This window comes from Somniosus microcephalus, chromosome 12 (genome assembly GCF_052327205.1).
Source record: "Somniosus microcephalus isolate GS21.2 chromosome 12, FLI_Smic_1.0, whole genome shotgun sequence".
NCBI lineage: Eukaryota > Metazoa > Chordata > Chondrichthyes > Squaliformes > Somniosidae > Somniosus > Somniosus microcephalus.
Window position 1 is genome coordinate 67811605 of NC_140998.1, and position 288358 is coordinate 68099962.

Genomic DNA, 288358 nt, shown 5'->3' on the forward strand with positions numbered 1-288358 from the left:
ATTCTAGCCTTGCCCCGCACCTCTAAGCATTTGTCCCCAATAAGCCCCACCCCGCCTCTTATTACCCGCTTACTATTTACATGGCGGTAGAAGATTTTTGGGTTGCCTTTTATGTTAACTGCCATTCTATTCTCATATTCTCTCTTTGCCAGTCTTATTTTCCTCTTCACTTCCCCTCTCAACTTATTGTATTTGGCCTGGTTCTCACTTGAAGAATTCACCTGACATGTATCATACACCCTCTTTTTGTTTCATCATATTCTCTATCTCCCTCATCATCCAAGGAGCCCTGGCTTTGGTTCCCCTACCTTTCCCTCTTGTTGGAATGTACCTAGCCTGTACCTGAAACATCTCCTTAAAGATCACCCATTGTTCGGTTACAGTTTTTCCGGTGAATCTTTGGTTCCATTTTACCCTGGCTAGATCCCCTATCATCCCATTGAAGTTAGCCCCTATTCCAGTTTAGAAGATCCACTCTAGATTGCTCCTTGCTCTTCTCCATTACTAATCTAAATCTTATGATACGATGATCACTCGTACCCAAGTGTTCTCCCACAGACACTTGGTTGACCTGACCCACCTCATGCCCCAGCACCAGATCCAGCAATGCCTCCTTCCTAGTTGGGCCGAGAACATACTGGTCAAGGAATTTTCCTGAACACATTTCAGAAATTCATCCCCCTCCTTTCCCTTTACCCTAGCATTATCCGAATCGATATTTGGGTAATTAAAGTCCCCCAATGTCACCACTCTATAGTTCTTGCACATCTGTGATTTCCCTACAAATTTGCTCCTCTATCTTTCTCTCACTGTTTGGAGGACTATAGAATACCCCCAATATCATGATCATACCCTTGTTGCTTCTCAACTCTAACCAAAGGGATTTTGTCCCTGCCCCCTCAAGGACATCCTCTTTCCAACACTACAATGTCTTCCCTAATCAGTACTGCCAAGCCACCTCCCTTTTTTCCTTCTCTATCTTTTCTGAACACCTTGGCCTAGAAATTCAGTATCGCCACGTTTGGGGCGCTACAGCCAGGCGTTCGCTAAATTTAGCGCCCGGCGCAACTTAGCGCCACCTTCGCCGAAATTGAGTTGCATCACCCCAAAAGGTTGCTGCTGCGCTAAAGCAGGCGATGCACGACTGTAATAAGGCGCTAAGCCGGCGAGCCAAGCGCTAACACCGAGGTCGGGCGCAGCGCAGGTGCGGCGAGTTGCTGATTGAAGGCAGACACGCTGGCGCCGGTCAGCTCTTAAAGGGGGATGGTGGACTTGTTTGGCTGCCATGCCCTGCACACTGCAGCCCTGAAGCAAGGCCTGACCGTTGCTGGATCATCATTTCTACGCCCAGGACCACACAGAAGGCTAGGGAGTGAGCGGAGCGCTTCAGCGAGGGTGCCCTGAGACTACTGGTTGGTGCAATAGAGCGCAGGCGACCTGTCCTCTTCCCTGACAGTGGGAGGAGGCCGCTTCCCAGTGAATACCGAAAAGCCTGGAGGGAGGTGGCAAACAGGGTGACCACCAACAGCATGGTTGCTAGGACTCCACTTCAATGCAGGAAAAAGTTCAACGACCTCACTCGGGTTGTCGGGGTGAGTACCCTTTCCACTATCCTGTTCATCCCTGCATGTGCACCTCAGTTTCTGGCCAAAGGGACCTGAAAGCCCCAATGTCCAGCCCTCATCCAAGAGCTATGGGACTCTCATGAAAACCACTTGCACATTCAGCACTTTACACACTGTCAGGGCTATTCCACCATGGGAGGCAGTGCAGGCAAGATGAGGGCTTGACACTGTACTTCGAGGCCGTCCTTTCTCTTGCAGGGCAAGCTGGCCCACAATCGCAGGCAGCAGCGAGGACTGGGGGGAGGCCGTCCTGACCTCAAGGAGCTCAGCGACCTGGAGCAGCGTGTGGAGCGCATTATGGCAGGCCGGCTGATTGGCCCCGTCGCCAGTGGAGATGCCGACCCTGTTCTGGACAGCAATGGTAAGGTCATTACCTTTTTGACCTCTCTCTTTCCACTTGTGCCTCACACCAGCATCCTTTGCTACTATCGAACCAATGCAATGCATAGCAGCACTCATGCCTCTCTCGCTGCCCTCCTGTCCTCACTCTAAAGCAACTCTTGTGCCTCCCTGCTTTCAGATGCTGATTCGCCAGGTGAGGAGGCAGGCCCTCAAGCTGCCACTGTCCGTGTCTCTGAATTCGAGGAGGAGGAAGAGGAAGCCGGCCCATCAGTGCCACCCTCAGCCGAGGCAGCCCATGGGCATGATGGGGACACGTCTTCCCTAGAGGGGAGCAGGGGGGAAGGGTCTGAGGAGAGTGAAGCTCCGGGGCCCAGCGGGCTGCAGCAACGTGGGAGGGGTGGGGGAAGCTCGACGGCCTTCTCCCCGGAGGGTGAGTGTGGCCTCCAGTCTTGCTACGGTGAGCGCAGAGGAGGTGCGGCTCCTTGGTGAAATGGGCGCCCAGGCTGAGCGCAGGCACACTGAGCTCATGGCTGCAGTGGCAAGGATGCCTGACTCTAGAGTCACTGGCAAGGAGTGCTTAGGAATTCGGGGAAGCACAGGCCAGGAGTCTGCAAGAATTCAGTGCAGCACAGGCAAGGAGTCTGCAGGACATGGCTGGAAGCCGCCTGTGATGCAGCGAAGTGCTCAGTCATGCCGTGCATTCATTGGCTGGTCTGATGCAGACACAGATCAGGGCCACACGGGCACTAACTGCTGCCACCCTCGCTGGATCAGCCAGGCATGCTGCAGTGCTGGCCCGTGCGAGTGCCAGTGTATCAGCCGACCAGGGAGTGCCTGTGCTGTGTCAGGTTGGCAGCGTTCCTGCAGCCAACACTATCACTCCTCCACTGCAGGTGCCACCACCTGTAGGACAGACTGCTGCCGCCCAAGCAGAGTTGGAGCAGTCAGCAGCCAGGCCCTCCAAGCCCAGAGCTGGTCCAGGCCGTCCCCCAAGGGCATCTGGTGTCTCACCATCTGACCCTCAGCAGCCTTCCCCCAGCCTTGCTGCAGCCACTGGGGTCCCATTGAGGAGGAGCTGCAGGGCGGGAAGGCGCCATTCGCGGAAGCAAGGCAGATCACCCTCACGGGAAAAAGTAGGTGGTGTGGCCAAATGTTGTTTTTATATATGAAGGTCGAGACTGTTGTGTTTGTTTTTTATATGAAGGCCGAGGATCATGGTCATTTTTGTTTAACTGTTTTTTTCATTTTCTGAAGGTTGTGAGAGCCAGTTATGTCTCTGACTGTTTTTTGGGGGGTTTATCTGAATTAGTTTGTCATGCGGGAAGGGCAGAGAGTTTGCACAGTAAAAAATTGCACTTTGAACTATTTGTTGCCTTGACCGGCTGAGGGCTTGCGGAGCGGCTCCATTCATGTTCTTTCATTGGCAGAAGCCATTCCCCGAGAGGGGCCTAGAACAGAGTTGCAATAAGCCGCCGACGGACGGCCCTTGCACTTTGTGCCTCCCTCCCGTCTTGGTGCTCCTCCTCCTCTGGTGGTCCTCCAATGGCTGCTGGCAGGGGCTGAGTCCTGAGGATAGCCAGGTTGCGCAGCATGCTACAACGAAATGGGAGACTCGCTCAGGCGAGTACTGTAGGGCTCCTCCGGAACGGTCCAGACAGCGGAACCGTTGCTTGAGCCCGCCGATTGTGTGCTCAATGATGTTCCTGGTAGCTTTATGGCTGTCATTGTATCGCTCTTCAGCAGGGGTGCTGGGCGCACGGAGCGGGGTCATCAGCCAGGTGCACAAAGGGTAGCCTTTGTCCCCAAGAAGCCATCCTCGTGGGCGAGCCTGGGCTTCGACAATGTCTGCCACAGAAGTCTGGCGCAGGATGCAGGCATCGTGGCTGCTGCCTGGAAAGCGGGCATTGACAGCTAGTATGAGCTGCCTGTGGTCACACACCAACTGGACGTTGAGCAGTCAATGGCGCCCTGGACCATGGGGAAGCCCGCTATTCCTCCAAATCCCATTGCACGCTCTTGCTGCTTGTCCAGGGTCATGGGGAAGGAGATGTACTGACGTCTCCTTCTGAAAAGGGCATTGGTCACCTGGCGGATGCAGCAATATACCGCGAACTGGGAGATGTTGGCAATGTCCCCAGTAGCGGATTGGAAGGAGCCAGTGGCATAGAAGTTGAGAGCCACCATCATCTTCACTGCCACCGACAGAGACATCCTGCTCCTCAGCTGTGGCTGCAGCTCTCTGCGAGGCAGGTGGCAGATCTCAGTGACCACCTCCCTTCTGAATCGCAGCCTCCGAACACACTGCTCCTCAGACATGTTCAGATATGAGAACTGCTGGCGGTATACCATGGGTGGGTAAGGTCTCCTGTGCCAACACCTGTTGGCCCTTCTCCATCTGGCCATGACTGGCACTCTCACGGCATCTGAGCCCTTTGAATGCAATGCAGTAAGCCAACGTTTCTACCCACTGCAACCCCCATTATATGCGGCGACTCAAGGCTATGGCACTGAACGTTAAATCCAATTGCAAAGCTCTGGCCTGAAGCCAGAAGTATCTGTGCGAGCGCTGAGTCAAAGCAGAAAGCTCTCTCCCTTTGTCTCTCTCCAAATATCCGTCTCACACAGGATTGCCACAAAATGGCTGCCACTTATAATGCAGGAGGAGTCCCCTTTAATTAGCACCCCCCACGGCGACTGGGAACCGTTCCCCTCTACCAGTCGCTGGGGGCGCCAGGCGCACAGAAGGGCGGCGCCACTGAAGTTCCGGTTCGGGGCGCACCAAGGGCGTTGCACCATGAAATGACGTCAGGATCTGCGCGCGCAGCTGAGCGGGCGCTGCGGTTTTGCGCCGCCGCTAAATCTTGAGTGAAGTTCATGAGAGGGGCAGATCGCATCGCGTCCGGGCACTAGCCGCTTAGCGCCCCACTTCTCCTCCTCCTAAGACGCTAGCAGCTGGCACTAACAACTTAATTTCTAGGCCCTTGTATCCTTGAAAATTGAGCACCCAGTCTTCACCATTTATAAGCCACATTTTTGTTATTACCACTACATCATATTACCACACAGCTAATTGTGCTTGTAGTTCACCAACCTTATTCACCACACTTTGTGCGTTTACAAACATGCATTCCAAGCCTGTCTTTGTATTCCTCGTCGTCCTTCTTAGTCCGCTCCTATCTAATATGGTACTACTTCTTTCTCTAATACTATCCAACACTCTCCCTCCTTTGTGCATTGTATTCCTCTTTTCTATATGCTGGTGCCCACCCCCCTGCCAATTTAGTTTAAACCCTCCCCAACCACACTAGTGAATCTCCGTGCGAGGACACTGGTCCCAGTTCTGTTGAGGTGCAACCCATGCCTTTTGAATAGGTGCCTCCTGCCCCAGAACTGGTCCCAATGCCCCAAGACTCGGAAGCCCTCCCTCCTGCACCATGCCGTAAACCACGCATTGATCCTCCTATCTTCCTATTTCTACTCACGCTGGCGCGTGGCACTGGGAGTAATCCAGAGATTACTACCTTTGAACTCCTTTTTAACTTCTTCCCTCACTCCTGAAAGTCTGACTGTCGGATCTCAATACCTGCCCTATCTATGTCGTTGGTATCGATGTGTACAACTTCTGGCTCACTCCCTTCTCCCTGCAGAATATTCTGCACCCTCTCCGTGATGTCCTTTACCCTGGCACCAGGGAGGCAACACCATGTGGGTCTCATGGTGACGGTTACAGAAACACGTCTGTCCCCCTAACTATGGAATCTCCTATGACTGCATTTCTACGCTTTGCTGTTCCCCTCCCCGTGCAGTCCCTTGCCCATTGGTGCCATGGTCTGGACTGCACTCCTTCAACGTGCCGTCACTCCCAGCAGTCTCTAATGCTGCGTACTGGTTTGAGAGTGACACACGCCCTGAAGACTCATGCACTTCCTACTCTTCTGGATGGCCACCCATTTACTATCCTGAACTCCTGGAACGTACAGTCCAGGAAACTCTCAGCCTCCCTGATGCTCCGCAGTGACTCCAGCTGCCCCTCGAGCTCAGAAACCCTGAGCTCGAGCTCAAGCAGCTGGAAACACATCCGACACACATGGTCCCCCAAGATACATGAAGTGTCCTGAAGTTCCCACATGGCGCAGGAATTGGAAGCAACAGGTATCAACTGCCCATTCATGATCTAAAAAATGTCTATTCCCTCTGATTAGTATCTTAATTAATAATTAAAATGGAGAATCACCTGCAACGGCTTCTCTTCTCACTCCCACATCATTACCTCTGGTGTCCCCCAAGGATCTATCCTTAGCCCCTTATTTCTCATCTACATGTTGCCCCTTGGCGACATCATCCGAAAACTCAGCGTCAGTTTCCACATGTAAGCTGATTACACCCAGCTCTACCTCACTACTTCTCTCAACCCCTCCACGGTGTCTAAATTGTCAGACTGCTTGTCCGACATACAGATCTGGATGAGCAAACATTTTCTCCAATTAAATATTGGGAAAATCAAAGCCATTATTTTCGGTCCCCGTCACGAACTCCGTTCCGTAGCCACTGACTCCATCCCTCTCCCCAACATCTGTCTGAGGCTGAACCACACTGTTCGCAACCTTGATGTCATATTTGACCCCGAAATGAGCTTCTTACCACATATCCGCAGCATAACAAAGACCACCTACTTCCACCTCCATAACATCGCCCGTCTCCACCCTTGCCTCAGCTCATCCGCGCCTTTGTTACCTCGAGACTTGACTATTCCAATGCACTCCTGGCTGGTCTCCCACATTCCACCCTACATAAACTCGAGGTCATCCAAAACTCAGCTGCCCGTGTCCTAACTCACACCAAGTCCCGTTCACCAATCATCCCTGTGCTCGCTGACCTACACTGGCTCCCGGTTAAGCAGCATCTATTTTCAAAATTTTCAACCTTGTTTTCAAATCCCTCCATGGCCTCGCCCCTTCCTATCTCTATAATCTCCCCCACTCCCCGAGATATCTGTGCTCCTCTAATTCTGCCCTCTTGATGATCCCCGATTATAATCGCGCAACCTTTGGTGGTCGTGCCTTCTGTTGCCTAGGCCCTAAGCTCTGGAATTCCCTGCCTAAACCTGTCCGCCCCTCTACCTCTTTTTCCTCCTTTAAGACGCTCCTTAAAACCTACCGCTTTGACCAAGCTTTTGGTCACCTGCCCTAATTTATGCTTATGTGGATCGGTGTCAATTTTTTTTGTCTTAAAATACTCCTGTGCAGCGTCTTGGGGCGTTTTACGACATTAAAGATGCTATATAAATACAAGTTGTTTTTAATGTCTCTCGGCCTCAGCGCTCAGATATCGCTGTTTCACGCTCCCTCTTTCGGACTGCTCATTTTTAAAAATGCCAGAACAGCATCACTTCCCTTAATGCACCAAATTCCCTCACTCACCAAATTCTGAGTTTAGTAGACTGTCGAACTGAACTCATACCTAGCACAAAGGAAGATGGTTGTGGTGATTGAAGGTCAATCATCACAGCCCCAGGACATCGCTACAGAAGTTCCTCAGGGTAGTGTCCTAGGCCCAACCATCTTCAGTTGCTTCATCAATGACCTTCCCTCCAACATAAGGTCAGAAATGGGGATGTTCGCTGATGACTAAACAGTGTTCAGTGCCATTCACAACTCCTCAGATAATGAAGCAGTCCATGCCCGCATGCAACAAGACATGAACAATGTTCAGGCTTGGGCTGATAAGTGGCAGGTAACATTTGCATCACAGAAGTGCCAGGCAATGACTATCTCCAACAAGCGAGAGTCTAACCACTACCCCTTGACTTTCAATGGCATTACCATCGCAGAATCCCCCATCAACATCCTGGGGGTCACCATTAACCAGAAACTTAACTGGACCAGCCACATAAATACTGTGGCAACAAGAGCAGGTCAGAGGCTAGGTATTCTGCAGAGAGTGTCTCACCTCCTGACTCCTCAAAGCCTTTCCACCATCTACAAGGCACAAGGAGTGTGATGGAATACTCTCCACTTGCCTGGATGAGTGCAGCTCCAGCAACACTCAAAAAGCTCGACACCATCCAGGACAAAGCAGCCCACTTGATTGGCACCCCATCTACCACCTTAAACATTCACTCCCTCCACCACCAGCGTACCGTGGCTGCAGTGTGTACCAAGATGCACTGCAGCAACTCACCCAGGCTTCTTCGGCAGCACCTCCCAAATCCACGACCTCTTCCACCTAGAATGACAAGGGCAGCAGGCGCATGGGAACACCACTACCTTGAAGTTCCCTTCCAAGTCACACACCATCCTGACTTAGAAGTATATCATCGATCCTTCATCGTTGCTGGGTCAAAATCCTGGAACTCCCTACCTAACAGCACTGTGGGAGTACCTTCACCACATGGACTGCAGCGGTTCAAGAAAGCGTCTCACCACCACTTTCTCAAGGGCAATTAGGGATGGGCAATAAATGCTGGCCTTGCCAGCGACGCCCACATCCCATAAACAAATTTAAAAAACTCAGTGCTACTTACTCTGTGCGTTAGCAAAAGCCTCGTGTATTTATACTAGCAGAAATTCCAGAGATCCGAGTCAGCCCCTGCTGACAGTAGTTACCAGGTAACCAGTTCTAGCTAGCCACCTAATTAACTGTGCAACTGCCACTCACAGGCAGCTTGTTTACCACTGCCAAACACTTTAACCTTAACTTGTAGTTTCTTTCAAAGTTAAGTTAAATGCTAAATGCAAAACATAACTAATTAGAAAGAGATTGACCCTTAAAATTCCCTCACTTACCAAATTCTGAGTTTAGTACTTTGTAGAACTGGACTCCATGCTACTTTTGCCCCCCGATGTTGTGGATTTTCTCTAGACTGCACTCTTCCAAGGTGCAGTCACCCTCACCAGTATTCAGCACTGAAAACCGATTTGAGAGTGCCACAATCCCAGGAGATTTCTGCACTGCCTGCCTGCCTCTTCTTCCTACCACGCCAGATGGCCACACTCACTTTCCACCTGAACGGTGGGGTGAGCATCTCCTGAACCATACGATCCAAGGAACGGTCATCCTCCCCTCGGCCCTGTAGTGATACCAGCCGTTCAAGTTCAGAAACCCCAAGCTCGAGCTGCCGAAGCCACTTCCTCCACACGTTGTTCAGGACACATGAAGCATCCTCAAGTGCGCACATGGCACAGGATGTGCATGCAATGAGTCTCAGCTGCCCTGGCATTTTACTTAAGGTTACTGTCTACTTAAAGTGGAGTTTAGTTTTTGCCCTTGCCGCTTAGGTTGTATATATATTTTTAAGCTTAGTAGCCCCATATCACCTATATAGTTAAATATTAAAACGTAAATAAATAAATGAAACACTTAGCTTTTATTCCTTGGGTTTCACCGTTCCATCCTGTGTTTGCTATGACGTCCTTTTTCAGATTTTTCTCCCGTGATGTTCCACTGTCTGGCCACTCCGATACTCCGCATCCTTTTTAAATATCACCGGGTCTCTCCTGTGATGTTCTGCTCTCTGGCCACTCAGATACACTGCGCTCTTTTAAAATACTCACTGGGCCTCTCCCGCGATATTCCTCTCTCTATTCTAGCAGAGGGTTTAAGCCATTCAATCTTTTTTTATTGAAATGGCTTAATGGTGCTGCTAAAATAGTGTAGTGAAGAATTTCAAAAGAATGCATTATTGTTTCTTTGACAATATTCCATGGAGTCATTTCAAGGTCTTTGTTTATGTAAACACAGACTATTAAACAGTTTGGTACCTCCCTCTTATGCTTTATTGACAGGTCAATTTTCAATATTTTGTCAAAGCACAATTCCATAATTACAAAGAGTGGTTAGCCGATTTTAAGACTCCCCACTTTCACAAATTAACAGAAAAAAATCAAACTGTTTCACCAGTAGTGTTAGGCTCCACAGTGAGCCCTTTTAAGTAAATGAGAGAGAAAGAAGTTTGATTAGTTGCTTAATGTGGCACGTCACAATTACCATCCACTCGGTCAGGGATCTGGGTGACAAACATGCAAGCTCTTTACAGTGATCTTGAATAGGGAAATCATACTGCATCTGTATGAACAGTAAATTGTCATAAATACGGCACAGAAGGCACACAGGTGTGATGACAAAATGGATATACTGGCTGTGGTGTACAAGCCTTTAATGCAATATGGACACAATTCTATGAGTAATAATGTTATCATACACTGAACATGAGTTATATATACATTGACACACACACACACACACACACACACACACACACACACATTAACTGCATCCACCAGGAGCACATCATCTGGGTGCACATCAAAATGTATAAGACTGCTGTGGATACTTTTTGTTTTTAAAGAACATAACCAGTACAACACTTTTGTAGGAATGTATATTCATGCAGAGACAGATTTTGAAAATGATCAAATTAATGCAGCTTTGTATCCCAGAGTCCAGTTCCTTATATCTATGCTACCTCTTGATCAGCAGTTAGGACAATCACGCTTTCTGTGTCTTTTACAATAATTGTATATTTGAAGATGCAGCAGGTCCAAGTCTGGCATTTCCCAGCATTAATATTTCTGCATTGGGTCCATAGATGTGATCTTTCACTACAATACAGCACAAAGAAAGGACATCTACTTCAGAGGTTAAAAACAGTAATACAAAAAGCAACTAAAATTCTTATTCACAGTATTATTTACTGGTGTCATGTATACCCTGAAGAAAACATTTTTTTCTTTTTTATATATATATATAAACTAAGATGCACAAACAAGAACAGTACACGGACAATTTTATTTCACCATTTACCAACTATATTAGAAATTTGGAAGGAAAGGTTGGTGTGAAAGAATGTGTGGGCCTCACAATCCTAAATTTATTTGGCTGTTAAAGGCTGCAACTTATCAACACTGCACAAAACCGTAATCACCAAAGAATATGAGTGACACTTAGTCAAGTCAGTCATTTTATTGGGCTGACAGTCAAAATAAGCTGGAATTGTTCATAAAGGAGCGTGAATACATAATTTAATGTGCAATCAGCAAGAATTAACCGAAGAAATTATTCTTCATTCTTGGCACTTTCTTGTAGTAATTCAGCAAAAATCCATTTTTCAAGAGGAAAAGAATCTTATGAAAATGGAGAATCCTATTGGTGTGTGGCTTTATGCACTGTAAAGTGTTGCTGGAGGCAACAGTCATGCATCACAGCCGGAGTGGTCCAAACCATCCAGTGTAATTTGGTTCCTGTGAGGAGAGTTTGGGCTCGGCGGGCTACTTGGGTTTGAGCTGTTTGAAGGTGTTGAATGCCTTGTTGAATCAGAGTCCTGCTGACATATAAAAAGGTAAGCATATCAGTTTATGTTTGCTGCTAATCTCCATCAAGAAAATATCAAATGCTGAAAAATACTTTATTTTCATTTCGTTGTCATTGCATATGAACTGAACCTGAACAATTACATCTAAATACCTACCTCTCTCTCAAAATCTTGGTCAGGATCGGAGATATTACGTGATGTCATAACAGCTTCCCCACCTAAGTATAAGAAATTAGTACATCATATGTCAGTATATATTTAATGAGTAGCACAGCTATTTCTAGATACCATATTTAAGAACCACACAAGACTCATCCCTGGCAACTACAGAAAACTAATGGAATCAATAATCAGAAGTAGAGATGAAGAACATCCAAATGAAAATAACCTAATAAATTACAGCCAACATAGCTCCAGAAGGGATAATTCTTGCCTGGCCAATCTCAGACTTTTTGGCAGGAAAACTATATGATGTAGTAGATCTAGACTTCAGAAAGCTTTGGCTATCAACTAAAGTCAGTGGGTATCAAGGACAAGATGTGGGCATGTATTAGTAACGGACTAAAAGGAAGTAAAAGGTAACTAAGGAGAGCTAGGTGCATTGGGGTGAAAGGTATTGAGTGGGATGCACCAGGGGTCTGGGATGGGATCCTTCCTGTAGCTGGTATAAATAAATGGCTAACGTTCCAGTCGCAATACAAAGTGGTTAAACTGCAGGTGGCACCAAGCTAGAGGGAACTATGGATTCAGAGAAAGCAGCCATATAAAGGGAGCTTCACAAAGTATGAAACTTGGCTGATTAGTGACAAATGAAGTTCAATAATTTCACATTAGAACGAAAATAAAAAGCACAGATACTTCTTAGGTGGAATAGAACTTGTCAAGGGTTTATATGATCTTGGCTGCTTCCTCTGAATCCTTAGTTCCCTCTAGCTTGGTGCCATCTGCAGTTCAACCACTTTGTATTGAGACTGGAGTGTTGGTCATTTATTTATACCAGGTACAGGAAGGATCCCATCCCAGACCCCTGGTACATCCGACTCAAGTCGAAAGAAACCTAGGGGTGTTATCTCACCGTAATCAAACTGAGGTGGCAATAAACAAAACAAACATATTGCTGGACTGTATTTGCAAATCAGTTGAGCTCAAATCTCCAGGAGCTATGCTGAAACTGTACAACGCTCTGGTGTGTATTGTGTACAGTTCTGGCATCACCCAAATCTCCAGGAGCTATGCTGAAACTGTACAACGCTCTGGTGTGTATGGTGTACAGTTCTGGCATCACCCAAATCTCCAGGAGCTATGCTGAAACTGTACAACGCTCTGGTGTGTATTGTGTACAGTTCTGGCATCACCCAAATCTCCAGGAGCTATGCTGAAACTGTACAACGCTCTGGTGTGTATTGTGTACAGTTCTGGCATCACCCAAATCTCCAGGAGCTATGCTGAAACTGTACAACGCTCTGGTGTGTATGGTGTACAGTTCTGGCATCACCCAAATCTCCAGGAGCTATGCTGAAACTGTACAACGCTCTGGTGTGTATTGTGTACAGTTCTGGCATCACCCAAATCTCCAGGAGCTATGCCGAAACTGTACAACGCTCTGGTGTGTATTGTGTACAGTTCTGTCATCACCCAAATCTCCAGGAGCTATGCTGAAACTGTACAACGCTCTGGTGTGTATTGTGTACAGTTCTGGCATCACCCAAATCTCCAGGAGCTATGCCGAAACTGTACAACGCTCTGGTGTGTATTGTGTACAGTTCTGTCATCACCCAAATCTCCAGGAGCTATGCTGAAACTGTACAACGCTCTGGTGTGTATTGTGTACAGTTCTGGCATCACCCAAATCTCCAGGAGCTATGCTGAAACTGTACAATGCTCTGGTGTGTATGGTGTACAGTTCTGGCATCACCCAAATCTCCAGGAGCTATGCTGAAACTGTACAACGCTCTGGTGTGTATTGTGTACAGTTCTGGCATCACCCAAATCTCCAGGAGCTATGCTGAAACTGTACAACGCTCTGGTGTGTATTGTGTACAGTTCTGGCATCACCCAAATCTCCAGGAGCTATGCTGAAACTGTACAACGCTCTGGTGTGTATTGTGTACAGTTCTGGCATCACCCAAATCTCCAGGAGCTATGCTGAAACTGTACAACGCTCTGGTGTGTATTGTGTACAGTTCTGTCATCACCCAAATCTCCAGGAGCTATGCTGAAACTGTACAACGCTCTGGTGTGTATGGTGTACAGTTCTGGCATCACCCAAATCTCCAGGAGCTATGCTGAAACTGTACAACGCTCTGGTGTGTATTGTGTACAGTTCTGGCATCACCCAAATCTCCAGGAGCTATGCTGAAACTGTACAACGCTCTGGTGTGTATTGTGTACAGTTCTGTCATCACCCAAATCTCCAGGAGCTATGCTGAAACTGTACAACGCTCTGGTGTGTATGGTGTACAGTTCTGGCATCACCCAAATCTCCAGGAGCTATGCCGAAACTGTACAACGCTCTGGTGTGTATTGTGTACAGTTCTGGCATCACCCAAATCTCCAGGAGCTATGCTGAAACTGTACAACGCTCTGGTGTGTATGGTGTACAGTTCTGGCATCACCCAAATCTCCAGGAGCTATGCTGAAACTGTACAACGCTCTGGTGTGTATTGTGTACAGTTCTGGCATCACCCAAATCCTATAGGCAGTGAAGAGAGGGGCATTGTGGTTGATTCCAAGTACTTTAGGGATCAGCTAGATAACAACTTACAAGTTAGGGCTCTTCATCATTTAAAAGCAACATCTCAGAAGGGACCTTTAGGAGGTACTTAATTGGATAGAAAAGGTAAAGGAGCAGGACAATAAGGTATCGGTTCAGGGCTGTGATGGGCATGTTTAGGACAGATATCAAAGTATTTATTTACACAGAGGGTAATCAACAGCTGGAGCAGGTTGCTTGCCAGGTAGGTGTCAGAAGCTGAAATGCTGGTGTCCTAACGGCTAAATGCTGTAAAGGAAAAATGGTACGGCTGATATTCAGGAAGGATGTGATCAATGACTGAAGGGCCTTCTTTATCTGAATCTGTCTAGTCCTTCCCCCTCAAATTCAGTAAGGCATACAATGTTGCACTGAGAATGCACTTTCAAAAAAAATAATGATCAATAACATTGATTAGTGCTGCTTTGGTGCCTGGACAGCCTTTTTTTTTTTTTTTTTTTTTTTTTTTAAATAAAAGTCATCGTTTCTCTGTTTTGTAAGAATTTAAAGGGAAGAACAAATGTAGCATATACCTTATTTCCCAGTTAATCACACAAATGAAGGTTTAATGAGGGCCAAGGTGGCTGAAGGCATGGCTGCCAATGATGGGGTGAAGGGAAGGGGAGATGCATAACAGGCCAAAGTCAGAGGAAGAGTTTGGGGGTTTGGCATAGGGTTGGAAGCGGTTACAAAGATAGGTAGGGGCGAGGCCAAGGTGGAATTTAAACGAGGATGAAAACTGCTACTACTTTCTTCTACTGCCAGAAGCTTAAATATAAATATTAATGCTAAAAGGTCATTGTGTCTAGAGCTAGGAAGAGCGATCCAAGCACCCAGCTTGGCAGATTAAGTTGCTTAGCATTTATGTGGGATGGTAGCATTCTCTATAGTAATGCTTTTCCCTTTTGTTAACAGAAAGCTTTGCAAAGTTAACAGTTTGACAGACATCATATAATGGTTAGTGTTACCATGAATATCACAGAATCACAGAAACCCCACAGTGCAGATAGAGGCCATTTCGGCCCATCGAGCCTGCACCGACACATATCCCACCCGATCCCTGTAACCCCTACACCAACACATATCCCACCCTATTCCCCGTAACCCCACGTATTTAATCCCCCTAACACTAAGGGTCAATTTATCATAGCCAATCAACCTAACCCGCACATCTTCCTTGTGGAAACAAGCATTTTAAAACTTCTTTTGTTTCTTTACCTGTCCCATTACCATCTCCTTTTGCCTTGCACCATTATCCCCTTTGTCATTTAATCTCTCCTGCCTTCCACCCTATCACAGACCTCCCCTTTTGTTCTTTCCTCCCCTCCCCGCCCCTGCACTTGCTTAAAACCTGTTACATCCTTAACTTTTTCCAGTTCTGACGAAGGGTCATTGACCTGAAACATTAACTCTGTTTCTCTCTCCACAGATGCTGTCTGATCTGCTGAGTATTTCCAGCATTTTTGTGTTTTTATTTTAAAACCTCTACTATGTAGTCTTTAGTTGTATTCATTGGAGATCTAAATTCAGTGCTCTTTTCTAATGGGTCTTCTGAATCTATTGTGTGGGAACGAAAGATTCTGGACATTCTGCCCATTTGCACTAGTTTTTGAATCCAGACAAAAACCCAAGATTGCTATTTAACAGGCCCTTGGGTCTGTAGAGCTGAGATTTATTAATATCCTACCTGCTTTCTTTAGCTGGCAAAGAAGAGGCTTTCCTACCTTGGCTCTTACCTACGTATTTTATCTAAAGCCAAGGTTGAGGAAGATAGTAATACTGAATGCTTTTTTTCCCTTATGTATTTTAATGAATAATCTATTCCAAGAACAATTCCCCCATCCCATACATGCCCCGGGATGGAGCTGGGGAAGAGATTGATTTTAAAAAGAGAAAGTTATACAATTTAAAATAAGTTACTATGTAGATATAACAAATAATTTTTTTTCTGTGATGGTGATAATAGATTTCCACATATGGCGGTTTCTATTAGAAACACTTGTTTCTCCACTTGTGCAGTGATCTAGAACATGCAGTTCTTTTAAATGCTTTTGTTTCTTAATCATGAGGTTAGTGACACCCATGTACAATACAAGGATGCTTAATACAAAGGACCATGTAATTACACAAAGCAAATGTCATTACCTGATGCTGTACGTGTAATGTACTGTTTGCTTCGCTGTTGTCTTGAAAGGTTGGAATGGGAAACACGCTTTTCTCTTAACTGCTCATCCTGAGACACTGGTGACACACTCTGCAGCAACAAGTGAAAGATTAAATTCAATTTGTTTTCCTTTTTCAAGAAATGCTCAATACCTCTATAAACATTGAGCTTAAGATGATTTTGTTTTTCGAGGATATAACCAGCTGCACTTTGGGATAGGTATTCCTACCCTGACTGAGGAAGAGGAAGAGGGACAGGAAGAGGAAGAGGGACAGGAAGAGGAAGAGAGCAGAGGTAAGCCTTGCAGTGAGGAATGATCATTCTGGAGATAGATTTCAGCAGAGAGTGGGCTCATGTGATAGACGTGCTCGAAGTTGGTTGGAGGAGATATCTGGGCATGGTGTCGAGAGGATGAGGGGGAAGGAAACTCATTCTGCCAAGTCAACAAAAGGAAACAGACTAGTTAATTATCTCAGGAAAAACATCAAATAAACTATTGTGCTATTCTATGATTCCCACAAACATTTAAAACACAGTTTTAGATTTTGGAACTAAAATCAGAGTATCAAAAACAAATCCTGTTTCATAAAGAAATGATGCTAAAAGTCTGACTTTCATAATGCTTATTTTAGAATGATAAAACGTTTAAAAACTATGATAATAGATTTTTAGCTTGCTGCATGTATGTTTAATATTTTGAAACCCACAAAGATAGTAAATGCTCAGCCTATACATGCAAGACCTGATGAATTACTTGGTGTCAGTAAGTTTCTTGATTTAACAAGTTATGTTTTCATTGCAGTGTGAAGCTTAAAATGAAGAGATGCTCCCTAATTAAAAGGAATGAAGGCACATAAGGACATAAAGTAAAAAGAAAACTAGAAAGTGCAAACACGGGTGAGTTCAGATACAGTGTAGAATGAACCGTTTCGAATGTGTGATACTGTTACATGAATAGATAAAGCTGGAGACCTTTCTGAACACTTCATCTTTAATTACTCTTACAAATTTGTTTATGGCACTTCAAGACTAATTCCAACTCCCCAGAATGCATTTTTCACTTATGTTGTAAATAGATTAAACAATTAATCTCTGCAGTTTAGTTAATTTACAAAATAATTTGGGCACAATACTTAACAACATTTCTGCACTGTGCTAAGTTTGCAATCTAACTAAATGGAAAATAAACATTTCAGTTGGACAAAAATATTGCAGTTTCACTATCCCTCCCCCATATTTACCAGTGGGAGATCCATAAGTACTTGCATGCCATCTCCTGGTCCCATGTGAGCCACATGGTTGAAGTTTGTTGGATTTGATATCAGCTTTGACCGCATCTCAGGATCTCTCAGCATCTCCCTGGTATGAAAACATAGATAATACATGCAAATCAAGATCTGAAATTTGCCATTAAAAGTGGCTCAACATCTCTGAAATGACATGTATTGTAACGTTGCTCAAGGATGTTAGCCTACCGTCTTTGTTGTAACCTTTCCTCTTCTGGTATCTTAAAAGCAAACCTCTTTTTGCTGCGAGTTCTGAGCAACTGCTTTCTGCTGTTGTCTGAAGTGTCTGGCACACTCAAATCGTCTCCCTCTGTAAATAATGTTTGTTTGAAATAAATGCCCATCATAAAGCCAATTGTGTCAGACAATTAAGACATGAGGCCTCTATACCTCGTGTGGAATTACAGCCAAGATGCTAAAAAGGATGTTAAAAGGCAGTGAATTAATCATAGCAGTCTCAGCTTGTGATAGTGTGGATGCATGGCTATATTACAAGCTATACAAAGGTTATCTTTCCAAAGATGAGGAGTTATGACTGACCTTTCATGAGCATAAAATTCAAGAAAGCTGGATGGTCTTTCATATGAATTGACAAATATTTGGGAACTAATCAACTGGAGAAAGTAAACAATGTTGCCATTGAGATACTTAGTTATTCAATGGTACATGGGCCCTGTAAGAGTTTTTCCTCCTAGTTGTCTTCAGTCTTAAAGATCGTAACTGATGCTTGAGTAGGGTAACAGCGATGCCACTGGTAACTGTCCAGAATTTTACTCAAGTGGCCTCTCAGTGAATGTTGGCAGGCTGCTCCTACCTTGTCTTCACTCAGCATTCTCATGTGTTTCTTTTATCAGGGATCATGGGATAGTAGTCAGGAGTGGGAACCCTGGTTAATTTTTTTGTCTAATCCAGGAACAATGACTGCAGTGTCCCCACCACTGTCTTAGCTGAGAATTTAAAATCAGCACAGACCATAGATTGAGCCTGGAATCTTTTTGCTCTATATAGCTCAGTACTACACTGTGTGGTGCATTTACCTTGGCATCTTTAAGACTTCAGTCACCTTTTAAAAAATAATTCCTGAAAAAAAGCAGCACACCGCATTGCACACAATGTTAAGTGCTGCTTCAAATATGTGATTTATGACTTTCATACTTGCAAAATATAAATTCTCTGACAATGAGATGGTCAGTAATTCTCAAATAAATATAATTGGAATAAAATTGAGTACATGCTAGATTTTATTTATCAAAATAGCTGGAACTCAACATTGTTGTGGTATGTCAATGGAATAATGTTTAAAAATGTTCAATTAAAATGAAAAATAAGACAGTATTCCACAAAGTGACTATAAATTTACTACACTTTTACCTAAAAAAAAAAAAATCACAGACACTCCTGTAAGAGCCACAAAAGCTTAAGAAAATACTTTAAAATAGTGGCTAAATGGCATAATAGTTAATTTACCTGAACGACTTATTGTATTAAGAAACCCCCTATTTTCTTGCTCCAGTAGTATAGTCCGACACCCCCTTCATTCTTGCCACAATGGAACAGTCCCTAAGCCACACATGGGTGCAGCCATCTTACAGTTTTAAACTGCACGTGGTGAAAGAGGCAGAAGCTGTGAGGTTTGGAGCAGTACAGTTTTTGACCGTGTTCGTTTATACGTGTTTGCTTTGTAATTCTGTTTGTTAAGTGTTATAGTAAACCGTTTAAAAGACAAAGCTACGTTTGGGAACGTTTTATTTCGACACGCGTCTACTCGATGTTAAAGGCCCCACAGCCCAGTGGCCTGCCTGTTTGGAAACTAAGAAGCGCCACTACATTAGTCAAAAACTAGCTCCCTAAGAAGGAAGGGACGGAATCGTCGGCGAACGTATACATGAATGGTCACGGAGCCAGACGACAATTTAAGAAAGCGAAGGTACAGTGACTGTTACTTGCTTTGTTCATTCTGTTGAGAAGCTAAATAAGAGCTGCGGATAAAATGGCCGAGGCCTTACGGAGCCAGGAGCTTCCCCCAGCCAGAAGGATTGCTGGCCAAAAGAGGGAAATAAAGCTCACCCCAAAGGCAAGGGAAGAGAAGTTACATAGAAGCATAGGTGCAAGGAAGGCTAAAGTAGTTCAGATAACTGGAAAAATGAAGATAATTGATCGTCTCATGGAAGATAATGCTAATATTAAGAAAGCTGAAGACATGATGTATTACGATTTCTCCAAGCTGCATGAAGAATTTAATATACTCAATGAAGATGTATTAGCACTTCTGTCTGAAGAAGAGGGAAACACTGATCAGCACGACTGGTTTGATCTTAAATCAACCAGCATTAAGGACGATATCAAGGCCACGGAGCAGTGGATGTTAAAAATTCGTCAAGATGCTGATACAGCAGAGAAAGATAAGGTTGACGATGAAGTCGGACCAGACGATAGCATTTCAGAGACTTCCGCCAGACCGAGCAAAAATCGAAAAGAAGGTAGCTCTGTTTCTGGACGCAGGTCAGTCGCTTCTACCACAAGCTCGGCGCGACGCACGAGAGCGGAGGCTGAACGGGCGGCGTTGATGGCGCGCGCAGCATCTTTAGATGAGAAGCAAGCTCTTGAACGGGAAGAGGCCCAACTGCAGGTCCAACCAAGAGGCCCAACTGCAGGCCCAACAGGCCCAACTGCAGGCCCAGCGGGCCCAGGTGCAGGCAAAGAAAGAACGGCTGGAGATGAAAACAGCTATCAAGGTCTCAGATGCCAGGTTGAGTGCGTACGAAGATTATGAAGGCTCACGGGACGGCGGGAGCCACTGCCAGTCAACGTTGCCACATAGAGTTGGATCCAGGGCACCTTCAAGAGTTACAACAGAGCCCGAAAGCAATTCCCCGGCATTACAGCGTGGCCTCTCCACTAACAGGAGCACGTGATGCTACCCCAGACGTCAGACAGTCTAGACTAGACCCTGCTGATGACCACCAGAGGCCTGAAGACACAGGGAGAAGCCTATACCGAGTGATGCAACGTCAGAACGAAATTACAGAGATGCTTGTAAAACAACAGAATCTGTTTCGACTCCCTCAAAGAGACATACCAGTGTTCCAAGGCGACCCACTCAAGTATAAGCCCTTCATCAGATCCTTTGAACAAGCCATTGACTCCAAGACAGAGAGCAGCAGTGATAAGTTGTACTACCTGGGACAGTACACCAGTGGTAAACCACAAGACCTGGTCAGAAGCTGTGAACACATGAGACCGGACCGGGGATACATAGAAGCCAGGAAGTTGCTGCAGGAGCACTATGGTAACGAGCTGAAGATAGCCACTGCATATATCGAAAAGGCTACCAAGTGGCCACAGATCAGATCGGAAGACGGAGAGGCATTGAACGCATATGTTCTCTTCCTCATAGGATGTCGCAACACCATGGAGGATGTTGAATTCATGGAAGAGATGGACAATCCTACGACTATGAGAATCGTCATCTCTAAGCTTCCTTACAGGATGAGAGAACAATGGAGAAGAACAGCCTTTGAGATAATGGAGAGACGGAAAAGTAGAGCCAGGTTTGCAGACTTAGTGAATTTCATAGACAAACAGGCTAAAATTGCTAGGGACCCATTGTTTGGAAACATCCAGGATGTCAGCCTGACCACCGATGGAAGAGTGAAAGCCAAGCCTGCTGAATCAAAGACTCTCAGGAAAGGTGGTTCCAGGGGAAGCAGCTTTGCAACTATCGTCACTCAGGCCGAGGAAGAAAGGCCCCAGAACTCATCTCCCAAAAAGAGCAGCACAGTGACGCCTGCTAATGCCTTTCAGAAGCCATGCTTATTCTGCCAGAAGAATCATACATTGGATTTCTGCAGCGACATCAAAGCACAGCCACATAAGGACAGAATCGAATTCCTGAAGTACAACGGCCTATGGTTTGGATGTCTCTCTCAGGGGCACCTGAGTAGAAACTGTAAGCAAAGAACAACATGCAGAGAGTGCACTCGGAAACATCCCAGTCTGCTGCATATCCATAAAGAAGAACAAGTCTCTAAGAAGGGTGAAGAAAACAATACCGACGAGAAGGTTGTTTCAAGTGCTCTGGTGTCGCTAGAACCAGAGACTTGTGGACTCACTGGGGCCGGTGACAGTGACTGTATTCTTGCCATCGTACCAGTAAGGATCAAGTCTAAGAGGAGTGAGAAGGTTGTGGAGACTTACGCCTTCATGGATCCAGGTAGTTCAGCAACGTTCTGCACAGAATCACTCATGCGACAGCTGAACGTTAGAGGCAGAAGAACAGAAATCCTATTACGCACCATGGGTCATGAGAAGTCAATGCAAAGCTATATCCTGTCAGACCTAGAAGTGTGTGGACTTGAAGAGAAGGACTTCATAGACCTGCCTAATGTTTTCACACAGAGGGAGATTCCTGTTAGAATAGGGAACCTAGCCCTGCAGAAGGATGTGGATAGATGGCCCTACCTAGAAAAGGTGCGTCTCCCATACATTGAAGCAGAAATTGGCCTATTAATTGGAACCAATGCCTACAAAACTATGGAGCCATGGCAGGTGATAAACAGCAAGGATGACGGACCCTACGCCGTCAGGACAGCCCTTGGATGGGTAATCAATGGACCGGTAAGGAGAGATGATGGCCACAAGTCGAACAAGGAGGAACGACAAAACGTCACAGTTAATCGCATCTCTATCGCAAGCATTGAAGAGCTGTTGATACAGCAGTTCAACGCAGACTTCTCAGAACGCAGCTGTGAGGAAAAGACAGAGATGTCACAAGAAGACCATCAGTTCATGGGTTTGATGACAAGGTCTACACAGTTCATTGATGGCCACTATCACATTGGTTTGCCACTGAGAAGACAGACCGCGAAGATGCCGAACAATCGCTGCATAGCAGAGCAACGCGCCATCAGTCTAAAGAGAAAGCTGAACAAGAACCCCGACTTTCACGAAGACTACAAAGACTTCATGAGAAACATCATAGCGAAAGGCTATGCTGTAAAAGTGCCCGAAGAACAGTTGAACAGAGACGATGGAAGGGTCTGGTACATTCCTCATCACGGGGTGTATCACCCAAAGAAGAAAAAGATCCGTGTAGTGTTTGACTGCGCCGCCTCATTCAGAGGAACTTCATTGAATGACCAGCTGCTTCAAGGTCCTGATCTTACTAATACCCTCATTGGCGTCTTGACTAGGTTTAGACAAGAGCTCGTTGCCATGATGGCAGACATAGAATCAATGTTCTACCAAGTCAGAATCCCTGACGAAGATGCTGATCTTCTGCGTTTCCTTTGGTGGCCAGATGGCGACGTTAGTGAAGCGATGGTGGAATGTAGAATGGCCGTACACCTGTTTGGAGCCACATCATCTCCCAGCTGTGCAAGCTACGCTCTCAGAAAAACTGCAGAAGATGGCAAGGGCAAAGCACCATCCGAGGCTGTGGAGACAATCTTCAGAAACTTTTATGTCGATGACTGTCTGAAGTCCGTGTCAACAGAAGACGATGCCATCGCACTGTCAAGAGACCTTAGAACTCTGTGTTCGAATGGAGGATTCCATCTGACTAAGTGGATAAGCAACAGCAGAGCAGTTCTAGCTTCTATCCCAGAAAAGGAAAGAGCCACTGAAGTCAAAGATCTGGACCTGAGCCACGATGTCCTTCCTATCAAGAGAGCTCTTGGTGTACAATGGTGCATCGAGTCAGACACGTTCAACTTCAGGATAATGGTGAACGAAAGACCATCCACAAGACGAGGGATTCTCTCCGTGGTCAGTTCCATCTACGACCCTCTCGGATTCCTGGCACCACTCATTCTGCCGGTGAAGCTGATGCTACGAGAGCTGTGTAGAGACAAGAGAGGATGGGATGAAGATATCCCAGAAGGTCAAGCTCAGAGATGGCACAGATGGCTGACAGATTTGCAACAACTTTCTAGCTTCAACGTCAGTAGATGCATCAAGCCCGCGAGTTTTGGAGTTACAAAGATGGCTCAACTACATCATTTCTCGGACGCCAGTGAGGACGGCTATGGCACGGCTACCTACCTCTTGCTGACAAATCAACAGGGCCAGAAACATTGTGCCTTCCTCATGGGGAAAATCCAGGGTGGCTCCGCTGAAGCAGGTCACCATCCCGAGACTGGAATTGACGGCAGCGGTTGTTGCAGTTAAAGTTGACCAGGTGATGCGTAAAGAGTTACAGCTCCCATTAGAAGAATCTGTCTTCTGGACGGATAGCACGACGGTGCTGAAGTATATAGAGAATGAGAAGATACGCTTCAAGACCTTCGTAGCAAACAGAATCTCATCCATTAGAGAAGCTACACAACCATCTCAATGGAGGTACGTAAACACCTCATTAAACCCAGCAGATCAAGCCTCACGGGGATTGAAGGCTGAAAACTTCATGAGGAGTGAAACTTGGATACAAGGCCCAAGTTATCTGCTGGAAACAGAGAGATCATGGCCAGAAAGACCAGATATGCCAAGTCAGATTGCTGAAGACGACGTCGAAGTCAAGAGATCAGTCACAGTAAATCTCATAACTACGAAAGAGAACTTTGACACAGTGAACAAGCTTGTTAACCATTTCTCAGGATGGCACCAGTTGAGGAAAGCAGTTGCATGGTTTCTAAGGTTGAAAGAGTTGCTGCTACACCTGAGCGGTAAGAGAAAAGAGTACCAAGCCACTATCAGTCAGTCTGAAAGTAACCCTGATAAGCAGAGAATGCTTCTACAGCAGTATATGCATCAGCACAAGACCACATTGAGCAAGAATTCATTGACCGTGGAGGATTTGGCCAAGGCTGAGAAGGAGATAGTTTGCTTCAGTCAAAGACAAAGATACCCAGAAGAAACCGAAGCTCTACAGCAAAATACTCCAATCAAGAAAGGTAGTCATATCTACAAGCTGGACCCTACACTGCAAGATGGAGTACTGAGGGTGGGAGGGAGACTAAACAAATCTGCTATGCCAGAGGAGGCCAAGCATCCTGCTATCCTTTCTAAGGACCTCCGGGTTGCTACTCTCATTCTTCAGCATATACACCAGAGTATTGGACACAGTGGGAGGAATCACGCGCTTGCGAAGCTAAGACAAAGATATTGGATTCCAGGAGCTAATTCCTTAATAAGAAAAATACTCTCTGAATGTATTGTTTGCAGACGGTTACACGCTAGAGCTGGGGAGCAGAAAATGGCAGACCTGCCTGAAGACCGTTTGTTACCAGACAAGCCCCCATTTACAAACGTAGGGGTGGACTATTTCGGGCCTTTCGAGGTAAAGCGAGGACGGAGCCTTGTCAAGAGATATGGCGTGCTTTTCACTTGTTTGACCATCAGAGCAGTTCATATTGAGGTGGCACACACGCTTGACACTGATTCCTGTATTAACGCCTTGCGGCGCTTTGTCTGTAGAAGAGGACAGGTGTCCATTATGCGTTCTGATAATGGCACTAATTTCGTCGGAGCGGAGAGAGAACTACGGGAAGCTATTGAAGGTTGGAATCAGCCTAAAATACAGGAAGCCATGATGCAAACAGGAATTAAGTGGATCTTCAATCCTCCGGCTGCATCCCACCACGGAGGTGTCTGGGAAAGACAGATACGCACCGTAAGAAAACTACTCAGTTCTGTACTGAAGCAGCAAGCGCTGGACGACGAGGGACTCCAAACCGTTCTGTGCGAGGTCGAAGCCATCATTAATGACCGACCGATAACTAAGACATCAGATGATCCCAATGACCTCGAAGCCCTGACTCCGAACCACCTGTTGTTGTTGAAAACACAGCCAGCCATGCCCCCGGGAGTCTTCAAAAAGGAAGATCTGTATGCCCGTCGGAAGTGGAGGCAAGTTCAGTATATGTCAGACCTCTTCTGGACCAGATGGACAAGAGAATACTTACCTCTGCTACAGGAGCATCAAAAATGGTCCAAAATAAAGAGGAACTTCATCGTCAGAGACATTGTCTTAATTGTGGATGATTCAGCCCCTAGAAATTCTTGGTTGATGGGAAAAATAATTAAGACCATGCCAGACTCCAGAGGCGTCGTTCGTCGCATCTGTTTGCAAACCAAGACCAGTACCCTGGAGAGACCGATCACAAAGCTCTGCCTGCTACAAGAAGCAGCGTGAAAAGCTCCTGAACGAAAGAAAAAAGTGGACACTTGTATTGTAAATATGTTGAACTCATTAGTTTATGACTCTTTAATGTTTGAGTAATTGATATGCTTCATGTGCCTAGTCAATTAGGGGCCGGAATGTAAGAGCCATAAAAGCTTAAGAAAATACTTTAAAATAGTGGCTAAATGGCATAATACAGTTAATTTACCTGAACGACTTATTGTATTAAGAAACCCCCTATTTTCTTGCTCTAGTATAGTCCGACACCCCCTTCATTCTTGCCACAATGGAACAGTCCCTAAGCCACACATGGGTGCAGCCATCTTACAGTTTTAAACTGCACGTGGTGAAAGAGGCAGAAGCTGTGAGGTTTGGAGCAGTACAGTTTTTGACCGTGTTCGTTTATACGTGTTTGCTTTGTAATTCTGTTTGTTAAGTGTTATAGTAAACCGTTTAAAAGACAAAGCTACGTTTGGGAACGTTTTATTTCGACACGCGTCTACTCGATGTTAAAGGCCCCACAGCCCAGTGGCCTGCCTGTTTGGAAACTAAGAAGCGCCACTACAACACCTCTAAACACAGATCCAGAACAAAAACTGTTGCACATCATTCCTTTACTCTCAGTTGCAACTGGCTCATGAAAGTGAAATTGCATGCTGATCTCAACAGGGTAGGGTGCAGCGTTTGGGGCCAATTGCACTGCAACATCTAAAAGGTAAGAGTTCAGGACAAAATGGCAAATATTCGACTTTCCAATACATAGCCTCAAAGCAAAGGTCCACTTCTCTAATACACAGCGACATGACATGCACTCTGACACATACATATGAAATTAATGAAACAAACCTGAGTAATTATTCTTGAAATATATTAACCGTGGAGGTTCAGAGTTGAGCTGGTTTAGTGTACCATCAGCATTTAATGGTCGAATCTGGTTTAAAAAATAAAATTCAATCTGAATACTGTAATATGCAAGGTATGCAACAATTAAAAAGCGACCTTTGCCTCAAACTGGACTTTGTGACCATCTACAGTACCTTCCTAAGAAGAATTGTTTGGACCCATTCCATGGTGTTCACATCAAAGACGTCCACACCATACTCACTGTATACTGCTAGATATGAAGAGGCGTAACCTAGCAGAGGTGTAAAAAGTAAATTAGTCAAATTCAGTAAAAAATGCGGGCCTAGAGTTTCCGCTAGGTTGCGCCGGTATTTCCTGCGCAATTTGCCCAAAATCGGCTAAACCAGTGCAAAAATTAGAGGAATTTCCAGTGCAAATTACATCCAGCGTAAATCCAGCTTCTGCAATCTTTGGCGCTGGTTTAAAAAAAGGTCGCACGGGAAGCCGGACGCGCCCACAAAACTGGCCACGCCCCAGATCGAATTAATCACCATGGCGGGTTTCCGCTAATTGTGCCCGTTTGCGGCCCTTCGAAGAAGCTCTTAAAATTAAGCTTTTTGTTAGGTGCAAAGGCACCAATAGGGGCCTTTTAAATATATATATTTTTAATTTACTAAGAAAGTGCCTACTGTGCACCAATGTAACTAGCAAATGGTTCTGTATATTTTTAAACAAAGTAATTTTCAGCTATTTAAAATCGGGTGGACTAGACACGCTGGTTAAAAATGCTTAATTTTTGTGATAAACCCATTTTCAGCTGTTTTAATAAAATTGCACCAGATTCTTAAATTTAGCAAGGAGTATTCTTTAATGCAAAATTTTTGAAAAAGAGGTTCTAAAATGCTGCCCAATTGCGCTGGTTCATGGAAGATTTTACGTTCAGCGATATGCAACTGAATTTGAGCAGAAACTTGAGCAAACAAAATACACTTCTGAAAACGAGCACAATTTATGCCCGGATTGCCGACTGAGCCCAAAGCAGAAACTCTTTGCCCTGGTATTCAAAGTTAAGTCCAACAAAAATTGGTTTAAAAAATTAATTCCATTTTTTTCTTTGCCAATTTGCTCCACTCCTCTCCTTACAGGGGTATGGTTCCACAGACACTGGGCGACCTCCAGTGCATAGTGGTCACTGGGTGCTCTTCAAAACAATCCCCACAATGACAACAACTTGCATTCATACAGCACCTTTAATGTAAAAAATACCCCAAGGTGCTTCGCAGATAGGCATAAGGAAAAGAAACAGCAAGCCTAGAAATTAAGGTGGATGAGCAAAAGCTTGGTCAATGAAATTTGTTTTGAGGATGTTTTTTTAAAGGATGAATTCTAGAGTACAATTCTGGCAGCTGAAGACACTGCTGCCAATGTTGGGGTGAAGACAGAGGAGATGCACAAGAGACCAGAGTCAGAGCAGTTGAGTGCTTAGGGGGAAATCGAGGCCTGAATGAGATGATAGGGTGGGATGAGGAATTACCATATGACCAATAAATGAAGATTTCCTGGGTGAATGTGAAAAACTGAAATTCCTTGGAAAATATTAAAAAAGGCATTTTCATGAAACACTGATGTGTTAAATATTGAAGGTATATCATATCAGAGTGCCTCAGTGACAAGGAAAAGCTTCAGTTTCAACCAACTTTAAGCTTATTAAAAAATAAAATGTGTTTATTGAGATGGTGTAGAGCATTTGAGTTCCTAATCCCAGCCATGCTGTTGGAGTGTACCCAATGAAGATCAGATATCGTCCGAAGGAGATGGGGAAAAATGTCCATGTAATGAGTTGGACCCTAGCCTGCTCTCAGACACTTCATTGTAGCTGGCTTGAAATGACTTTGGTAGAGGTTTGGAAGCAGGTCATCCAACCAGGTGTTGATATGTAGTGCAAGGAGACCAAGGTGGAGTGAAGAGAGATTCATGCTAGCAAAATTCTATCACTGCTGTTATATTGCACCAAGTGGTGCAGTCTGAGAAGGGTTTCTCAGTGTGGTGAAAGTAAGCAGCATGAATATACTTCCTGTGTACAGTGCCTGGGTGGATGAAACCAGAGCTTTAGGTAACTGTACACACTGCCAATGTTGGGGTGAAGACAGAGGAGATGCACAAGAGACCAGAGTCAGAGCAGTTGAGTGCTTAGGGGGAAATCGAGGCCTGAATGAGATTTGAGAGATAGGGTGGGATGAGGAATTCCCATATGACCAATAAATGAAGATTTCCTGGGTCAATGTGGAAAAACTGAAATTCCTTGGAAAATATTTTAAAAAGGCATTTTCATGAAACACTGAAGTTAAAAAAAAAAAAATTATTCATTGATGGGATGTGGGCGTCGCTGGCTAGGCCTGCATTTAGTGCCCATCCCTAATTGCCCTTGAGAAGATGGTGGTGAGCCACCTTCTTGAACCGCTGCAGTCCATATGGTGTAGATACATCCACAATGCTGTTAGGAAGGGAGTTCCAGGATTTTGGCCCAGCGACAGTGAAGGAACGGCGATACAGGTCCAAGTCAGGATGGTGTGTGGCTTGGAGGGGAACTTGTAGGTGGTGATGTTCCCATGCGTCTGCTGCCCTTGTCCTTCTAAGTGGTAGAGGTCGTGGGTTTGGAAGGTGCTGTTGAAGGAGCTTTGGCGAGTTGCTGCAGTGCATCTTGCAGATGGTACACACTGCAGCCACAGTGCGCCAGTGGTGGAGGGAGTGAATGTTGAAGGTGGTGGATGGAGTGCCAATCAAGCGGGCTGCTTTATCCTGAATGGTGTCGAGCTTCTTGAGCGTTGTTGGAGCTGCACTCATCCAGGCAAGTGGAGAGTATTCCATCACACTCCTGACTTGTGCCTTGTAGATGGTGGAAAGGCTTTGGGGAGTCAGGAGGTGAGACACTCGCCGCAGAATTCCCAGCCTCTGGCCTGCTCTTGTAGCCACAGTATTTATATGGCTGGTCCAGTTCAGTTTCTGATCAATGGTAACCCCCAGGATGTTGATAGTGGGGGATTCAGCAATGGTAATGCCATTGAATGTCAAGGGGAGATGGTTAGAGTCTCGCTTGTTGGAGATGGTCATTGCCTGGCACTTGTGTGGTGCGAATGTTACTTGCCACTTGTCAGCCCAAGTCTGAATGTTGTCCAGGTCTTGCTGCATATGGACACGGACTGCGTCAGTATCTGACGAGTCTCAAATGGTGAACAGTGTGCAATCATCAGCGAACATCCCCACTTCTGACCTTATGATGGAGGGAAGGTCATTGATGAAACAATGAAGTGTTAAATATTGAAGGCATATCATATCAGAGTGCCTCAGTGACAAGCAAAAGCTTCAGTTTCAACCAACTTTAAGCTCATTAAAAAATAAAATGTGTTCGCATAGACCCATAGCACATGGGGTTTGTGCCAGCTCTTTGCTAGAGCAATCAAAAGCTAATCCTAGTGCTCCGCTCTCTTCCAACAAGCCCTGTACCCTCCTTTATCCATGAATATTAGGGGAAATTGGATAAATATTTGAAGCAGAGGAGGATACATGGCTATGGCAAAAGAGCAGTGCAGTGGGATTATTTTGTATTGCTCCAGAAAAAAGCTATCATTGGCCAAATGGTCTCCGCCTTTGTTGCAAACTTCCACGATTCTGTAGATTATCTGTCCGTTAAGAGACTGAAATGATCTCTGCTCTATGCTCCAAAAGCTTTGCGTAAGGAACTTGCTCCTCACCTCTCTTCTCACTGACCATTTTAAATGACCCTTTGTCACCGACTCCCCAGAGAAAATGGTCTTTCTCTCTTTACCCTGCCAATGCACTCTAATTTTCAAAAGTCTCTTAGCCTCCTCTGCTTCAGAAGCAACAGTCCCAATATCTCAAATCTCATAAGTATAGTTTTCTATCCCTGGCATCATCATGCTGAATCTATGCTATATGATCTCTATGGCTTTAAGGTCCTTTCTATAATGGGCACCCAAAACTGCACATAGTTCTCTTAACTGTGGTCTAGCCATTCTCTTGTACAAATGTATATCTTTTTACGATTGTATCCCTATGCCTGTATTTATAAAACCCAAATTGTTATTGGCTTTTAAAAAAAACTTTATTTATCTGCATTTGGACCTTCAGGGAATTCTATATTTGAACCAGTGGGTCTCAGTTATCCAAACCCTTCAGCATCTTTCCATCGAGTGTATACTGTAATTTTCTCTCCCAAAATGCATCACCACACACCTTTCTACATTAAATTGCACCTACCACCGGTCTGTCCATTCCACTAACTTATGGGCTCCTGAAGATTTTGACAACATGTTCAAGGATTTGGGGGAGGAAAGGGAGGCTGGAGATGGTAGTTAACGAGAACAGAGGGGCCAAGGATGGGTTTTCTTTTTGAAAGGGGGATGATAATTGCAGTTTCAAAAGGTTGGGGGGGGGGGGGGGGGACAGTGCCTGATGAAGGGGGAACCATTTCCAATATCAATTAAAATAAAAGCCAGGAAGGAAGATGGGTGATCAGGAGTTTAATGGGAATGGGGTTGAAGAAATGGGGGTGGTTAAGTCAGAGGACCTTCTTGTGGCTCTGCTCTTTGGCCTGGCGAAGACAGCGATTTACAGGTCCACGATGGGCGCGGCCGCCCTAGCTGCGTGTCCCTCTTTTGTGGTATTCTCTGTGCCCAGGTGGCCTTGGAGAGGGAACAAGTGGTGTCTGCCAGTATGCTTGAGGCCTTTTGCAACCGGTGGGCACCTCAGGGTAGAGAGTGTCCTATAGACACCGATAACAACATCATCACAACATTATGATTTAGTTGGGAAAGTTTCTTTTGCTTATTTCTGACCTTAGGTTAAAGTGAAGGTCATTGATGAAGCAGCTGAAGATGGTTGGGCCTAGGACACTGCCCTGAGGAACTCCTGCAGCGATGTCCTGGGGCTGTGATGATTGACCTTCAACCACCACAACCATCTTCCTTTGTGCTAGGTATGACTCCAGCTAGTGGAGAGTTTTCCCCTCGATTCCCATTGACTTCAGTTTTACTAGGGCTCCTTGATGCCACACTCGGTCAAATGCTGCCTTGATGTCAAGAGCAGTCACTCTCACCTCACCTCTGGAATTCAGCTCATTTGTCCATGATTGGACCAAGGCTGTAATGAGGTCGGGGGCCAAGTGGTCTTGGTGGAACCCAAACTGGGCATCAGTGAGCAGGTTATTGCTGAATAAGTGCCGCTTGATAGCACTGTTGATGACACTTTCCATCACTTTGCTGATGATTGAGAGTAGACTGATGGGGCGGTAATTGGCAGGATTGGATTCGTCTTGTCCTGCTTTTTGTGGACAGGAGATACCTGGGCAGTTTTCCACATTGTCAGATAGACGCCAGTGTTGTAGCTGTACTGGAATAGCTGGGCTAGAGGCGCGGCTAGTTCTGGAGCACAAGTCTTTAGCACGATAGCTGGGATATTGTCGAGGCACATAGCCTTTGCTGAATCCAGTGTGCTCAGCCATTTCTTGATATCACATGGAGTGAATCAAATTGGCTGAAGACTGGCTTCTGTGATGGTGGGGACATCAGGAGTCGTTCGAAATGGATCATCCACTCGGCACTTCTGGCTGAAGATGGTTGCAAACGCGTCAGCCTCGTCTTTTGTACTCACGTGCTGGGCTCCACCATCATTGAGGATGGGGATATTCATGGAGCCTCCTCCCCCCGTTAGTTGTTTAATGGTCTACCACCATTCACGACTGGATGAGGCTGGACTGCCGAGCTTTGATCTGATCCATTGATTGTGGGATCGCTTAGCCCTGTCCATAGCATGCTGCTTCCTCTTTTTCACATGCACGTAGTCCTGTGTTGCAGCTTCCCCAAGTTGACACCTCATTTTTTAGGTATGCCTGGTGCTGCTCCTGGCATGCTCTTCTACACTCCTTATTGAACCAGGGTTGGTCCCCTGGCTTGATGGTAATGGTAGAGTGAGGGATATGCCAGGCCATGAGATTACAGATTTTGTGGAATACAATTCTGCTGCTGCTGATGGCCCACAGCGCCTCATGAATGCCCTGTTTTGAGCTGCTAGATCTGTTCTGAATCTATCCCATTTAGCATGGTGGTAGTGCCACACAACACGATGGAGGGTGTCCTCAGTGTGAAGACGGGACTTCGTCTCCACAATGACTGTGCGGTGGCTACTGCTACCAATACTGTCATGGACAGATGCATCTGCGACAGGTAGATTGGTGAGGACGAGGTCAAGTAGGTTTTTCCCCTCGTGTTGGTTCTCTCACCACCTGTCACAGGCCCAGACTGGCAGCTATGTCCTTCAGGACTCGGCCAGGAGTTGTGCTACCGAGCCACTCTTGATGATGGACATTGAAGTTCCCCACCCAGAGTAAATTCTGTGCCCTTGCTACTCTGTGCTTCTTCCCAGTGCTGTTCAACATGGAGGAGTACTGATTCATCAGCAGAGAGAGGGCAGTAGGTGGCAATGAGCAGGTTTCCTTGCCCATGCTTGACCTGAAGCCATGAGACTTCATGGAGTCCGGAGTCAATGTTGAGGGCTACCAGGGCTACTCCTTCCCAACTGTATACCACTGTGCCGCCACCCTTGGTGGGTCTGTCTTGCCAGTGGGACAGGACATACCCAGGGATGGCGATGGAGGAGTTCGGGACATTGGCTGAAAGGTATGATTCTGTGAGTATGACTATGTCAGGCTGTTGCTTGACTAGTCTGTGGGACAGCGCTCCCAATTTTGGCACAAGTCCCCAGATGTTGGTGAGGAGGACTTTGCAGGTTCGACTGGGCTGGGTGTGCCGTTGCCGTGTCCGTAGCCGGTGCCGAGGTCAATGCCGGGTGGTCCAGCCGGTTTCATTCTTATTATTGTGTTTCGTAGCGGTTTGTTACAACTGAGTGGCCATGTCAGAGGGCAGTTAAGAGTCAACCAGATTGCTGTGGGTCTGGAGTCACATATAGGCCAGACCAGGTAAGGACAGCAGATTTCCTTCCCTAAAGGACATTAGTGAACCAGATGGGTTTTTACGACAATCGAATAGTTTCATGGTTACCATTACTGATGCTAGCTTTTTTATCCAGTGACCTCTGCTGGAAAGTGTACGTGTGGGTTTTTTGGGGGGAGGAAGGGATAAGGCTGATGTTTTGAAACACATTCTGACACTGTCTAGACTTGTACATGAAGAGTGGGCATTTGGTCAAGTACCAGAGGGATGTTATATCCCATAAAACTGTACCCTGGCATGAGTCACCAAAGGTCACGGAGGAGAAAATTAGGGCCAAAATGTCAACAAAAAAAGTCAATCATATTTCCTGGTACCCATTAAATTTTTTAAAGTTATTCTGATGGTAAAACTTGCTCCTTAAGTAATAAGTTAACTAGCTATCTGCATTTCAGTGTAATATTATTCCAACAGTGTTGGACGAACGTAAAAAAAGAGATATGAAAACAGGAGAAACCTGAATTAAATGGGCATTTAGCATTTTCTACCCAGATATAAATTTTAAAATATATGCTTGCGCGTCAGCTGTAATGAGAGTTCTTTCTTGATTGGCGCTTTGATGGCTGTTTGAGGAGACAAATTACTTGCATCTGTATTCGGTTTCAAAGAGTTATTTAGCTAACTGAACAACCTGAATCGGTTGTTTGTTGTAATATTCTGCATATTAAATACATTGTTTTAGTACAATATATTTTGGATGGATGCTTGAGAGTGCTTTACGCACCCAGTCTTTTAACTAGAAGATAGTAAAAAAAAAATGCGGAATACATAAAACCTTTTTGAAACATAAATCCCACAATGTTAATTCAATTGAACACTCAAATGCGTAATCATTAAGGATGGTTAGAGGCAGTTTTGGAAATTTGCAGAAGTAATGCATTTAAGGGCTTCCTACAATTGGCATATGAATACTAAAGTGAGAAAAGATGTGCATAAACAGAAAAAACACAAAAAAAATACACGTAATGGCAACTGGTGCAATGAGCAGAAAATATATACATACCACAGGCGACAGGAACCGCAGGCCACATCAGCTCTTGCATTCGTGACCTTCTGCCTTGCAAGTCCACATATACACCAACATGGCTAAAGCAGAGCAAGTACTCTTTATTGCTAAGCTGCACAGCACAAAGAGCATCAAAAGGCTGCTGTGAGAGAAATGCAAGTGATGAGTCCATTGGATTTACAAGGTTAATGGAAGGTCCATCTCCCTGGACATTAAGCAGCGAAAATCCAGAAGGGTAGCCAACACAAAGTCTTTCTTCAAAGACTGTCATCCATTGCACATTGCCTAGGGCCTGGACTTCATTGAATTTCTTGTAATAAGGTTTAGTTCGGCTAGTTTCATAGCACAGGACTTGCCGTTTCACTGCCACAAAGAGACAGCTCACAATACCCTGCCGCAAAGATCCAGAAACCATAGTCTGGCAGCCTTTTGTTTCAGCGAGTTTAATATCAAAGGTGGTCTCAGGTCCATCAAAAGCAGCCCACGGATAAAAATGAACATGTCGGTTTCGGCCACAAATAAGGACAATGAGATTTTCTTTGGGTATAAGCTCAATCTGGTAGACTTTTTTACAGTCAGCTGCTCGAACTATCACTGCAATCAGAGAAGATTTATTATATACACTGCAAAATTTCCTGTGTTCAAAATTTATAATAAATGTAATTACAGTACATTTTTGATCATTTATTAAGTCTTCAAACCTTTCTACACTTAGTAGTGTGCCAAATTTACAAAAGTTAATTTCTACTGTTTCATCTTTTACAGTCAAACATTTTTTGAAACCAGCAATATTGTTCAGTTGCAATTACTGAATTAAAAACCACCTAAAACTCAAATGAAAAAAGGTAAATTGATATTTAGTAGCTTACTATCGCGTGTTAGCTCTATCGCATACAGTCCTTCCTCTGTGCCCAGAGCTATACGCTCACGATCTAGGAGAAACACAAAAATTGAGTTTTGAATTTGTAAAAATTAGTATTAAAATTTATAGTGTTATTATCCAAAGAAGAATACATCAGTTATTCATACCTATAACGGCAGCAGATAAACTTGTTTTAATAAAAGGCAGTGTACTATCATATGCTTCTTGCGGAATATATATAACTCTGTTTCGAAGTTTATTTTTTTGTAGGATATTCTGCAATCCTTCTAGGATTCCAACCCATTTCCGCTTCTCACTTTCATTTTCTGTCAAGATAAGCAGTGAACAGGTCTTGGATGGCGAGGAGAGTAGCAAAGTTGTCACCTGCAGAACAAAAGTTGGTGTAATTATATTTGTGTCGATGATACAGGTGCAATAAACTAATCATCCTCCTTTCTGGGTGTAAAATAAACCAGAGAGATTTTGGATTCTTCTACAAGAATACAATATACTGCCTTTTCATGTCACTGGTTTTAATAGTTTCCATTCTACTCCTTCAACACAGTGTATTGGAATACCGTGCCACTGGACTTTTTCAAAAATTCTCATTAACAGGAGGGATGTCAGTGTTGGAGAATGAAGTGATATTCAGATTTTGAAACAGAATTCCAGCATTAAAGCAAGGTCAGATGAAAGCAAGAATCCCACTGACTACCCCAACAATATACTTTTATGACCATTCTGACAGAGGCTGCCAGTTTAGGGATAATCTGTAAAAGTACACTGACTCATCAAAGTCACTTCATGTAGGAATCTCTCAGATGCCAGGCAAAGGAGACTTTCATCCCTGTCATCTAAGTTGGATTTGAGCCCAGGTTCCATTACTCCTCATTCAAATCAGAATACAGATTAAGAGCTTCCAAGCATTACCAAAACTTCCATTCATATTTCATATATGCCCATTAGGTCCAATCTCAATGTGGACAATGCCAGAGAAGAACCACAAGAACTGCATAATTAAAATTTATTGAGATATTAATGCTAACCTTGAAAATGCAAGGAATATCCTTCCGGGTAGCATGAATTACATCAGATGCAAATACCGAACTCACAGAAAAGGCTTCATCTCTGCAAATAAAAGTTTAATAGCATTAATCACAACACAGTTTAGATTTGATTGAAACATCATATTAAGTAAAGCTGGGGGAGAAAAGTACAGATTTTACAAAAGGTATACACTCTCCCTACCAGAGGTCAAGTCTCTAGCTTTCTGTCTAGGCAGCAGTATTCCAGAATGGAAGTCAGGCACAGAGGTTGAGAACTATCGAAGTTCAGCGTTGACTAGTTTCAGAGATTTCCTAGTTAGTGAAGTGAGATGAGCCCGCTAACAAAACTAGTGTAATGTGTTTTGTCATTTTCTATGTTCTGAGAAGTGTTAGGAGATAGAATTAAATTTGCTGTAAACTTTATTATTGTTCACATATTACATGCAAAATAAATCAGTTTGCTTGTCTACAATTGGCCTCTTCTCATTACAGTATCAGTTCCCCTTCCACAAGGCAGGAGAAACACATGCGAGGTCATGTGTGAGATTTCAGTATCCAGTTCATACAATGAGGATTTCATGGTCAGGACATCCAGGTCACACTATCGCATGTCTAGATATTGAGCAGTCAAGGTAGAGGATGGTAAGGGTTTTGAGTTCTGCTTACAGCAGTGCTTAGTGATGCAGAACCCAAGAGAATATTGGTGAAAATCTGAAATTTGTAATGTTTAGGGTTCATAAATCAATGGAAAGCTACAATTGATGAGTCATATTTAGATTCATTCCAATTAAAAGTGTCACGGAAAATCTTTATAAAATGTATGGTTAGGTTGCGTAACTGTCAAGCAACTACCCACAAATCAATGGATGGATACTACTGGAATCCAACTTATCCCATTGCTTCCTTGGATGGAAAGGAGGGAGAATGAGAGAGTCAAAATACTAATAATCTACTCTGCATTTTATCCATTAATAATTTTACTATTTCTAAATCTGAAAACTTACCTTAAATCCAGCACCAGGCTAGCAACAACTCCAGGCTGCATAGATTTACCTTCAGCTACATCGTACAGAAACAGCTTACAATCACAAACCACTGCATATGCTCTTTGCCACCCTTTCTTCACCCCTGTGGGCTTAGGAACCTGAAGTATACCAATAAAGGGAATAAATAAATAAAAAATAAAATGATCATGAAATTTCAACAAAAACTTTTGCACAAGCCCCTTTGAGTTTTATTTTGAACTTTTACATGGTCAATTGTCTTTTCGAAATCCGTTTTGCAGCTTTTTCTTATCTTTCTACTCCACTATTCAGATTCAGACAACTATCCCTTTCAAAATTTATTACAGTTACAAATTTTGTAAAACAATACACAATATTATCATTTAAGAATGAAATACCCCAAAAGCGCATCAATGGCGCATCAAACCTGAACATCTACAATGAGGATTGGAAGGCTATTTGAACATTGGGATCAAGGTTGGTTATCTATCACAACTGATACAATTCTCCATCATCTACACGAGTAATAGTCTGATTGGACAACCTCTCCCCATGTTTGTGTTTGACCTGTGAACTACTGGGAGCAAGCAGCACTGTAAATACTGTAATAGTATTCAAAATTGAGTAAATTAACATGGACCATTTTTCAAAGTGACAATTGTGTTTATCAATGCAACACTTGTCTATCTATAAACCCTAGCTCTTTCAGCCCAGTGTTAATCCTACCAATGTGTTAATAGTGAATATATACTGTGAATGCACGTGTGTAGCAATCTGTGTAACATTTGCCATAAATTCAACATCTTATCCAAAGAGTTTTGTTTCCATACCTTTACATAGCCTTTGTAAGCTGTTCCTATCCCCCTCTGAACATCTATTCCAAGCGGCCTCTTTGCCTGCTCAGATGGAATAGGGCATACTTGAGGGGCACTGTCCTTGCATAGGACGTGGCATATAAATGAGCATACTATGGAACAAAAAAATTATATTGAGGGGTATATCTAAGAAAAAGCACATTAGATTTTATTGCAATATTAGTAAAATTGAGCATACTGAACAGAAGTTTAGATATTGTCTGACTACACAATTTATCACTCAACTATGATATCACCATTTTGTTGAAACAAAAAAAGGTGCAAAATTACTTTCACAAGTTAAATTTGCATATTTTATACTATAAATATCCAACATTAAATCTCAAGAATGTCAAAAGCATTAGAATAGATAATACTAATGTATCACTCACCATCGCAGGCATATCCCTGTCGTACTAAACCCACCATTAGCGATGTACAATGGCTACACTGTGTAGGGCTCGAGAAATTTCTGATACTGACCTGATGGGCTTTAGGCTGAGGAATTAGAGAAAGGTACAAAATTGGACATCATAAACTGACATAGCTGGGAGCTGGGTTTTTTAAATAAAAAATAGTTTACATCTCTACTGAATAGGATTGAGTGAACTAGTTCAATTTTCAGGTTGGTTCGGTGCAAGCTGAATTTCAAACTGTCCTTATGCACTTTTACTTTTGTTGCAAACATTTTACAGAAATAATCCTGAAATATGCAAAACTTGGCTTGAGGCTCATCAACTTGACCAAATGCAGATGAGGCTTGGACTTCTAGATTAATGCCTATTCCTGATGACTACATAAAGTATATAAAAAAATTACCTTAGGCAAAGGAGTAGGCTGTACAAATATAGGAGATGTAGCAGCAGGAACAGTTTGCTGGGGTGTTACTGCCTCCTGAAATTTACAAAAAAAAGCAAATATTAAGTTGTCGTAAACTACCAGGTAGTCATAAAAACCCATCTGGTCACCAACGTCCTTCAGGGAAGGAAATCTGCCGCCCGGTCTGGCCTATAGGTGACTCCAGACCCACAGTAATGGACTCTTAACTACCCTCTGAAATGGCCTAGCAAGCTGCTTATTTAAGAAGGTGGCTCACCACCACCTTCGAGGGTAATTAGGGATGGGCAATAAATGCTGGCCTTATCGGCGACGCCCACTTCCCATGAATGAAAAAAAAGGCTCATTATTTCAACACTAGTGACAGAGCAATATTAACTTTTCTGTTAATTTTTGCCAGTCAAATTAATATTACACAGTCAGTTCAGGCAGCTTTGAACACTATTTTTGAAGGGGCAACGCACAGCATATTGGTATACTAATACGCAGTGCCAGACTGAGAGGATGTTTAATCCTCATGCCACTAGAGGGCCAATATCCCTTTAAAAAAAATCCAATCAAGTACGTTGTTGTTTCAGGTCACACAATATTCAGCCACTATTCATAATGTAGCATATACTGTCTCAGATTTTAATGTAACAAATTAAAAATTGAATTTGTTCTTTAACTAAAATTATGGCACCTCTGCTAGATGATGTCACGTAAGCCTTCTGGTGACACAAATCAACATATTCTATGCCAAAAAGGTTCAACTGGCAATTCAGTACAAGACTCCTGTAATTACTGTAGCCTTGTACCGAGATCTCATCCTGATTTTTGGTTTTCAGAGATCCTCTTGCGCCAGACAACATACATAAACTATCACATTTTATAAAGCTAAGTCGCCCTCATTTTATACATGAAAACATCCAGTATCTATGGCCCATATTTTCCAATGCCTATGGGTGTACACACACCCGTAGGGACATCGGAAATGCCGGTTTCAGGCATGTGAGGCGCATGCGTTGAAAACCGGTATTTCTGATCTGTCAAGAATGCTCGACAGATCGGACGCCAGCCCTAGAGAAGACCCTCTGCGGGCTGATAGTTCCGCTTTCTGGAATTCCTGGAGCGTTTACGGGATGGTTTCCTGGACCAATATGTCGAGGAACCAACTAGAGATCAGGCCATCTTAGACTGGGTATTATGTAATGAGAAAGGATTAATTAGCAATCTTGCTGTACGAGGCCCCTTGGGTCGGAGCGATCATAATATGATAAAATTCGTCATTAAGGTGGAGAGTAAAGTAAACTACGATGGTATGAGGCGCGAGTTGGGTAGGATTGATTGGGGAATGTCACTCAAAGGATTGACGGAGGATAGGCAATGGCAAACATTCAAAGACCGCATGGATGAACTACAGAATTTGTTCATCCCGGTTTGGCATAAAAATAAAACAAAAAAAAGGTGACTCAACCGTGGCTAACGAGGGAAATTAGCGATAGCATAAGATCCAAGGAGAGGACATATAAATTGGCCAGAAAAAGCAGTAAACCTGAGGATTGGGAGCAGGTTAGGATTCAACAAAGGAGGACAAAGGGATTAATTAAGAAGGGGAAAATAGAGTATGAGAGTAAGCTTGCAGGGAACGTAAAAACTGACTGTAAAAGCTTTTATAGATATGTGAAGAGAAAAAGATTGGTGAAGTCAAGCGTAGGTCCCTTGAAGTCAGAATCAGGGGAATTTATAATGGGGAACAAAGAAATGACAGACCAATTAAATACATATTTTGGTTCTGTCTTCACAAAGGAGGACACAAATAACCTCCCAGAGATGTCAGGGAACATAGGGTCTGATGAAAGGGAGGAACTGAAAGAAATCAGTATTTGTAGGGAAATGGTGTTAGGGAAATTGACGGGATTGAAGGTCGATAAATCCCCAGGGCCTGATAATCTACATCCTAGGGTACTTAAGGAAGTGGCCCTAGAAATAGTAGATGCATTGCTGATCATTTTCCAACATTCGATGGAATCTGGAACAGTACCCATGGATTGGAGGGTAGCTAATGTTACCCCACTATTCAAAAAAAGGTGGTAGAGAGAAAACGGGGAATTACAGACCAGTAAGCCTGACATCAGTAGTGGGGAAAATGCTAGAGTCCATTATAAAAGATGTAATAGCAGAGCACTTGGAAAACAGTGACAGGATCGGACAAAGTTAACACGGATTTACAAAAGGTAAATCATGCTTGACTAATCTACTGGAATTTTTTTTGAGGGTGTAACTGGTAAAATAGATAAGGGAGAACCAGTGGATGTGGTGTATTTGGACTTTCAAAAGGCTTTTGATAAGGTCCCGCATAAGAGATTAGCGTGTAAAGTTAAGGCACATGGGATTGGGGGCAAGGAGAACTGGTTGGCAAAGAGTTGGAATAAACGGGTCTTTTTCTGAGTGGCAGGCAGTGACTAGTGGGGTACTGCAGGGATCGGTCCTTGGACCCCAGCTATTCACAATATATATTAATGATCTAGACGAGGGAACTAGATGTAATATCTCCAAGTTTGCAGACGACACAAAGCTGGGTGGGCGTGTGTGCTGTGAGGAGGATGCCGAGAAACTCCAGGATGATTTGGACAGGTTGGGTGATTGGGCAGAAGCATGGCAGATGCAATATAATGTGGATAAATGTGAGGTTATCCACTTTGGTGTCAAAAACAGGAAGGCAGATTATCTGAATGGCAATAGATTGGGAGAAGGGGAAGTGCAACGAGACCTGGGTATCCTTGTGCACCAGTCGCTGAAGGGGTATCCTTGTGCACCAGTTGCTGAAGGTAAGCATGCAGGTGCAGCAGGCGGTTAAGAAGGCAAATGGTATGTTGGCCTTCGTGGCGAGACGGTTTGAGTACAGGAACAAGGATGTCTTGCTGCAGTTGTACAGGGCCTTGGTGAGACCACATCTTGAGTATTGTGTGCAGTTTTGGTCGCCTTATCTGAGGAAGGATGTTCTTGCCATGGAAGGAGTTCAGCGAAGATTCACCAGGCTGATACCTGGGATGGCAGGAATGACGTATGAGGAGAGATTGGGTCAATTGGGCTTGTACTCGCTGGAGTTTAGAAGAATGAGAGGGGATCTCATTGAAACTTATAAAATTCTGACAGGACTGGACAGACTAGATGCAGGAAGGATGTTCCCGATGGTCGGGGAGTCCAGAACCAGGGGTCACAGTCTAAGGATAAGGGGTAAGCCATTTAGGACAGAAATGAGGAGGAATTTCTTCACCCAGAGAGTGGTGAACCTGTGGAATTCTCTACCACAGAAGGCAGTAGAGGCCAATTCATTAAATATATTCAAGAAGGAGTTGGATATATTTCTTAAGGCTAAAGGGATATGGGGAGAAAGCAGGGACAAGGTACTGAATTTGGATGATCAGCCATGATCTCATTGAATGGCGGAGCAGGCTCGAGGGGCCAAATGGCCTACTCCTGCTCCTATCCTCTATGTTTCTATGGAGAACGTCCGCCCGCAGAAAACCCTTAGAAATCTTACGCCTGGTAAATTACGGGCCTATATATTTCCTGAATATCTATTAAAAAATTAAAAATCTTACATCTGTTTGCAATCACCGTCAATTTTTTCCATCTCAAATTCTGATGTCCATAATTATAATAGAAAAAACTTGCCATGCTGTAATTACACCTGCCTGCCAGTGGAGGTACTGCTGCACCACTACTGAGAGAGCGTAATTACAGCATGACAAGTTTACAATCATGCTTCATGATTACATCTCATTACTTCAAGAACGGGCAAGGCTGAGCAGGCTCCAGTGGCCCGCGAGTTTGGTGGGAGAAAAAAAAAAACAGGTCGACACCAAAAGGTGCAGACTGCATCATACCAACCCACTCCACTGCTCCGCCACCACCCCACCCCCCGCCTACAATAATGTCCTCGATGGCTTAGTGGGCAAAAGCACTGCCCGGTGTAACACTATAATACTATGCAGACCAGGAGAGCTGGGATTGATTCCCAATCTGTGCTAAATTAGCTAGGTGGCAGTTGGGGTAGCACAACTCGGCTCAATGCCACTGGGCTAGGGAAGAGTAAATAATAACAGCTCCTGTTTACTACCTGGTCACCTTTGATGTAAGAAGTGTGTTTATGCAGATGTTATGCAAGAGGATGAAGGTTTGGCTGCAATTCCCTCCCTGGTAAAACAGTCTGCCGACCGAGGTTCATACATGAAAAATAGCTGAAGCTGTACCCAATAAGGCTCAGCACATTCAGAAAAGCAGTAAACTGGGTTGGGAAAGGCATAAGAAATCAATTTTCTTGGGAGAATATTATACTTCATATAGTGGCTTAACAGCATTTGCAAAGCTAAATTCTTTGACATAAAAGATTCCTCTCAGTGCGACAGGTCTTACAGTACTTACATCCCTCCGTTCCAGATTACTAGAAATTGATGGTGATGGAGATTTGGAAGATGCTTCTGGTTTTAGGCCCCCTATATCAGACTCACTAATGGAACCACTCTGTAGAAATAACACATTATTTTTTTTTTTTTTTTAAACAAAACGATGCTAAAGAATCTCTATCAAATTAATGCTTTAATTGAAAAAAATCAGTTAAGATAATTTACTTTCTGTTCTGTAAAAAGATCAAATCTTTACAAAATTTCATTAAAAATTAAGTTATAAAATATTGTACCCTTGCAACATTCTTACAATTATTACATTTCCGATGTTATAATGCAGTGAATTACAATTATGAAGACTTGCGTTTTTGTGACAAAAAGGTACACAAGGTAAATGTGTTTGAGAAATAACTAGAGTTTAAGATGGAAGCTACTTTTCCTCACTAAACTTCAAATGGAAGCTGCAGGCCAACTGTCTGCAAGACACAGGAAGTTTCTTCGATCCATAGATCAGCAAGGATGCAGAAGTTTGGGACTAGATGCTAACCAAATTATTGCACCTTTTATTTGTAGATTTCAAATGATGCCAATCAGACGCAAGAATGGTTTTAATTGTTGGCAAGTGCCAAAGTATGTGGACAAATGCATTACATCCTAAATGGCTGAACCATCAAGGGGGCGTTGTTCTAGGAAACATTCAAATTATCCATTGTATAAAAGCATTAGGAGGTACTGACTAATAGCTGCCTTGCTCATTAGAAAGAGACTTGCACTTCTATAGCATCTTTTACAACCTCATGACATCCCAAACCAAGCAAGTACTTTAGCTCTGTTGTAATGTGGCAAACACAATAGCCAATTTGCACAAAGCAATGAAATAAATAACCAGATCATCTGTTTTCGGTGTTGGTTGAAGTATAAATGTTGGCCAGGACACCAGGAGAATCTCCCCTGCTCTTCTTCGAATAGTACCGTGGACATTTTTACATCCAAAGAGAAGACGACTTGGTTTAATGTCTCATCCGAAAGACTGCATCTCCAACAGTGCAGCACTGCCTCAGTACTGCACTGAAGTGTCAGTCTAGATTATGTGCTCAAGTTTCTGGAGTGGGACTTGAACCACAACCTTCTGACTGAGGCAAGAGCACTACCACTGAGCCACAGCTGACACTAACATGTAATTCAAACATCTACCAGCTTAAACGTGATTGATGCATAGCTTTTTAATCAGAGGCTTTATGGTTGTACAGACCACACTTAATTTGAAGTTGCTTAATTCAAATTAACTTTTAATTTGAATTGAAACTGCAAAAAAAGCTATTTAATTTGCTTAGTTTGAATTATCAGATATTTTGATTTTTTTCAAGCAAATACAACTGCATACAGGAGTACACTCATATATACTCAAGATTTCTTTCAGTATCTTTAATTCAATTTCTGCAACTGACGCTTGGACTCCGTGGCATAGGACACTGCGGTAGTGTATGTACCTTTAAGGGGAGAACTACTTTTTACAACTCCTGTATACTGTAGCACCGGCAGTGACCACACCTGTATATACACCCTGAGTAGGGATCTGTACGTTAGTTTTAGAGTAACCCTCATTCAGTAAATACCTGTTGAATTGTTCCTGCAGTCTCGTGTCTAGTTATTGAAGGACACACTACATCAAAAATACACGGATCTAACAGTGGCGACGAGGCAGATTCGAACCTACCTGCAACTCTGCATTACCTCCCAGGGATTCTCTCCTGGAGAACAGTGGAAGAAAGTGGAGGCCAGAAGCACGGGCATCGACCACGAGCAACCGCCCAGTCATCCAGCAGAGATTGAGCATCGCAGGGGAGGCTGTTGAGAGCTGGGCTTGGTTCTCCAGTCACTGTGGTCCAGCGAAACGGGCTGGCAACAGGTACGGCGCAGACCCTTCCCGGACAGCGGCGGCTAGAGCCGACCGACGGCACAGAAAAGGCCGAGCAGCGTCGATGGGAGAAAGAGAGGGTAGAGCGCACAGGGCGCAGCCGGTGTTCAGGACCGAGCGGCGTCGACGGGAGAAGAGAGAGGGTAGAGCGCACAGGGTGCAGCACCCGGTGTTCAGGACCGAACGGCGTCGACGGGAGAAGAGAGAGAGGCGCGAAAGAAAACGCGCATAGCGCAGCCGGTGTTCAAGGGCCGAGCAGCCGCAGCGGAGAAGAAGGGAGAGCGCGGGGAAACGCCATTTTGACCTGCAGCGGAGAAGGGAGAGCACGGGAAAACGCCATTTTGAGCCAGTCTAACCACACCCAGGGATGCCGAAGAGTGGCAGTATCACAGCATTCGACAATGAAGTCGAAGATTGGACGACATATGTCGAACGCATAGAAGTGTACTGCAAGGCGAATGAAGTGCCAGATGAGAGGAAAGCGCTGGTATTGTTGAATTCCATGGGTGCAAAAACGTATGGCTTACTGCGAAACCTAGTAACCCCAAAGAAGCCAGTGGACAAGGATTTTGGAAACATAGTGTCGACCCTACAGAACCACTTAAACCCCACACCGCTGCTGATAGCAGAAAGATTTAAGTTTCACAAAAGGAACCAGCATAAAGATGAAAGTAATGCTGAGTATTTAACGGAACTGCGTAAGCTATCGAAACACTGCCAGTTTGGAGCGGGACTGGCAGATACCTTAAGGGACAAGTTTGTGTGTGGGCTTCAAAGTGAAGGAACCCAGAAACGGCTTTTATCTGAAAAGGACCTTACGCTGGAAAAGGCTTTCAGCATGGCAGTATCACACGAAGCAGCCGCACGGGGCGGTGCAGAGATACAACGGAGGCCGCAAGAATATGGCACAAATGAAATGTTATACGGAACAGTGAAGTGTTATCGCTGCGGCAGAACAACACACGACCATAATGATTGCTGGTTTAAGGACAAAGTGTGCAGACAGTGTGGAAAAGTAGGACACATAGCAAGAGTCTGCAGGTCGGGAAAGAAAAGCAGCAGCAAGAAATCTCCACAGGAGAAGTACAAGAAGGTACATAAGGTGACGGAGAGTAGTTCAGACGAACAGAGAAGTGATACAGACTCCGGAAGCAAGGAGCTGGGTTGTCTGAAACTACATAAGGTGATCCAAATGGAGGATCATCAAACTATCTGGGTCACGCTCAAGATAGCTGGAGTCCAAGTGAAAATGGAATTGGACACAGGATCAGCCCTAACAGTCATAAACCGAAGGGACTACAAGCGGCTATTCTCACATATACCCTTGAGAGATACAGAGATTGTCTTGAAGACGTACACGGGGCAAAAAGTCTACCCCAAAGGAAAAATAAGGGTGAACGTTGTATATAACGGTAAAGAAACACCAAAAATGGACCTATATGTATTGCCAGATGGAGGACCACCACTACTAGGACGTGAATGGATCCGGAAGATACAGCTAGATTGGCATTCCATACAAGCACTGACTGTAGATGCCAAAAAGGATGACAACGCCACACCTGGACGACTGTCAAAAATGCAAACTGATGCACAAGAAGTGTTCCAGGAGGGACTTAGAACACAAAGGCATAACAGCGACGATCAAAATAGCCGTCGAAGCAGAGCTGGAAGGTTTGGAACGTTCAGGAGTACTGTCCAAAGTGGACTGGAGCGAGTGGGCCACACCCATCGGTTCTGTAATGAAGAGGTCGTTGAGTAATACGCCTGGGGAACCAAAGAAAGTTCGCATCCGTGGGGACTTTAGGGTGACAGTGAACCCAGTCCTTCACACGGTACAATATCCGCTTCCGCGGATTGAAGATATTTTTGCCTCGCTATCTGGAGGGAAACGCTTCACTAAGATTGATTTGGCCCAGGCGTACCTGCAAATGGAGGTGGAAGAAGCCTCGAACCAGTACCTCACGATCAACACTCAAAGGTCTCTACCAATACAACCGGCTGGTGTTCGGGGTAGCATCAGCTCCGGCTATTTGGCAAAGGGCAATGGATCAAGTCCTGCAAGGGATTCCAGGGACCCAGTGTTATTTGGACGACATCCTGGTCACAGGCGAAAATGACAGTACTCACCTTGCCAACCTGGAGCAGGTGCTCACTAGATTGAAGGAATATGGGCTCCGAGCAAATCGCCACAAATGCGAGTTTTTCCAGAAGCAGATCTCGTATTGTGGCCACGTTATTGATGAAGAGGGGTTACATAAGTCCCCTGAAAAGATTGAGGCAGTAGTCAAGGCTCCAGCACCGGAAAATGTGTCACAACTGAGGTCGTTCCTCGGGCTGGTGAACTACTACCATAAGTTCTTGCCGAATTTGTCTACAGTACTACACCCACTGAACACCCTACTGCAAACGGGGGTACCATGGAAGTGGAATGACAAATGTAAACGAGCTTTCCAGAAGTGCAAAGAATTGATCACATCAAAAGAGGTGTTGGCTCATTTCAACCCAGCACTACCAATTCGGTTGGTGTGTGATGCATCTATGGCATTGGAGCGGCGCTGTCGCACAAGTTCCCGGACGGCTCGGAGAGGCCGGTAGCCTTTGCGTCTCGGTCACTAACCTCAGCCGAGCGTAACTACACCCAGATTGACAGGGAGGCCCTCAGCCTAGTGTGGGGAGTGAAAAAGTTCAACCACTATGTGCACGGGCAGAAGTTCACTTTGCTGATGGACCACCAACCAGTTGTCTCCATCTTTAATCCAAAGAAGGGCGTGCCGGTGATGACTGCGCAACGGCTACAAAGATGGTCCCTTTTTCTAGGGGCGAACCAATATGAAATCGAGTATAAGGGCACGAAACAGCATGGAAACGCTGATGGGCTATCACGCCTGCCACTGCCTACTGCGGAGGAAGCACCAGCAGTGGACCCTGTCGAAATATTTCATTCGACTATAATTGAACGCTTGCCAGTAACTAACGCTGATATAGAGAAGGAGACCCGAAATGACCCGACACTGTCTCGGGTATATGACTTGACGGTGAAGGGATGGCCAACACATGGCGACTCACTGTTGCCAGCATTCTCATCCAGAAGAGAACAGCTGTCAGTATGCCAGGGGACCTTGATGTGTGGATCCCGAGTGGTAATTCCACCCAAGTTAAGGGAGAGAGTGCTGAATGAGCTTCACGAAGGCCATCTGGGAGGGGTAAAAATGAAAAGCCTTGCTAGGGCTTGTGTGTGGTGGCTGGGGATCGATCAGCAAATCGAGGACCTGACAAAGAGCTGCTCAGGATGCCAGAAGGTCCAAAATGCACCACCACATGCCCCTCTACACCCATGGGAGTGGCCCTCATCTCCACGTCAACGGGTGCATATTGATTTTGCTGGTCCATTCATGGAATCAATGTTTCTAATAGCCGTGGATGCGCACTTGAAATGGCCTGAGGTGATCAAAATGTCATCCACCACCACGGAGAAAACTATTGCAGTCCTACGGACCATATTTGCCAGGAACGGCTTGCCAGAGCAGATTTGCTCTGATAACGGACCACAGTTTGTGTCCGAAGAGTTTCGAAGATTCATGAAAAGGAATGGGGTAAGGCATTACACATCCGCCCCGTATCATCCAGCCACAAATGGATTGGCTGAGAGGTTCGTACAAACCTTTAAGAAAGCAGTAAGGGCCATGTGCGATGACGACATTCCACTGCAGCATAAGGTGGACAATTTCCTGTTAGCCTACAGAAATGCGACACATGCAGTCACCAACCAGACCCCGGCCATGATGTTCTTTAACCGAAGGTTGAGATCTCGTCTGGATTTGCTCAGACCAAATGTACGAAGAGATGTTGAGAATAAGCAATTCCAGCACATCAATGAGAAGCCGACAAGGAGCTTCACTGTAGGGCAACCAGTCTTGGCCCGCGACTACCGAACAGAGAAATGGCAACCAGGAACGATATGCACACGGCAGGGGCCACTAATGTACACAGTGGATGTTGGGGAGAACATTGTGAGACGCCATGCTGACCAGATCCTAGAGTCACAGGAACGAGTGAACCCCATGTCTCGCACACCTGGTGATGAACCCGACATACAGGTAGCATCTACCCCAGAAACAGTAGCATCGGAAGCTGATGAACCAACTGACGACAGGGGGCCTCCGCACCAAGAACAAGACACTCAGGAAAGGCGCTATCCAGAAAGGATCAGGAAGCCGCCCCAAAGACTGAATTTATAAATGGACTATTTTCAGTTAATGTGCATGTTAAAAGTGTTAATTGTTAAATGAATGTTATGGTACTGTCAATCTAAAAGGGGAGGAATTGTAGTGTATGTACCTTTAAGGGGAGAACTACTTTTTACAGCTCCTGTATACTGTAGTACCGGCAGTGACCACACCTGTATATAAACCCTGAGTAGGGATCTGTACGTTAGTTTTAGAGTAACCCTCATCCAGTAAATACCTGTTGAATTGTTCCTGCAGTCTCGTGTCTAGTTATTGAAGGACACACTACATCAAAAACACACAGATCTAACAATTGCCACTTATAGCTTTGTGCTGTTAAAAACCATTATAAACTTTATCCAAAAGTCTGATCGAATGAAAAATGTAAAAAATAATTTCCAAAATTTTTTTTAACCCCTGGTTATCTTGCTTCCGTGCAATTTGTCAATAAATCTATTGGTTTTCATCTGAATGCAACGGTCTGACAGTGTGGTATGTGCCACCTTTCAGATTAGACAGGAGAAACGTGGCTGGCATCGCACATGGCTTTGGATGCAAAATAATGTGGCAAAGGGGTAATAGGGTTAGTCCGGTGGTATGTTATCCTAAAGTACAGATATCAGTTCAATGGAGACTTGATTTGCTTAAACTAAAACTGCATTTTTGCATGGCAACAAGTTAAAAGCGAATTCTTTATTATTTGATACAGGTGAAATATACAGGAGGGATTCAGCAAATCTTTCCAAAATTGGCACTTGACTTATAAAATACTCAGCTTGCTAACTTTTCATAGAAAGTTACAGCACGGAAGGAGGCCATTTCGGCCCATCGTGTCCGCGCCGGCCAACAAAGAGCTATCCAGCCTAATCCCACTTCCCAGCTCTTGGTCCGTAGCCCTACAGGTTAGAGCATCCCAAGTGCACATCCAAGTACTTTTTAAATGTGGTTAGGGTTTCTGCCTCTACCACCCTTTCAGGCAGTGAGTTCCAGACCTACACAACCCTCTGGGTGAAGAAATTTCCCCTCAAATCCCCTCTAAAACTTCCACCAATTACTTTAAATCTGTGCCCCTTGGTTTTTGACCCATCTGCTAAGGGAAATAGGTCCTTTCTATCCACTTTATCTATGCCTCTCATAATTTTATACCCCTCAGCTTCCTCTGTTCCAAGGAAAACAGACCCAGCCTATCCTCATAGCTACGATTCTCTATTCCCAGCAACATCCTTGTAAATCTCCTCTGTACCCTCTCCAGTGCAATCACATCTTTCCTGCAATGTGGTGACCAGAACTGCATGCAGTACTTTAGCTGAGGCCTAACTAGTGTTTTATACAGTTGAAGCATAACCCCCCTGCTCTTGTATTCTATGCCACGGCTAATAAAGCCAAGCATTCCGTATGCCTTCTTAACCACCTTATCTACCTGGCCTGCTACCTTTCGAGATCTCTGGACATGCACTCCAAGGTCCCTTTGTTCCTTTACACTACTCAAGTGTCCTACCATTTAATGTGTATTCCCTTTCCTTGTTAGCTCTCCACAAATGCATTACCTCACACTTCTCCAGATTGAATTCCATTTGCCACTGTTCTGCCCACCTGACCAATTTATTGATATCTTCCTGCAGTCTACAGCTTCCTTCTTCAGTATCAACCACACAGTTGATTTTAGTATCATCTGCAAACTTCTTAATCATACCCCCTATATTCAAGTCAAGATCGTTGATACATACCACAAAAAGCAAGGGACCTAGTACAGGAAACTGTGTGCTATCCGGAGGCGAACCATCCGGCAAGCTCGAGCCACCAGCAAAAATCAGGAGCTGTTTTTTATTCTTTTCGTTTCTTTTCTTTGCTTTTTTTGAACAGTCAAGCTCTGCAACATCTGTAGCTAAGCAACAGCTTCAGCTAGAAACGCTACAGAGACGCTTGCCGACTGTTTAGAGGCTGTTGCTAAGGGTTTGTTGATTCATACGGAGATGAAAATCTCCGTATGTTTCAACATTAGCTCTGGAGTGTACGGCAGTTTTGAGGGAATGGCAGCAGCTCGGTCCCATCGGTGCCGGATAGCACAAAGTTTCCTGAATTGAGCCCTGCGGAACCCCACTGGAAACAGCCTTCCAGTCATAAAAACACCCATCAACCATTACCCTCTGCTTCCTGCCTCCGAGCCAGTTTTGAATCCAACTTGACACTTTGCCCTGGATCCCATGGGCTTTTAACTTCGTGACCAGTCTGTCATGTGGAACCTTATCAAAAGCCTTGTTAAAGTCCATATACACTACATCAAATGCACTACCCTCATCTACCCTCCTTGTTACCTCCTCAAAAAAGTCAATCAAGTTTGAGAGACACGACCTTCCCTTAAATCCGTGCTGACTATCCTTGATTAATCCATGTCTTTCTAAATGAAGATTTATCCTGTCCTTCAGAATTCTTTCCAATAATATTCCCACCACCGAGGTTAGGCTGGCTGGCCTGTAATTACTCGGTCTATCCTTTTCTCCCTTTTTAAACAAGGGTACCACATTAGCAGTCCTCCAGCACCACACCTGAAGCCAGAGAGGATTGAAAAATGATGGTCAGGGCCTCTGCTATTTCCTCTTTTGCTTCGCTTAACAGCCTGGGATACATTTCATCCGGGCCTGGGGATTTATCTACTTTTAAAGTTGCTAAACCCCTGAATACTTCCTCTCTCACTAGGTTTATTTCATCTATTATTTCACACTCCTCCCCGATAGCAATGTCTGCTTCGCCCCTCTCCTTTGTGAAAACAGATGCAAAGTATTCATTAAGAACACTACCGACGTCTCCCGCCTCCACACACAGATTACCCGCATGATCTCTAATAGGCCCTACCCTTTCTTTAGTTATCCTCTTACTCTTAATATATTTATAAAACATCTTAAAAGGCAAAGTAGAGAACTACAGTGTGTTAATGCATGGCAGTGTGTGCAGATTTTCAGAGGACTATGAACCAGGTAGCTTTAGTGAAGCAATGAGCTGAGTTTGGCAGCACATGAAGGATGTTTGCATGACTTTGTTTTCATGTAGTGGCTTCCTGTGTTACTTTTTGCTGGCAAGAGGACTCTTCTCTACCCAAACCAACACAACTTCTAGTTTGTGGATGTTGATTTTTCTCCACTCTAACTTATAAACAGTAAGGCGCAATTTTTGTTAATACCTGATTTAATTGGAGATAGTTTAGATTTATGGTAGGTTTGTGTGTACCAGATGGTGTATTGAAAGAATATTTGTTTCCTGTATGTTAGGATTTCTAAGTTGTTTATCGTGACCTTGAGTAGTTATCCTATCTTGTTTGGTCTTTATGAATCACATTTTGTCTTGGTCATTCTCTTTGTTTGTTATCTAAGTACAATGTAGATCTTTCTGGTCAGCTGTCACAGTATAATGTGTGTATGTTGACGGGGTCTTTTGTTGAGTGTTTGTACTGTGCACACTTTTGACGTTACTTCTTTAAGTCTCCTGTGCCCATTTTACAGTGGGGTTGGTGCCAGAACAAATTGAACATTTGTGGAACTGTACTTGCATAAACTTTTCAGGAAATGAGACCACCTGTGAACACGATGCCATTGGTTTTAACAAAATATACACAAAAACCATCCTCTCTCTTTCCTCCTTGGTTACCTCAAGGATGTGATTATATAGCATATACTCCATAATCTTGCTTGTTATTTAGTCTCAAAACCTCTCACTTTCTGTCTTGAATTTCATTTGCCACTGATCTGCTCATTGACCAAGCCTGCGCAAGTTCCTTTGGAATACTGCACATTGGTCACTGCACCCAATTTAGTGTCATCTGCAAACTTAGACACCTGGAACAATATTCCATCCTCCAAGCCATTCATAAAAATTATAAACAGCAACAACACTTGTGGGACTTTAACAACTGGTTTCTTTTATGATTTTCATATACTTCATTTTTTAACATTTCTTTTTTACTTCCATTTAGCTACAATAGTAAGCATTCAAGAGTATCCATTTTATAGGTCTTTGTCAGCTGTTCTGCCAGTTCTGCAATTGTTGTTTGCTACTGTATTATCTATTTTCCTGAAGTAATTCCCTGGTGTGTCAATTAATTTAATGTAGCTGGTAGTTAGTTTTCATAACCTTGTTCCAGATCATATCATTTTTGGTGTGTGCAGCCATGGTTTTGACATTGACTGTAGTAAATGTCTGTGTTTTCTTGTGGGATTTTTTAAAAAGCACTGACGACTATGTCTAGTTGTCTGACATGTGCTTCATTTTGGGTAGTACAGTGAGGAAAGAAGTAGCTGTCTTAGTGAAAGCAGAGTGTGAAAATATCTTGTGAAACATCAGAGAGAACAATTCAATTGGAATTACTTTTATGTTTTATTATATTGCTCAAGATATCAGATTTAGTGTATAAAAGGCATTAATAAGGAATAAAATGCCTCAGGAGCCAAGAATCTTGAAAAACCCCTCATAAAAAGGGTGAATCATTATCTGTACTTTCATTTAAAAAAAATAACCATAGAACAAAAAATGGACAAAACTTCATACTACAATGGCAGAAGAACTGACAGCAGTGAGTGGCACCAAAATATAGCTGATCCCAAAAATATTTAGCAGCAATACAATTTGGTGAGAATAAATATTTGGTTGGAAATAATTTAGGAAGTGTATTTTAGAAACAATAATGGCCCAGAATTTGCAGTGGGTAATAACAGTGCTCGCTGCTATTGCCCCTTTGAAACAGACAGCAACTTCAGGATTTAGTGCACCCCAACATGGAAATCCTGAAGTTGTGGTCAGTCATTCACTGCTCCGACACTGGCTGCGTTGTCGCCCCCCCCGCCATCCCCCCCCATAGCTGGCAATCAGTGTAATCTGTGAAATCAGGGAAACTGACAAAAACTTTGGCTTTTCTGCAATAATATCACTGTTAAATACCCCATTAAAAGTTAGACCTTGTTGGATTAGGTGTAACTGGGGTTTTAACAGTGTATTGGCTGCTAAACAAATGTTATGGGCCCGAAAAACTAATTTTAATTTTGGAGAGTGTCAAATTTACCATTTTAATAAAAATTACAATTTTAAGAAACTTTAAAAAAATGATTTAAAAAAATGTTTGTTCATCTTTATTTCAGGTTTACCTTTTCCCTATATGAAAGCCCCAATCTTTGTTTTGCTCTCTAACATTTTTAAAAAGTTAGAATGAAAGGAGCTTGCTCACTTCCTGGTTCTCGGTCTGTGACAATTCTGCATTGTGATTGGGTGCTTGGACAGCTTGTTGACGTCACAGCAGCTCGCATTAGGGATTCCCCATTAACTTGCGCTGATTTCAACTGCATGTTGGAAAAAACAAACTACTCGCCACAGTGATTGCAAGGTCTTTGTGGGGAACTTACTTTGGGGCCAGCGGCAAACGCCTTTGGTTTGCTGCTGACTGCAAATTACAGGCCAATGTGCTACGCTTACGCACTGAAAATTGTATTTGATTGAAGGATGGAGAGACTTGCCTTCTTCCCTTTCTATTAAGCCCTTCTTTGCCATGCACCTTCCCTGGCTGAGGGGGTAGGTAGTGAGTTGCACTAAAACTAAAATGCAATGAGAATTGAGAATAACCCACGGCAAAACTCCTTCAATTTTCCCACCCTCCCACTATGTTGGAACATACCTGTTCAACACCTTCCCACTCCAATACAGCTGAGAATTCACCATACTCTATGGCAATAGTGCCAGCCGTGGCACAGTTGGTAGCACTCTCACTTCGGAGTCAGAAGGTTGTGGTTGTCCCACTCCAGATACTTGAGCACAAAAATCTAGGCTGACACTCTAGTGCAGTAGTGAGAGAGTGCTGCACTCTGAGGTGCCGTCTTTCAGATAGAAACATAGAAACACAGAAGGTAGGAGCAGGAGTAGGCCATTTGGCCCCTCTAGACTGTTCCACCATTTAATGAGATCATGGCTGATCATCCAAATTCAGTACCCTGCCCCTGCTTACTCCCCATATCCCTCAATCCCTTTAGCCTTAAGAAATATATCTAACTCCTTCTTGAATATATTTAATGAATTGGCCTCAACTGCCTTCTGTGGTAGAGAATTCCACAGGTTCACCAATCTCTGGGTGAAGAAATTCCTCCTCATTTCTGTCCTAAATGGCTTACCCCTTATCCTCAGACTGTGAACCCTGGTTCTGGACGCCCCTGCCCTCGGGAACATCCTTCCTGCATCTAGTCTGTCCAGTCCTGTTAGAATTTTATAAGTTTCAATGAGATCCCCTCTCATTCTTCTAAACTCTAGCGAATATAAGCCTAATCGACCCAATCTCTCCTATGTCATTCCTGCCATCCCAGGTATCAACCTGGTGAATCTTCGTTGCAATCTCTCCATGGCAAGAACATCCTTCCTCAGATAAGGCGACCAAAACTGCACACAATACTCAAGGTGTGGTCTCACCAAGGCCCTGTACAACTGCAGCAAGACATCCTTGCTCCTGTACTTGAATCCTCTCGCTATGAAGGCCAACATACCATTTGCCTTCTTAACCGCCTGCTGCACCTGTATGCTTACCTTCAGCGACTGGTGCACAAGGACACCCAGGTTTCATTGCACTTCCCCTTCTCCCAATATATTGCCGTTCAGATAATAATCTGTCTTCCGGTTTTTGCCACCGAAGTGGATAACCTCGCGTTTATCCACATTATACAGGTAGACTACCCTTTATTCGGACTTCCGAAAACCGAAACCCTCTAAAAACCGAAGGTTTTTTCGTTCAGCGTAAGTCGTGCGTACGACTTACGCTGAACGAAAAAACCGAAGGTTTTTAGAGGGTTCCGGTTGCGGAAGTTCGGATAAAGGGTAAGTCGTGCGCACGACCCCCCGCCGACCCCGCCAGCCCTGACAACCGCCGACCCCGCCAGCCCCGACAACCGCCGACCCCCCCCCGCGTACCCCGCCGGCCCCGACCGACTTACACTGAGCGTCAGCGTAAGTCGTGCGCACGACCCCCCGCCGACCCACCTTCCGAAATCCGAAATTCTCCTTTATCCGAAACTCAGCTGGTCCCGAGGTTTTCGGATAAAGGATAGTCTACCTGTACTGCATTTGCCATGCATCTGTCCAATCACCCAACCTGTCCAAATCATACTGGAGTTTCTCTGCATCCTCCTCACAGCACACACGCCCACCCAGCTTTGTGTCGTCTGCAAACTTGGAGATATTACATCTAGTTCCCTTGTCTAGATCATTTATATATATTGTGAATAGCTAGGGTCCTAGCACCGATCCATGCGGTACCCCACTAGTCACTGCCTGCCACTCGGAAAATGACCCGTTTATTCCAACTCTTTGCTTCCTGTCTGCCAACCAGTTCTCTATCCAAGACAGTACCTTACCCCCAATCCCATGTATTTTAACTTTGCACGCTAATCTCTTATGCGGGACCTTATCAAAGGCCTTCTGAAAGTCCAAATACACCACATCCACTGGTTCTCCCTTATCTATTCTACCAGTTACATCCTCAAAAAGTTCCAGTAGATTAGTCAAGCATGATTGATCTTTTGTAAATCCATGTTGACTTTGTCAGATCCTGTCACTGTTTTCCAAGTGCTCTGCTATTACATCTTTTAGAATGGACTCCAGCATTTTCCCCACTACCGATGTCAGACTTACCGGTCTATAATTTCCCATTTTCTCTTTACCACCTTTTTTAAATAGTGGGGTTACATTAGCTATCCTCCAATCCATGGGAACTGTTCCAGAGTCTATGGAATTTTGGAAGATGACCAGCAATGCATCTACTATTTCTAGGACCACTTCCTTAAGTACCCTAGGATGTAGATTATCAGGCCCTGTGGATTTATCGGCCTTCAATCCCATCAATTTCCCCAACACCAATTCCCTACAAATACTGATTTCATTCAATTCCTCACTCTCATTAGACCCTATGTTCCCCGACATCTCTGGGAGGTTATTTGTGTCCTCCTATGTGAAGTACGCATTTAATTGGTCTGCCATTTCTTTGTTCCCCATTATAAATTCCCCTGATTCTGACTGCAAGGCACCTACGCTTGACTTCACCAATCTGACGATAAACCGAGGACCTATCTGCTCTCAGGTGGGCATTAAAGATCCTATGGCACTATTTTGAAAAAGAGCAACGGAGTTATCCCCAGTGTCCTGGCCAATATTTATCCCTCAATCAACATCACTAAAAACAGATTATGTGGTTATTATCTCATTCCTGTTTGTGGGAGCTTGCTGTGTGCAAATTGGCTGCCGCGTCTCCTACATTAAAACAGTGCCTATACTCCACGAGTAATTCATTGGCTGTAAAGTACTTTGGGAGGTCCTGAAAGGCGCTATATAAATGCAAGTCTTAAGTCTTATTTTGTTAGTGCTCCTCCTCTCTTACAAAAAGGTCTTGAAACAAACAATGTGAACTGGCGTTTAAACCAATGTGAAGAGAACACCTCCACGATTTATGTTCCTGTGTGATCATTTTACTTTTACTATGATGTCACTTACTCAACTTCTACCTACAGTTTGAATAATCCACTTTTTTCAAATCAAAAAACACTTACAGTATAAGCAATACTACACAATGAAGAGTTTTAATACAATATTTATTCTTCTAATGAAACAAATTTTGTTGCTTGCAAATTATACAAGCAACCAGGTGGGACAAATTACCTCAAGTCTCTTCAATGTTCAGTTTCCTCTATAGGTGAGATAGCAGAAACTTACATAATGCACTCAAGATACCACTGAGTAGAAATTGTGCAACTATAAAAGTACTCATTAAAATGAAATTGGTATTTTGTCAAGCCCCCCTCATCGGCACAATATAACCAATGTTATCGTTCTTCTCTTCTCTCCTCATGAGTGTATATTCCCCTTTCAACATATACCATTCCCTGGCAGAATAGCTGCTCCTAGATTTCTGACGCTGCCAAGCCAGTTGTTAGGAAAAATCAGAGCAGTGCAATTTGACCTGCCTGAATTTTTCTCTCTTCAGTATGCTGGAGCACTTAATTTCCTCATGCTACATTTGTCATACAGCCTGCCTGAGACAGAGGGGACTCATTTGTGCAAGTTGTAATTCATGGTAAACTAGAACCTACTAATGTGGCCTATGGCTATCTTTGCTTTAGCACTTGGTTTACCCTTTGTTACAAAATAAACACCAGCACAGCACCAGTGTCAACATAGCTTAACAATCATACTTGCTGACTATGCAAAGATCCATTCTAGTCTCGAACTATCTGATGCCTTGTTTCATGAGGATTTCTGTTCCAAATCTACACTTGGTATAGAAACCGTAGCACCCAAAAAAAATCACAATTCAGTTGGTTACCCCTATTAAGATCGGGGCTGGTGTAGGGTTGTGCTGTCTACAATTGGCAGACTGGTACAAAAACAAACATGCAGCATAATGAACTGAAAACACTCTAGCTGGATCTCAGTGCGAGGCCAACTCACTCATAGCAACTTTTCAATCATGCCGATTCGCCATGTAAGAGGCAGAATAAAACCGGCCACATATGCTAGCTGCTTAAGTCGCCTATAAAACTTGAGCAACACTGTAAATACAGAACCACATGCATAACTGCATGTGTACTGTGGCACTCAGCAGCCGGAGGTTACTGCAGCACCACTAGATACAGCCAGTGAATCTTGTCAGCAAAGATGAGGTAGCTTATTCTTAAATTCTTATCTTCTTTCTCCTTACTCTCTTTTCCTTGGTGACACTAAGCATGATATCCCAGATGGAGGCAGCCCTCTGGTACAATACCCAAGTAGGTCTTGTGTCCAAACCTGAACACCATGTGTCAAATCATAAAATAGAATCATAGAAGCTATTTGTGGGAACTATCACAGCTCAATCTTTTCCTTTATTCATCTGGTGTTCACACAAGCACACTACTGGCAGGGGTCACTGAACTGCAAGAATTGCTCACATCCAACAAAAAGATAAAAAAGTGTGATCAGGAGCAGGAACCCAGACTGATTTTTTCCTCCTCCTTAGCTTAGCTCACTGAAACCCCTATGGCACCTTCACTTTCAATCTGTTTGTGAGCCATGTCAGTGCAGAGCAGGGATGGTGCCTGGTCCTTTGAAGTTTTGAATAGCTTAGTGACATATTATGCAATTCATTTACTCACTGGGCCAATCTCATGAGGTAGCATTATTTTACTGACATGAATAAATATAAGGCATTACTTACCAAACTGAACAAAGTTGGACTCTAGATAAGAAATAACTATCTAATGTTTAAGTTCACTAATTACAACTTATTTTATTGTATTTCACAATTTAAAATCCACAGCAAACCTGTCTACTTATTCTTAGCAGTTTCTTGGCAATTTGCAATTTTGAAGTTAATGAAAAAGACAGCTAAAATGCTCATTGTAAATTTTGTTGAACTCTAAAACAAACTTAATCATGTTGTTAAAATGAAATATCAATGAAGCAAAACAATAAGATAAGATACTTTAAGGCAGAATAACTTTGAAGCAGTGTTTTCTTTATGCTCCAGTATACAAATGTGCCATCACATGCATTCACTTTTTTAGTATTCATATTTTAAAATGCTCTGTATTTTGCAGTACAGGACCACAGATATACAAGTAACACCCGAGTCCCCACCCCAACCAATCTAATTATATGACTATGTTATCCTGCTCTCTTTTGTATGGCTACTGGATCTTGGCTCTTTATCTTTTTAGGTTGTATTTTAGGCTCGTTCATAAGAGGGCATACTTTGCTATCACACACAAAACCCTTTCATTTAAGGAACATGTTATAATGAGGATGGAGTATATTCATCTTAAGGGATCTTCCTAACTGGAGGGGGCACTATTCCAATTATAATTTATTCTAAAACCTTTACCTACAACTGACTAAAGAAAGGATGTTGTCAGGTATGGTAAAATATTTTCTTACATGTCTGTTCTTTATAAAGCAGGGCTTGATGGAAGACATCAAGTTTGAAAAGGGTAGGCAGCAAAACAAGAATCATCATTGAAACAGCACATTAAAACAATATTTTAGACAGGAAAGAGTGAACGGCACATCGCCTAGTTTCTGTAAATTCCAATGCAGACTAATTATATTAAGATGCAGACTAATTATATGCACACTAACTGTCAAGAGTTACATTTTTACAAGCTCAGGAGTTCAAATAAGTGCCTGTAAAGCCCTTACTGGAACCAGAAAATAGGAATTGTTGATTAAGTACTAAAAAAAAGTTTGATCTTTACTTGATAACAGTGTAAGACAACATCTGAATCTTTGCTTAAGATATATTTCAATTGATCTAATCAATTAAATTGTAAGCATCAGGTATAATGACTGAGGAGCAATTCAAAGGATTTGTCCAATTTTATTTGAACTCCTGTGTATGGTTAATTCTCTAAATTGGTATTACAATTAAACACAAACCTTTTCAAAAATGCCAATCTAGATTTAGTAGACTGTTGAATTGCATTATAATATGGGCAAAGGATAATTATAAATTTTTCCAAATACAATCTCTATGGTAACTGCAGTTTGACGTCAGTGAAATAAGACTTGTTTATTTTAATGTTTTGAATACAAGCAATTTTCAAACATTAGCAATAGTAATAGAATAAGTATAGGAAGTTTCATGTATAGCTACAGCAGAAGTGATTAACATGGAATAAGGAAGCACAGCTAGCTCAGAGGGTCAGATTATGCAAGTGGTAACAGGTTAGGGTGACAAAGCACGCACAGAAACTTACTTCTTCCCAAAATGCTAGGAGAGATGATGTAGACGAGGAAGAAACAGAGCCCTTTGTGCAACAGATATGAGAAAAATACACTTAGTGAATTCCCTTTTGTAAATTAAAAGGTTATTAATCAGGACACCATCTCTCACAAAGAGACTGCTGCATTTGGGTATAACCAATTTGTTTGAAGGAAGACCTTCATTCCATTAAAAAAAAGACCAAACGTTTTAACGGTTCTTGAAAGATGCCTGGAATCAGCATAATGCAATGCCACAAAGTGTACAACAAGTGTCGTTTTTTTAAAGTTCTAAATGTAGATTGTGAAGGACCATAGCATTGAAAAATGGAATGTGAACAGAGTCAGCTAGTCATAAAAATCAGCAAGTCCACTTTTTTCTGGGTATCTAACAGGCATCTCCTTACTGAATTTACATCTTTTCGGCATATCTGATTTTTGTCTAAAACCTGTGGCAATTTGCTTTAAAAGATTAGAAAATGTATTCTGTGTAGATGTGGCAAGACTGTCTACCCCACACAGCCTTTTTTCTGTACTACTTTACACAAGATACTTTTATAATTTCCTCCCAGCTCAAATGAAATTTACAAACCACTACAGATAAAATACTCGTAGAGTTTGAATTTATCACTATATAATGAGCGCTTACTTTAAATCCCAAGTCATGTGGAATTGGAGAAGTGTTAAAGTAGTCAAAAATGGAGTCTTGAAAATCTGGGAGTTTGAGATCTTTAAAAGAAAAAGGAAAAGCAGAAATATGAAAAACAGCTTTCTTTAAAAAAAATACTAGCCATACTGATTTTATTGATTTGTTTTTAAAAATAGCAGTTAATATCTGTATTTACAGCTCATAGTAAAATTGTTCCGAGCTGCAGATGTCACTAACCTTTTTCTGTTCTGCCTCTGCTTTCTTCCAATTCTTTCTTCAAATTCTGTATCTCTTCCACAAATTGCTGATTCCTGGCATCCGCCTCCCTCAGTTTACTAAAATAAGGACGTTTTCATGAGAGAGACAGAATGCAGAACACCAAGATGAATTCAATTGAAATAAAAGTTTTTATATGTGGCTGTAGAATATTTGCCAAAGATTTTAACATTCAATATTTTTAAACATCATTGCCAGTTACAAAGTCAGAAGGGGGATGGCCTCCTATTTAAGAAAAAAATTAAGATTCATATTCCGTAAAAATACCAAAAGCATAACAGTTTCACACCAAAGACTAGAAATTTAATAACACAAGAAATAGGAGAAGTAGGCCATTTGCTCTTTCGAGCCTGCTTCGCTATTCAATATCATGGCTGATCTTCTACCGCAACTCCACCTTCCCGCACTATCCCCATATCCCGATTCCCTTTGTATCCAAAAATCTAGCAATCTCTGTCTTGAATATACTCAATGAATAAGCATCCACAGCTCTCTGAGGCAGAGAATTCCAGAGATTCACAACCCTTTGAATGAAGAAATTTCTCATCAGTCCGAAATGGCTGACCCCTTATTCTGAGACTGTGACCCCTGGTTCTAGACCCCTCAGCCAGGGGAACATCCTCCCTGCATCTACCGTGTCAAGCCCCTAAAGAGTTTCATGTTTCAATGAGATCATATCTCATTCTTCTAAATTCTAGGGAATCTGGGTCTAGTCTCCTCAATCTCGCCTCATAGGACAATTCCCCCCAATCTCAGGAATCCGTCAAGTGAACCTTTGTTGCATTCCCTCTAAGGCAAATATATCCTTTCTTAGGTAAGGAGACCAAAACTGTATACAGTACTCCAGGTGTGGTCTCACCAAGGCCCTAAATAATTGCAGTAAGACTTCTTTACTCTTATATGCCAATCCTTTTGTAATAAAGGCCAACATACCATTTGCTTTCCCAATTGCTTGCTGTACCTGTATGTTAACTTTCAGTGATTCATGTACAAGGACACACATGTCCCTCTGAATACCAACTTTTCCCAATCTCTCACCATTTAAAATATATTCTGCTTTTCTATTTTTCCTACCAAAGTCAATAACTTCACATTTCTCCACATTATAGTTTATCTGCCATTTTCTTACCCACTCACTTAACCTGTCTATATATCCCTTTGCAGCCTCTTTGCATCTTCCTCACAATTTACTTTCCCACCTAGCTTTGTATCGTCAGCAAACTTGGATATATTACACTCTGTCCCCTCAGAGTTATACAGCACAGAAAGAGGCACTTCGGCCCATCGTGTCCGTGCCAGCCATCAAGCCCTATCGATTCTAATCCCATTTTCCAGCACTTGGTCCGTAGTCTTGTATGCTATGGCGTTTCAAGTGCTCATCTAAATGCTTCTTGAATATTGAGGGTTCCTGCCTTTACCACCCTTTCATTGATATAGATTGTAAATACCTGCGGCTCAAGCATTGATCCACTAGTTACAGCCTGCCAACCCGAAAATGACCCGTTTATTCCTACTCTCTGTTTTCTGTCGGTTAACCAATCCTCAATCCATTCTAATATATACCCCAATCCCATGAGCCCTACTTCTTTGTAATAACCTCTCGTGTGGCACCTTATCGAATGCTTTTTGAAAATCTATCATGTAAAACAGAAACTATAAATGCAGTTTAAGTATCAAAAACAGACTCTCCTACTCAACAAGTACTCACTGAACACTGCAGATGAAATAAACAGTGAGAGAGGAAGTATTAAGGGGTTTAGCAGCTTTAAAAGTGGATAAATCCCCAGGCCCAAATGAAATGTATCCCAGGGTGTTAAGCGAAGCAAAAGAGGAAATAGCAGAGGCCATCATTTTTCAATCCTCACTGGCTTCAGATGTGGTGCCGGAGGACTGCTAATGTGGTACCCTTGTTTAAAAAGGGAGAAAAGAATAGACTGAGTAATTACAGGCCAGTTAGCCTAACCTCGGTGGTGGGAAAATTACTGGAAAGAATTCGGATGCCCAGTTTGGGTTCCGCCAAGACCACTCTGCTCCCGACCTCATTACAGCCTTGATCCAAACATGGACAAAGGAGCTGAATTCCAGAGGTGAGGTGAGAGTGACTGCCCTTGACATCAAGGCAGCATTTGACAGAGTTTGGCATCAAGGAGCCCTAGTAAAATTGAAGTCAATCGGAATCAGGGGGAAAACACTCCACTGGCTGGAGTCATACCTAGCACAAAGGAAGATAGTTGTGGTGGTTGAAGGTCAATCATTGCAGCCCCAGTACATCGCTGCAGGAGTTCCTCAGGGCAGTGTCCTAGGCCCAACCATCTTCAGCTGCTTCATCGATGACTTTCCCGCCAACATAAGGTCAGAAATGGGGATGTTCGCAACAAGACCTGGACGACATTCAGACTTGGGCTGATAAGTGGCAGGTAACATTCACGCCATAGAAGTGCCAGGCAATGACTATCTCCAACAAGCGAAAGTCTAACCACCTCCCCATGACATTCAATGGCATTACCATCGCCGAATCCCCCACTATCAACATCCTGGGGGGGGGGGGGGGGGGGTCACCATTAACCAGAAACTTAACTGGACCAGCCACATACATAATGTGGCAACAAGAGGTCAGAGGCTAGGTATTCTGCGGCGAGTGTCTCACCTCCCGACTCCCCAAAGCCTTTCCACCATCTACAAGGCACAAGTAAGGAGTGTGATGGAATACTCTCCACTTGCCTGGATGAGTGCAGCTCCAACAACACTCAAGAAGCTTGACACCATCCAGGACAAAGCAGCCTGCTTGATTGGCACCCCATCCATCACCTTAAACATTTGCTCCCTCCACACCGGCAGTGTGTACCATCTACAAGATGCACTGCAGCAACTCGCCAAGGCTTCTTTGGCAGCACCTCCCAAACCCGCGACCTCTTCCACCTAGAAGGACAAGGGCAGCAGGTGCATGGGAACACCACCACCTCCAAGTTCCCTTCAAGTCACACACCATCCTGACTTAGAAGTATATCGCCGATCCTTCATCATCGCTGGTCAAAATCCTGAAACTCCCTACTGTGAGAGTACCATCACCACACAGACTGCAGCGGTTCAAGGCGGCGGCTCACCACCACCTTCTCAAGGGCAACTAGTGGGCAATAAATGCTGGCATTGCCAGTGACACCCAGATCCCATAAACGAATAAAAAAAACAGGATAAATCTTCATTTAGAAAGACACGGATTAATCAAGGATAGTCAGCACGGATTTGTTAAGGGAAGGCCGTGTCTGACAAACTTGATTGGATTTTTTGAGCAGGTAACAAGGAGGGTAGATGAGGTTAGTGCGTTTGATGTAGTGTATATGGACTTTAGCAAGGCTTTTGATAAGGTTCCACATGGCAGACTGGTCACGAAGTTAAAAGCCCATGGGATCTAGGGCAAAGTGTCAAGTTGGATTCAAAACTGGCTCGGAGGCAGGAAGCAGAGGGTAATGGTTGATGGGTGTTTTTGTGACTGGAAGGCTGTTTCCAGTGGGGTTCCGCAGGGCTCAGTACTAGGTCCCCTGCTTTTTGTGGTATATATCGACGATCTTGACTTGAATCTAGGGGGTATGATTAAGAAGTTTGCAGATGATACTAAAGTCGGCTGTGTGGTTGATACTGAAGAAGGAAGCTGTAGACTGCAGGAAGATATCAATAAATTGGTCAGGTGAGCAGAACAGTGGCAAATGGAATTCAATCCGGAGAAGTGTGAGGAAATGCATTTGGGGAAGGCTAACAAGGAAATGGAATACACATTAAATGGTAGGATACCGAGTAGTGTACAGGAACAAAGGGACCTTGGAGTGCATGTCCACAGATCCCTGAAGGTAGCAGGCCAAGTAGATAAGGTGGTTAAGGCGGCATACAGAATGCTTGCCTTTATTAGCTGTGGCATAGAATACAAGAGCAGGGGGGGTTATGCTTCAACTGTATAAAACACTAGTTAGGCCTCAGCTAGAGTACTGCATGCAGTTCTGGTCACCACATTACAGGAAAGATATGATTGCACTAGAGAGGGTACAGAGGAGATTTACAAGGATGTTGCCGGGAGTAGAAAATCTTAGCTATGAGGAAAGACTGGATAGGCTGGGTTTGTTTTCCGTGGAACAGAGGAGGCTGAGGGGAGACCTTATTGAGGTGTATAAAATTATGAGGGGCCTAGATAAAGTGGATAGAAAGGACCTATTTCCCTTAGCAGAGGGGTCAAAAACCAGGGGCACAGAGATTTAAAGTAATAGGGGGAAGGTTTAGAGGGGATTTGAGGGGAAATTTCTTCACCCAACGGGTTGTGGGGGTCTGGAACTTACTGCCTGAAAGGGTGGTAGAGGCAGGAACCCTAACCACATTTAAAAAGTACTTGGATGTGCACTTGGGATGCTGTAACCTGCAGCGCTACGGACCAAGAGCTGGGAAGTGGGATTAGGCTGGATAGCTCTTTGTTGGCCGGCGTGGACACGATGTGCTGAAATGGCCTCCTTCCATGCTGTAACTTTCTATGATTCTATGAGTATTGAACTAATTCTATTTAGAACCAGTCATCACTGGTTTTTGAACACTACATCCACTGGTTTCCCCTTATCTAACCTGATAGAGTTTTTTGAGGTTGTAACTATCAGATTTGTAAAACACGATTTCCCTTTCATAAATCCATGTCAACTCTGCCCTGTTATCACGTCCCTAATAACAGATTCTAGCATTTTCCCTACTACTGATGTCAGGCTAACTGGTCTATAGTTCCCTGTTTTCTGTCTCCCTCCTTTCTTGAATAGTGCGGTTACATTTGCTACCTTCCAATCCGCAGAGACTGTTCTAGAATCTAGGGAATTCTGAAAGATCAAAACCAATGCATCGACTATCTCTGTAGCCACCTCTTTTAAAACCCTGGATGTAGGCCATCAGGTCCAGGGGATTTGTCAGCTTTTAGTCCTATTAATTTCTCAAGTATTATTTCTTTACTAATACTAATTTCTTTAAGTTCCTTATTCTCACGAGACCCTTGGTACCCCACTATTTCCAGAATGTTTTTTGTGTCTTCTTCTGTGAAGACAGATACAAAGTATTTGTTTCGTGTCTCTGCCATTTCCTTATTCCGCATTATAATTTCTCCTGTCTCTGCCTACAATGGGCCCACGTTTACTTTTGCTAATCTCTTGCTTTTTACATACCTATAGAAGCTTTTACAATCTATTTTTATGTCTCTTGCTAGCTTACTCTCATGTTCCATTTTCTCTATCAATTTCTTGATCCGCCTTTGTTGAATTCTAAAATCCTCCCAATCCTCAGGCTTAACTGCTCTTTTTGGCAACATTGTAAATTTCTTCCTTTAATCTAATATTATCTTTAACTTCTCATTAGCCATGGTTGGACCATTTTTCCCATGGGGTTTTTATTCCTTAAGGGAATTTATATTCTTTGTGAATTTTTTTTTTAATGTTTGCTATTACTTATCTACCATCATATCTTTTAATCTAGTTTCCCAACCTACCTTAGCCAACTCGCCTCTCACACCTACGTAGTTTGTTTTGTTCAGATTTAAGACCCTAGTTTCGGACTTAACTAAATCACTCTCAGACTCAACATAAAATTCTATCATTTTATGATCACTGCTCCTCAGAGGCTCCTTTACTACAAGGTTACTAATTATAACCCGGTCTCATTGCACAGTACTAGATCTAAAATAGCCTGCTCCCTAGGTGGTTCCTCAACAAACTGATCTAGAAAACTATCTTGAATGCATTTCATAAACTCGTCCTCTAAACTATTACTGCAAATTTGGTTTGCCCAGTCTATATGAAAATTAAAGTCCTCCATGATTACTGTATTACCCTTGTTACATGCACCTCTAAATTCCTGATTTATACTGTGCCCGACACTACAACTACTGTTAGGGAGCCTATAAACTATTCCCACCAGTGTTTTTTGCCCCTTGCTGTTTCTTAGTTACACCCAAAGTGATTCTACATCTTGATTTTCCGAGCTAAGGTTCTTTCTCTGTTGTCTTTATCCGATCCTTTATTTTCCATTCTGCCTAGCTCTTCTAAAAGTCAAGTACCCTGGAATATTTAGTTCCCAACCTTGGTCACTCTGCAACCACATCTCCGTAATGGCTATCAAATCAAGCCCATTTGCTTCTATCTTTGCTATTAATTCATCTATTTTGTTGCAAATAAGTTGACTATTTAAAATTTGCAACTGAAAGTTTAAGGTCAAATAACTTTAAACGTGTAAAAGTTCAAGTTGAAAATCTAAGTAGTTACAGGGCAGCCTGCAGAAGTCTGGAGTTGGGTTTATGAACATCTTATTTTATTCTTCTGATTTATGGTGACTAGATTACCGAGTGGTCAAAGGCAACATCTGTGGAGGCCTAATCAATTCTGTGAGCAATGCCATGGGAGATGAATAGCAGTGCTACTGAACACATGTACCATAACTCCAGCACCAGGATGATAATGAAAATTATACCTCTCAAATGCCATGTTAGTAGCTTTCACTCTACTGAGCTCTTCCTGTACTAACTGCTTAGCACGTATTTCTGCTTCAAGAGCGGACTGTAGTTCTAATCTAGCCGACATATCCAACTTTGCACTGCGTCTCACTTTCCACAGAGGATCCTGGAAGAGTAAAATAATAAGACGTAAAAAATTAACATATAACGGTGTGTCTAAATAATATTAGCGTGGAGGAGTTAGCAGTCCCAAAAGTGTGAGGGAGCTGAATTAACATGTCTTTGAAACACCCTGTTTCATGTACTGATGGCAATTACTGATGCTAATTTGGCTTCTCATATTATTCGGCTCAGTAAATTCTAAGCTATGAATATAGCTAATACAATGACAACAATTATATATACACAACAGAGTCTTAAAAGGTGCATTGATGGTGAAGCTCTCCAATAGTTAAATGCCAAAACAGCTTTGTATTTTGCTGCATTTCGTTTGTTACTCCATGATCAACAAAGTAGAAACAAAATCTCAGCACATTTCCCTCAGTTTGTAGCTGGTCGGTGACTATAATATGCTATTTTCTGCAGAAATATTTTATACCATCATGTATTTGTATCATTATATAGGATTAGAGATTTAACAGTTAAATGTGCCAAGTATAGGCACAAAGCAATATATCGATATTTCATTAGATAGTTTTCTTCATGATTTGTTGATCAAGTAGAGCCACAGATTAATTATGGGCAAAATTTTATTAGATGTAGAAAAGTACTTTCACTACTTTTTGTGTGCGCGATTATTCGTCCATAAATGGTCTTTTAGTATAGAACCTATACTCTTCTACACCTAAGAAGATTTTCACAAGACTGAATTAATATTTCTACAGGAAACTTTGTGCTATCCGGAGGTGAGCTATCCGGCAATCTGGAGCCACCGGCAAAAATCAGCCGTTTTTTATTTTTTTTGTTTGTTTTTTTTGCTTTGTTTGAACAGTCAAGCTGTGCAAGGTCTGTAGCTATAGCAACAGCTTCAGCTACAGAGCTTTAGGGCCACACCCGAGTGTTTAGAAGCTGTTGCTAAGCAACAGTGTTTGTTGTCAAATACAGAGATAAGAATCTCCGTATCTCTCAACATTAACTCTGGAGAGTACGGCAGTTTTGAGGCTACGGCAGCAGCTCGGTCCCGTGGGTGCCGGATAGCACAAAGTTTCCTGTAATACAAATTACATCCATTAATTTGTTGAAAAACTCACATTCTTCAGCAAAAACAAAATGAAAGATTATAATGATTAGGACTCATTTAAATCAGTGAATGATTATTACAATCATACCAGTGTTCTTGAACCTAGACTGGAATTGCGCAGTGATTCAAGTTCTTCTGTCATCTTGGATGCCAGTGCCTGCAAGTATCCTCTTGCATCCTTCTCATCGCTCACCCTAACAATGTAAAATATAAACAGGCTTTGAGGATCCTTAATTACCCATGTGTTATGGTAAACTATTACATACACAATCCTCCATCCTAATTTAAATCATTATATAACAAAGTTTTTAACCCATAAATATTTGCTTGTTATTCTAGTTTTCATAGTTTTATAACTAGCCATTCAAATTTAAAAGAATTTTAAAGAATCGAGTGTGTATTCTATGGCAAGATACATATAAAAGGCAACTGTGATACATTTTCTGTGATTAAGAAAAAATTGACTATTTTAAGTAATTGTAATATTCTTCCTGCTCAAATAGTACAAAATTCAAATACTCAGGGATTAACCAGGAAGCAGTACACAAAAGCATTTGAAAATAGAGTACTGTACTACTAAGTAGCAGCAGTCATATTTACATGTATGCAAATAAAGAGAAGTCTCCTTGTTATATAATGATTTATAATAAATACACAAAGAATACAAATAGAACCTACAGACATTACAAGAAACACAATCACATAAATGTCTACAACAGTGGTAATGAAAGTTCTATTTTTAAAGGAATACCGATACACACCACTGTATAATCTCTGCAATTTGAGCTTCCCAGTGAGCCACTGACTCTTTTCTGGCTGCAAGGTCCTGCAATTCATCTTCAAGTCGTCTGTTTTGTGCTGTAAGCTTGTCCACAAATGTACACATCTGAAAATCAAAAGCTGTCATTTATAAATAGGGAATACACAAACATTTTCAAGTGTAGAGTTTGTGAATATTTCATGTGTGCAAATAGAATTTTATCACAAATTTGCTTTGAAGCAAAACATTTTCTAATCCTAGCAAAAACTCAATTATCATAGGAGCTCAAAAACTCAATTGGATTAAATGCCTAATAATCTGCTAATCCATGAGAGTTTGTAACAAGTTGGAATATATTTACATTCTGTATAAAATATATAAATGCCTCACCCTGTCCTCACCCAATATCCATGCATGTGCACTTCCCTGTAGATATTGCTGAATAACCATCAGGCGCAAGAACCCAGACTGATTTTCCTATTGCAAGCCCAGTACCATCAAGATCAAATGCAGTGACCCAATTACTGTACTGGCTGAGATCAACTATCTTGTCCTTTATCAGTACTTATTATTACGATAGACAGGTAGTTGACAAAAAGAGTTTTTTTTTTTTTTTTTAAAGTAGTCTTTGTTTTTAATCATTTGTAAAAATTTTCAAGTAAACAGCTAACAGAACAGCACAGCATGCAATTGCACAAAGCTACTATTGAATTGTTTAATAGAATTAATCTGTTACTTATTACAGATAATTTGCACATCCAGTACGCATCATACACTGTAAACAGATCAATATTTGTTTTTCCTGGGATTTAGAACATCGACAACAGTACAGAAAAAATTGACTGATCCTAATTGGATTAGATTATAGCTTTTGATTAATTCCTTAGTATGAGCGCTATCCTTGCAAGGCCATAACTTTCTTCAAGGCTGGAGCTACAAATGCAGATACCATCAACTGGCTCTGCCTTGCAATAAAATAGGGTCAGCAGCAATGGGCAGCATCAGAAAAACCTATGAAGTTGCTGATGTTTTTTGATATTATTTCAAAATATCAAATTACTAGGTTCCTACCCAAAATGAACTCCTGTCCAAACCCGGCCGTACAAATATATGCATCAGTAAACGTTCTACATCAAAAATTAATGTATGGGTAATTACATACATTTTTGATAAGAACATTTACCTTCATTCAGGTATACAGGATGACAATAATACTGAAATAAATATCAATGGCGAAGTAACTGACTTACTCGATCATTCTCAACTGAAAATTTCTTGTTCTCTTCAATAAGCATGTTGCGCTCACATTCATACTTCTTCTTCAGTTCTCCCAGAGTGTCCTCCATCTCATTGTGCCTGTACACAAGAAAATACTGTTTTTTAAAAAATCATGCTATAAATTGCAAAGTTATTTGCTCAATTATAGTTCATGTAGGTCTTTTCTGATGCTGCATTACAGTGTCCATCAATATAGATAATGGTCTGCAATAGGCAGTTACACCCAAAAACATCAGTGACACACTTGTTGGAATTTAAAGCTAGGACTAAATGTGTGAGGCAAGTCTCTTACTTACACAAACTATACACAAAGGCTCAGATAGAAGAATAATTAATCATTCACAGCTTCACTACTTAACATATACAAAAACTATAGCATAAACTAAGCATAATTGTAAAATAAGTCTAAAGGTTCAAAATACATAATGATCTAGTAACAGTAATGGGATTTTTTGAAATCCTAAAAGCATTACACTTAATACTTGCACAGAAAGCAAGTCATTCAATTGCTCCCAAACAACCAAGTACATAGGTGTATTAATAATGAAATAAAATCTGAAGACTCTAGCAAATTTAACCCGATATATTTACAGCCCCAACATCTAGAGTCTCCTGTTATTCTAAATGTATATTTGTTCAATGAATATTTGAATATTGTCCAAACTGAGTGTTTTACTGGAAATTAGAGTCACTTGGGCTTGAACTTACTCAGATTTCTAAAAATTAGTTGTCGTTACCAATGATCAAAAATAGAAAATTACTGTAATAGCAAAAATAGAAACTTTTCTTTAATGCATTATGTCTAAACTCTTCACAATTACAGCTTCAAATTTTAAACTGACATTTTTGACTGGATTCTCTGAAGGGCTCAATAAATATTTCATGTTTTTGCATCAAAACATTGGGCAACAACCAGAAGTTTCAAAGTTTCCAATTTCTCTCAATATACCTGAACATTGCAAGCCCAAATTCACAAGTACATAATTCTATTTAGCCTGGCCACCTCTAGAATTACAGAATGCACTTGTGCAACAAAAATATTAAAAATTTAGAAACAAACATAAATAATCGAGAGCAATTTGTGTGCTTCAAAAAAACACAGGAGACTGTGCTGATTAAAAGCACAGTTGCATAAATCTAACGATGGCAACAACCATCACGAGAAGTCAAATAAAGCCACAAAACATGCTACTCTTCACTATTTATTAAAATAAGAGTATGCCTTCAGATTAGTTATTTTCTCCTCATTCCCTGGTCTCTCCAATTGCGTCAAGGTCAACTGAAGAACGAACTGCTCCCCAGAATATGACTTTCTTCCTTGCCATTGGGAAGCACCCGACCTGTGCTCTTGCCCATATTGACACAAGAGATTGGGAGTACACCAATGTGGGTTCAAATCCATGTCCTACCATTTCATGGTACAGAATTTTAATGTTCTACCAAGACCAAGCTTATCAAGGCAGTTTCTAAGTGTGTTTTTCTCCTATTGCCCAAAAACGAATCTCAAGCTTTAAACATTTTTGCAGTGTTCCTGCAAAGTGGCGTACATATGTTTTAAAGCAACTAATAAGGCAAGTAGTCCTTAGTAATTAACTATGGTTAAGTGCCTTTCTTTGGCTATTTACCTGTCTCTCTTGGCTTTCTCCAATTTGTCCTTTAGTATCATGACATCTTTTTGCAGAGCTAAATGTTGGGCATCTGAATCATGGACCTCCTTTTTAAGGTTCTTAATTTCGGTGCCATGAGCAACTTCACACCTCACCAGTTCCTCCTCATAGAAAACCAGTTTCTTCTCCAGTTCTGCTTTTACCTTGGAGAGTTCTTGCTGGTGCAGCAAGCTGGATCCAGCGGCCCGACCTCCTTGCTTCAGCTAAGTATGTAGGAAGAAAACAGTTGAGACTACTTTTAACATACAAAACTCCCTTCCCCTGGAGCCCTATCTAACACATCTCCTCTGGGCAAGAAGGCTGGAATCTTATTCGTAACACAGTGTCCCAGTATTTTTCTCTTGTTCGGATGTCAGCCTCTTTATTTGGATATGGAAGCTGAATAAGTGAAGACGAATTGTTAAACCTTCTTGAATTCATTTTGGGGTGGGGGTTGTTTTATAATTATCCTCTACTTTATCTCAATTTTTCCCTCTTAAATAAAAATATAAATTTACTTAATTAAAACTTTGACATTGTTTCAATATATTCTGACCTTTAATGCTTCCACTTCACTTTCCAGCTGTTTGGAATAAGCCTCGCTGTGTTCACGAAGCTTCCGTTCCTTTGATGCTTCAGCGACTGAGTCTTCCAATTGAGCTTCCAGCTAGGGGGAAAAAATACTCATTGCAAACCTGCACATACACTATATTTCACTTTTTCCACCACAAAACTGATGCGCAGTCCTTTTTGTACACATTCTAATTAATTATAACAATATTTTAGTCACAAAATCAAATTAAAAAAAAAAAATTCTTGGATTCAACTAGGAATTAAGAAATGTTAGAGGGCACTGTGTATTTCTCAAATTCTATTTTGCAGCATTAGAAAATTATGAAATGATTTTGATGATACAGAAAAAATTCTAACATCTGAAAAGGTGGACATAGGTTTGAGTGCTCAAAGGACTAAAACGGTTGGCTGCAATAAAGTGGAGAGCATTGTGCTGCACTTTGCAATACGATTTACCACTGTAGTTCTATCCCTAGGTAACATTATTCATATTTTAAATGCATAACATGCTTTTGCTGTTTACCAAATGACAAGACTGCATCAATGCCTTAATCAATTAAATTAAATACAGCCAAGTGCAATCACTATGAAATAGCAAGTTAAATTTAAGGGAAGGAAAAATCACTTTCCATGAGTGGCATGATTCAGTTTGTGAAAGCATTAAAACAAGAGTAATATTTTAGCAAACTTGGATCATGCTGAAGCAGAGCAATTCAGTAAATAAAAAGCCACATGCTTCTGTGGAATATGATGCAATTAATCCAAATTTCAAAAAGTCAGAATCAATAGTTCTCAATAGGGCAGCAGTAGGCACTACAATTAGCTGCAGCACACCTGGATTAAGGAAGAAGAAATTAAATTGGCCAGGGTACCTTGTCTTGCTGGAAGTGGGCAAGGACAGAATCAGGCTCAGCTGTGATACACCCCCCCCCCCCACCCGCCAGTCAATAACCACTATAAAAGCTCGCATATAAATAATGGCCACTTGAGTGATTAATCCGGGGGTGGGAGGAGGAAAGGTGCATACAGAATCACACCCAATAAGAGAGTCAGGTCAATGCCTTCAGGAAAAGAGAGGAGAGAGTGTTGGGGTGGTGGCGGAGGGAAAGGAATGAAGAGTATATTTGGAATTTATATTCACGTCATCAGATTCCATATAACCACATGGCTTTTACACGTCAAGTATTGTCTGTTTCATATTCAACGTCAAAAGGGAATAAATTGAGAACTGCAAAATATATTACTAGAATAATGGAACAGACCTTCACAAGTCTTTTATAAACAAACATTCATACTCAAAATAAATCCTGCCCAGGGTGTATGAAGAACCAAATTTAAGATCTATACAGTTCAGAAGAATAACTAAGACTATATATTTAGCAATAGCACATGCCTATTTCATCCGTAGCTCACTTTTTTTCCTCTTTTCTCCGAAAGGTGAAACAGTGCTAACATTATCTAGTGTTCACTACCTACTGGGTGCAATGGCATCGCACAAACTGTCCCTCTGCTCTTCCGGCCTCCCCCAAACTAGTGCTTATACACTCAAAATGGCACCAACATAAGGTAAAAAAAACTGTAGAGAACTAAAGAACCAATAATGATTTTATTTGGAAATCAAACTTAGTTAAATACTGTTAGCTGTATAAATATCTTTACATTAGACTCCTCTCATTGACATTGCCATCTGCATTGGCTTCCAATAATAGTTCTTTTGTACTACACAGTACTGTATATTGATCCGATGCGAGCTCGGTTAGAGTTAAATTGATCTGTTGTTAACTTATGGTCTTACTTACTGTTTGTAATTACTGTCCAAATTATAATTCTAGGAAGGGACAGTGATGTGGGAGAGATCCTAAACAATGGAGATACTTAGCAATTGTTGGTCTTAACATTGTGAAATTAAGATAGGAAAATTGTGAACAATAAATGTGTGGTTAGTTCAGAAATATATCCAACCAGTCAACTGAATTGGAATTGGGAGGCCCATCATTTGTATTAGAAGTCGTAGATCAATACAGATGTACAATGGAGATAGTTGAGGCATCTTGAAATCAGGACTGTTGGGCTGCAGAGTTTCAAATTTTGAAGAAAGATATTTTACTACAGCAACTTAAGTGCTTTTTAAAAAAAAACTTGCTTACTATTGTCTTCAATTGTGACACTGTTGGTCTGTCAAGGAGCACATAAGTGAAGAGTTTAGAAATCTCTTCTGTTGCAGTACTCTGACCTGGCGCATGGAGATAGAGGGGAGAAAAAAGATCTGAAGCTCAACAGAGTAACACAGATACAATGCGGCAATTATGAAGCAATAGTCGGATGGAAAGGAACCGTTTGTAAGGAACTGCAGTGAGAAATAGATAGCATAACTAACTGAGAAACTGAGGGGATCTCTGTGCGTCAGCTGCTTTTCTTTCCACTTCTACTCAGCCAAACATCTCCAATACCCTCAAGATTAATTCCGCCGTGTTCAGTTCTTTGATTTGGCACTGAAACAAGGTAGATTGCTTCCAGGTTGAAGGAAGTTGCACTAAATGCTTTCCACACTTGGCACAAACCAATGGTAAGAATTCAAATTGTCAAACAGTTGGAGACAAGTTACTTTTGAAGCCATGACAAGTTGAAAAACAAATTAATTTACAATGACAATCAGCAGCATGCTCATTATTCTATCACCTTCATTATTTCTACAACTGCTATGCTCCTTCTGCTTCTCTGCATCTTGTGTTGCTCTTTCCTAACCCACTAACGGGTTTGTCTATGGCAACAGGCAAGTTTCCTTATAGGACTTATTTCTTCAGAGTAGAGATCGAAATAGTTTCTAACAAGTGGCAAGTTAATTTATAGGATTACTACTTGCTATGCAGCAATCAATATTTTTCTAAACATAAAAGTTCAAAGGTCTAAAGAAAACTGGGACTATAAACATATTCTTTTAGTTTGTTGATAACTTACCTCCTTTCTGGTCCTCTCTGCTTTCCGGATTTCCTGACGCATTGTGTCAATCTTCTGCATAGCTACTTCCAACTCTTCCTCTTTGTCACGGAGATGTCGGGACAACTTCTGTTTTTGCGAGCGCAAGTCTGCCATCCGTTCATTGAGCTCTGAGAACTCCTGCATTGCAATCTTCCTCTGCTGGTGTGCATCCTTCAATTCCTTGGTTTGGGATTTTTGTCTTTCAAGGGTTTCAACAAGTTGCTATCAAAATTATAGGTTAGACAGACATTACATTAATACAAAAGATAAATTTACAGAATTTAAGAATTTACTATAACTTAAGTTGCCATGTTACTACAGATACCAATTTCAAACTGGCACCTGCTAGTTAACCGAGTTACACTGTCAGTTGCATTAAGCTCAATGACAAAGCAGCACTGTCCGTGCTCCAGTCCCAGGGTGGTTAATTTCTAATATTAGGAAAGTGTCGGCAAAAGCAATCCCCCTCTCATAGCATTCCAAGTTTAAAATGTTACGAGGAAGTCCAAAGAACCACTTAGGCCCTTTTAAAACTTGGCTTGACAGAAAGCCAGAGCTGTGCTACATCCAATGTGAACTCACACTATATAGTCTTGTTTAAAATGCATCAGTGGGCAACAAAGCGAGAACCTATTTGCTCACCAATATCCTGATGCAGAGTGGTGGTGCCTTTGAAGTTTCTGCCACCTCCCCCCAATTTGAACATTAAATTTTGTGATCTAAAGGTGGATACTTAGAAGTACAGGTAGACTACCCTTTATCCGGACTTCCGAAAACCGAAACCCTCTAAAAACCGAAGGTTTTTTCGTTCAGCGTAAGTCGTGCGTACGAACGAAAAAACCTTCGGTTTTTAGAGGGTTCCGGTTTCGGAAGTTCGGATAAAGGGTAAGTCGTGCGCACGACCCCCCACCGACCCCCCCCCCCACCCGTGGACCCCGCCGACCCCGCCAGCCCCGACAGCCGCCGACCCCCCCGCGGACCCCGCCGGCCCCGACAACCGCCGACCCCGCCAGCCCCGACAACCGCCGACCCCCCCGCGGACCCCGCCGGCCCCGACAACCGCCGACCCCCCCGCGGACCCCGCCGACCCCGCCAGCCCCGACAACCGCCGACCCCCCCGGCCCCGACAACCGCCGATCCCCCCCGCGGACCCCGACAACCGCCCACCCTGCCAGCCCCGACAACCGCCGACCCCCCGGCCCCGACCCCCGCCGACCCCGACTGACTTACGCTGAGCGTCAGCGTAAGTCGTGCGCACGACCCCCCGCGGACACCCCCGCGGACCCCCCGCCGACCCCTGCCGACCCACCTTCCGAAATCCGAAATTCTCCTTTATCCGAAACTCGGATGGTCACGAGGTTTTCGGATAAAGGATAGTCTACCTGTACTTACATATGTTTCACTAAATACCTAGTCAGTAACTACATCAGAATTGGCATTATAGTCTGCACACCTGAAATGTTGTAATCTGTCTTTTCATTTAACAGATGCTACGTATTTCAAGCAGTTTATATTTTTATGACATTTCAAACATTGTTTCCGTTATATTTGGATACTATAGGAATATTTGAACACTTCGGGCAATGCCACAGCATTACTGACTTCAGGAGCTAGTGGCGCCCATATCCCAAGAATGATTTTTTTTTAAAACTTCAGCTTTCAATCATACTACCTTTTACTCCTAACCTACCAACACTTTTTTTTGTAATAGTCAAAATAATAATTTAACTTGGGTACCTTGTGATTTTCTTCTTTTTCTTGTTTAAGTGCTTTAATCTGTTTTTCGAGTGCTTTTATTTTGTTTGTAGTTTCCTCAAAATCTTGACGGAGAGACACTACATTTTCAAGTTGATGTTCTAACTGATCAGATTCTAAAAAGAAATTTAAAAAAAACAGCCAACTGTCTATAAGTGAAATGGTTACTTCTGAAGTGGCAGCTAAAACAGTATTCAATGCTCTTTTGAATAACTTTGTGTGCTTATAGGGTCATCTTTAAACCTTCATGATAGCTACACATTACAAATTCATACATCTTTGTTCCCCAAAGTACACTGCAGAAATATACAAAAGCATTCTTATGGACAACAAATGCAGTTTTGTCAACAATTACATTAGTTTATCTACTTTGTAATCCTATGATGTGCATCCCATGAAAATCAATTTTGTTCTTTTACTAGAGTTTGCCAGCATTGTATTGAACTTCAAAATACTGATTAAGTAAAACGAAATGCAACAAATTCAAGTATAGAATCCCATTAATCTTTAATGAAGTCCACCTCAGTACCATTTTGTTTTTATACAATTACAAATTAATTAAGGTAGCAGTGATTAGCAAAAAATGTGAAGGTTACTTCACACGACCACTACAAATCGGAGTCCAAAACAGCTCTGAAGCACGCCCATAAGGTGGCCAACTTTTGAGTGGAAAGAGCTTTCACTTAATCTAGTTGTTTATGATCTGCCAGATCATCACAAAGATATAAATTCCTCAACCTATGCAGAAGTATATGGCAAGATGTTAAGGTTAAAGCTTTATTAAACAGATAATTCTCCAGATTTACACAAACCTTTAGTCCCATCAGCAAAGCATGCCAAAACCCTAAAGACATCTGTGCAATGAAAACTGTGCTTGATGTTAGAAGAAGGTACTTGCAAAAAGTCTTTCAGCACTGGAATCTTTAGGAAGATGGAACTTTTAGACGCTTCTGAATAAGAGTTTCACATAACGTCCAGGAATGACCTGACCGAAAGGCCAAATAACATTGTGAAATTCTTCTAGGAAAGCATAAAGCTAATGACTTGATGTGTGGATATCATAGACACAATAAATTTAGAAATACAAGATAAAACAAGCTCAAAAGTAGTAGAAGGCCCAATTTTCTCAGCCTCTTTAATGTACCAAAACCTGGAGGTACTCCCCTCCGGAATTTTTATTGACCAGGGTTGCAATAGCTACGAAATGAACTCCAAAGACTACATGAACTGGATTTAAAAATGTATGGTTATGTGTCAAAAAAGACTCGATTTATACTTTCTAGATTAAGAAGCGTACTCTGAATATTTTTCGCAAAGAGTAAGGGACAGCATAGGAATTAGTAAATGGACCTTTTGAAATTGTTATGGGCTTTTACTAAATCTTGATAACCATGTTTTGATATGGGGTGAGTATAGATGATCAAAGATGGTGCGGAAAGGCACAGCCTACATGGAGCTTTCCAAGAAGGAACTCTGGTGTTTGACATATTGGATGCTAGAAATAGGTTGAGAGGCATACACCATATCAATGGCCAACTTCCTGTACATGTCTCCTAAAATGCTTGTTACGTAGACTTTGTATCTTGTGTTAGTATCTCATACTACAGTTGTGATTTTTTTTGCCCTAGAAATATACAGTCCAAGGTATATACAACATTTCTTATCAGCTAGAGCTTGTTCAAGAGGCTAGGATATGGACAGATCAGTAATCAACTGACATTTGGAAGTTAAAAATTAGCAAAAGATATTTAACTAGCCAAATATAGCTTGCTCTTTAACTTGGTAGTGAAATATGCACTTCAGAAACAGGATGTTTCTGGGAAAACAAAACTATTCACTTCAACAAGAGACATTTTTGGACCACTTTGCATACATTTAAGCCTGGCAGCAATGTCTGCCTTCAAGAGGTCCTAGAATTTCCCCTTTACTGGTCATTAGATGAGAAATGCAGATAGTCATGGGTTACAGTTTACAGCAGAAAGATTATCTTGTTGCAGATTATTCAAATAAAGCACGAGTCTCTGACTCCTAAATACAATGTATTGATGGTCTGTCACTCATGGGATTAATGGGATAAATTTTAGATATTGCTTAAAAAAAAAACACAATTTGCTTCCCAAAGAGCAGTTGTTTGCCTCATATGTAAACCTGGAGCTCCAGCGGAAATGATGATGCAAATGCCTATTAACCAGGTGCATCCTGAGTACTGGAGCTCACCCCATTTCCAGAACATTAGCAAAACTCTAAAGCAATTTCAAAGTTAGCAGTCATCTTCCAGTTATAATATTTATGCCTTAAACGGGCTCGAGTGGTCCTGAACAAAGCTTAAATCTAACTCACTTCATGGTGAATAAATTTGTCCAATCCATCGGATATGTAGCCACCGTATTTCCCATCCTGAAAATTAACTTCTTCAATTCCAATTGAAGCTAGTTTCCTGTACTTGGGTAATCACTAATGAACACAACATAAAAGGAAATAAAAAGGTTTCCTCCGTGCCTTGGACTCCATTGGCAAAAAATCCAGGGGGGAAAATGAGGAGAATTTATTTTACACAGCTAGTTATGATGATCTGGAATGCACTACCTGAAAAGGTGGTGGGCAGATTTAATAGTAACTTTCAAAAGGAAATTGGTAAAATACTTGAAAATAGTTCAAATCCCACCACAGCAGCTGGGAATTTAAATTCAGTTAATTAAATAAATCAGGAATATAAAGCCAGTATCAGTAATGGTAACCATGAAACTATGAGATTGTCGTAAAAACCCATCCGGTTCACGATGTCCATTAGGGAAGGAAATCTACCATCCTTACCTGGTCTGGCCTATGTGACTCCAGACCCACAGCAAGGTGTTTGACTGTTAACTGCCCTCGCAAGCCACTCAGTTGTAAAAAAAAAGCTACGAAAAACTAAGAATAAAACCAGACGGACCACCCGGCATCGACCTCAGCACCGGCTACAGACACAACAATGGCACACCCAGCCCAGTCAAACTTGCAAAGTCCTCCTCACCAACATCTGGGGACTTGTGCCAAAATTGGGAGAGCTGTCCCACAGACTAGTCAATCAACAACCTGACATAGTTATACTCAGAATCATACCTTTCAGCCAATGTCCCAAACTCCTCCATCACCATCCCTGGGTATGTGCGGTCCCACCAGCAGAACAGACCCACCAAGGGTGGCGGCACAGTGGTATACAGTCGGGAAGAAGTGGCCCTGGGAGTCCTCAACATTGACTCCGGACCCCATGAAGTCTCATGGCTTCAGGTCAAGCATGGGCAAGGAAATCTCCTGCTGATTACCACCTATCGCCCTCCCTCAGCTGATGAATCAGTATTCCTCTATGTTGAACATCACTTGGAGGAAGCACTGAGAGTAGCAAGGGCACAGAATGTACTCTGGGTGGGGGACTTCAATAGCCATCACCAAGAGTGGCTCGGTAGCACCACTACTGACCGAGCCCTGAAGGACATAGCTGCCAGTCAAGGCCTGCGACAGGTGGTGAGAGAACCAACACGAGGGAAAAACCTACTTGACCTTGTCATCACCAATCTACCTGTCGCAGATGCATCTGTCTATGACAGCATTGGCAGCCGTGACCACCGCACAGTCATTGTGGAGATGAAGTCCCGTCTTCACACTGAGGACACTCTCCATCGTGTTGTGTGGCACTACCAGTGTGCTAATTGGGATAGATTCAGAACAGATCTAGCAGCTCAAGACTGAGCATCCATGAGGCACTGTGGGCCATCAGCAGCAGCAGAATTGTATTCCAGCACAATCTGAAACCTCATTTCCCGGCATAAACCTCACTCTACCATTACCATCAAGCCAGGGGACCAACCCTGGTTCAATAGGAAGTGTAGAAGAGCTTGTAAGGAGCAGCACCAGGCGTACCTAAAAATGCGGTGCCAACCTGGGGAAGCTGCAACACAGGACTACATGCATGCTAAAAAGCGGAAGCAGCATGCTATAGACAGATCCCAAAAATCAATGGATCAGATCAAAGCTCTGCAGTCTTGCCACATCCAGTCGTGAATGGTGGTGGACTATTAAACTACTAACGGGAGGAGGAGGCTCCATGAATATCCCCATCCTCAATGATGGTGGAACCCAGCACGCGAGTGCAAAAGACAAAGTTGAAGCGTTTGCAACCATCTTCAGCCAGAAGTGCCGACTGGATGATCCATATCAGCTTCCTCCCGAGGTCCCCACCATCACAGAAGCCAGTCTTCAGCCAATTCGATTCACTCCATGTGGGCCCCGACAACATCCCAGCCGTCGTGCTGAAGACTTATGCTCCAGAACTAGACGTGCCTCTGGCCAAGCTGTTCCAGTATAGCTACAACACTGGCATCCGACAATGTGGAAAACTAACCAGGTATGTCCTGTCCACAAAAAGCAGGACAAATCCAATCCAGCCAATTACCGCTCCATCAGTCTCCTCTCAATCATCAGTAAAGTGATGGAAGGTGTTGTCGACAGTGCCATCAAGCAGCACTTACTCACCAATAACCTGCTCACTGATGCCCAGTTTGGGTTCTGCCAGTACCACTCGGTTCCAGACCTCATTACAGCCTTGGTCAACATGGACAAAGGAGCTGAATTCCAGAGAGAGGTGAGAGTGACAGCCCTTGACATTAAGGCAGCATTTGACCGAGTGTGGCATCAAGGAGCCCGAGTAAAACTGAAATCAATGGGCATTGGGGGGGAAACTCTCCACTGGCTGGAGTCATACCTAGCACAAAGGAAGATGGTTGTGGTGGTTGGAGGTCAATCATCACAGCCCCAGGACATCGCTGCAGAAGTTCCTCAGGACAGTGTCCAAGGCCCAACCATCTTCAGTTGCTTCATCAATGACCTTCCCTCCATCATAAGGTCAGAAGTGGGGATGTTTAATGATGACTGCACAGTGTCTAGTGTCATTCGCAACTCCTCAGATAATGAAGCAGTCCATGCCCACATGCAGCATGACCTGGACGACATTCAGGCTTGGGTTGATAAGTGGCAGGTAACATTCGCGCCACAGAAGTGCCAGGCAATGACTATCTCCAACAAGCAAGCATCTAACCACTGCCCCTTGACATTCAACAGCATTACCATCGCCAAATCCCCCACTATCAATATCCTGGGGGTCACCATTGAACAGAAACTTAACTGGACCAGCCATATAAATACACTGGCTACAAGAGCAGGTCAGAGGCTGGGTATTATGCAGTGAGTGTCTCACCTCCTGACTCCCCAAAGCCTTTCCACCATCTGCAAGGCACAAGTCAGGAGTGTGATGGAATACCCTCCACTTGCCTGGATGAATGCAGCTCCAACAACACAAGAAGCTCAACACCATCCAAGACAAAGCAGCCCGCTCGATTGGCACCCCATCCACGGCCTTAAACTTTCACTCCCCTCCACCACCAGCATACCATGGCTGCAGTGTGTACCATCTACAAGATGCACTGCAGTAACTCGCCAAGGCTTCTTCGGCAGCATCTCCCAAACCCACGACCTCTACCACCTAGAAGGACAAGGACAGCAGGCGCATGGGAACACCACCACCTCCAAGTCACACACCATCCTGACTTGGAAGTATATCGCCGATCCTTCATCTTCGCTGGGTCAAAATCCTGGAACTCCCTCCCTAACAGCACTGTGGGAGTACCTTCACCACATGGATTGCAGCGGCTCAAGGCGGCGGCTCACCACCACCTTCTCAAGGGCAACTAGGGATGGCCAATAAATGCTGGCCTTGCCAACGACGCCCACATCCCATGAACGAATAAAAATGAAAAATTCAAAATTTGCAGGGCTTTGGGGAAAGAGCAGGGGAGTGGAACTAATTGGCTAGCTCTTTCAAAGAGCTGGCACAGACACGTTGGGCCGAATGGTTGTCTTCTGTGCTGTATCACTCTAATTTTGTCTTCCCTGGCAGCGGGTAATGTAAACTAACTCTGACTTTTCCAAATGAAATATATAGTAGGCTATAGAGGAGATGCCACTTGAAAGCCTGGAAACTCATTAGTTGAGTAACTAACAGGTCCAGAATGGAGTCATGACCTGAAACTCCTGGATTGGCTGATGAGCATATATCCAAAATGGATTCTATCTAGGGATATTTAAAAAAAAGAGTAATCAAGGTGAACGGTCAAAGTCCATAGTACAGGACAACAACAAAGTAGAAAAGTCAGAAAAAATTGGCTAAATCAGAAAGTAGTGATTATTGGTGCCAATTATGCATTTTGAAAGCTGAAAAATTATAGGACAGTTTAGAGATCATCGGATAGAATAACATGAGAGTAGGAGACTGTATGCTAAATTTTGATTTCAATACACGAGACACAAATAGCGTAGGAAGGAGGAAGATTATGTAGGATGGCAACTTTGCAGTTTAGAAGAAATAAGCTGTGTCAAGTTGGTTTCAAAACTGGCTCGGAGGCAGGAAGCAGAGGGTAATGGTTGATGGGTGTTTTTGTGACTGGAAGGCTGTTTCCACTGGGGTTCTGCAGGGCTCAGTACTAGGTCCCTTGCTTTTTGTGGTATATATCAATGATCTAGACTTGAATATAGGGGGTATGATTAAGAAGTTTGCAGATGATACTAAAATCGGCTGTCTGGTTGATACTGAAGAAGGAAGCTATAGACTGCAGGAAGATATCAATAAATTGGTCAGCTGGGCAGAACAGTGGCAAATGGAATTCAATCTGGAGAAGTGTGAGGTAATGCATTTGGGGAGGGCGAACAAGGAAAGGGAATACATATTAAATGGTAGGACACTGAGTAGTGTAGAGGAACAAAAGGACCTTGGAGCATGTCCACAGATCCCTGAAGGTAGCAGGCCAAGTAGATAAGGTGGTTAAGGCATAAGGAATGCTTGAAATAACAGAAAATGCTGGAAAAACTCAGGTCAGGCAACATCCGTGGACAGAAATTTGAGTTGACGTTTCGGGTCGAACCCTTCTTCAAAACAAATGCTTGCCTTTATTAGCCGTGGCATAGAATACAAGAGCAGGGGGTTATGCTTCCAACTGTATAAAACACTAGTTAGGCCTCAGCTAGAGTACTGCGTGCAGTTTTGGTCACCACATTACAGGAAAGATGTGATTGCACTAGAGGAGATTTACAAGGATGTTGCCGGGAGTAGAGAATCTTAGCTATGAGGAAAGACTGGATAGGTTAGGTTTGTTTTCCTTGGAACAGAGGAGGCCTTATTGAGGTGTATAAAATTATGAGGGGCCTAGATAATGTGGATAGAAAGGACCTATTTCCCTTAGAGGGGTCAAAAACCAGGGGGCAAAGATTTAAAGTAATTGGTGGAAGGTTTAGAGGGGATTTGAGGGGAAATTTCTTCACCCAGAGGGTTGCGGGTGTCTGGAACTCACTGCCTGAAAGGGTGGTAGAGGCAGAAACCCTATCCACATTTAAAAAGTACTTGGATGTGCACTTGGGATGATGTAACCTGCAGAGCTACAGACCAAGAGCTGGGAAGTGGGATTAGGCTGGATAGCTCTTTGTTGGCCGGCGCGGACACTATGGACCGAAATGGCCTCCTTCCGTGCTGTAACTTTCTATGATTCTACAAGAGTTGACCAAAATAGCATTGACCACAATATAAATTTAGAACGACTGGAAATGTTATAAAAGGGAGAGAAGTTGGAGGCAAGAAAGGGATCAGCTATCACAGGCTGCTGTGGGAGGCAAGGGAGGAGATTGCAGGGGCTCTGACACTAATTTTCAGAACCTCTCTGGCCACAGGGGATGTACCAGAGGACTGGAGAACAGCTAACGTAGTACCATTATTCAAGAAGGGTAGCAGGGATAAACCAGGAAATTACAGGCCAGTGAGTCTAACATCTGTGGTGGGGAAATTATTGGAAAAAATTCTGAGGGACAAAATTAATCTCCACTTGGAGAGGCAAGGATTAATCGGGGATAGTCAGCATGGCTTTGTCAAGGGTAAATCATGTCTAACAAATCTGATCGAATTTTTCGAGGGGGTGACTAGTGGGGTGGATGAGGGAAATGCTGTGGATGTGGTTTACATGGACTTCAGTAAAGCTTTTGACAAAGTCCCGCATAGGAGACTGGTCAAGAAGGTAAGAGCCCATGGGATCCAGGGTGCCTTGGCGCGTTGGATCCTAAACTGGCTGAGTGGCAGGAGGCAGAGGGTGATGGTCGAAGGTTGCTTTTGTGACTGGAAGCCTGTGTCCAGTGGGGTACCTCAGGGATCGGTGCTGGGTCCCTTATTGTTTGTGATCTACATAAATGATTTGGATGGGAATGTAAAAGGTATGATCAGTAAGTTCGCAGATGACACGAAAATTGGTGGGGTGGTAAATTGCGAGGAGGAAAGCCTCCGGCTACAGGACGATATAAACGGGTTGGTCAGATGGGCGGAAAAGTGGCAAATGGAATTTAACCCTGAAAAGTGCGAGGTGATGCATTTTGGACGGACAAATAAGGCAAGGGAATACACAATGAGTGGTAGGACCCTAGGAAGTACAGAGGGTCAGAGGGACCTTGGTGTACATGTACATAGATCCCTGAAGGCAGCGGAGCAGGTAGATAAGGTGGTTAAAAAGGCATATGGGATACTTGCCTTCATTAGCCGAGGCATAGAATATAAGAGCAGGGAGGTTATGATGGAGCTGTACAAAACGCTGGTGAGGCCACAGCTGGAGTACTGTGTGCAGTTCTGGTCGCCTCACTATAGGAAGGATGTGATTGCTTTGGAGAGGGTGCAGAGAAGATTCACCAGGATGTTACCTGGGATGGAGCGCCTCAGCTATGAAGAGAGGCTGGACAGGCTGGAGTTGTTTTCCTTGGAGCAGAGAAGGCTGAGGGGGGACCTGATTGAGGTGTACAAAATAATGAGGGGCATAGATAGGGTAGATAAAGAGGAACTTTTCCCCTTAGTGGGGGGGTCAATAACAAGGGGGCATAGATTCAGGGTAAGGGGCAGGAGATTTAGAGGGGATTTGAGGAGGAACTTTTTCACCCAGAGGGTGGTTGGAATGTGGAACTCAATGCCTGAAAGGGTGGTGGAGGCAGGAACCCTCACAACATTCAAGAAGCATTTGGATGAGCACTTGAAATGCCATTGCATACAAGGCTATGGACCAAATGCTGGAAAATGGGATTAGACTGGACAGGGATGGATGGGCGGCGCAGACACGATGGGCCGAAGGGCCTCTTTCTGTGCTGTAAAACTCTATGACTCTAATGGCAAGTGTTTTCTTATGTCTTTTCAGCAGCGAGAGGGGCGATAGAACAATCTCCCCAGATATTTAAGTCTTAGAATTGAGCTTATGAGAATTAAGAGTTTCGGAGAGCCTTAGGACCAAAGCGGAAACTGAGCTTCTTAAAGGCAGAAATAACAGAAAATGCTAGAACAACAACAGAAAATGCTGGAAACACTCAGATCAGGCAGCATCCGTGGAGAGAGAAACAGAATTAATGTTTCAGGTCGGTGACCCTTCGTCAGAACCGGAAAAAGTTAGAGATGTAACAGGTTTTAAGCAGTTGCAGAGGCAGGGAAGGAAAAAACAAAAGGGACAGTCTGTGATAGGGTGGAAGGCAGGAGTGGGTAAATGTTGCAAATGGGAATGGCAGAATCATCAACAGCTGCCGCCTGGAAAAAATAGGGGTAGAGGTTATAGTCTGAAATTGTTGAACTCAATGTTGAGTCCAGAAGGCTGTAACGTGCCTGATCGAAAGATGAGCTGCTGTCCCTCGAGCTTACATTGAACTTCATTGGAACAGTGCAAGAGGCCGAGGGCAGAGTGGGAGTGGAGCAGAGAATTAAAGTGACAGTCGACCGGAAGCTCGGGGGTCACCCTTACAGACTGAACGGAGGTGTTCCACAAAGCGGTCACCCAATGTGTGTTTGGTCTCCCCAATGTAGAGGAGACAGCTTTAGCAAAGGAAAAGGGTGTGGGTGTTCCATTTGAGATTGTGCAGTCAGTGAGGCCAAGAATGCAAATAGCTGAAGCAAGACCAAGGATTAACTCATTTAAGGAAGAAATGGTAGCTTTTGGTTCAAATAGCAAGATGTGACAAAACTGTCATTGAAGAAGTGACAGAAATAAGATTTTCATTATCTCATTGAGGGGCATGGAGATGATCAAAATGTAGTTAGTCAAACATTGCATTATGATAGATTACAGGCAGTAAGCACATAATTGGAAGTTAGTTGATAAATGTAAAGTAGAATGACCAACAAAAGATTGGATAGAGTTGAATGACAAGTGGAGTTATTGATAAAGAAGAACTAGCGAGATAGAGACGAAACCCAGAACTAATGTAAAATGAGTTGTAGCATGAGCCATTAACTGCAGCACAGATAGAGGAATTCAAGAAAAAAAAACGAGATATTTATGAACATGGCTCTGGTGGGAGTAGGGTTGCCACCCCATCAGGATTGTCCTAGAGTCTCAAAGAATTAAAGAGTAATCTACTGGACACTACTGCGAGCAACCCAGGAGAAAGATCATAGGGCCATTAAAAAAAGTGAGTTTTTTTCTATTTTCTTTGAACGGTTTAGCTTATTAGCTACAGTATAAAAGTATTGAAGGTGACAAAAAATGCTGTTTGACTGGACGGGGTGATTGGAATCAGGAATCCCTGTGGTGAATCATCCAAGAATAAGTCCAATTAGAGTTGGCAACCCTAGGTGGGAGGCTATACGATATTAACTTGTTTAGAAGCAATCAGTGCCTTGTTGAAGGCTTTGGAGAGGATCAAGACAATGGTAGATGATTTATCAAAGTGGCGAAGAGTAAAGTTCAGGAGGAATGTAACAGACAAGACAAGAGGAACAGCTATGCTGAAAACCATGCTGATGATCAATGACTCGGACAGGACATTCAAGGTGATGAATAATTTGAGAGTTAATACCAGCCTCCATCAATTCAGAATATACTGATGTAAAGGCAATAGCCTGATAGGTTAAGCACACTCACCTTTCTTAGGGACAGAGCAGGTTGTACGAGTATGAGAAACCAAAATGTGATAAATAAATGTACCTGCTAACTTCTTTCTCAGTTTTTCCATTTCCTCATTTAACTTCTTGATTTCCTTATCTCTGCTGCCAGTTCCCATTCCCCGTGTTGAACTATGAAGTGACTGTACCGCCTGTGCGGATTCTAAAACAACAAAAGGTCCAATTTTATTCAACTAAATCAGGAATTATAAGGAATGAAGACTGCAAACCAGCAGCAATCTAGCAAGTTTAAGAAAAAAAATTGCAAATGCTGGAAAACAATAAAAAACAGAAAATGCTAGAAATAAACATCAATCAGCATCTGTAAAGAGAAAAGCCAGGCTGATCTTTTGGGTGTGCACGCTTCTTTAGACCTGAAACCTAATCTTTTAGTTTTCTGTTTCAGGTTTATCATTAGATTTCAATTCTGATGAATACATACTCAAAACACTAACTTATCTTTTCCCTATACAGATGTTGACCGAGTTGCTTTGTGTTCCATGCTTTTTCTGTTATTTAAATCTCAGTTACCTTGCAGTTTCCTAGTCAGTTCTACTTTTTCTTGTTCAAGCCTGTGGATTCGCCTCTCGTAAGCCTCTATTTGCAAACTGTTTTCCAAGTCAATTCGTACATCTGCAACCCCGTCAATTGAATCTGATTGCATGACATTTTTCAAAGAAGTTCTGTCTGACAAAGGACTGAAACAGCAAATCACATTACTCATGGTTGCATTCTAAACATCAGACAACTTGATTAAGCATTAAATGACTATTCAATGAAAGTGGACTTGCAACCCTACAGAGAGATAGAGCTTGCATTCAATAAGTGCTTTTCACAACCTCAGGATGTCCCAAAGCGCTTCACCTTTGAAGTGTAGTCATTGTTGTAATGTAGGGAAATGTGGCAGTTAATTTGTGTGCAACAAGGTCCCACAAATAGCCCCGCAATAAATGACCAGATAATCTGTCTTAGCGAGTTGATTGAGGGATACATGCTAGCCAGGGCACTGGGAGAACTCGCCCACTCTTTTTAGAATAGTACTATGGGATCTTTTACGTCCACTTGAGGGAGCAGATAGGGCCATGGTTTAATGCCTCATCCGAAAATTAGCACCTCCCACAGTAAAGCACTCCCACAGTACTGCACTGAAGTATCAGCCTTGATTATGTGCTCAAGTCTCTGGACTAGGGGTTGAATGAATGACCTTCTGACTCGGAGCAAGAATGCTACCATGGTGCCAAGGCCGACACTAGAATGTCTCACAAGCTCACTTGAAAATAAACAACAGTACATTTTTGATCACATCACTATACTGATCAAGTGCTGAATCAGAAATTTGAGGTCTGATGACTTGGCCAACCTAGCACATTCTAAACCATGTCACTCATTTGTTGTGCAGTTTACCACTAGGTGTGAAAAAAGTTAAGATTGCACCAGACCTCATCGCAACTTACATTTATCTGACAATATTATCACAGTGCATAGTTTCACAAATATGTGTGACAGGTTGAATAAACCAGCTAATTCAAACTCTTATTCACAGCATAGTTAGTTTCAATTTAAAGAAGTAATATGTTAAATAAATCAAGATACTCAACTTGTGTTAAATTATACAAGGACACACCCAACAGTTCAACATATTAAACCAGTGAGCAGCTGAGCCAGGCAGATCCCTGGCCTGCACTCGGAGTGTAAGCTGATCATAGCTGGGGTTTCAGTGGGGTACTGCAATTGGCTTCAGTACCTATGGACTAGGGAGGAGGAAAATCAGCCAGGTTCCTGCACTTGATTGCAATCCCTGCTCAAAGTGCCTGCGTGGACATCAAGTAAGGACAGAATCACGCTCACCAATGATGCTCTACCTTGGTCAAGTAGTCTCACACATCAAGTATGATCACTTGGGTGAGATACTGGACTGTATCTCTATGACTCTATGTCTGGCACTCGTGGAATCCTGACCCAAACAAAAAGTCACGGCCATTCAAGAGAAAATTGGTGAATAAAGCCCCCAAAAATTATATCCATAATTAACAAAAAACAAAATGTGCTAATAAATTCTTTACAATTAAAATTGGTGTATCTGCTCATACCATTTGATGCTAATGTCTAAGCCTTATAAGCGAAGAATTTACACTAGATTAAATGGGGCACTTAAAATAAGGCGGAGCTTGTTTTAATTGCAGATCATCACATAATATTTTGGATGGGAAACGCCGCAACACAGACTTTTTAAACTGTTTTTCCACAAGTCACTAAATACAGTATGATCCACCTGTTAGAATGGAGAATTGTTTATTACATGCACGTAAACAAAACACAAATATAGCATTTATAGAAAGTGTGTGAACTGCTCTACCTGCTGGTGGTAAATGTGAAGCCTACAAATGGCAGATGCAGTCCAGAAAAAGCAGTGTGAGTAGCCGGAGGCACCAATTCCTAGGACAATGAAAAGCATTTAAGTAAAAATTGAGGTATTTTTATCCAATAAATTGTGATAATGCTGACTTAACCTCAACCTCTCAACAATGTAGTTATAAAACAGCAAAGCGAATTAAAACGTAGAGATAAAAATAGAAAAAGAATTGCTTTTTCTATCTTAAAACAGTAGGGTTATTGCTGCAGGACAGGCCTGCTAGGTCTGGTCAGTTCAAGCAGAGATTAGTCCCATTGTTCAGAGAAAGAACACAGTGAATAAGCTACTAATATATAGAAGTTGGCTAAACCCCTCCATGTCTACTCTTTGCTCCATGCTAAAAATCCTTTACAAACTGAGGGGAACCCAACTTATAAGCGTGCAAGATATTGGGAAAGCAGTAGGTGTCATAGAATTCCAAATACAGAATTCATTTTTCACAACCAATCCGGAATAATGCTGCAATTCATGCAAAATGGAAACCAGTGGATTTGTTGGTCAGGAATAATAATGGGCCGGAATTTGCAGTCGGAGGCGTACCTCCAGAGTACGCCTCCGACCCGGGAAAAAAAATATAAACCTACCTGCTGACTCCCGGGTTTTGGGGATGTCGGGTCCTGGGCCTGCAGGCGTACGCCTGCATAAAGGCCCACAGATCCCAGGGACCCAGGCGGTTCGGAAGCGTCCCTGGGATCACGTGGGCCAGGTCCTCCCATCACTAATTATTTGGGGATTCCACTGCTGTCATTTCCAAATGGAATCCCCCAATGGCAAGCAATTGAATCTCCAAATAATTAAAGAAATTACACAATTCTAAAATAAATTTTCCAATTTTCACATTTAAACAAAAGTCCCTTTAATGAAGCATTTACAATAAAAATTGAATTTTTTGAAAAATAATTTTAAATATTTTAATCTGGGCCAAAATTTACATAAATGCATTTTAAATGCTTGTGGATGATTTTTTATTTAAAATTTTTTTAATTTAACATTTGTATTAACCTTTACGCTGGTGAAAGCAGGCCCTACGTGCTGTGTGAAGTTTTAAATTTGCCTTTCACATACAGTATTTGAATTTGAGCCGTTGTGTAATTCAAAACATTTTCTTGTTAAACTGGTAAATTACACCCAAATTGTGAACAGATTCGCTCCCGAGACAAATCAGAGTTAATAGTCCTGTTCGCTACATGCTTCTCTGACTAAAGGAATAAAAACAGGAGGGTGGCCAGGTTTATCGTAAGGTTTAATGGAGAGGCTGAGCTTTTGATTGCTGGAGATATGGAAGTACTGCTGATTCATCTCCTCTAGGAATTTTAAGGTAATTTTTGATATTTTTTTTTTGGTGGGGGGGGGGGGGGGGGGGGGGGGGCGGTGAGGAAGAGCAGAAGGGAGATCTCTATATTACTCTGTGACTAGTGACTATAAAAAGTTGATCTCCAGCCCTGAAACATAGGCAACCCTTCAGTTCAATTACTTGTGACCTGCGTTTTAAAGTGCTGCAATCCCTGCTCCTAAAATTAGCACTGATTTATGAATTTAAGATGGAGATCTCTCATTGGTTAGAAACTCCAATGCTGTCTCATGACCCTGGCCTTTTGTTTTTAAAAAAAAGGAACTGATTTTAGCACAAATGCTGTACAAAATGACAAAGACTTATGTATATGGTTAAATTATGTATTGTATATATTGGCCCGTATTTTCCGATGCCTACGGGTATGTACGGGCTGCGTACACACCCGTAGGGACATCGGAAATGCCGGTTTCAGGCATGCAAAGCACATGCGCTGAAAACCGGCATTTCCGATATGTCAAGAATGCTCTTGACAGATCATCGGCCTGCCCTGGAGAAGGGCCCCTGTGGGTGGAGCGTTCCACTTTTGGCAGCACCTCCGCCCACTGAAAACCCTTAGAAATCTTACACCTGGTAAAAGCAAGCGTAAGGCCTGCTTTTACCAACACAAGAGTTGAAAAAAGTTTAAAATATTTTTAGCCCCATAAAAAAATTATTTTTTTCAAAAAGTTAACTTTGTTTAAAATATTTAATTTAATGTAATTTTAACTCATTTTAAAAACATGATGGATTTTTTTTTAAATGTTTTAGTGTTTTTGGGGTGATCTCCATTCATATATTTGACAGGTCTATTGGCTGGCCTGGCCCACGTGATCCCAGGGACGCTTGCGAACTGCATGGGCCCCTGGGATACGTGGGCCCTGCACATTTCGACTGTGGAGAGGCCCAGGAGTGGAAGTGTCCGGACCTCAGGAGAACTCAGGTAAGTTTGTATAGGAGGCATCCACATGCAGGAAGCCGCCTATCGGAAATTACGGGACATTGTTTGAGTTATACTATGTAGGAGTTTGTGAGTTTTGCGCAATGTAATCAAAAATAAGTAAAACTTCATATAAAAATGAATAGGATTACTTTCCACTTCTACTTATCCTGTTTCCAACTAGCCTTCATTTCTGAGTTTCATACTTTAAAACTAATGTTTAGTGTTGTTCAAACAGGCTTTGCTTCAAAAATTGCATTTCTGACCAATTGAAGGAGTAAGCATAAATTGTTTCTGAAAAACACAAGGATCGGATCCACATACAATAGTTATACCAAGGTATTTCATTTTACAGTAATCATCCCAAAAGTTTAAGAGTTTCTACTTATTCAAATTATATTAATTGCATTACACATATTTCATATAACTGGCAGTGTATGGAGTGGTGTACAGATTGGCATGAATGTTTTTGAGGGAGAAAAGTCAATGGAATAACCAGATCTCTAGCAATAAAAACACTGTCTAAACTATCAGATGGTCACAGGTTTAAATCCTAAGGCTGCCTGACAACTAAATTAGGCTACAGCATTTGTGATGAATTTAGACAGGTCTTGGCCAGATCGTCAGATGAACCATCTAGTAGTGGGCTATTTCACTACAGGGAAAGAAGATTGACAGAACTGTTCACCGAAGCAGCGGTTATGCCAAAGGTTGCAGAGGTTTGTGGCTTGCCAAATTCTTCCTACTGTTGAATTTTGGAAGTAAAATACCATTTCTAAAGGTATTTTAGAGGGGAAAATGTTGTCACAAAGATGGGAGTTCTGTAAGAACCAAATGCAAGTTTTATCTATAGTCAAATGCAACTATTGGGTGCTAGATTCTGATTACTCTAGGCTGTTACATATCAAAACTTAATTTAGTATTCCACTAAAACTGAAGTACTAACTGGATTTTTGAGAATATCATCATCTACATCAAAGTTTGAAGTGTCTGTTGGGCTGCTGACTTCAGGAATATAAGGTGCTTCAATATTTCTAATATTGTCCCAATCGATCCCTTTGAAAAATGAATGTTTTTTGAAATCTTCCATTCCATTTTTTCCAATGCGATGTTCTCTACCACAGATTAACCGCTGTATCAAGTCCTTGGCTTCATCAGATACATCAGTGATATGAGATGGAAACTGGAACCGTTCCTGTCAAACAAGATGCAGACTGGATGTTACTGACAATATCACACAAGTGAATGCAGATTAATGGTGCCTTTTCCATATACAAGACAAGGCGAGCTGTATCTGTACAGATAGATTCCCTGAAAATGAAATTAACTTCGATGCAAAGTTTAATTTTTTCCCCCTGAAGTATGCATTGTTTTCAACAGATTTTTATTATCAGAAAGCTAATTATGGGACAATCAGAATTGTGCACAGGGTCTAATGAACAATCCCTAATGGTATGCTCGAAAGAAAAAGAATAGCTTTGCCAGAATTTCAATTAAAACATATGGTAACCATTTGGCCAGCTTTTCATAATATACTTCAATATTTAGTGGTGGAAAGCAATCCTTCTTCGACAAAGTGAACTGCTATGGTGCACTGCATATGGTTTAATCATTACACAACAACAACTTGTATTTATATAGCGCCTTTAACGTAGTAAAACATCTCAAGGCGCTGCACAGGAGTATTTTAAAACAAAAAATGACACCGATCCACATAAGGATAATTTAGGGCAGATGTCCAAAAGCTTGGTCAAAGAGGTAGGTCATTTAAAAAATGTCAGCCTGAAAAAAGTGGTGCTTACTTGGTGATTCATAATTTTCCCATATGTTTCCACCAGTGACTCTGCATAAAATGGTGTTTCGCCAACAAGCATTTCATACATGCATACACCAAGAGACCACCAATCACATTCTGGTCCATACTTCCCCATTCCATCCTCCATGGCTTGCAAGATTTCTGGAGAGATGTAGTCAGGAGTACCAACTGCCACAGAGGATTGTACCTAAGCAACAGAGACAAGAAAGCATATCAGAAACCTACATACCTTGTGCATGTTTTACTCTAATCAGCAAGGCGCCAGCAACAAAATGTGTTTTAGAAGCATTGATTAATGGTTTAAAAATTTATGTCCAGATGTTTCATGGAAAGGGACAACAAATATATAAAGCCTTCTCTGAAACATTATAAAATCAAATGTTTTGACTTTTATAGTTGTCATTGCAAAACTTTGTTTGCACAATTACTTAATGTAAAGTATCATTGTGTAACTAAATTTAAAACTCAAGATATAGTTACAGAATCTCTCATTCCCTCTCCCCATTCTATGTTTATCAAAATCTTGATCAGCTTAGCTTTCTCTGGAGTTACTGGTTTTTATCAGATTAGAAGATAAATTTTAAACTAAATAAGATTTTTCGGAAGCTTCTTAATGCTGCTGTTTGGCAGGCACTGCAGTAGGAAGTTATGTTTATAACAAGACAGAACAAATTGTTAAGCTTTGAGCTCCAAGATGATTACAACCGGACACCGAAAGAAATAAACACATTTAGTGATCAAAAAAAAGTGACATTAAAAATTTGGGAAATTACCAAAACTTTGCAACTTTTTGTTTGAGAACTTGTTTGTACTCTACTCCAGAATACTAGGTATTGTAATATATTGCATGTTTGGTGATACAAACAACAATTTCCTGAATATTACTAGGGTACATAATGAATATTGTTCTAATGTAACTATACCTAGAATATTTTTCCAGGGACAATACTCACAGTGCCATCATTCATTAACTTCAGGCAGGAACCAAAGTCAGCAAGACGTATATGTCCATTCATATCCAGCAAAACATTATCGGGCTTTATATCCCTGTACAAAAATGTGATTAATACTAAAATGCTTTTTGGGGGAAGGGAAAATCAAACCACAAATATTTTTATATTGTCTTCAGTAAATTGTTCACTTATTTACACATAAAAAGGTAAGTGATCTATCTATCTATATATAAAATATATTATATATATATATTTTGATTAGCAAGAGAGAAAGACTGTCTTGAAGACAAAGAAAAAGACTAAAGTAAAGACAAATTAACTATATTAATAATGGTTATATAGTTGACACCAAAGGGCTATGTCACTATAATCATAAGTCTTTATCTCAGAGTTCCTGATCTCTCTCCCATACTGCTCTGAAGAGGTGCTAAGCAGAGGCAACTGTATCTACTCAATCAGGGAAAGGGTGAATCAAAGGAAGGGACAGCCCTTGTCTTCTGTGCTTTCCATATACTCATTTAGCCTGATACTAGTGGAAGGCAATGCACCCTCAGCTACATTGGGTGTACAGCCCAGGCCAAAATTAGAACTGAATGCCTTCACAAAAATGTATCCTTTGCACAGCTAAAAGTCATTTAGAGTGGAGGATGGCCTAAATTAAATTTGCGTTGTGCATTATCAAATCTTCCAAGCATCTCATTGCACTTCACATTCTGTGAATTACTTTGATGTGCAATGATAGTTGTTTCATAAGCAAAACTATTTATATTGGTGCTGTACAGTCACAAAGCAAAACTTAGGACTAAAAGGTCAGATCTTGGGCCTGGAAATGCATAAATGCACAACACGGTCAATTATTAGGTCTTCTTCCTAACAGCAATTTCGATGTTCAGAATGTTGCTTTATTTCTGCCTAAAGCATGAAACAGCAAACTATCTTATTCAGAGGACTGCTATTGAAGTCAGTCTGCATTCTGCCATAGGATGTGTAAATGGATCTCCCAAATGTGATAAAGAAAAATTTTCAACTTCACCACCTGGGCAATATTCTGGTGCAGCCATTCACTCATGTTGTAGATTCTGCCCGATTTTCATTCATCGGTGAAGATGAAAATTTACCCCATACTGTTTATACTTGATCACTATTCTTTGTATGCTGACTGGTCAGCTTTGTTTAGCCAGTAAGGTAGGGCAGAATGCATGCCACAGCCAAAGTACATATCGATCATTATTCTGTTCGAACCTCTCCAAAACTATGTCAAATAAAAAGAGGTTTTAATTCTCCCACAATTTTCTACCTTTACCCCTCGCTACTACTTGTGCTGCAGTACATTTCTTTAGACAGTGTCTTTCTAGTCCCATGCCCACGGGTAGCCATGCTTCATGTCAGGTTGGACAGCAAGTTATCTATTCAACTGTGGGAACACTTCAAGCAGCCTGTTGTTGGATACAGAAGAGGGGAATTCGGACCCATTTTTACACCCTCTCCTGGCCTAAGATTCTAAACTAGATCCCTGATCCCTACTGAGTTAACTAATCGCAACTCAAATAGCACAGTTGCCGCCCTGAAGGCAATCATGCTATGCCAATTGAAATTAGTTAACTCAGTAGGGATCAAGTTTAGAATCTTTATGGTCTGTGTCTCTCAGTGCCATACCAAACATTATATTTACCCCCACTAAGTGATTAGAGAACCTGGTTATGATTCAGACTTATCTCCAACATATCTTTTGAACACCCAGTTAGACTGTTTTCATAAGCAATCTAAATCTTTTCTGAACCAAAAGCTGCATCTTTATTCTCTGCTGGATATAAGCTAGCATAAACCAGGTCTAAGAATTAACCTCGAAGTGGCAGTAAATCACTTTTTTCAGAAAGCTTCTTAAAATCTCCAGGCAACCAATAGACACCGTGGGTGAAATAGAAGGGTCAGTTATTTTTACTTGTCTAAATTGTGATAAAACAAAATTGAGAATTTTTCTCAATTAAGATTTTTCTTTTTGTTTTTTAAAACTTAACATACTGCAACTTTTGAAACTCTTGTTTCTGCAGTCTTCCATGAAATGTTTGTTTATAAAACTCATTCTTTACTTTCTGGCTTCTCTTCTGTAACCCATTCACCCATCATCCCTGTGCTCACTGATCTACATTGGCTCCCCGTGAAGCAAAGCCTCAATTTTAAAATGATCATCCTTGTTTTCAAATCCCTCCATGACCTTGTCCCTCCCTAGCTCTAATCTCCTATAGCCCCACAACCCTCAGATATCTGCACTCCTCCAATTCTGGCCTCTTGAGCATCTTCAATTTTAATCACCAACATTGGTGGCCGTGCCTTCAACTGCCAAAGCCCTGGAATTCCCTCCCTAAACCTCTCCGCCTCTCTTCCTCCCTTTCCTCCAATAAGACACTCCTTAAAACTTACCTCTTTTCTGTCCTAATAGCGCCTTATGGTGTCTAAATTGTCAGACTGCTTGTCCGACATACAGTTCTGGATGAGCAAACATTTTCTCCAATTAAATATTGGAAAGATCAAATGCCATTGATTTTGGTCCCCGCCACAAACTCCGTTCCCTAGCCAGTGACTCCATCCCTCTCCCTAACATCTGTCTGAGGCTGAAGCACACTGTTCGCAACCTTGGTGTCATATTTGACCCTGAAATGAGCTTCTGACCACATATCCGCAGCATAACAAAGACCGCCTACTTCCACCTCCGTAACATCGCCCGTCTCCGCCCTTGCCTCAGCTCATCCGCTGCTGAAACCCTCATCCATGCCTTTGATACCTCAAGACTTGACTATTCCAACGCACTCCTGGCTGGTCTCCCACGCTCCACCCTACGCAAACTTGAGGTCATCCAAAACTCGGCTGCCCGTGTCCTAACTTGCACCAAGTCCCGTTCGCCCATCATCCCTGTGCTCACTGACCTACATTGGCTCCCGGTTAAGCAGCGCCTTGATTTCAAAATTCTCATCCTTGTTTTCAAATCCCTCCAAGGCCTCACTCCTTCCTAACTCTAATCTCCTTCAGCCCCACAACCACCCCTCCCCTCCCCCCCCCCGCCACCCCCGAGATATCGGCGCTCCTCTATTTCTGCCCTCTTGAGCATCCCTGATTAAAATCACGACCATTGGTGGCCGTGCCTTCTGTTGCCTAGCCCCTAAGCTCTGAAATGCCCTGTCTAAACCTGTCCGCCTCGCTACCTCTCTTTCCTCCTTTAAGGTGCTCCTTAAAACCTACCTCTTTGACCAAGCTTTTGGTCATCTGCCCTAATTTATCCTTTTGTGGATCGGTGTCAAATCTTTTGTCTTAAAATACTCCTGTGCAGCGCCGTGGGATGTTTTACTACGTTAAAGATGCTATATAAATACAAGTTGTTGTTCTTATGTGGCTTGGTGCCAAATTTTGTTTTATAACTCTCCTGTGAAGTGCCATGGGATGTGTTACTACATTAAAGGCGCTATATAAATACAAGTTGTTATTTTAATTCCAGGTCGGTGAGGATTTAACTAATCACAACCATGGCAGTTGAAAGGACAATGCAATTGGCTTCAGCACCCCTGGGAGAAAATATTAATCCAATGACTCTTGCTGGAAATGTGCATGTGTGGACGTCATGCAAGAGCAAGATTTAGTCAGCTGAGAAGCCATGCAGTTAAATTGCCTGCCAACACTCGCTGTCAAGGCTCACACATGAACAACTGCCACTTGGGTGAACTACTGGAAAGTGCATGGCACCTGCACAACCATACCCCAACAAGGAGCCAACACCTTCAGGATAGGAGGGAAAAAAAGGAGTGGAGAAATAGGAGAAGGAAAAATAGGCAAAAAATCCACATCATATCACAGTACTAAATTAGCAATATACAGTAGTATGCACATAAAAAATATACAAATACCTGTGTACATAATGCAACTGGTGAATGGAATCGATAGCTAACACCATTTCTGCTATGTAAAATTTGGACATTTCTTCTGGAAGCCTGTCTTCAAACTTGCTGAGCAATGTCAGCAGATCCCCACCCACATAGTAGTCCATAACTAAATACTGAAAATACACAAAAATGCACTTAATAACAAGACAGTACACATGTTCAAACAATAAATATAGTTTGTTAATCAAAAACTAACCACAAGTAAATGATTGTCACTAACAAAAATCCAGTGGCTTAACAAGTTGAGGGGTGATTTTCTCTGGAATGAACACCAGCGTTATCTTTTTGTTTATGGTTAGGTAACTTCAGAAATTTAAGTGAAAGCAGACTTACCAAGTAGTTATCATCTTGGAAGGCATAGTGTAATGTAGTAATCCACTGGCAATCTCCATTCACCAGAACATTCCTTTCTTCTCGAAAACAAGCCGTCTATACATAAGAAAGTGTTTTATAAGCTTGATTGTGTATATTAGTGAGGTTGAATTATTTCCCACATTACTTCCAAGGTTTGGTTTGCACTCAGACTATCGGACTGGACCACTTGTCTGCCCAGGAAATCCATTTGCCAGACAACTAAGGGGTTTAGTAAACTGAAGAAAACTTAGCTCATAATCAATGATTCACAGTTTAATTTTTTTTTATTTTTAAAAACGTCAAAGCTCCATTTTGGGTCAATTTCAAGATTTCACGTACACTGCACAGACCATTCTTTCTTCCATTGCGATTATTATTGAATATATTTGTTAGCTAATGGGGTATGATCGGTCTTACTTATCACTAGCCACCAGGCTAGCAAAATGGTTGTCAAAACCAAAACAGTGGCTTCATTATACTACTAATATCAGATATCAGAGGGAAATTGTTGCTTTCAATAGTAGAAAAGAGCAATGTTTCTGAATCCCAATATAGTTAAAATTCTGCCACTAGTTCATTTTGGAAATATTTTATTTTTAAAATAAGAAAACCATAAAGCTGCTTGAAATCAGGAACAGTAGAATGAATTATCAAGAGAATGCAATGCTGAATCTTTTAAGGCAGAGGTTGCATGCATTTTCAAATGAAGCCAAGCAGAGAATATGAAATTGCTGATTTTGGGGTAAGAATTCAATTCTGTGGCAACATCTGCTTACAGGCTGCAAATTCCTCTCCCTCACTGTTTTTCTTCTTCAGAGTGCGGGGCCAAGATGGCCAAAGGCTCTACCAGTGAAGGAGGAAGGAAGAATTCACAGGAAGAGTAAACCTCTCAAATTAATTCAGAAAAATTAGGATTTAAATTAAATTACCGAAGAAAGGTTTACGTTGTTTAAAGAATCGCATGCATCACTGAAAATTTCTGGATGGAAACTGAAGGTGGTCTGCAACTTCTGAAACCTCTAACTCTGTATGATGCCTCAATTTTGACCTAAAGTATCAAACCGGTGAGTCCCTGAAAACTTACACTTTTAAAGAGTTCCATTATTTGAAAAGACTGTCCAATTGCCTTTAGTGATGATGGAAATCTGCATACAGAAGTTATTGTAATTTTACCACCATGATCTCTTGTACAGCACATTCTGAAGATATTCTTCTTGCCATCCACAAATTATTTTAAATGTAGGTACAAGTTTTACTGGATAGAACATTAAATATGACCCTGCATCTTGCCCAATGGAAGTGCACCCCAGCTGCCCCTTCTGGTGCCTGTGCTCTCCTCCACTAACCACTCAACAATGATGCTCGCCCAGGGTTCTGGCTATAGTGACTGAAGCTTAGATAGGGGGCAGCTCTGGATGGTAGAATTTATACCTGCCTCAAAGTACCAAGTGCCTACCCACATATGGGTGGACGTAATCAAACAGGAGCGAGAGAACCCCGCCACCACCCCCCCGTCATCCCGACCAGAAAATGGCGGGGACATGCTGGAGCACATACCCGAGTAGCTTTCTGCCCTGCTCTTACCAGATCTGCCAAAGGATCACCGATGGCAGAGGGGGAAGTGTAAGTCACCGAGTATTAATTTTAGGGGATATTTCACTTTATTGACTCGAGAGTCAAGTAGGCTGGTAGAGGAAAAGGCAACAGATGTCAACCAGTCTTGAGAGATTAAATTAAGGATTTCACTGCACAATTTCCTTCTCGTAAAAACACTGCATTTGCAAGCAGATTTCATGGAAAGAACTGTGAATGTACTGTACATCACATGGTACAAAATGTTACTTACAATTTTACCAAGATGTTTTTACTGCACAGTTACTGACAAAGCTACTTCTGAACAGCAGATGCCTTAAAGGAACTGTCACGTTAGGTTTTAGAAAAAGGTCAATTCTTATTCAGTCAGTATTTATAAATTTTCTTTCCTCCATAAAATCCTTAATCTGTGTCTGCCTGCATGACAAATCACATCCAACATGTCACCAAAGTTGGGAAATGTTAATGTTTTCTTTCCAACACATCAGCACAATGGCCAGTTTAAAGAAAAATGCAGCAATATTTATTCCCCAACGGCTCTATTTAGTTTATCCAAATCCGCTTTAATATTAAAATTCAAAAATATATACTCTGGTCCCGAATGGGGAATGTGTGCAACTGGTATTTTACGCGGTTCCAATGATTCACACTGTGAGTGCAATCCTTCTTGCATAAATCAAGCTCCTATACCTAAACATGCTGGAATGCTCATTATAACCATATAAGAACATAAGAAATAGGAGCAGGAGTAGGCCAATCGGCCCCTCGAGCCTGCTCCGCCATTCAATAAGATCATGGCTGATCTGATCCTAACCGCCAATCCACTATCACAGAACCATCGCCTGAATCTAACAGAATTAGACACACGAAATAGGAGCAGGATCAGGCTACACGGCCCCTGGGCCCGCTCCGCTACCCACAGGGCCATGACCGATCCGAACCTAGACTCATGTCCAAATTCCTGCCCGCTCCCCGTAACCCTTAATTCCCTTTACTTCTAGGAAACTGTCTATTTCTGTTTTAAATTTATGTAATGATGTAGCTTCTACAGCTTTTTGGGGCAGCATATTCCATGGACCTACCACCCTCTCAGTGAAGTAGTTCCTCCTCATCTCAGTTTTGAAAGAGCAGCCCCTTATTCTAAGACTATGCCCCCTAGTTCTAGTTTCACCCATCATCGGGAACATCCTCCCCGCATCCACCCGATCCAACCCCTTCACAATCTTATATGTTTCAATAAGATCGCCCCTCATTCTTCTGAACTCCAATGAGTTGAGTCCCAATCTACTCAACCTCTCCTCATATGTCCATCCCCTCATCCCCAGGATTAACCGAGTGAACCTTCTTTGTACTGACTCGAGAGCAAGTATGTCCTTTCTTAAGTATGGACACAAAAAACTGTACGCAGTATTCCAGGTGCGGTCTCACCAATACCTTGTACAACTGAAGCAATACCTCCCTATTTTTATATTCTATCCCCCTAGCAATGAAAGCCAACATTCCACTGGCCTTCTTAATCACTTGCTGCACCTGCATACTAACCTTTTGAGTTTCGTGCACCAGGACCCCCAGATCCCTTTGTACTTCAGTACTTTCCAGTTTCTTGCCATTAAGATAATAACTTGCTCTACGATTTTTCCTGCCAAAGTGCATAACCTCACACTTTCCAGTATTGTATTCCATCTGCCAAATCTCTGCCCACTTACTTAGCCTGTCTATGTCCCCTTGAAGGTTTTTTATGTCCTCCTCACTCACTACTTTCCCCCCCCCCCCCCATCTTAGTATCATCTGAAAACTTTGATATGTTACACTTGGTCCCCTCCTCCAAATCGTTAATATAGATTGTAAAGAGTTGGGGACCCAGCACTGACCCCTGCGGAACACCACTAGTTACTGATTGCCAGTCTGAGAATGAACCATTTATCCCAACTCTCTGCCTTCTGTTAGATAGCCAATCCTCTATCCATGCCAGAATATTACCCCCAATCCCGTGATTTTTTATCTTAAGCAATAATCTTTTGTGTGGCACCTTGTCAAATGCCTTTTGGAAGTCTAAATACACTACGTCTACTGGTTCCCCTTTATCCACCCTATATGTTACTTCCTCAAAGAACTCCAGCAAATTTGTCAAACATGACTTCCCCTTCATAAAACCATGCTGACTTTGTCCTATTAAATTATGATTATCCAAATGTCCTGTTACTGTCTCCTTAATAATGGACTCCAAAATTTTACCTACCACAGATGTTAGGCTAACCGGTCTATAGTTTCCAGCCTTCTGTCTACTGCCCTTTTTAAATAAGGGTGTTACATTAGCAGTTTTCCAGTCTGCCGGGACCATTGTCGAGTCCAGGGAGTTTTGGAAAATTATTACCAATGCATCCACAATCCCTACCGCCACTTCCCTCAAGACCCTAGGATGTAAGCCATCAGGTCCAGGTGATTTATCCGCCTTGAGTCCCATTATTTTACCGAGTACCACTTCCTTAGTGATTTTGATCGTGTTTAGCTCCTCCCCCCCTTTAGCCCCCTGTTTGTCCAGTGTTGGGATATTCTTAGTGTCCTCTACTGTAAAGACTGATGTAAAATATTCATTCAGTGTTTTTGCCATCTCCATATTTCCCACCATTAATTTCCCGGTCTCATCCTCTAAGGGACCAACATTTACTTTAGCCACCCTTTTTCTTTTTATATAACTATAAAAATTCTTACTATCTGTTTTTATATTTTTTGCTAATTTACTTTCATATAACAATATCAGAATGACTACAGAAATTTTAGATATTCCAGGTTTATCCAGTTTCAAGCTCTTGTACAACTTCTCAAGGGCAATTAGGGATGGGCAATAAATGCTAGCCTTGCCAGCGACACCCACATCCCTGGAATGAAAAAAAGTTAGGAATTGTAACCACAAACTGGTTTAAGCATATACAGTCAAAACATTTATTTTGAATAGCCGTTGTGCTGAAGAAATGAAAATGAGTTCCAATTACAATCATCATGCCACATAAAATAAAGTCCTACAAACTATTTTTCCAGCTAAATTTCTCTTTAAGAAAAAAAAAGCAACTTAAAAGATCAGAAGAAAAACACACAATTAGTGGTTGAATCATAGCACGCCAACATTATAAAGTTCAACTGGGAACATAATACCGTGACATATTTTCACTAGAAACTCAATGCATAATTTTCTGAACCTATATGCAAATAGACTCATTCCAAAACGTACAATCTGATTCCTAGAATGAAGTGAAACATACATTAAACCCATTCTTACCTCAGCACGTTTCAGCATCTCCCATTTATTGAGTATTTTCATAGCATAAACACGTTCCGTGTTCTTCATTTTCACTACTGCAACCTATAAGGAACAAAATTGCGAAAATAAACATCACTTTCAAACGGCTTAAAAATCATTAGTCTAATCAAACCTAATAAAGGACACCATCCATATTTAATTTCTTAACTATTTGTTCCATAAACAGTTACACAACTCACTCACATGCTCTTCCAAAAATTAACACATTCACAATTAATTTCATAGGATCATAGAATAGTACAGCACAGAAGGTCCATCGAGTCTGCGCCGGCTCTTTCGAAGAGCAATCCAGTTAGTCCCACCCTCCTGCTCTTTCCCCATATTCAGGCACTTTTTCTCCTTCAAGTATTTATCCAATTCCCTTTTGAAAGCTAATACTGAATCTGTTTGCACTACACTATCGGGTAGTGAATTCCGAATCCTAACCACTCGTTGCGTACATAAGAACATAAGAAATAGGAGCAGGAGTAGGCCATTCAGCCTTTGAGCCTGCTCCGCCATTCAATGAGATCATGGCTGATCTTCTGCCTCAACTCCATTCACCGGCCCTATCGCCATATCCCTTGATGCCTTTACTAGTCAGAAATTTATCGACTTCTGTTTTGAATATACCCAATGACTGAGCCTCCACAGCCCTCTGGGGTAGAGAATTCCAAAGATTCACCACCCTGAGTGTGAAGAAATTTCTTCTCCTCTCAGTCCTGAATGGCCTACCCTTTATCCTGAGGCCGTGGCCCTTGGTTCTAGACTCCCCAGCCAAAGGAAACATTCTCCCAGCATCCACCCTATCAAGCCCTGTAATAATTTTGTATGCTTCAATGAGATCCCCTCTCATTCTTCTGAATTCAAGAGAATACAGGCCTAGTTTACTCAATCTCTTCTCGTAAGACAGTCCTGCCATCCCAGGAATCAATCTCGTGAACCTTCTTTGCACTCCCATAGAAACATAGAAGATAGGAGCAGGAGTAGGCCATTCGGCCCCTCGAGCCTGCTCCGCCGTTCAATGCGATCATGGCTGATCATCCGAATTCAGTACCCGGTCCCTGCTTTCTCCCCATACCCCTTGATCCTTTTAGTCTTAAGAAACATATCCAACTCCTTCTTGAATATATTTAATGAACTGGCCTCCACCGCCTTCTGTGGTAGAGAGTTCCACAGGTTCACCACTCTCTGGGTGAAGAACAAGACCCCATATCAAGAGACAAAAAATTCAATGTTTGAGAAATATCTTAGAAAGCAATGGAACAGCACTGACAAACACTGCATTCCTCACCACCCCCACCAGCCCTCTGATCAGGCCCATGCCTTTCCCTTTCCCCAAATACCGACAGACATCAGAAATCAACCAGCGAGTCAAACCTTGCATTCCAGGTTCACTTACAATCAGTTCTGCTAAACCCTAGGTATCCAACCGCAGCAATTATAGGACATAGGACCTCTCCATGTTGCCAAACTCCAGCACCCTCACTGCGGTATTGCAAAACTCCAGGAACCCCATCCCAGTACTGCCAAACTCCAGCACCATTTCCCAGTGCTGGTAAGGCCCAAGATTGCCCCCAAGTGCAGCAAAGTCCCAGTCCCACCCTCCGAGAACTGCTAAACACCAGGTACTTACCTCCCAACTGGTGCATCTCACATAGCAACTTATTTTGTATTCGCAGCTTTAAAATGGTAAAAGATTAAATAAATATAGGTATATTATATATATCCGGGAACGGTAGCATAGTGGTTATGTTGCTGGACTAGTAATCCAGAGGCCTGGACTAATGATCCAGAGACGTGAGCTCAAATCCCACCACAGCAGCTGGGGAATTTAAATTCAGTTAATTAAATAAAAATCTGGAATAAAAAGCTAGTATCAGTAATGGTAACCATGAAACTATCAGATTGTCGTACAAACCCATCTGGTTCACTAATGTCCTTTAGGGAAGGAAATCTGCCATCCTTACCTGGTCTGGCCTATAAGTGACTCCAGTCCCACAGCAATGTGGTTGACTCTTAACTGCCCTCTGAAATGGCCTAGCAAGTCACTCTTTTGTAACAAACCGCTACGAAACACAAGAAGAAGAAAAAAACCGTACAGACCACCCGGCATCGACCTCGGCACCAGCTACAGACACGACAACAGCACATCCAGCCCAGTCGACCCTGCAAAGTCCTCCTCCATCGTCGCTGGGTCAAAATCCTGGAACTGCCTCCCTAACAGCACTTTGGGAGCACCTTCACCACACGGACTGCAGCGGTTCAAGATGGTTCACCACCACCTTCTCCAGGGCAATTAGGGATGGGCAATATATGCTGGCATTGCCAGCGACGCCCAGATCCCATGAACGTAAAAAAAAACAAAGGCCATTTACAGTTATCACAGAATAATGGACAGAGTTGTGGAATTTAATCCCCAAAGCACTAGTAATTCAGCGGTCCTGATGTTAGGTTGGCAAACTGTAACTAGTGGGGTGCCACAGGGATCAGTGCTGGGGCCTCAACTATTTACAATCTATATTAATGACTTGGATGAAAGGACCGAGTGTACTATTGCCAAATTTGCTGATGATCCAAAGATAGGTGGGAAAGCAAGTTGTGAGGAGGACAAAGAGTCTGCAAAGGGATATAGATAGATTAAGTGAGTAGGCAAAAATTTGGCAGGTGGAGTATAATGTGGGAAAATGGGAGGTTATCCACTTTGGTAGGAAGAATAAAAAAGCTAAATATTATTTAAATGGAGAGAGACTACAGAATGCTGCAGTACAGAGAGATCTGGGTGTCCTCATACATGAAACACAAAAAGTTAGCATGTAGGTACAGCAAGTAATTAGGAAAGCAAATGGAATATTGGCCTTTATTGCAAGGGGGATGGAATATAAAAGTAGGGAAGTCTTGCTACAACTTTACAAGGCATTGGTGAGACCACACCTGGAGTACTGCATACAGTTTTGGTCTCCTTGCAGTGTCAGCTGTGGTTCAGTTGGTAGCACACGCGCCTCTGAGTCAGAAGGTTGTGGGTTCAAGTCCCACTCCAGGAACTTGAGCAAATAAAAAGTTAGGCTGACACTCCAGTGCCGTGCTGAGGGAGTGCTGCACTGTCGGAGGTGCCGTCTTTCAGATGAGACGTTAAACCGACGCCCCGTCTGCTCTCTCAGGTGGATGTAAAAGATCCCACGGCACTATTTCGAAGAACAGCAGGGGAGTTATCCCCAGTGTCCCGGCCAATATTTATCCCTCAACCAACATAACAAAAACAGATTATCTGGTCATTGTCACTTTGCTGTTTGTGGGACCTTGTTGTGTGCAAATTGGCTGCCGCGATTCCTACAATACAACAGTAACTCCAATTCAAAAGTACTTCATTGGCTGTAAAGCGCTTTGAGATGTCCGGTGGTCTTGAAAGGCGCTATATAAATGCAAGTCTTTCTTATTTAAGGAAGGATATACTTGCATTGGAGGCAGTTCAGAGAAGGTTCACTAGGTTGATTCCTGAGTTGACGGGGTTGTCTTATGAGGAAAAGGTGAGCAGGTTGGGCCTATACTCATTGGAGTTTAGAAGAATGAGAGGTGATCTTTTTGAAACACACAAGATTCTAAGGGGGCTTGACAGGGTAGATGCAGGGAGGATGTTTCCCCTCGTAGGGGAATCTAGAACTAGGGGGCATAGTTTCAGAATAAGGGGTCGCTCATTTAAAACGGAGATGAGGAGGAATTTCTTCTCTTAGCGGGTCGTGAATCTTTGGAATTCTCTACCCCAGAGAGCTGTGGAGGCGGAGTCATTGAATATATTCAAGGCGGAGATTGACAGATTTTTGAAAAACAGGGGAATCAAGGGTTATGGGGTGCGGGCAGGAAAGTGGAGTCGAGGCGAAGATCAGATCAGCCATGATCTTATTGAATGGCGAAGCAGGCTTGAGGGGCCAAATGGCCTACTCCTGCTCCTATTTCTTATGTTATGTTTGTATGCCTAAACATGACATAAATACCCCCAGTGGTGTTATAAGTGTATTTGTTGGCTTACTATGAGCAATGCCACAGAAGATCTACTGATAATCTATTTATTAAAATTGCTGAGTGGCTCACAACATTCCATGAATTTTTTAAAATTCGTTTATGGGATCAGGGCGTCGCTGGCAAGGCCAGCATTTATTGCCCATCCCTAGTTGCCCTTGAGAAGGTAGTGATGAACTGCCTTCTTGAACCGCTGCAGTCCGTGTGGTGAAGGTACTCCCACAGTGCTGTTAGGTAGGGAGTTCCAGGATTTTGACCCAGCGACGATGAAGGATTGGCAATATACTAAGTCAGGATGGTGTGTGACTTGGGAGGGGAACTTGGAGGTGGCGGTGTTCCCATGCACCTGCTACCCTTGTCCTTCTAGGTGGAAGAGGTCACGGGTTTGGGAGGTACTGCTGAAGAAGCCTTGGCGAGTTGCTGAAGTGCATCTTGTAGATGGTACACACTGCAGCCGCAGTACGCCGGTGGTGGAGAGGGTGAATGTTTAAGGTGATGGATGGGGTGCCAATCAAGCGGGCTGCTTTGTCCTGGATGGTGTCGAGCTTCTTGAGTGTTGTTGGAGCTGCACTCATCCAGGCAAGTGGAGAGTATTCCATCACACTCCTTACTTGTACCTTATAGATGGTGGAAAGGCTTTGGGGAGTCAGGAGGTGAGACACTTGCTGCAGAATACCTAGCCTCTGACCTGCTCTTGTTGCCACAGTATTTATGTGGCTGGTCCAGTTAAGTTTCTGGTTAATGGTGACCCCCAGGATGTTGATGGGGGATTCGGCAATGGTAAAGCCATTGAATGTCAAGGGGAGGTGGTTAGGCTCTCGCTTGTTGGAGATAGTCATTGCTCAGCACTTCTGTGGTGCAAATGTTACCTGCCACTTATCAGCCCAAGCCTGAACGTCGTCCAGGTCTTGTTGCACGCGGGCATGGACTGCTTCATTATCTGTGGAGTTGCGAATGGCGCTGAACACTGTTTAGTCATCAGCGAACATCCCCATTTCTGACCTTATGTTGGAGGGAAGGTCATTGACGAATCAGCTGAAGATGGTTGGGCCGAGGACACTGCCCTGAGGAACTCCTGCAGTGATGTCCTGGGGCTGTGATGATTGACTTTCAACCACCACAACCATTTTCCTTTGTGCTAGGTATGACTCCAGCCAGTGGCGCGTTTTCCCCGATTCCCATTGACTTCAGTTTTACTAGGGCTCCTTGATGCCAGACTCGGTCAAATGCTGCCTTGATGTCCCATCTCAAACTTTATCAATGGTAAAATCCATTTTGAAAATGTCACCATTCCCCTGCAGTACCCGTTTTGCCTGAAGTTGCTCCAGTGCTAAAACAATCCAGTCATAACACTAGTGCTGTCACCTTCCAGCTCCATTAGAAAGCCATTGGCTTGAAGCCCAGAAATTTGTAAGTCCTCATCTGGGCCAAAGTCTCTTCCAAAGTGGAGCAATGTAATGAATTTTCTTCTTCACTAAAAATTAGACTTCTAACCTCTTAATCAAGTAGCTGGAACAAACTGTACACCATAGTAAGAGGCCTGCTGCAGAGAAGTCAGCTACTGGCCAGTAATTACTCCTGTTCCTAACCCACCACTGTGGAAATCTATGTCTTCACTGTCCCACTAAGCAGCTTCAGAGATCCGTCCAATACTCCTCCCCCAAGTGAACGTTTCTCTAAAGATGCTGGCAACCCAACATTCTGCACCCCCAGAACTGTTGTCACAGCTCACAGGCATCTTCTCCCTTCACAGCTTCCATCCAACGCATGTTGCAGAACACCCCCCAACCCCCACTGATCTCTAAATTGCTGAATTGGCAAGGTAACCAACCAGGATTTAAATGTGGCACTTGATCAGGCAAATAATCTGCACCAGAAAATCATGACTCCCAACCCCCCACAAAAATTCATTTCTGCACCCCTCATTCTCTACCAATCCCTTTCCCTTCACTACTACACACCGCGTATGACCCAAAGGTCAGGGGGAGAGTGGGAAACCAGAGTTAGAAAGTCTGCGAGAAAGAGAGAGAGAAACCATTACAGCCCAGTTAGCAAGATAATGCTTTGGATTACAGCCCTCAACAAAAAGTTAGTAAGTAATACTGGTATTACTGTATTTTACAAAGTATTCTGTAAAATAGTATATAAAACCTCTGAAATATTAACAACCTGACACTAGTACTCTATATGTCAAGAGCAATTTGGGAGTATCAAAAGGATTGTAAGCTGATCAGAAGTCACAAGAGTTAAAATCATATAAGAGGATTTTGGAAAAAAAAAGAGTAAAAATCCTAAATGCTTCATAGGCAGATTTGTATTCTACAGTTGATGTAAAGGTATCAGGCTTGGCTCAGTGACAGTGCTGTCAGAAGACTGTGGGTTCAAGACCTACTCCAGAGACTTGAGCACATAATCCAAGCTGACTTCAGTTCAGTACTGAGGGAGTGCAGTTGGAGATGCCATTTTTCAGACGACACATTAAACTAAGGCCCCATCTGCCTTCTCAAATGGGCATAAAAGGTCCCATGGCTGCATTGTCCAAAGTACTCTCTTTCGGACGAGAAGTTAAGCAGAGGCCCAGTTTGTCAGTTCAGGTGGATGTAAAAGTTCCCATGGCACTATTCCAGGAAAAGCAACGGAGTTCTCAGTGTTCTTCGCTCAACCATTTATCTCATTGCTGTTTGTGGGACCTTGCTGCGCACAAATTGGCTCCCACATTTGGTTATGTTACAACAATGACTACATTTCAAAAAATAATTCATTGGCTGTGTTTCAAAGTGTTTGGGGCACCCTGAGGTTGTGAAAGGCGCTATAAAAATACTTGTTCTTTTTAAATGTCGTACTGCTCATTACAACACAAGAAAATTGCAGGACTCTGACACAGTGCTGTTGAGCTGCAAGGCACAGTAATAAGTACAGGGCAGCTAGTCTAGTACATGTAGAAATGGTACCAACTACACACTTGCCAGAAATACAAAACACTAAAAGCTAACAAAACTCTTAAAATTCCTTGATTTATAATCTCGCTGCTTTGAAAAAAAAGTGCATAGTGAACTTATTTTTTTCTAGAACATTGTCACATATCTTTCTTTGCTTCTCAAATGTGTCTTTTACGATCCTTCTTTTCCAAAATGTTTTTATAGAACGTATACTGATTGGACTGAGACATACTTGGGTAGTTCATTTTTAAAAACAAAATAAGCAAGGAAAATCATTTATGTAAATACACTACTGTTTTTTCATGTTACCAACATTATTTGTATTGGGTCACATGCACTAATTTCACCACATCCAGAAAGGGACGAATATTTTTCCAACAGCTGAAGCTTTATCTCAAAGCAAGAACTTAATTTCTTAACAGAATTGAATTTGTCATCACCATTGTAAATTAAGGCCGATTTGGGCTGCCATGAATTAACAGTATTTTTACAGAACACTAGATGATACACTGTTTAAAACGACAGGTGTGTTATACAGAATAATGCATAATGTTTTATTCCGCTGCTACGGTGAGGTTATGCCCCTCTAAGGCCACAAAGTCTAACTCAGGTTGCCCAATACATTAACCACTAGCCATATGTGGCTAGTTGGGAATCCAGATGTGGCTAATTGCATTTTTTGATTAGTTGATAAAAAATGGGAGACACCGTCGTTGGGCTTGTGATCTCATTAGCGTGGCCTATGAATGTGTACTTTAATCTTTTTGTACATTTGTTGGTAAAATGGTTAACACAAAAAGCAGTATGCAAGTACTTTTTGATGGTTGTGTGTGCTTTACTTCCTTGGTTACTGCTTATCCGCTAAAATGATGTGTAATAATTTAGGATGCGACTGCTGCCAACGGACCGGAAGTCGTTGCGCATGCGCTGTCTGTGTTTTTTTGGTTGTTCGCTTCGGGGCTCACGGGATCTGGTGAAAAAGTGCCGGGAACACGAAGCGGGCCTGGGTAAAAAAAATGCCAGGAATATGGAGCAGGCCTGGGGAAAAAATGCCGTGGACACGAAGCGGGCCTTCCGGTCTTACGGGGTCTGGGGGAAAAAATGATGGGAACACCGAGCAGGCCATCGGGTCTCACGGGGTCTGGGAAAAAAATTCCAGGAATATGGAGCGGGCCTGGGGGAAAAATGCCAGAAACATGGAGCGGGCCTTCGGTCTCCGTGGTAAAAAAGCAGAAACATCATCGATATCGACTTCCAGATTAATGCGTAGAACAATTCTGCGCAGCTTCCAGTCATTGGCATAAGCTTCTGGTTCATTGGCAGCAGTCACTCCAAATAATTTAACCCATTTAGCCCCGGTATCATTCTGGCGAATCTGCGCTGCACCCCCTCCAAGGCCAACATATCTTCGCTGAGGTGTGGTACCCAGAACCGAACGCAGTACTCCAGATGTGGTCCAACCAGAGCTTTAATACAACTGTAGCATAACCCTCATCCACCCCCCCCCCACCCCCTTTGCATTCCAGCTCGCTTGAGATAAAGGCTAACATCCCATTAGCATTTACATTATTTTTTTTATACCTGTCCACTAGCTTTTACTGATTTCTGTACATGGGCCACTAAATCTCACTGGCCCTCATAGAAACATAGAATATAGGAGCAGGAGTAGGCCATTCGGCCCCTCGAGCCTGTTCCGCCATTTAATGAGATCATGGCTGATCATCTAATTTCTCTCCACGGATGTTGCCTGACCTGCTGAGTTTTTCCAGCAATTTCTGTTGTTATATCTAAATTCAGTACCCTGTCGCTGCCTTCTCCCCATATCCCTTGATCCCTTTAGCCTTAAGAAATATATCTAACTCCTTCTTGAATATATTTAATGAATTGGCCTCAACTGCCTTGTGTGGTAGAGAATTCCACAGGTTCACCACTCTCCGAGTGAAGAAATTCCTCCTCTCAGTCCTAAATGGCTTACCCCTTATCCTTAGACTGTGACCCCTGGTTCTGGACTCCCCCGCCATCGGGAACATCCTTCCTGCATCTAGTCGGTCTAGTGCTGTTAGAATTTTAAGTTTCAATGAGATCCCCTCTCATTCTTCTAAACTCTAGCGAATAAGCCTAATCGACCCAATCTCGCCATTGTCATTTTGGTACAGGCAGAGGTATAGAGAAATGAAAAGAACCACTATTACACCTCTTATCTTATGGCCGAGAAATAAATACAAATTAGGCAAAGTTTGACTCATTAGCAGGTTCCCTACGGAACAAATTCATTTTGGAGTAATTATCTTCCTGTACTTGCATCACTGCCCAGAAAGGTCCTAATCTTTGGAGTTTCATTTGTAATTGTATTATAGAACGTGTACTCAGTGAGGATAACATGTGGTGTGAGCATATGAAAGAACTGCAAATTGCGTGGGAGATTCAAGATCTTGCACACCATGAGTAACACTTCCAGTTAAGTGCTTTGCAATAAAGATCAGCTCTCAAGTACTGTGCGCCAAGCACAAGTTGCGCAAATAAACGGCACAAAAATATGGATATTGTGGATACAGCTCCTCAAAGCTGCACTGCTGCTCAGGAATTTGAAACTGGGCCTCAGGGAGTGAACTACAACAGTGTAGGTACAAGACAACTATACTGCCATTGTGTAAAACAATACATGACACAGAGAGGAGCTCAAGGGCAAACTCTTCGTGGCAATTTCCGCAAAGGAAGCACATGGATCTTAAAAACCATTTAATCAATCTGTGACTCAATCAGCGGTCAACCAAGCCAATTCAGTCCCAAACTCATTGGAACAGGAGCAGGAAGGAACAACCAAGCACTTTCAGACATTCAATTCCCTCTTCTGTTGACAGCCGCTGGCCACATTTAGGAAGCCAGTCTGATGGTAAAGAACTCTGTGTCCAGAGGAAGTGTGTGTCCAGGGGTGTTACTTCTGTATGTAGGAACAGTTAACTCCTTGAATTGTTGCAAGAATCTATGATTCTATCTTAACCTCAAAGAGAATTACTGTACACATTAACAGTCATTTGCTTTTGCTGAAGCCTTATATGTACACACAGCTGTTGTTTAGTGGGTTACTCATCATTCACCGATGTTAACTTAGTTCCCATACATGATCACGCCTTGTTAGCTACAGAAAGGATATCAAATTTGGTTTAATGTGACTTCAATTTCCTCGAATTTGTGAACCCACCTTGTTTGTACAATAAGAGTTTCATAAATTGGCGGGTAGAACCTATCTTGAATCCTGTCCCAGGTAAGAACTTGCATTTATGTAGCACCTTTCATGCCCTCGGGATGACCCAAAACGCTCAATTACTTATGAAATGTAGTCACTGTTACGTAGGCAAATGTAGCAGCTGATTTGCACACAGCAAGGTCTCGCAAACTGGAATGAGATAAATGACCAATTCATCTATTTTAGAGGTGCTGGTTGATGGGAAAATGTTGGTCAGAACAGTGGGAGAACTCCTTTGCTTCTCTTTGAATTGTGCCATGGGATCTTTTACATTCATCTGAATAGACAGACTGCCTGTGTTTAACATCTCATCCGAAAGACTGCACCTTCTGACAGTGCGGCTACCCTCTCAGGCGGGATACTTGATATTGTACTGGCATTTTTCCCCCCCCATTTGTTCATGGGATGTGGGCATCGCTGGCAAGGCCAGCATTTATTGCCCATCCCAAATTGCCCTAGAGAAGGTGGTGCTGAGCAGCATTCTTGAACCGCTGCAGTCCGTGTGGTGAAGGTACTCCCATGGTGCTGTTAGGGAGGTAATCCCAGGATTTTGACTCAACGACATTGAAGGAACAGCGATATATTTCCAAGTCAGGATGGTGTGCAACTTGGAGGTGGTGATGTCCCCATGTGCCTGCTACCCTTATCCTTCTAGGTGGTACAGGTCATAGGTTTAAGAGGGACTGTCGAAGAAACCTTGGTGAGTTGCTGCAGTGCATCTTGTAGATGGTTCACACTGCAGCCACGGCGTTTTGGAGGGAGTGAATGTTTAAGGTGGTGGATGGAGTGCCAATCAAGCAGGCTGCTTTGTCCTGGATGGTGTTGATCTTCTTGAGTGTTGTTGGAGCTATACTCATCCAGGCAAGTGGAGAGTATTCCATCACCCTCCTGACTTGGGCCTTGTAAGTGGTGGAAAGGCTTTGGGGAGTTAGGAGGTGAGACACTCGCCGCAGAATACCCAGCCTCTGACCTGCTCTTGCAGCCACAGTATTTATGTGGCTGGTCCAGTTATGTTTTTGGTCAATGGTGACCCCCCAGGATATTGATGGTGGGGGATTCAGCGATGGTAATGCTGTTGAATGTCATGGGGCAGTGATTAGACACTCTCTTGTTGGAGATAGTCTTTGCCTGGCACTTGTGTGGCGTGAATATTACTTGCCACTTATCAGCCCAAGCCTGAATGTCATCCAGGTCTCGCTGCATGGCAGCTATGTCCTTCAGGACTCAGCCAGCTCGGTCAGTAGTGGTGCTACCGAGCCACTCTGTGATGGACATTGCAGTCCCCCACCCAGAGTATGTTCTGCGCCCTCGCTACCCGCAGTGCTTCTTCCAAGTGATGTTCAACATGGAGGCGTACTGATTCATCAAGTGAGGGAGGGCAGTAGGTGGTTTCCTTGCCCATGTTTGACCTGAAGCCATGAGACTTCATGAGGTCCGGAGTCAATATTGAGGACTCCCAGGGCTACTCCTTCCCGACTGTATACCACTGTGCCGCCACCTCTGGTGAGTCTGTCCTGCCAGTGGAACGGGACATACCCAGGGATGGTGATGGAGGAGTATATATAATTATAAAAAAGCCGAATACCCAAGACTAAATAAATAACGTACCACAGTTTTTTTTAAAAAACGATCTATTTCAATTTGGAATTTCTTCTGAACTTGCACACAAGACAAGACAGCTTCTATTTTCTACACAGACCTCAAGGTGCATTTTATGACCACCTCTATTTCATTACTCAAATTGGTCCAGATCTCAAACTAATGCACCCATACATACATAAAACAAATGACCGTGCATTTGCACTGTACCGCGTCCTCAGGAGGCCCCAAGCACTTTTCAACCATTCAATTAATTTTGACGTGCAGTCACTGTCATGTAGGCAAATATGGCAGACAATTTGCATATAGCAAGGTCCCACAAACAGCAAATAAATGAATGAATGGCCAAATAATCTTTTTTGTGGCATTGGTTGAGGGAGGATTGTTGGCCAGGACACCAGGAGAACCCAAAAAGTGCAGAGATTTTCTACATCCACTTAAGTAAGCAAACCTTTACGGTTGAACATCTCATCTCAAAGACGACATTTCCGACAATGCAGTACCGCTCTGAATCGTTTTATATACATTTACCAACAACTACTTGCATTTATATAGCTCCTTTATTGTAGTAAAACTTCCCGAAGAACAAAGAAAAAAAGGATGTAGAGGCGGACGACATTAGGAGGGGTGGCCAAAAGTGTGGCTAAAGCGTTTAAGGATGGTATTAAATGAGGGAAGGGAGACAGGGAAGGGGAGAGATATGGGAGTGAATTCAGAGCGTGGCTGATGGCACAGCTGCCAATGGTGGGATACAGATATAAGAAGCCATAGTCAGAGAAAGTTCGGGTGGTGGCGGATTGGGGGAGAGGATCTGTGGGGCTGGAAGAGGTTACAGATATAGGGCGGGGCAAGGCCAGAAAGGGATTTAAACAGGAGGGCGAGAATTTTAAATTTCAGATATTGGGAGACTGGAAGTTAAATGTAAGCCAGTGAGGACAAGAGTGATGAGTGAGCAGGACTTAGGTGCCCATATCCTATCCTGCACCGAGAGCTCCACGCAGCGCAATTATTAAACAGCAATGCATTAATCTTTTCCTTCTCCCGAATGTTCCTTAAATTAGTGTAGCTTTAAACTCCTCAACCTGCAAGATCCATTTTATATTCTACGGGTGCACCCACCACAATGCAGTTCTAATTAAATGAAGGCGTTAAATTTTCAGACAGAGTGTTTTCAGTCTCAATTATAGCCACATAGAAGCTGGAACAGTCACGGTTTGTCCTTTCAAACTTCACTATAGCTCTTTTTATATTGCACATAATACCTCACTAGTGTCACCAACTCCCGGATAAGTTTTACACAGCTGGTGGCAGCATAAAAGTTAACTTGACAAATTTGCTACGGCTGACAGACTAGTAGGTCCACTGCACGAGCACCGCACATCAAGAGCAGGCAACACCAGAACTATAAAGCTAGCTTTAATAAAAGATTACATCCACTAAAAACGGTACTAGGCTTGCATCAGCTCTAATGTAGCCTTCCTTCTCTGTTCTCTCCCCCCCCCCCCCCGCCCCCCCCTCCCCTCAGAGGACCAGTGTCATGTTCACAAAATTCCCACATTCCCCCAAGGTTATTAATAAAAGGGACCCTGTATGGACAATTTAAAAAGGGTACCCAAAAGTTGGCGTCCGCGCCTCGTGACCAAGAAGCTGGTGAGATTTTCTGCAGCACAAGCAGGCAGCTTTGGGAAATCGAAACTTAAAATGCATTTCTGTGAAAAGGACTTGTGTTTGAAAAGCCAGACAGCTAGGCAAACACTAAATATGCATTATGTCAGATCAAAACAGGTCAAACCCAGTTAGGCCTAAGCATAAGGCCATTAGTTTGTCCGCATAAATAATCGGAAACAGCTCAAGGGAGCCACCAAGGCTGGACAGGCCGATTAAAATGCATTAATGACAATACAACCCGGACATCGGGCCATTAGGTGCGATAAACAGCCATCTAAAGCTAGTTAATTTAGATTGGTATAATCATGTAAAACAGCCCGCCAAAAGTTAAACAATGGACTGACCTGATTTGGCGCGCAGATAAGGAGTTGAAGAAACGGGTATAATTGTAGGCCCTCAGTAGCAATCGCCCCTGCTCGCTCTTGCTCTGGTCTCTTGACCCTGACCTTCGGGCTGCTGCCGCTCGTACTCATGCCCTGGCCTCGTGGCGGGTTCTCTTTTCGCTCCCCGCATTAAGTTGCAACCAAGGACATCCATACCAATCGCAGGTGGGGGAACGAGACCCGAGTCCAAAGTCATACAGGACACACGGGCCAAGAAAAGGGCGAGACGAAACAAGGCGAGATGAAGAAAAAGGTACAGACCCGACAAGAGCAGAGAAGGGCAGCAGAAGATGCACTGATTAAAGACCGAGTGCCTAGTTATAAGCTGGCACTTGAGGAAGAAAATATGTGTATGAACAGTGAGAATAAGTTGGCTAGTGAACACTGCGAATGAGCTGGCATTAAACGCGGGTGTCCACGTCGCAACGAATATACCGGCGTTTGACGCTTGGGTAGTAAAATCAAACCGGCAGTGAAGACTGCCAACCGCCCCACAACGCAACGTTACCGCCGACGACCGCCCGAGGGAGAAGAGGAGAACCCATCATGACGAGACGACGGTAGCCGAGGAGAGGGAAGGTGTGTCGCAGCAACAGCTCCAGCACCTCGCCCTGAGACCACGTGGCAACGGAGTACCCCAAAGGACAGGAGACCAAACCTCAAAACTCGCAACTGTTAAAGCAACAGGCTTTGGATTGGTGAGCATGAATTCCTGGCCCCTCATAGCTTAATCTAGTTAGGTTTAGGGGGTGGGATAAGGATAAGGGGATTGTCAAAGTAATTGTTTTTCCCTCGATGTGCCATGTGTTCCCCATTCCCTGTATAAGTGTAATTATTGTTCATGCCTGTAATTTTTATCAGTAATTTCTCATAAGACTGTTTTTTATTCTGTTTTAATAAAATCTTGGTTTTCTTACACCAAACCACTTGTCTACTTGACTTTCTGTATCGCCGCCTGTACCTAAGTCCGGTGTCTAGAACCCAGGGGTGTGGGAGTGTTTCGAACCGCTCACAGGCAGTCAGGGGCATAACTGACTGGGCGCATGCGCCACATGCCACCCCCTACACCAGCTATGAATCAGCAACAATCCGTGACTGCTGTGACCCAATATTCAAGCTGTTGGGTTACTGACATAATGGCAGGATCCTGAACCAGGAATCTTCCTTTGAATTTGTATAAGCAATAGTATACAGTCAACATTTCTCACTGTGCTGGCTAATGTGCAAATCACAGAATGCATTTCAGGAAACCACATTTGGTCACCATTTCCCTTCATTGAAAATATCCTCTTCCTGTCGTCTCATCCTCTGCAGTGATTAATAATAACCTATTTAGTCCTTTTTGTTAAACTTTCTATAACTAGTACAGGCTTAGACAGCTAAAGGGACAAAAAAATTACTAAACTTTTGAAACTTTTGTAGTGTATACTTATTATTAAGCACAAGAGTAATAAGTAATTCTGAAAAGATAATTTAACAAATTATAACTCAAATTCCCAGTGCATCAAATTAAATATTGTACAGTGGGTCAAACAGATCACACTATTGCCGTTTTTCTGCATTTCCAAGATGGCCAACACATTAAATTTATATTTTAGATTTATCCTTCTATAAACACATTGTATGTAAGTACAGAATTTCAAACAGATAACAGAAAAAAAGGTGCAGCTTTTCATTAATTACACAGATGGCAAACAGCTGTCATTACCTTAAACGTCAAGATGTCACCACCTTAAATGTCAACATGAATCAAAATAAAATGTTTAAAGTAGAACATGTAAATTGCTTCAAATGCCAATTTTGAAAAAAGGTACATTAAATATAATACGATAGCAAAGTGCTGCAGGTAAGGGCAGCCAAATGTTTTGGTGTAATAATGGGTTTCTCCACAGTTTGGTAGAATGTAGGTTCAAACATGACTTCTTATACTTTTCTTCTAAAGCATACTTCATACATTGTCCGGATTCAATTTCTCCAGCATTCTCATTGTTCTCCCCTCTCCTCCATAACCTTCAACTTGGGCAAGTTGGTCTTATTGCAGGTCAGAATTTTGATCATCACTTTTGCCCTCACTAACCTATATTGACTCCCTAGCCCCAACATATCTTCAAATGCCACTATGGCTTTGCACCCACCCACCCTACTTCTGCCACCACCTCCAGCATTATTACATATAGTAGTACAAAGTATTACATAGCATTTACAGCACAGAAACAGGCTATTCGGCCCAACAGGTCCATGCCGGTGTTTATGCGCCACGCGATCCTCCTCTTACCCTTCTTCATCTAACTCCATCAACATATCCTTCTATTCCTTTCTCCCTCGTATGTTTATCTAGCTTCCCCTTAAATGCATCTAACGCCTCAACTATTCCTTGTGGTAGAGAGTTCGACATTCTAACCACTCTCTGGATAAAGAAGTTTCTCCTGAATTCGCGGTTAGATTTATTAGTGACCATCTTATATTTATGGCCCCTAGTTCTGGTTTCCCCGCAAGTGGAAACATCTTCTCTACGTCTACCCTCTCAAACCCTTCATAATATTAAAGACTTCTATCAGGTCACCCCTCAGTCTTCTCTCTTCTATTGAAAAGAGCTCCAGCATGGCCAGTCTTTCCGGATAGGTATAGCTCTGGTATCATTTAGTGCCTCTATATCCTTTTATATGGAGACCAGAACTGTTCATAGTAATCCAAGTGTGGTCTAACCGAGGTTCTATACAAGTTTAACAGAACTTCGCTGCTTTTCAATTGTATCCCCCTAGAAATTAACCAATGCTTTGTTTGATTTTCTTATGGCCTTATTAACCTGTGTTGCTACTTTTAGTGATTTGTGTATTTGTACCCCCAGATCCCTTTGCTCCTCTACCCCATTTAGATACTTATTTTCCAAGGAGTATGTGGCCTCCTTATTCTTTCTACCAAAATGTTACGTCCCTGTAACAAAAAAGATGCATCTAGCTTTAGTTTGGAAGTGGTTCCCTTAATTCAATCACAATACACAAGGAGTTTAAAACCAGCTACATTCAGAATCATGTCCTCAGCTTAAATACGTAGAAGGATAATTCATTTTTTTCTCCAAGGAGATCGTTTGAGGAGTGTGCTTGAGGAGAGTAGCCAAGTGATATAACCAAACACAAACAGTTGTATGCTTATGTGCAAGACTGGCAGCTACTTTTGAATTTTGTTCAGTCAGTCAGTCAGTCATGAAATGCTGTCAAATGTTTGAGATGTTTAATTATGAGAATATTCAAAATCAGAGAAATCAGCTGAAACTTATGAAATGTCCAAATCAGGCCAACTGGCTGCCATAGTTGGCAAGAATATAAAATAATATCTGCGTGTAAACTTAGAAAAATAGTATTAGAGACTGCAAACCAATATATTATTTTCCTTATAAAGTGTTCCTATAGTCTAACATCTATTATAAATATATAAATCAACGTATCCATTTTTTGTTTAATAGATTCATATGACAGTTGAAGTCTATATCAAGGTTTGTCGTTCGTGTTACTCTGCCATTTTTGAAGACAAAGAGAATCCTGTGAGAAGACAGGGTAAACCCCATAGCTAAAGACATTTGAAGGTTTTCTGTTCATTATCCTGTGCAGGTCACCGAAAATTCACCACAGTATAAAAGCCAGTGAATATTTTCAAGGATGTAGGGTAACCTTCCCAAAACCAATCTTTTCGATCAAGATCTAACTCTGCAACATGGCCCACTGTCTAATCCTTTGTTCTTTTTATCTATTTTTCTCTCTCCTCCTTTTCCTCTATAAAGTGGCTTGGGACATTTTCTATATTAAAAGGTGCTACATAAATGTAATTTTTTTGTTGTAATCACAGAATTACACCTTTCTTGTTGAAACGGCTCTCTTGTTTTTTTTATAAAAAGAGAATTATATCACTTTTGGTGAGGAATCGATTCCTTGCTAGTTAGCAGCAGTAGTGGAGGTGTATCATTTAATAATTAGGAAAATCAATCACAAAACAAAGAAAAATAATGCTTCAATTCTACAGGGCAGAAATATTTGACTTGTTTTGCTGAAACTGTTTTCTACATAGAAGACAATACTATGTATATCCACATATTGGAACAGATGTTCCAGTTCAGATCTCTATTTTAGAGTGAAATAAGCAGGATGGTCAACACAAGACAAATCTTTGGGCTTGGTTATGTCTTACTTAAGGCAAACACAAATACCACCTTAAGTAACTACAATAAAGCCTAAAGAACGTGTCTAGTCACCTGATGCCATTCATACATCCTTCTAGCCGAGAATGATGCCATTGCACTGCCTACCTTCCAGGTCAGTTGCTTGATATTACAGGATTCCAGACCTTCAAAGGAGTACACAGCAGTTATGCAAGATTAAGTTCAGCCCCTGGTCAACAATAATAACATAAGGGACTTAAGTTTAGCAAGCATCTTTGATAAATCTATATACCAGACACTTGCATTCTCCATATGCCTCCATTAAAGGGAGGCTTTGTAGAATCATCCTTTTGTCCTCTCATTAGTTGCAATAAGCAGGAGAGCTTCAGCAGTGACTGAGCTACAATTAGCTGAAGTGGCTCCAAAGTCTTGGACATGTGACTCCACAAGCCTTTAGCTAAACTTGCCTTTGTAATTTTTTTTTTTTTTTAATAAAATCTCTGCGTTCAACACACCTGTGCTCTAACTGGTCACCTAAGACTGCCAGAATGCTCTAAAAGTGAGCATTAGTGGAGTCTGCAGTCACGACTGTAATTGACAGTTCTGAAATGGTAACCCACAAATAAAAGAGGTAGAGTTTCTACTTTGGGCGCATTCGGCAATCCAGGTGCAAATTGCGCTAGTTTTGCGAAATGAAGTTATGGTTCAAGTTTCCGCTCAAACTTATTTACATAATCGCAATCGTAAAATCGTCCATGAACCAGTGCAATCGAACAGCGTTTGAGCGCAATTGTTTTTTTTTCTTGCATTAAAAATTATTCCTTGATATATTTAAGAGTGGTAACCTGATGCAGTTTTATTAATACAGCTGAAAAGGAGTTTCAGAGGGGAAAAAAACATTTTTAATCAGCGTGCCTAGCCAACCACCCGTGAGTAACCCAATTTTAAGTAACTGAATATTGTTTAATATTTAAAAGTTATTAAAAAGGTGCCCAATACTGTAGTGCCAAAAAAAGGCTTAATTTTAAGAGACTCCTCAAAGGCCTGTAAACAGATGCAATTAGCGTAAACTCGCTATGGTATACTGTTCGGTCTGGGGCCGTGGCCAATTTTGTGGGCAGGGCTGGCTATCAGCACGATGTTTTTTTTTAAACTAGCGCAAAAGTTTGCGGAAACTGGATTTGTGCTGGATGTAACCTGCGCTTGAAATTCCTCGATCTTTTGTGCTGGTTTGGCCGATTTCAAGCAAGTTGTGCTGGAAATGCCAGTGCAACCTAGCGGAAACTCTACCCCAGTGTGTCCAACAATAGCAGTATTCTTTTAAAGAACACAGGGCATTAAGCTGACAGCAACTCACTGTAAAAATGCCTAAATTAAAGAATGGCAAAATCCTACAATCGGTGAAAGAAAATTCTATTCTGCGAGTTGTGTCATGCTGGAAATCTTCAATGGGATCAGAAAGAATGGCAATACTCATCTGTAAGTTGCACATTCTCTCAACCTTGGTTCTGTGTTCATTACAAAATGTTTCCATCCCTCAGCTGATAACTATTTTTTTTTTTTTTTTAAAGTTACTAACTAAATACCTGGCAGTAAATTAAGAATCTATAATCCAATCTCAGGGTTTAAATCATTTTATGAACTAGTCAAATTTCAATTTCATTGTTTATTTAGGTCATATGAACTCCTTGACAGTCTTATAAATCATCCCACGGCTCTATTCTTTGTATATGCCTATATTGAATACCGTTAGGGCTAGGCGAAGGATCACTGTGGGCCTGATATTCCGATCCCTACGGGTGTGTACGAGCTGTGTACACACCCGTAGGGACATCGGAAATGCCGGTTTCAGGCATGCGCAGCGCATGCGCTGAAAAGCGGCATTTCCAATCTGCCAAGAATGCTCTTGGAGAAGGGCCTCTGCGGGCGGATAGTTCCGCTTCCTGGAACGCCTCCGCCCGCAGAAAACCCTTAGAAATCTTACGCCTGGTAAGGCCTGCTTTTACCAGCATAAGATTTGGAAAAAAGTAAAAAGAAAAAAAAAATTTCACTCATTTATCATTTAAAAATACTTTAAAAAAGCTAAGTTTATTTTTAGCCCCGTAAAAAACGAATTATTTTTTTCAAAAAATTAAATGTTTAAAATATTTAATTTATTGTAATTTCAACTAATTTTAAAAATGTGATTAAAAAAAAAATTATTTAATGTTTTAAAGTGTTTTTGGGGTGATCTCCATTCATATATTTGACAGGTCTATCTGTCAAGTGTATGATGGGAGATTCTCTTCTTTGATTGGCTCCCCATGGCCCACGTGATCCCAGGGACGCTTGCGAACCACATGCGCCTCTGGAATACGTGGGCCCTGCACATTTCGAGTTGGAGAGGCCCAGGAGCGGAAGTGTCTGGACCTCGGGAGCCCTCAGGTAAGTGCACGCAGGAAGCCTCCAATCGGAAAATATGGCCCTATATCTTAACCGAAGTTGAAAAAAAATCTTGTTGCATTAGGTGGAAATTTCAGTTAATGACCTGGATATAGAAATTCAATATAACGTGGTCAATTTGCAGATGATAGCAAACTAGGAAAGGCAGTGGAATCAGACAAGGCAGCTCAGAAACTACAGAATGAATTAGGCAGTGTGTAAGTGAGAGGTACAATGCCAGATAAAATTTAATGCAGACAAGTGTAAAATGCTGCATGCAGGATGGGAAAACAGGTGACATGGTCCATGAATGGTGCTAAAAGGCTAAAGATTAAACTGAAAGAGACACAGGAATCTTAGTTGACTCAATGCTAAACATGTCCAACTAATGCAGAACAGCAATCAATAAAGCAAATAGAAAATACTGCATCCAGCTTTGGTTGCTGGGAAACAAGAAAGTCATTGCAAAGAACGGTCCCGAGGTTGATCCCTAGTGTCAGGTGTTTGAGTTATGAAGAAAGACTTACGAAGAAACTTGGGCTTTTGAGACAAGAGAGGAGTCAGAGAAGTGATCTTAGGTATACAAGATTAAGAGAATGGAAAAGGCAAATAAATTGCAAGATTAAAATAAGGGTCAAATTAGTAAAAGCTCATTTTAGGACCATCAGGAAATTCCAGATAGAGGTAGAGGCAAAAACCATGAAATCATTTAAGAAACAATTGAATGCTACAATGGGTATACTTTAGGATCTCTCTGGATGGATAAATTAAGTTGGGCTGAATGACCTTCCTCATCTGTAATTATCTTGTGATCTTGAGAACATAAACGATATTTGTGCGATCAGCAAAATTGGAAATTTACAGCCTTCTCCCTCTTTAGAAAATTTAAATGATCTTTTATAAAATGATAAAGATTCATTAACTAGCATACACTGATCAACTTGAACTAAAAGAAACCCTCTGGACTAGTTTATCCTCCTCTTATATATAGGCATTTTGACAATGAATATTGTTAATCTGCTTAAATAAGTACTTTGCTTAAATGAATTATTTTACTACTGCTTTGCTGCATTACTGGGTCTGTCACAGGCAAGGATCTGGATCCAAATGCCAGCAGCAAGTCCGTATCCAGCACTTCAGGCCAGAACCTGGCTTCCTTCCCTGCTCACGTAGAAGTGCACAGAAGGCTGTTGTAAGAGTGGACCCACCACAGCCCCCTGCAGACCCTGACCCAATGCAATAGTGAGTCACACAGCTTCCCCAAAACATCCCGTGTAAACTGCATCTGTGCATCCGCTTGCTGCCACTTACTCACATCCTATTCAACACATAAAGGCCCTCACCACACCCAGTTACTGTAAAAAAAAAACTTTGCTTTGTTTTTCTATGTTCTCTCCATTCTTCTTGCTTACCGCACCTTTTCTAGTGTTTGCTGATATTGATCTCACCTTACCAATCACATCCCCTCTCCAGTCTCATCTCCCTCAAGCCTTCCCTCATGCACCTGATCGGTGCTCCACTGACATTTTTTTCAACCACTAATTCAAAGCACAAAATTCTGCCATTTTCTAGAAGGGGAAAAGTCCTGGAACCAAGTCACCAAGACACAATGATGTCCTGCACATATGCAGAACCCCCGAATGAGGCATGGAGTGGCAATCACATGTTGCATGCTTCAAGTCCTATCAAGGAAGAGGGATGAAGACGGCTAGCTCTGGATTGGGGGGGGGGGGGGGGGGGGGGAAGGAAGACAACAGATGGAGAGAAACAAAAAACATTGAGGACCCAACACTGACTCCTGGATATCAAGTGGTTACACAACCCTCCAGTCTGCAAGATATCAGTTTTCTGTCCTTGTCCTATTCATGCTGTTACATTCCCTTTTATACTATGTGCTTTATCATCAACAAGCCTATGTAGTACCTTATCAAACACCTTTTGAAAATCCTTATATTTCCTCAATGAACGCTATTAAACTTGTCGGACATAACTTTCCTTTTACAAATCCATGTTGGCTGCCCTTAATTAACCCATAAAAACAACAGAAAATGCTGGAAAAACTCAGCAGGCCAGGCAACATCCGTGGAGAGAAATTAGAGTCGACGTTTCGTGTCAAAACCCTTTATCAAAACTAAAGAGGCACAGGGAATGAAATAGATTAAGAGGCCGGGCTGGGAGAGAACAAAAGAGAAGAGACATTAAGAGGCATTCAAAACGAGACGAGATGGTGATAGGACTAGTGGAGACAAAAGACAGCTCTTAATTAACCCATGTTTTCTAAAGGAGTATTAATTTTATATTATGAATTCTAGAAGCTTAGCCACAACCAGTGTTAGGCGCACTGATCTTTAGTTATTTTAATTAACAGAGGTTTTTTTCCCATTTATCCGAGCTTCTTATCTCATTAAAAATTGCTTTTCCCAGTCTTCACCTTCACCTTCAACCAAACAATGAGGAGGATAGTGACAGACTTCAGGAGGACGTAGACAGGTTGGTAAAATGGGCAGACACACACACGTGAAATTTAATGCTTGAAGTGTGAAGTGATACATTTTAGTAGGAAGAATGAGGAGAGGCAATATGAACTAAATGGTACAATTTTAAAGGGGGTGCAGGAACAGAGAGACCTGGGGGATGTAGGTACACAAATCTTTGAAGGTGGCAGGACAAGTTGAGAAGGCTGTTAAAAAAGGATATGGGATCCTTGGCTTTATTGATAGAGGCAGAGAGTACAAAAGCAAGGAAGTTATGCTAAACCTTCATCAAACACTGGTTAGGCCTCAGCTGGAGTAGTGTGTTCAATTCTGGGCACACTTTAGGAAAGATGTCAAGGACTTGGGAGAGGGTACAGAGATTTATTAGAATGGTACCAGAGATGTGGAGAGACAGGAGAAGCTGGGGTTGTTCTCCTTAGAGCAGAGGTGGTCAAGAGGAGATTTGAGTGAAGTGTTCAAAATCATGAATGGTTTTGATAAAAGGAGAAACTGTTTCCAGTGACAGAAGGGTTGGTAACCAGAGGACACAGATTTAAGGTTATTGGCAAAAGAACCAGAGGCAACAGGAGGGACTTTTTTTTTTTTTAAAAACACAGTGACGTGCCTTCAATAACCACAAAACTAGAAGTTTTAGACTTTAACAAGTTGGCTTTTAATCACTAAGATCAGAGCTAACATCTCAACACACTGACTGGCTCGCAGGAATGAGTCATACAGATCCTGGGATCTTTATGTAAGAGAAGTCAAGGGCGGAGCCAAGAGCCAAGACCTGGAACATTCCAGGTTAGTCAGGAAAGAGGAAGTGAAACTATACACCGTGTGGGGGAGGGTAATATACATGAGTGCAAAATGAATACAGGCAAGCCAAACACATTTCATTACATTCACCCCTTCTTTAGATTTAGTCCATCGGGGCGATGTTTCTTAAAAGTTGGTATAAGTGAGTCTGTCAGGAAGTTTTGCGGTTCTCAGTGATCGGCGCAAAGCCGGTTGGGGTGCCTCTAGGGGAGTGGATTCTGGTTCCTCCGCTGTCCGGGCCTCCGCAGTGTCTTCCAGGTTATCTGCAGTGTCCTCCAGGTTAAAGTTGGGTATTGATACCTCTGGGCGTCCTGTCTCTTTTTGGTGTAGGTCTTCCTCGGGTAGTCTCTCATCGTTCTCTCCGCTCCCCGAGGGAGCGAGGTCTTTTATGGAAACAGTGTCCTCTCGCCCGTCAGAGTATTCGATATAGGCGTACTGAGGGTTTGCATGGAGGAGCTGTACCTTTTCCACAAGGGGGTCCGTTTTATGGCCTCTCACGTGCTTCCGCAATAGTACTGTCCCCGGAGACGTCAGCCACGCGGGTAGAGATATGCCCGAGGTAGATTTCCGGGGGAAAACGAACATCTTTTCGTGAGGGGTAGCGTTAGTGGCTGTACATAACAGAGACCTTATGGAGTGGAGCACGTCTGGGAGGACTTCCTGCCAGCGGGAGGTCGGAAGGCCTTTTGACTTTAAGGCTAACGTGACAGCCTTCCAAACAGTAGCATTCTCCCTTTCCACTTGCCCATTACCCCGGGGGTTGTAGCTAGTGGTTCTGCTAGTGGCTATCCCCTTTGAGAGCAAGAACTGGCGCAGTTCGTCACTCATAAATGACGTCCCCCTATCGCTGTGTATGTAGTTCGGCATGCCAAACATGCAGAATAGATTACTGAGACACTTGATGACCGTGGCACTGGTCATGCTTTTAATCACTAAGATCAGAGCTAACATCTTGACACACTGACTGGCTCGCAGGAATGAGTCATACAGATCCTGGGATCTTTATGTAAGAGAAGTCAGGGGCAGAGCCAAGAGCCAAGACCTGGAACATTCCAGGTTAGTCAGGAAAGAGGAAGTGAAACTATACACCGTGTGGGGGAGGGTAATATAAGTGCAAAACAAATACAGGCAAGCCAAACACATTTCATTACACACAGCGACTTGTGATCATGAATGCACTCCCTGAAAGGGTGGTGGAAGCAGATTCAATAGTAACATTCAAAAGAGAATTGGGTAAATACTTGAAAGGAAAACATTTACAGGGCTACGGGGAAAAAGCAGGTGAGTGGGATTAATTGGATAGCTTTACCAAAGAGCCAGCACAGGCACAATGGGCTGAAAGGCTTCCTTCTCGGCTGTATCGTTCTATGATTCTATGAAAACTCTTCTTCCATCTTTTTACCGTTTAGCAGTCTATAATGTACTCCCAATAATAGTTCCCTTCTTATTCTTTAATTCTAGCCATATTCAGCTTTTGTAGCACCCTTCCATCATCCCTGCTGTAATGAAATCTCTGATTAACACTGCCACTGCTCCTCCCTTTCATCCTGTTCTATCCCTCCCGAATATTTTATAACCAGGAATGTTTAGCTCTTGGCTCTTAGTCTTAGCCTAAGCTACCTATTTGTTAATGCCATTACATTATAACCCCCAATTGCAATTTGCATTTCAACAATTTTATTCACAATGCTTTTACATACAGTTCAAATTTGCCTGTTTGGCAATCTTAATTATATTAATCCCTCCTATAAAACTTTCCTACAGTTCTTCTGTCCCTTTGCTTTCTCATTGTTTTTCCCCTCCCCTCTGCCATATTAGGTTATACTCACTGCCATAACACTAGTCATCCACCTTCCCTCTTTGCTAACTGCAGTAATGGGACCCGGCGTATGCCAAGTCAAAGGAGGTGTACTGACCTTCAAAAGGAGGTGTGCTGACCTTCAAAAAGGGGGAAGTAAATTAATTTGGGGGGGGAAGGAGATAGGCCCAGGCCAAGAAAGCAGCCTTTACCCCAAGATCAAAGTAATTAAAAATATATATATATTCAGCAGCACCCCCTTGTTTAGGGGCTTACATCTTAGAATCACAGAAACGTTACAGCACAGGAGGAGGCCATTCGGCCTGTTGAGCCCGTGCCGGCTCTCGACAAGAGCACTTCAGCTAGTCCCACTCCCCCACCCTTTCCCCGTAGCCCTGCAAATTTTTTCCCTTCAGGTACTTATTCAATTCCCTTTTGAAAGCCACGATTGAATCTGCCTCCACCACCCTTTCGGGCAGTGCATTCCAGGTCATAACTACTCGCTGCGTTAAAATGATTTTCCTCATGTCGCCTTTGGTTCTTCTGCCAATCACCTTAAATCTGTGTCTTCTGGTTCTCAACCCCTCCACCAATGGGAACAGTTTCTCTCCATCTACTCTCTCTAGACCCCTCATGATTTTGAACACCTCTATCAGATCTCCTCTTAACCTTCTCTGCTCTAAGGAGAACAACCCCAGCTTCTCCAGTCTATCCACGTAACTGAAGTCCCTCATCACTGGAACCATTCTTGTAAATCTTTTCTGCACCCTCTCCAAGGCCTTCACATCCTTCCTAAAGTGCGGTGCCCAGAATTGGACACAATACACTTGTTGAGGCCAAATCAGTGTTTTATAAAGGTTCATCATTACTTCCTTGTTTTTGTACTCTATGCCTCTATTTATAAAGCCCAGGATCCCGTATGCTTTATTAACCACTTTCTCAACCTGCCCTGCCACCTTCAACGATTTGTGCACATATACCCACAGATCTCTGTTCTTGCACCCCCTTTAGAATTGTACCCTTTAGTTTATATTGCCTCTCCTCATTCTTCCTACTGAAATGCATCACTTCTGCATTAAATTTCATCTGCCATGTGTCCGCCCATTCCAACAGCCTGTCTATGTCCTCTTGAAGTCTATCACTATCCGCCTCACTGTTCACTATACTTCCAAGTTTTATGTCACCAGCAAATTTTGAAATTGTGCCCTGTATTCCCAAGTCCATACATCAAGAAAAGCAGTGGTCCTGGTACCAACCCCTGGAGAACACCACTGTGTACCTTTGTCCAGTCCGATAAACAACCGTTCACCAATACTCTCTGTTTAGGTGCATACATAATTTCTGGGGAGGGGACAACTCCTTCCCCAGACGACAGCCAGCCGCCAGACTTTCTGCCAGAATAGGGTCGGCGGGCACTCGTGATGTACCCATCCCCCGGGCCAATACAAATGAGATTCTATCCCATTGACCCCACATATTACAGTAAGGTGAGCCCTGGAAGGCACGAGCAGGCACAACCCCAGCCTAACTGCCAGGATCACAGCCCAAGGGTTTTACAGGTCCATTCCATCTTGCCTTACACAATTGGCTGAATGCCACAGGAGAAAACAGCCAGAGAACAACTAATCATAGCACTTGTTAACTAATTAATTAACCTATTACTGTTCCAACCAACCTACATGCATTGCACGAAATAAACAAGTTCATTTTCTCCTGTTCAATATTATGAAGTAAATTAGTCACAATAGAGTTAAAATTGCAGTAATATGCCCCAATCACTCCTGGTGAAACTAAACTCAACACTCTCCTGTTCTTTTGCACTTTGAGTCATATTATGAAGAGTTCATACATTGGACAACATTTTAGATGATGATTTTTTTCTATCCATGGATAGAACCCTGAAACATAAAATTTGAAATTCTCTGGGTATTAAAAAATGATATGGTTACATAGAAACACAAGATCTAATTCATTCAAATATGAGAAAGTACTTCATGATTTGGTTTGGTGTGCCAATCATGCAAGTAACTTTTCTGTATATATTCATTTAACAGCAATTTTAGACCATTAAAACAATTTTGATTAAGCAGCTACTACAGTACTTTAAGTTACACCCGTAAAATAGTAAAGTACATTTAAAAAATCTCGTTAAAATCTTAGAAGATGAATACATACTGCTGCATGATTACAACATGATAGTACTTCATAATCCCTCTGAATGGTTGGCAAAGTACAGTAAATCTATTTTCACCTCCTCTGGTGACTGCTGTGCTTCCAAGTGAATAGTATACAGAAATACATTTTTTAAAATATTCTCAAATATTCTTTAAATACTCTCAACATGATGAGATTTAAAGTTTTTTTTTTTAATTGTCTGGCGTTGCGAGCCATCAAGCAGTGAGTGGAGTGATACAGCTTTTCACTTGTGATTCTTTGTACAGTGGCAGCTTCCCATCAAAGCCGACTGAGTACCAATGTGGTTATGTGACAGAATTTACCATACACCCTGTACTTGTGCTAGGTTATCATATTTTTAATTTCATCCCCCTTAATTGCCATTGCAATTGTAAACAGTTGAAACACAATTGTTTATTTTGGGTTTTTTTGTATGTGTGTGTTGATATGCTGAGGTTTTTCCACGTATACTGTACAGAATACTTGAAACCCATCTCATTATTTTGACGCACAAAAAAAAATGACTTAACACTCCATATGCAGCCTTTATACTAAAGGTTCACAGTCCATGGATATTAGCAATTATAGTCTATCATATTACTCACTGTAATTGCACAACATTACATGCCAGTAAAACAGTTGATCTGTCCCTTGTCATAACAAAGCCTATTAAGGAAGAATCTAACAAATTGTGGAATGTAACTCTGTTGGTTCTCAGACAGGCTTTTAGTCCCACACCCCTTTTCAGGAAATAGGAATTGCATTAAAGGATACTGAACTTAAGCTAGTCCTGCCAAGAAATGGTTCTTGTCCAATTCCAGAACAAATAAATTGGGAGTGAAAAAAGTTTTACAAAAAAAACATTATTTTTTCCATGCAGCAGTGTTCTTTTATTACATTTTTATAAATGCTCAAATTTTAACAGTGTTTAGGATTGACAGCTATCCAATCTGGGAAATTAGGCTTGAAAATGTATTCACTTACCGTCAGTAAGTTAACATGGCGAATTTTTAAAAATTCGTTCCTGGGATGTGGGGGTCACTGGCAAGGCCAGCATTTATTGCCCATCCCTAGTTGCCCTTGAAAAGGTAGTGACGAGCTACCTTCTTGAACCGCTGCAGTCCTTGTGGTGAAGGTACTCCCAACAGTGCTGCTAGGGAGGGAGCTCCAGGATTTTGGCCCAGCGCTGATGAAGGAACGACGATATAGTTTCCAAGTTAGGATGGTGCGTGACTTGGGAGGGGAACTTAGAGGTGATGGTGTTTCCAGTCGCCTGCTGCCCTTGTCCTTCTAGGTGGTAGAGGTCGCGGGTTTGAAGGTGCTGGCAAAGAAGCCTTGGCGAGTTGCTGCAGTGCATCTTGTAGATGGTAAACACTGCGGCCACAGCATGCCGGTGGTGGAGGGAGTGAATGTTTAAGGTGGTGGATGGGTGCCAATCAAGCGGGCTGCTTTGTCCTGGATGGTGTCGAGCTGCATTCATCCAGGCAACTGGAGAGTATTCCATCATACTCCTGACGTGCCTTGTAGATGGTGGAAGGGCTTTGGGGAGTCAGGTGGTGAGACACTCGCCGCAGAATACTTAGCCTCTGACCTGCTCTTGTAGCCACAGTATTTATGTGGCTGGTCCAGTTATGTCTCTGGTCATGGTGACCCCCCAGGATGTTGGTGGTGGGGGATTTGGCGATGGTAATGCCATTGAATGTCATGGGGCAGTGGAGATAGTCATTGCCTGGCACTTAAGTGGCAATTAACATTTGTGCCACATATCAGCCTAAGCCTGAATGTCGTCCAGGTCTTGCTGCATGCGGGCATGGACTGCTTCATTATCCAAGGGGTTGCGAATGGAACTGAACACTGCGAAATCATCAGCGAGCGTCCCCACGTCTGACCTTATGATGGAAGGAAGGTCATTGATGATGCAGCTGATGATGGTTGGGCCTAGGACACTGCCCTGACCAACTCTTGCAGTGATGCCCTGGGGCTGTGATGATTGGCCACCAACAACGACAACCATCTTCCTTTGTGCTAGGTATGACTCTAGCCAGTGGAGTTTTCCCCCCCGATTCCCATTGACTTCAATTTTACTAGGGCTCCTTGATGCCACACTCGGTCAAATGTTGCCTTGATGTCAAGGGCAGTCACTCTAACCTCACCTCTGGAATTCAGCTCTATTACCCATGTTTGGACCAAGGTTGTAATGAGGTCTGGAGCCGAGTGTTCCTGGCAGAACCCAAACTGAGCATCGGTGAGCAGGTTATTGGTGAGTAAGTGGCGCTTGATAGCACTGTCGACGCCACATTCCATCACTTTGCCGATGAAGACTGATGGGACGGTAATTGGCCGGATTGGATTTGTCCTGCTTTTTGTGGACAGGACATACCTGGGCAGTTTTCCACTTTGTCGGGTAGATGCCAGTGTTGTAGCAGTACTGGAACAGCTTGGCTAGAGACGCAGCTAGTTCTGGGGTACAAGTCTTAAGCACAACAGCCGGGATGTTGATGGGGCCCATAGCCTTTCTTGTATCCAGTGCGCTCAGCCATTTCTTGATATCACGTGGAGTGAATCGAATTGGTTGAAGACTGGTGTGAACCTCAGGAGGAGACCGAGATGGATCATCCATTCGGCACTTCTGGCTCAAGATGCTCCTCCATCATTGAGGATGGGAATGTTCATGGAGCCTCCTCCTCCCATTAGTTGTTTAACTGTCCACCACCATTCACGACTGGGTGTGGCAGGACTGCAGAGCTTTGATCTGATCCATTGGTTCTGGGATCACTTAGCTCTATCAATAGCATGCTGCTTCTGCGGTTTAGCATACATGCAGTCCTGTGTTGCAGCTTCCCCAGGTTGGCACCTCATTTTTAGGTATGCCTGGTGCTGCTCCTGGCATGCTCTTCTACACTCCTTATTGAACCAGGGTTGGTCCCCTGGCTTGATGGTAATGGTAGAGTGAGAGATATGCCAGGCCTTGAGGTTACAGATTGTGGTGGAATACAATTCCGCTGTGCTGATGGCCCACAGCACCTCATGGATGCCCAGTTTTGAGCTGCTAGAGCTGTTCTGAATCCATCCCATTTAGTACGGTGGTAGTGCCACACAACACGATAGAGGGTGTTCTCTGTGTGAAGACGGGACTTCTTCGCCACAAGGACTGTGCAGTGGTCACGGCTACCAATGCTGGACAGATGCATCTGCGACAGGTAGATTGGCGAGGATGAGATCAAGTAGGTTTTTCCCTCATATTGGTTCTTTCACCACCATCCTCAGGCCCAGTCTGGCAGCTATGTCATTCTAGGCACGGCCAGCTCAGTCAGTGGTGTTGCTAGAGCCACTCTTGGTGACGTACATTGAAGTTCCCCACCCAGAGAACATTGTACCCTTGCGACCCTCCGTGCTTCTTCAAAGTGGTGTTCAACATGTAGGGGTACTGATTCATCAGCTGAGGGAGGGAGGGAGGTGGGAATCAGCAGGAGGTTTCCTTGTCCATGCTTGACCTGAAGCCATGAGACTTCATGTGGTCCAGAATCTATGTTAAGGACTCCCAGGGCCACTTCCTCCCGACTGTATACCACTGTGCCGCCACCTCTGATGGGTCTGTCCTGCCAGTGGGACAGGACAAACCCAGGGATAGTGATGGAGGAGTCCGGGACGTTCGCTGAAATATAACAGTCAATTGTATAAGTGTAGCTCTCTATTTTATTGAAGACTAAGGAGCTGGGCTTTGAGTTGTCACCAGATATTGGGAAATGGAGCAGGGGGAGGGAGGTTATGCAACGTTCTTCAAATACACAATCTGACCCAGAGAATATTGCTGCCAAGTAGTTATCATAAATTAACTAATCTTGTTGAGAACTGGTGGAAAGCATCTGCCTCTAAAAAGAGACTAAATGTGTAGGAATACAATGGAAGATTAAATGCCCAAACCATTACAGAGAGCATCTTCTGACAATACAAGCCAATATTCCAGACTGCATATAATATTCAAATGAAAAAGCGATGACTGCAATCAATGTTTTTGACTCTAGCTTTTGCAGAGAATGGCCAATCACTTTAATGTAGGTGGTGCATCACTGCCTAAGGAAGATAATTTCCAAAACATACTAGAATTTCAAGAACCACTTGATTACTGTAAGATATTGTTTGAATGCTCACCTCACCAAACGCTCCTCTGCCAATGACTTTCAACATTTCAAAGTCATCTCTGTGTAGCCGCAGTTCCTTTACAGTAGAGGTGAATGGTTTTGCTGTAAAGTTCAAAAAAGAAATTAGATAGGTTACATACATTGAACATTTGTTCCAGAATACAGTATGATTTTTACTGAAATGTTGGAAAATTAGACCGATAATGCTCAAAATTCCACTATTCCAAGCCAAGTTTTATTCTCAGCAAAACAAAGCATTTTAGATATATTGAATCATCCGTTCTGTGCATTTTTAGATTATGAAATTAGTTGTAGTTCATCCCATTTGAATTTTTTTTTTTTTTTTTTTTTTTTTAAATGGCAGTAAGAATGATAATGTGATATTTATGAATGCACCAAGATCCAATAGATATTACCCAACAATCATTAGGAATTATGACTAACTTAAAAAAAAAAAAAATCAATTAAATTGAAAAAATATTTCAAGTCCAATTTTATACCAGATCTTCCAAGCTAAATCGCTGATCATAGATGAGAATTCTTTTCAATGGAAATAAATATAAAGACATAACCGTTGGAACATGAGCTTGTGGTCACAATTCCCAAATTTCTGTTTGTGTTGGAGGGGAAGGCAGCAAGGGGAGAGATAGCAAGAAGTCAGAAGAGTCAATACTGTGGCATTCTCAAACTCCACCGCAGAGAGTTTCAGAGATACGGTAACAGAAGGCTTGTTGGTCACTGCCCTACTGTCTACTCTTAATTCAAAGTTGTTTCCGTTCTAGTTAAGCAACATCAACACAGTAAAGTGGTAATTTACTGCTTAAAAAATCAGCTTAATTTTAATTAAGAAACTTAAATTATCTGCTAAGAGTAGACTGCCTAGAATACAAGGGCAAGCACTTCCACAGCCAAAAAACATACATCCTTGCTATGCAGCAATATAGCAGTTCGAGACACTGTGCACTCCCAAGAGGTGGCATTGGTCTGGAGCTCCAATGGCACTAGCACTTACTTGTTTATTTTGCTATTTACTAAACAGGATTTGTATAAAATCCTGTAACACCCTTCCAGTCATTTGTTTTGTGCGGTCATCACAGAATTTTACAGCACAGGAGGAGGCCATTCGGCCCATCTTGTCCGTGCCGGCTGACAAAGAGTTATCCACCATAATCCCACTTTCCAGTGCATATCCAAATACTTTTTAAATGTGATGAGGGTTTCTGCCTCTACCACCCTTTCAGGCAGTGAGTTCCAGACCCCCACCACCCTCTGGGTGAAAAAAAATTCTCCTCAAATCCCATCTAAACACCTCCTACCAATTATTTTAAATCTATGTCCCCTGGTTATTGGCCCTTCTGCTAAGGGAAATAGGTTCTATCTATCAACTCTATCTAGGCCCCTCATAATTTTATACACCTCAATTAGGTCTCCCCTCAGCCTCCACTGTTCCCAAGAAAACCACCCCAGCCTATCCAACCTTTCCTCATAGCTAAAATTCCCCAGCACAGGTAACATCCTCGTAAATCTCCTCTGTACCCTCTCTAGTGCAATCACATCTTTCCTGTAATGTGGTGACCAGAACTGTACACAGTGTTCTAGCTGAGGCCTAACTAGTGTTTTATACAGTTCAAGCATAACCTCCCTGCTCTTATATTCTATGCCTCGGCTAATAAAGGCAAGTATTCCATATGCCTTCTTAACCACCTTATCTACCTGTCCTGATACCTTCAGGGATCTGTGGACATGAACTCCAAGGTCCATCTGATCCTCTGCACTGCTCAGTGTCCTACCAGTTATTATGTATTCCCTTGCCTTGTTAGCCCTCCCCAAATGCATTACTTCACACTTCTCCGGATTGAATTCCATTTGCCACTGTTCTGCCCACCTGACCAGTCCATTGATATCTTCCTGCAGTCTACAGCTTTCTTCATCATCAACCACACAGCAAATTTTTGTATCATCTGCAAACTTCTTAATCATACTTCCTACATTCAAGTCCAAATTATTGATGTATACCACAAAAAGCAAAGGACCCAGTACTGAGCCCTGCAGAACCCCACTGGAAACAGCCTTCCAGTCACAAAAACATCCTTCGACCATAACCCTTTGTTTCTTGTCCCCGAGCCAATTTTGGATCCAACTTGCCACTTTGCCTTGGATCCCACGGGCTTTTACTTTCATGACCAGTCTGCCATGCAGGACCTTATCAAAAGCCTTGCTAAAAATCTATATAGACTACATCAAACGCACTACCCTCATCGATCTCCCTGGTCACCTCCTCAAAAATTTCAATCAAGTTAGTCAGACACAACCTTCCCTTAGCAAATTCATGCTGACTGTCCCTGATTAATCAGTGTCTTTCTAAATGAAGATTTATCCTGTCCCTCAGAATTTTTTCCAATAATTTTCCCACCGAGGTGAGGCTAACTGACCTGTAATTACTCAGTCTAACCCATTCTCCCTTTTTAAACAACGGTACCATGTTAGCAGTCCTCCAGTACCACACCTGTAGCCAGAGAAGATTGGAAAATGATGGTCGGAGCCTCTGCTATTTCCTCTCTTACTTCTCTTAACAGTCTGGGATACATTTCATCTGGGCCTGGGGATTTATCCACTTTCAAAGATGCTAAACCGCTTAATAATTCCTCTTTCACCAAGTTTATTTCATCTAATATTTCACACTCCTCCTCCCTGATTGCAATGTCTGTATTGTCCCCCTCTATTGTGAAAACAGACGCAAAGTATTCATTAAGAACTATACCCATGTCTTCCGCCTCCACACAGGCTACCTTTATGGTGCCTAATAGGCCCTACTCTTGCTTTAGTTATCCTCTTGCTCTTAATGTATTTATAAAACATCTTTGGGTTTTCCTTGATTTTATTTGCCAATATTTTTTCATGCCCTCTTTTTGCTTTCCTAATTTCCTTTTTAATTTCACTCCTGCACTTTCTATACTCCTCTAGGGTTTCTGCAGTATTGAGGCCCTCGGTATCTGTCATAAGCTTTTTTTTTTGATGTGCATTATTAAGGAACTGTGTTTAAAAAAAGGTTTTAAACTATATATAAACAGACAGCATGGAAGAGTTTAAAGAATAAAGAAAAGACTTGCATTTATATAGCACCATTCACAACCATCGGACGTCCCAAAGCACTTTACAGCCAATTAAGTATTTTTGAAGTGTAATCGCTGTTTTAATGTAGGAAACGCGGCAGCCAGCTTGGGCACAGCGAGTCCCAGAACAATATGTGATAATGACCGGATAATCTGCTTTTTTAGTGCTGTTGGTTGAAGGATAAATATTGGCCAGGACCCCTAATCGGTCGATGTAAAAGATCCCATGACACTGAGGGGGCAGACAGGGCCTCGATTTAACAATTAAGCAACAGAAAGTTTGCATAAATGTTACTTGATAGCATTTTTAAAAAGTATAGAACTTTTCTAACAGCCATGGGCAAACTGCATGGTGCACAAAAAGGTTAACTTGGAAATAGATATATTCACTGGAGACACTATGCTATTACTGAATGTGCTTAGATTTTTGCATCACAGGTAAAAGTTGTTGCCATTGTATCAATGACTAGAACAGATACCCTCGGCTCCAAGGGACTACCTAAGAAGAAGAAAACAGATACAGCGAGTTGTTTTACTAAGACTTCAACATAAAGGCCAATTGCATAACTTTTAATTAATGGTCAGTTGTTAAAGTTGTGCATTATTCATTTATTTTCAGAGGAAACATAGCTGAGGTGTGAAAGCAGCTGCAGAACTCTCTGTGCAGTGTTGGCAACGCATGTCATATCAAGTTGCAACAACTGTAACGTAAAACAATATTCTGTACTTCAAACACCACACTTATTCTACTATTCTGCCGCTGATGGCAGCGCAACTTTGGTGGCAACATAGTAAAGCAAACAATGCAGTGTTTCTGCTTCCAGAGGCTCAGAGACCAACCATAAAAAATGATTCTCACTGGTGACTCTGAAGGCAGAGCGGTTCCCTGTGCCTGTGACAATAAAAATACAAGACAGAGACGACAGTGTTTTCTGGCCACCGGCAGGCTTGACCATGTAAGCCTGGTTATCCTGTATGGACCTTTCTCCGCCATTGGGTAAAGTGCAATGTCTAAGAAGCAAAGTCACAAATCGCAACTTTAAAATGCATGTGTGACAAAAAAAAATTATATTTTGTCCAATGTTAACGTTGAGATTTGTTGTTGCAGTCTCCCTGGTAACGTGTTTGAGGGATTCGAACACAACTTTCAAATATATATAGAATTCAGGATTAGTTAAGTTTATATTTGAGTGATCGTCCTTTTCCATTTGAATCTGAGAGGTCAGCTATCCAAAATACAGATGTCCTGGTGACTTGTCTCCAAAATACAAGAGGGAATAAGGATAAGGGGTAAGCCACTTAGGACAGAGAGGAGGAGGAATTTCTTCACCCAGAGAGTGGTGAACCTGTGGAATTCTCTACCACAGAAGGCAGTTGAGGCCAATTCATTAAATATATTCAAGAAGGAGTTAGATATATTTCTTAAGGCTAAAGGGATCAAGGGATATGGGGAGAAGGCAGGGACAGGGTACTGAATTTGGATGATCAGCCATGATCTCATTGAATGGCGGAGAAGGCTCGAGGGGCCGAATGGCCTACTCCTGCTCCTATCTTCTATGTTTCTATGAATTTGTTTTTAAACGGTCCTCTTAAAGGAAGGCAGTTGGAGTCAGAAAAGCATCCAAAAGATAATTTGAAAAGAACTAACAAGGTTGATATTGCTGAAATGTAGAGAAATACAATATATTTAAAACTCAGTGATAAAAGATTAATTCGTAGAGCAGCAATACTAAATCAAGGAGATATATAAAATACGCTCTACTGTAAATATAACTATATATCACAGACTATTCAATTGTTCAATATTTATATAATAAATTAGCTCCTTATTTTAAACTTTAAACAAATTATATTATGAGGCTCCACTGCATTTGAGGACTGAAGGGAATTCTTATGGGGGCATAAGATAGTAGAGCAACCAACAGTAATTGCCAAACAGGGCTTGTTGGGTGCATTACCGAAACCCTTCGCAGACTGCTTGGCAAGATAGATACAGGTGTACTGTCAAAGGTTTAGGGAGTTGCAATTAATCTACAAGATGTTTTAAAATACAATAGCCAAAATAATATCATAAAAATGTTTTCAAAGACACAAAAATATAACATTGATGTCTATGGAGTCCCCCTCAAAATGTACACAGTGCATGCTCCAAAGCACTATAACCCTTAAGCAATAGGGCAGAACCACTTCTTGAAGAGTTCTACAACATGAATACAGGAACAGTAGCTGGCCATTCAGCCCCCATTCAATTCATAGAATCATAAAAATCATAGAATGATACAGCACAGAAGGCGGCCATCGTGCCGGTGACAGCTCTTTAGTAGAGCTATCCAACTCGTCCCAGTCTCCCGCTCTTTACCCATAGCCCTGCAAATTTTTCCCTTCAAGTACTTATCCAATTACCTTTTGAAAGTTGCTATTGAATTTGCTTCCACCTCCCTTTCAGGCAGTGCATTCCAGATCATAAGAACTCGCTGTGAGAAAAAAAATATTTCCTCACGTCGCCGCTTGTTCTTTTGCCAATCACCTTCAATCTGTGTCCTCTGGTCACTGACCCTTCTACCACTGGAAACAGTTTCTCCTCATTTACTCTATCAAAACCATTCATGATTTTGAACACCTCTAGCAAATCACTTCTTAACCTTTCCTGCTCCAAAAGAGAACAATCCTAGCTTCTGCACATAATTGAAGTCCTTCATCCCTGGTAAATTCTAGCAAATCTCTTCTGTATCCTCTTCAAGGCCTTGACATCTTTCCTAAAGCATGGTGCCCAGAATTGAACACAATACTCCAGCTGAGGCCTAACCAGGTTTTGCATAACTTTCTTGCTTTTGTACTCTATGCCTCTATTAATAAAGCTAAGGATCCCATTTGAAAGATTTTAAGAGAAGGGAGCACCATCCGTGAGTAACTAAGGAAGTAATGGATGGTATCAAATTGAAAACGAAGGCATACAATGTTGCCAAGATTGGTGGGAGCGCTGGATGACTAAAAAAAAATGAATTATGAGAGTAAACTGGCAAGAAACATTAAAACAGATACAGGAAACTTCGCGATATCCGGCACCGACGGGACCGAGCTGCTGCCGATCTATCAAAACTTCCGGATAGACCAGCGCTAATGTTGAAGGATACGGAGGTTTTCATCTCCGTATCTGACAACAAACACTGTTGCTTAGCAACAGCTTGTAAACACTCGGCCCGTACCTTGGAAGCATCTCTGAAGCTGTTGCTAAGCTACAGAGACGCTTTCCAGAGCCTGACTGTTAAAAAAAAAATGCTAGAAGAAAAAAAACCTAACCAAAACAGCTGCTGATTTCTGCCGTTAGATCGAAGTGTCCGGACATACAACCTCCGGATAAACCAAAGTTTCCTGTAGTAAGAGCTTCTACATGTATATAAAAAGGAAGAGGGTAGCTAAAGTAAACGTTGGTCCCTTAGAGGGAGAGACTGGGGAATTAATAATGGGGAATGGGGAAATGGCAGAGACTCTGAACAAATATTTTGTATCTGTCTTCACGGTAGAAGACACTAACAACATCCCAATAATGGATAATCAAGGGGCCACAGGGAGGGGGGAACTAAAGACAATCACTATCACCTAAGGAAATAGTACTTGGTAAAATAACGGGGCCAGATGGCCTCCATCCCAGGGTCTTAAAAGAAGTGGCTGTAGAGATAGTGGATGCATTGGTTGTAATATACCAAAATTCCCTGGACTCTGGAGGTGTCCCAGCAGATTGGAAAACTGCAAATGTAACACCCCTATTTAAGAAAGGAGGGAGACAAAAAGCAGGAAACTATAGACCAGTTGTCATAACATCTGTCATTGGGAAAATGCTGGAGTCCTTCATTAAGGAAGCAGTAGCAGGGCATTTGGAAAATCATAATGCAGTCAAGCAGAGTCAGCATGGATTTATGAAAGGGAAATCATCTAACAAATTTGCTGGAGTTTGAGGTGGTAACGAGCAGGGTGGACAAAGGTGAACCAGTGGATGTGGTGCATTTGGATTTCCAGAAGGCATTCGATAAGGTGCCACATAAAAGGTTACTGCATAAAAGCTCATGGAATTGGGGCAATATATTAGCATGGATAGAGAACTGGCTAACTAACAGAAAGCAGAGAGTAGGGATAAATGGGTCATTTTCCGGTTGGCAAAAGGTAACTAGTGGGGTGCCACAGGGATCGGTGCTCGGGCCTCAACTATTTACAATCTACATTAATGACTTGGGTGAAGGGACTGAGTGTAATGTAGCCAAGTTTGCAGATGATACAAAGATGGATGGGAAAGCAAGTTGAGCAGAGGACTCAAAGAATCTGCAAAAGGAATATAGACAGGCTAAGTGAGTGGGCAAACATTTGGCAGTTGGAGTATAATGTGGGAAAGTGCGAGGTTATACACTTTGGCAGGAAAAATAAAAAAGCAAATTACTGTATTATTTAAATGGAGAGAGATTACAAAATGCTACAGTTCAGAGGGACCTGGGGGTTCTTGTGCATGAAACACAAAAAGTTAGCATGCAGGTACAGCAAGTAATCAAAAAGGCAAATGGAATGTTGGCCTTTATTTCAAAGGGGTTGGAGTATAAAAGTAGGGAAGTCCTGCTACAATTGTACAGGGTATTGGTGAGACCACACCTTGAGTACCACGTACAGTTTTGGTCTCCTTATTTAAGGAAGGATATTCTGGCATTAGAGGCAGTTCAGAGACGATTCACTAGGTTAATTCCAGAGATGAGGGGGTTGACTTATGAGGAAAGGTTGAGCAGGCTGGGCCTATACTCATTGGAATTTAGAAGAATGAGAGGTGATCTTATTGAAACATACAAGATACTGAGGGGGTTCGACAGGGTAGATGCAGAGAGGATGTTTCCCCTCGTGGGGAAATCTAGAGCACGGGGGCACAGTTTTAGAATAAAGGGTCGCCCTTTTAGAACTGAGATGAGGAGGAACTTCTTCTCTGAGGGTCGTAAATTTGTGGAATTCTCTGCCCCAGAGAGCTGTGGAGGCTGGGTCATTAAATACATTTAAGGTGGAGAGAGACAGATTTTTGCAAGATAAGGGAGTGAAGGGTTATGGGGAGCAGGCTGAATCCCCCACTATCAATATCCTGGGGGTTACCATTGATCAGAAACTGAACTGGACCAGCCATATAAATACTGTGGCTACAAGAGCAGGCCAGAGGCTGGGAATTCTGCGGCGAGTGTCTCACCTCCTGACTCCCCAAAGCCTTTCCATCATCTACAAGGCACAAGTCAGGAGTGTGATGGAATACTCTCCACTTGCCTGGATGAGTGCAGCTCCAACAACACTCAAGAAGCTCGACACCATTCAGGATAAAGCAGCCCGCTTGATTGGCACTCCCTCCACCACCGGCGCACTGTGTACCATCTACAAGATGCACTGCAGCAACTCGCCAAAGCTCCTTCAAAAGCACCTTCCAAACCCGCGACCTCTACCACTTAGAAGGACAAGGGCAGCAGACACATGGGAACATCACCACCTACAAGTTCCCCTCCAAGCCACACACCATCCTGACTTGGACCTGTATCGCCGTTCCTTCACTGTCGCTGGGCCAAAATCCTGGAACACCCTTCCTAACAGCATTGAGAGTGTACCTACACCATATGGACTGCAGCGGTTCAAGAAGGCGGCTCACCACCATCTTCTCAAGGGCAATTAGGGATGGGCACTAAATGTAGGCCTAGCCAGCGACGCCCACATCCCATCAATGAATTAAAAAAAAAAAAAGTGGTTTTGAGCCCAAGATCAGCCATGATCTTATTGAATGGCAGAGCAGGCTCAAGGGGCCAAGTGGCCTATTCCTGCTCCTATTTCTTGTTTTTATGCTTTTTAAAATAGCTGTCTCAACTTGTCCCGTCACCTTCAAAGATTTGTGTACATACACCCACAAGTCTCTGTTCCTGCACCCCCTTTAAAATTGTACCATTTAGTTTATATTGCTTCTCCTCATTCTTCCAACCAAAATGTATCACTTCACACTTCTCTGCATTACATTTCATCTGGCATGTGTCTGCCCATTTTACCAGGCTGTCTACGTCCTCCTGAAGTCTGTCACTATCCTCCTGATTTTTTACTACATTTCCGAGTTTCGATCATCTGCAAACTTTGAAATTATGCCCTGTATACCCAAGTCCAGATCATTAATACATGTCAAAAAGAACAGTGGTCCTAATACCAACCCCTGGGAACACCACTGTATACATCCCCCCAGTCTGACAAAGCCATTCACCACTACTCTCTGCTTTCTGTTCCTTAGCCAATTTTGTAATCACACTGCCACTGTCCTTTTAATCCCATGGGCTTCAATTTTGCTAACAAGTCTATCATGGTTGATCTGCACCACAACTCCAAACATCTCGATACTCTTACCTAACAAAAATCTATTGATTGGTCTTGAAAATTTCAATTGACCCAGCATCCAGTCATTTAGAGAAGAGTTCTAGATTTCGACTAATGAGAAAAGGCGTTTCCTGTTTTCACTCATAAATGGCCTAGCTATAATTTTAAGATTACCCCCTCTTGTTCTGGATTCCCCCAGCAGAGGAAATCGTTTTTCTGTACCTACCCTATCGAATCACTATCATTTTATAGACCTCCATTAGATCATCCCTCAACCTTCTAAACTCAAGGGAATAAATGCCAAGTTTATGCAACCTGTCCTCATGATTTAACCCTTTAAGCCCTGGTACCATTCTGGTGAATCTGTGCTGCACCCCTCCAAAACCAATATATCTTTCCTGCTGTAAATTGATCGCAGTACGACAGATGGGATCTGACCAAGGTTCTGTATGACTAAAACATCACTGCCTTACTTTTGGACTCCAATCTCCTACATCAGAAGTATGGAAATACGTATATATGACCGATTTAAGAATGAACTGAGTGCATCACATTTTGGGATTTTTGACTATTTGGCCTAGGAGGAATTTCAGGTAGTTTATATTATGATGTTGCTTTTAATTAAATTTAGCTCACAAGAGATTAAATCCACAGAACACACGTTCTGGGGATGCAAATTAGTATCAGCCAAAGCATCTGCCCAAGCTCATGTTTATTGCATATCACATCAATTTGAGACAATGCGGTACGTTAACACAATCCAGAGAGAAAATTTAAATGAGCCCAGCAGGAGCAGCTGCCAGGGAAGACCCCACCTAGGAGGATTGTCACCAGTTTAACTGAGAGCTCAACTGACCAATCTCCAGATAGAAGGAAATAACAACAGAAAACGCTGGAAACACTCAGCAGGCCGGGCAACATCCGTGGAGAGAGAATAGAGTCAACGTTTCGGGGCAAACCCTTTGTCAAGACTGGAAAAGCACAGGAAATGAAATAGATTAAGAGGCCAGGCTGGGAGGATGTTGCCTGGCCTGCTGAGTTTTTCCAGCATTTTCTGTTGTTATTTTGGATATCCAGTATCTGCAGTATTGTGCTATCGTCCAGATAGAGGAGGTCAGATTATTTGGTTTCTTGTCTAACTAGAACAAATTGGCACAGAGTCTGCAGGAATTAGGAGTGGGAGTCAGGCACAAAAGATGGGAACTCCCTTAAGTTTAGTGTCAACTAGTTTCAGAGAACTGGTCAAAAAAGTGGACTTAACGGTGTTTTTATTTTCTAAGTTTAGAGGAGCATTATGAAATAGATCAAAATTCACCATAAGTGTTACTGTACATTTGAATATTACATGCGAAATAAACCCACGTTAAAATTGACCTCGTCTCAGTAGCGTTCATCAGTTAGTCCTTCAGAAGATAGGATAAATGCACGTGGGAGGATGAGAGATTGCAATAGTTAATTTGCATAACTAGGAGTTTCATTCTGACCCCCTGATCGTGATATTGCATTGCCAGTTATTGGGCAGTAAAGGTAAAATCTGACTCTTAGGGTACGCTTACGAGAGAAACGAGTGAGGTTGAACCAAAAGAATATCGAGGGCAGATCCAAACATTGCAGAACACAAATTTCATCTACAGGAAACTTTGTGCTATCTGGCACCGACAGGACCGAGCTGTTGCCATTCCCTCAAAACTGCCGGACACACCAGCATTAATGTTGAAGCATACGGAGCTTTTCATCTCCGTATCTGACAACAAACACTGTTGCTTAGCAACAGATTCTAAACAGTCGGCCCGTACCTTGGAAACGTCTCTCTGAAGCTGTTGCTAAGCTACAGAGACTTTGCAGAGCCTGACTGTTGAAAAAAAAAGCCACGAGAAGAAAAAAAACCTAATAAAACGGCTCCCGATTTTTGCCGGTGGCTCGAGCTTGCCGGACATTTAGCCTCCGGATAACACAAAGTTTCCTGTATTATATTGGTAGTCTGTTTTTTTTCGTCTTAATTTGATTTCCAGTCAGTCAGTCAGTCATTCACTTGCATAGTTCCACGGGACTGGTTTCCCTTATGTGATCCTAAATCTGCTAGTTCAATTAAGCACCTTTGTGAATTTGCACATGTGCTCTTTTAGCCAGTAAGTAACCATGGCTGTGCAATGGAGTATTACAACACAAATGACCAATCTTGTGCTACCCAGCATCAAGAAGAGGCCAAGTACTTTTCCCCACTGGAAGGAGGTGAGGGACATTCAGAGGCCAACACTCCAAGACACTTGTGTATTTCCTAGCACACACAGCATGGCTGAAAATTGCGGATCTACTCAGCCAAGGGTTTGTACGTGGCATAAAAGATAATCTAAGAAAGTGGAAAAAAGAGTGAAAGAAAAATTAATAAAAAGGCAGTGATGCTTTAAGTGACCCTGGATCCAAGTAACTTAAAGCAATGGCCCAGATGTTGCAGTAAGAATAATGGTGAGACTAATGGTGCTCACTGTTATTAAGGAGTAAATCGGACAGTAAATTCTGGCACCTGCACAGTTAATGCAGAAATCAGGATGTTGCTGTCGGAGTTGCCCTGCTCCTCCACAAGCTTCGCTACACCAGTGACTCGCCGAGAGACTCGGTATGCAATTACATGAAGGGCGTGAAGTTGTAGTACTTACCCAGTAAACATGACAGAAAAAGTTAAAGCTTGTCCATTCAAGTGCAAGTGATTTTCTAACGGCGTGTTAAGTCATAATTACTGCCAAACCACCTCTCTGACACTGAAAATTAACTTTTACAAGTGTGGAGTCTCATTCCTTCAGATTTTAATTATTGTTGGAGATTTTTAAAAATTAATTAAAATGATTTTTTTTTTAAAACTTTGACTTTGCCGCTTATCACGCTTTTAATCACATCTTTCTTTCCTTCTCTTTATTTCGCTTTCTGTACATGATTTGGCATTGAATTAAATATTCTAACTTGCATTTCCTGATTCAGACTCATGTCTCAATAAGGATTCTTCAAATCTGATTGGTTGAGGAGACACGCCAATGCTTTCCCTATTCACACAGGTCCCAGATCCCTTGTAGAGGGAGCTGCGTTGTTTTAACTGTCTGATAACCGCAAATTGCAGTGTAAAAGCCCGCAGAAAGTCTGTGGGCAAGTGCAAGTGCAATGAACGACGAACGCCGTTCGCTCGCCGCTGACCACAAGCTCCTGCCCCATTATAACTATTTGCCATGAAAAAAAAGCTGACAATCTGAAACCAATGCTAACTTCAGATCATATCATGGCATTAAACATAAATCGTGTGGGGGAAGGTGGAAGAAACAGAAACAGCTCATTAAAAGTTGACCATTAGTTTTGTCTTTACAAACATTTTAGTGAATAATGATGTCCTACAGCTACCAGATATGTGAAACTAAATTGATATAAATCAAATCTCCTATTAAAATAAAGATGTTCCTCTGAATGTGAAGTGTGAAACCCTTACTGAGTACATATGCTGCCATACTTTCAATAAGAATGCCTTCAGTAAAAAAAGTAACATTGACAAGTTAATATTGCCTTTACTCAAAATAAATAATTAAATCAGCAAAAATTATGCTCTTCACAAAATAGCATTTTGTGGCTAGATTGCACCACAGACAAATACTAATATATTGAATTATTTGTCACCATATTGACAAATATGCACCAAGACAAAGAATTTCCATTTTTGGACTGGTGAAAAGGTTTCACATAAAACGAGAGGGGTTGGGAGAACGGAGCGACCTCAGGCCAGTAAGTCAACTTGGCCTAATTTTTAATCCCTCCCACGCACCATTTTGCTGTACATCTACTTTTACTACAGCAGCACAGTTACAGCATATTCACCCCATCTAGGTTTTACACTTGTGCTTAAAGTTATTTCTTTCAGGAATGGCTCATTCAGCCTAGTCCAGATTTCAGCGAACCTCGTCAAAATGCAGCAGCATTTTCAGATTGAAACTGTAGCCTGAAAATGTATTCATACAAAAACAATGTATGGTTACGCATATTTGTCCTATTTTACTTCTTATCTTGCGTTACTTAAAGGGTTGACGGTGGATAGGCAATGGCAAACATTTAAAGATCGCATGGATGAACTACAGAATTTGTTCATCCCGGTTTGGCATAAAAATAAAACAAAAGGTGACTCAACCGTGGCTAACAAGGGAAATTAGGGATAGCTTAAGATCCAAGGAGAGGACATATAAATTGGCCAGAAAAAGCAGCAAACCTGAGAATTGGGAGCAGTTTAGGATTCAGCAAAGGAGGACAAAGGGATTAATTAAGAGGGGGGGACAAAAGAGTATGAGAGTAAGCTGGCAGGGAACATAAAAACTGACTGTAAAAGCTTCTATAGATATGTGAAGAGAAAAAGATTGGTGAAGTCAAGCGTAGGTCCCTTGCAGTGAGAATCAGGGGAATTTATAATGGGGAACAAAGAAATGGCAGACCAATTAAATACATACTTTGGTTCTGTCTTCACAAAGGAGGACACAAATAACCTCCCACAGATGTCAGGGAATATAGGGTCTAATGAGGGGGAGGAACTGAATGAAATCAGTATTTGTAGGGAAATGGTGTTAGGGAAATTGATGGGATTGAAGGCCGATAAATACCCAGGGCCTGATGATCTACATCCTAGGGTACTTAAGGAAGTGGCCCTAGAAATAGTAGATGCATTGCCGGTCATCGTCCAAAATTCTATAGACTCTGGAACAGTTCCCATGGATTGGAGGGTTGCTAATGTAACCCCACTATTCAAAAAAGGTGGTAGAGAGAAAACGGGGAATTATAGACCTGACATCGGTAGTGGGGAAAATGCTAGAGTCCATTATAAACGATGCAATAGCAGAGTACTTGGAAAACAGTGACAGGATCGGACAAAGTCAACATGGCTTTACAAAAGGTAAATAGTGCTCGACTAATCTACTGGAATTTTTTGAGGATGTAACTGGTAGAATAGACATGGGAGAACCAGTGGATGTGGTGTATTTGGACTTTCAGAAGGCTTTTGATAAGGTCCCATATAAGAGATTAGCGTGTAAAGTTAAAGCACATGGGATTGGGGGTAAGGTACTGACTTGGATAGAAAACTGGTTGGCAGACAGAAAGCAAAGAGTTGGAATAAACAGTTCTTTCCTCCCCCCCCCCCCACCGAGTGGCAGGCAGTGACTAGTGGGTACCGCAGGGATTGGTGCTAGGACCCCAGCTAGTCACTATATATATTAATGATGATCTAGACGAGGGAACTAGATGTAATATCTCCAAGTTTGCAGACGACACAAAGCTGGGTGGGCGTGTGTGCTGTGAGGAGGATGCAGAGAAACTCCAGTATGATTTGGACAGGTTGGATGATTATACTGCATCTGCCCAATGTGGATAAATGCGAGGTTATCCACTTTGGTGGCAAAAACAGGAAGGCAGATTATTATCCGAATGGCAACAGGTTGGGAGAAGGGGAAGTGCAACGAGACCTGGGTGTCCTTGTGCACCAGTCGCTGAAGGTAAGCATGCAGGTGCAGCAGGCGGTTAAGAAGGCAAATAGTATGTTGGCCTTCGTAGTGAGAGGATTCGAGCACAGGAGCAAGGATGTCTTGCTGCAGTTGTACAGGGCCTTGGTGAGACCACACCTCGAGTAGTGTGTGCAGTTTTGGTCACCTTATCTGAGGAAGGATGTTCTTGCCATGGAGGGAGTGCAGCGAAGATTCACCAGACTGACACCTGGGATCGCAGGAATGACGTACGAGGAGAGATTGGGTCGATTGGGCTTATATTCGCTAGAGTTTAGAAGAATGAGGGGGGATCTCATTGAAACTTATAAAATTCTAACAGGACTAGACAGACTAGATGCAGGAAGGATGTTTCCGATGGCGGGGGAGTCCAGAACCAGGGGTCACAGTCTAAAGATAAGGGGTAAGCCATTTAGGACAGAGATGAGGAGGAATTTCTTCACCCAGAGAGTGGTGAACCTGTGGAATTCTCTACCACAAAAGGCAGTTGAGGCCAATTCATTAAATATATTCAAGAAGGAGTTAGATATATTTCTTAAGGCTAAAGGGATCAAGGGATATGGGGAGAAAGCAGGGACAGGGTACTGAATTTGGATGATCAGCCATGATCTCATTAAATGGTGGAGCAGGCTCGAGGGGCCGAATGGCCTACTCCTATCTTCTATGTTTCTATCTTTAGTAAAGTAGACAGACATTCAGAATTATTTCTTAGTCAATGTTCAACTATAGTTGCAATTACACTGAAGACCAACCTCATTTTGACAAACACATTGACAATGGAACTCTGTGCACAAGCAAAGCACATCTACAGACAGTTCTCAGCAGCAGCTAAAATTAATGTTAGGAGCACGTAGGCAAGAGCACCAAATTTCTCCTCGTGTTAATAAGATTCCATGCCGAGCGTTAAAGTTCGCAGGTGGTCCAACAGGGTGCTTGGGGTACTTAAAATACAGCTTCATACCAGTAAGGAGGTATAATGAAACCTGTGGGAACTCAAAGCAGTACAAGTTGGCCTCTCCTAGGAAATCTCACATCAGTTAGCTCTAGTATGTTTAGACTGGGACCCGACACCAGAATTATAATGTCACTTTTTCTATATATGCAGGTTCAAAGTCACTTTGCACGGACACCAAAAGGCAATTAAATTGCACCCTTAATGGAACATTCCCAAGTTAAGAAAAATAGAAAAGAATTACTGGAAATCTGGCCATATAGTGATCTTATCCTCAAACAACCATTTGTAAACTACATCCAGTTGAATATAAACTCAGTATGCAGTAGCTGCCCACAATCTCCAACACAAAGCTTTGAGATTCAGGCCCAAAAACAGGACACTTCATCGATCAGCCTTGGCTCCATGCTTTTCACTGCTTTTACGGAGCAGCAAGGATGCGGGAAACAAAGGCCTGGATTTTGTGGTGGTAATGATGGCAAAACTGTCAGCGTTCGCCGGCACCCCTCTGAAACTGACGGCAACTTCAGGATTTAGCGCATGCGCAGATAAATATGGAAATCCTGAAGTTGTAGTCGGTCATTCACTGCTCAGACACAGGCTGCACTGTGAAACTCCCCACAGCCAGCAATCAATTGAAATCACATACAAGGACGAAAATTTCCCCTTTTACGATGGAATATCAGTGTTAAAACCCCCCTAAAAGTTTAAGCCTTGTTGAAAGGTGTAACTGGGTTTTTAATGGTGTACTAACTGAACAACCATTCAGGTCCTGAAAAATTAATTTTATATTTGTGGAATGTCAAATTTTTCCATTAATAGAATTAAGAATTACAAGTTTTTAAATATAATTATTTTTTAAAGTTTGATATTTCAGCTACTACCTTAATCATCTTTATGTCCCAATCTTTATTTTGCTCTCTGTAAAAATTTATAGAAAGTAAATTAGAATCTGTGCATTTTACTTCCTGGTTTGCTGTCTGTGAAAATTCTTCAATGTGATTGGCTACTTAGCCAGCTTGGTAACATCACTGCTGCTGGATGCTTAGGAGTCGTTTGATTTGGCACCAGACTCAAACAAAGGTCGGGAGAGCTGAAATTCACACCTCAGAGATCACTAGATCTTTGTGGGCAGCTTTCTTCAAGGTCAACAGCGACTGCCGTCGCTTCACTGCTGACCGCAAATTCCAGGCCATAGTTTTTGGCAGCACATTATGCCTCTGCACCTAACCTTTGAAACAACATAAATAGCAGCAATCAAAAGTCAGGCACTTTTTTTTTATAAAAGCAGCTTGGTCTAGGTATTCCTTTAAGAAAATGCATCAACTGCTCAGAATTTACAGGCTAAGAGCCAAGGCCACTTGTTTGAGGGATGGGCTGTTTACAGCCTAACCAGACTTTGAAAAAAATCCCACTTTTTGGCTTGCAGTGCCATAAGTAAACAATGCACCTCACTGAAAACACTTCGTTATCGGTATTGCAGGTTTGAAGCTGCTGTCAAACAAAGTACTGTAAAAGCTAAAATGGCATAGGAAGATGGGGAGAGTGAATTGATCAAAGTGCAAAATGACAAATACAAAAGGAAAGTTAGCAGAGTCCATCATGGTAAGTAGAATTGACCAATATAAAATGAGTACACATTTCTATAAAATTATTTTAAATTTTAACTTCGTTAGGTGAGTGACCTTGATGTTTAGGCAGCAGTTGAAAGTTAGTTATCCTACTGACCATCTTGGTTTTGGCTGTATTCCCACAACTTTCACAGGGATTTTTTAAAATACTTGTTATTTTATTATTTTCTTAGTAACACTTTCTAACTGCCAGCGAAGACTTCAATATTCAAGAATCAGCTAAATTATTTATTTGAAGCATTTGTTGCTTTCACTTAATTTCATCACTGCTGGTATTTAATATTTTGAACATGGAGCTTGAAAGTTTAGACTGTCCAGTGCAAACTGCAGTAAGGTGGATATGTGGAATAAGGTGCAGTTCATGCTGTGTCCACAGAGACATTTTTAAAAAGCTGGATAAGTATCTGGCTTAAACAGTATTGAGGGCTATAATGGGAAGTACAGAGAGAGATAATTGATTCTTGTGTGGAACCCGATGGCTTCAGGGCTCCTGTACCATGAAAAACACATAACGAGCATATCAATTGGTCAGGGATAAGCAAACATCTTGGGGGCAGCAGTAAGATGTTTGCAGAAGTGGTGCAGTTGGAGGCACTATGCAAACGTTCCAGCAGTGATCACTAATGCCTGAGGTTTACTAGGTGCATGCTCCAACAATACCTTCTCTCAGCCTCCTTAGTAAGAAATTACAATGACAGATTTTTGCCCAAATAACTATACAGTGAAAATTTGGAGAAAAATCACAGGGCATGGAATGAAAGTAAAGAGTTTTTTTTAAAAACAATATTGAGCTGTGTTGGTCCAAAATCTACTGGTTTCTTGTTTAACCTTAAGGAAACACTTAATAAACTATAATCATTTTAAAAAATCGTGAACTTACTAATCATGACAGACTTACTACAGTCTCCCTGGTAGACTTAATACTTTATTAAAAATTTGCACCATTCCAGATAAATTCTGTTGAGCTGCAAATGAGTGACTCTATGCCAAACAGTAGTTGCCATACTGGGGCAGTCTTACCTTCGACATGCAAAATAAACCAAGGACAAAAGATTCATGATTCAAGATTTAATATATTTCTAGCTTCAGAAACTGGAACTATTATACTGCTACCAGAACAATGCTGTACAGTATGATGTCTCTCCATGAAAAATAATTGTTTTCTATGCAGCACCAACATCGGAAAAAAAATTAAGCTTCAAAATGATGGTTGTCTTTTTGTATTGTACAAAATGTAAGTAAATGTCCAGAAGTATTGTGAGCTAACAGAATAAGACTGTTGGATCCTGCATAATTTCTGTACATATACCAGTCTTAGAAATTTCCACTTTTGCTACCAGTGTGCCCAAAAATAACAAACAATTTTGACACCTTTTCAATTACAAGCTTTCCTCAAATTAAAAGCAAATTATTTTCCACCTCTTCTTCCCTCTCCCTATTCAAGCTTGCTCCAAGCTTCCATCAATGCCCTCGCATTGGTAGGAGTACTGCATTAGCAATGTAGGTTGACTTTTGTTGTCATCTGATCAGATCACTCCATGGTACCCTTATTTAGGTCCCCCAAGTTGCCATTACATTCTTACTTCTCCTCTCTATGGATAAATTACTTTACTGCAGTCCCCATTTCAAAACTCCTCCAAGAGAGAGCTCACTGAAGTTCCAAAACTGATGTAATGGTTTAATGTCCTTTACATAGAAAAGAGCGATTATAACATTTGCACAGTCGGAAAGGAAACTGCAGCAACCCAAGTGGCTTGTTCAAACTTTCGGCCACTGCCTTTTCTGACCAGTTTTCGTGTCTATTTTTCCCATATACACAGAAACATATTCATAGCAACAAAGTATGAAATCAATGAAAATGGAATTTAATTACTTTTAACGCTACCTTAGAGTTTTATAACAGGTCAAATTAGTTTTGATTGTGCCATGCTGCCATTACCATGTTGATCACTGGTTTATGGATTCTTGGTAGCAGCCATATATAGGTTGCTCTCTTCTCATTCAGTCTGAGAATGCATAACAAAGGTAAGCAGTGTGATTTTGGAAGTGAGGCATTAAAATAACTTGTTTACTCTTTAAAATTGTTTGAAAAGAATGATAGCGCTTATCGAGTCAATTGAAGCGTTCAAGCAATAACCGTGGCTAAATCACCTAGCCTGGTGCACTGACATTCCTTTCTCTGAGCAGATGGGAAATTTTTTGACAAATAATATGGCTGTAACATGTTTTGATGGGTGGGGGCGGGAGCAGTAAAGGAATAATTTACATTGAAAGTATGTCCACATCTATTAGTTTCTTGCCCCCTTGAAATCTGATTAGAATCTCTCCACCCACACCCCCCTTCCACCCCACCCCCAACCCTACTTCCTTCTGTGCCCGCCCCAGAAAAAACTCTCTCCCAACTCTCTTACAACTGCACTTATGAAATCCCAACTGTCCAGCCTTTGGCCCTCCATTCACCATGACATTTCTGCAGCTACCGATCTGCTCAACCACACCCTCACCACCACCATTGATGCCCTAGTCCCTACTAAAACAATTACCCTCTCACACCCTGGCTGTTCCTCCTGCTACAGCTCTCATCGTCGCTCCCTTAAGACTCGAACAGATATGGCGGACAACTGGTTTTGCCATTCATCGCCAGATCTGGCTGGACCACAAAGCATTATCGGGTCCTGCTCTCGTCTGCCAAAATTGTTCATTATTCCAGAATCATTCTGAAATGCAAAGATAAACCCTGGCTCTTATTCTCTACTGCTAAACCCCTCTTCCCGTCTCCTCCACCCTCACCTCCGATAACGAGTGCGAGGAGCTCATGGACTTCTTTGTCTCTAAGATTGAGACCATCCGTTCTGTTGCCTCTGCCACTTCCCTTCCTTCCCCTAGCCCACTGGGCCAAACTTCCTCTAAGGTTTCCCCCTACCCTAGCCCTGAACTCACATCTTTCTCCAGTTTCTCTCCGATCTCCCCTCATGACCTCTCTGTGCTCATCTTGTCCACGAGGCCCACCTCCTGCTCCCTCGACCCTATTCCCACCAAACTGCTGACCACCCAACTTCCTTTTCTGGCTCCCATGTTAGCCGATATTGTTAATGGTTCTCTCTCCTCAGGTACTGTCCCCCTCTCCCTCAAATCTGCCGTCATCACCCCTCTCCTCAAAAAACCAACCCTTGGTCCCTCCGTCCTTGCAAACTACCGCCCCATCTCCAACCTCCCTTTCCTCTCAAGTCCTTGAACATGATGCTGCCTTCCAAATCCGTGCCTATCTTTCCCGCAATTCCATGTTTGAATCCCTCCAATCGGGTTTCCGTCCCTGCCACAGTACCGAAACAGCTCACATCAAAATCACAAATGACATCCTTTGTGACTGTGACAAAGGTAAACTATCCCCCCTCGTCCTTCTTGACTTGTCTGCAGCCTTTGACACGGTTGACCACTCCATCCTTCTCCAATGCCTCTCCACCGTCGTCCAGTTGGGTGGGACTGCACTCTCCTGGTTCCATCCTTATCTATCTAATCGTAACCAGAGAATCACCTGCAATGGCTTCTCTTTCCGTTCCCACATCGTTACCTCTGGTGTCCCCCAGGGATCTATCCTTGGCCCCCTCCTATTTCTCATCTACATGTTGCCCCTTGGCAACATCATCCGAAAACAGCGTCAGATTCCACATGTACGCTGGTGACACCCAGCTCTACCTCACCACCTCTTCTCTCAACCCCTCCACAGTGTCTAAGTTGTCAGACTGCTTATCCAACATACAGTTCTAGATGAGCAAAAATGTTCTCCAATTAAATATTGGGAAGACCAAAGTCATTGTTTTCAATCCCCGCCATAAACTCCGTTCCCTAACCACTGACTCCATCCCTCTCCCTAACATCTGTCTGAGACTGAACTACACTGTTCACAACCTTGGTGTTATATTTGACCCAGAAATGAGCTTCCGGCCACATATCCGCAGCATAACAAAGACCACCTACTTCCACCTCCGTAACATCGCCCCTCTCCGCCCTTGCCTCACCTCATCCGCTGCTGAAACCCTCATCCATGCCTTTGTTACCTCTAGACTTGACTATTCCAACGCACTCCTGGCTGGTCTCCCACGTTCTACCCTACGTAAACTTGAGGTCATCCAAAACTCAGCTGCCCGTGTCCTAACTCACACCAAGTCCCTTTCACCCATCTCCCCCGTGCTCCCAGTTATGCAGCGTCCGATTTCAAAATTCTCATCCTTGTTTTCAAATCCCTCCATGGCCTCGCCCCTTCCTACCTCTAATTTCCTTCAGCCCCACAACCACCCCCACAATATCTGCGCTCCTCTAATTCTGCCCTCTTGAGGATCCCAGATTCTATTCGCTCAACCTTTGGTGGCCGTGCCTTCTGTTGCCTTGGCCCCAAGCTCTGGAATTCCCTGCCTAAACCTCTCCGCCTCGCTACCTCTCTTTCCTCCTTTAAGACGCTCCTTCAAACCTACCTCTTTGACCAGGCTTTTGGTCACCTGCCCTAATTTATCCTTGTGGCTCGGTGTCAACATTTTTTTGTCTTAAAATACTCCTGTGCAGCGCCTTGGGACGTCTTACTACATTAAAGGTGCTATATAAATACAAGTTGTTGTTGTAGTAGTAGAATAGTTGCTGATGTAAGAAAAAGGAGGCTTACCATCAAGTAACTTTAAAGTAAGCTTTAAGTAACTTATAAACACACTATATACAAGAGAGGTCTTTACCATGCCTCTGGTAGAAGCCTCTTACAATACTGAACAGACCAGTATTTATACCAGTCCAACAGGAAGTGACACATGACAGGAAGTGAGGTATGTACACAGTTCATAGTTCACAGTTCACAGGAAGTGATGACATAACTTCCCGGAAGTTATTATTTTTATCACATTCTTCCCTCCTGCAGGTTTAGGAGGCTGTGGTCTACCTTTGGGTCCGCAGCCGCCGAACAAGGAAGAGTCGCACCCGTTTGGATTCCCGTCGTAGAGGGTCGCTGGTCCGCTTACATGCAGTTGGCCATTGGTCAGAGTCCGTGTGGCCTGGATTGCCCTGTGAAGGGTCGGGGAGATCATGGCTTCGAGTACGAGCCCCAATAGGTTCAAAGTCGGACTGCCTCTGTTCAGAGGGAGGTGCAGAGCTGGTCTGTGGTGGACCAGTACTTTCATGCGTGGTACTGGGAGGGTCGCAACCTTGAGCACGGGGTTCTACCGGCACCAAGCTAGTTGGTGTCCGATCAGGATCCTGGAGAGGGGTACCCGATAGGTCCCAAGAGTTTCCTGGTGAAATGCCATCACCCGATGTCCCACTAGGTCCTGGTGGGCAGGGAGCCAGATCCCGTAATGATACGGTAGATTCTCGGCCGTCAGAATATCGTATGTTTGCATAGGTGGGGTTGGCATCGGTTAGTTCGACCTCGTCTACAAGAGGGTCATTTTTAGACGTCCGAACGTATCTTCGGAGTAATACAGGTCCAGGAGTAGTTAGCCATGACGGGAGTGATGTCCCATGAGATGAGCGACGCTGGAATCCAAAGAACCGCTCATGAGGTGTAGTATTTGTGGCTGTAGAAAGCAGGGACCGTATAGAGTGCAATGCATCCGGAAGCACTGTTTCCCATTGCTGGTCTGGTAGGCCCCGAGATCTTAAAGCGAGACGTACGGAATTCCAGATGATACCGTTATACCTCTCTACCTGCCCATTTCCGATGGGATGGTATGGTGTTGTTTTGCTTGTAGCAATTCCCCGTTCTGAGAGGTAGTCCTCGAGTTCCCTCGACATAAAGGATGGACCCCGATCTGAGTGAATAAGCGCCGGCATGCCACAGAGAGAAAATACCTGCTCAAGGCAGCAGATTACTGTGGACGCCAGCATATTGGAGCAGGGGAAGGCAAATGGAAAACGTGAATATTCGTCGATCATGGTGAGCAAATATGTGTTCCGAGTTGAAGAGGGCACTGGGCCCTTAAAATCAATGCTAAGTCGTTGCATCGGTTGGGTTGCATGTATGAGTATACCATCTGAGGGGCGGAAGAACTGAGGTTTTAATTCCGCACAAAGCCGGCATTCTGAGCATATTTTCTTTACATCTCCAGTGGAAAAAGGGAGATTCCATGATCGTACGAAATGTAGCATGCGCGTAACGCCAGGATGACACAAACCATTGTGGACATCCATGAGAGTGGAGGATGACATAGTGGAGCAGAATGCCCGTGTGAGGGTGTCCGGGGCCACATTCTCCTTGCCAGGCCGATAGAGAATGGTATAACCAAAAGAGGCCAGTTCCATCCTCCAAAGTTGTATTTTATTATTCTTAATTTTGGTTCGTTTTCTATTATCGAGCATGAAGGCGACTGATCGTTGGTCCGTGATCAATGTAAAGTGCTGGAGAGCTAGAAAATGGTTCCACTTCCGTACTGCCTCTATGATGGCTGTGGCTTCTTTCTCAACCGGAGGATAATGTAGCTCGGCACCTTGTAAGGTCCTGGACATAAATGCTACAGGACGACCTTCCTGATTCAGAGTAGCTGAGATCGCCACCTCCGAGGCATCACATTCAACCACGAAAGGGAGATTCTCATCAATGGAGGGAAGAGCCGCTTTCTCCAACTGTTTTTTGAGAAGGTTAAAGGCTGCAACAGCCGCTGTTCCCAGTGGAAATGATCTAGCATGCAGCAAGGGTTGGATTTTGTCCGAAAAATGAGGAATCCATTTAGCGTAGTATGCAAACAGACCGAGAGCCCGACGTAAAGAAGCCGGATTCTTAGGTGACGGGAGCTCTTGGAGCGGGCGAAGTCTTTCTGGGTCTGGCTTAATGATACCATTGCCTACGCAGTAGCCAAGGATGTTGATGGTCGGTTGCGACTCAACAGATTTGGATTCATTCAGGGTCAAATTACGGCGATGGAGGGCATCCTGAAATTTTTGGAGGTTGGAGTCGTGTTCCTGTTGATCGTGACCTGCAATGGTAATGTTATCAAGATAGGGAAAAGTGTCCCTTAGGTTTTCCTGCTTAACCAGGCCATCCATTGCCCGTTGAAAGACAGCCACTCCATTAGTAACCCCGAATGGGAGGCGACGAAATTGGTACAGCCGTCCATTAGCCTCAAAGGCTGTGTACTGCTTATCTGAGACCTTCAAGGGTAACTGATGATAGGCACTTTTTAAATCGTAAGTTGAGAACACTTTGTATTCGGCCAGTTTATTAACCATATCATCAATGCGTGGCAATGGGTAGGCGTCCAAGTCGGTATATTGATTGATGGTTTGCGAATAATCGATGCATAGTCACTGTTTGTGAGGTTTTAGAGGGTTCTTGACAATGACGACTTGAGCCCGCCAGGGCGACGAACATGGTTCAATGATATCCTCTGCTAGAAGTCGAGAGATTTCAGCCGCAATAAAAGATTGGTCTTCCTGATTAAAGCGCCGCGATTTCGTTATTATCGGTTGGCATTGAGGCGGAATACTGGCAAATAATGAGGGTTCATCAAGTGAAGCTGCTGATAATGCACAAAATGGTAATTTAGACGGTATATTAGAAATAGTAAGTCCGGGTTTGGATCCACCAAACTCAATGGTGAGTTTCTTATGCTGTTTTTGGAAGTCCAGTCCTAAGAGGAGATCACTACATAAGTCCTTGAGCACCGAAAGTCGGGTGGAGAGATACATACGACCATGAAGTGTCATATCAACAACACAAAAGCCGGAGATTCTGGTATTAAGTGATGACTGGGCCATCGCAATTGCCTGGTCCGATGGGAAGACATGTAGTTTCAATTTCGCAACAATCTGTTCCTTAATGAAACTATCAGTACTTCCTGAGTCAATTAAGGCATCTAAGGTATGCCCTTTAATTGAAATTTTTGTGGCTGCATGAGACAGGTTCTGTGGGCAAGCAGCTGTAATTGGTGTCGTTGCACAGAGAGTGGCTAAAACTCTCGGTGTGCTTCTTCGGGAGAGAGCTCGAGAGGAAGCTTGATAGGTCCTAGCTGGAGCATCTTGATAGGCCCTAATTGGGGCAGTTCGGTAGGCCTTAGCTGGATTGGCCCTCGTAGAGGCCCTTGATAGGCAAACTTTAGCAAAGTGTCCTTTTTTCCCGCAATAACTGCAGATTGCATTGCGAGCAGGGCAGGTTTTCCTAGGGTGAAAAGCATCTCCACAAAAGAAGCGTTCCTTCCTAGATTGCCAAGAGGCTGCTAAAGTGGGGTCGTCCTCCTCTTCTTCATCAGAATTAGATTCCCCCATGATAGGGTTCACCTGAGACCGCTTGAATTGTCTGGTTGCAGCTACAGCAGCAGATCGAGATCTGGGCAGCTGATAGAGGTCTGCATTTCTCTTTGCCAAATCCAGTGAACAAGCTAGGTCAAAAGCTTTTTGTAGCTCAAGTGTTTTACTTTCTAGTAGACGCTGGCGTATAAATGGAGAGGCAATCCCGCAGATGAAAGCATCACGAATCATTTCTTGGCGGTACAGCTCAGCTGAGGCTGCCTGAAAGTTACAATCTACGCTGAGCCTGCGAAGTTCTTGCAGGAATTCGTCAATTGATTCCCCTGGCCCTTGTTGGGCTGTGGCCAGTAGATGTCTAGCATAGACCTCATTTGGGGTCTTGGCATACAGTTTCTTAAGTGCCCGAATCACCTCATCGTAATTATCCCATTCATCAACATATTCGAACACTTTTGGGGTCACATAATTGATAAGTATCTTCAATCTAGCAGGAGCATCCGCTTCACATTCATCCAGAAAATTCTCAAAAGTACAGTACCAATGCTTCCATACCCTGCCAGCTGCTGGTGCATTCGGGTCCAAGTCCAGACGAATAGGTCTAAGGATTTTCTCCATGATGGGTGGTTCCCTGGATCCTTAATTCCGAGTTTGTCCGAAGGTCTAGTATTTGAGAGTGTAAATACTAAGTTACTTAAATTGATGTAAGAAAAAGGAGGCTTACCATCAAGTAACTTTAAAGTAAGCTTTAAGTAACTTATAAACACACTATATACAAGAGAGGTCTTTACCATGCCTCTGGTAGAAGCCTCTTACAATACTGAACAGACCAGTATTTATACCAGTCCAACAGGAAGTGACACATGACAGGAAGTGAGGTGTGTACATAGTTCATAGTTCACAGGAAGTGATGACATAACTTCCCAGAAGTTATTATTTTTATCACAGTTGCGAAATGCTCTGGAAACATTACTTTAATTAATTACTAGAAATCTTATTAAAATTTCATTCAAGTATGAATTTGCTTTTAATTGATTAAAGAAACAGCACAACAAAGACAGTGATCAACATTTAAATGCTGTTAAGGAGATGGCTATGTTTTCACTGGCCTCATATAAACTAGTCCAAAACAAAAGTAACTGTCTGACAGCTGTCACTGGTATATACACATCCCAAAGTAGAGACCACTGAAAAATAAACTAGTTTCCAACCTACATGTGCGGCATAAGTACAGGATAGTACATGGCTTACAGTGAGTTACAATGTATTATTTTAATCAAGTGGTTTTAATAACATCCTAAGCCATAAGTGCACAGCTGGAGCAGCTGAACAACTTTAACAAAATGACGACTGAATTATTGCCTTAAGCTCATTGCCAGCTACTCGTTGTTTTACAAGATAGTGTATAGTTCCTTAGAGGTGCCCTGGAAATATAATTAATTCTTTTTACTAAATTAAAACAAGCTATTAATCCATTTTTAAGGGGTGCCCTTTAACAGTAACACAGAGGTTGTCGTGCAGTTCCTCCTGCCATCCAAAAAGTCTCAACATTCTATATTCAGCTATATTTTTAAGTTCCATAAAACATTGGCCTGAAATTTGCAGCGGGTAATAACAGCGAACGAATGGCGTTCGCTGTTATTACCCCTTTGAAACTGACCACAACTTCAGGATGTAGCGCATGCACATCCGAACGCAGAAATCCTGAAGTTGCAGTCAGTCATTCATTCACTGCTCCAACACTGGCTGTGCTGTGGCCTCCCTGCTCCCCCCACCTCCACAGCTGGCTATCAGTGTGATCTGTGAAATCAGGGAAACGGACGAAAACTTTGGCTCTTCCATGGTAATATCGCTGTTAAATACCCCATTAAAAGTTAGACCCTAAACAAAGGGTATGGCCCTGAAGAGAGAGTTTTAATTTTGAGAGTGTTAAATTTATCCATTTTAATAAAAATTACAATTTTTAAGAAACTTTTTTTTAAAAATTTGCAGGTTTGCCTTTTCCCCATGCGAGAGCCCCAATCTTTGTTTTGCTCTCACTAACATTTTTAAGAATAAAAACAGAAAATGCTGGAAATACTCAGGAGGTTAGGCAGCATCTGTGGAGAGAGAAACAGAGTTAATGTTTCAGGTAGATGGCCTTTTGTCAGAACTGGAAAAAGTTAGAAGCGTAAAAGATTTTAAGCAAGTGCAGGGAAAGTGGGGAGGGGAGGAAAGAACAAAAGGGAAGGTCGGTGATCGGGTGGAAGGCAGGAGAGATTAAATAACAAAAGGTATGATTGTACAAAGCAAAAGGAAATGGTAATAGGACAAGTAAAGAAACAAAAGATGGGTCTAGAAGAGGTGTAAATGGGAATGGCAGAATCATCAACAGCTGCCATGTGAAAAAATTGGGGCCGAGGTTATAGTCTGAAATTGTTGAACTCGATGTTGAGTCCAGAAGGCTGTAAAGTGCCTAATTGAAAGATGAGGTGCTGTTCCTCGAGCTTACGTTGAGCTTTGTTGGAACAGTGGAGGAGGCCGAAGACTGAGAGGTCAGAGTGCGAGTGGAGCGGAGAATTAAAGTGACAGTGATCGGAAGCTCGGGGTCACCCTTACGGACTGAACGGAGGTGTTCTGCAAAGCGGTCACCCAATCTGCGTTTGGTCGCCCCAATGTAGTGACCACCACATCGTGAGCAGCGAATACAGTATACTAAATAGCAAGAAGTACAAGTAAATTGCTGTTTCACCTGGAAGGAGTGTTTGGGGCCCTGGACAGTGGGAAAGGGGGGGGGGTGAAAGGGCAGGTGTTGCATCTCTTGCACTTGCAAGGGAAGGTGCCATGGGAAGGGGAGGGGGTGTTCGGGGTGATTGAGGAGTGGAGCAGGGTGTTGCGGAGGGAGCAGTCCCTTCGGAATGCTGAAAGGGTAGGGGAAGATGTGTTTGATGGTCGGATCACGCTGGAGGTGGCGGAAATGGCAGAGGATGATTTGTTGATTGTGGAGGCTGGTGGGGTACAAGGTGAGGACAAGGGGAACCCTTTCATAGTTCTGGGAGGGAGGGGAAGGGGTGAGAGCAGAAATGCAGGAAATGGAACGGACACAGTCGAGGGCCATCCTCAGGTGAGAAAAAAGGAAGACATAGTGGTTAGCACTGTTGCCTCACAGCGCCAGGGACCCGGGTTCAAATCTGGCCTCGGGCGACTGTCTGTGTGGAGTTTGCACATTCTCCCTGTGTCTGCGTGGGTTTCCTCCGGGTGCTCCGGTTTCCTCCCACAGTCCAAAGATGTGCAGGTTAGGTTGATTTGGCTATGATAAATTGACCCTTAGTGTTAGGGGATTAAATACATGGGGTTACGGGGATAGGGTGGGATGTGTGTCGGTGCAGGCTCGATGGGCCGAAATGGCCTCTATCTGCACTGTAGATTCTGTGATTGTGATTCTGTGATAACGGAAGCACTAGTATGGAAGGTGGCGTCGTCAGAACAGGTGCGACGGAGAAACTGGGAGAATGGGATAGAGCCCTTATTGGGAGTGGGGTGGGAGGAAGTGTTTTCCAGGTAGCTGTGGGAGTCAGTGGGCTTATAGTGGATGTTTGTCGATAGTCTAGCCCCAGAAATGGTGACAGAGAAGTCGAGGAAGGGAAGGGAAGAGTCGGAGATGGACCATGTGAAGATGGGGGAAGGGTGGAGATTGGAAGCAAAGTGAATGAAATTTTCTAATTTAGGGAGAGAGCAAGAAACGGCACCGATACGGTCATCAATGTATCGGAAAAAGAGGCAAGGGAGGGACCGGAGTAGAAGTAGAACAAAGAATGTTCCACACACCCACGAAAAGGCAGGCATAGCTAGGACCCATGCGGGTTCCCATAGCAAAACCTTTAATTTGGAGGAAGTGAGCATGAACATTTAAAAAAAATTAGAACCAAAGGAGCTTACTCACTTCCTGGTTCGCTGTCTGAGAATTCTGCATTTTGATTGGCTGCTTGGACAGCTTATTGATGTCACAGCAGCTCGCGTTAAGGATTCCCCATTAACTTGCATTGATTTCAATTGCATGTCGGAAAAGCCGAACTTCTCGTACAGAGGTTGCGAGATCTTTGTGGGAAGCTTACTTCGGGGCCAGCAGCGAACGTCTTTGCTTCACCGCTGACCACAAATTTTGGACCATTGTGTGCTTAATGCTTCTTAATGATTTTTTTTTTTTTTTTTTTTAAATAATAGTCTGCTCTTGTAACTTACTGACTGGTTTTATTATTATTTTTTTTAAACTCTTTCTATTGGTTAAAGTACAGCACATTTTTCTAAGTTAATGTGAGTGTGCATCTTGTGCCTTTTTTCTCCATTTTATTCTGCCTTTTAGGGTAGACTGACCTACATGGAGGCCACTCAAATGCGTCACCAGAATCAATAGTGTGGAGCCTAAAAATTCCTCACCTCTCACTATGGAGAAACAGCCCGACCTCCACCCCCTCCCCTCCCCAGAACAGGATGGCTGAAATTAGCAACTCATATACACTCACAATAAAGAAGGCGTAAACCGGGGCAGTGAATAACCTAAATAATATTTTTGATAATTTGGCAACAATGTCAAACTTGAAAGTTTGCAAGGATAAACCCAAAACAAAAAACTATGAAAAATGGTTTGACCCAGATTGCCATAACATGAGGAAAAAACTCAGAAAAATATCAAACCAAAAACACAGACAGCCAGAAAACGAGGAATTACACCTTACTTATTGTCAGGCACTAGCACAATACAAAAACACACTCAGAACCAAAAAAGAGCAGTATATTAAGAATACACTCAGCTCCATTGAGGAATCCATTGATTCCAATTGTTTCTGGGACAACTGGAATACATTACACAAAAAACAACACGACGAATTGGCCATTCAAAACGGAGACACATGGGAAAACCATTTTGAAAAATTATACCAGAAAAACACACTAAGCCCAGAGCAATACCAAATATGCAAAAAACTGGAAAAGCTCGAATTGGTCATAAAAGATAACCAAAACCCGCTAGACCCCATAATAACTAAAAAAGAGCTATTTGAAAAACTCAAGGACCTGCGACCAGGAAAAGCTTACGGTGCAGATGGCATCCTAAGCGAGATGATTAAACACACGGACGATAAAATGAAATTGGCTATCCTAAAACTCTTCAACTTGGTTCCGAGTGTCGGTCTCTTCCCTGATATCTGGAACAAAGGACTCATAACGCCCATATAAAAAGTGGAGACAAAGTTGACCCAAATAACTATTGAGGCATCTGTGTAAACACTAACCTGGGGAAGGTATTCTGTAATATCATAAACAAAAGACTTATAAACTTCCTTGAGGAGCACAATGTCTTGAGTAAAAGCCAAATTGGATTCCTACCAAACTATAGATCAGATCATATCTTCACCCTACAGACCCTAATTGACAAACATGTTCATCAAAACAAAAGCAAAATTTTTGCCTGCTTTATAGATTTCCAGAAGGCTTTCGATTCCATCTGGCACGATGGTCTATTCTTGAAACTTATTGAAAGTGGTGTAGGGGGAAAAACATATGATGTATACAAACAATAAATGTGCAGTTAAAATTGGAGACAAACAAACAAAATACTTCCCACAGGGGCGTGGTGTGACGCAGGGCTCGCCCATCTCACCGACACGCTTTAATATTTACATAAATGAGTTGGCAAAACTACTTGAACAATCTACAGCACCCGGCCTCACCCTATATGAATCCAAGGTTAAATTCCTCCTCTATGCAGATGACCTGGTTCTGCTGTCACCAACTAAGGAGGGTCTACAGCAGAACCTGGATCTGCTAGAGTCGTACTGTCAGACCTGGGCCCGGACAATAAACCCCCAAAAAACCAAAGTCCTGGTGTTCCAGCAAAGATCTAGACATCAGGGACCCAGAATAAATTTCACACTAGGAACAACTAAAATTGAACAAACCACTAACTACACATACTTGGGCTTAAAAATCAGTTCTACGGGAAATTTTCATCTGGCTGTGAATGAACTGAAAGAGAAAGCAAGAAGGGCTTTCTATGCCATTAAAAAATCAATCCAAATAGAAATCCCAATTAGCATTTGGCTCAAAATTTTCAAATCAGTAATTGAACCAATTGCACTCTATGACAGTGAGGTGTGGGGACCGCTAACACAACAAGAATTTGCAAAATGGGACAAACACCCAATTGAGATCCTACATGCAGAATTCTGTAAAAGTATCCTCCGGACTCAAAGGAAAACCATAAACAATGCATGCAGGGCAGAACTAGGCCAATATCCATTAATAATTACTATCCAAAAAAGAGCCACCAAATTTTGGAAACACCTAAAAATGAGCAACCCCCACTGCTATCATTATGAAGCCCTGAAATGCCAAGAGAGGATCATAAAGAAGAATACCCTCAGTCAACTAGTCCTGGGACTCAGTGAAGTAACTACTAACAATAACCAGCCCCAGGACAGTGACATCGTAGCACAGAGAATTCGACCCAACACAATTGTCACTAAGCAAAAGGAAAAATATCTGTCATATTGGGCAGAAACAACAAAAACCCAAAACAAACTCAATTGCTACTTGGCCCTAAACAGACAATACAACATGGCTGAATACCTGACCACGGCAAAAGATAACAAATTGAGAAAAACCTCGACTATGTACAGACTTAGTGAGCATAGCCTGGCTATCGAAAAAGGCAGACACAGACAGACCTGGCTGACAAGAGAGAACAGGATATGCTCTCACTGCAGTCAGGGAGTGGTGGAAACAGAGATGCACTTCCTCACAGCTTGTGGAAAATATCAGGGCATAAGGGAGAATTTCTACCCAAAATTCACAAAAATATGCCCTGAATTCAGAAATTTGAATGCCGACCAAAAACTCCCATACCTACTAGGGGAACAGAGAAATTGTGTAACCTTAGCGGCACACTATGTTACAGCTCGCCATAAACAGAGGGACAACCATTAAATCTAAGAAAAGAGTATATACAAATTATATGAATGTATATTTATACACTCAGGGATATATCTGTTTATACACTGTATGGATAGATCTGCGTTTATGTGTTCAACCATAAATGTTTTTCGATGCTTTGGCAACATAAGATGTACCTTGTCATGCCAATAAAGTGATTTGAATTGAATTGAGTGGAAAGAATTAAAATTGCATCCTGCCACCTCCAACATTTTCTTATGTGGAGCTGGGCACAGGCTTATTTCATTTCCCCCATTGTACATTAGGCTAAATTTACCTAGTGCTAGTATCAGCCCTTGTTCTTCATGTCTACAATATATTGTCAGCATCATAGAAATAAGAACAATTTAGTTGCAGGGCTAGCATTTATACAGGTTAAGACACAATGATAAATTTCAAAATAACAACAGAAAATGCTGGAAAAACTCAGCAAGTCAGGCAACATCCGTGGAGAGAAATTTGAGTTGACGTTTCGGGTTTGACCCTTCTTCAAAACTGGAGAGAAAAGGAACTCTAGGTTGAAATTGACATTGAGATTACTCCAACAGAAATTATGCAGTGTACTGTAAATGCATTTTTAAAGAATTATACACCACGCAAATAATTTCAGTACTTTACCCTGAAAGCCCTCACCAAGTGGAGGAGATGGTCACAAAATTGAACATTTTGAGTTTAAGATAGAGGACATGATTCACTTCTTCAAAATTTTGAAAATCATGGATAATGTAGATGTGGCAAGTTATTTAACAAATTCTGAAGCAGAACTATAAAATTGGGATTAATGCGAGATCAGAGCTCTCCTTCCCCAATATCCTCCAGATAGACTGCAATTAAATCCAGTTAATGCTTTGTGGGCTCTTACAAACAAGCTGGATAATTAACTGGTTAGTTATAGGAATGGAGATTTTAAATGTAGATAAATCAGCAATTAAACCATGGAGTGCTCTGGATCAAATCCTGTTGGGACCACAGTAATATAAGCTGCGTAATGTAACAACCCAGTCAGGTTTAAACAATGTAGATTGTAATATTAATTTGATGTTCTGGAATGGTTGGTTGCCTAATTACTTTCAGAAATCAATAGTTCTATCTCCTTGGAAATGGTTTATTACCTCCTTTAATTGTAGAGAATGGGCTTAACAGGCCAAATACCTTTTCTCATTGTATACTTATTGTTCTTGCATTTTGTCAAAAAGATGTTGAGTTTGTCTTTTTTTTTAAAAATAAGTGTTAGCAAGATAACTGTTCCATCCTCTTGCTTTGGTGTCACTGTTGGGAATGACAATATTGTGACTAGCTTGTGCTTGGAAGTTGTACAAAACATGCACAAAATGATGGTCTTAAAATTACATCAAGTTTAGCTAGAGATCAAAATGAAACTGAACATTCTAGTCCAGATGCAATCACAATGCGCTGTTATAACTTAATTTCCCTACCCATACAACAAATGCCACACTTCACACAACCTTATTTTCATTGTGGCTCTTACTGCTTTGTATTGGTCATGCAGAGCATTGCTGCTCCTGCTTCAAGGCTGTTGAATCTCTCTCCAATGTTGTTTTTCTCAGCAACTTTCTACATTACTCTGAAGGCTCGCATACATTTTCAGGTTAACGGAGTTAAATATTGAGTGCGCTTACAAGTGATCTTTTCATCAAATGTCAGGCTACAATTCATTCATGCTCAATCGTTCTTCCGCCATTCAGACTGTTCTGCAAATATAGCTCCAAGTAGGAATGTCCACCTTGAAGGAGTTCTGCTCTTCTCTCAGACGGGATTTCCTTTTGTAAAAACCTGTTACATCTCTAACTTTTTCCAGTTCTGACGAAAGGTCATCGACCTGCAACGTTAAATCGGTTTCTCTCTCCACAGATGCTGCCTGACCGGCTGAGTATTTCCAGCATTTTCTGTTTTTATTTCAGATTTCCAGCATCTGCAGTATTTTGCTTTTGTATTAGCTCCAAGTAGAATGGCTAGTCTTAATATTAAGCATCTGAAACAAACACTTTTCTAAACTTAGTGACAGGCTTCAACTTAATGTAGTTATCCTTTATAAACAATTAGTGACAACAATTTTTTTTGAAAGGCTAGCTCATTGACCAGATTAGTAATCCAGAGGACAAGAGTTTAAATCCCACCATGTCAGTTTGAGAATTTGAATTCTGATTAAAAAATCTGGAAATAAAAAGCTGAAATTCAGGAAAAAGTGACCATGAAGCTGCTTGTTTGTCGTAAAAACCCAACTAATTCACTAATGTTCTTTACGGAAGAAAACCTGCTGTCCTTACTCTTAACTGCACTCTGAAGTAGTCTCCCAAGTCACTCATTTGTATCACCACCTTCTCGGGGCAACTAGGGATGGGCAATAAATGCCAACGACATCAGTGTCCGGAGAATTAATTTTTTAAGATGGCACCAAATAGTAGAGCGGCAGATAGACATCAAAATTATTACACAAAACTGATAAACATACAGGAAATAAACACTAAAAACATACAAACCATTTCTAGAACGCGAAACAATATTTTAGCACTAAAGAGTTAACATTTTGGTTCTTTTCTTTCTACCCTGTAATCCTCCTAATATCCTTTTCTTTACTATAATCTTTCTTCCTTCCTGGTTTTATTTCTTGATGGTCTAGTTTATTAACTCTGGTTCTAGCATTGGCCAAACTCCTTTAACTTCAAATTCATTAATGTTAAAGAAAACAGGTAAAGACTATTGCCTTTGTGATTCACATGCTGCAATGTCAACTCTGTTTCCCAACAGCCAAGGTAGAATAGTGATGGTGACACACCATACCAAAATAACTAGTTATAGGGTTTTTCTCTCACACACAAAACAAATCTACCCCAAACTTGACTTTGGCTTCATGAACCCAAGTAACCAAGGTGGAATGGAGAGGTTGAAGTTATATGCTCCATTTTTCAGGTGCACCCTAGCCAACATTTATCCCTCAATTCACAACTCCAAAAACAAGTTATTTAGAATCATAGAATCTTGCTTCACAGAAGGAGGCTACTCAGAGAGTGCTGGCTCTTTGAAAAAGCTATCCAATTAGTCCCACTCCCCTGCTCAGTCCCCATAGCCCTGCAAATCTTTCCTTTTCAACTATATATCCAATTCCCTTTTGAAAGTTACTACTGAATCGGCTTCCACCCCCCTTTCAGGTCGTGTATTCCAGATCATAAAAACTCGCGTTAAAAATTATCCTCATCTTCCCATGGTTCTTTTGCCAATCTTAAATCTGTCCCCTCTGGTTACCGATCCTCCTGCCAGTGGAAACAGATTCTCCCAATCTACTCCAACAAAACCCTTCATAATTTTAAACACCTCTATTAAGTCTCCCCTTAACCGTCTCTGCTCAAAAGAGAACAATCCCAGCTTCTCTAGTCTCTCCACATAACTGAAGTCCCCCATCCGTGGTACCATTCTGGTAAATCTCCTCTGCACCCTCGCCAAGGCCTTGACATCCTTCCTAAAGTGCGTTGCCCAGAATTGGACAGAACGCTCTAGCCGAGGTATAATTAAAGATTTTTAAAAGTTTAGCATAACTTCCTTGCTTTTGTACTCTATGCCTCTATTTATAAAACCCAGGATCCCGTATGCTTTTAAAAAAACAGCCTTATCGATTTGCCCTTCCACATTCAAAGATTTGTGTACGTACACCCCATTTTCACATCCTCTTTAAAATTGTACCATTTCGTTTATATTGCCTCCTCATTCTTCCTTCCAAAATGCATCACTTCACACTTCTCTGCATTAAATTTCATCTGCCATGAGTCTTCTCATTTCACCAGTCTGTCGATGTCCTCCTGAAGTCTGCTACTACAGGAAACTTTCTGGTATCCGGCACGGACAGGACCGACATGGTGCCGGTTCAGCAACAATTCCGGATAACTGAACGCTATAGTGAAAGATACGGACCTTAGAGCTCCGTATGAAGCAACAAACCCTGTTGCTTAGCAACAGCTTCAGAAGAACGTCCACAAGTTGCAAGCATCTCTGTAGCTTAGCAACAGCTGCAGCCAAACCCTTGCCTTCCTCAATTTGTTGCTGTGCAAGTAATAAAAGTTATAAAAGTTAGCTGAAACCGACTCCTGAATTTTGCCGGTTAACCGACATTTCCGCTTATTTAGGGGCCGGTTAATCGAAAGTTTCCTGTACCTTCCTCACTGTTAACTGAATTTCCAAGTTTTGAGTCATCTGTAACTTGGAAATTTTGCCTCTTATACCCAAAAAGTTATTAATATATATCAAAGAGCTGTGGCCCCAATACCGATCCATGGGGGACACTATTGTATATTTCCCTCCAGTCTATCTCATTGCTGCCTGTGGGACCTGCTGCATGCATATTGGCTGCCACATTTACCAACAAAACAGTGATTACGATTCAAAACTATGAAGCACTTTGGAGCAGCCTGTGGAAATGAAAGGTGTTATGCAAATGCAGTTCTTTCTGAAAATTAAAGTTAATCAATGAAGTATCACAACTTTTAACAGTTACAATTAGAACATTGAAGCTTGATGTAGCACACGTACAAGTGAAATATGGCACTATATAAATGCAAGTTGTTGTTGTTGTGTTGATGTTCATTAGGAAATTACAGGATTTCAACAGTGATAATGAAGGAATGGGAGTATATATGCACGACAGGATGCTACATAACTTGGCGAGGAACCCGGAGGTAATGCTTCCCATGATATTGCTGCTCTTGTCCTTCTTGGTCGTAGAGGTCATGGGGTTAGGAGATGCTGTCGAAGTAAACTTGGCGGATTGCTGCAATGTATCCTGTAGATACTGCAACCACGGTGTGGCAGTGGTGGAGGGGTTGGATATTGAGTTCAGTGGCAAGGGTGCTGATCAAGTGGGTGGCTTTGTGCCTTTTGAGTATCGCTGCGGTGAGTATCTGATCATACTCCTTACTTGTACCTCGAGGATGGTGGATAGTCACTGAGGGGTCAGGAGATGAGCCACTCATCACAGAGCAGCAAGGTTCGACCCTGCTCTTATAGTTAGTGTGAATAAGGTTGGTCCAGTTACCCTAGTCCCCCAGTAGCCTGATAAAAAAGGCTTGGATCTACTGTGGTCCCTGTTCCCATCCATTCCCCAACAAGCACCTCCTTCAAACCGGCAATTATAGAATCATAGAAATTTACAGCACAGGAGGCGGCCATTCGGCCCATCGTGTCCGTGACGGCCGACAAAGAGCTATCCACCCTAATCCCACTTTCCAGCTCTTGGTTTGTAGCCCTGTAGGATTTGGCACCTCAAGTGCATATCCAAGTACTTCTTAAATGTGATGAGGGTTTCTGCCTCTACCACCCTTTCAGGCAGTGAGTTCCAGACCCCCACCACCATCTGGGTGAAATTTCTCCTCAAACCCCTCTAAACTATATACTCCCATTCCTTCATTATCACTGTTCAAATCCTGTAATTTCCTAATGAACATCAGCACAACAACAACTTGCATTTATATAGTGCCATATTCCACTTGTATATGTGCTACATCAAGGTTCACGGTTCTAATTGTAAATGTGTTAAAAGTTGTGATACTTCGTTGAACTTTGAGACGTCCCGAGGTCATGAAAGGCGCTATGTAAATACAAGACTTTTTTCCTATCTGTGCCACATCCTGTCTACAAAACTTACTCCCTATGGTCACATTTATATAAATCATATTTGTCTCAACTTTTTTTTTTTTTTTAATTCATTGATGGGATGTGGGCGTCGCTGGCTAGGCCTGCATTTAGTGCCCATCCCTAATTGCCCTTGAGAAGATGGTGGTGAGCCGCCTTCTTGAACCGCTGCAGTCCATATGGTGTAGGTACACCCACAATGCTGTTAGGAAGGGAGTTCCAGGATTTTGGCCCAGCGACAGTGAAGGAACGGCAATACAGGTCCAAGTCAGGATGGTGTGTGGCTTGGAGGGGAACTTGTAGGTGGTGATGTTCCCATGCGTCTGCTGCCCTTGTCCTTCTAAGTGGTAGAGGTCGCAGGTTTGGAAGGTGCTGTTGAAGGAGCTTTGGCGAGTTGCTGCAGTGCATCTTGTAGATGGTACACACTGCAGCCACAGTGCGCCGGTGGTGGAGGGAGTGAATGTTGAAGGTGGTGGATGGAGTGCCAATCAAGCGGGCTGCTTTATCCTGAGTGGTGTCGAGCTGCTTGAGTGTTGTTGGAGCTGCACTCATCCAGGCAAGTGGAGAGTATTCCATCACACTCCTGACTTGTGCCTTGTAGATGGTGGAAAGGCTTTGGGGAATCAGGAGGTGAGACACTCGCTGCAGAATTCCCAGCCTCTGGCCTGCTCTTGTAGCCACAGTATTTATATGGCTGGTCCAGTTCAGTTTCTGATCAATGGTATTACATTATAAATTCTCATGCCCACATTTATAATGGCAACTACCTATGCAAACTTGCCATGTTGGAATTACACCCTTCCACCAGTAATGGTGCTGTAACACCTCGGTTTTGCATCTCCGCTTCTCCCTCTGTAATGCAGGGAAATTTCTATGCTCCAAATGACTCTCTCCCTGCTTCTCAAATTTCCCAGTTTTGCTATTGAACTATAAATAATATAAAATTGAAGTAAAAATAAAGGACAGAATGTATGATCGTATATGGGAACTAAATTATGTTTGCATGCCCTGGTCCAATTATCACCCACCCCTAAACCCTCCTTCATTTGAAGACTACACTTGGTCTTGACTCCCTGTGGGCAATTCATATTATAGATATTTTATTAAAAAGAGTGTAAGAATGGAGAAACAATTGAAAAAGGCTAGCAGAATTAAAATGTTAATTTGTAATTGCAACATTTTAGATGATAACATTACAGGAAACTTTGTTATATCCGGCACCGACGGGACCGAGCTGTTGCCGATCTATCAAAACTGCCGGACATACAAAGTTAATGTTGAAGCATACGGAGGTTTTCATCTCCGTATCTGACAACAAACACTGTTGCTTAGCAACAGCTTCTAAACAGTCGGCCTGTACCTTGGAAGCATCTCTGTAGCTTAGCAACAGCTTCAGAGAGACTTTCCAGAGCCTGACTGTTGAAAAAAAAGCCACGAGAAGAAAAAAAACCTAACAAAACGGCTCCTGATTTCTGCCGGTAGATCGAGGTTTCCGGACATACAACCTCCGGATAAACCAAAGTCTCCTGTACAATAATAATGCTATTGGCCTGAGCAAGAACACGGACGTTGGTGTGCCTATCCTGCCAATGGATTTGCAGGATCTTGCGGAGGCAGCGTTGGTAGTACCTCTCCAGTGCTTTGAGGTGCCTGCTGTACATGGTCCATGTCTCTGAGGCATACAGCAGGCCAACATCCCCAGCATCGAAGCTTTGACCACGCTCGATCAGCTCAGATGGACGGGTCACATTGTCCGCATGCCCGATACGAGACTCCCAAAACAAGCGCTCTACTTGGAGCTCCGGCATGGCAAGAGAGCCCTAGGTGGGCAGAGGAAACGCTTCAAGAACACCCTCAAAGCCTCCTTGAAAAAGGGCAACATCCCCACCTACACCTGGGAATCCCTGGCTCAAGACCACACAGAGTGGAGGGGAAGCGTCCGGGAAGGCGCCGAACACCTCGAGTCTCTTCGCCAGGAGCAAGCAGAAGCCAAGCGCAGGCAGCGCAAGTCAACCCAAGCACCCCACCCACCCGCCCCTTCAACCACCGTCTGCCCCACCTGTGACAGAGACTGTAGGTCCCGCAATGGACTAATCAGTCACCTGCAAACTCATTTTTCACGTGGAAGCAAGTCATCCTCGGTTCTGAGGGACTGCCTAAGAAGAAGTAAGAATAATGCTATTCCTGACAATTAAGCAGCCTTATTACTGTAATAAAAGATGGTTTTAATGTTGATGGGGGGCTAAGATACTCGTAAAACCAGTTGGCAGAGAGAAACAATCACTTCTCTGGACTAGCCAACAATCTGAGGGTTAATAATAAAAGTACACCGTTTCAGTGCTATGCTTCCTGATTATTCCATTGGATTGTTTTTGACCATGCTCTTCCTTGGACTTTAGTTCTTCTCTAGTTTGGAAAACAAACAGTAACCAAATATTGTATTGACAATGAAGTTTGTTCCCTAGCACCGTGGGACACTCCTTTCCAAAGAAAAATATTTATAACCAATCTATTTACCATGATAACTAAATGACACACTGGTACGTAATGAGAAATTAAACTATGCAGACATGGGTGCACATTCACTACACAAAAGGCTTATGTTCCTTTACAAACTTAGAGGAAACAGTTCTGTTTCATGCTAGATAAATCGGCAAAGATATACTTGTCATTTGATCCAAGTCAGGGTCAGCCTGGTACAGTAATCTCTTCAAAGAAGCACTCAATATAACTAGTTTATAATTCCTGAAACATCCTTACTGTGACAGGGCTAAGGGGGCATTCACGCTATAACTGTAGCGTCAATGGGAAGTAATTTCGCCTCACAACAGCAATGCAGTTATAGTACAAATGCAGCTTGAATCCAGTGTCAGGACATTTTAGTTAAGAGGTTTTAAACATGAAACTCTTCACTCATTAAGATGCATATTAAATGAGTCAATTAAATCTTAATTTCAATAAAGAGCTTTTTACTGAAGAACATGAAGGAACTCCTACACTAGAAAAACCAAGTACAGGAAACTTTCTGGTATCCGGCACTGACGGGACCGAGTTGGTGCCGTCCCATCAAAACTGCCGTATAAACCAGCGCTAATGTTAAAACATAGAGCTTTTCAGTTCCGTGTGAATCAACAAACCCTGTTGCTTAGCAACAGCTTCAAAACAGTCAGCTGCAGCTGCAAGCGTCTCTAGCTGAAGCTGTTGCTTAGCTACAGACCTTGCAAAGCCTGACTGGGAATAAAAAAGCAACGAGAAGTTAAAAAAAAACTTATAGGAAACGGTGATATACCTATCAATTCATTCCATGAAAAGCGACGAGTTAAGATAGTAACTATAGGTTTTTATTGGCTAAATAACAGAGCCCACCCTCGTGGGTGATCGGTTCCAACAAGGAAGAATACTAGCCAAGCGGTCACCTTTATACCTGGGCAAGCAGGCGGAGCCATGGGCGGAGTCAGCTGAGGTATGCCTAGGTATAACAGCGTGCGTGGCAAGAGGTAACCTTGTGTAGTGATAACAACAGTGTAAACAGTGATAACAACAGTGTAACAATAGTGAACGGTTGTGAACGATAACAGTGGTTTACCACAAACGGCTCCTGAATTTTGCCGGTAGATAGAGCATTCCGGACTTTTAAACGAAAGTTTCCTGTAATCAAAGAGCACAGCCCAAAGTATTCAAAAAAAAAAGAAATACAGCTGTTGGGCAACGTTTAGAAGAATCAGTCGCTGCCTAATAGGTGGGGAGCATTTTAGCACTATAGTGACCTGTCTGCAATTATGCGCTAATATTCCTCTACTGTACAAAAGCCTATCAATGCAAAAGCCCCACCACTGGTAAAATGTTTTCGTGCTGCAATATTTGAAAATAAATACATGACAGGTGAAGTTTGAATATCGATAAGGGAGGGGGTATGGGACAGAAATTCATAATGCCCAACCGTGAATTTTGGTTCATTATTATCTCAACTCAGATATAATGACCTTGCAATATTCCAAAGTGGAGGTCATTAAAAATATACCTACATCTCAATTTATCATTGCATCATCAGTTTCCATTTTTAATATGTTTTTTATACAGGCAACACATTGCATAGATCATTGTAGAACTATATGTTTTGGACTATAGCTGAGCTGATGCACACATTCTATGCTCCGTATACAATTCCAATTTGTGCCTTGTATGCTATCGTTCATTTGATTTTGTCTGCTTTATTTGCTCTCGTATAACCACCTAGAAGGTGTAGGATGGGCAACTGATGTTACCAGGTGACCTAAAGAAGAGGCTTTTCTTCAGAGATTATACTACACTTCTTCCTTTTCAGGGCAAGCAGACTGGAGATTTACTGCCCAGGGCTAACCTTAGTTTTCTGGGAAATCTGAAAAGGCAAAATCATATAGATAGGTTGGATAAATCAGCAAAAAGTTTGATACTCTTGATTAATCTAAGCTATTACTGTGGAGAGACTGAATACTTTTCCTTAAGCTTCTGACAGTAACATAAGGAGGAAAGAATCTTTTATGGTTAAAAAAAAGAGCTGGTGTATTAGTGCAGGCTCTGGGCTAATACAACTCAAACAAGATACAATGGGCCGGATCTTCCGACTCCCACGAGTGTGTACGCACCCGTAGGGGACTCGCAAGTGCCGGTTTCAGGCATGCGAAGCGCATGCGCTAAAACCCGGCACTTCTGATCTATCAAGAATCCTCTTGGCAGATCATCGGCCTGCCCTGGAGAAGGGGCTCCGCAGGTGGAGAGTTCCGCTTTCTGCACAACCTCCGCCCACTGAAAACCTTTAAAAATCTTACACCTGGTAAAAGCAAGCGTAGGGCCTGCTTTTACCAGCATAAGAATTAAAAAAATAAAATAAATTTCCCCCCCACTCATTTATAATTTAAAAATACTTTAAAAAGTTTATTTTTAGCCCCATAAAAAACTTAACTTTTTTCAAAAAATTAAATTTGTTTAAAATATTTAATAATTTTAAATGTGATTTTTATTTATTTAATGTTTAACTTTGAGTGATCCCCATTCACACTTTTGACAGATCTATGCGTAGAGACCTGTCAAAAGTGAGAAGGGGGATTCCCTTCTTTGATTGGTTCCCCATGGCCCACGTGATTCCAGGGACGTTTGCGATCTGCATGCACCCCTGGGATACCTGGGCCTCTGCGCGCAGACCAGGAGAGGCCCAGGATCGGAAGTCTCGGGACCTATGGAGCCAGCAGGTAAGTACATAGATTTTTCAAGATCGGAGGCATCCGCACACAGGAATCCTCCGATCGGAAAATCCGGCCCAACGTCTATCTGCAACATCATGTTGACATTTTCATGTGCATGCGCAGTGCATAATTTTTCCAGAACCTATCAAATTCGGCTATAATCTTACGGTGTGCAGGATACAAAATGACAAAGAAATTTAGATCAAGAAAAAAACCAAAAAATTAGCATGCTAACTAGACAAAATATCAAATCTAAAATAGTGTAAGTTTCAGGAACTAGACAAATTCTCCCTTCAATATCCTGTTGATGATATCCATTATTTCCGTGTGCAATGCCTAAAATTTCTGCAAGGCACGTGAACTTTAAAAGTGAATAGAAACAAGAAAATATTTTCTATAAATACCCAATGTATTAAATTCCTGGTAACCAAAAGTGTTCAGCTGCACTTATAATAAATGAAGAGAGAAATTTAGGTGCCCTCGTACAGAAAACAGAGTTAGCATATAGGTACAAGCAGCAATTGGGAAGGCAAATGGCATGTTGGCCTTTATTGCAAGGGGGTGGGTAAGGAAGTCTTGCTGCAATTGTACAGGGCTTTGGTGAGACCACACCTGGTGTAATGTGCACAGTTTTGGTCTCCTTATCCGAGGAAGGAATACTTGCCTTAGAGGCGGTGCAACAAAGGTTCACTAGATTGATTCCTGGGATGAGAAGGTTGTCCTATGAGGAGAAATTGAGTAGATTGGGCCTATACTCTCTGGAGTTTAGAAAAATGAGAGCTGATCTCATTGAAACATACAAGATTTTGAGGAGGATTGACAGGGTAGATGCCGAGAAGTTGTTTGCCCTGGCTGGAGAGTCTAGAACTAGGGGGCATAGTCTCAGGAATAAGGGTTCGGTCATTTAAGACTGAGATGAGGAGGAATTTCTTCACTCAGAGGGTTGTGAAACTTTGGAATTCTCTACCCCAAAGGGTTGTGGATGCTGAATCGTTGAGTATATTCAAGGCTGAGATCGATAGATTTTTGGACTCATGGGGAATCAAGGGATATGGGGATTGGGCGGGAAAGTAGAGTTGAGGTCAAAGATTAACCATGATCTTATTGAATGGTGGAGCAGGCTCAAGGGGCTGTATAGCCTACTCCTACTCCTAATTCTTCTGTTCTCATGTTCTAATATTTAAGCTCTCTATATTTCATCACATTTACTACTACAGCCACCATTTTGGAAAGCATACTAGTGATCATTGCTCTACAAAATTCCAAACTGCATGCTAAAATAGTGCAAGACAGAAAGAGTTTAATACCAATGAAAATTGAAGAATTTGTGTAACTATTTTTTTTTTTTTTAAAGTATAACTATGATGAAGCATGTGGCAAGTCAATAAAAACTGACTCAGTATTCTAGCCACATTCCATGTGATAGCAGTTTGCAAGGACCTCTGCACTTTAGAATCCAATAAACATGCAGTAAAATAGAGGGACAAAGGAAATTATTCATTTTGGTTTGATGTTTTATATTATAAAGTCATGACCACAAATGGTTAACATACACAATAAAATATGAGCAATATAGTTAACTTATTACAGTCATGGAACATTAAAAGAATTCAGTCATGGTTACATCCATCTAAATAATGTGGAAACTGCTAAGGCCATTTATTTTGTGTTGACAACATCTTCTATGATGAGCTCATATTGTGGAGTTGTTTTACTGCTCGGCCCGACATCTGTACAATTAGCCATGGCCTCGATAACTCGCATCAGTGAACCTGTTGCCGATTTAATACGTTCCTCTTTTATAATTCAAAGCAAACACTAATGATCAACATCTAACTAAGTATTAAAAACCCTTTTGTATATTACACCAATTTCTTGGTCACTGCAGCTTACTTTTCTTTTTTTCCCCCCCCAAACCCTCAATTGATGAATTTTGTTACAGTATAATGTTTTAAACTGTAGCACAATAAGACAGTCAAGATTTGGTTTCTCTTAAAACTCTTCTCATTTTCCTGCTCCAAGAGGTAAATGGGTACATTTATTCTGTGCAAGCTTTGTACATAAAGTTGAAAAAATACTTTTGCTGAACTATTATAAACCTTACGAGTAAAAGAATGTTTCTTTAACTTTGTATACAGACCAAAAATATAACCCAAAAAAATATTTACTGGCACTGAAGAATGCTGATTCTCGTAACACTTCTTAGATCTCAAGTTTCCTGCCATTTGTCACTACACATATTCCTCAGAATGGTATACTGTATTGGGTATACAAATGGAAGTTCATCGTAGACAAAGGTGTCAATCTGTTCCAAGGTGACCCATCAACTAACACTAACCAGAGCAAATCAAAATTGCAACTAAGTTTTACAGATCACTTTTAAAATCTTCAACAGTAAATTAAATGGGCTCTATTTTCCCCCCACACATTAATTTGAGCAATGCCTTGTGCAGTGATCCAGACTTACTATCTAGTACTTGAACATTTATACAACAGAGAAACATCACTATCATAGCAAGCTATTATTTTAGTATAGGAAGCTAATGAATGTTACAGTCTACCACTCACTGGTGTAGATTCTTTATGCACAATGTAGTTTCGATTTCATTCACAGTACTTCAGTTACTCCGTACTTTTTTTTGCTTTGTCAATGATTGGGTGGGGGGGGGGGGGGGCGGGGGGGAAGAGGGCAGAATGGGAGTGTACTGGAAGTCCTGCTGGATGCCATTAACTGCAATGTTAAAAATCATTCCAACTACTGTGCTGCCTTAAAAGTTTGAGCATATCTGAGTAAATTAATTCTTAACTCTACAAATGTTCAACTCCTAAGTCACGGATTACTTTACTCATTTGACTGCTGTTGAACACCAGACCTTATCAATGAGTATAATCAATTTAGAAAGAACTTGCATTTATATAGCACTTTATGACCTCAGGCATCCCAAAAAGCTTTACAGCGAATTAAGTACTTTTAAGTGTAGTCACTGTTGTAATATAGAAACGGGACAGCCAATTTGTGCACATCAAGGTCCCATAAACAGAAAGGAGATAAATGACCAGATCATCGATTTTAGTGATGTTGGCAGAGGGATAAATATTACTCCTCTGCTCTTCCTTGAAAAGTGCCATGGGATCTACGAGAGAGCAGACGGGGCCTCAGTTTAACACCTCGTCTGAAAAACAGCACCTCCAACAGAGCAGCACTCTTTCAGAGCTGCACTCAGTCTAGGTTACATGCTCAAGTCTCCGAGTTCGACTTGAACCCACGACCGCTCACTCACGAGTGCAAAGCTAGTCAGAAGACTTAGTAGTAGCAGATAGGTACACAAGTTCAAAGGTCAGTTCAATACTGAGAGAGTTAGGGTAGGACAAAAGTCTTTGTTTTTGACACTGAGGCGTTTAGTAAAGTTTGGAATTATTCTAAATATATTATTGTGTACTGGGTAATGTTACTTTACTTATTGAATGTTCTGCAAATTTGTCTATTGAATGTTCTGTAAATTTGTCTCGTGATTTGTAGCCTGGGCTCCAGATGACAAGATTATGTGACAGGATGTGATATATTCCAGTAAGACAGAGCAGTGATAGGAGCGACTCTGTTTGACCCTTGGGTTTTGATTAAATTTACTAAGTAAAGGCACACCTTGGTTTGCAGACAATGTAAGATCCGGAGTGGCCAGTGATGCTGAAACCAAGGAAATACTCAGCACAAAAAGCCAAAAATGTAACATCAAAAGTGTCTGTAAAGCAATAAATAAATCAAATCATGACTCAGTTAACCATACTGATCAACTTGCATTTAGTCAGTGAGATATTGGAGCTAATCAGAAAAAAGAAATGCAGCAGTTAATAGCTTTTTTTCTAAAACTACCATTCCTGAACCAATGACAAAACTAACCAAATCATGCAATTTTCACAAGTCTTTCAAGTGGCCATGTTGTTTCCTTACGTTAAATTAAATTTATGCCACTTTAAATTTTAAAAATGTAATTTGAGAAAAACATTATGCATGCCTATTAAATTAACCCATTCTATATTAAAAATGCTTCCAAAAAATGTTTTCTGCATAGTTCTTGGTCCCCTCTCTGGTTCCCGAGACTTGCGTTCTGCTGTGTTCCTTCAAATGGGAGGCTGCCCTAGGTCCTATTGGCAAACAGGTGTGGATGTGAGCTACATCATGGAACCATAGTTTTCACCCCTCTCCTATACAATATGCATGGTGCACTGTGACTGTCAGCCTCACATGGGAGCCAGGCAGAAAAACGGAGCTGCAAGTGAGATGGGGGGTGGGGGAGAGGGAAAGGAGAAGAGGAGTTTTTTAAAATTAAATATTGTCACAGGTATTCCAAGATCTGTATCTCTCAGAAAACGTGGATGATATTTTAAGTCGTCAGTTCGACGATACTGCTTTGGTAAATTAGCTTTGTTACATTAGGAAAAATACGTTTAGGCTGTGGCAGGACCACTAAGCATCGGAATCCACACTGCATGTTCTCAACTACCCACGAACAATGCCATGGAAGATCTACGAGTACACGTCAGTAATGAACAGTTTTATAATATCAACACATTCCAACAGCATCTGAACTGTTTACTTAATATCAAAACTTTTACAAGCCACAGATTGGAAGCATCTGTTCCTTCTTTAAGCAGAAATATTCTTATTCCCTTTTGTGTCTTGGATTTGCTGAGCCATACAGCTGTGAAAAAATAAGAAAGCTGATGCCTTTAAGAGACCAAGCTGCTTGAACCTACAAGATTTCCCTGCACCAATCTTACACGGGTTGCCTTCACACAGCCATCTTAAAAGGTTGAAGGATATAGTCCAGAAATAGAAATATACAAAGAAAAATAGACAGCTGATATAGCCTGTTTGTTTATAATTTGTGTTTTATACACATTCTACAGAAATAAAATCTGAAAAAAATCTCACTTTTTTGCAAGAAAATAAAGACAGATTACAACAGGCTACATACTGTAATATCGCTATTTAGTTTAGATACTGAAAACAAAATGGGTATGTAAACTTCCCAGCAATAGAATGTGAATTTGATAAAACCAGAAAGGCCTTCAAAGGAGATCAAAATAAAACAGATGGTCAAAGAATACAGGGCTAAAGAGAATTGACATTAATAAAGAGGCTTCATAAATCTAACCAGCTCTGGTCAAGCTCTCAATGCATCTTCAATTGCCTAGCAAAACACAATAGGCTTTAACATTGGGATTGGGGAGATGGAAGAGAATACAGCCTTGAGTGGGAAGGTACTGACTTAGACAGCCAGTAGATTCAGCATATGACTCACCGGCAGCGGCGAGATCAGCCCTGGGAGGCGCCTGAGCGACAGCGGGGAGTACAAGGAGTGGGAGAGCGCCTCAGACTCACCGGCAGTGGCAGCAGCGAGAGCGGCCCTGGGAGGAGCCTGAGCGACAGCAGGGAGCATAAGGAGCGGGAGAGAGAGTGAGGCCCAGACTCACCGGCAACGAGAGCAGTGCTGAGAGGAGCCCGAGCGACAGCGGGGAGTATAAGGAGTGGGAAAGAGAGCGAGGCCCAGACTCACCGGCAATGAGAGCAGCCCTCAACAGGCAACATTCGAAAGTGACGTCAGAGATTAAAAGTGACGTCGGCACAAGGGAAGCAGCCAATTGGCGAGTAGTGGGCGAGTGTTTTTTTAAGTTTAAAGCTTATTCTGTTAAGGTAGTTCTTAGTCTTTAAATAAAGGTTAGTACTTATTCTTTTAAATAGTCTGTTCGATAAAGGGATTACAGGAATGGCAGGGCAGCTCAGTCTAGTGGAGTGCACATCCTGCGGCATGTGGAAAGTCATGGATGACTACATGTGCAGTAAGTGTCAGCAGCTGCAACGACTTGAGCGACGGTTTACGGAGCTTGAGCGGCAACTAGAGTCACTGTGGTGCATCCGCGAGGCTGAGAACTACGTGGATAGCACGTTTAGTGAGGTGGGCTCCCCACAGCCTAAGAGAGTGGAGAGAGAGCAAGTGGGTGACCACCAGACAGAAGACAACCAGGCAGGCACTGCAGGAGGCCCCGGAGGGCATCTCTCTCTCCAACTGGTATTCTATTCAGAGTACTGGTGGGGGCGACGGTCCCTCTGAGAAGTGCAGTCAGAGCCAGGTCCTCGGCACCACGGATAGCGCTGCTGCACAAGGGGGGGTGGGGGGGGAGGAAAAATAGTGGAAGGGCAATAGTGGTAGGGGATTCAATAGTTATGGGGAGCAGACAGGTGTTTCTGTGGCCACAGACATGACTCCAGGATGGTATGTTGCCTCCCTGGTGCCAGGGTCAAGGATGTCACCGAACGGCTGCAGAGCATCCTGTGGGGGGGGGGGGATAGAGGGTGAACAGCCAGATGTCGTGGTCCATATCGGTACCAATGACATAGGTAGAAAGAGGGATGAGGTCCTGCAGGCAGAGTTTAGGGAGCTAGGAATCAGATTAAATAACAGGACCTCAAAAAGGTAATCATCTCTGGATTACTCCCGGTGCCACGTGCTAGTGAGTCCAGAAATAGGAGGATAGAGCAGATGAATGCGTGGCTGGAAGGATGGTGTAGGAGGGAGGGCTTTAGATTCCTGAGGCATTGGGACCGTTTCTGGGGGAGGTGGGACTTGTACAAGCTGGACGGGTTGCACCTCAACAGAGCCGGGACCAATATCCTCACGTGGGGGTTTGCTAGTGCTGTTGGGGAGGGTTTAAACTAGCTTGGCAGGGGGATGGGAACCTAAGAATAGAGTCAGTAGGGAGGGAAGAAAAACTGGAATTGGAAAACAAACGTAGAAAGTAAATTGGAAGGACAGAGGAATCAAGGGCTAGATAGTAGTCAACAAGGAGGTTTGCCTGTACTAAATGGTATATACTGCAATGCAAGGAGTATAGCGAACAAGGCAGATGAGCTGAGGGCACAGGTAGATACATGGGACTATGATATTATAGCTATTAGAGACATGGCTGAAAGAGGGGCAGGTATGACAGCTCAACATTCCTGGTTACAGGATTTTCAGACGGGATAGAGAGGGAGGTAAAAAGGGACGGGGGGGTGGGGTCGCGGTATTGATTAAAGAAACTATTACAGCTGTGAGGAGGGATCATCAAACGAGGCCATATGGGTCGAATTGAAAAACAAAAAAGGGGCAATCACACTGCTGGGAGTGTACTACAGACCCCCAAACAATGAGAGGGAGATAGAAGAGCAAATATGTAGACAAATTTCTAAGAAGTGCAAAAACTATAGGGTAGTAATAGTAGGGATTTCAACTACCCCAATATTAACTGGGATAAAATTAGTGTGAAGGGTATAGAGGGTGCAGAATTCCTAAAATGCATCAAGGAGAACGTTTTTAGCCAGTATATAGCAAGCCCAACAAGGGAGGGGGCGGTTTTAGGGAATGAAGCTGGGCAGGTAGAAGGTGCATCAGTGGGAGAGCATTTTGGTGCTAGTGTTAGTGACCATAATTCAGTTAGATTTAAGGTAGTTATGGAAAAGGACAAGGATAGACCAGGAATAAAAATTCTAAATTGGGGAAAAGCAAATTTTGCTAAGCTCAAGAGGGGATTTAGCCATAGTGGACTGGAAACAGCTACTTGAAGGTAAATCAGTGTCAGAGCAGTGGGAGGCATTCAAGGAGGAGATCCGGAGGGTTCAGACCAAATGTGTGCCCTTAAAGAAAAAAGGTGGGACTAACAAATCTAGAGCTCCCTGAATGTCTAGGGACATACAGGGTAGGATAAAGAAAAAAAGGGAGGCAGATGACAGATACCGAGGGCTAAATACTCCAGAATCTTTAGACGAGTACAGAAAGTGCAGGGGTGCAATTAAAAAGGATATTGGGAAAGCAAAGAGAGCATGAAAATTCTCAGCAAGTAAAATCAAGGAAAACCCAAAGAAAGGGTAGGGGCTATTAGAGATCATGAGGGTAATCTGTGTGTGGAGGCGGGAGACGTTGGTAGGGTTCTTAATGAATATTTTGTGTCTATTTTCACAAAGGAGAGGGGTGAAGCAGACATTGCTATTAGGGGGGAGGAGTGTGAAATATTAGATGAAATAAACAGAGCGAGAGAAAGTATTCAGGCGTTTAGCAGCTATAAAAGTGGATAAATCCCCAGGCCCGGATGAAATGTATCCCAGGCTGTTAAGCAAAGCAAAAGAGGTATTAGCAGAGGCCCTGAATCACTTTCCAATCCTCTCTGGCTTCAGGTGCGGTTCCGGAGGACTGCTAATGTGGTACCCTTGTTTTAAAAGGGAGAAAAGGATAGACCGAGTAATTACAGCCGGTCAGCCTAACCTCAGTGGTGGGAAAATTATTGGAAAGAATTCTAAAGGACAGGATACATCTTCATTTAGAAAGACATGGATTAAGCGAGGATAGTCAGCACGGATTTGTTAAGGGAAGGTCATGTCCGACAAACTTGATTGAATTTTGAGAGGCGGTAACAAGGAGGGTAGATGAGGGTAGTGCATTTGATGTAGTGTATATGGACTTTAGCAAGGCTTTTGATAAGGTTCCACATGGCAGACTGGTCACAAAGTTAAAAGCCCATGGGATCCAGGGCAAAGTGTCGAGTTGGATTCAAAACTGGCTCGGAGGCAGGAAGCAGAGGGTAATGGTTGATGGGTGTTTTTGTGACTGGAAGGCTGTTTCCAGTGGGGTTCCACAGGGCTCTGTACTAGGTCCCTTGCTTTTTGTGGTATATATCAATGATCTAGACTTGAATATAGGGGGTATGATCAAGAAGTTTGCAGATGATACTAAAATCGGCTGCGTGGTTGATACTGAAGAAGGAGGCTGCAGACTGCAGGAAGATATCAATAAATTGGTCAGGTGGGCAGAACAGTGGCAAATGGAATTCAATCCGGAGAAGTGTGAGGTAATGCATTTGGGGAGGGCCAACAAGGAAAGGGAATACACATTAAATGGTAGGACACCGAGTAGTGTAGAGGAACGAAGGGGCCTTGGAGTGCATGTCCACAGATCCCAAAAGGTAGCAGGCCAGGTAGATAAGGTGGTTAAGAAGGCATACGGAATGCTTGCCTTTATTAGCCGTGGCATAGAATATAAGAGCAGGGGGGCTATGCTTCAACCGTGTAAAACACTAGTTAGGTCTCAGCTAGAGTACTGCATGCAGTTCTGGTCACCACATTACAGGAAAGATGCGATTGCACTAGAGAGGGTACAGAGGAGATTTACAAGGATGTTGCCGGGAGTAGAGAATCTTAGCTATGAGGAAAGACTGGATAGGCTGGGTTTGTTTTCCTTGGAACAGAGGAGGCTGAGGGGAGACCTTATTGAGGTGTATAAAATTATGAGGGGCATAGATAAAGTGGATAGAAAGGACCTAATTCCCTGAGCAATGGGGTCAAAAACCAGGGGGCCCAGATTTAAAGTAATTGGTGGAAGGTTTAGAGGGGATTTGAGGGGAAATTGCTTCACCCAGAGGGTTGTGGGCGTCTGGAACTCACTGCCTAAAAGGGTGGTAGAGGCAGAAACCCGAACGACATTTAAAAAGTACTTGGATGTGCACTTGGGATGCTGTAACCAGCAGGGCTACGGACCAAGAGCTGGGAAGTGGGATTAGGCTGGATAGCTCTTTGTTGGCCGGCACGGACACGATGGGCCGAAATGGCCTCCTTCCGTGCTGTAACTTTCTATGATTCTATGATGTACAATCTACAGGATGAACTGCAGCAACACCAAGGTTACATCGATAACACCTCCCTCCCCTACAACCTCTACCATTGAGAAGGATAAGAGCAGCAGTGTTGTGGAAACACCGTTACTACCTAGTTCCCCTCCATCCTAACTTTGATATATCATTGCTGTTCCTTCATCATCACTTGGTCAATTTCCTGGAATGCTTTACTTAACACCTTTGTAGGAGCACCATAACCACAAGGCCTGTAGCAATTCAAGAAGGCCCGCCACCACCTTCTCAAGTCAGCTAGGGGTGGACAATAAATGTAGCCTTTCCAATGTTGCCTACATCCTAGACAGGGGGAAAAAAAAAAAAGGCCATATACCTGGACTTGCCAGTTTAAGGTTCCAGCTCAAACACTGACTGAAATATTGCAGTAAGCTACTCAAATGTCAATAGATTTATTACAACTTACATCTTTATAGTGTCTTTGCTATAGCAAAACATTCCAAAGTGCTTTGCAGAGGCATAATCGGAAAAAATGGATGCCAACCCAAAAGAGGAGATATTAGGAAGGGTGTTGTAGACTGGAGGTGGTTAGAGATAGGGATGGGTGAGGCCATGAAGGGATTCAAACAAAGGTGAGAATTTTAATTGCAGTAATGCTAACCTTATGTTGTAGACATAAACATCAGATTTTAAATGCTGAATTTTCTGTGACATTACTCAAATTAGAAACATGTAAACAGTGTGCTCCTCGTCTACCACATCTACATAAAGGAGTCATTTTGTGCTCCTCAAGTACTAATGTCACACAAATAAATCTGTGCGTGTAACATTCTGTAGTTGCATAAATGTGTTCTAGATTTGCAGTTAGACCCATTTGTGTCTCATCTGTTTCTGTTGCTTGTTATATAACACTGGACAGTTGTTGATCCTATGCTCAGTGTGCAACTATTTTATTCTAGTTACTTCAGTTTTTATTTAATTTCATTGAGTGTTTAATCATTGCCATGAATTTTCATTTACATTGAACTACTGTCAAAAGAGCATTTACATTTGATAATTAATTGAAATTTCAAGTACACTACTGAAAACAATCAAGTTAAAACAAAAAAAAGTTGTTACTTCATCAAAGAACTCAATCAAGTCGAGTTAACAGAGAGGGTTGATGAAGGTAGTGCGGTTAATATTGTGCACATGGACTTTCAAAAGGCGTTTGACAAAGTACCACAGAATAGACTTGTAAGCAAAATTAAACCTCATGGGATTAAAGGGGCAGTGGCAGCATGGATACAAAATTGGCTAAGGGACAGAAAGCAGAGAGTAGTGGTGAAAGGCTGTTTTTCAGACCAGAGGGAAATATACAGTGATGATCCCCAGGGATCAGTATTAAGACCACTGATCTTTTTGATATATATTAATGACCTGGACTTGGATATACAGGGCATAATTTCAAAGTTTGCAGATGACATGAAACTTGGAAATGTAGTTAACAGTGAGGAGGATAGTAGCAGACATCAGGAGGGCGTGGTCAGACATGAAGACTCATGGCAGGTGAAATTTAACGCAGAGAAGTGTGAAGTGATGTATTTTGGAAGGAAGAATGAGGAGAGGCAATTTAAGCTAAAGGGTAAAGGGTAACAGAGACCTGAAAGTGTACGTACACAAATCTTTGAAGGTGGAAGGACAAATCGAAAGCTGTTAAAAAAAAAAAAAAAAATACGGGATCCTGGGCTTTATAAATAGAAGCATAGAGTAAAAGCAAGGAAGTTATACTAAATCTTAAAAATATCCTGGTTAGGCCTCTGCTGGAATATTGTGTAGAACACTGGGCACCACATTTTAGGAAGGATGTCAAGGCCTTGGAGAGGGTGCAGTGGAGATTTACTAGAATGGTACCAGGGATGAGGGACTTCAGTTATGTAGAGAGACTGGAGAAGCTGGGATTGTTCTCTTTAGAGCAGAGAAGGGTAAGGGGAGATTTAAGAGAGGTGTTCAAAATTATGAAGGGTTTTGATAGAGTAGATTGGGAGAATCTGTTTCCACTGGCAGGAGGATCAATAAACAGAGGACACAGATTTAAGATTGGCAAAAGAACCATGTGAAGATGAGGAGGGGAGTTGGACTAATTGGGTAGCTCTTTCAAAGAGCGGGTACTGGCACGATGGGCCAAATGGCCCTCTTCTGTGCTATATTATTCTATAGTCCTAAAAGTCCTAATAATGTAATACAGATTGTTGTCTAAAAAGCACTGATCCAAAAGAGTTTTGTTAGAGATTAAGCAATTAAATATCACTGCATTTAAAATGATTGGTAACAGGGGTGGGGTTTATTATCAGGTAATGGGTTATAAAGCCTCGTCCTATACTGTCGCTGGAAAATTCCACTTTCTGCTGAGGAGTCATTAATAGGCGGAAGGGTATTGTTGCCAGTTCAAGTATCCTGTTGCAGTTTTTCTGCATTAAATTGTTTGGTAACTGTATTTGCATATATTTTCAATTTGATGCAATTGGTCACGAGTTTTTTTTACAAGCACAAACTTGACACTTTTGAAATTCAATGATCAGAAAGTAGTGCTTTAAAAAAGGGTGGGGAAGGCAAAACTCTTCTACTACACATTTCACCACATTCCTTTCCCATTAGAAGGTTATCGGGCATTTCACTGCCTATGTCTCAACTTGTTTACGCATTACATGTTTTAACTATTTTCTAGCATCTTGTTCACGACTCTGGTGCAGAAAACTTGAACAGATTACATTTTGAGGCAATTAACTGTGATGAGAAGCACAAAATAAGAAGGTTACTATTTCAGGGTGCGTTTAAAACACAGTATTTGGAGTAAGAGTCTAAGGGAAGTCTTCATTTCAGGCTGTGTCTTTGTTAAAAGTGCATTTTAAAAACAGAATTCTAACAAAGGACAATAAATCCATTTCTGTATTGCTTATTGCTGCTAAACAAAGAAATAAAAAACATTAAAATGAATCAATTCTTGGGCCTGGTGGAAATCAAATGATGATGGCACTTAATATAGCTTCCATTATATCTGTAGCATTTTTTTTAAACATTGAAGATGCAAAGTGACAACACAAACAATAACAACTTGCGTTTACTGTATATAGTGCCTTTAATGTAGTAAAATATCCCAAGGCACTTCACAGGAGCGATTATCAAACAACATTTGACACTCAACCACATGAGATATTAGGACAGGGAAGAGGTAGGTTTTAAGGAGCATCTTAAAAAGGTCTTTCATAATGTCACAGGATCTTTTTTTTTTTTTAATGTGTCTTTTGACTTCAGAAAGCTTACAAGATGTAGAAATCTTGTAATTATCTTACTTTTGCAAAATTGCTGCAGCTTCAAGGAATACAAGATTATCCCACTGAAAAACTGCTATCACACTGACCTATTGTAGTGTTCCTTGGGAGATCTCAGGGGCTGTATTCACAAACTGAAATTCACATTTTGCATAACAAAAAATGACGCTGCCGCCGTACCAAGTAAATGAAAAAAAAAATCTACGCTTTCTCTTTGTTGGCACACCAAATGCAGCCAAGGTGACTAATGAGCAACCAACCCTCCTGCTAGCTCACTCCAAATCCAGGTGCCTGGAGGTGCACAAGCACTGGTACAATTGCTGCCCCGCCCCACACATTTCCTTCCTTCTTTGCGGAGAAGTACCTCGCCTGTTTGCCAAGTACCTCAAACATCAATACAAGCGAGAACAGGACCTTAGCTAAGTGGGTAAAATTTACCTATCGTTTATTTATCCCAGCATTCTGACAGAAATCATCAATGCTCCTGTAGACTGAAACCATCAAATCTTTTAACTTAACATTTTTGCTTATAGTAAAACAAGAGCCATTGTTTACTGGTGCAATGCAGTTCTCTTCATTTATAAACCTAGCAAAATTAGACAATTTTGCATAATTTTGAAGTTGTGCAATTTGAGCTACTGTAGATGCTGGCAGGATCCACACCCAAATTTCCAACAAATTAATATGACCTCCACCAGTCTTTCCATTTCAGTCCAAGTTACCATTCAAGTGGTTCAAAAGGACTTGTGTCTAGGTCCTCTTGGCACAGTTCAAAATAAAAGACCAAAGTGCGGAACAAAGACATAATAAACTTGTATGTGTTTTACCAACCAAAAGGAAAGTTCCTTTGAAGTTGCTTGAAGGGCGTCTAATAGATACATGTTTATCTCAGTAGAAACAGAAGAATAAACTCAATATTCAGAGCTGGATCACAATATAAATAGGCATAAAGTCCAAACTGTGACTATTTCAATTAGTAAAATTCAACCATCTCTTGATCATTTATACCCATTTCCAAGAAAATAATTTACTGCTAGGGCAAATGATTTTAATGTCGCTTCACTTTAAGCTAGACCAAGCAACAGAGAGCCTAGCATTTTCAAATGTAACATCAAGCTATGCCTGCTTCACAAACTTTATCTATTTCACAATGCAGGGTTTATTTTGTACTGAGTCATAGAGTACACAACTGACCACATATCTGGAAGTGTCCTGAAGAGAACATCTATTATAGTGCGTGTTTGATTAAAAACCTCCAAGTTAATTTTCTCTTACAAGTATTTGTATTTTAGTCCTCAGGCCCTGTGCCTTTCATGCAAGTAATCATATTTTAATAATCAAGGCACAGAAAACAGATGAAATAAATAAAAGATCAAAAGCCTTGATGTTACCAAGACTTAGTGTGCTTGCTGGCACAAAATCAAATTATGCAGCTGTCAGTTCAGTCTTGTTTATCACAGGAGAACAATAAAAAGTGTCATTCAACTTGAGCAACAAAAAACTATTATTTGTATCCCATATGAAAATGATACTTACGGAGAAATTCATTCCAATTTAAGTTACAGCTACAAAGAAATCCAAATAATCTTAGAAAATACCAGAAAATGTATCCCAAATGCTGTAATGATGCTTGTAGAATCACTATGAACAGAGATACTGGTAAGTAGGAACTTTTAACAGGGACAATGTGGATTGGGCTGGTATAACAAATACTGCCTTCTTCATAAAGCAAACAGATGCATTTAAAATAAATTTATCCATTTACAATTAAACCATATGACAAATGTAGGAGGGGGATAAGTAATAAAATTGGTTATGCATTAAAACTAAAATAGGTTCTGCAGACTGAATCTGCTGCATCATGCAGTTGTACAAAAGTGAAGCATTGAATTAAATAGCTGCAAACAAATCAAAGATTTGATTGTCACATGTGTATTTCAAAGCTCTTACCCAGCCAAGTTCTCATTCCTGCTGAATTTTCTCTCTCTCACACTGGCTCTGAAGGCATCCAAAATTTAATTTTACAATAGTTACCCAAAGTTTAAAGACCTCAATCATTATGAACAGGTTAATATTTTACTGGGAAGCTATATCAATGTTTAATACATGAAAAATCAATGTGAAACCAAAACTGAACTGGAAAACCTGAAGTTTACCAGACATAGGGATATAAAAACAGAGTTGCATAACAGTCTTTCCAGGTTGTATTGTTCCAATCTTAACTACAATCAGGTACCAATTTTTTGTTAAGAGAAGTTTCTAAATTTTTTTAAATTTTTTTTTTAATATAAAACAGTTATACAAATGACAGCCTTGACAGGAAATGCCACTCGCCAAAATGCCTCTCCCAAGTGTATTCCTGAGTTGTTCCCATTTCCACTGTGTGTCTGAGATTCTATGTCTCCTTGTCTCTGAAACTTCAGTAAGTTTCTATTTCAGGCCCTTTCCCACCCTTTCCTTCCAGCTCACAACAAAACAGGGCACACTATGGCAGTAGGTTATCGCACCACTGAATATTGCCTCAGGAACCCCAACATACCCTATTTTCTTGTGAGCAGTCACTATTAGCAGTTAAAGCAGCCAGCTATTAAATAGGTGACTTCAGTAATAAAATGCCAAAGAGATAAACGGGCATTTTAGTAAAGTTGAAAAAATAGAGGGGGGGGAGGTGGGAGAGAATACGAGAACCAATAGATACACAGTCACAGAGAGGGAGCTGATCACAGGACAGTTATGGATGAGGAAAACCATTCATTCATTCAGAGCAGAAGCATCCCACAGTCACCCCCATTGCAGCATCAAATTGTTTCTTAAATATATCGAGTTTCCCGTCCAACACTCTACTGGGAAGTCCTTTCCAAATGTTGCTCACTCTCGAGTAAAGAACTTTCTGATATTAGTCCTAAAGTCACCAGTTGTAGTTTGAACCTACATCTCCTTGTCCAACTCTCACAATTTAAAGTAAATTTCAGGAATTACCTTTTCTAGATCATTAACTATCTTGTGTATCTCTACACGATTACCGCTCAAGACGCTTCTTTCCTGGCTGATACACCCAAGTGTCTCCAGTCTTTCCTCATAACTCAGACCCTTGACACCAGGGATCAGCCTTGCAGTTCTTGGCCCAGAAGCCCAGATACAAAGATTAGGTGCTTTCAGACATCATCGAGACAATGCCAACAGAGGAAAAAAACAAGCTGAAGATACAGCAGAAATTAAATTAAAATTTCCAAACGAAACACAGGAACAGGAGTAGGCCATTCAGCCCCTTGAGCCTGTTAGAACATAAGATATAGGAGCAGGAGTAGGCCATTCAGCCCTTCAAGCTTACTCCGCCATTCAGCAAGATCATTGCTGATCTTCTACCTCAACTCCACCTTTCCGCACTATCCCCATATCCCTCGATTCCCTTAGTACACAAAAATCTATGGATCTCGGTCTTGAATATACTCAACCACTGAGCATCCACAGCCCTCTGGGGTATGAATTCCAAAGATTTACAACCCTTTGAGTGAATAAATTTTTCAGCTGTCCTAAATGGCCGACCCCTTATTCTGAGACTGCGACCCCCTAGTTCGAAATTCCCCAGGCAAGGGAAACATCCTCCCAGCATCTACCCTGTCAAGCCCTTTAAGAATATTATACATTTCTAAACTCTAGGGAATATAGGCCTGAGGATCTCTCCTCATGGGACAATCCCCCCATCCCAGGAATCAGTCTGGTGAACCTTCGTTGCACTCCCTCTAAGACAAGTACAGGTAGACTATCCTTTATCCGAAAACCTTGGGACCAGCTGTGTTTCGGTTTTCGGAATTTTTCGGATTTCAGAAGGTTTTCATCTCCATATCTGACAACAAACACTGTTGCTTAGCAACAGCTTGTAAACACGCGGGCCCTGCCTTGGCAGCGTCTCTGAAGCTGTTGCTAAGCTGCAGAGACTCTTTCCACAGCCTGACTGTTTAAAAAAAATGCTGGGGGGGGGGGGGGGGGAGAAAAAAAATGCTAGGGGAAGAAAAAAAACCTAACAAAACGGCTGCTGATTTCTGCCGTTAGATCGAGGTTTCCGGCTCCCCCTGCTCCATATCTGAATTCCTTGACTTAGCGGGGGTCTGGGGCTCGACTGCCGCTGCCAGTTGTGGGAAAGCCGGATATCGGCTGACTCCTACACTAAGCTGGCCTGCAAATCAGGTCGGGGGGTGGGGGAAGAAAAGACTATTGGACGGGCCGCTGCAGCTATCAGACGGGCCGCTGTATTGTTGGGTTCACACTCCCGGTACCTCCTTCACACTGCCCGGCTCGGCCTGCAATCTCCTACCCAGGAGGGAACTCGGTGACCCTCTGCCCTGCTCACAGGGAAAGGCAGAGCTCCCGGACCACTCCTGCCATGTTTGGCGCCACTCGGGTCATCGTGTGCACGACTTACGCTCCACGAAAAAACTTTCGGTTTTTAGAGGTTTTCGGTTTTCGGAAGTGCGGATAAAAGATAGTCTACCTGTATATCCTTCCTTAGGTAAGGAAACCAAAACTGTACACAGTACTCCAGGTGTGGTCTCACCAAAGCCCTATATAATTGCAGTAAGACGTCTTTACTCTTATACTCCAATCTTTCTGTGATTTGTGTACAAGGACACACAGGTCCCTCCTCTGAATACTAGCATTTCCCAAACTCTCACCATTTAAAAAATACTCTCCTTTTCTTATTTTTCCTACCAAAGTGGATAACTTCACATTTCTCAACATTATAGTCCATCTGCCATTTTCTTGCACACTCATTTAACCTGTCTATGTCCCTTTACTTACTTTCCCATCTAGCTTTGTATAGTCAGCAAACTTGGATACATTACACTCAGTCCCCTCATCCAAGTCATTGATCTAGATTGTTCCGCTGTTCCATTAAAGCATGGCAAATCTGTAACTCAACTCCCATTTACCCACCTTTTCTCCATATCCCTGGATATCCTTATCTAACAAACATCTATCGATCTCGGTCTTTAAAATTCCAATTGACCCAGCATCCAGAGTCTTTAAAGGAGCGAGTTCCAGATTTCCAGTACCCTTTGTGTGGAAAAAAATGCTTATTGAATTCACTTTTAACCGACTTAGCACACCTTGTTCTAGATTCCATCAGAGGAAATAGTTTCTGTATCTACCCCATCATATCCCTTTATTATTTTAAACACCTCAATTAGATCACTCCTCAACTTTCTACACTCAAGGGAATACAAACCATGTACTGTGTATGTAACTGGTCCTCTGAATTTAACCCTTTAAGCCTTGTCATCATTCTGGTGAATCTGTGCTGTATCCTCTCCAAGGCCAATACATCTTTCCTGAGGTGTGGTGCCCAAGTAAGTGAGTAAGTACTCTGGATGGTGTCTGACCACAGCTCTATACAACCGAGACATCACTTCCTCACGTTTTTTATTCCAATCCCCTTGAGATAAAGGCCAACATTCTATTAGTCTTGATTGTTTTTTGTACATGTGCACAAGCTTTTAGTGATTTGTACACATGGACAATAAAATCCTTTTGCTGCTCCACAGATCCTGGTCTCTCACCATTATTACAAGAGAAAAAGAACAGATCCACACTAGTGCTGTACTCTGACAAAGGGTCGACAACCCACCTTCCCTTCCCGGACACATAGACTCTCCCCACATTGCAAGTGCTCACTGTTGTGAAGAAATAGAGGGTGTAGCTAAGATCTGAAGTGACTGAAGTCAATGTTCAAACTAGAGATCTTCAGTGGGCCCAGGAGATACTGTTTTTGAAGCCTGCGTGAGCTTCATTGGAACAGTGCAGTTGATCAAAAACAGAGGAATCAGAGTGGGAATGAGGTTGGTGTTAATAAGACAAGAATTAACAATGTTTGTGGAGATGGTTAAAAAGGGAGCGGGGAAAACTGCAAATATTGGACATTTAAAAAAAAAAACATAATAGAAATACACAGCAGGTCCTCACATCTGAAAGAGAAAAGATGGATTAATGTTTCTGGTAGAAACCCTTAGTCAGAACTGAAGGTGGAAAACAAGTGAGCCCCTTTATAGGGCTCACTAAATCAAAGAGGTGAGCCTTTAACTGTTATTCCTGCACTTTTTCTGATCAGCCCTATATAGATGTTCACCTACCTTCCTTCTCTAGCTCTGAAGGAGAGTTTCTACCCAGACATTTTTTTTTTTTTTTTTTTTAAGATGCTGACAAACCGGTTTCATTTCTAGCTCTTTTTCCGTTAAGATGCCTATTTTCATTTGAACGGAGTCTATGCGCTCGTATTCAATGTGACGAGAGCTGTAGTGTCTAAATTCTCGACAAATTTAACTAAATCTCACTGGAAACTACAGGCTATACTAGTGGCACAGTACAGATACCACTTGCACAACAGCATGAAGAGAGGCATGGAGTTATAGTACTGGAGGGGGGGTCCTGCTGAGCTCCATATATTTGTGCTCAAATGTATGCAGAGCACACATTTTACCCCCCATCTGTGCTGAGACTGAATTTTCTGTTCAGCAAAGAAAGGAAATAAATGCAAGGCAGGAGGCACCTAGGTTTAAAAAGTTTATAAGTAAATATAAGACGGGCTTCACACTGGCTGGTATTGTACATTACACCTACACTTTTGCAATCACCCGGAGACATGATTTTCGGCTTTGGCATGAAGCCTGCAGTACAACAGAATAAGCAAAGAAATCTTCAAAAGAAGGAACCTATATATGCAAGCACAATCCAATGAACATGGGTCAGCCCTTGAATGCATTTCATTGGGCCATCAGACCTGTAAGCACCCCTACTATCCTTTTCCAAATGCAATTTGTCTCACTCTAGGTAGCCAGCGTCAATTTGAGATCCTGGTGTTGCCGATGGAAATTACAATACTGTTTAATTCTGCTTATTCCAACTTTTTTTTAAAAAACAGCTTAAAGTGATCATGCTTTTAGTTATGATGTAATTTATTGTTGTAAAAAAATCACTGAAAACTGTTCTAACTTAGAAACCAAAGTGTTCTAATTTGAAAGATATAGAAGCAATTAAAGTACCGAATGAGTAATGTCTAGTGTTTTAAATATAATTCATTAGTAGATGTGTTAAAGCACTACATTAAGCCTGAAAAGAGCATTAAATCAGGTTGCGGTTTCATGACCTCCCTTTTGTGAAGTCACATGGTTACTAAAGGTCATGGGAAACCCCACTTGCTGTTAAGTTGCAGGGTAACGCAAATTCGTAATCCGAGCTTTCGTTAAAAAAGAAACAAATTGTTTTAAACACAACCATAAGACAAGAACCCTTCACAATAATACAAGTTTGCGTTGCATGGCAGTTTAACGGGAAATGTATTATACTGTCCCATGCTCGTAATTAAACAGCATACAAGCAAGAAATCAGTAATTTCATCCCATAAAAACAAATTGCTATCATAGAATGGTAGAACTTCAGTTTTGCCCTGTGATTCTTCATTTAGCAAAATCAATCTCAACCAAGCAGTCTAGTTAAGTTGGGAACTGGAAGTAAAGCATTTCACTTGCAAAATTTAGGGACAAGTAAAAATCTGGAGTGTGAATCAACACCCACCCACACCTCCTGGCAATTAGACAGAGACTCTGCTCAAGCAATTGTGTGTAGCATCGATTGGGGCAGGAAAAGAAGAGAACCCAAGAAAATAGTTGCAATGGAAGAAAGGTAATAAATTAAAACAGGACCAGCAAAAACTTATGCCCAAGAACTATAACCTCACGCAAACAAATATTAAAAGCATGATAATGCCCATACACTAACAAAAATTGTTTTAGTGCTCTAGATTATTAACTTATATACAGGATAACCAGACAGAAATGAGCACCATGAGGTTCTTGTATTGTAGAATTTTTATCCCATTCTTATGGCCAGTTTCAGCCCCTTTGGCTTTAAAAATCCCTACTCTTCCCGATATGTTCAAAGCCCCATTTAAACTAATTTGCTACACAACTAAAATGACAATTTCTACCATGTCAGCCATGGCTCAGTTGGTAGCACCATCGCCTCTGGGTCAGAAGGTTCTGGGTTCAAGTCCCATCCCAGAGGCTTGAGCACAAAAATCTAGGCCGACACTCCAGTGCAGTGCTGAGGGAGTGCTGCGATGTCGGAGGTGCCGTCTTTCGCAGGAGATGTTAAACCGAGGCCCCATCGGCTCTCTCAAATGGACGTAAAAGATCCTATGGCACTATTTCGATGAGGAGCAGGGAAGTTATCCCCGGTGTCCTGGCCAATATTTATACCTCAATCAACATCACAAACAGATTATCTGGTCATTATCACATTGCTGTTTGTGGGAGTTTGCTGTGTGCAAATTGGCTGCCACGTTTCCTACATTACAACAATGACTACACTTCAAAAAGTACTTCATTGGCTGTAAAATGCTTTTGGACGCCCGGTGGTTGTGAAAGGCGCTATATAAATGTAAGACTTTCTTTTTCTTTCATTGTTATTGTGAACAAAAGGGGAAAAAATCTCTCACTGCACTCTTTTATTCATAAGATATCCACAGGTTATATAGAAACATAGAAGATAGGAGCAGGAGTAGGCCATTCGGCCCCTCGAGCCTGCTCCACCACTCAATGCGATCATGGCTGATCATCCAAATTCAGTACCCTGTCCCTGCTTTCTCCCATATCCCTTTAGCCTTAAGAAATATATCCAACTCCTTCTTGAATATATTTAATGAATTGGCCTCTACTGCCTTCTGTGGTAGAGAATTCCACAGGTTCACTACTCTCTGGGTGAAGAAATTCCTCCTCATTTCTGTCCTAAATGGCTTACCCCTTATCCTTAGACTGTGACCCCTGGTTCTGGACTCCCCGAGGTATTGGTGAGGCCGCACCTGGAATACTGCATACAGTTTTGGTGTCCATACTTAAGAAAAGACATACTTGCTCTCGAGTCAGTACAAAGAAGGTTCACTCGGTTAATCCCGGGGATGAGGGGGTGGTCATATGAGGAGAGGTTGAGTAGATTGGGACTCTACTCATTGGAGTTCAGAAGAATGAGAGGCGATCTTATTGAAACATATAAGATTGTGACGGGGCTTGATTGGGTGGATGCGGTGAGGATGTTCCCAATGATGGGTGAAACTAGAACTAGGGGGCATAATCTTAAAATAAGGGGCTGCTCATTCAAAACTGAGATGAGGAGAAACTTCTTCACTCAGAGGGTGGTAGGTTTGTGGAATTTGCTGCCCCAGAAAGCTGTGGAAGCTACATCATTAAATAAATTTAAAACAGAAATAGATAGTTTCCTAGAAGTAAAGGGAATTAAGGGTTACGGGGAGCGGGCAGGAAATTGGACATGAGTCTGGGTTCGGAATGGTCATGGTCCTGTGGGTAGTGGAGTGGGCCCAGGGGCAGTGTAGCCTTGTTCTGCTCCTACTGTGTTCTAATTCTGTTAGATTTCAGGAGATGGTTTTATTCCTGTTCCTGGCTGGGGTGGAGATCGCCTTTACAGAAGGTAAGTACTGTAGAAAATATAGGGACAGAGTGATCTCCTGGAAGAATTTCGATCGCCTAGATGGGTCGGAGAGGAATTTCCCAGATTTTTTTCTCCCAAATTGGCCATTGGGTCTTTATCTGGTTTTTCGCCTCTCCCGGGAGATCACATGGGTTTGGGTGGATGCAGTGTGATAGAAGATTTGAGGTTAGGATCAGATCAGCCATGATCTTATTGAATGGTGGAGCAGGCTCGAGGGGCCGATTGGCCTACTCCTGCTCCTATTTCTTATGTTCTTATGTAACATCCTTCCTGCATGTCAGAATTTTATAAGTTTCAATGAGATCCCCTCTCATTCTTCTAAACTCCCGCGAATATAAGCCCAATCGACCCAATCTCTCCTCATACGTCATTCCTGCCATCCCAGGTATCAGACTGGTGAATCTTCGCTAAACTCCCTCTATGGCAAGAACATCCTTCCTCAGATAAGGCGACCAAAACTGTACACAATATTCAAGATGTGGTCTCACCAAGGCCCTGTACAACTGCAGCAAGACATCCTTGTTCCTGTACTCAAACCTTCTTAACCGCCTGCTGCACCTGCATGCTTACCTTCAGCGACTGGTGCACAAGGACACCCAGGTCTCGTTGCACTTCCCCTTCTCCCAATCTATTGCCATTCAGATAATAATCTGCCTTCCTGTTTTTGACACCAAAGTGGATAACCTCACATTTATCCACGTTATATTGCATCTGCCATGCTTCTGCCCAATCACCCAACCTGTCCAAATCATCCTGGAGTTTCTCGGCATCCTCCTCACAGCACACACGCCCACCCAGCTTTGTGTCGTCTGCAAATTTGGAGATATTACATCTAGTTCCCTTGTCTAGATCATCAATATATATTGTGAATAGCTGGGGTCCACGGACCAATCCATGCGGTACCCCACTAGTCACTGCCTGCCACTCAGAAAAAGACCCGTTTATTCCAACTCTTTGCTTTCTGTCTGCCAAATATTCCAAGTCTTATCAGATTTTCTTATGACCCAAATGAACATATGCAAATTGAAGAGTGAAAAATACTTACATTACTGTTGCAACATTATTGCATTTGGAAAATTGTCACATTTCTTAACAATGAGCTATTTAACCCTATGATGACAACATGACAGCAGTCATTCAATGCTCAGACACTGGCTGCGCTGTTCCTGTGCCCCCGCCGCCACCACATCCCCACCCCCCCACTATCCCTCATAGCCGGCAATTAGTGTAATCAGTGAAACTGATGGAAACTTGGGCTTTTCCACGGTAATGTCGCTGGTAAATACCCCATTAAAGGTTAAGCCTTGTTTGAATATGTGTAACTGAGGTTTTAACAGCATATTGACTGCTAAACAAACGTCATGGCCCTAAAAAACTCATTTTAATTTTGTGGCGTGTCAAATTTCTCCATTATGATAAAAGACAATTTTTAAGAAATTTAAAAAAAAAGTTTTAAAGTCCAGTAATGATATTTCAGGTTCCACCTTATCTCTATTAGGGAGCCCCAATCTTTGTTTTGCTCTCTCTAACATTTTTTAAAAGTCCGGATAAAATCAGCTTCTCATTGCCTGGTTCCCTGTCTGAGCATTCTGCAAAGTGATTGGCCGCTTAGGCAGCTTGTTGATGTCACAGCAGCTCATACTAGGGATTCCCATTACAGAGTGCTGAAATCACCTGAATGTCGAAAAAGGCAAACTTCTCGCCACAGAGATCGTGTGGGCAACATTCTTCAGGGCCAGCGGCGAATGCCTTTGCTTCGCCGCTGATTAAAAATAATGGCCCAGAATTTGCAGTCATATAGGGTTTGCTTTTTCCTAAAAGGCTACAAATTCTCCTGGTACAGATACAGCACCCTGACAGAAGGACAAGGGTTATTCCTAGCACAATTTGCATTAAACCCTGTAACTGCAAATGGATATTTTGCATGTCAGATTTAATGTTCCATAAAATAAGGTTACACTATCCATTAGCTAAGATTGCAAGAGGCAGAGTGGTGATTCTTAACGAGCTGCGATAAATGTGTATTAACTTGTTACTGTAACAAAGAATACTGCAAGAATATATGCAGAAAAATGTTCAAAAAAGTGTTCTTCTAAACACTGGGACTCAAAATGGATGGTGCAGCATCTTTACCCCCCTTCAATTGGAAGATGCCTCAAAAATCTAATTGATAGTGATCATTTCAACTTAATATAAAAATTTGCTTTGGTTAGCCATCAAAATATTTCCTAGGCAGTATCCAATAACTCAGCTTAATTAGATGGAGTCAACTTAGAACTCCATATTCAGTACTTTAGCATTCCAATACTGGGAGGGCTAGAATTTCATGGTAATCCAGGCACACCAAACGAGAACACAGCACACTGCTGCTTTTGTTAGTACATTAGATGTCAATTTAGCAGACCAGTCAGGAGGCAGGGTTTGGGTCTACAAAAAGCAGTAACACTCCATATTTTTTAAAAATCAATGTTATTACAGTTGGATACTGCTTTGATGGGAACACCATACGCATGCATAGATCACGGAGATGCTGCTATTTGAATTTATACAGAACTGAAAAAAATTCTGATTTTATACTTGCCAGTTCACTTTCTTTAAAAAGAAATGACAGACTTAGAGGGCAAACACCCATTAATGTGCAACTTAGACACAATATTTTACAACTGTTCTCAATAGAGAAGTTATAAATTAAAACACAAAAAAGTTGGAGAAGTGAACGCCTGTAGGCAGTTATAAAAGTGGCATTCATTACAATGGCTCGGAATATGAAAGTTCCTAATTTGACTGTACAGGATTTCATAAGAAAAGCAGATTTCTGAATAATGAAATATGTTTGATTACTCAAGAATTTTCAGTCAGCTATCCATTTGAAGGAAAAATATCCAACAGTATTCCATGCAAGATGTAGAGGATACTGTACATAAAGTTGATGTTAAGGATATTCAATGGGCAAGTTTGAAACACTAATTTTATCAAGTAAGGATTAAAATAACAGGGGCTACTAGAACTCTAAATACAAATTATTTCCTGTATGGGTTTAAAGGCTACACAAGTAGTAAACAGAAAAATCTCTCAGAAATACTACTATCAATGGACTCATATTTCACAGCCAACATAGCCAGCTCATCTGCAGTGATGGCTTCTCCTCCTGTCCGGAGTACCCCAAAGTGCCATCCTTAATCACCTCTTTCTTTAAAAAAAAATATTTATAGAATAGTACAGCACAGAAGGAGGTCATTCAGTCCATCGAGTATGCGGCAGCTCTTTTGAAGAGCAATCCAGTTAGTCCCACTCCCCCGCTCTTTCCCCATATTCCTGTAATTTTTTTCTCCTTCGAGTATTTATCCAATTCCCTTTTGAAGGCTAGTATTGAATCTGTATCCACCACCCTATCAGGTAGTGCATTCCAAATCCGAACCACTCGTTGTGTAAAAATGTTTTTCCTCATGTCGCCTCTGGTTCTTTTGCCAATCACTTTAAATCTGTGTCCTCTGGTTATCGACCCTTCAGCCGTTGGAAACAGTTTCTCTTTATTTAATTTATCTAAACTTGTCATTATTTTAAACACCTCTATCAAATCTCCTCTTAGCCTTCTCTGCTTCAAGGAGAACAACCCCAGCTTCTCCAGTCTATCCACGAAATTATAATCCTCATCCCTGGAACCATTCTAGTAAATCTCTTCCGTACCCTCTCAAAAGCCTTCACGTGTTTCCTACATAGTGTGGTGCCCAGAATTGGACACAATACTCCAGTTGGGACTGAACTAGTGTTTTTTGTTTAGCATAACTTCCTGGGTTTTGTACTCTATACCCAGGATCCCATAAGCTTGATTAGCTGCATTGTTAACCTATCCTGCCACCTTCAAAGATTTGTGCAGAAGCACCCCCAGGTCTCTCTGTTCTTGCACTTCCTACTGTCTCTCAGTGACATTATCTGTAGGCATAGGGTCAGTTTCCAATAAATGATCCCAGAGCACAAACTGCATAGCATCTCGATTTTCTTCAGGTAGAATTATATCTCCTGATGCCATCTCTTAAAATGACCTTGCACCTCCCACTCCCATAAACCACACTCATTCAGCTGACTGGAATACCTCCCCATTGAAAATTGCAGTACCCATTCTTTCCTTCCTAAGAAAAAGCATCACCCCACCGCACCCCCCCCCCCCCCACCCCACCCATAGACAACTGTGCAACCCAGCCCCTCGGAGCCAAAAATATATACTTACACTCACCATTCCGCTTAGATACGCTTAGGACCATCTCCTCTCCTTTAATCTTCTGGGTTTCTAGGATTGTTTCTGCCTTTCTATTACCTTTGGCCATGTTATTAAGTATGACATCATGTCAGTATTTTACTTAGCGACATGTACCTAGTCTGGTTAAAAAAATATTGCACCATGTATTTCCACCATTTTCTGTTTCTATAAATGCAAGTCTTTCTTTTCTTTTTAAGAGTATGAAAATCCTCCTAATAATTTTACTAAGAGTAAACGCGAGGACGAAACACTGAGGGAAGTTTGAACTTAGAACAACAACAACTTGCATTCATTTAGTGCCTTTAAGTAATAAAATGCCCTCAAGGAACATCCCAAGGATGAAACCATTTTGCTAAAATCAACTGGGAGAATTTTACCCTTTAGTGTCCTGGCAATGAACCTCAGCACAAGCAATGTCAAAGGTCAATTTCTTCTCTTCTAATAAATCTTTTTCCACCCATGTATTACTGACTGTCATTTCTTGGGTTAGGATTAAGAGTCATAAATACAAGATAGTCACTAATAAATCGAATAAGGAATTCAGGAGAAACTTCTTTACTCAGACATGAGAATGTGAAATGTGCTGCTACATGCAGTTGTTGAGACAAATAGTATAGATGCATTTAAGGGTAAGCTAGATAGTTACATGAGGGAGAAAGGAATAGAAGGATACGCTGATAGGGCTAGATGAAGTAAGGTGAGAAGAGGATTGTGTGCAGCATAAACCAGTTGAGATGAATGGCCTGTTTCTGTCCTGCAAATTCCACGCGATAGCGGGAGCATTTTTTTTTAAATGCACACTTCGATCAAGTTAAGTAAGTTTACATCCATAATAATTTTCAGTATTTTAACCAACCATCAATAAGGCAAATCATTCTGCCTGTGCAAGGAGCCCAGTGTTATATATCAGGGGATTTTTCAGCATTGCAAGGAGTGAGCTGAAATCTTTATTTAAAAAAATGCCTAGCCCAGGCAGCACATAATTCCCTGGAGCTGCTAGTAGTCGAAGGATTGGAATACTGGATCATGATTTCTCTTCATAGTGCATAAATACACTATCTAGTGTGGTACTGAGCCACACAACCAAGATAGTTCTATGATGTGGAGATGCCGGTGTTGGGCTGGGGTGGACAAATGCGAGAAGTCACACAACACCAGGTTATAGTCCAACAGCTTTATTTGAAATCACAAGCTTTCGGAGCGCTGCTCCTTCGTCAGCAGCGCTCCGAAAGCTTGTGATTTCAAATAAAGCTGTTGGACTATAACCTGGTGTTGTGTGACTTAAGATAGTTCTAGTTTGAATCCTGGTCTGTACTTTTTTTCTTTAAATGCAAAAGCAGGATGAAGGCCTACAAACCAGTGCAGTAGGACCCCACCAAGGCTGAAAATGTGAGACACAGGATGAGGTAAATCATAGAGCCAGAGTCATAACAGCACAGGGGGAGGCCATTCGGCCCATCGAGTCCGTGCCGGCTCTCTGTAGAGCAATCCCATTGCCCCACTCTATCCCCGTAGCCCTGCAAGTGCCTATCCAGTCTCCCCTTGAAAACATTGAGTGCCTCCACTTCCACTGGTAGCAAATTCCAGGTCATCGCCACTCGCTGCATAAAAAAGTTTTTTCTCACATCCCCCCTGTATCTCTTGCCCAAAAACTTCAATCTGTGTCCCCTCGTCCTTGTATCATCAACTAGTGGGGACAGCCTTTCCCCGTCTAGCCTATCCAAACCCATCATAATCTTGTACGCCTCTATCAAATCACACCTCAACCTCCTTTGCTCGAATGAAAACAAATCTAGCTTCTCCAACCTGTCCTCGTAGCAAAAAGATTCCCCATCCCCGGAACCATTCTGGTAAATCTCCTCTGCACCCTCTCAAGGGCCTTCACATCCTTCCTAAAGTGTGGTGACCAGAACTGGACGTAATACTCCAGTTGTGGCCGAACCAGAGCTTTATAAAGGTCCAGCATAACTTCCTTGCTTTTGTACTCAATACCTCTATTAATGAAGCCCAAGATCCCAGATGCTTTGCTAACTTACTCTCAATATGTCCTGCCACCTTCAAAGACCTATGCAAGTGAACCCCCAGGTCCCTCTGTCCCTGCACACTCTTTAGAACTGCGCCATTAAATCTAGTACCCCTCCCTATCCCTTCTACCAAAATGCATCACCTCACACTTCTCTGTATTAAATTCCATCTGCCACTTGTCTGCCCATTCTGCTAGCCTATCTATGTCCTGTTGCAGTCGATTGGTAGCCTCCTCACTGTTTGCCACATCCCCAAGTTTGGCATCATCTGCAAATTTTTAAATTTTACCCTGTATTCCAATATCCAAGTCATTTCAAAAAAAGCAGTCGCCCCAGCACTGACCCTTGGGGAACACCACTGTCTACCATCCTCCAGTCTGAAAAACAGCCAATCACAACTCGCTGTTTTCTGTCCTTAAGCCAATTCCTTATCCAAGCTGCCACTGACCCACCTATTCCATGAGCCTCAATTTTGTTAACCAGCCTTCTATGTGGTACTTTGTCAAAGGCCTTCCGAAAATCCATGTAGACAACCACTGCATTCCCTTCATCAATCCTCTCTGTTACTTCATCAAAAAATTCAATTAGTCAAACAGGATCTTCCTTTTACAAATCCGTGTTGGCTCTCCTTAATTAGCTTAAACCTCTCCAAGTGCCCGTTAATTTTTCCCTTGGATTATTGTTTCTAAAACTTTACCCACCACTGATGTTAAACTGACCAGCCTGTAGTTACTAGGATTGTCCTTACACCCTTTCTTTAACAATGGTGTCATAGTTGCCACTTTCCAATCCTCAGGCGCTTCCCCCGCATCTAGGGAAGATTGGAAAATTATGGCAAGTCCTTCCGCTATCTCCTCCCCCAATTCCCTTAGCAATCTGGGATGCAAGCCATCTGGACCAGGCGACTTGTCCACTCGAAGAATACCCAGCCTTTCTAGTACATCCTGTATCAATTTTCACCCCTTCCGTTGCTTCTACCGATATTTTGTCAGCATCCACCTCCTTAGTAAACACCGATACAAAGTACTCATTGAGTATTCTAGCCTTGCCCTGCGCCTCTAAGCATATATCACCTTCTATGTCTCTAATAGGCCCCACCCTGCCTCTTACTACCCGCTTACTGTTTACATGCCAGATGATGATTTTTGGGCTCCCTTTTATGTTAACCGCCATTCTACCCTCATATTCTCTCTTTGTCAATCTTATTTTCATCATCACATCCCCTCCCAACTTATTGTATTTGGTCTGATTCTCCCTTGAAATATTCACCTGACATGCATCATACACCCTCTTTTTTTGTTTCATCATCTTCTCTATCTCCCTCATCATCCAAGGAGCCCTTGCTTTGGTTCCCTTGCCCTTCCCTCTTGTTGGAATGTACCTAATCTGTACTTGGAACATCTCCTCCTTAAAGATCACCCATTGTTCCGTTACAGTTACAGTGAGTAGTGATCAGGTGATGTCAAGCTTGAGCACCTCCTCACTATTCAGTGACCACTACTGGAAAATGCCTATGAGAAAGTGGGCAAGGACAGAGCAATTCTCAGTTTTGCTCCTCACCACTGTCAAACCACCTGTTCACAGTTAGTATCTTCAGCAGACCATACATGAAGGGATAGCATTTGGGGAAGGTACTAGAAGATTGACAATGAGGAAAACGAGAGAGAGAAAAAAAAAATGTTTGGGGCTGGGTAGCATCTGCATCATGTTACCTCCCAGTCCCTATTGAATCAGTTAGAACAAGTCTGATTTCACCAGTCTTCCTTCATAACTTAGCATCAATCACCAAAACTGTCCTTTTTCCTGAATCCTTTCGAATACATTATCAAAAACACCATAAAAATCTTTTCCAAGACCAAACCTACCATCTATCTGCAGCAGCTATAGATTGATTGTTGAATTCAATAAACCATTCAAGATTTCCAACAGATACGCAGCTCCGAAGAACAGCATAACAGATAAAGGAATTTCATTAAGTCAACATTGGCAATCTCCTGAGAATGAAACAAATACATGCTAGAACACATGTGGCACTGTACAAAGCTGGTACTTTAAGTCTCATATATCTTACTTTTTGAACAATCTGCAGTTCTATTGAGCATCCAACTAAAGAAGAATATTAAGACAATTCAATATTACAAGACAAAAATTGTTATGTTGGATGAAACTATGTTGCTACTTCACTTTCATTCAACCAGGGCTCAACCTATATAATCTGCTGGAGGAATGAGGAGGTAAAAAGGTTAAAAAACACAAAAACGGTTTATGTCTTGTATGGCTTGTAACTTTTCCCACCCTCTCCAGGCAAAGTAGAGCTAAAAAGATAAACCAAAGATGCTCAAAATGCACAGGAGACTCATTAATACCAGAGACAGATATTGCTTTATGAGGGACCTTTCTGGTTTCAGAGTGTTATTCGTCAACCTCGGAGAAAGGGTTGAGGTTATGTACAATCCAGCATTAGTCTCCAAACTCTTCATAAACTACTAGTACACAACAAATGCCTATCTCTAACTCACCTTGTATCACAGGTGATCCCAAAAAAATAAATCTGAAGTGGAAATAAATTCAACACTCGATTTGTAACTGGATCGTACTATTGCTCAGCTCACTAGTACATAGTGCATAACTTCTATAACTAAAAACAATGAAGTACCAAGCAGAACTGCACACACACACCTTACAATGTTGTTGCACTGTACCTGGTGCTGCAGTAGTGGCAACATTTGAACAGCAAACCAACAATCGCCATGGAGTGGGGGGGGGGGGGGGGGGGGGGAGGAGGAGAAGGGGAGGTTGTGTTTACAGAACTCTACACAAGCATGTTTCAACCCACATATATGGTACTGCATTCCAGCTTTCTGATTGTAGCAATACTTTTACCGATTGAAAGGAGTTCAGCTAGCTTATTGCCTTCTAAATCAGTAATAGAAAGGCAGCAAATAAGCCCACTTTTGTTTAAAAAAGGTACATACAGTAAAAGGCAGGCTTCACAAAATTAACAGAGCAAAACTAACAATGCAAGGCCAAATTGCTTAGACTGATAACTCAACACTGCTGCTGCATGCCCTATGTTGAACTATTGGCAGTGGTGCTAAAAAGGTGCAGTATAATAGCTGTCATTACATTCATTATATGAGGTAAAGGCACTCCCAAGCTTACCATCTAGCAGCTGTAATTGTGCATCACCTCTGACATGATTTTCTATATTGTCAAATTGCACTGTTTTTCTACCTTGTTCTTGATACTTAATTAAACATTGTGCTTGTAGGGCATCACTTACAAAAAAGTGCCACACACTTCAAGAGATCTGATAAACATTTTGACACACAAAAACCTCACCCTTCTTTCCACAAGAAGCAAAACTGATTTTCTAACTTTTGCAGTAGCAATTCACTCGTTAGTGTCAGCTTTAAGCTGTTTCAAAAGTTAAGACAAGATATGTTATAATACTCACCAAGGCAATCCTTCAAATGCAGCTGCAATGCTGGTGATTTTTATATGTTCCGTGTCCATATATTTATCACCAATTAAACGTGCAACACAAGAGTAAAAAATTGAATGTGAAGGAGAATTAAATACTAAAGCTAAAAGAGGCCAATTAAAAGCTAAGTTTCACAATGTACAGTACTCCCTTTCCTCAAAAATTCCCACCACTATTTCAAAAGCAGCATTCCATGTCTGTTTCAAAATCATGGGATCATTCTCAAGTACAAGGGGAAAAAATGACTGCAGACAGCACTACTGCAATGGAATATCTTAAACCTTTATTTGAATGGTAACTGAAACAGAACAGCAATTATAAACAAAGTATTTTTTAAATGATCAGAGGAACTAAAATTAAGCTTAGTCTCACTCAAATCTGCAGCGTTTTGGGCTTCTCCTCATCTCAAATCCACAGCCTAGCTGAATCCAAAAGGTGACATTCCCTATTTAACCAGTATCAGCAAGGAGAGCAGAGCAACATCATTCTGGAGTCAAATTTAAGATAGGGCCAATATTCTTCTAAACTGGGCTTTAAATACAGGACAAACTAAGATTATTTTTGGCATGTGTGCCCCATTTTGCATATGGCCAAAATACAAATTGAAACACCTACATTGTAGCTTCTCATCGAAGCGGCCTATATTCATCAGATGCCTTTTGGATGTCATTAAAGGGTATTTTCTTTGTTGATGACACTAGCATTAACAAAGTGGTCAACTTCCCAGCTGACAAGACAAGCAGTGACAAAACCATTGCAGGTAGACAGAACTGGGCATTTTATCTTTGGTACTGGGAATAATTGTCAAGAAAGATTGACAATTATGCTGCTAGTAACCTCTAGTCTGAAAGAAATACCAAGCTCTTTTCAATTAAAAATGCAACTCCCCGATATTAAAATTACATCTAAAACCACTTTCCTCTTGAACTCAACAGTCCAAATCCATACAGACCAGAGGAATGGGTAAGACTGGCTTATTTCTGTTCTAGAGCCAGCTCTACTACAAAAGTCAGGCAGCCACTCTTCATCCACATCCTAACAAAAAAAAGAAAACCCCCCCTATGAGTTTACCATGGGGAACGTATCTGCAAGCTATGTGCTATGCCTTCACTGATTCTCTCACAAATGTATGCACCAATATGCTTTATGACCTGCTGCATCTCTGCTCCACTCCACTAACTTGCTCATATCCTTCAAAAAGGATAGTTTTGGCATAGGCTAAGTTTTTAAGCAAGTGGAAAATTGATTTACACAGACTCAAAATAAGCCCTGCTATCCAAGCAACTTGATAATTTAAAAAACATTTTTTCACCATATTAGCACATTCACAAAATACCCCCAATAAATAGCAGTCAGAAGCATCTAGGCCAATCGTACCCTGCCACATTACAAACAAGATGCAGGAAGGCTTACTGCCAAAATAAACAAACATTGAAGAATGAATGGATGGTGTAAATGTTATGGATCTGGAAGTTACGTTTTTAATTAGTCTATTTTGTTTCCTTGCGTTCGTATGTAGTGTCATTATTTAATGGACGAGAAATATACAACTCATTACATCAAAAAGTGTTATTTGAAAATATGTAGCTGGAGAATTACAAAAATTTCTACTAACTCATCCTCCGCACAGCTGTATGGTTTTCATTAAGTTCAAAAGGTGGCAGTCTCACCAACAGAGCTCCTTTTTAAAAATATAAGATCAGTTAACAGCACAGATTAGGAATTGAACTGGAGACCATACTGGTCTGCATGGCTCAATTACACACAATGCAGTGCCATTTACCCATTGAACAAGTTTGCTGATATTGTTAACGGTTCCCTCTCCTCAGGTACTGTCCCCCCTCCTTTTCAAATCTGCCATCACCCCCCCTCCTCAAAAAACCCACCCTCGACTCCTCTGTCCTTGCAAACTACCACCCATCTCCTATCTCCCATTCCTCTCCAAAGTCCTTGAACGTGTTGTCGCCTCCCAAACATCTTTCCCGCAACTCCATGTTTGAAGCCCTCCATTTAGGTTTCCGCCCTGCCACAGCACTAAAACGGCTCTAATCAAAGTCACAAATGACATCCTATGTGACCGTGACCATCCTTATCCCTCCTCGTCCTTACTGAACTAGTCTGCATCCTCTGACACAGTTAATCACATCATCCTCCAACGCCTCTCCTCCGTCATCCAGCTGGGTGGGACTGCACTCGCCTGGTTCCATTCCTATTATGTCATCAGCAAAGAATCACCTGAAATGGCTTTTCTTCCTACTCCCACACCATTACCTCTGGAGTCCCCAAGGGACTATCGTTGGCCCCCTCCTATTTTGGTGACATCTGCCAAAAACAGGTCAGGTTCCACATGTACACTGACGACACCCAGCTCCACCACACCACACCTCTCTCAACACCTCCACTGCCTCCGATTTGTCACGCTGCTTGTCCGACATCCAGTATTGGATGAGCAGAAATGGCCTCCAATTAAATGTTGGGAAAACCAAAGTCATTGTCCCACCATAAGCTCCATACCCTATCCACTGAATCCATCCCTCTCCATGGGCACTGCCTGAGGCTGAACCAGACTGTTCAACCTTAGCATCCTATGTGGCCCAGAGCCGAGCTTCTGGCCCCTTATCCTCTCCATCACTAAGACTGCCTACTTCCACCTCTAACGTCGCCCATCTCCACCCCTGCCTCAGCTCATCTGCTGCGGATACCCTGACCCATGCCATGGTTACCGCTAGACTCCAATGCTCTCCTGGCCGGTCTCTCACCTTGTATCCTCCGTAAACTTGAGTTGATCCAACACTCTTCTGCCCGTATCCTAACTCAATCCAAGTCCTATGCACCCATCACCCCTGTGCTCACTGACCTACATTGGCTCCCAGCCCGGCAACACCTCAGCTGTAAAATTCTCATCCTTGTTTTCATATCCCTCCATGGCTTTGCCCCTCCCTATCTCTGTAACCTCCTCTAGCCCTACAACCCTCCAGGATCTTTCCAATTCTGGCCACTTACGCATCCCCAATTTTAATCATGCATCCCCAATTTTAATCACTCCACCATTGGCGGCTGTGCCTTCAGCTGCCTAGTCCCTAAGCTCTGGAATTCCCTCCCTAAACCTCACCACCTCTCGCTCCTCCTTCAAAAGGCTCCTTAAAACCTACCTCTTTGACCAAGCCCTAATATTTGTGGCTCAACTCAAATTTTGTTTGATAATCCCTCCTGTGAAGCGATTATCATAGGAATGTTTGACCATGTTAAAGGCGCTATACAAACGCAACTCATTGTTGTTGAACCTTAGTCACCTTTTCAAGTCAGTATCTCCAGCGGCAATCACACAGTCTAACAAAAAATATTCATTAAATAGGCCAACATGGATGGACCAAAACTAAAAGTTTGTATTTATTATAATCCTTTGAATTAGTTTGATTGCTAAAAAGGTATTAATGAAAAAAAAACAATGACACCAGCGATACCTTTCACTTGGGATATCTGTGGAAAAAACAACTTTCAGTGCTAGTTTGATTAAAAAAGGCTCATTACACAGAAAGCTCAAAGAAAAAAAAAAAATACCCACACCCTTATCCTTGTTAGTACATTTCCCCAGAGGTGTGGTGGTTGTGGGTAGTAAATTATATTTATTGTCAAATGCCAGTAAACTAACATTGTTTTTTTTGCCAAGACACACCCAGTTCATGCAGAACTTCCTTAGCAGTTAAGTCCCAAATTAAAGGTCAGTGAAAGTCAAGTTCCTGCTTTGGGCAATGTTCAGATACACAGCCTTTTTTCACAAAGCATGTGACTATCATCCAGCCAACCTTGAGTCAGTTAGTTGCAGAATGTTTATTGCAAGACATCTGTTTGTGCTGTATTAAATGTGAAACCATATTCAGAGGCCAAGTACAAACTTACCCAAGTTCTAAGTATTTTCTCAATGTTAAACATCTGAAAAGTATCACATTGATAATTTACTGTATTAATAGAATCTATCTACACTGAAATGCAAATGTTCACAGTCACTGAACACAAACCCTCTTAAGGCTACTATTCTTAAGCTATCAAGCCAATGTTTTCCTATTTAGGTAATGTGTTATATGACAAACTACTGAAGGTTAAATTACATTTAAAATTTACTTTTAATCATCATGTACAAAACTGTTTGGATCAGATAATCTGTCTAGTATCAGATCCCACTTGGAGGCTGGGATCAAACCAATTCCCAACCATTCTATTTCTAATACTTAGCATAATTAAATTACAGGATAGAAGATATTTGTTAAGTGTGTCCACACCCCCCAGAAAAAACGTGTCACAGAAGTCAAACAATTTTAGTTTATAAAATGGCTTCATCTTCACCCAATCTGTTGTTATTCTTTTAGTAGTTCATGTGAATAAACTACATAAAATAATTGAAGGTTATCAAATCTGATGACATGTTCGAAATGAATATCCTGATCAAATTTTTCAGCAATTTCAGCAAAGGGTCAGCTGCAACCAATTTTCCATATCTCTAGGTAATGCAACATTAAGTTCACAAATATCCTAACACCACTAGATATCTCTAGCAGGTGTTAAGAATTATTAAACCATTCTATTTATAAAGCTACATTTGCTCTCAAAATCAGTATCTTGTCAGCTTTTCCTTTCTACAGTGATTAGATTACAGTCTATGCTCCTACTGACTATCAATGGAAGTGCCAGAGAGCACAAGAAGACAGCCCAGCCTTTAAAAACAAATTCAATTTGCCAAAAATCTTCAAAAATTGCATTGGTCTAATGGTCTTACTAAGAACTAAATTTCCTGCTGTTATTAAACTGGTGCCAGAACTGAGAGAGATAAATTTCTTTCATATATTTTTAAGAATAACAACTGTCTAACAGCTGAACCATTAGTTACTAGTTGGGTACAACAGGGAAACCCCAGTTTCTTCTGTACTGGAACTTTAAAAACAAACAAAATAACTTAAGCATTCAGTTTGGAATGAAATACAAAAGCTATAAATTACAATGATGAAAATTTACTGGCATTGACTATGGGCTTGCATGTTTACAATTTTGACATACTAGTCAACAAAACGAAAAAAAGTGTTCTGTAGCTTTACAAGGAAACTTACAGAAGTACAGCATCTGGAGTTGTATTACCACTTAAACCTTTTAACCTGAAACTTTACTTAAGAAATTTTCAATAGCGTGGACAAAGAGCTCCGAAGTCAAGAGGAAAGCCATCTCGTGGCTAAAAGTGGGGAGGAGGAAAGGAGAAATAGTACTGAAGTGTCCAATATGCTATAATGATACCCTACAAAAACTATTAAATATGAAAAGTTACTTGTCATAAATAAAATACTGATCTGATAATACATTAAATTAGGCAACTCTAGGCATTATTAGGCTCTCAAGTCATGGAACAAAGAGCAGGCGCAACAAGTATTTAGAAAATACATCAAATTCACTGATGCCTTGAGATAACATCAAAACCAATAGATAACATCACAAACTGTACCTCAAACTTATACTTCATAGGATGGTCACTCACAGCACAAGACAAAATATGTTACATACACCAATAAAGAACTTTAAACTCAAAGTACTATTTAGGAGGTGCATTATAAATGAGTACAAAATATATTGTGGCATCGGGGGCTCTTAGTTTCAGTATTTTTTTACATTCATTGCTGAACATAAAAGATAATGGCTACTGCATTGGCAGACTTGTAGTACTGTGCTTACTTCTTCATCATTGCACACAAGAAGCCCTAGCAAAACTGAGGTCAGTTAGGGTCAAAGGAAGATTATGGTTGACAGAATGCAAACATCACAGTCTCAGGCATCACTGCAGGAGTTCCTCAGTGAAAGCTCCTTGGCCCAACCATCTTCAACTGCTTCACTGACAACCTTCCCTCTGTCACAAGGTCAGGAGTGGAGCTGTTCACAGAGTTCAGCTCCTCCAATAATGAAGCAGCCTGTACCAGCCTACAACAGGACCTGGATAACAGCCAGGCTTCGGCTGACATTTTCACCACACAAGTGGCAGGTAATTTTGAACATAAAGCCAATCATCTCCTTCTAGCTGTCAACACCACTAACGTGAAGCTTAACTAGACCAGTCATATCAACACCATAGCTTCAAGAACAGGGCAGAGGCTACGTACTCCATAATGAGTAGCTCACGTCCTGGATCTTCAAAGCCTCTGCACCATCTTCAAGGCTCAATTCAGCAGTGCAATGGAATACTCACCATTCACCTTGATGGGTGCAGCCACAACACTCAAGAAGCTCAACACAATCCAAGACATTGACCTCAATTTCCATCTTCTCCCATCACCGGCATACTGCAGCGACAGGATGCAATGCAGCAACTCACCAAGGGTACTCTGACAGCACCACTCGCCCTTGCTACCTTTACCACTGGGAAAGACAAGAGCAGCAATATTGTGCAAACACCATCACCTCCAAGTTCTGCTCCAAGTCACACACTATCCTGACTTGCACAGATATTCACTGTTCCTTTATCACCGATGGGTCAATATCCTGGAATTCCCTACCTGAAACCATTGTGGAAGCACCATCACCACACGGACTACAGGAGATTAAGGAGAAGGCACACCACCACCAATATGGACGCAGTCGCCCACATCCTAAGAACAATTTTTTAAAGTATATTATTGCAATATCTGAAATACTACTATGCAAGTGTTAATTTAAAAAGATGTTAATAAAAACTTCACAAATTATTTCTGAACTAGTAGAGTGAAATCATACAAGCACTCATAGCCTTTGCCATGGTGGTGGGACCTCAAGAATTTGTTTGCTCACATGACATCAATCTAGAAACAGTTTTACAAGGTAATTGAGCGGGCTTTAATCTTATATGCACATTCTTCTTTTCACCGATATGAAATAAATGCTAATAGTTGTATATATGTTCAATAAAAAGTATTATGCTGCACTGTCTACTTATTTTATGCCTTGAGTGGAAGGCACAGGGTAAAGCTTTGACTTATAACAGTTTGATTGATGGTTTTAGTTTGGCATGTCACAGTTTGACTTAAGTATGTCAACCATAAACAAAGGAAGAGTGCTTTCTGCAATCTACCATTATAATGTGCAATTAAACTACTTTTTAAGTATTTGAAGGCGTAGCAGCTTTTAAATTAAATATTCATTGCATCAATTCCTTTCATAATAGCAGGGCCCTGGTTGGGCCTCTTAAGTAATGCTACAGCAGGCCAAAGTGAAGAGAGAATATTCAATCCACCATCTAAATGATTATCTTTCACCAGCTGCCACTCACTTCTAAGTCTGCCACAATCAGTATTTTATAGTATTCCTACAGAAGCCTAAAAAAGAGTGGTTATGAAATGATTTGCGTTTCTTACTTTCTGCATTGAAAGTGTTTCCACTGCACCACATCTCAAAACAAAATATAGTTATACTCAATTACCGGAACAGCCATTAGGCTTTGTTACTAATTTGACAGTTCTATGGAATTTGTGAATTAAGTTTGTCAAACTGTCCCATGCAAGCTTCTTGTTTTTCCTATAAAACATACATATTGCAACACTAAATTCCAGTTACGTTTGAGTGTTTGAGAAAAGCAACTGGTCACAATCATGGTTCCATTAATTAAGAAAGCAGCAGTGGGAATTATAGGCATGTTAGTTTGACGTCTATTACTACATCTCGTTCTGAAATGGGGTACAATTGGTACATCTTTGCTAAGTTGAGGACAGGAGTACCTATCACTTTGTAACTACGCTTTAAGGTATCTGCAGGAATGCTATAAAATGCCAATTTGTAGGAGATTTGGAAATACAAATGGAAACGATTACAAAGTATTAAACAGGGTATAATTTATGATCACTGGTGAATTCTGGCGGTTATTAGGGATTTGCGACAAGGCTTCAGGAAACATAGGCCCTGCCTCACTAACCCGAGTTATTTGAGGAAGTGACTAGAATAATAGAGGATATCAGATCTTCCAGGACAGATATTATGCTGGATAAGAAACTAGTTAGATCTCATACAGAAAAGGTTATCAATAATATGAAAGGGAATGCTCGAGTGGAGTTCCACAAGGCCTCATATTGGAACCACTACTGTCCATTATTTTCATTAATGATTTGGAAATGGCATTAATGGAACCATTTGTAATTTCACAGATGCCATTAAAGTGTGCACAGGGGTTAGTAATTTGGACCAAATCAATAGGTTGCAGGCCAATTTAGTTAAGTAAGCTGATTAGACTTTTGTGTAGCAGATGTCCTTCAATGTGACATGTGCAGTGTAATGCATTTGAGGTTGGGAAACACCGGGTAACTTTGTACCATGCAGGAGTACTCAGAAAAGGTAATAGATCAAGACCTAGGGATAATATTTTAAAACTCGTTAAAGGTACATAAGCAGTGACTATAGGAAGGCAAGTGTGCTTTTAGGTTGCTTTACTAGGATCACCGAGTATAAAACAGACAGCATCATACCTATATAAAGATTTTGGTACATCTGCACTTTGAGTATTATGTCTAGTTTTGGTCCCTGCACATGTCAAGGAATATCAAAACTCTGGAGAAGGTCCAAAATTATATTGAGCCTTAAGGCTCTTAGTTCAGCAGGAAGCAAAATACTGCAGATGATGGAAATCTGAAAATAAAAACAGAAAGTTCTGATAAAAGCTCATCAACCAGAAACATTAACCCTATGTCTCTCTCCACAGATCCCGCCTGACCTGCTGAGTGTTTCTAGCATTTCTTCTAGACTTCTTAGTTATCAGGATAGGTTTGAACAGTTAGGGCTAATTATTTCAGAAATGCAGGATTAGAAAGAATATGATTGATAGGTTTAAAATGTTGAAGGGATTGAATACAGTTAGGAGATAGGTAGCAACAAAAGGATTGTAGGCTATGCATATAAGACTCTTAGCAAAAAGCAGGATTATACATTAGCAAGTATTTCTTTTTTCACAAGCACGGTGACATAGTGGTTAGCACTGTTGCCTCACAGCGCCAGGGACCCGGGTTCGAATCCGGCCTCGGGTGACTGTCTGTGTGGAGTTTGCACATTCTCCCCGTGTTTGCGTGGGTTTCCTCCGGGTGCTCCGGTTTCCTCCCACAGTCCAAAGATGTGCGGGTTAGGTTGATTGGCCATGATAAATTGACCCTTAGTGTTAGGGGGATTAAATACGTGGGGTTACGGGGATAGGGTGGGATATGTCTTGGTGTAGGGGTTACGGGGATTGGGTGGGATGTGTGTCAGTGCAGGCTCGACGGGCCGAAATGGCCTCTATCTGCACTGTGGGGTTTCTGTGATTTCCGTGAAGGTATTGCCCTCTAGAACAAACTACCAAAACACGCAGTGGGTATGGATTCATTTCTGTCCTTTAAAAGAGAAATGACAAATGCCTGAGCAAACATGGCATTTCTAGTTATAGCGGGTAGGTTGCCAGTTAGCTGGGATTAATTGGAGTTATAGACTGACACGGTCTCCAGGAGCCTTGCTTGATTACCTTAGGGAGTCACAAAGGAGTTTTCGGAATTGGCTGCAGGTCTTTCTGCTTTATTTGCTTCTCCCAGGCATTTGCATGGTTGGGGTGGGTCAATAGTGTACATGATTGCACCATGTCTGGATGGGTGGGTTTGATGGTCTTTTCCCATCATTTTGTACATTTGTATGTCGCTCACTGGCTGCTGCAGACGGAAAATTTGGGTTAAAGAAGAGAACACTTTAGCTGCAATTAAAAGGATAGATTTTCTATCGAAAGGTTGTTCAAAACTTCAAATGTAAACAAGTTTGTGGCCTTATTAATGACCAACACAAATGACAAGGAGTAGCACATTTAAAATAACTAACAACTGTTCCATTTGCCGCCATCTCTTTTGTACTCAATTTCTTCAAGTCCCAATCACACTAGTGTCTGATGTTAATTTCTTAAATATTATGTAGAGAGAAAGATTCTGAAATATTGCAAACTTGAGAAAAACTATATTTAGGGTTAAAAGGAACCTTAATCTACTGCAGTGTTTATGACAGAAATCCTACTCATTGTGTACACGTATTCAGGTAATTATTTGCCAACTTAGTGATCCAAATTACAAAATACTTATTTCAAATTGGAAAACTGTAGCATTGTAGACATTATGCAGCTAAAACAAATTTGTCACATGGGTAAACAAGCCTCAATATCTAATCCTGCTTTAAATACTCTAAGTTATACAAACTTTTGCAATATACATGGCATTCCACAGTCCCCACAATATGCTTAATTCCAATACAAGACCATTTTACACAAATTCAAATACATAAACAGTTCACAAAGCTTGTCGTACCGTGATCATCTGATTAAAAAAAGGTCTTAAAACAGCAGCTGGCATTTTTCTAACAACCCTGGTAATTACGGCACCAAGTAATCAATATTGAACCCACCTCTTCAAGCAATATTAATATATGGCAAATATCACCAATCTAACCTTTCAGAACTATGTTGGAGGATGTTCTATCAGGGATCTATTTGAAATCAGGTTTCTTGTTTGAGTTTTTAAACTACAAGTTTTGTTTGTTGGAGAAACAACTACAATGACAGAATTGGGAACAATGGGACAGCTGTCGGCCAGACAGAGCTTAAAAACCATGTCAATATCACACAAAAGCATTTTAACTGTAAATGACCCCAGATTACAGTGATTAAAATTACATTTCAGCCTTAATTTCAGAATTTGAAGAGTTGGTGTTCTACAAGCAGGAAACAGGTCAAATAGGCAACTGATGAATAAACCATTCCACCACAAATAAGACCAAGATCACAAGCATTGTACACTAGAATAACACAAGTCATCTGCAATTTAAATCGTTTGTACTGTTGGCAATAGGAGAATGAAGGTTTTCTATCTTTCAGGGAAGAGCCTTGGCCAACAAAAACTCAATGAATTTCCATCTTTGATTGTAAACAACCTGTATATAGAACCACAGATGGAGGCCATTTAGCCCATCATGTTTGTGCTGGCTTTGCTAGAGCTATCCAAAACAAATCCCTCTGCCCTGCCCTCTCCCCACAGCCCTCAATCTTCCACTACTTCAAATATAGATCCACTTTTCCATTAAAAGCAGCAATGGACTCTGAGCATTCCATGCGCCAACAACCCGGTGTAAAAAAATTGCTCCTAAACTCTTTCCGCATTCTGAGTGATAATTATAAATTGATCACAACTCATCACTAATTCCCAGCCGAGGAAATACTCTTTCACGATTCAGTATATCAAAACCATTCATAATATTAAAAACCTCTATTAAATCTCCTCAGCCTTATCTGCTCCAATGGAGATAGTCCCAGTATCTCAAATGCTTCTTCACTCTTTGCTAAACCTCCTATTTTTCTGTCGTCATCAACAAACTTTGGTATTGTGGTCTCTACGCCCACGTTCAAATCATTTATATATACACCAAGAACAAAAGTGGACTCAGCACTAACCCACTGGGGTACACCACTTCCAACCCTTGTCTACTTCAAGCAATGCCTAGTTACTCTCTCTCTCTTTGGCAGTGAATCACCTGGCGGCCTCTCCCGACCCCACACCTTGGCGGAAACCCCACTCCCACAAACAGAGCTTGTGTCGAAGTTGCGGCTGTGGTATGGGAAAAGCCCTGAAGAATTCCACCCCTTGTTTCCTGTCCATCAAACAACTTGCTATGTAACAAGCCTCTTGTGAGACACTTTCTCGAATGCATTTTGAAAATCCACATACGCTGCATCCAGCGCATTGCCTTTACCGATTCAATCAGTCCTTCTTCAAAAACACTTAAATTTAATTAAATAGTAAATGTATATTTTAATTGAATTGTAAGGATTAAGGGATGAATAAACCATAGTACATTGGGGCATAGTCCATAGTTTATGGTCCAGTTAGTACTGAAATGAAAACATATTCAAATACCACATATTCACTCTACATAAATCAGCACAGTATATATAGTTACAAATCTCTTCACAAATGAAATCTGATCTCTACAATACAGTTGACTACTATACGATAAAGTTTCATGTACTGCAGTCAAAGAGGGAGCCCCAAAAGAGAAGCTTTGAAAGGTCCACAAAGAGGCATGTCCTTGCATGCAAGGCTTTATTTTTTTAATTCTGAAATGGGAGAGCTGTCCTAGCACCACTATTCCAGAGGGCTCAAAAAAGGTAAAGGCCCCTTCTATAGTCTCTGCAAAATTTCATACAAGTACCTGCAAAGGTATTTTGATAGGATTGGTCAGATGACTATTGCTGCACCATTCGTGGTAGATTTTCCATCTAAACTTTTTCATTAATAGTATTTTTCATTCAAGTGTATAGGGATGGTCAGTTTTAGACGACCCGTGCTACTTTCATAGAAATTTACGGCCGCCACTCGGCCCTTCGTGTTTATGTCGGCCGAAAGAGCTATCGAGCCGAATTCCACTTTCCAGCTCTTGGTCCGTAGCCTTGTAGGTTACGGCACTTCAAGTGCATATACAAATACTTTGACAACTATCTATATAAATAAACCAAAGTCTAGTTCTAAAACGGGAGCAACTATCATGGCTTACTAGATTATTCTGTTGTAAACAGTACATTAAAACAAGTATTGTAACATTTAACATTGCAGTTAAATAGTTCTCAGTGTAAGACAAGATAAGATGAAGGCTCCTTACAAGCTGTTTAGAAAATTTCTAAGTAATCTGTATGGTTGATTAATGCAACAGCAAAAAAGATACAAGATAAAGACTGACGTAGAAATTATAAACGTAGTATTAAGTATCAAAACTGATACTTGTACTTTCAAATCTTCACCAACTTCAACTTGAATTAAAATGATGTAATACTGTACACTTAAAAAGCACGTTGGAAGCTGATTTTAAACCTACCAGTGAGATAATGTTCATATTCCTAATAAAAAATGTAGTGAGATGAAGGCTCATTCACAATAACAATCTAGCTGATTTATGCATATATGCAGACAAAAAAATATTATCGATGTGTGTATATTACTGGTCAATGGTTCATATTCAGGAATTACATGTTTGAAAATGGTACAAATACATGTTAAAAGACTTGAGTATATGGAATTAGCAGTGTGCATAACTAGCAAATCCCCTAACAATAACAGACATTGCCAGCTACACCCAATGATGTCAGGTCTCAAATAATATTGAAGATACCCTTCTAGAAATAGAACTACGCAAGTTGTCAAACTACTTTGTTTTAATGTTTGTGTCCCCTTTAAGGCAAGCTAAAAGTGAATTTGAACTCGAACTGACATTCACCTATTGAACAAAGCAAATCTTGCTAACATACTGTATAGCAAGAGATACCCAATAGTCCAGTTCTCCATGCCAGATGTGATACAATGGCTCACCATTCAGTTGTTAATCTTATTATTGACGTCAATGAAATAGTCCAGGAAGTGAATCCTCTTAATTTAACATACAATAGAACATTGGCTACTTAAGTATAAACTAAACTGATTAAAACTATTACTACACTCATGTAAATAACATTATGCTAGTCACCAACTCAGTTGCAACCTAATCTCGAGAAGGAGCACATTAAGAATTGATATATGGTTAAGCTTGTGGTAGAAAAAACACATCAAAGCTTTTATCCCATCACATGTCCACCTACTGATTTAGAATTGTGAAACATGTACAAAGAAGTATTCCTAAATACAAAGTCAACAAATAGGCTGCAACAGCAGTAGATTAAACTGGTGACGTTCCTTGTTAATTATAAGGAAAGCTATTTTGCAAAAAAGAAATCAAGCAAATGTGTACCTGAACATTTCATTGTGGGATAGGTGAATTTTCTCACACTCCACATTTTGTGTCCATTTTTTAATAGAAGCAATCATGTTGTGGAAACTTTGCAACATTTCACAGCATAATAATACGAGTTATTAATTGTGGACTTTGATAAATCCTCAATGCGTAGAAAGAGTTAATTTTCCGATGTTTAATATACTAGGAAAATGACTTGTGAGATTTAGCCCAACCGGTTCCACAAAAGTAAACAAACAACTGTTTCATGTATCGGCGCAGTTCAAAGCACGGTAACATTTCAGACAGGATCACCTAAGGTTCTGCTTACCCCATTCCAGGAATTCTGCAATGTATTTTTCCCGTCGTATAGGCGAGCTGCTACATTCGTTGTATAAACATATTAAAATATCCAACAAAGTCTCCACACTCATTGAACTTGCATTCTTCTGAGGTCCGTTCAGGAGCAACTGCTCCAACTTCTTCAGGCGAACCTTCGCTGACATTTTATCCTCACAAGTTTTTTTTCTAACCCCAAAAATGATCTTCCTCAAAGGGCAACTATTGAGCGCCTTCACTTGCCCACAAGAGATCAAAGCTGTGATTTATTTCACATTAAAAAAGGCAGGAACCGACATTTTCACGGTTGAAGTTAAAAGGCAAAAAAAAATAGCAGCTGCACTCAGGCCCAGCTGGTCATAATATTTTCTTCTCCCTCTTTTCCCCACCTCCACAAAAAAATCTCCTTCGCTCGCCGAAAACAAACTTAAGCCTTTTCAGTTAAGCTGAAGCCCAGCCCCGTGAAGCCAGCCCGTCTGCTCAAGTGCGTTGTTCATTTCCCCTTTTTTTTCCTCCTCGCTCTCCCGAAGCGCCGCGGCGTCTTGTGGTGAGTGTGAAGCCGGCGGCGCTCATCCCGCGGTCCGCCGCTATACGTGCCTCGATCCCCGTCTTCCTCTTCCCCCAGAGCCCGGGCTGCCGGCTGGCTGGCCGGCCGTCACACACTTGGCTTCTCCTTTTACCGTATATGGGGAAATATGGCCGATAAGCGCACTGGGCTCGGGCGCTGACCGACACTCGCCGAGTCGACACTCTCCCTCCACAAAGCAGCCCACCGGAAACAAACTCACGTCACCTGATTGACAGCACCCCCTCACCCGCCCCCATGCCAACGGGGAGGAACCTGGAGCGCGAGCGCCAGGGAACGTGTCCCGGGAGATGGCAACGCTTCACCTCGGCCGCATCATCGCCAATAAAGGCGGAAAAAAAACATTTGATGCATGCGAACTTGTGCAGACCGGCATTAGTTTTTAATGTTATTTTCCAGGCGTTACTCCCCGTTGCGCAGATTTGTCGATCCGTATGTAATTTAGAGGAAAGAAATTCCGCTTTATGTTGAAGTGGAGCAAGTGTCCAGCAAGACTTGAAATCAAAACGGCGAAATGTTTATGCTGCTCCTTTTAGCTTAATCGGCGCATGCCGGTGTATTTTGTCTCAAAATGTAAACGTGCCCACTCAAATGGATGTATAATATCTATATCCAATACTCAGTGATATTGTACTCACAGTACTACATAGTCATTGAAATATGTTTTTCTTCTACATTAAACTTGACAGTCCTAATCCTCCGCCCTCCCTAAGAAACCTCACAGAAGGGTTTGTGCAGATGCAGGTTTCTGAGAAAATTGTTAGGCAATCTGCTCCCTAAACTGCAATACCATTCCTTAAGTAATCTCTAGAAAACGAACACAATAGCCCAAGTGAACAATCTTTGCTATTTCATGCCCTACGAGTACCAACCTCTGTTTGACATCTCCAACAAAACAGTTGCCATGTGGGACATCTTGGCTCCAAAGGAGCGTCCAAGTACAGTACTGTACTGTGAACGCAATGTACAGTTAAGAAATAAAGACTTGCATTTATATCGCGCCTTTCACAACCTCAAGACGTCTCAAAGCCAATTAAGTACTTTTTTGAAATAACAACAGAAAATGCTGGAAAAACTCAGCAGGTCAGGCAACATCCGTGGAGAGAAATTTGAGTTGACGTACTTTTTTGAAGTGTAGTCACGGTTGTAATGTAGGAATCGCAGCAGCCAATTTGCACAAACAGCAATGTGATAATGACCAGCATCTGCTTTAGTGATGTTGGGTGAGGGATAATTATTGGCCAGGACACCATTGAGAACTACCCTGCTCTTCTTCAACTGAAAGACAGCATCTCCAACCGTACTGCACTGGAGTATCAGCCTAGATGTTGTGCTCAAGTCTCTGGAGTGGGACTTGATGTTGTTGTTGATTCAGAGGTGAGAGTGCTAGCAACTGAGCCACGGTTGACACCAGTTTGTAGTGGCTATGGTACTGGTCTGATGACCCAGAGATCATGATTGCGAATGCTATCAAAGTGATAATTGGTGAGCTGGCACCAGGAAAAAATGACAACGAAAGCTGCCAGCTTGTAAAAAAGTGTTGAAGGAAAGTTTGCTTACCAACATTGTAGCAGCAAAGAAATAACAATGTAATATAATGTATGACATCAAATGATCTAGATGCTAGTTATCTTTGCGTCTAATGTGACTTTCACTGAGGACGTTTTGGTATTGAAAACTGACAATGACATTGATGTGCCTCAATAAATCCGAGACTCGATGTTAGCGAAACAAAACAAGGCTTTTATTGACTTAGAAGGTAACACACAGAGGAGAATGTATCTTCCATCCAGAGGTCTGCCGTACTGGATGTGCTGCAGGCTGGGCCAGCTTACATAGGAGCCAGGTATGGGCGGAGCCCTACACACAGTACAATACAATGGAAATGAAACTGAAACCAACCACAGTCACAGGCAGAGAAATACTGATGAGTGATGAATGGAATATTTCATCACAGACATATAACCCATACATTGTTTCCTCCACAGTTATAAGACAACGTAGAATTGTAGAACTTATGGTACGCTATGACTCACTGCTGGTGAGACTGGGGATGTCTTTCATCCACTCCACACAAAATAGTGTGCTTTATTTTGTGTTGCTGATGTTACTGGAAACACCAATGTCTAGCCATTATTGAGAATGTGTCTGTTTGGTGTCCAGCGCAGGCTCCTACAAGTATATTAATTAGGGATAAAAGATTGTAATTTACCATTGCACGTGTCTGAGTATCCATTTTGGCCTTTTACAAAAATGAGATTACACTGACAAAATGTAATTGGTTTTTCTAAGAGGTGTTAGAAATTAAGGCCTCGATATTAACCCCCCCACAACGGGTTGGAGAAGGTCGGAGGTGGGGATTAAAGAGTTATAAACAGAACGCGACCCCAACACACCGCACACGCGCCTGCTGCCTTTTTTATGACTGTGGATATTGGGGCAATTGCATGGCCAGCCATGGAGAGGCAGGACACTTCATTAACATATTTAAATTGGGCTCCCACAGTGCAATTGGGAGCCCGATTTAAAATTTACTGTTGCTGCATGGGTATCCCAGGGGTCCTCTTTTTGTTTGAACCCAAAAAAAACCAATTAGACTGTAAATAAACAAAAATTCAACTAAATCTTAACAAATCAAATTAAAATGTGGTTTTCCAAATTGATGATGCACTCCAGTCCCCGCGGCGCCCACCGGTCGCGGAAATACTCAAGCGCACCGGCGGACACCGCGTGCTCCATCTCCCAGGGGTCAGGAAACTCGGCAATGTAACGGAGGCGGGAGCTGTCAGCTTCAAAAGGTAAGTGCCTCTTTCAGCACTCCTGGAGGGGCAGGAGTGCTCCCCCCAGCACGTCAAGGAAGCCTTCGGCCTCCCCCAGCCCCGATCGCCGGGCTCCCTCTCCTCCCTGCCCCAATTGCCAACATCCCCCCAAGCCCCATCGCGGGCCACTCCCCCCTACTGATTGCTGGCTTCCCCCCAGCACCAAGTGCAGGCCTATCCCCCCAGTCCCAATCGCAGGGCTCTCCCGATTACTGGGGATCATCCCCAAGGGTCTCCGGCTGTGGCCCCCTGCCGCTGGTGCTCCCTTCCATCCACTGGTCAGGCTGTCTGATTGGCCAGCTGCCGGGCGGGAAACTGAGCTAAAAAATGTTAATGAGGTCCCCTCCGTATTCCCGGCCTTCCTGGGTTCTTTGGCCATTTTCGGCCTCACCCGCCTCCCCATAAATATCAGGGCCCAAGTCCCTGAAGTAAATCCACATTTCCTTAACAGCTTTATTTCACCTTTAGCGATTATTTTTCTGAGTTGATTATTATGACAAGTTGGTGTACTTCAGTGTATAATTGTAATTAACCTTGATTTCTGGATGACATTGTTGTAACCATAGAGATGCAAACTCCATGGATTCTTATCTGTTTCCACAAAAACTGCAGCAAAAATTCAGGGAATTAAAAATAGGTTTGGGAACACAAGTATTTGAAATGTTATAAGGCATGTGGTGGTTTTAAAAATTGACAGAAATTCCACATAAATGAATGATGGCATGCTTGGCACCCCAATGTGTTGTGGCACTTGTAACCCTCGACACAGTGAGAACAGGAGAAAATTGGAGAGATGGTTACTCCACTCCACTCATTTATTTTTTAGTCATTAGTTTCAGTGCAAAATTAGTAACGTATTAGGATTAGGCACCCAATAACTCTTTCCCAGGATGAACATTTTAATAATACTATTTGCACCTTATACAATACCTTATCACATTAAAACATTTCAAAGCACAAATACCTCGGCTTTTCTAAAGATATTGCTAAAATATAGATGACAAATTGTCCTCTGTCAAATAAGACAAATCTCTATTATATTTTTATAATTTTAGGTAGAGAGGGTAAATAAGATTTGAAAACTTCTTTGGCTAGTTGCAGCTGAGTTTGTTTATCTCAGTGTGGGGGAGTAGCCAATACACATATATATCCATAGTTTCCAATGAGAAATGGCTAACTTTTGTTGCTACTGAAACAGACTGTCATAAATTTAAGGAACTAAGGAAGAGTCCGTTCCGTACTTCTAGAGAAATGGTTATCACGCTTGAGGTTATGCGATGAATGTGGTAGGACAGGGTAAGGTGCAACTGACTATGGAGATCTTTGTCATTTAATGCTGAGGGACAGATTTCCGGGAATAGATCCAGATGATTTAGGAATCTGGCTACTTCATCAGGAGTATAAAACTTTTGAGCAGTTAAGCATATGTGCTAATCATTTTATGGCTGCATGAGTACAGGTAAGCCTTCACATAGGTGGGAGACCAGACACCTCTTGCCATCCCACAGAAAAATGGTACAGTGAACCCCACCCTACAGGACTGTCATGCAGAATCCAGGGAGTACACTTCTAATATTCAAATGACCACAAAGCCAAAATAATGGCCAGGGTCAGAGTTCCCCTCTCCCTCCTCCTCCCCAGAGATATGCACCAATGACAGAAAGGTGGGAAATCAAGGCTCCCATCTTCAGAAGTAACAGTTTATCTGCTGAGAAAATTTGGTTCATCTTTACTCAACTACTTACAAACTGTAAATGTCAAACTCATTGATCTAATAAAGACACTGGTCAACAAATTTCAATGTTTACTTTATTCAGTTATGTTTTTCACTAAAGAAATATTTAGGTTGAGTAGATTGGGACTCTACTCATTGGAGTTCAGAAGAATGAGAGGCGATCTTATTGAAACATATAAGATTGTGAAGGGGTTTGATCGGGTGGATGCAGGGAGGATGTTCCCGATGATGGGTGAAACTAGAACTAGGGGGCATAGTCTTAGAATAAGGGGCTGCTCTTTCAAAACTGAGATGAGGAGGAACTACTTCACTCAGAGGGTGATAGGTCCATGGAATATGCTGCCCCAAAAAGCTGTAGAAGCTACATCATTACATAAATTTAAAACAGAAATAGACAGTTTCCTAGAAGTAAAGGGAATTAAGGGTTACGGGGAGCAGGCAGGAATTTGGACATGAGTCTAGGTTCGGATCGGTCATGGCCCTGTGGGTAGCGGAGCGGGCCCAGGGGCCGTGTAGCCTGATCCTGCTCCTATTTCATGTGTCTAATTCTGTTAGATTCAGGAAATGGTTCTGTGATAGTGGATTGGCGGTTAGGATCAGATCAGCCATGATCTTATTAAATGGCGGAGCAGGCTCGAGGGGCCGATTGGCCTACTCCTGCTCCTATTTCTTATGTTCTTATGTAATTATTCTAAAACATAAAATGCTGGGTTCTGATGGAAGGTCATCGATCTGTAACGATAACCCTAGCTACCTCTCGCCACAGATGCTGTCTCACCTGCGGAGTGATTACAGCATTTTTTATTTTAATTTCAGATTTCCAGCATCTGCAGCATTTTGCTTTTTGATTTAAATTATTTTCTCGCCCAACTAAACTGTTGCAGTTCATGACTATAGTTATAACATCAAATCATACAAGCATACCAATCAACACTTAGAACAAATCTTGGGAACTAATTTATTGAATTGTGGGAAGAAGCAGAATTATCCACTAATCAAATGAATCTACAGAAATTCACTAAGAGCCATTAAAACATTCATGGCCCGCACCCCACTGAAGTCAACCACAAAACACACACACGCCATGTCACTTTGTAACTTGCATGATATATGGTCCATTACCACATTAGAATGGAGATCATTCTGACCTGTGAATGCATCAACACAACAAGACAATATGCTAGCAACAATAATGATGACAAAAGATTTTCAGTCTGGGGATAGATATCTCCTTGTCAGGAGCTAGAAGCAATGCTTAATATAAACAGTGCACACATAATGTTATAAACGTTTGAGTGTCAACAGTGGCTCAGTTGGTAGCACTCTAGCCTTTGACTCAGGAGGTTGTGAGTTCAAGGCCCACTCCAGAGACTTGAGCACATAAACTAGGCTGACACTCCAGTGCAGTACTGAGGGAGTGCTGCATTGTCGGAGGTGCCGTCTTTCGGATGAGATGTTAAACCAAGGCCCCATCTGCCCTCTTAGGAGGATGCAAATGATCCCATGGTAGTATTTAAGTACATAATAGGTTGTAAAGTGATTTAGGATGACTTGAAGTCTTCTTCTTTAAACAAAAACAAAATTTCAAATAACAAGGCATTAATCTTAATTTGTTAATGAATTGAATACTGTATAATAGATAAAGGGCATTGAGCAGGGCTTTGAGCTGAAGAACTCTTAGTCGTCACTGGCTCATCTGGATTAGGGTAGGTTCTTGATTCTCTAGCTCCCAAATGCTTCCATCTTTAATTCAATAAAAAATTTGGAAGACCAAAGCCATTTCTGTTGTGTCCGTGTATAATAAGACACAGACTGCAGGAGAACGGTACAACAGGTGTTTACTCAACGTGGCTCACACTGGAACTGATCTGTACAGATTACTACTCAGTGCTATATACAGGTGTGGTCACTGCCGGTACTGCAGTATACATGAGCTGTAAAAGATAGTTCCCCCCTTAAAGGTATATACATTACAATTCCTCCCCTTTTAGATTAACAGTACCATAACACTCATTTAACAATTAAATATCAAACTAATTACAATTAACACTTTTAACATGCAACATTAGCTGAAAATAGTCTACTTATATATTCAGTCTTTGGGGAGGCTTCCTGATCCTTTCTGGATAGCGCCTTTCCCGAGTGTCTTGCTCTTGGTGCGGGGGCGATTCTGGCCCCCTGTCGTCGGTTGGTTCATCAGCTTCCGATGCTACTGTTTCTGGGGTAGATGCGACCTGTACGTCGGGTTCATCACCAGGTACGTATGGGCGAGGCATGGGGTTGACTTGTTCCTGTGACTCTAGGATCTGGTCAGCATGGCGTCTCACGATGCTCTCCCCAACGTCCACTGTGTACATTAGTGGGCCTTGCCGTGTGCATATCGTTCCTGGCTGCCATTTTTCTGTTCGGTAGTCGCGGGCCAAGACTGGTTGCCCTACATTGAAGCTCCTTGTTGGCTTCTCATGGATGTGCTGGAATTGCTTACTCTCAACATCTCTTCGTACGTTTGGTCTGAGCAAATCCAGGCGAGATCTTAACCTTCGGTTAAAGAACATCGTGGCTGGGGCCTGGTTGGTGACTGCATGTATCGCATTCCGGTAGGCGAACAGGAAATTGTCCACCTTGTGCTGCAGCGGAATGTTGTCATTGCACATAGCCTTTATTGCCTTCTTAAAGGTTTGTACGAACCTCTCAGCCAATCCATTTGTGGCTGGATGATACGGGGCGGATGGGTAATGCCTTACCCGATTCTTTTTCAAGAACCTCCGGAACTCTTCGGACACAAACTGTGGTCCGTTGTCGGAGCAAATCTGTTCTGGCAAGCCATTCCTGGCAAAAATGGTCCGTAGGACTGCAATAGTTTTCTCCGTGGTGGTGGAGGACATTTTGATGACCTCAGGCCATTTCGAGTGCGCATCCACGGCTATTAAAAACATTGAGTCCATGAATGGACCAGCAAAATCAATATGCACCCATTGCCATGGAGATGAGGGCCACTCCCATGGGTGTAGAGGGGCATGTGGTGGTGCATTTTGGACTTTCTGGCATCCTGAGCAGCTCTTGGTCAGGTCCTTGATTTGTTTATCGATTCCCGGCCACCACACATAAGCCCTGGCTAGGCTTTTCATTTTTACCCCTCCCAGATGACCCTCATAGATACATAGATACATAGAAGATAGGAGCAGGAGTAGGCTATTCGGCCCTTCGAGCCTGCTCCGCCATTCAATGAGATCATGGCTGATCATCCAAATTCAGTACCCGGTCCCTGCCTTCTCCCCATATCCCTTGATCCCTTTAGCCTTAAGAAATATATCCAACTCTTTCTTGAATATAGTTAATGAACTGGCCTCCACCGCCCTCTGTGGCAGAGAATTCCACAGGTTCACCACTCTCTGGGTGAAGAAATTCATAGAAACATAGAAACATAGAGATAGGAACAGGAGTAGGCCATTCGGCCCTTCGAGCCTGCTACTCATTTCAGTCCTAAATGGCTTACCCCTTATCCTTAGACTATGACCCCTGGTTCTGGACTCCCCGGCCATCAGAAACATCCTTCCTGCATCTAGTCTGTCCAGGCCTGACAGAATTTTATAGGTTTCGATGAGATCCCCTCTCAATCTTCTAAACTCCAGTGAGTATAAGCCCAATCGACACAATCTCTCCTCATACGTCATTCCTGCCATCCCAGGTATCAGCCTGGTGAATCTTCGCTGCACTCCTTCCATGGCAAGAACGTCCTTCCTCAGGTAAGGCGACCAAAACTGCACACAATACTCAAGGTGTGGTCTCACCAAGGCCCTGTACAACTGCAGCAAGACATCCTTGTTCTTGTACTCGAACCCTCTTGCTACGAAGGCGAACATACCATTTGCCTTCTTAACCGCCTGCTGCACCTGCATGCTTACCTTCAGCGACTGGTGTACAAGAACACCCAGGTCTCTTTGCACTTCCCCTTCTCCCAATCTATTACCATTCAAATAATAATCTGCCTTCCTGTTTTTGCCACCAAAGTGGATAACCTCACATTTATCCACATTATAGTGCATTTGCCATGTTTCTGCCCAATCACCCAACCTGTCCAAATCGTGCTGGAGTTTCACGACATCCTCCTCACAGCATATCCTCCCCCCCAGCTTTGTGTCATCTGCAAATTTGGAGATATTACATCCAATTCCCTCGTCCAGATCATTAATATATATTGTGAACAGCTGGGGTCCTAGGACCAATCCTTGCGGTACCCGACTAGTCACTGCCTGCCACTCGGAAAACGACCCGTTTATTCCAACTCTTTGCTTTCTGTCTGCCAACCAGTTCTCTATCCAAGTCAATACCTTGCCCCCAATCCCATGTGCCTTAATTTTGCACACTAATCTCTTATGCGGGACCTTATCGAAAGCCTTCTGAAAGTCCAAATACACCACATCCACTAGTTCTCCCTTATCTATTTTACCAGTTACATCCTCAAAAAATTCCAGTAGATTAGTCAAGCATGATTTACCTTTTGTAAATCCATGTTGACTTTGTCCGATCCAGTCACTGCTTTCCAAGTGCTCTGCTATTACATCTTTTATAATGGACTCTAGCATTTTCCCCACTACCGATGTCAAGCTTACCGGTCTATAATTCCCCGCCTTTTCTCTACCACCTTTTTTGAATAGTGGGGTAACATTAGCTACCCGCCAATCCATGGGTACCGTTCCAGAGTCTATCGAGTTCTGGAAGATGACCAGCAATGCATCTACTACTTCTAGGGCCACTTCCTTAAGTACTCATGAAGCTCATTGAGCAGTCTATCCCTTAACTTGGGTGGAATTACCACTCGGGATCCACACATCAAGGTCCCCCGGCACACTGACAGCTGTTCTCTCCTTGTCGAGAATGCTGGCAACAGTGAGTCGCCATGTGCTGGCCATCCCTTCACCGTCAAATCATATACCCGAGACAGTGTCGGGTCATTTCGGGTTTCCTTTTCGATACAAGCGTTAGTTACCGGTAGGTATTCAACTATAGTCGAATGGAATATTTCGACAGGATCCACTGCTGGTGCATCCTCCGCAGTAGGCAGTGGCAGGCGTGATAGCCCATCAGCATTTCCATGCTGTTTCGTGCCCTTATATTCAATCTCATAGTGGTGCGCCCCTAGAAAAAGTGACCATCTTTGTAGTCGTTGCGCAGTCATCACCGGAACGCCCTTCTTCGGATTAAAAATGGAGACCAAAGGCTGGTGATCAGCCAGCAAGGTGAATTTCTGCCCGTGCAGATAGTGATTGAACTTTTTCACTCCCCACACTAGGCTGAGGGCCTCCCTGTCAATCTGGGCGTAGTTACGCTCGGCTGAGGTTAGTGATCGTGACGCAAAGGCTATTGGCCTCTCTGAGCCGTCCGAGAATTTGTGCGACAGCACCGCTCCAATGCCGTAGGGTGACGCATCACATGCCAACCGAATTGGTAATGCTGGGTTGTAATGGGCCAATACCTCTTTCGATGTGATTAGTGTTTTGCTCTTCTGGAAAGCTCGTCTACATTCGTCACTCCACTTCCATGGCACCCCAGTTTGCAGTAGGGTGTTCAGTGGGTGTAGTATTGTAGACAAATTTGGCAAAAACCTATGGTAGTAGTTTACCAGCCCGAGGAACGATCTCAGTTGTGACACATTTTCCGGTGCTGGAGCCTTGACTACTGCCTCAATCTTCTCTGGGGACTTATGTAACCCCTCTTTATCGATAACGTGGCCACAATACGAGGTCTGTTTTCTAAAAAGCTCGCATTTGGGGCGGTTAGCTCGGAGCCCATATTCCTGCAATCTAGTGAGCACCTGCTCCAGGTTGGCAAGGTGATCACTGTCATTTTCGCCCGTGACCAGGATGTCGTCCAAATAACACTGGGTCCCTGGGATTCCTTGCAGGACTTGTTCCATTGCCCTCTGCCAAATAGCCGGAGCTGATGCTACCCCAAATATCAGCCGGTTGTATTGGTAGAGACCTTTATGGGTGTTGATTGTGAAGTATTTTTTTGATGATGCTTCTACCTCCATTTGCAGATACGCCTGGACCAGATCAATCTTAGTGAAGCGTTTCCCTCGAGATAGCGAGGCGAAAATATCTTCAATCCGCGGAAGTGGATATTGTACGGTGTGAAGGACCGGGTTCACTGTTACCTTAAAGTCCCCACAGATGCGAACCTTCCTTGGTTCCCTAGGCATGCTGCTCAATGACTTTTTCATCACAGGGACGATGGGTGTAGCCCACTCGCTCCAGTCTACCTTGGACAGTACACCTGAATGTTCCAGACTCTCCAGCTCTGCTTCGACGGCTGGGTGGATCGCATAAGATACCGTTCTGGCCTTAAAAAATTTTGGGCTTGCGTTTTCTTCAATTTTAATCGTCGCTGTCATGCCTTTTCGTGTTCCAAGTCCTTGCTGGAACACTTCTTTCGCGTCAGTTAGGATCTTTGACAGTCGCCCAGGTGTGACGTCGTCATCCTTTTTGTCAGCCACAGTCAGGGCCTGTATGGAATGTCAATCCAGTTGTATTTTCCGGATCCATTCACGTCCCAGTAATGGTGGTCCTCCATCTTGCAATACATACAGGTCTAGTTTTGGTGTTTTCTTACCGTTATATATAACGGTCACCCTTATTTTTCCTTTGGGGTAGACTTTTTGCCCCGTGTGCGTCTTCAAAATAATTTTTGTGTCTCTCAAGGGTATGTGTGAGAATAGCCGCTCGTAGTCCCGTCGGTTTATGACTGTTAGGGCTGATCCTGTGTCCAATTCCATCTTTACCTGGACTCCTGCTATCTTGAGAGTGACCCAAATGGTTCGGTGATCCTCCGTTGTGATCACATTATGTAGTTTCAGACAACTCAGTTCCCTGCTTTCGGAGTCGTTATCACTCTTTTGTTCATCTGAACTATTCTCCGTCATCTTATGTACCTTCTTGTACTTTCCTTTGGTAGGTTTCTTATTGCTGGTTTTCTTTCCCGACCTGCAGACTCGTGCTATGTGTCCTACTTTTCCACACTGTCTGCACACTTTGTCTTTGAACCAGCAATCATTCTGGTCGTGTGTTGTTCTGCCGCAGCGATAGCACTTCTCTGTTCCATATGACATTTCGTTTGTGCCATATTCTTGCGGTCTCTGTTGTATCTCTGCAGCGTCCCGTGCTGCTGCTTCATATGATACCGCAATGCTGAAAGCCTTTTCCAGCGTAAGGTCCTTTTCAGATAAAAGCCGTTTCTGGGTTCCTTCACTTTGAAGCCCACACACAAACTTGTCCCTTAAGGTATCTGCCAGTCCCGCTCCAAACTGGCAGTGTTTCGATAGTTTGCGCAGTTCTGTTAAATAATCAGCATTGCTTTCATCCTTATGCTGGTTCCGTTTGTGAAACTTGAATCTTTCTGCTATCAGCAGCGGTGTGGGGTTTAAATGTTCCTGTAGTATCGTTACTATGTCTTCAAAACTCTTTTCCATTGGCTTCGTTGGGGTTACTAGATTTCGTAATAAACCATACGTCTTTGCACCCATTAAATTTAACAATACCGACGCTTTTTTGTCATCTGACACCTCATTTGCCTTGCAGCATACCTCTATTAGTTCGACATATGTAGTCCAATCTTCGACTTCATTGTCAAATGCGGTGATACTGCCACTCTTCGGCATTTTGGGTGTGGTTTAAAATGTCGTGTCCCAATGGCTTAAAATGGCGTCTCCCGCGCTTTCCTTCCTCCCCCGCTGCTGCCAACACCGCTCCCAGCGGTTCTCATGACAATGGCGGCGCCCTGTAGGTTCCACGCGTTTCTCCTGCGCTGCTGCCAACGCCGCTCTCGGCGGTCCTCGTGGCAATGGCGGCGCCTCGTGGGTTTCTGCGCGTCTCTCCCTCTCTTCGACGCTGCTCGGCCCCTGAACACCGGCTGCGCCCTGTGCACTCTGCCCTCTCTCTCTCCCCTGTCGACGCTGCTCGGCCCTTTGCTGTGCCGCTCGGTCGGGCTCTAGCCCGCCGCTGTCCGGGAAGGGTCTGCGCACTACCTGTTGCCAGCCCGTTTCGCTGGACCACCTCGACTGGAAAGCCAAGCCTGGCTCTCGACAGCCTCCCCTGCAATTCTCGAGTCTCTGCTGGATGACTGGGCGGTTGCCTGTGGTCGACGCCCGAGTCTCTGGCCTTGACCTCCAATCCACTGATCTCCAGGAACGAATCCCCGGGAGGTGATGCAGAGTTGCAGGTAGGTTCGAACTTGCCTTGTCGCCAATGTTGTGTCCGTGTATAATAAGACACAGACTGCAGGAGAACGGTACAACAGGTGTTTACTCAACGTGGCTCACACTGGAACTGATCTGTACAGATTACTACTCAGTGCTATATACAGGTGTGGTCACTGCCGGTACTGCAGTATACATGAGCTGTAAAAGATAGTTCCCCCCTTAAAGGTACATACATTACAATTTCCTTTAGCCCCCTCCACAAAATCCGTGACCCATGACAATGATTGTATCCTCCTCCTCAGTCACTGTGTCATGTTGAACCAGACTGTTTGTAACTTCGGCATACTATTTTACCCTAGCTGAGCTACCAACCCCATATTCTTTTCATCACATAGACTGTCCACTTCCACCTCCATAACATCGCCCGCCTCAGCCCCTGCCTCAGTTCATCTGCTGCTGAAACTCTCATTCACACCTTGTCACCTCCAGATTTGACTATCCCCATCCTCCACTCTGCATAAACTTCAGCTCATCCAGAGCTATGCTGTCCCGCTCACTTATTGCTCCTGTCCTTGCTGACCTACACTGGCTCCCATCCTCCAATGTCTCCAATTTTACATTCTCATACTAATGTTTAAATCCCTTCATGGTCTTACACTTCATAATCACTCTAACCTCTTCCAACCCTACAACTTCCCCAGAATTCCTCATTCTTCCAATTCTGGCATCCTCCTCCCATTATCTCACCATTGGTGGCCATGTTTTCAGCTGTCTATGCCCTATGCTCTAGAATTCCCTCCCTAAACCCCTCTGTCTCCTCCTTTAAGACCTTGCTTAAATCCACCTCTTTGACCAAGGGTTTTGGTCAGGCCTCCTAATAACTCCATCTTTGGCTCATTTTTGTCTAATCATGCTTCTGTATTGCTTCTTGGGATGTTTTCCTACATTAAAGGCATTGGTCGGAATTTCCCCCTAAAAAACGGGTAGGTTTGGAGCGTGGGGCAGTTAAATAGTTAAAAATGAGATTCCCGACCTGATCCCACCACCAACCCGCCCAATTCCAGCCTCTTTTTTTACCTCCATTTTGAATTTAACTGCCTGTGGACGGGTTTCACACAATTTGTGAAACCTGGCAGTTAAACTGAGGTGGGGGACTGCTACATCCAGGAGGTAAGTGGCTTTATACCTATCTCCTCGATCCAGCGTCCCTACTTAACCCACACTTCGCGATCAGAGACCCCACCATGAGGCCTCCGATCACCTCCCCAGGTCTCCAACTCCCACCATGAGGCCTCCCCACCACCCCACTAATGATGCTGAGGCCGGCCACAATCCTCCGGTGGCTGGCCCCGATTCTCTCACCACCCCTGCTGATGCCGTCGACCCCCCGCGATCCCCGACCCCCCTCCTGATCCCCAAACGCCCCCTCCATCCCCAACCCCCTCCCAATCTCTGATCCCCGGCCAATGCCCCCTGCCGATCACCGACCCCCCCATTCCCTGACCATGTCGACCACCTCCCCCGTTCCCCAACCATGCCATCCCGACCCCCCACCACGATCCCCGACCATGCCGACACTTGATCCCCCCCGATCCCTGACCACGCCACCCCCTGACACCCCACCCCACGATCCCCGACCATGCCGAACCCCCCCCCGCACGATCCCTGACCATGCCGACCCCGCGATCCCTCCTCCAGACCGACCCCTCGCATCTGAGGCCTACCTGCCCACAGCCAGCCAAGGTGGGAATCCAAGGTCTCACATTCAAATCAGGCCCTGCCATTAAAGTCGGCAGGGCCTGCAGGAAACTCGGCCACCCGGGTTTCCCATCCGCCTCGGAGGACCCCGCCCCCAACCCGCCTACCTGGGAAAAATTCCGGCCATTATATATAGGCAAGTTTTTATTTGTAATTAGAGGGTTGATTCCATTTCATGCTCTTGCTCTTGCCTCTTATTACTAGAACACACAGGAGACATCTGAACAAATATTTACTGCTTCCACTATACACACCAACCCTAACTGACCATCAAGGTATTTTTCTTATCCTTGCTTTATCATTTATTCTGTCTACTCATTTCACCCTCTTTTACTCTACAGACACAAAGGACACAGGTCTTTATGTAAAAAGCTGTGGAGTAAACAAGGTTTGTTTTCTGGGAAAGTTATATTGTTATGAGCTTCATGAAGTCTTAATATAAATACAAAATGTTATAGAATCATAGAATAGTACAGCACAGATAGAGGCCATTCGGCCCATCGAGTCTGCGCTGGCTCTCTTTCAAAGAGCAATCCAGTTAGTCCCACTCCCTCACTCTTTCCCCATATCCCTGCAATTTTTTCTCCTTCAAGTATTTATCCAATTCCCTTTTGAAGGTTACTATTGAATCTATATCCACCAACCTATCAGGCAGCGCATTTCAAATCCTAACCACTCGTTGCGTAAAAAAGTTTTTGCTCAAGTTGACTCTGGTTCCTTTGCCAATCACCCTAAATCTGTGCCCTCTGGTTATCAACCCTTCAGCCATTGGAAACAGTTTCTCTCTATTTACTCTATCTAAACCACTATCAAATTTTCTCTTAGCTTTCCCTGCTCTAACGAGAACAACCCCAGCTTCTCCAGTCTATCCACATAACTGTAACCCCTCACCCCTGGAACCATTCTAGTAAATCTCTTCTGCACCCTCTCCAAAGCCTTCATGTCCTTCCTAAAGTGTGGTGCCAAGAATTGGACACAATACTCCAGCTGGGGCCGAATTAGTGTTTTATCTAAGTTTAGCATTACTTCCTGGCTTTTGTACTCTATAGCCAGAATTTTGTTTGGGGAGGAGGGTTGGGGGCGGGGGTCCGAGGCAGGTGGGAAACTTGGGAGACCAGGTTTCCCGCAGGCCCAGATGATTTTACCAGCAGGGCCTAATTTGAATGTGAGGCCTTGGTTTCTCGCCCGCAGCCAGCCAGCTTGAGAGGCTGGCAGGCTGCAGACAGGTAGGCCTCAGTTGTGAGGGGTCGGTCCGGTGGAGGGATCGTGAGAGGGGGTTCGGGGATCGGCGGAAGGGGGGTGTGGGATCAGCGGGAGGGTTGTCGGGATCAGCGGGAGGGTTGTCGGAATCGGCGGGATCGGCGGGAGGGGGGTTGGCAATTGGGGGTGGGGGATCAGCAATCAAGGGGGGTCGGCAATCGGGAGGGGGGGAGAGGATTATGGAGAGGTTGCAGGATCGGCAGGCAATGGGGGGTGGTCGGGGATTGGCAGGAAAGCGGGGATTGCGAGGGGGTGGATTGGCGATCGAGGGTGGGATCGCGCGGGGGGGTGTCGGGCAGGGATCGGCGGGGAGGGGCCAGAGGATCAGGGCCGGTTACTGGAGGATCATGGCCAGTCTCGTCATCATCGTTGGAGGGAAAGGGGGCGGGGGGAGGCCTGGGGGGGTGATCGGAGGCCTTGTGGGGGGAGGACTCCGATCGCGGGGGGCTGGGTTAGGTAGCAACCCTGGATCCAGGAGATAGGTATAAATCCACTTACCTCTGGGTTTCACACAGTCCCCACGAATTGTGTGAAACCCGGCCCCCAGACAGTTAAATTCAAAATGGAGGGGAAAATAGAAGCTTTCAGCCTCATTACAATATTTAAATTGAGGTAACGCCCCCTGGCAGCGGGTTGACTGCCCGCCCCCTGTCCCGCCTCCGGCAAAACCGGAAGGAGGCGGGATCAGGTTGGGATTCACATTTTTAACAATTTAACTGCCCCCACGCTCCAAACCCACCCTTTTTTGATGGGAAAATTCTGGCCTATGCCTCTATTTATAAAGCCCAGGATCCCATATGCTTTTTAAAGTGTTTTGTTTACCTGTCCTGCCACCTTCAAAGATTTGTGCACAAGCACCCCCAGGTCTCTCTCTTCTTGCATCCCCTTTAAAATTGTACCATTTTGCTTGTATTGTCTCTCCTCATTCTTCCTACCAAAATGTATCACCTTACACTTTTCTGCGTTGAATTTCATCTGCCATGTGTCCGCCCATTCCACCAGCCTGTCTGTATCCTCTTGAAGTCTATTACTATCTTCCTCACTGTTTACTACACTTCCAAGTTTCGTTTCATCTGCAAATTTTGAAATTGTGCCCTGTACCCCCAAGTCCAACTTATTAATGTATATCAAAAACAGCAGTGGTCCTAGTACTGAACCTTGGGGAACTCCACTGTATACCTCCCTCCAGTCTGCAAACCAGTCATTCACCACAACTCTGTTTTCTATCCCTTAGTCAAATTTGTATCCATGTTGCTACTGCCCCTTTTATCGCATGGGCTTCAATTTTGCTAACAAGCCTAGTATACAATACTTTATCAAAAGCCTTTTGAAAATCCATATACACAGCATCAACTGCACTGCCCTCATCCACACTCTCTGTGACCTCATCAAAAAACTCAATCAAGTTAGTCAAACATGATTTGCCCTTAACCAATCCATGCTGGCTCTCCTGTATTAGTCCATGCTTGTCCAAGTGGTTGTTAAACTGACTGGCCTGTAATTGCCAGGTTTATCCTTCGCCCCTTTTTTTGAACATGGGGAGAAGGATAGATCTGGCAGTTACAGGCCAGTCAGTTTAATGTCAGTGGTGGGGAAGCTGTTAGAAACAATAATGCAATGTCACAAAGTTAGATGAAATGGTACATTAATGTTATTATCTCATCATTATACTCTAAACAGAAATGTCTAGTTAGTACATTCTGTAACCTTGTTTAGCACTGATTTCTGATTCTATTGCCTAGTTAATGATAGTCCCGTTTTTGTGACTATATTTTAAAAATCTCAACAATTATGTGACAGATGCAGACAATAAGGTGGTAGATTAGATGTGAGCAGATTTATATTCTCTGACACCTTTATGTAACTAGAGCTACTGTAGCAAACTATATACAGCAGGCTTCTGGCTTAAAAAAGTAAACCAGACCAGGACTTGCTTTGTAGACAAAAACTGGGTCGCACCAGTGTTCTTTTAATTGATTGCGAGTTATTTTTGAGTGTTCTCAAAAAAATTTGAGGTTGAACAATTATACAGAATAAATATTTAGTTAAGCTTTAGAAATTTGTAGTACAGCTTCTGCTGATGCAGTGATGATATTCACTTTGATGCTGCCATGTCCCAACACTGTATGATGAACATGGCGTCTATGGGTATTGCTTTATCTTACTCTTTCACATATCACAGTGCTGCATCAAGTGAAGCGACTCAATTGATGTGGAACATTTCTTACTTGGGATCTTCTTTCACAGAGTCTTTTGCAACACTCTTAGTGTTACCCTGAACTGCAACCATAATATCACAGTCCAGAAGTGTTGGTGTTCTAGGCCATGCTCAAATGCAAGCCACTGGCTGATGTTGCCATTTTCCACCTTGCTGTACCTTGGCAGCAGTTTGAATAACTGGACGAAGGTGGTTGTGCAGTCCATTCACTTCTGTCTTGCTACATTTGTGCTAGGGCCCAACATTGCTTGTTAACATGAAATATGGTTTTATCTTTGTTGTGTATGTACCTTTAAGGGAATAACTGGTCTCAGACTGCAGTACCGGCAGTGACCACCCCTGTATAAAAGGCCCTAGCAGGCTTCTGTAGTTTCAGTTTCCAGGTTGTCTCCATTCAGTAAAGACTTGTTATGATCAACTCCTGCAGTCCGTGTTTCAATTATACACGGACATAATACTGGCGACGAGGAAGAAACGAACTTACCTGCAACTCGGCAGCAGCTCAGACGACGTTATTGAAGGTCGGAGCCAGAAGAAAGAAAAAAAAATAATCCAAAGAAACTCGAGAAACGGGCGTCGACCATGGGCAACCGCCCTCCAAATCATCGAATTGAAAAATTGCAGGAGAGACAGTCGAGAGCCAGGCTTGGTTCTCCAGTCTGTGGTTTCCCAGCTAATCGGGCTGGTGGCAGGTAGTGCACTGATCCTTCCTGGGCTGTGGCAGGCTAGAGCTCGATCGGGTGGCTCTGCAATGGGGCCGGGCAGCGAGTCGGGAAGCAAAGAGAGAGAGAGAGAGGGTGGAGCACACAGGGCACGGCTGGTGCTTCGAAGCCGGGCAGCGTTCGGACTTAAGAAGAGGGAGGGAAGTGTCCCAGAGGGTCCGCTCCATGACGGGAACGGTTCTTCAATTAACGGAGCAAATATTGAAGCGCGATAGAAAAATAAAAATACCGCGGAGAGCGGCGTTGGCAGCAGCGATCGGGGAGGCGCGAAGACCATAGGGCGTCGCCATTACAGGATAGTAAAATAAATATAATCGCCAGCAACAGCGTTGGCAGCAGCGGCAGCGGCGGGAAAGCGCGGGAGGCGCCATCTTAACTCGGCGGGGAAGAAGGAAAAGCGCGGGAGGCGCCATCTTAGATTTTCAAGATGCCAAAGACTGGCGATATCACTGCCTTCGATAATGCAATAGAAGACTGGACCACGTATGTGGAAAGAGTCGAGGTATATTGCGAGGCAAACGAAATAGCCGATGAGAAAAAGGCATCGGTATTGCTAAATTTAATGGGCGCAAGAACGTACGGCCTATTGCGGGACCTGATTACTCCAGCCAAACCGAAGGCGAAGAATTTTAACGAAATTGTTGCTATCCTACAGGAACACCTAAATCCTACACCGCTGCTGATAGCAAAAAGATTTAAATTCCACAGGAGAAATCAGCATAAAAATGAGAGCAATGCTGATTACCTTACGGAACTACGCAAGCTATCAAAGCACTGCCAGTTCGGAGCAGGACTGGCAGATACCTTACGGGACAAATTTGTCTGTGGACTCCTGAGTGAAGGAACCCAGAAGAGGTTACTCTCAGAGAAAGAGCTGACGCTAGATAAGGCTTTCAGCGTGGCAGTATCGTACGAAGCAGCAGCAAGGGGAGCTGTGGAAATACAACAAAAGCCACAGGAATACGGCACCCACGAAATGACACGGGGATTTGCAAAATGTTATTGCTGCGGCAGAACAAACCATGACCAGAAGGACTGCTGGTCCAAGGACAAAATATGCAGGCAATGCGGAAAGATGGGACACATTGCACGAGTTTGCAGGTCTGGGAAGAAGACCAACGACAACAAAAAGGCTACTAAGGAACCGTACAGGAAAGTACAAAAGATGACGGACAGTAGTTCCGAAGACCAGATGAGCGATAGTGAATCCGGGAACAAGAGACTAAGCTGTCTCAAACTTCACAACGTAATCGCAAAAGAGGATCACCGAACCATTTGGGTCACCCTCACGATAGCAGGGTCCCAAGTCAAAATGGAATTGGATACAGGATCAGCTCTAACCGTCATGAATCGACGCGACTACGAGCGGCTATTCTCACACATACCCTTGAGAGAGACATCCATTGTCTTGAGGACGTATACGGGGCAAAAAGTATACCCCAGAGGAAAAATAAGGGTGCCTGTCGAATACAACGGCAAGAAAATAAGGAAATTGTATCTCTACATTCTGCAAGATGGTGGACCACCGTTATTGGGACGTGAATGGATCAGAAAGATAAGTTTAGACTGGCACTCCATTCAGGCACTGACGGTGGCTGGTAAAAAGGATGACGACGTCACTCCTGGACGATTGTCAACAATCTTAGCTGACGCCAAAGAGGTATTTCAACAAGAACTGGGCACTCTTAAAGGCGTAACCTCCTTGATAAAAATAGAGGAGAATGCAATTCCCAAGTTTTTCAAAGCAAGACCGGTACCATATGCAATTCGCCCAGCCGTCGAGGCAGAGCTGGAGAATCTGGAGAATGCAGGCGTGTTATCTAAGGTAGACTGGAGCGAGTGGGCGACACCCATCGTTCCTGTCATGAAGAAAACGTTAAACAAGAAGTCTGAGGAGCCAAGGAAGGTTCGCATCTGTGGGGACTTCAAGGTGCCAGTGAACCCAATCCTTCACACAGTACAATATCCTCTTCCAAGGATAGAAGACATCTTCGCCTCACTATCTGGAGGGAAGCGTTTTACAAAAATTGACCTAGCACAAGCATATTTGCAGATGGAGGTTGAAGAATCGTCTAGGAAGTATCTCACGATAAACACTCACAAAGGTCTTTACCAGTATAATCGACTGGTATTCGGAGTAGCATCAGCTCCGGCGATATGGCAAAGAGCGATGGAACAAGTCCTGCAAGGGATTCCGGGGACTCAGTGTTACTTGGACGACATCCTAGTGACAGGTGAAGATGACAGTGAACACCTTGCCAACCTAGAGCAGGTGCTCACTAGACTACGTGAACATGGGCTATGAGCCAATCACCCTAAGTGCGAGTTTTTTAAGAAACAAATATCGTATTGTGGCCACATGATTGATGAAGAGGGGTTGCATAAGTCCCCTGACAAAATTGAAGCGGTAGTTAAGGCTCCAGCACCTGAAAATGTGTCGCAACTGAGGTCATTCCTCGGATTGGTGAATTACTACCATAAGTTTTTGCTGAATTTGTCCACAATTCTGCATCCACTGAACGCCCTACTATGAACGGGAGTAGCTTGGAAATGGAGCGATGAATGTAAGCGGGCCTTTCAGAAGAGTAAAGACCTAATCACTTCAAGAGAAGTATTGGCTCACTACAACCCATCACTATCGATAAGACTGGCGTGTGATGCGTCTCCCTACGGCATTGGGGCAGTACTGTCACATAAATTCCTTGATGGTTCAGAGAGGCCGATAGCTTTTGCGTCACGCTCGTTAACTTCAGCCGAGCGTAACTACGCCCAGATTGACAGAGAGGCCCTCAGCCTGGTGTGGGGGGTGAAGAAGTTCAATCACTACCTGCACGGTCAGAAATTTACTCTACTAACTGATCATCAACCTCTCGTCTCCATTTTCAACCCTCAGAAGGGCGTACCGATAATGACGGCACAACGGCTACAGAGGTGGTCCCTTTTCCTAGGGGCTCACCAATATGACATCGAGTACAAAGGAACTAAACAGCATGGGAATGCTGATGGATTGTCGCGCCTACCGTTGCCGACGGTGGAAGAAGAACTGCCAGTGGATCCAATGGAGTTATTCCACTCGACTATAGTCGAATGTCTCCCTGTGACGAATGCAAACATAGAAAAGGAAACACGAAATGACCCGACACTCTCCTGGGTCTATGATTTAACAGTGAAGGGATGGCCAGCACATGGCGAACCACTGTTGCCAGCATTCTTGCCAAGAGAACAGCTGTCAGTGTGCAGAGGAACCTTGATGTGTGGATCCAGAGTAGTAATTTCACCCAAATTGAAGGATAGAGTGCTCAATGAGTTTCATGAGGGTCATCTGGGAGGGGTAAAAATGAAGAACTTAGCCAGAGCGTTTGTGTGGTGGCCGGGAATCGATAGAGAAATCGAAGAGATGACCAAGAGCTGTACAGGATGCCAGAAGGTCCAAAACACCCCACCACAAGCCCCTCTACATCCATGGGAGTGGCCCTCATCTCCATGGCAAAGGGTACTCATTGATTTTGCTGGTCCCTTTATGGACTCGATGTTTTTAATTGCGGTGGATGCACATTCAAAGTGGCCAGAGGTAATAAAAATGTCCTCAACCACCACAGAAAAAACTATCACAGTCTTACGAACCATATTCGCCAGGAATGGGCTGCCTGAACAGAATTGCTCTGACAATGGACCACAGTTTGTGTCTGAAGAGTTCCGGAGGTTCTTAAAGAACAATGGTGTTAAGCATTACACATCCGCCCCATATCATCCAGCCATGAATGGATTGGCCGAGAGGTTTGTTCAAACATTCAAGAAGGCTATTCATGCAATGTGTAATGAAGATATACCCCTACAACACAAGGTGGATAACTTCTTGTTTGCCTACCGGAATGCGACACATGCGGTTACCAACCAAACTCCAGCCATGATGTTCTTCAATCGAAGACTACGATGCCGCTTGGATTTGGTTAAGCCAAACGTCAGAAGAGATGTGGAGAACAGGCAGTTTCAGAATATGAATGAAAGGCCGACCAGGAGTTTTAAGATAGATCAACCAGTTTTGGCCCGGGACTACCGCACAGAGAAATGGCAGCCAGGAACGATCTGCACACGGCAAGGACCCCTAATGTATACCGTGGACGTTGGAGAGAGCATTGTAAGACGCCATGCTGACCAGATTCTAGAGTCACTGGAAAACGTCAACTCCACACCACGATCTGATACACCTGGCGATGAAACCGAAGTACCAATTGCATCTACCGCAGAATCGGTGATATTGGAAGCAGACGAACCAAACAACGACATTGATCCCGACTCAACCTTGCCAGAAGAACCTGATATCCCAAAGAGGCGTTATCCAGACAGAATCAGGAAGCCTCCTCAAAGACTGAACTTATAATTGCTTAACTTCAACCAATGTATCTAGCAACCGTAATTGTAATTGTAATTAGTTATTATTTAGTTGCTAAATGAATGTTATGTACTGTTTATCTAAAAGTGGAGGAATTGTTGTGTATGTACCTTTAAGGGAATAACTGGTCTCAGACTGCAGTACCGGCAGTGACCACCCCTGTATAAAAGGCCCTAGCAGGCTTCTGTAGTTTCAGTTTCCAGGTTGTCTCCATTCAGTAAAGACTTGTTATGATCAACCCCTGCAGTCCGTGTCTCAATTATACACGGACATAATAATCTTCACCACTTTGCAGAACTGCCGCTCTCTGTGGAGTGTGTGGCCTTTCCAGATCCATCAGCTATGGCTCAGTGGTAGTAATCCCACCTCTGAGTCAGATGGTTGTGGGTTCAAGTCCTACTCCAAGGACTTGAGCACAAAATCTAGGCTGACACTTCAGTGCAGTGCAGAACTGAGGGGAGTGCTGCACTGTCGGAGGTGCCGTCTTTTGGATGAAACGTTAAACCGAGGCCCCGTCTGTCCTTTCAGGTGGACGTAAAAAGATCAAATGCCACTATTTGAAGAAGAGCAGGGCAGTTCTCCCCTGGCCAATATTTATCCCTCAACCAACATCACTAAAACAGATTATCTGGTCATTATCTCATTGCTGTTTCTGGGACCTTGGCTGCTGCATTTCCTACATTTACAACAGTGACTGTGGGACATGTTGAGGATGTGCCCAGCAGCAGGGCAATGCAGAAGCCAGAGATAAGAAAACTGTCTCTCAACACAGCACAGCGACCTTATGCTGAGCCAGAAAGAAGTTGGGCCCAGGCAGCCACTCCAGCCTTGGATGTGCTGGAATCAGTTGCAGGCCAACCCTTGAGCCTGCTCAAGGAGGTACAGAGCCACTGCATCGCAAGAGCCGCCTTTTGGGATTGAGCAGCTAGCCATCTAACTTGTTCCTCCCTAAGATCCAAAAGGACCAATGGATTAAATACTACTCAATGCAAACCATACACAACCATCAAGGGGAAGCACCAGCCAGAAAAAGACACTAATTTCGAACACTCTGAACACCAGTTAGATGAATAAATTAGTTAAAGTCCATTTGCACTCTGTGCAGAATTTATTTATATTGAAGAAGATTTCTATAGCAGGAAATTAATGGGTTGGAACTTGGCAGGCTGCTACATCAAGCAGAGGATAATGGTGGGTATGGTGTTTGGGAAGCCAGTTCATTTGGAACATATATTGCAAACTTCTTGTACTACGATGACGTTGAAATTTATTTGAATTGTTGTCTATTAAATATTACAAGAATGCAAAATAGGGTCAATGACAGGTCAAAGTGGCATTTGGTGGTTTCCGCCCCAACCTGCAGGTCTCAGGCTGCAGTGTAAATTCTGCAGTTTGAGCCCCAAAGGGCAAACTTTAACAGGGCCAAGAAGGAAATAAAATTAAACTTAAAAAAATAATTTCCCACTTGTTGTGTATGTAACCGTTTACCTTTAAGGGAACTATAGAATGTGACCGTTCGCCTTTAAGAGCACTACTTTAGGGTGGCACTATTTATTGGCTCATGTATACTGTAATACCGATAGTGACCACACCAGTATATAAGGGTTGTGATACGTTAACTAGATCAGAAATCGCCCAGACCACTGAATAGTAAAGACCTGTTTTGTTTGTACTTCTAAAGTCTCTAAAGTTATTTACTGCACAACCTACAGACTTTACAGTGGCGACGAGTCCGATCGTACCCTGCGGCAAGACTAACCAGTAGCAGAGAGCTTCAAAAAGAAAACACGAGGCTCCGTCTACTAAAAGTATAGTACTTACTGGAAGCTGGAAGATTAACAGCAAAGCTGCGGCAGCAACAGGCACAGATTACCCTGCTACCACATCTTGAGCGAGCCAATCAGCCTAAAACAAGGCGGCCGAAGAGACTGTGAGTAGTTAAAACAAATAAATTTAAAAAAAAACGGGGTAGAAGTATTTGGAGGAGAAGGGCAAAGCATTCGGGTCCAACGGCGTCGGGTGACAGCCGGACCGCGGGCAATGTGAGAAGCCGTGCAGCAACCGCTGCCACGAAGCGCTGAGCCTGCGAGTAGGCGCGGGAGTGTCAGAGCCAGAGCCGAGCGGGAGGCGTTGCAAGCCAGCGATCGCATCTCCAGATAAGGGCGAGAGCCGCGAGAGCGATCGGATCTACAGATAAGGGCCGGCAGCCGCTTCGCGATCCAGCGATCGCATTATAGATAAGGGCCGCACTCGGGCTGACAGACGGCGTCGGGGGACCGGGTGAAGACCGCCAAGCGCGGGAAAACCGCCATTGAAGTGGGCGGGGAGAGCGAGAAGCGCGGGAAAGCCGCCATTTTTCGGGGAAAACCGCTGAAGAAGAAGGAAGAAGCGGGAAACCGCCATCTTGGAAATTATTAAGAATTTCAGAAAAGTAATAAGATTTTTCAGAAAGGCTGGTGTGTTCTCAAGAAGAGAGAAGAAAATTAATAATAAGTAAAGTAATACTTGTACTGTTCTCAAAAAGAGAAGAAGATGCCTAAGCGAGGAAATATTAATGACTTTAATGCAGAAATAGAAGACTGGGCCACGTATGTGGAACGCATAGAAATATATTGCGTAGCCAACGAAATTGAGGATGACAACAAGGCAATAACTTTGTTAAATTCGATGGGAGCAAAAACATACGGGCTTTTGAAACATCTAATAGCACCAGTTAAACCAGTGGACCAGACCTTCGAAGAGATCGTAACAGTGTTGAAGGATCACTTGAACCCCACACCGTTGATGCTGGCTGAACGATTTAAATTTTACGCCAGAACCCAGAGGCAAGATGAAAGCAATGCGGAATACTTAGTCGAACTGCGTAAGCTAGCGAAATACTGCCAGTTTGGAGGGAATTTGACAGAGGCGCTGCGGGACAAGTTCGTATGCGGCTTGGCCAAAGAAGGAACGCAGAAGCGACTTCTGGAAGAAAACGACCTCACACTGGACAGGGCTGTCCTCATAGCTTCATCGCACGAAGCCGCAGCGAAAGGGACGGCGGAAATGCAGCTAAAGGCGGCGGCACTCGGGGTGGACCAAATTACAGCAAGCACTCCCAAATGCTACCGTTGTGGAAAGACAACGCACGACCAGAATCAGTGCTGGTTTAAGAACCAAGAGTGCAGGAAATGTGGCAAACTGGGTCACATCGCGAAGGTATGCAGGTCCGGAAAGAAGACCAACAAGCAAAGGAAGCCACCACCACAAGGAAAGTACAACAAGGTGCATCAGGTGGCTGAAAAGAGTTCAGACGAACAAAATTCAGACTCAGACCCAAACAGCCAGGAGCTGGATAGTCTGAGAATCCACCATGTGGGTAAAGTAACTGATCTACAGTTGATCTGGGTCACACTAAAAATAGCGGGAGTCCAAGTACGAATGGAGATGGACACGGGATCAGCTGTATCCGTCATCAACCAAAAGGACTATCACCGGCTATTCTCTCACATACCCTTAAGAAATACCAAATTCATATTACAGACATACACGGGGCATCATGTATACCCCCTGGGAAAAATACGAGTCAAGGTGAGAGATAGGGGTAAAGAACACCCACGAATGTATCTGTACGTACTACCTGAGGGAGGACCACCACTTCTGGGACGGGAGTGGATCAAGAAAATAGACATGGGATGGCACTACCGACAAGCAATGACGAGTGAGGACTCGGTGCAGACAAGCAGCTCAGACTCCGAGCCGGAAGACGATAAGTCCAGCTTATGTATGAAAAACAAGATTAACATGAACTCACGGACTAAGGTTGGGAAATCGATGGCGTGCATAAAGACAGAGAATTCTGAGTCTGTTCAAGCTACAGACATATGCATTACGGAGGAACACCGGGCTAGAACTCAACGTTATGTCAAAGTACAACGACAATTAGAACAGTTGAGTGCCCATCTCCTACAAGAGATGGAAAAGGTGAAAAAGTTCTGGGACACCGAATGGGAGTCCCTGGAAAGACAACAGAGACAGCTCGCTCAAGCAGAGAGCGACCATAGAGCCATCGTGGCCAAGTACCAATCACATCTCCCTGAGGCTGTTCAGGAACTAGAATATACACAGAACGATCCAAAGGAAGAGGAATCTTCAGGAAGTCAGGATGGTATTCCAGTTCACCTCTACGACTTGTTGCAAGCAGAGTGTAACGAGTTGAAAGAACAGTATGAACAGGCTAGGACTACAATCCTGGAAGGGGTTAACTTGGCAACTTCCGAAAAGCTCGTGTTAGTGAAAGCATATGAGCAACTAAAGGTTGAACATGAACGACTAAAGGTTGACCATAAGCAAGAATTACAAAGTCTGCAGGAAATGTTTGATGAGCTTCAGGCCAAGGCTGACTCATCGTTAGGGATTCAATCCATAGGAAAAAAATTAGTGGTGGAAGACATACCAGAACAGGGAATACAGGATGTCCAAGAACTCGTTAAATTATTAAAGGAAACACAAAATAAATATGAAGCGGCAATGGCCGAGGTCCAACGACTTGAAGAACAGATGCAACTGGAAATCTTTTCAGTGGAAGAAAAGGGAACTGTAAGAAACACAGAGACCGTAAGAATGGGCCATGAACATGAGCTTAAATCGTCAGAGGAGAAGGGTTTGGAGCTCTCAAAAGTTATTGAAATAGCCGAGGTTGCAACACAGACTGAGAAGATGGCAGCAGAGCAACCCTTAGATACCAAAAGTACGCTGACTCATGTCAAGGTTGAACAACAGAACGCTGAAACAACTGCTCCGGTAGAGGAATTGAATAGTCCGATCAATCAATCTCCAAAGGAAGTTGAAGTATTAAAATCACAAATGAGGTCATTAGTAAACAACTTGCTGAAAGCCCAGAAAAAGTTAGAGGAAGCGGAACACGTGAAGAAGTCTCTTCAGGAAAGATGTCTGAATTTGGAACAAAAGCTGGCTGACGTCCAGCTGGGTAGGGAGGACATAGAAGACCCTCTCGCTGGCCTAGCTCAGGACGACTCCGAATATTACTATGTCCTGTCCTGCCCAACTTGTAACTTCGACTCCCACCATACAGAAATCATGGAGGAGCACCGAAAGTCTACGGAACATCGGGAGAAGGTGGCTCTACTACGGAAAAAGGAGGAAGAGAAGGAGGAACTGCGCATGCAGCTGGCAGCTGACAGTGGAGCCCAGAGAGTCTCCAAGAAGCAGAAAAGGAAAAGTCGAAACAGAAGATGACCCATCTGAACCATTATTACCTCTACCAGATCACACACGTGGTCCCTCCGAACGGAGCCAATTCAGTTCGGAAGTTCAAATTGTTAAACCCATGGAAGGACTATTGAATGAGTCACTCCAGCAATGTGAACCGACTACACCACAGAGACTGAATCTATGAACTGTTTTCCACAGAGACTGAATCTGTGATCTGTTTTGACATGAAGTTATATATGTTATTATGTTATGTTAAACATGAAGTTATATGACGTTGACTCCATCGAGAGTATATCTGTAAATTGTTATATGACGTTGACTCCATCGAGAGTATATCTGCAAACTGTGTATATAAAATTGAAGATTGTATGTTTAACGGGATTCTGTAAGTAATAAGCTAGGAAGGGAGGAGTGTTGTGTATGTAACCGTTTACCTTTAAGGGAACTATAGAATGTGACCGTTCGCCTTTAAGAGCACTACTTTAGGGTGGCACTATTTATTGGCTCATGTATACTGTAATACCGATAGTGACCACACCAGTATATAAGGGTTGTGATACGTTAACTAGATCAGAAATCGCCCAGACCACTGAATAGTAAAGACCTGTTTTGTTTGTACTTCTAAAGTCTCTAAAGTTATTTACTGCACAACCTACAGACTTTACACCACTCCTTTTGACTTTGGGTGATAGTGTAAAATGGGCACTCTCGACTCAGCCACCATTTGGAAATGAAAATTGAAAGAACTGTATAAAGGATGGTATTGCCCGTTTTACACTATCACCCATCCACCCCCCCCCCCCACGCATTCTCGCCCCACCCCCGCGATCTCTCCCTACTGCCGCAATCTCTCCCTCCTCTCCACCTGGCTCCAAGCCCAACCCCACCACCGACCCCAAACTTCTCGATTGCCGGGGACCATCCCCAGCAGTCTCTGGCTGTTGCTTTGCAGTGCAAGCAGTCCCACCCGGCAGCTGGCCAGCCTCTCAGCTGCTGGGCTGGAAATGGAGTAAAACATTCTAAAATAGCAGGATCTCTGCCCTCCCGGTATAACAGGGCCGGGGTCTCCAAACCTGAAATAAACTCGTGAATGATTCGCATTGAGGTCCAATAATGGAGTATCAATGCCCCTTAACTTAATTTTTTAAGTTGTGTTTCAACAGAGCTATGGTGCAGTTGTTTGACTGTATAATTATTTTTAAAAATATTGTGATTATCACAATGCCATAAAACATAGAACATTGTATGTTTATCTGGAATTTGAGCTTTGTTATCCAAGTTATCTTGGACTCTGATACTCACAGTCACCATTTGTTACAGTACTGCCAAACACCTCTCCTGATATGAAGTTGAAAATTTTTCATAAACGTTACGTGAAGGTGAGGCAACTTCATATACTGTTTTAAATGAATTACAGTGTGTGGAGTCTTCAGTTTGGTGTCAGGCATACACATATGACCCAATGGCAACTGGAAAACACTTACATGTTCTTAATTCAAACCTAAACATCCATTATTTATATAGTACAATTATGAATCTGAGAAGCTAAAATGACAAACTGGGGGGAATTTTAACATCAAAGAGTGAGTGGGTTTGGGAGCGGGTGGATAGTAAAAAGCACTGAACTTGACAGCACATTGGGAAGCTGGCTCCAACCCCTTGACTTCCGCATTTCACTGGAGTGCATTCGGAACATGCGAGAAACCCCCTTGGGAGAGATGGGTTACCAATTGAAAGCAATTAAGAGGTCATTAAGAGGTTTTTTAACAGGGGTTTTCAACTCTCAATATGGGTCTATGGGTTTCCCGAGCTTCCTGGACTTTGCCAGTGAAACCAAGGCAAGAGCACAGCAGCAATTGAGGGGGCTGAAGAAATGACAGGCAAAAAGAGACCTCACACCTGCTTCCTTGCCGAAGTGAAACATTTCTGCTCACAGCACTTGTATTGAGAGTTTGCTTTCAGTACTTCACAGGTGATTTCTACAACTTTGGAGGTGGATTCTATTACTTTGGAGGTGACTTTCAGTACATTGGAGGTCACTCTCACTACTTTGTTCCTTTGATCTCCACTTTAAATCTGTCATATGTCAGATCAGCATGGGTGTGCTTAAGTTGTTTCACCTAGGACCTCAGATGAGGACCAAGATGAGCACCAGCATCAACAGCAGGAGCAGCTGCTCACATTGCTGTCCGGGATGCCCAGGATGGACTCGTCATGGCAACATTTAGTTAGGTTGCACCACTGTACCCATCTGGCAGCCACATGCTGAACACACTTGCCCCCCACCCCCCAGCAAAAAGCAATCCTGCAATCAACAAAGCATCCCTTTCACAGACACCCATTGCCCAGATTTAAGTCTTGTCTTGCCATTCATCAGAACTGAGAAGACCAATTGGCAGGCTGCAGGCGGGTGGAAAGCGCAGGCAACTGGAAAGTGCAGGCAACTGGAAAGTGGTGTAAAAAAATCATTTTATATGTGAATCAAAACTTATACATTAACTTATTATTGTGACATGTCTAACACACTCATGTGCATACCCTTGTGCAACTAATAATTTTTCATCTTCCTTTTCCTATAGCTCCTACAAACTGCAACCTCTGTGGCTTCAGCAGAGGTAGAGGCAGGCTGCTCACATCCCTGCTCTGACTGCTCAGATGCTCTTGGCCGACGACCTCTGGGTTTTGGAGCCCGTGAGGGCCCCGCCAAAGGCTGCTCCACATGTTCAGCTGTGCGAGTTTAAGAGAGGGCATTAGCTGGAGCATTGAGCTCCAAAATAGCAGCGCTGGCGTCAAATCAGCATTACACGTTGAGTGACGTCATGATCTGCCTACTCTGCATACGTTCGGTGGAAGCTCACGCTGTGCGCGCTAACACCCTCACCAGGATGGCATCCGGCACAACTCATACGAGAAGTGTGTGCGCACCCGCCAAGGACGCCACTTTGGATCCAAATGGCACTCGTAGAGCTGAAACAGCAGGCGCTAAGGAGCCGAATTTTGCGCCCATTGTAGCAACACCCCTCTCCCCGAGTGACTGTCTCTGAGCTGCTGAGTGTACAGGAGAGAATGAATGATGGGATGGATGAGTTGATGATAGTGCTGCCAGAGATACAGGGGAAATCAATCTCTTGGTCAGGACTTGCACCCGCTGGAGGGAATAAACTATTCACTTGAGTCTGCGAGACCGGTATACTGTCTTATACAGCTAGTATGTTTGTTGTGTCTTATTTACCTTCTGAATTTCCATCCATTTTAAAATCCAATGGGTCTTATACATAGAGAAAAACTATAACTTCTATTATATTGATCTTTGACCACTGGCTTGTGCAGCGCTGGTCCCCTGCAGACGATGGTCAGATGGACAGTAAAACTGGCAGATTTTATTAGACAGTTGGCCAAGAAGACACATATTTTCCTTGATCTTAGTGCTTGTCACTGGCCTAACTGTGACCACACCACACCAGCGGCAGCGTGATCTCCATAAATTTGAAACACACGTCCCAACTTCCCCATCACATATATTTTAAACACATTAGCACATGGCTGCCTGTCGCCTGATGATGCCGTGACGTCATGGATGGCCGCGATTTTAACTCGGGCCAGGATCGGTGTGTGGTGGGAGGCAAGTGACAAGGCAAGTGACAAGCTCACATGCTGAGGCCTGGAAAGATTTCAGCTCCCGGGCCTCATTTACATTTGTAGGATCGGACTCTGCCCCCCCCACCCCAAACCTGGCAGGAATCATTGCCTGGCCAGCGGGTAGGAGCTGGAATTCAGGCGACAGGAGGCCACTCCTAGGGACTCGCGGGAATGGTCTTCAGCACAAGGTAAGTCCATCGGAGGGCGATGGGGAAGGGAATCCCCATCAAAGTGCAGGAGTGGGGTAAGCAGGGGTGGCCCAAGGCTTCCTTGTGGGGCCTGGAGTAGCACTTCTTTTCCTCCTGGCCCATAGTAAAATTCAACTTCTGTCTGGAATTGAGAAGCTTCCCATGCCTCAAATGGAAGTATTTAAGAAGAAATCTGGTTGCTGAGCTGAGCAAAATATATAAGATCATACGGCTCCTTCATTACACAGAAGCACACTGAGGTGTTCCAATTTCTAATGGTTAGGTCACGTCACAAGGAGATCTTAGAACTGGGGAGTACATTTGGATTTATGGTCAGTTCCATTTGATGGAATATTTTTCAAAAACATTTGAAAATCAGATGATTCGCATTGTCTTTTCATCTCTAGAGCCTGTAAAACCAGACAGATGAGATCAATATGTAGTTCCTAGTAGCATAGCCTACAATGCTACTAGGAACTACATATTGATCTCATCTGTCTGGTTTTACAGGCTCTAGAGTGGGATATGGGCAGCACGGTGGCATAGTGGTTAGCGCTGTTGCCTCACAGCGCCAGGGACCCGAGTTCGAATCCAGCCTCGGGTGACTGTCTGTGTGGAGTTTGCACATTCTCCCCGTGTTTGCGTGGGTTTTCTCCGGGTGCTCCGGTTTCCTCCCACAGTCCAAAGATGTGCGGGTTAGGTTGATTGGCTATGATAAAAATTGACCCTTAGTGTTAGGGGGATTAAATACGTGGGGTTACGGGGATAGGGTGGGATATGTGTTGGTGTAGGGGTTACGGGGATCGGGTGGGATATGTGTCGGTGCAGGCTCGATGGGCCGAAATGGCCTCTATCTGCACTGTGGGGTTTCTGTGATCTGATCTGTGAATGCAAAACTTCATAAATTGGAACTAATTGGCAATCTGACTCAAGTGTAAATAGGGAATATTTATGTTAGAAGTAAAAAAATACAGTACAGCAGTGGGTGCTTTTCTGAAGTTCAGGTTATTGTGGGGCAAAGTAAAGGGGACTTTAGTCTGATGCTGACTGTGCTGTACCTGAAATAGGAGCACTTGCTGCAAATACTAGGTGACAAGAATGAAATACATGCTCCACTCTAGCACTGACATCTGTGACCTACTTCGGCAGCCCTGTGGTGCATGGATGTTAACAGTGGGTGTCCTTACATCAGATGACAAAGCACTGCATCCAGTTCTCTGAAGGCCCTGTACAGACACTATCCACAACAGCTGTTGCCAGGTAGGTGCAACACCGACTCCAAATATGGTGGTGGCATCTTGGAAGGTGCAGCCAATCAGTCTTTGTCGATTTTTCTGGATTTAATGCTCAAGTTTAAGAGTGCCTGAAAAATTGGTGTTATGCGCAGGATATGTGGCCGCTAACCCTTTCCCACTGTTCTGAGCCTGAATAGCACAGTCCCCAAATTTATTGTATTGTTTTTCAGGTGACTGCGCCCAAAGAGGGCACAGCAATGTAAATTACCAGCATCTCAGACCGCGGGTGTTGGCGAGAGGCGCGAGCGGGAAGCTTAAAAAGGCTTCAGAGACCCAGGTAAGGCCTCAGACCGCGGGTGTCGGCGGGAGGTGCGAGCAGGAAGCTTAAAAAGGCTTCAAAGACCCAGGTAAGGCCTCAGACCGCGGGTATCAGTGGGAGGCGCGAGCGGGAAGCTTAAAAATGCTTCAGAGACCCAGGTAAGGCCTCAGACCGCGGGTATCGGCGGGAGGCGCGAGCGGGAAGCTTAAAAAGGCTTCAGAGACCCAAGTAAGGCCTCAGACTGCGGGTATCGGCGGGAGGCGCGAGCAGGAAGCTTAAAAAGGCTTCAGAGACCCAGGTAAGGCCTCAGACCGCGGGTATCGGCGGGAGGCGCAAGCGGGAAGCTTAAAAAGGCTTCAGAGACCCAGGTAAGGCCTCAGACCGCGGGTATCGGCGGGAGGCATGAGCGGGAAGCTTAAAAAGGCTTCAGAGACCCAGGTAAGGCCTCAGACCGTGGGTGTCAGCGGGAGGCGCGAGCGGGAAGCTTAAAATGGCTTCAGAGACCCAGGTAAGGCCTCAGACCGTGGGTGTCGGCGGGAGGCGCGAGCGGGAAGCTTAAAAAGGCTTCAGAGACCCAGGTAAGGTGTACCAGTCTCCAGTCTCGGACCTCAGAGGGAAGGAGAGAGGTAAAAAGTAACCCAGGTGTGACGTCACCAGAAAACGGGTAAGTGATTGGTTGGTGAGTATTTCTCTCTTTTTTAAGCTTAAACTCTGTGGTTTATAGTTTCTAAGGTGCGATATTCATCATCTAGAATCGGGGCAGAGGGTATTTAAGAATAATATTAATAAATTTAATTAATTACATAGAATGGGAGAACAGGTGATGTGTTGCTGCTGCAATATGTGGGAGCTGGTGGACACCATTGATGCTCACAGTGATCACATTTGCAGTAAGTGTTGGCTGCTCGAGGAATTCCGGCTCCGTGTTGAAGAGCTGGAGTCCGAGCTTCAAACACTGAGACACATCAGGGAGGGGGAGAGTTACCTGGACTCTGTGTATCACGAGGTATTCACACCAATTAGATTAATTAATTCAGATGTAGTCCGTGGCCAGGGTCAGGATGGTGTGACTAGAAGTGAGGCAGGTACGGGGATCTAGGAGGTAGTGTTGGAGGAGCCGCAGCCCTTGCTCTTGTCCAACAGGTTTGAGGCTCTTACTCCCTGTGAGGATGGGAATGGGGACTGCGAGGAGGATGAGCAACCCGGCCACAGCACCGTGGAATGGGGGGCCATTCAAGTGGGGGGAGATAAAAGAAATGTTGTAGTGGTAGGGGATAGTTTCATTAGGGGTATAGATAGAGTTCTTTGCAGCCGAGAGCGAGAGTCCCGAAGGCTGTGTTGCCTGCCCGGTGCCAGGGTTAAGGACATCTCCTCTGGGCTGGAGAGAAACTTGGAGTGGGAGGGGGAGGATCCAGTTGTCGTGGTCCATGTTGGTACCAACGACATAGATAGGACAAGGAAGGAGGTTCTGCTGAGGGAGTTTGAGCAGCTAGGGGCCAAATTAAAAAGCAGAACCACAAGGGTAATAATCTCTGGATTACTACCTGAGCCACGTGCAAATTTGGCTAGGGTAAATAAAATTAGAGAGTTAAATGCGTGGCTCAAAGCCTGGTGTGGGAGAAATGGGTTTTGCTTCCTGGGACACTGGCATCAGTACTGGGACAGGAGAGAGCTGTTCCGTTGGGATGGACTTCACTTGGCCAGTGCTGGGACTAGAGTCCTGGCGAATCGAATAACTAGGGCTGTAGAGAGGGCTTTAAACTAATTAGTGGGGGGGAGGTTTTAAGAGAGCGAAAAATAAAAATGACAGCGGAGAAGGCAATAGAGCAAGGTAGCAGTGGGGGAATTAAAAACCAGAGCATGTCAGGAAGGGGCAGAATGTATAATGATAAAGGTAAAGTAGTAAAAGGGGTAAAAGCAGGAATAAATTGTCAGAAAACATATTTGAAAGTTCTTTATCTGAATGCACGCAGCATTCGTAACAAAATTGACGAGTTGACGGTACAAATAACTACACATGGTATGATCTGGTGGCCATTACAGAAACATGGCTGCAAGATAATCATGACTGGGAACTAAACATACAAGGGTATTTGACAATTAGGAAGGACAGACAGGAAGGAAAGGGAGGTGGGGTTGCTATGTTAATCAAGGATGGAATCACTGCAATAGTCAGAAATGATATTGGGTCAAAGGATCAGGATAGTGAAATAGTTTGGGTGGAGATAAGGAATAAGAAGGGGAAAAAGTCACTAGTGGGTGTAGTCTATAGGCCTCCTAACAGTTGCAACTCCGTTGGTCGGAGTATAAATCAGGAAATAGTTGGGGCTTGTAATAAGGGAACAGCTATAATCATGGGGGATTTTAACTTTCATATTGACTGGACTAATCAAATTGGGCATGGCAACCTTGAGGAAGAGTTCATATAGTGTATTAGGAACGGGTTCCTTGAGCAGTATGTAACTGAACCAACCAGGGGACAGGCAATCTTAGATCTGGTCCTGTGTAATGAGACAGGATTAATAAAAAATGTCCTAGTAAAGGATCCCCTTGGAATGAGTGACCATAATATGGTTGAATTCCAAATTCAGTTTGAGGGTGAGAGAGTTGGATCTCAAACCAGCATACTGAGCTTAAATAAAGGAGACTATGAAGGTATGAGTAGAATTGACTAAAGTGGACTGGGAAAACAGATTAAAGTGTAAGACGGTACAAGAGCAGTGGTCTACATTCAAGGAGATATTTCACATCTTTCAAGATAAATATATTCCACTGAGGAAAAAGGGGAGTAAAAGAAAAGACAGCTATCCGTGGCTTAGTAAAGTAATAAAGGATAGTATCCGACTAAAAACAAGGGCATATAAGGTAGCCAAATCTAGTGGGAGGATAGAAGATTGGGAAGCATTTAAAAGCCAGCAAACAATAACTAAAAGATTAATTAAGAAAGGGAAGATAGATTATGAAAGTAAACTAGCAAAAAATATAAAAACAGATAGCAAGAGTTTCTACAACTATATAAAAAGAAAAAGGGTGGCTAAAGTGAACGTTGGTCCCTTAGAGGATGGGACTGGGAAACTAGTGGTGGGGAACATGGAGATGGCAAAGACGCTGAACAAATATTTTGTATCAGTCTTTACAGTAGAGGACACTAAAAATATCCCAACACGGGACAAACAGGGGGCAAGGGGGGTGGGGGGGGGGAGAGAAGTGGCGGTAGGGATTGTGGATGCATTGGTGATTATTTTCCAGAACTCCCTGGACTCAGGAAAGGTCCCGGCAGATTGGAAAACTGCTAATGTAACACCCTTATTTAAGAAGGGAAGTAGACAAAAAGCTGGAAACTATAGACCAGTTAGCCTAACATCTGTGGTTGGCAAAATGTTGGAGTCCATTATTAAGGAAACAGTAACAGAGCACTTGGATAAACATAATTTAATAGGACAGAGTCAGCATGGTTTTATGAAGGGGAAGTCATGTTTGACAAATTTGCTCGAATTCTTTGAGGACGTAACATACAGGGTGGATAAAGGGGAACCAGTGGATGTAGTGTATTTGGACTTCCAAAAGGCATTTGACAAGGTTCCACACAAAAGATTACTGATCAAGATAAGAAATCACGGGATTGGGGGTAATATACTGGCATGGGTGGAAGATTGGCTATCTAACAGAAAACAAAGAGTTGGGATAAATGGTTCATTCTCGGGCTGGCAATCAGTAACTAGTGGTGTTCCGCAGGGGTCAGTGCTGGGACCCCAACTCTTTACAATCTATATTAACGATTTGGAGGAAGGGACCGAGTGCAACATATCCAAGTTTGCCGACAATACAAAGATGGGAGGGAAAGCAGTGAGTGAGGAGGGCATTAAAAACCTGCAAAAGGACATAGACAGGCTAAGTGAGTGGGCAGAGATTTGTCAGATGCAATATAATGTTGGAAAGTGTGAGGTTATGCACTTTGGCAGAAAAAATCAAAGAGCAAGTTATTATCTAAATGGAGAGAAACTGCAAAGTGCTACAGTACAAAGGGATCTGGGGGTCCTGGTGCATGAAACACAAAAAGTTAGTATGCAGGTGATCAGGAAGGCCAATGGAATCTTGGCTTCTTTTTCCAAGGGGGATGGAGTATAAAAACAGGGAAGTCTTGCTGCAGTTATACAGGGTATTGGTGAGGCCACACCTAGAATACTGCGTGCAGTTTTGGTTTCCATATTTAAGAAAAGATATACTTGCTCTCGAGGCGGTTCAGAGAAGGTTCACTTGGTTGATTCCGGAGATGAGGGGGTTGACGTATGAGGAAAGGTTGAGTAGGTTGGGACTCTACTCATTGGAGTTCAGAAGAATGAGAGGCGATCTTATCGAAACATATAAGATTGTGAGGGGGCTTGATCGGGTGGATGCGGTGAGGATGTTTCCACTGATGGGTGAGACTAGAACTAGGGGGCATAATCTAAGAATAAGGGGCTGCCCTTTCAAAACTGAGATGAGGAGAAACTTCTTCACTCAGAGGGTAGTAAATCTATGGAATTTGCTACCCCAGAGAGCTGTGGAAGCGGCAACATTAAATAAATTTAAAATGGAGATAGACAGTTTCCTAGCAGATAAGGGAATTAGGGGTTACGGGGAGAGGGCAGGGAAGTGGACGTGAGTCTAGATTCGGATCAGCCATGATCCTATTGAATGGCGGAGCAGGCCCGAGGGGCCGTATGGCCTACTCCTGCTCCTACTTCTTATGTTCTTATGTTCTATTCCTGCACCATCAGTCCTCATACCCACTGACGTAATAAAACTCACTACGCACTTGGTTTGAGTATAAAGCAAGGCTTTAATCAACTTGTTTCAGAACATGGAGGTCTAGTTGTACTTCACTAGTTCCTGTCTTACAAAATGTCCCTGAAAAGCTGGGCCCACGCCCGAGTATTTATACTCCTTGGGTGGCGCCACCAGCTGGCCATCCAGTGTTATTTCATGAGTAGTTTCTTTATGAAGATGAGATTTATGACACCCACACTTGTTTTCCCTGTTCTTTCGCCTACTGCTTGGCATCACGCTGCTGTCTTCTTACCAACTGTTATCAAGATGGACTGTAGAGTTACTTGGACTACTGCTTGGGGTGCTGCTGTCATCCCAGCCATGACTCAGTAGCACAAACACATTGACAGGGAATGGAACCTTTAAATAACTATCAAGGCCACAGCTATGCAAATCACAGCTTCTGGCAGGCATAAATTAACTTACAAACTTACCACTATTAATCAAGATAAAAATCTTGCTCCATTACCTGTATAATTCAAAGTTCTTCTGGCTCTCCCATGGGTCTTCTACTTTACCCGCTCCTTTAGCATTGCTGCTACCTTTAAGACCCAGGCAGGGCCTGGACTTCCTCCTCCCTGCTCTAATTGCCCCCTCCCGCCACCACGTGACCCCAGTGGGTGCCTGCTCTATGGTAATTAGGCCTAACAGGAAGATTGCATACTGAAGACATCATTCCAGCAGAACACATTTCTGGTGCTGATATAGTCTTATATAGTCCACATTCTTATAAGTATTTTAAAGTTTAATTTTCTCTTTAGTTAAATCCTTTGGTTATCTCTCTTAAAATTTTTGGTTGAGCTTCCCTTGTTATGAAATTCCTTGAATTCCACTGTAATTGTCTATTATATGCTTATTTTGCTATAGAATTTCTTGAATTCCGCAGTTAAACTCCTGTGAGGATTTAACATTTATCCTATCTAAAAGAATATATTTTCAGCTATGTAATTATAAATGTGAAAGAAAAAGAAAAAATTACGTTTCCAGATAAATGTAATTATAAATGTTGTGCCCACACAGTCCACCCAGAAGTATTGCAGTTTGAACCAATTTAACCATCTTTCACATGTTAACCACAGAATTCCTTTCATTAACTGCATTTCTCACCAATAAGGCAGGCAAGAGGCTGAGAACCTCCAGACCATCTGTCCCCTCACCCATTCTGAGGTATCGTCATTGTATGAAAACTATTTCTTCAATGATTCTCTGCCCACAGGAACAGCGAGGTATCTCCAGGATCACCGAGCTGACAATTATCCTAAGGCAACTGTCAAATTCCTCCCTTACTTTAATTGCCACATCCAAATTAGAGGCTGCAAGTCTTGGCAGGTCTGTGTTTATAAAATCAATAAAGAAGTATCATGGCTGAGTTTTGGCAATTCTAAAAGTAAGAGATGCAACAGGGAAAAAATGGTGATACCTATTGAATTCTGAATTTATCAAATTAATTTTTGCCCAGGTAGTGAAAAAAAGGATCAAGAGGGTGTCATAGGATTGGTACTGAAACCCCTGAGTTAGAAAGGATATACAATGTGCATATAGGGCAAACTTATGTTACTGTGAGTATAATTTGAAATCTTGATATCTGTACGCAAGTATGATGTCAGTCAGAGATTCAAGAGCCAGAATAAATAACATATGTGACAGAGAGCACATCCGTTGGACCCGTTCCTATATAGCCTGAAGATGGGAGATTAGGACATTAGTAATTACTGTTTCCAGACCTGCAGTAGGGGATAGAAATCCAGCAGAGTTCAATTGATCATGATAGTGAGTAGCTGAGCCATATAACCCAAGAAAGCTCTAGGTTCAATCCCTGGTCTGTAATGAGTTAGCTAATCTCATGCAGGTTGGCAGTAGGGATGTTACAATTAGCTTGAGCTTCCCTAGGTTAGGAAGTTTGAATAGTTTGAATATTAGGAATAAATATAGGAGAAACATGCACTGCATGGGCAGTTGAAAGATACCTAAGGATGTTTACTCATAGCTCACTATATTTAAATAGTGTGAGGCGATAATAGACAAAGCAATAGGTTGTACGACCATATTAGTTGAGTTCAAATCCTTAGAGGTCATGCTGAAATTGTAGTGCTTTGATCAGTCTGCACCTGCAATACTATAAACCGTTCTGGTCAGCAAAACATAGGGGAGACATTGATATCTTGCATGCATTGTAGAGAAACGTAATGAGATTGATCCCCAGTGTCAGAGAGAAGAGCTATTATGAATAATTTGATAATCTAGGGATTTCTGCCTTGAAAAGAGGGGCGCGATCTTGCCAGCCCTGGGGAAGCGGGTTTGGAGGCGGGACTGCCGGGAAAATGACAGACTCTGGGGGCGGGTGCCCATCCCGCCACCAACCCACCTCCGTGCCATCTTCCCGGGAGGCGGGTAGCCGACCCACGTCGGGTCCCGTCTCCTGGAGGCGGGAAGAGGATTACAGCCATAGATAAGAGGATTATCCCCATTTTACCCACACAAGTGCAGGATTCCCGAAGGCTGCGAACCCCGCCAGGGTCACTGAGGCGAGCAGTGAATCTGCGGGGGTCGGAGGGGTGCAAAAGTGCACTGTGAAGGTAAGTGATGGTTGCAAGTGTGGAGAGGTGAGTATGTGAGGTAAGTGGAAAGTGTTAGAAAAAGTTTACTTACCTTTGTTTCTTCCTGCAGGCTTCAATCGTTGGGGATACAGAGAGTCTTGCATCTCCGCAGCAGAGATGGCAGATAGCCGTTGCATTCTCCAATGCAACAACCATCTAATTTCTGCTAAAGAAAGAGGTTTGATGAGTCTTGAATACAAGAACACTTCAAACTACAGAGAATCAGTGTTTGACAGCTTCACAGAGCTGTCAAATGATGACAATTCATCTGTCAAAAAGTTTTAACAAATGAAGCATCATACGCTGACGTTCTCTGTAACCGGCTTCCCCTTAATTGACCTGCTAAGCCCGCTGGGCGGGCTTAACAAGGTCAATCAAGGGAAAATAGCGTGAGTTGGCCAGAAGTCGATGGAGGCGGGACTAAACCCCGACAAGTGGGAGTCCCGCCTCCAAAAGCTCCCCATTGGCAAAATCCAGCCCGAGATGTCTCAAAGCAGACCTTATAGAGACATACAAGGCACTTACAAAGAGAGATAAATTAAACCCAAAACAATACTTGTAGATATTCCAGGGCAGTAGGACAAGAGGACACAGGTTCAGGGTTGTGAAAGGCAAATTTAGGACAGACATGAGGAAGCACTTCTTTACACAGAGGGCAATCAACAACTGGAATGAGTTACCAACAAGAGTGTTTGAGGCCAGGGTACTGGACTCATTTAAAAAACAATTAGAAGCTGTAATGGAAAGATGATAGGATTTATATTTTGAAAGGTGAGATCAATTGAGTTGAAGGCCCATCTTGTGATTTTGTGATCACTATCCAGGACAGGATTGGCCTCAACTGTGATGTCCCTGAAGTTGAATAGCCTACCAACAGTCACTGTCTTGGCTGTTATAAAAGAAATTGCCACTTGGGCATGGTACCAGAGGGCAACAAGTGTCCATGTAACCAAATCCTAACAAGGTCCTGGTGCAGTGGTTGGAAGGGGAATAATTAGGAAACAAAGGAGTGGGAAAATCCAACATAAAGGAAGGTACCTCCCTTCTACTATATCAAAGGTCGCTTCAGCATTTGGAGACATGGGGAACAGTAAGGTGCCCACTCATTTGCCAGCTGGATGATATGGCAAACCTTGGATTGTCTATTGTTGGTCTATAACTAGCACACACTCCTCTATCATACAGAATCATAGAACAGGGGAAATATCACACTCTGATTCCTCTAGCTGTTTATATCTTTCATTATATAATAGGGCTAGAGAGTCATTTTCCTCCCCAAAAGTATTTCAGCTCATCACTGGATAAGAAATCATCTACTACCTCAGCAGAGAGTTTGGATTCAGTGCGGCTATTATAGCCAATGTGAGCAGCCTAAGAATGCCACTCTCCCACTTTACACTCCAAAACACACTGCTGGTCTCCATGTGAACTGATAGCCTCGCTTTCTGCTCTATGAAAGATAAAACTGGGTATCCTGAAGGACGTTACTGCCTCCATCCAAATGGTTGCTCAGCACTTGGTCCAAGATACAAAGCCACAAATCAATATTAGTAAATGACTACAGAATAAGAAGAAACAGGAATTAAAAAGCAGTCAATATGGAAATAACTTAAATGTACAACAGAATAGATAGAGAATTCACGCCTCATCAGATTGAGAAGCCACAAGGGGTCTACAAGGCCAGAATCCTCAATGCAATTTGTCTGTGTGGAATTTTTAATTAGACTGACACTGAAGATGAGAGAAAAGATGACTAAGCTGAATTACATCACTATATTGTTGTTAAAATAAACAGTACATTATTCATCCAACTAAGAAGCTCTAGTAAAAATCCTGATTTAGATCCAATTTGTTGTTCATCTACCAAATTGGAAAATTTTTCCGATCCAATTTTATTTCTGAACTGCAGACTCCAGCCTATCAATTGCGACAATACGCCATTGCATGTTGGAGGATTTGAACTAACATTCATTTTAAAAATAAGACTGATTGATGTCTTCAATCGGACTAATTTGGTTCTGGTGGGAACTCCACTCTGGAAGAAAATACAATATTGCTGCAAAAGTATTTTTTTAGAAATTCTTTTTGTATATTGTTTGGAATTTTTAAATACGTTACATGATGGTTAATTGATACGTGCAAATTTTGACAAATTGTGGGATCTTGGAGCTATAATTAATTATGTTTGAATTTGATGTGGTTTTTTTTGGTTAAGCATATCTCCTAGTCTCCTCCGCTTCTATTAAAATTAATGAGCAGATGGCTACCCAGTTAACAGCTGAGCAGTGTGACACCTCTAATAGGTTAATAACACATCATATTGATCATGCCTACTGGGATTCAGTTCTAATAATTGAAAGTAAAAACATATTTTATGATTTATTTTGAATATAATATGGTTATAACTATTGCTCTTCATCTAAAATAACCACTCTTCAGCATGTAATGTTAACCTTTCATGATGCCGCTTGGAAATTAAGGGGGTCAGGAGCTGAAACAATCTTCTTGATTTAGTATTAAAGTTCAGCTCATATACTTTTTACATGAAATTAGAACAAAACATATTCAAAAAAGAATGTACACCTATAGTTCAATGGTATGACTGAAATGTTCCTTTTTCTTTGTTAACAACTATGACAGGTAATATAGACATATGTAGATGATTTGTTTTCGAACATTACAAAGGATGTCACCAGGCTGCCCCATTTGAGCCTGTTATTATGCCTCCAGTATGAAATCTATTCCTGGACATAGAATGATAATGTCAATGCAATATAATAATTAAAATGGTTAAAATTTAGCATTTGATATATATACATATATGTAATACTGAATCAATATTACATGTTTACACATCAAAATCAGTATTTATAATATTTTTTATCTTCTGAATCTTGGGCCTGATCCCGCCTCCAACCCATCCACTTCCAGTTTTCCCGGAGGCGGGACGGGGGTGGGCAGCAAACCCGCTCCCAGGGGGCGGAACATCAATTTAAATATTGTAATGAGGCTGGAAGCCTCTACTTTCACCTCCATTTTGTGTTTAACCGCCTGTGGACGGGTTTCACACAATTCGTGAAACCCGGCAGTTCAACAGAGGCAAGGACTGCTGCATTCAGTAGGTAAGTGGCTTTATACCTACCTCCTGGATCCAGGGTCCAGACCATACCCACCCCCCGTGATCGGAGGCCCCCACACGAGGCTTCTGATCACCTTCCCCAGGCCTCCCCCCACCGCCCCCCGCCCAGGCCTCTCCCCACCGACCTCCCACCCCCCCAACGATGATGATGGGGCCGACCATGATACTTCGGTGGCTGGCCCCGGTTCCCCGGCCCCCCTGCCGATCTCTGGCTGACCGCCACCCCGATCACCGGCTGACCACCCCGTGATCTCCGAACCCGCCCCCCCCCGTGATCTCCGACCACCCATAATCTCTGACCCCCGTGATCTCCGATCCCCCCCACCATGATCCCCGCTTGCCTGCTGATCCCCTGCCAATCCTGCAACACCCCCGATCGCCAACCCCCTCCCAATCGCTGAACCCCCTCCCGCCAATCCCGAGGCCCTTCCTGCCGATCCCCGACCCCCCTCCCGTGATCTGGACCCACTTACTGGCGATGCCTGAACCCCCCCGCATCCGCCGATCCCAACCCTCCCTCCCACGATCCCTCCCCCGGACCGACCCTTCACAACTGAGACCTACCCGCCCACAGCCTGCCAACCTCTCCAGCTGGCTGCCTGTGGGCAGGAATCCGAGGCCTCGCATTCAAATTAGGCCCTGCCGGTAAAATCGGCAGGGCCTGCAGGAAACCTGGCCTCTTGGTTTTCTGCCTGCCTCGGATGCCCCCCCTCCCCACCCCACCCTGCCCCCAACCCGTCTCCCTGAACAAAACGCCGTCTTTGATTACCGTACTGCGCTTATGCCATGGACAAATGTTGAACTATAGTGGCGGGGGGGGGGGAGGGGGTCAGGTGGTGTGGATTTGGCATCCGTTGTCATGTTGCCTGTTTGAAGCCGGCATCGAGAAGCCCAAACCATTTTGACGTTTGGGCCTCATTTGAATGGGGCTGGCGAGCCACGTGCACCAAATGGGTACCTTCCTGCAGCTTGCCAGTTGTGGGAGGACCGTAAATCGGTCAGGTCCCAGCAGGTCATTCAACAGCCTGAGCTGAGGAAGCTAATCCTGGAGGGGCACAGGCATGGACCAGGTAGTGGCCCACCATATATTTGTAGAGCCAAGAGGAAAGCTCCTACACTTCCTGGCCCCCAAAAATTCTCCCCAAAAATATTCTGGGCCTTTTCTTGAGCAGCGACGTGGTCCTTTTAAGGTTATGTCATCCACTGCCTGGTACAATGGGCGGAGTGTGCACTGCATATGCTCTGCCCATTTGTACCTGAAAATTCCAAACAGGGTCTATACAACAGGTGTAGGGCCCCAATTTGCAACATTACACCCAAAACAGGTGGGTGTACATCTTGCTTGTTTACGGGCTCACCTGAAAATCGTATTAGGTGGGCCATGGGCATCAATGGGTCGGCTGAGGTGTCCTCCCCGCCGCTCCCCGCCCCACCCCCCTGATTTCCAACAGCCGGACGCATGTTTCTCAGGCAAAATATAGGCAGCCGTAGTTGTAATATTATTTATATTGTTACTAGCTGATCTCCCGTGGCATTTCTTAGGTGTAGTATGCGGTCCGGAGTGCATTTGTGATGTTTAATGAGGTCCCTTTCTAAGCTTGGGAGTGAAATTCAGTGGGGGCCCAGGGAACAGAGCAGAAAGTCTTAAAATTAAGATCAGTGTTCCTTGAGAGAAGCAGGGACTCATTATAGTTTTACTTCATGTAACTATTAACTTTAAAACAAACTCAGACTACTCACCAGAGCAGTAAAAATGTTTATTCAGTGCAATTACAGATTATATAATCTTCATTACAGTTTCCACCCAGAATGATCCAAAAGACCACCAAAGCAGGCTAATGGCTGGCTGTTCGGAGGCTTAATACGCCTGGACTCACTTTCCTAAGAGACTTACCTGTTTAATAGTGTTGGGGACACGGTGACAGCTGCTCTGGGAGAATTTATTTTCTTGGTGCTGATTTTCAATCAGAAGGTTTTATCTGGGGAGAAATAAATTTGTCCAGTCAGAAAATCGGAATGTGTTTTTAAAGCACCAGAAGTTTTATTTATGGTTGCCAGCAAGGCTGGCCATTTCTGGAACATCCAGCAAATGTCTGGGAGCATTGAAATAACAACAGAAAATGCTGGAAAAACTCAGCAGGTCCGTGGAGAGAAATTTGAGTTGACGTTTCGGGTCGAACCCTTCTTCAAAACTGGAAAGAAAAGAAAATAGATCGAAGGCAGGGCTGTGATCGGACAAAAGAAGTAACAGAAACAAAAGAAGTAAAAGAGACAATGAAAGGTATTCGAAGCTAGACGAGATAGTAATAGGCTGAGATTAGGTGTGAAGTGTACTGGCAGGGCAAGAGATAGCTGCCAGGTGTGAGAGAGAAACAAAAGGAAAGTGGGGGGGGGGAAAGGAGTGGAAAAATTACAAGAAAAAATGTAATAGGGGCCGAGGTTATGATCTGAAATTGTTGAACTCAATATTGAGTCCGGAAGGCTGCAGGGTGCCTAATCGGAAGATGAGGTGCTGTTCCTCGAGTTTATGTTGAGCTTCCGTGGAACAATACAAGAGGCCAAGGACGGTGAGGTCCGAGTGGGAATGGAGCGGTGAATTAAAATGACAGGCGACCAGAAGCTCGGGGTCACCCTTACGGACTGAACGGAGGTGTTCCGCAAAGCGGTCACCCAATCTGCGTTTGGTCTCCCCAATGTAGAGGAGACCGCATCGTGAGCAGCGAATACAGTGTACTAGATTGCGAGAAGTACAAGTAAATCGCTGTTTCACCTGGAAGGGGTGTTTGGGGCCCTGGACAGTGGGAAGGGGGGAGGTATAGGGGCAGGTGTTACATCTCCTCCGCTTGCACGGGAAGGTGCCAGGTGAAGGGGAAGGGCTGTTTGGGGTGATAGAGGAGTGGACTAGGGTGTCTCGGAGGGAGCGGTCCCTACGGAATGCTGAAAGGGGAGGGGAGGGGAAGATACGTTTGGTGGTGGGATCACTTTGGAGGTAGCGGAAATGCCGGAGGATGATCTGTTGAATGTGGAGGCTGGTGGGGTGAAAGGTGAGGACAAGGGGAACCCTGTCGTGGTTCCGGGAGGGAGGGGCAGGGGTGAGGGCAGAAGTGCGGGAGATAGAACTGACACGGTCGAGGGCAGTGTCAACCACGGTAGAGGGGAATCCTCGGTTGCGGAAAAAGGAAGACATGTCTGAAGCACTGGTGTGGAAGGTGGCATCGTCGGAGTAGATACGGCGGAGACGGAGAAACTGGGAGAATGGAATAGAGTCCTTACAGGAAGCGGGGTGGGAGGAAGTGTAGTCCAGGTAGCTGTGGGAATCAGTGGGCTTGTAGTGAATATTGGTCGATAACCTATCCCCAGAGATGGAGACGGAGAAGTCGAGGAAGGGAAGGGAAGAGTCAGAGATGGACCATGTGAAGGTGAGGGAAGGGTGGAAATTGGAGGCAAAGTGAATGAAATTGTCAAGTTCGGGGCGAGAGCAGGAAACGGCACCGATACATTCATCAATGTATTGGAAAAAGAGGTGAGGGAGGGGACCCGAGTAGGACTGGAACAAAGATTGTTCCACATAGCCCACGAAAAGGCAGGCATAGCTGGGACCCATGCGGGTACCCATGGCAACACCTTTGATTTGGAGGAAATGAGTGGAGTTAAAGGAGAAGTTGTTCAATGTGAGAACAAGTTCAGCCAGGCGGAGGAGGGTGGTGGTGGATGGGGACTGGTCGGGCCTCTGTTCAAGGAAGAAGCGAGCGCCCTCAGGCCATCCGGGTGGGGGATGGAGGTGTAGAGGGATTGTATGTCCATGGTGAAAAGGAAGCGGTTGGGGCCAGGAAACTGGAAACTGTTAAAGTGGTGGAGGGCGTCCGAAGAGTTGCGGACGTAGGTGGGAAGAGACTGGACAAGGGGAGAAAAGATAGAGTCAAGATAGGAAGAGATAAGTTCCGTGGGGCAAGAACAGGCTGAAACGATGGGTCTACCAGGGCAGTCCTGTTTGTGGCTCTTGGGAAGGAGGTAGAAGTGGGCTGTGCAGGGTTGGGGAACTATGAGGTTGGTGGCAGCGGGGGGAAGATCTCCAGAGGAGATGAGGTCAGTGACAGTCTTGGAAACGGTGGTTTGATGTTCGGTAGTGGGGTCATGGTCCAGGTGGAGGTAGGAGGTGGTGTCGGAGAGTTGGCGTTCAGCTTCCGCTAGGTAGAGGTCAGTACGCCAAACAACAACAGCACCACCCTTGTCAGCGGGTTTAATGACAATGTCAGGGTTGGATCTAAGAGAATGGAGTGCTGCAAGTTCAGAGGGAGGTAGGTTGGAGTGAGTGAGGGGAGCAGAGAAATGGAGACGGCCAATGTCACGGCGGCAGTTAGCGATGAAAAGATCTAGAGAGGGTAAGAGGCCAGGGGGAGGGGTCCAGGTAGAATGGGAATTCTGCAAGTGGGAGAAAGGGTAAGTTGTGCGGGGGGAAGAATCCTGGCCAGAGAAGTGGGCACGGAGACGAAGGCGGCGGAAAAAGAGCTCAACATCGTGCCGAGCTCGAAATTCATTGAGGTGGGGGCGTAAGGGGATAAAGCTCAGGCCTTTGCTGAGGACTGATCGTTCGGGGTCAGAGAGTGGAAGGTTAGAGGGGATAGTGAAAACACGGCAGGGGGTGAGATTGGGAGAAGGGGGGTCAGAGGAAAGTGAAGGGGAAGAAGGTTCCGGAGGGGCATTGGTGTCCAAGAGTTGATGAAGCTTGCAATCCTTGACATCGGAAAGGAAGAAAAAAAGTTTTTTGTGGCATGCACAAAATGACATGGGCAGATTCTGGGATTTGTGATCTGCTACCAAGTTGGGCCTGCATATCAGTAAAGAAGGTGATGAAAACCACATACTGCAGCTTAGTCTATAGGGGGAGAAATTCAGTTGGTTTGCGCCTCCCGTTAGCACTTTAAGAGGGTGCTAATGGGGCGCAAAGCAACTAGCGCTTGTGCACGACGATGTTTGCACCACTCACGAAATTAACTAGACATTTTGCAACGGCGCTAAACACTACCGCCACGATCTCCTGCGTTGGCAGATCGTGACATCAGTCGAGTGCGCAACGTCCCGGTAGCGCCCTCGACCGGATATTGAGTGGCGCCCCCTGTCTTAGCGCCTGCCGCTAGCAACGACAGGTTGAGGGGAGCGTTTTGCAGTCAGGAAGGGACTAGGGGAGCCCTATTTAAAGGCGACCGCTTCCTGCCTTTTTTTTTTCGGCGAAATTTTTGCACCATGCATTCTGAGTGAGAGAGAGAGACTGCAGGAGATATTCAAAGCTGTGTTGAGGAGTTTTGGGTACTGAGCAGCACTTTGCAGGTTCTTTCTGATTTGATCTTCCTTGCATCGATTTAAAAGATAATATGGGAGCTGCACTCTGAGCTCTTTCCCTGGGTCTCTCCTTTGTTCTTTCCAACAGATTTGATGTACAGGTCTCTCCAGGCCGAGATTCAAGTCTGCAATGAGCAGGGTGTGGATGGAGAGCAAGATCAACCCTCCCCTTTAAGAACTGGCCGGCGCCAGTGTGTCTCTGTTCCATTGCTGACTGACGTCACATGAGCTTTGCCAGTGCTCTGAGGTAGCGCCTCGCTCCTCGGCCTTTGCGCCTTAAGACAGGTGTGTAGCGCCTGATTTAGCGCTCCAATCACCTCCCCCATAGAGTTTTACTGTCCATTTAAAGTATCCTCTATTCAACCTGGGAGTGGGTGCAGAACGTTCAAATGTACAAACATTTTCTATTTTGCAGAACTGCCACTTGACAAATACAGAATTTCCCCATCCAAAATAGTTTTTTATTAAAGCTTTTCATTTCACTTTCATTTTGTACAGTAGCTCACTCCTCACATGCACACACACACACACTTTTGCTTAGACTGAGGTTTTTCTCCATGGTCACAAATGAGCTGGATTGTCATTTTGTCTTCTGAAAATTGACAAAACAAAGGTGGGTTGAGCTACTAGTATCTGAGGGCAGAATAATCGCCCAAATAAAATCATGAAGCAAGTGTCATACTCTTTTAAATTAGGGTTTTCTCCATTATATATGAACTTCCTTTCTTTGATAGTTTTCTGCACATTATGATTTTTTTGAAATTACTCCTCCAGCATGTGCACATCTATGTCTTTGTCCATTCCGATTGTGGTTTCAGACAGTTTCATTTTTCATTCAAGCCACCAGATTTGTTTCAAAATCAGCAAAGAGGAACTGGACAAATAAGCACAATAACAGACAGTCGGGTGAAAATCTGCAGTCCTTTTGGTGACTCCCACTGTAATTCTGGCAAGAATGTGATAGAAAGGCCAGAATTCAGGCTGGGGCCCAAATACACCAGGGACATAATGGGATATTGAGAGGATACAGATTGGGACATAAAGGGATATTGAGAGGATATAAGAGAGCTTGGGGCTGATGCAGGGACTCTCTGTGTTGGGAGTTTTTGCATCTATGGCTCACAGAGGGACCTGACGAAAGGTATGTACCATGCTGCCAATCAGTGAAAGTGAGGGAGACAAAAGCCACTTTATAAAGGGGGCCACTGGGGTCATCTCAAACTTCTTTGCAGGAGGGGACCCGGCCCTCCCTTGGAACCGGCAAGCTCCATCACAATTTGTATCCTGTGGAACAAGGCGGGCACCCTAATACACTCCCAGTGGAAATGGGAGGGACCTTGTTCTGACACCATGAACCTTGGCAGGGTCAACGGCGCAGGTCTTGGGCGGGAAAATCCCAACACTTACATTGGGATGCTCCTCTCCCAAAGATTTTTCTCCCACTCTCTTTTGTTCTCACCCACATGAATGCCTGCATCTCCATCACCCCAATCATCCTTACCAATCTCCACTGGCTTCCTGTGTCCCAGAGAATTGACTAAAAGATTCTCATTCTCACCTTCAAACTCTTTCATATTTTCGACTTTCCCTGACTCTGTGATTTCCTCCAGCTCTATCTCTCAGCATGCACTCTCTCCTGCCATGACTCTGTCCAACTTATCATTCCCTGCTTTTTCAGCCCAAATGTCCCCACCCTTTTGGAACTCCCTCCCTCAGTCTCTCTGCCTATCCACCTTCCTGTCTGCTTTCAAAAGCTGATTTCTTTTCTCTCCTTCTGCCATCTTCTAACCTTTTCCCCTTTTTCCCCTCTTGCTATCCACCACTTTGTAAAGCGCTTGGAGACATCTGTATGTATTGAGTGCTATAAATGTAAATCATTATTGGCTTTCATGTATTAAACTCATTTTAATAAGCTGAATTATTGATGTTTATGACTGTTCTTTGCATTTGACTTATGTGTTGCTCTGTGTGCTAATACAATCCAATATGCTGAGTCCTGTTAAGATCATAACATATTTATCGTAATCTTTATCACTTACAAACTGTAGTTGAACCAAAGAAAAATTCACTGTATAAAAATTCAAAAGGATGTAGATGAGCACAGTGAGTACTGTGTGACTGTAGAAGGAACAGGAAACAAAACTGTAAAACACTTACCAGAAAGTCAAGTGAGGTACTGTGTCAGAGATAAGCTGAACAATACATTGCTGAAACTGAATGAGTGTATCATGTTTTCAGATAAGAATAGTTAGTGAAAGGTTCTGACTTCCCTCCTGTCATTAAAGTAGGTAATGACATTTGCAGTGCTGATGCCTTAGTTCTAAGTTTTAAACAGGCATTTGTTTCTTGACCTTCACAAGTTGACATTTAAATTTATTGCAAGCCAAATTTATGGGATTCTGCATTATATGTTCAACTATTAAAGACATTTTTCAAAGACAATAAGACCAGAAATCATTTTCTGATTTTCTCAGATTTCAAAAAATTACTTTAATTTCTAAATCACTTTTCACAGGAAACTTTTAATAATGGGGCATTTAAAAAAAAAGTTACATTGGGTAGATTTAATTAGTGTTAGCTAGATTTGGTAAACCAGCAGAAGTTTAATTTATGTTCATTCGGTACCTGACAAAATGCTTGCTGATTTTCTCAGAACATTTCAGCTATGATTTGAACTTCACATTCTGAATACAATTACTGGACCTAAAAAATCTAATTTTGTAGAATTTTTGAGTTCTTTCTGATTTCAAAGCAGCAGTAGACAAAACCTCAAACTTTCAGAGACTTGTTAATTAGACCTTGTAGGCATTTCAAGCCTCTGAAGATAACATTACATTTCTCTGCACATTTTGTACATGATGCACACTATTGTCATCCAAGATGAATGTTTTCCTAAAAGCACTTATATTGGTAAGTACTGGACACTTGAGTGGTGTAGTGGTATATCAATGCCCTTTCATTTTTGATACCTAGTTTTGAACCCAGGCCAACTTTATTGGATGAAAGTTTTCTCTCTGTAACGGGTGCAAGTATCTTAAGCACAGAGAGCTTAGGCAATCTCAATGTAGATCCTTGTGAGCAGAAAACTGCTAATAATTATTTTACTGATTGACACTAAATGACAATATCCGTCAGAAAGTTTTGGAGGGAAATGGAAATGGCACAATGGTATAGGATGTTTAGCTGCATTAATGGGGTAGAGTAGCGGATTTTTACCCTGCGTCTATCCATGTCTAGTTGATCAAGGAAATCTTGACATTGAGACTGGATGCAAAAAGAAATAGAAAAATCTATTCTGCAGCAGTGATACCCTTCACTTGGATGAGTGCAAATCTCCAACTCTCCATAATCCTCATTCCCCCTTAATTTTTAATATTATTTACATTATGAAAATGATTTCCTAGACCTGTGCTGTGACTCATAATAAAGTTGAATTATTTGGTCTCTACTGACTTATATTATGCCAATGTGGAACAAAAAAAATGGAACCAACAATCTAAGGATGTTGTTTTGTCATTGGACACAGTTTTGCACAATAAAGATGATGGGATTCAAAAGGGCCTGATTACTTATTCACACTTTGTAGGCAGAGTTTTTTTGTACAGACACTGTCCAACACACCAAAATAGCTTTATTCTCTATTCAAATAATTGTGCTTTTAATCCTTTAGATGTTGGATTCCTGATCTCACTGGGCCATCAGGGAAGCATCAAGCAAAATCTGGTTGCCACAGGCAATAAAGGAAGAAAAAAAATCAATGGGCAAGCTATTTTTGGGTAGTTATGTGACATCCCAGCAGTCAGCTATAACACTAGTTGAATGCTAAGAAAGGGGAAACGTAACTTTTTAAAGGGAAGATTTTTTAAAAAAGTCTCCAGAAAATGGATTGACCCCAATGGGACAAGCACTTATAAATCATCCATGGTTGTCTTGTTATATCTGTGCTGATTATTTTATCATATAAAACAAAGCCCTAGGAACTGAATGCACTTGAGCACTAACAGTGCTAGCTGTGGGATTCAAATACAAATTGTAAGTTAAATTTAAAAATGACAGCCATGATCAATGCAGTGTTATGCCGAATAGAACAGCATATCTGTCCTTTATATCAAACATTTATTGGTAGCATCACAGCTGACAATAATACAGAATATAGAACTAAGTAGGCTCTCTTTTCAAAAGCTGATTACATATTCCAATCAAAATTGCTAGAATTATAATCTATATCTACACTATCATATGCAATATATATCATTTATAAATAGTATTGTATATCATTACAGATAAATATAAAATAGTCTGTCCGATATTGCACTCCAAATACGAATTTTATTCACACTGGCAAATTTAATTGCAATGGTGAATAAATGTTTCAGTTACAGCTTGGTAAATTAGAGTATTTTTTCAACGCACATAAATAACTCTTTGCTCATCAAAAACTAATATTTAAATTTTATCCAGAGGAAATGAATCCTATAAATGAATAAAATGCAGCACTAGCAGAGACGAAGAGCTGGAGTAATGGAAAGTGACAACAAACCACAGAAAAATCCAGCAACAGCAAGAAAGTAGACCAAGAAACAATAAAAGGAAAGAGGCAGATGGGTGAACCCATCTGCAAGCTCGCAACTACCGTTGATTTTCAGCCTATCAACACTGTCTAGTTGGAGAAAATTACTTTTAGCTAAAATTTATGGATATGCTGGAAAATGTCTAAAAAGAACCTTTGTGTTGCCAAATTACAATTTTTTTTTACTGGAGATAACACACTTCTCAGTTTCTAGAAAAATTAATGAAAAATATGGATTCTGCAGAAAATATCTATATACCTGTACCGTATATCACAATACCAACTGTGTTAGCTGCCCGTGTTGCATGGCAGTCTCAAGGTTACTTGGTTGGCATACATCAGATCAAAGTATTAGGAGTAGATGGGATTTAGGTCAGAGTTCTGAGAGAGACTGAGAAGGAGGTTTGTGAAGGAACCATTATGGAGGAGTAACCGGACACGGGGAAGCTAAAGTCCCCATCACTTATAGCGAGCACATTGGTGTTAATGCGATTAGCTATAAGCATTGGATGGTTAAACCATAATAGGTTGGTAAAAAGTACTGTAATATCAAGAACAGTCCCCACCATTTATGAAGCCTCCTCATGACATATGAAAGAGTCCCTGGATAGATTTAACAGCATTCTCTGCATCCCCGTGATTCAGTGACGGATTCCAGCCAGAGCTGATCTGAACTCGATTCCCGGTCTAGTGTACCATCTATTAGAGTCACCAAGAGAGTGCGGGAACCGAGAAGGAAACAAGCAGATGACTGGATGCCAAGTCCATTCCCGCGTTTACTCCTTGATCAAAAGCTAATTGGAGTGATCGTGGTGCAGCATCTTCTCTAATCTATGTTTTTTGAACAGACACGGAATGAACGAGGGCTGTCAGCACACATCTGTTAAGCAGACAGACACTGCCCGAAATAACCGGAGTGTTTAACATGTAATAAGCAGCGCCTTTGTAATTGACGCCTATGGTAATGGCAAATGGTTAGCGTTATTTGCCCGATATAGGTGGATGCCCGTGATAAATGTGGATGGTATAAGTGGTGGGGACTGTATCATTAAATTGGAAGCAGGCCAATGTAGTACCATATTCAAAAATAGGGATAAAACAGACACAGGCAACTACAGGCCCATCAATCTTATCTCCATTCCATGTAAAATGATGGAATCAATCATCAAGAGTAAACTTGGGAAGTAGTTGGATTAAAATTAGGTTCAGGGGCTTGCCGCGCGTGCAAGCCCCCGATGTGCACTTACCCGGCGCGCCGACAGCTGAAGCCTGGGCCTGCTTGGAATTCCTGTCACTGGCCCGGTTCAGATGTCGGCGCGCTGTGCTTGCCTGATCCAGTGGCGTAGTTAATTCGATGTGCTGGCTGGGATCAGGTGAGCACTGGGCAGCCAATCAGGGGAGGGAAAACTTCATTCATGAGTTTGATAGTAAGAACTGTCAAACTCATGAAAACTACGGGCGCCCAAAACACTACTTAAACTTTAAATAAAATTTTAAAAAACATCCCACTAATTAAATGAACTATAAATAACTTTAAAAAACTATTTTAAACAATTATTCACATTTTTGAAAAGTCCTTAAAAACAATAAAGCTGTGGAAAAAATGTTATAATTTTAAATAACAGACCACTTACCTTAAAGAATCAAGTCCTTACGTCTCCTTTTTACATTTCTAAAAAGTTGAGGCCCTTACACACGGGCAAACCTGTAAAAAAGAAGGAAGTTCAACGCGTGCGCGCAGAGTCCTACGCGCACGCGTTGGACCTCTGAACCCCTTGGAGGAAATGCCGGTTTCCCGCGCATGCGCTGTGCATGCAAGAAACCGGCACTTCCATCGGGTCCACGCATGAGTACCCCGTCCTTACTCACGCGTTGGGACCGGAAGTACTGGGCCATGGACAATAAGCGCCTAGGCTGTACATTTCCAGCATAAACTGCTGAAAGAGTCTGAGAGGCTGCCACACAGCCTGGGCTAGTGAATTAACACAACTGCCTCTTTATACACAGGCTTACCTGGCTGCCAAACCCACTTTAGCTCACAGTGAGCTAAATTTAACCCAAGGGTCTGGACTTGCCCTGAAGCAGTGACTTACTGTCCAGTGGGATTCTTCACTGATTATTTTACATTTCTGCCATGGCATACCATCACCTCTATCAGATAAAAAGGTTCTGCCACTAGTTAATTTAATGTAATATAAGGATAAGGTGAAGAATTTGTTATCTTCAAAGTCTACATAGGATTACATAGGATATACGGCACACAAACAGGCCATTCGGCTCAACCAGTCCATTTATGTTCCACGCAAGCCTCCTCCCGTATTTCCTCATCTAAATCTATCAGCACAAAGTCAGGTATGAAAAAATAACTTAACCATTTAAAAAAGAAAATTAGCTGCATTTGCTATGTCTACAAACAACAGATCTTCAGGTTTGTGTAAGGAGACGTAGAGGGTCTACAGCGCCACCTGCTGGTGTAACAGAGGGCCATGCAGGACCTTGATCACATAAACATTGGAAATTCTATTGGAGTATCATCTAGTGGCGTTACAAAGAAAAGGAACAAGTAAATGTAACAGATAAGTGTGGACAGTGACCCTGAAATTACGGTCGGAGACGTACCTTTGGAGTACGCCATCGACCTGCAAAATATTTCCGCGCCTACCTGCTGACGTCCAAACTGCGGAGAGTTCCCTTCTCGGGCCTCCAGGCGTATTTCTTCTCTTCTTCTTAGGCAGTCCCTCGGAACCGAGGATTACTTGCTTCCATGCTAAAAATTAGTTCTCAGGTGACTGATGAGTCCAATGCAGGACCTACAGGACTGGGTTTTCATTGAGGAGGTGTGTAGGAGGCGGGACTACAACTTTCAGGGTTGTAGTCCCGCCTCCATCGAGTTGTGGCCAACCCACGCGATTTTCACTTGATTGACCTTGTTGAGTCCGCCCAGCGGGCTCAGCAGGCCAATTAAGGGCCACCCAGCAACAGGTGACGTCACAGATTGACATTTCATCTGTCAAAAGCTTTTGACAGATGAAATATCAGCATTTGACAGCTGTTTGAAGCTGTCAAACACTGACAATCTGTACTCCAAGTTAATTCCTTCCTCTCAGGCCGATTTAGAGATCTCTCCAGAACAGAAAACTGAATGCTGCAACTTTTGACAGCTCACGGCCATTCTGCTTTCTGTGCCGGTGAGATGAGGAACTCCTGAGACCTGAAGGAAGGAAGGTTGTAAAGGTAAGTAAATGTACGTAAAACTTCTTTAAACACTTTACACACACCAAACACACTTATCTCTGCACTCATGCACCCATCATTCACCTGAACACCGAACATCTCGAACCCTCCAAGTCCTTCAGCCCGACGGCCTGCCTCGCTAACTTGGCGTGGTTTGGAGCCGTCGGGAATCCCACACTTCAGCAATAAAAATAGGGATTAGGCTAAAAACTGCCTGTTAACTACCTACAGGCAGTTAATTGGCACTAATCCCCTTCCCGCCTCGGGGAGGCGGGTCCCAGCACAGGTCGGGTATCCGTCTCCTTTGAAACTGGCATGGAGGCGGGTTGGGGGCAGGATGGGTTCGTGCCCCCCGATTTTGAGATTTTAAGCCCCCACACGCCTCCAATCCCACCTCCACGGCCCAATGAAAATCCTGCCCACAGTCTCTGTCACAGGTGGGGCAGCCGGTGGTTGAAGGGCCTTAAAATCCCACGGATCCCAGGGACGCAGGCGGTTCAGAAACATCCCTGGGATCATGTGAACCCAGTTCTCCAATGAGAAAGGAGGATTCCATTGCAGTCATTTCGGAACGGAATCCCCTAATGACATGCAATGGAATCCCCAAATAATTAAACAATTTAGACAACTCTAATAAATATACATTTTCTGAATTTCAATTTTATTCATAACTCCCTTCATTACACCAAAAACAATAAAAATCAAATATTTTGAAAAATAATTTTAAACATTTGAATCCAGCCCAATATTTGCATAAACCAATTTTAAATGTTTGTACATCATTTTTTATTTTTAAACATTTAATTTAAGATTTATAATAAGCCTTACGCTGATGAAAGCAGGCCCGATGCCTGCTTTTACCAGCCGTAAAGATTTTGTGCGCAATTGCTGGGCAGTTGTTGGGCAAATAGCCCAACTCTGTGCCAGCGATACTGATTTTACTTTTGATTCGTATGATTTATTAAGACATAACTTGACAGATTGTAAATTCCGGGTTTCCCAAAAGTGGCAGGGCCTTTCAGAAGGATTACGACGATGCTCGCTGAGCGTACGCCATTGAAGACACCGTCATTTCTGCCCAATTATAACAATCCCCATCGGAAATACTTTAATAGGCATTATCTCGAATAGAAATCATAGAAACATAGAAACATAGAAACTAGGAGCAGGAGTAGGCCATTCGGCCCTTCGAGCCTGCTCCGCCATTCAACGAGATCATGGCTGATCATCCAAACCCTAGCACCCGGTCCCTACACTGACAGCCATCCCACCCAAGCCCTATACCCGTAACCCCGCATATTTAATCCCCCCTAACACTAAGGGCCAATTTTTATCATGGCCAATCAACCTAACCCGCACATCTTTGGACTGTGGGAGGAAACCGGAGCACCCGGAGGAAACCCACGCAAACACGGAGAGAATGTGCAAACTCCACACAGACAGTCACCCGAGGCCGGAAATCAGGTGGAACTTTTTCACCCAGTGTGACGGAGTTGTGCAATAAGTTACCGGGGAATGTGTTTGAAATGGGCAGTAAAAATGGCTTTCGAAGATTTTAGGATGTGTTTCAAGAGGAAGAAGGGATTGAGGGTATGGTGAGAAGGTGGCTAGAAAAATGGATGGGCTTGTTGGGCCAAATAAACCTATTCCTGTTCCTAAAAAAACTTCTGTTTATATGTACTATTTTAGGATGCTTGACACACATACATGAGGAACAATGAACAATGTAACATTTCTGTATATCTCAAGCAATATATATTTGTATTAAATGTTTGGCACTAAAATTTTAGTTTCTTTGCTTCTGAGCTCTGATTTTCCTTTCATCAGAATAATCAGAACCACAGGAATGTACAGATTAAAATGATAAAGAAAGTTGCATAAGCAATGTATATTAGTTACATAATAACTTCTTAAATTTTACAGTTTTATTGAAGACCGGGGGGGGTGGGGGGTGGGGGAGCGATTTCCCCCTGATACTTTAGGCACTAAAGAGCCTCTGAGGTGGCCAAGGTGGG

At 42.9% G+C, this 288358-nt stretch overlaps 1 protein-coding gene across 5 annotated transcripts; it reads right to left on the minus strand.

Annotated features, from left to right (window-relative positions):
- Nucleotides 1–10913: 10913 nt before the first annotated feature.
- On the minus strand, nucleotides 10914–229174 carry cdc42bpb (CDC42 binding protein kinase beta (DMPK-like)). 5 transcript variants are annotated; one of them, XM_086003023.1, is made up of 39 exons: nucleotides 228364–229174; nucleotides 138430–138521; nucleotides 106564–106647; nucleotides 101673–101768; nucleotides 101304–101452; nucleotides 97408–97501; nucleotides 96441–96641; nucleotides 95585–95833; nucleotides 92312–92391; nucleotides 90487–90653; nucleotides 89999–90118; nucleotides 78960–79093; nucleotides 77202–77444; nucleotides 74227–74337; nucleotides 73650–73894; nucleotides 71997–72102; nucleotides 70748–70872; nucleotides 70075–70180; nucleotides 68764–68912; nucleotides 62245–62342; nucleotides 62008–62087; nucleotides 61355–61405; nucleotides 60537–60560; nucleotides 43486–43584; nucleotides 39058–39132; nucleotides 38631–38736; nucleotides 38215–38351; nucleotides 37385–37524; nucleotides 36381–36462; nucleotides 35502–35718; nucleotides 35342–35404; nucleotides 34470–35066; nucleotides 26636–26733; nucleotides 26445–26529; nucleotides 17669–17789; nucleotides 17435–17552; nucleotides 16175–16283; nucleotides 11434–11495; nucleotides 10914–11289 (listed from the first exon to the last, which is right to left on the minus strand). In XM_086003023.1, the coding sequence occupies exons 1-39, from the start codon at nucleotides 228536–228538 to the stop codon at nucleotides 11158–11160; spliced, it is 5220 nt and encodes a 1739-aa protein (XP_085859149.1). In that variant the 5' UTR covers nucleotides 228539–229174; the 3' UTR covers nucleotides 10914–11157. The 5 variants fall into 5 exon arrangements, with proteins under 5 accessions (XP_085859149.1, XP_085859150.1, XP_085859151.1 ...); XM_086003024.1 differs by having other exon boundaries at nucleotides 10914–11286; nucleotides 228364–229173; XM_086003025.1 differs by lacking the exon at nucleotides 60537–60560 and having other exon boundaries at nucleotides 228364–229173.
- Between the last annotated feature and the right edge of the window lie 59184 nt (nucleotides 229175–288358).

Bases quoted from the DNA above. Each gene is read 5' to 3' on its own strand.
- cdc42bpb (XM_086003023.1), bottom strand. From the start codon at position 228,538: ATGTCAGCGAAGGTTCGCCTGAAGAAGTTGGAGCAGTTGCTCCTGAAC. The intron at 101,453-101,672 runs GTAAGTCTGCTT...GTGTATTTTCAG, and splicing joins TCCAAGATGATAACTACTTG to TATTTAGTTATGGACTACTA. The intron at 70,181-70,747 runs GTGTGTATCGGT...TTACATTGTTAG, and splicing joins ATTGCAGAGATTATACAGTG to GGTGAGCGATGAGAAGGATG.